Raw genomic sequence first — 286561 nt, forward strand, 5'->3', positions numbered from 1 at the left:
CACATGCCACCACACGAAATCTCGGGATACGTTTCTGTGCAATTGGGATAATAAAATCCACCTAATGAAAGTTCTTAGGTGGGGTAAGTGAGGCAAGGAGACTACGTTTGTAAAGTTCTTATCACGCGGAAAGCTCTCAGTGTTAGGACCATTCGTGATAAGTTTTCGCTTACACCTAACTTCTATCACTTATGGTTGAAATCTAGATGGTAAGTGACACAACTGAGATTCAAAGCCAGGTCTGTCTTGATCAAAACCTAAGCTTCTGGGACCACAGCTCCCTTGAATCTGACCTTGTTTCAGCTCCTGGCTGCTGACCACCCTTGAAACCTCCCTCTCCCCTGCCCGCCCATCATGACATCATAACAGGACCTGCCCTCCTTCCTGGATCCCTCCATCCCCACCTCGCCAGTGTTTTCACCAGCTGGGTCCTCACTCTCTTCCCCACAGACTCTCCTGTGCTATGTGAAATTCTCATTCAGGTGTCACCCATGCCATCTCCTAAACACCAGCAGGCCACCAGGCCACAGAGAGGACACCAGAAGGCCTCTCTCCAATGTGACATCTTAACAGCCCCCTTGTCCTATGACTCTGAACACTCCATGTCCCCTCTTCTGGCTCCTTCACCTTTCCCTGCCCTTAAAGCACATGGATCCCCCCCATTTTGCTTCTTGTTCTCTTCTTCTCTTAATTTATACCCTCTTTTGAAGATTAAGTCCATCTCTATGGGAATACTCATCAATCTAGTTACAGTTTGTATCCTCAGCTTCCAGGCCAAATGTTCAACGATGACAGATGATAGTTGACTATCCAATCTCTATTCCCCTCTGATTCTAGATGCACAGAATTCTCACTGATTTGCAAGAGCAACTTGCACAGCTAGAAATACTCATGTTTCTCCTGCAGCCGACCTGAGTGTTTCCAGTGATGTCCCAGCAGTATTTCTCCAAGGATAGTATTTCTCGTAGGACAGTGTGACTGTCCGGAAGACCTCAACCCAAAGCCTTGAGAGATGGCGGCTGCCTGACAAATGTTTCCTTCCGGGCACTGCCTCGGTTCGTGACTGTCACACACAGCAGGTGACTGGGGTACCAGCAGGTACAGATTTTACCCTCTAGCACTGTTTACTGGTGACGTGCTTGTGCTTTAAACTTCTAATTTCATTTTATTTTTTATTGTCTTAAGGGGAACATCAAGTGGCGTTCAATTTCAAGTTAAACAGTGTATTTTGTTTTGTCTCTCGAAAGGGTATGTGGTGCTTTAGTTTAGCACTAAAGCATCCCATCCATGAAGGAAAATGACGAAGCAGTGATATTTGAGCCCACAGGAAGATGTGAAAGGGGAGCTGACTAACCTCAAGGGAAAAAAGAAAAAAAAAAAAAGAGCTAAAATGATTTCAGAGATGAAGTTCAGTTATAAGGGAACAGAGAGAAAACAGGTACAGATGGCATAGTAAGGACCATAAAAATGAAAATTACTAAAGTGAGCAAAATGAAACAGAAATAAAGAAACAAAGGGTTATAGGGAAACGGTAGATAGAGCCTATAGGTGAAGCAATGCCACATACAGATCACTGGAGCCCCAAATAAGAAATCGAAAATAATGGAAAAGAAAAAAGAATTCAAAACTATGATTAACAATGAAAACTTTTTTAAAAAATAGGGAGGTGTTTTATTATTTCCTTATAATCAGGCAAGCTCCACAAAATAATACGCTAATGAAATTTGCGAAATGCCTTGGTAATAAAATTTCATGAAATTTTAAGACAAGGAAAAGCATTTGTCATGTGAAATCACATCACATTGGACAGGCACTGTGGTTCACATTTTGGGGGCTTGTGATTCCCTCTTCTGCTGATTCTCAAAAGAAGAAATTTAAAAAATACATAGTACGATGCACATATATTCCGCTTTATCTCATAATTTCAGAAAAAAATATGTGCACACAAATGGAAACACTAAAAACAATTAAAAATGAACAATCTCCTCATTATCCTTTCATTAATTAAGAAGAAACAAAAGGGCTTCCCTGGTGGCGCAGTGGTTGAGAGTCCGCCTGCCGATGCAGGGGACACGGGTTCGTGCCCCGGTCCGGGAAGATCCCACATGCCGCGGAGCGACTGGGCCCGTGAGCCATGGCCGCTGAGCCTGCGCGTCCGGAGCCTGTGCTCCGCAACGGGAGAGGCCACAACAGTGAGAGGCCCGCGTACCGCAAAAAAAAAAAAAAAAGAAGAAGAAGAAGAAACAAAAATGGATAGCCATCACAGAGTGATCTTGGGTATCCAGTCAGGGAAAAGTGAGGGAAAGTCAGGAGCAGATGGGATGGCAGTTTTAGGAGAGAAATCTAAGACCAGCAATAGAACTTCTGACATCAATACGTGATCCTACACATTGTGTAAAAGGAAACTGTCCTAGTATAATCAATACCACGATATAGCCTTATAACATTATTATGTTTTAAAGATAAAGAGAATTATTTGACTATTTCAGCAAAAAGGAAAGACGATCAGGCTGGTAACATACTTCCTGGCAGCCCAATTCAATGCCTGAAGATAATGGGGCCATCTTTACAAGATACTGAAAGAATTAAAGAAGTGTGAGCTAAGAAATGTTTATACCCATCTAGGCTATTTCTTCATGAATAAGCTTACAGACAAACCACTTTAAATGTATATGAGCTTAGGAAATATTAGCCAAATGGATCTTTCTTGAGAAAACTACTAGATGAGTCCCAGCCGACCAAGAATGCATGGAGGTTTGGCAAAGGGAAATTAAGGCAGCAGTAAATGTATTTAACTGTACAGCTAGGCAAAAGCAAAGGTACAGATACAAATGACAGAGGAGAATGTCAGTATTCTGCCAAAACAAAAACGGTGCGATAAATGAAAATGGTAGAATGTAAAAGTAGAATATACTTACAGATGCTTCGGCTGTACAAAATAGTATTTGAAGTTGGCAGATCAGATATAAATATGTGAACATATATAATAGTACAAAGGAAGACACTAAAAACGTATGAGTGATATACTACTAACTAAATTGGATGGTAGAAGAGAGAAAGGGGGGAAGAATAAGACATAAACTAGTTTTATTGAGGCAGATCATTGGAACCAACTCTAAGGAAAAGGGAAACAATGTTCATAGCAGCACTATTTACAATAGCCAAGACATGGAAGCAACCTATCCACTGACAGATGAATGGATAAAGATGTGGTATACATACACAATGGAACACTACTCAGCCATAGAAAAGAATGAAATAATGCCATTTGCAGCAATATGAATGGACCTAGAGATAGATTATTATACTAAGTGAAGTAAGTCAGACAAAGACAAATATGATATCCCTTATATGTGGAATCTAAAATATGACACAAATGAACTTATCTACGAAACAGAAATAGACTCACAGATACAGAAAACAAACTTATAGTTACCAAAGGGGAAAGGTGTGGGGGGGAGGGATAAATTAGTAGTTTCAGATTAACATATACACACTACTATATATGAAATAGATAAAAAAACAAGGACCTACTGTATAGCACAGGGAAGTCTACTCAATACCTTGTAATAATGTATAATGGAAAAGAATCGGACAAAAATATATAATGTATTTATATATAATATAAATATATATAACTATTTATATATAAATATATATATATAACTGAATCACTTTCCTGTACACTTGAAACTAACACAATATTGTAAGTTAACTATACTTCAATAAAAAATAGAAAGCTAATAAAATATAGTGAAAGTCATTTAAACGTTTATATATAAATAGAAAATATAATAAGACAGAACTAAGACCAACCATATCTGTCATAGCAATAAATTTAAACGGGTTTCGTGCAGCTGTTTAAAAAACAAAGGATTTTCACACTACCTCAAAAAGCAAAGACCAACTTATGCTGTATATGGGAGATATATCTAGAGCAAAGTGATTCACAAAGGTTACAGCTAAAGGGGAGGAACCATGGTTCATCAGGTTTATTAGGCAAAGATGAAACTATAACAACAACAAAAGGCAATACAGGGGTAAAGATCTTATATTGAACAAAGCAGAATTTAAGGCAAAAGGCATTAAGTGAGATGAGGAGGCCATTTGATAATGCTGAAGGGTTCAGTCCACAGTGGAGATAGATTTATGCTTTTTATTTTCTGTATTTTTGAGGTCTTGCTGACATGGGAGAGATCGCCCTTCTCAGAACTCTGTCATCCTTAGTGATGGCAAGCATGGCTTTCATATGAAAAACAAGCCAATGCAGAGCCCACCCCCCCCAACCCCCTCCTCTGTCAGGCCCTCATGCTCTGGACCCATCACCCAAGGCCAGAGACAGCTCACTGCAGCCCTTCACGCTGGAGCCTGCTGCAATGATTCACAGCAGCCAACCCTAAACCCACCTACCCTGCCTTGCCCACTCCTTCTTGCAGAAACCACAGTAAACCCTATGCCCTTGTGTCCCTCTCACTCCCTCTGCCTTCCGGCCAGAAGGTGCTTCTCTGGGTGGCCCTGTATGCCATGCCTCCCGCCTCTAGGGAACTGGCGGTAAAGCTTTCTTGCTTCATGACAGTCATTTCTGTGTGTGTGTCTTACCAGACCCGGTTAAAACAAATCCCAGGCACATATGAAAACAAGACATAAGAAATATGAATATACGCATATTAAATAAAAAGTAGAAACTTTATAAAGCAGAAATTACCACAAGATGCTAAGATAAACACACTGACATGGACATTCACAGAGGAATACCTGCTATGTATGGCAACAGCCTCCAAACCCTTGAGGCCACCACAACAAAGGTTTGCTTTTTGCTCAGCCCACAACTCTGCTGTAGGTCAGCGCGCTCATGTCACACCTTCTCACTTCAGGATTCAGGCTGACAGAGCAGCTGCTCCTAAAACTGCCCATCAATGCAGCAGAGGCACAGAAAGCCCTGGAGCATCTCCCACTAAGGATCAAACAGTCTGGCTCAGAAGTGACACCTCATTTGTGTTCACAGCCCTGTGGCTGGAACTAGTCAAAGGGCCCATCCAACTGCAAGGGCCAGGACGGGCAATGCACCCATATCCCCAACAGGGGGAGGCAGAGAGCTGGACACAGTCTATGAACTGCATAAATACAACGGATGCAAAATTGACATACAGGAAAAACAGCCTTCATGTATAAACAAAAATAAGTTAGAAGACATAATGGAAGAGAATATTCCATTTAAAATGGCAACTAAAAGAAAAAAGCTTGGTGCTTTGTGACAGCCTGGAGGGGTGGGATAGGGAGGGGGGGAGGGAGGGAGACGCAAGAGGGAAGACATATGGGAACATATGTTTATGTATGACTGATTCACTTTGTTATAAAGCAGAAACTAACACACCATTGTAAAGCAATTATACTCCAATAAAGATGTTAAAAAAAAAAAGACACGTGCACCCCAATGTTCATTGCAGCACTATTTACAATAGCCAGGTCATGAAAGCAACCTAAAAGCCCATTGACAGACGAATGGATAAAGAGGATGTGGTACATATATACAATGGAATATTACTCAGCCACGAAAAGGAACAAAATTGGGTCATTTGTAGAGAGGTGGATGGATCTAGACACTGTCATACAGAGTGAAGTAAGTCAGAAAGAGAAAAACAAATATCATATATTAACGCATATATGTGGAACCTAGAAAAATGGTACAGATGAATCGTTTTGCAGGGCAGAAATTGAGACACAGATGTAGAGAACAAACGTATGGACACCAAGGGGGGAAAGAGGTGGGTGGTGGTGGTGGTGGTGTGATGAATTGGGAGACTGGGATTGACATGCATACACTGATGTGTATAAAATGGATGACTAATAAGAGCCTGCTGTATAAAGAAATAAATTAAATTAAATTAAAAAAAATTTTTAAAAATGACTAACTTCTAACTTGAATGATCACCTATATTCTAGAAATACAATGTGAATGACTCAAATATCTACAAATGGGAAACACAGCTCTGGAGAATTATCTGGCAAGCCCTCCAGTGACTGGGAGCTATTTTTCTACACGAGAGCTGCAGGCTGTGACCAGAGAGGACCAAAATGATACTCTCAGGGGAGTGTAAGGAGTTTTAAAAATGCATAATTTGGGACTTCCCTGGTGGCACAGTGGTTAAGAATCCGCCTGCCAATGCAGGGGACACAGGTTCAATCCCTGGTCCAGGAAGATCCCACATGCTGCGAAGCACCTAAGCCCATGCACCGCAACTATTGAGCCTGTGCTCTAGAGCCCGTGAGCCACAGCTACTGAGTCCGCGCACCACAACTACAGAAGCCTGCGCACCTAGAGCCTGTGCTCCACAACAGGAGAAGCCACCGCAATGAGAAGCCCGCGCACCGCAGCAAAGAGTAGTCCTCACTCGCCACAACTAGAGAAAGCCTGAGCGCAGCAATGGAGACCCAACGCAGCCAAAAGTAAATAAATAAATAAATAAATTTATTAAAAAAAAAAAAAAGTAGAATGGTGGTTACCAGGGGCTGAGGGGGAAAATAGGGAGTTGTTTAATGGGTACAGAGTTTCAATTTGGGAAGATGAAATAGTTCTGGGGATGGATGGTGGTGATGGTTGCACAACAGTGTGAATGTACTAATGCCACTGTACTGTGCACTTAAAAATGGTTAAAATAGTAAATTTTATGTTTATTTTACCATAATTAAAACAAAAGAAACACAGTATAGAATGGTATCCAATCCAGGATCGCCTATTGCATCTGATTATTATGGCCACTGTATCTCTTTTAATCTAGCAAAAGTCATTTTTTAAAAATACAGTGCTTACTTCTTAAGGATACAGGGCCGTTTGTCCCACAGAATTTCCCACTTTCTGATTTAGTGCTATTGCTTGCTTCCTTGCGCTGTCATTTGTCTAGTTCCTCATCCCTATTTCCTGTAAACTGGAAGTAATATCTAGTGGTTGATAGATCCACGCAAAACATTTTTTGTCTAGAATAATAACCATTGATCTTGTGTACTTCAGGTTATGTCACCACTGAAGACACACAATCTTGTTGAAGATTAGTAAACCACTAGCAAAACTCAGATTAATTTCTCAGGATGATGACAGCCTGATACCTCCGTTTTACAGTTAGATGCCCACCCCTGCATCTAGGAAGTAACCATGTAGTGTTGCTTTGACCCTGTGTGACCCTTATCAACTATTAACGCAATGGTTTAACCTCGATGGCTAATCCTCGTTTTTTCGGTTCTTTTTCTTTTCTTATTTTTGGCCATGCCACGTGGCATGCGGGATCTTAGTTCCCCCACCAGGGCTGGAACCTGCAGCGGAAGTGCAGAATCTTAACCACTGGACCACCAGGGAAGTCCCCGGATAACCCTCGTTTATAATGGTTTGCCGATTTATGCTTTTTCTAATCCTACATTTTTTTCCCCCACCCTATAAAGTAGAGCGCTCCCTCATCACCTGGGACTCTGGTTACTGGGAACTACAGTTCCTACTAGAAAAGCAGAATAAATCTTTAATTTTTTTTGTTTTGGTGGGGAAAGGTTTGAAATAATGGTCCCTTCCCACGCAGATGTGCTATCAGACTATGGGATAAATGTCTTCACCTTTTAGTTCTGTGTGTGAGCAAACGCCGTAATTAATTCAATTAATTTCTGAGACTGCTTTAGCTTTTTAATGATCTTCTATTATGTGAACAATGGGGCATGGATTGGTTCAACCACCGTCGTGTCACTGAAAAATGCCAGAAACCTCCAAGTCACGCGGGGGCCGCGGGAGGCCAGCCAGCTCTACAGCTGCGCTTTCGATTCGGATCTTCTGTAGAAGGGGGAGCGCGCTCTGCCAGCGGGGGTCTCGGGGTACACGGGAGGCACCCCAAGCCCACTGCCTTTCCCCCGGCTGGAGTGTGGGGTCGCCGGCATCAGCCTGCTTTACCGCTTGACCTCTAGAGGGCCATTGACACTATTAAACAGAAAGAGTTTTTGTGCACAGAATCAGAAGTGAAACACAGTTTTGAGAATAGTAAAAAACTTTCCCAAAAAATTATGAGAAAAAAATTAAATGCAAAATATGTCTTGGAACAAGTTTAAATAATCTTATTATTTGAAAAGACCTAGAAAAAGGATCATGTTTGACTGCCCAGCTAGCTTAGTCTGTAGAGCATGGGGCTTTTAATCTCAAGGTCCTGGGTTTGAGCCACCATTGGGTGGCAGCTCTTCATATCACCTGTAATAATTAACCTCAATTCAGAGAACCTTAGTTTTCAAGCAATTCAACACATAACTGACTTCAATCTGGAGTTTCGTATTTTCAAACAATTCAACACTTTAAAAACTACTAAGACTGAACAAGTTAAAAAAGGGAACAATAAAACTAGAAAACAATTTCATGTTATAATTACACAGTTAAAGGTTATCTGTGTAGAAAAATATCTGTTACTGAGTGGTCTATTTGAAGGGCAGTGGAATGCCAAAGGTTAGGATATATCAATAGAAGACATGAAAAATTAATGAAATTGTAGGGTTCCTACATATTGCTGAAGTGATCTCTGATAAAATGTTTGAACTGTGTAATTTTAACTTTATGCTCTGCGATACTGAAAATTAGTTTGGAGATCAGCTCTGATTCACACTATACACATTAATTTCATATCCTTGAATTCCTCTAAGTAAATTAATTTACTTTGTGCCTTTGGGAAGGGCTAGTGATTATTACGGGCTGTTTAAACTACTGTAAGATTGTTTTAGTGATTAGCTAATCAGGTAGCTATTGTGAACAGACACAGGGCTTTCTCAATCCTTTTTTTCCTAAGTTAGTGATCCAGATTGAACATATTTCCTGCAGCAATTTTGGAGTCTCAAAACATATCTCATTCAATATCCTGTGATAAACCATAATGGAAAATAATATAAAAAAGAATGTATATATATGTATGTATAACTGAATCACTTTGCTGTACAGCAGAAATTAACACAACATTGTAAATCAACTATACTGCAATAAAAAAAAAAACCATATCTCAAAGCAAGGGATTATCTTTTCCTTCATATGTTTTCCTAAATAAACTCAATTTCTTAGGGCAAAACTTTGCTTTTATGTTCACAGCTGCAAATTCTTTCCTTGTCTTAAATATTTTCCATCATTCCCAGCAATTCTCAAACATTCTCCAAATTACTGTATGTTATTACCATCAGTTCAAGATACAATTTCAGACTTTGGAAGAAACATATGGAAAATTTCGCAATCGAAAATGAAGATTCTCTAAATACTGCTGTTATTACAAAGGAATACCTAATCTCTAGGTGATGGGAGGCGAAGTAGAATTTTTCAAAAGGCAAACTCTGTCAGAGAAAAAGCAAACTGGTAAATTGATGAGAAGTCAATGAAGATACATTTACTTTTAAATATACATCCATTTTAAGTTGAAGATCAGTGTTATGGGTTGAATTTACGACTCCCTGATATTCATATGTTGAAGTCTTAACCCCTAGTAATTCAGAATATGACCTTATTTGGAAGTAGTGTTGTTGCAGATGTAATTAATTAAGATGAGGTCATATCAGAGTAGAATGCACGCTTAATCCAACATGACTGGTGTCTTTATAAAAGAGGGAACTATGGACATAGGCATGCACCCAGAAATGTACATTTAGACACATGGGAGAATGCCATGTGAAACGAAGGCAGACATTGGGCTGATGAGTTTATAAGCCAAGGAGTGCTAAAGATTGCCAGCAAACAACCAAAAGCTAGGGGAAAATCCTAGAACAGATTCTCCCTTAGGGCCCTCAGAAAGAACCAACCCTACAAAAAGCTTGATCTTGGACTTCTACATTTGTTGTTTAAGCCACCCATTTTGTGGTATTTTGTTATGGTAGCCCCAGGAAACTAATGCAATCAGTGTTCTATTGGAGGTGATTTTTTTTTTTTTTTTTTTGTGGTACGCGGGCCTCTCACTGTTGTGGCTTCTCCCGTTGCGGAGCGCAGGCTCCAGACACGCAGCCCCAGCGGCCATGGCTCACAGGCCCAGCCGCTCCGAGGCATGTGGGATCTTCCCGGACCGGGGCACGAACCCGTGTCCCCTGCATCGGCAGGTGGACTCTCAACCACTGCGCCACCAGGGAAGCCCTGGAGGTGATTTTGATTTTAAATTTATTTTAGTATACCTATATTAAGTGTTGTCATCATCTTCCTTTCCTTTCCTACTTATATTAAGTGTTGTCATCATTTTCATTTCCTTTCCTTTCATTTCTGAAGCTGTAGGAAAAGCAATGGTTTGTTTACATGTGGACGTAAATTCAGCTCAAGTGAGGACATTATGATTACAGCTCCTTCAGACGTAACATTTAGAAATTAGCACAATCTCGAACTATATTTTCTTCTTATTGTTGGCTGGTGACTTATTATGTTGGCTACTGACTTATTACTATTTGTACTAAAAGAATATATTCAAAGATATACTAAGTTAAACACATTTTATTCTCCCATGGAACTCATATTTGGAGACTTTATATTCAACTATTCTATTAATAAATCATTTTAAGAAAGTGTGCTAATTCTCAGTGGTCCAGTTTCTTCAACAAGTAAATGGCAATAGAAAGAGAGAGACAGAGTGAACTCAATCAAATGAAATGCATGGACCGTGTTTGGATCCTGATTAGAATCAACCAATCATAAGATTACACTGTGACATAACACAATACAATCATGAGATTATATGAGACAACTCAGGGAATCTGAACACTGACTCAATACTTGAAGATACTACGGAATTATTTATTTTTAAATGTAATAATGGTACAGTGTTTTTAAAATGCCCTTATCTTTCAGAGATATGTACTCACTTGTTTAGAAATGAAATAGACATGATATTTGGAATTTGTGTGTATGTATTTTGGTGGGGGAGGAATAATTGGGTACCAAAGACACAAGACTGCCCATATGTTAGTAACTATGGAGGCTGAGTGTTGAGTACACACCATGATTCACTGTACAATTCACTTTGCTTTTGTATATAGTTTTAAGTTTCCATAAATTTAAATACTGTTTGATTATGCAAAATCCCAAAGTATCTTAACCTCCTTAGCCCAGTGATCAAATTTAGCATCACTAATGAGACAACCAGACATCATGTGCCTCCTGATGTGATGCAGTGAGAAGTGCAGAGCATCACCTATAAAATATTCTTGTCAAAAACATTCAACTTAGATCTAACCAAGTCTTTAGATGTAACTTAAGTTTATAGGAAATATAGGGAAAGAGAAATGAGTTAAGTAATACCACAAGTAAACAATCAGACAAATGCAGAATGTCAAAGATTCAAAAGAATCAGGGTTTTCAAAAAGCAAATGTAGCGAACGAATACTACCACCACTAACAATAAAGGGTATGTGTGTGGGTGGCCTGTTCTGTGCCAAGGGCTCCCCTCCCACTCCTGTGGCAGTCCAGTGAAGCCAATGAACTGTTTTTCCAGAATGTTTTTAAGTGTATAAAATAAAAAACAACAATATAGTATTATAAAGGAAAACAATTATATTGAAATACAGTTATCAAAATACCTTAAAATAGGGCTTCCCTGGTGGCGCAGTGGTTGAGAGTCTGCCTGCTGATGCAGGGGACACGGGTTCGTGCCCCGGTCCGGGAAGATCCCACGTGCCTCGGAGCGGCTGGGCCCGTGAGCCATGGCTGCTGAGCCTGCGCGTCTGGAGCCTGTGCTCCGCAACGGGAGAGGCCACAACAGTGAGAGGCCCGTGTACTGCAAAAAACAAAAACAAAAACAAAAAACTTTCAGATATACTATGGTCATGTACCTGCTTCATTTTTAAAAAAATAAATTTATTTATTTATTTATGGCTGCATTGGGTCTTCATTGCTGCGCGCAGGCTTTCTTTAGTTGTGGCGAGTGGGGGCTACTCTTCGTTGCAGTGCGCGGGCTTCTCATTGCGGTCGCTTCTCTTATTGTGGCGCACAGGCTCTAGGCGTGCAGGCTTCAGTAGTTGTGGCACGTGGGTTCAGTAGTTGTGGCTCACAGGCTCTAGAGCGCAGGCTCAGTAGTTGTGGCGCACAGGCTTAGTTGCTCCGCGGCATGTGGGATCTTCCTGGACCAGGGCCCGAATGTGTGTCCCCTGCATTGGCAGGCAGATTCTTAACCACTGTGCCACCAGGGAAGTCCCCATGCTTCATTTTTAATACATTAAATAAGATCTAGCAACAGGTCTAATAACTACAGTAATTTCAAAGTAATGACTGTAAATAATATCTCTAAGATATATGCAAGAACTAAAGTGATATGAAAACATCTTATTTTTATTGCGACAAAACCACAGGTGCTGCTGATATTTTCAAGGTTTGCTACCTTCATTTATAATGAAAGGAAATGCTAAATTTCACTTTGAATTTGATGAAACTAATGATGTAATTTTTTTTCTCATCCAAGTTCATGGATCCTTTGATTGTATCCATGGACTCCTACCTTAAGAACTGCCTGTCTAGATTTTAAAAGACTTAAGAAATTTAACAACCAAACGCAATACATTGTCATTTAATGGATCCGATTTTGAAAAAACAATCAACAAGCAAACAAACATAAAAATATTTTAGGAACAAGTGAGGAAATGTGAAATGGAAATTATATGATTTTAGGGAATTATTGTTAATTGTGTTGGGTGTGATAATGGTATTGTGGTATGTAGGAGAATGACTTTCTATTTTGGAAGTACATACCGAAGAAATCAGGCATAATAGGTCCTGATGTCTTCACATACACACACACACAATACACACACATATATATGTATTATAAGGCAAATATGGGAAAATATTTACAATTGTTGAATCGAGATGATATGTAATATATTCTTTCTATTTTTCTATGTTTGAAGTTTTCATAAAATGTAAAATAAGGTGATTTTTAAAGATTTTTTTATGGTATAATATAGGTATGGTGAAGTGTATTACTCATAAGTGTACAACTTGATGAATTTTTACATTTGTAAACACCCAGGTAACCACACCAGATTAAGGTTATAGAACATTTCCAGCACCCTGAAGTTCCCTAATGCCCCTTTCCAGCCAATTCCCCCTTCTACCCCAGCAAACCACTATCTTGACTTTTGACACTATCGTTAAAGTATATTGTCTTTGGTGTCTGGCTTCCTTTGCACAACATGACTTCCTCTTATATTAAAACAAGTTTTTAGAGACTGATAATACCATGTTTGGCGTGGATACGGGAAAACAGGGCCTCTCTTTAATTGTTGGTTGAAATCTAAGTTGATGAAGCCTTTAATAAGTTTAAAATGCCCACAGTCTTTGACTCAGTAATTCTACATCTAGGGGCCTAAAAAAATAAAAACAATGGGCACAAAGGTTTAGTTTGAAAGACATACGTTTCTAACAGTATGAAAAACTGAAAGCAACCTAAATGTCCAGCAAGAATCAAGGTTAGGTAAATGTGGTCTATTTATACTGAAGTATGTCACGAACAATTAAAAATGTGAGGGCTTCCGTGGTGGCGCAGTGGTTGGGAGTCCGCCTGCTGATGCGGGGGACGTGGGTTCGTGCCCCGGTCCGGGAAGATTCCACATGCCGCGGAGCGGCTGGGCCCGTGAGCCATGGCCGCTGAGCCTGCGCGTCCGGAGCCTGTGCTCCTAAACGGGAGAGGCCACAACAGTGAGAGGCCCGTATACCGCAAAAAACAAAACAAAAACAAAAACAGAAAAAAAAAAAAAGTGAGATAGACACATAAGTAATTGGAGTGACCTCTAAGCCATATTATGAAGTAAAAAAAGAAGACACAGAACAATATATACAGTCCATTTATAGTAAAAGGAAAAACAATTAGGGAGCATACAAAAATGTCCATGCAAAATGATGGGGAAGTAAATGAGGGAAAACAGAAGGATTCCTCAAGTTTTGCCCTGTATTTTATACCTCTGAATTGTTGCATCATGTACAACTCAAATATTCAGATATTACTTGCATAATTAAAACATAAAGGCAAAAAAATTAACTTTAATATAAATGGAGAAAGAACACAATGAGGGTGCTAGGATAAAGAAACTGCAAGGATACTCAAACAACTTACAATAGTAGTACCTTTGTGGGGGAAGGAGCAGATGAGGGACTGAAGTGGGAAAGGGACTTCTCACTATCTTCACTTTTTTTTGTTGTTGTTGTTAAAGCTTCATGTACACTATCTGATTCTTATCCTCAGAATAAGCCAATGAGGTACATTTTGCAGATAAGGAAAGAGCATAGAGAGATTAGCCAAGCCGTCCAATTTCTTTTGTTTGTTTTTGTTTTCTTTTTTTTTTTTTTCTGCACTGCACAGCATGCAGGATCTCAGTTCCCCCGACCACAGATCCAACTGGAGTCTTAACCACTGGACAGCCAGAGAAGTCTCACTATCTTCAGTTTTATATTAAAATTAATTTGAATTATTGAATTTTGAATTATTTAAAAATATTCTGTATTCAAAACGTTAAAAGAAGTATACTTCAGAGTTTTGGTGTGGTGATGGGGTCACAAAGAGGCCCTTGCCCCTTTCTTTGATATTCTAAGGAGTGGAACAGACCAGATGCTGTGCAGACAAATGGAGTGAGGGTTCTTTGTGGGTTTCTGTGGTCAAAGAAGGGCTTGTGTTCAGGCAAGACTGAAGGAGAAACTGGAGTCAGATAAATGGAGAGGGGTCTGGAATTCATGGGGTGCATAGCATGCTCAGGGGAGGGTTTAGAAAAGGCATGGAGACAAGCACAAAGCCTGGAGGACGGTGGGGGACTGTTTGTGGAAGGACTTCAAATGCCAAGCTAAGGACCTTGGGATTGATCATCCTTAACGTTTGCTGAGCGTCGATTCACTGTTCAGCGCTGCACTGAGCCTTTCCATGCAAGTCTCACAGTACACCGATGGAAAGGTGGTCTTATTCTCCCCATTTTGCAGGTGAGCAAACTACAGACTTTTTGAACAGGGGAACGACACGAGGAAATTCGTTTAAACTGTGTGTGTACTCAGTAACAGTTCAAAGACATCAGGTGACCAAAAAGTGCACACATAGGACAGGTGCAGAACCCCAGCGTGGGTATTACTTGGTATTATTCACGGTAGCCTCTTTGGGCGGCGGGCATAAGCACATCACCCCAAAAAGCCAGAGCTCGCCCCCACAGCCTGCCTAGTGTCTCCCTCTCCGTCCTCATTTCCGCAGGACCCAGGCTGGAGAAGGGGAGGTGCAGGACCCGACAGATGGCCGTCAGTCCCACCAAATAAACTGTCAGTGAGCTTGCTAAACAACGAAACTTCTAGACGCGGACTCCACTGCCTACCCCCCTTCTGGCCAGATTGCTGGCCGTGAAACTTTTCTAGGCGGAAACTACTCGAGATGCTACTGAAAGTAGGCTTCAGGAAGCAGCCTTTTCTCTCAGGCCATTTCAAAGCCCACATCATTGTGGCCCTGTACTGCCCGTGGGCCTCCGCAACTGGGCCTCTCCCATTCTTAAAGTGAGGCACTGCCTTCCCTTGCCCTCGCTCCAACAAACAAGCAAAATCAAATCCCGACTTTAAAAACCCCAGGCGGTCCTGGGGTAGGGGGTGGGAAGAGGCCGCCACCCCTCCCCCACACCGCGGTGCCTCAAGCGCCCGGGAACTACCAATCCCGGCGTGCCCCGGGGCGGCGCGGGCGCAGGGGCGCGTGCGCGGAGGGCAGCCGTTGGCTGGAGCGGCAGCTGCGCGGGTCGCGATGCTGTGAGGTCTGCGGCCGCTGGCAAATCGGGCCCAGGATGTAGAGTTGGCGGTGGCTGACGGCGCGTCTGACGCGCAGTTGGGTGGGGTAGAGAGTAGGGGGCGGTAGTCGGGGGTGGTGGGAGAAGGAGGAGGCGGCGGCGGCGGCGAATCACTTATAAATGGCGCCGAAGCAGGACCCGAAGCCTAAATTCCAGGAGGGTGAGTCTAAGCTCCTGGGGAAAAGGCATCTATCGGCGCAGGAGAGGGAGGCGGGCTCGGGGTGGTTGAGGTTTGGGGGCCGGGGGTGGCAAGGGCTGCGCCCAGAGGAGGCGGCGGACAGGGCTTTGTGCGGGGAAAGCGCATTGCGGCGGGTTATTTCGGTGCGTCATGAGGAGAAAATCCCTTGTGAAGCGAAAGCGTTAGGCAGGCGTTAGAGTGGCAGAGGGAGCCATTGCCGCGTGGCAAAGCCTTAGTGCAGTGTTTGTTCTGAGGAAGAGGGCGCGGAGAAAGTAGCCTATTGTAGGGAGGCGACTGGAGCGCTATGGCGGCCGTCAGGGGAAGTGATGTGGCGTGGGGGAGGGGAGTCAGCGGCGGCGGTTTCGGGCGCCGGCGCGGAGCACCCCGGCCGCGTGGGCGGCCAACGCCTGTCGCTCTCGGGGGGCCTCGAGCCCGGAGGTGGTCGCGCTCGGTGGAGCCGCCGGGCTGCGGCTGGGGGGGTGGGCTTCGCGTCTCGGGGCGGGAGAACTGCGTTGTAAAATGGCTGCTGCAAGATGGCCGCGCCATCATGGCCGCCGGCGCCTGGGTCCCCTGCTCTCGGCCGCCGACGCCGCTTTAGGGCAGATACAGCGCCCCCTTCTTCGCCCGCTCCCGCGCGGGAACCGGTTCCCCGATGCTTACCCCAGGGAGGTGGGTGGGAACTGGAGAGAAAAAGCGCGAGCGTCTGGGTCGGCTTTGTGTTGCCGGCAGGCGTCTCTGCTTACCGAAAAGCCGAGTGCCAAGATCCTATGGGGATGTGACTGCGCTCTTGCTGTGCGGTTGCTTGTAAAGCAATAAATAAAAGCTACCTGAACGCGGTATTATGTTTCCACCTAGAAGTCCCATTGCCTTGCTGTTATCTTTTAAGTACAGCAGTTGTTTGACCAATTGCAGCAATACTTGGTTAACTGATTTGAAAGTTGAGTTTTTATTGTCTTTGATCGACATGTCTCGGCCGACGGTAGAATCTGATTTCAACCGTCGAAGAAGACAGCTCTTTAATTTCCACAATTAACGTATCCAATCATTTATATTAAAGTGGAGGTTTAGGAGTAAACTAAAATGGAAGTAAAATTCTGTGAGGCAAGCAAGAACACTTTAAAATTCCCTTTCATTATTATGGATGTGTTAGTTACCGTAGATGTCGAGACGTCTGCAAAAAATTGTTGTAGCGATTTTCAAACTTTAATGTGCATTAGTCGTTTACACAAAACCCAAGTATATTGTAACTCTGTGGAATATTTAAGATGTTTCTAAGCGTGTGTCTGCTGTGACTGACTCTTAATACCTGCTTTCTCTCACGCTGAGAAGCTGTGTGACTACTTTCTATGGATTGCCTTTTTTTTTTTTTAACCAGATATTTTGGAGCAGGGATTCTTAATCTAGGGTCAGTGTTTATAATTCAGAAGATCCGTGAACTTGAACGGGAAAAAGTGTTGGTTTCTATTGTCTAACTAAAATTTAGTATTTTTCAGTTGTGAATGTTAGAACCCCTCCCCCACAAAACAAGCAAAGCAAACAAAGAAACAAAAAACCGCAGTAGTATTAACTGGATGTTTTCATGTCCCAGCATTACAGTGGTGGGAGATACATTGAGACGAAATGTATGCTCGTCATTATTTCAGAGTTGTGGTAGTAATTGGATCAGTGGCTAAATGCTTATATCCATTAAGAAGCTCATATAAAACCATAGAACGTGATATTTTAAATGTTTTGGTAACTATTTCAATACAGTTGGTTTCTTTTGTAATACTCTTTTACGTGTTTGTAGAAAACTTCTGGGAATAGGCCCAAAGGCTTAACCAGACTGTGAAGGATCCATGGCACAAAAAATTAATCCCCACTGTAGGATATGAAAGGAAGGTCACCCAGGTGTGCGACAGTTAAGGTTGGCTTACTGGAGGAAGTGCTTTAGTTCTAAACTAGAGGGATGGTAAGAGTGATAACAGCGAAGGAGAATCCATGTGCTGCTATAGTGGTGAATTAGAGAAGAGTATGAACTAGTGTATCTGTAAGGTTTTGAAAGCTACCCGAGTCTCTGCACTTACCATTACCACCACTTTCCAGACATGTTTTCTACTCTTGTGTCAAAGTTGTAACCATCTTTAAGAAATTATAATTATTTATAAGACATTTTCAGAGAATATCTTGTAAGGAAAAACGAATATTCTGTTGGAACTCACAGAATTATAACACTGCAGAAGAATTGAGCTTCTGTAATGGTGGAAATACGAATGATCAGAAACAGTTTTTTTTCTAAATGGTTCTTTTAAACTTGGAAGTTTTTATTTAATAATGGTGCAACATGTTATAAGCAGTTTTTAAGCACAGTGACTGTTTTGCACTCGACTTGGTCTTCCACTTGAAATGTTAAAGCATAAAGTAAAGAAAGCTATTGGGCAACTAGCCCCTTGTCTGGGGGAGGACTTTTAGCTTGTTAGGAGACTGACTGATGCTGGAATTTGAGTAATGTTCCCAGTAAGCAAACGAGTGGGAGGATGGGGAATTGGAATCGCGTCACCCTTGGAATTTTAGAGCATTGGGCAAAATTACCTTTGTAGTTTGATATTAGAAAGGATTAAGAGTGAAGAAAGATTTAAAGAAAATACCTGAGACTGTGGTTTGCTCCTTACCCAATTAACAGTCCCCAGTTAACACTTCCATGAAAAAAATAGGCATTTGTTATCCTGGGTCATGCTCTTCAACTTACTGTATATTTTTTCAACAGGATATTAGGGCCAGGTAGCTAGAATGGAGGTCAAAGGGTCTTAGCCTCAGTGCAATTGTCTTTGGAGGCAGCCACCAAAAGGAGGGAGAGGGGAGTGAGGCCATTTTCAGGGTGCCTTTAGAGAGTACCTGGAGTGTTAAATTTGGGTACACAGGTCTGATCTTTGGCGCTGCTCTTTAGGCCCTATACCTTATCTATATCCCCATGGTCTCATTCTTATCCACCGTATTCAGCAGTGGCTCCAGCCTAGCTTTCTCTTGCCCTCCAGACACATGTACTCAACTGCTTAGCAGATGGCTCCAGTTTGGATGTCCTGTAGGCACTGTAACTTACTCCAAAATTGATCAGAAACCTCTTCCCCCATTTCCTTTTCTCATTAATGCTCCCACCATGCTGGAAGTCAGTTTAAAGTGTTTCTACTTTGGCTTAGCTGTCCTCCTCACTGCTTTTGATTCATACCTATTTTCTGTTCTTATCCCTGACAGTTGGGAGAAGTCTTTGGTCTCCTTGTTTCTAGTCTCCACTTTTTCTGCATAGGCCTAGTAGCCTCAGGCAGTGGTTCCTCAGAGTGGACCACTGCACAAGAATTTGTCATGTTTCTTCTATGCTTTGGTACCAGTTGCTTTCCTCAGCATGGGCCCTTCCCTGTGACCTACCCAAGTAGCTCATCAGTCACTCTTCTTACTGCTTATGAAGATAGTTAAAATAGGAAATCCAGTAAATTGTGCAAAACTGTTTGGTTACATGTCAGTGTCACCTATACTGCCCTGTAGTCTTTTCAGAAACGAGCTAGTAGGCTATTTTAATTTAATTTTAGAGCTGAAAGAGCTGACTCTGTTGGCATTTTTGTTACCTCTGGGCCTGTTGAAATCAAGTGGACCGAAAATAATGTGAGAAGTCTATTTCTTCTACAATCAAATGATATTTTAAGGTACTGCCAGGAATTGCCTGCCTGATTTGTCTGATGAGCAGGGGTGTCTTCCAGATCTTATTCCAGTCCCTAACATTTTATTTAGTCTTGCAAGTCTTAATGGTAGATGCAACACAGAGTGTAAGTTCCAAAGGTTAGAATTGTCTGGGTTTTTTTCTTTTTTTTTTTTTTTTTTTTTTTTTTTTTACTTTTTCCCATTGAAGCAGCCCAACACCCAGAACATCATTGAACACACTGAAGGCATGAACATAGTGGGACCTGTTTTTTTAAAAAAACAGCTGTATCTGATGCACATAGAAATTTTTATGCACAGATTGTTTTTCTTAGTTTAATCAGTTTAAGACGGTTGGAAGCAGAGAAGGAATAGGTAGAGCATAAGGTCCTAAACTTAAGATGTCTTTAAATACCACATGTATCAGTACATTGAAAAGTAAACCAATTCTGCCAGTAGATAGCTACAGTAGATTTAATTTGTTTAGCAGGTGATAGATGATTTGATGATTTAATAGATTGATATCCTGATTACTTTTTGTTGTTTACATCAGTTGCTAAGGTGTTTTTGTTGTATTGAAGTTTGATCTGAAGCGTTGATGGATGCATTGCCTTACCCACTTGCCTACTCTTTTGAGGAGTACCATGGTACAGGTGTGACGGCTCTCCATCACAACCAGATGTGCATATTCTTACATATGAAGATAAATCACAACTAACCCAGTACTTTTTTTTTTGTCTTTTTTACTTTTACAGGTGAGAGAGTGCTGTGCTTCCATGGGCCTCTTCTTTATGAAGCAAAGGTATTAAACTTGTTTTCTCTTGAAAAGTTGGCTGAAATTACTGGTTGGATAATATCAGTTTTCAGTGGTTGGTAGCTTTAGTGAGAGCTACCTTTTTCATAGATTTTCATAGATTCATAGTTCCTCATCTTCTCCTTATGGATGTCTTACTGTTTTCTTAGTGGGTCTTATAAAGCATTGCTGTCTTGCCATTCATCTTACTGAGCTGCTAAAGGTCCAGTAGTTGGAAAGAGCATTTGAGGGGAAAGATAGAATATTGACTATTTATGGGAGCAAAATAGCATTTTGTAGTTAATGACTTGTGAGAAAATACTGCCAAAGTTAACTTTATTTGCAAATATAATGTGCTGAGTAAGCACTGAGTAGTTACATTAAAGGTAAAAACTAACATTTAAGATGAGTACATTTAACTTACTTGTTGGATTGTTTGGCAAAGTCTGAATTGTGGAGGGGTTCTGGGGGGGTTCCCTTTCCCTTTTCTCTGTATCAGTGTTGTGCTCAGGTAATAAAAACTGATTTTCCATTTAGCCAAAGGTAAGTGGGATGATGCATTACGAAGTCAAAGGTGTTCTTAGTATTTTGTTTCTGGTAACTTTTTTAGCACAAATATTTAAGGTGTGTCAACTTCTTTTACAGTGGTAGTTTTTAAAAAATGAACAGTATGCTGAACAGTATAATATTTAAAGGCAATTTCAATGTATGTTCTAGGTGAATATGTCTCAGAAAATAAGACTAAAGTGTCAGTGTGACTAACCATTTTCACTACTTTTTACTTATTTTGAATACATAGTGGATGTACGTTTTTAAAGTTCTTAAATGGCTGAAACTGGATTCATGGAGATGGTCAAGAACTTTTTGTGTTAGCACGTATATCTTAATGGTATAATACCGCTGCAGCTTATAATATATTCTGAGTCCAAGTTTTTCTTGTTGTATCAACTTCTGACAAACTACTGGACTGGCAGATTTTTCTGCTCTGGCAGCAGAAACACTCCAGTGAACAATTTTAAATGGTGATTGAAATAGCTTAAACTATTGTGGTTCTCTTGATTTGCATCTGATAAAAACTTAAATCCAGACAGCCCTCACTTTTTCATAGTTAATGACTTCTAATGATTGGATCCAATTTGTTTGGCTGCTTTTAAGAAGAACACAAGATGTTTTTCATCTGTCACTTTGCTAGTTGCTGATAATCTGCAGCAGAACAGCTATTGCCTTGTGTAAACTAATGAAATTTTTTAATGATTCAAATTATTCAAAATTATTTTTAATTCTTTAAAAGAATTTAATAATTCTTCAGCTGAATTTGTTTTTGAAATAAATGTAGCTTTTGGCTAGTTGGACTTTGAGAAAGCACAAATACTGTTTTCATTAGCTGTTCTTGGATAGCTTATCTAGCCCAGTGATTTAAGGTTTTAGGGGGACCTTTTGTGCTTATGGTTCTTCAGATTTGTTGGACTGACTCCAACAAATTTTAAGACTGTTCGGCAGTTTTATAACTCTGAATACCTAAGTAGTCTGAAAGTTTAAATAATGTTCTTTTAAAGAGTTGCATCTTATTATGTTCATTTTGGCCACCAGAGAGTTTAAGTGTAGAGTTTGTCTTTGAAAGATTGGTTACTTGAAAATTATCCAGGTAGTCTTTTTTATTTCCTTCAGTATTTCTAAGTGAACTTTTTCTTTTTTATTTCAGTGTGTAAAGGTTGCCATAAAGGATAAACAAGTGAAATACTTTATACATTACAGTGGTTGGAATAAAAAGTGAGTATTAGATCTTTAAAAGCAATGTTTTATTTATAATTAACAAGGTAGCTTTGTGTCGTAGACTGATAACAAGCACATGCTTCTTAATTTTTGCAGTTTTAATGTAAATACATGTTGAGGCAAAGGTGAACCATTTGTAGTGTGATGAAAATAGAATAGAAATTAGGGTATACAGCCTTTTTTTTTTTTTTTTTTTTTTTTTTGCTGCACTGCGCAGCATGTGGGATCTTAGCTTAGTTCCCTGACCAGGGATCAAACCCACGCCGCCTGCACTGGAAGCTTGGAGTCTTAACTACTGGACCGCCAGGGAAGTCCCCTACAGCCATTTTATTTTACATTCTTGGAGTATTTCTTGTGTTCCGGTATAATGTCTAATAATAATTAGCCCAACTATTTTCTGGTTTTGGTACATTTTAAGACAGCTTGAGTTTTTTGCCTTAACACAAACTTAGTGATTACATATGGTATTTCAAGCAGTTATACTCAAAGCTAGTTGGCTTTTTCTACCTAGAAGCGGGGGGAGGAGGAAAAAGATTGCCTGATTTGGAAGTATTAACCAGCTCATGTTTTGAACTTTAGAAGCATAACTAAATGCTAACAAAGTGAATTTGTGTGGTTCACTTTTTGGCATATGACCTAACAGAGGTACAGAAATTTAGTTACAGAACCTAATTTTGCACCCCAAAGAGTTAAAGCTTTTTTTTCTTTTTTAGAAGTGATACTGATGTTGCTGGGAGTGGACAGTGGTTATAGATTGAACACATTCTAGAATGTTTAGCCATTGGAGCTCTTTGTTAGTGATGGGTCCTTCTTCTTGGGGCCCATAAATATCACATTTGATAATTTAATTCATTTTTGGTGCTTGTAATTGAGTAGCGTATAATTTTTACTATGAGAGGATTTTAATTTTACTAATGGTGTTTTGTGCTTCAAAAATAGTACTGCCAGAAAGTGTAGTGCTTGAGGAGTTGTTTTCTAGCAGATTTTAAAGCTTTGTGTCACCTTAGCCATACTCTGGTAGCCATACTCTGGTAGCTCTCCAAGTGAGCACTGCCATCTGATTTGATGAATACTCTTGCTTTGGAAGGAGCTTTTCTCCTTGACATTTACTGACTCTGTGACTTTGGTCGTCTTTCATACAGTCCCATAGCCAGGTGACCAACCCAGTTAGTTTTATTTATTAGTTAGAAAATTTTATCACAAAATGGTTTTAGCTAAGAAGAAATACCAGACCCTTACATTTTCTTCCATTAGTATAATTGTAGAAAGGTAGAGATGTAAAAGGTGTAAAAGTGCATTCAACAAATGATTTTTTCCAGTTAATGATAATTAAAATATTTATAATAATAATATGTTGGTAATACAGTAACTCAGAGTGACCCTGTGGGCTTTTAATCCTTTGGTCTTTTTCTTTTTTTTTTTTAATTTATTTTATTTATTTATCTTTGGCTGTGCTGGGTCTTCGTTGCTGTGCACGGGCCTTCCCTAGTTGTGGTGAGCGGGGGCCACTCTTCATTGTGGTGCACGGGCCTCCCACTGCAGTGGCCCCTCCTGCCGCAGAGCACGCGCTCCAGGCGTGCAGGCTTCAGTAGTTGCGGCGCACGGATCCAATTGCTCAGCGGCATTCGGGACCTTCCCGGACCAGGGCTCGAACCCGTGTTCCCTGCATTGGCAGGCGGATTGTTAACCACTGCGCCACCAGGGAAGTCCCTCCTTTGGTCTTAATAGAAGTAAATGTCTATGATTTTAAATGGGATTTCAGGATTAATGCTAAATTGAGGGTAATATCCAGGAAAGTTTATCTTCTGGATCCCAGTGTAGTTTATGGCTTTTTCTTCCCTGTTAAAAAAATGAAGTGTTTAAAACTGTATTGCAGTCTTTTACTAGACTTAATATGTTATATGTCAATATTCTGTTAACGTCAGGTAAAGTTGAGAGTATATCAAGATATAAAGAGAATCTCAGTTCTCTATAGGAAATAGAATATCTTATTTATGCATATCATGTATGGGAAGTCTATCCAGGAAATTAAAGAAAAGCAAATAGCAAATTCATGGAATAGATCTGACCCCATCCCCGTGTACACTGTAACTGTTTTAGGATTTCATCTTAATAGAGTGAAGACAGCTTTTGTGCTTAATTCTTTCATGTATAATATTTTCTATAAAATTACATGTAGGTATGTACAGTGTGAAGACTGGGTTTTAAGTGGCATTTGTAGCTTATAAGAAATTGTGGAAATACATAAAATGCTTGCATTTTCTGATAGTGTTGCTTGAAAATAAACCTTTGTTTCCTTTGTTACGTTATCTAGTAACAAATAAATGATAGGGTACACAGTTTTTTTGGTTTTTTGTTTGTCTCATTTTATATATTACTCCTTGTAAAAAGAATTAAGGAAAAAATAGCACTAAATATTGGAGATCTTTATATCTTTGTAGACATTGAGGAATATTAACAAGGATGTGTTTTTTGTAGTTGTTTTGGTGTATAGATGAATATAAGGAATTTTGAAATTTTTGATCTTTAATAAGTATTTAGAGAAGCCTTTAAATCCATACAGAAAGGAGGAGGAGTTGCTCAGATACCCAGCAAGTATGTTATGTTTTTATTTAGTGCTGTGTAAGTAGTGCCATGGATCATTGTAACTTTGGGAATTAATGACAAGCTACCTTTAGAAAATTCTGAGATTCTTTTATGCTTGAGCTATGTGTAAAAATTTCTGGATATTTGGCCTTCAGTTACTACCCTAGTAGTGGTGTTCTTCAGAGCAAAAGATGTTGTCATTTCATTTTCATGTGGTTCAGCAAGGGTTTTCAGCTCCTGACATGTGAAGGAAACTCAAGAATTGGCTTTTAGATCAAGGTCCTTATTTAGATGCATTTTATATTGGGGGAAGGAATTTGCAAGGTTCTAAAATAGAACTTTGTGGTAAATAAAAATTTGCTAGCTCCCTTTAATTTAGAGAGAATTGCAACAGGTATAAGAATCAGATCCTCATTTTGAGTACAGTTCATAGGATACTGTACTTTCAGAAAAGCATACCACAAAAGCTCAATCTCCAAACTGGAATTTTCTTAAACTTCAGTAAATGTATACTTTTCAAAAGCACAATAGATAGTAAGATATTTCTAAATTCTCAAAAACCTTATTGGAATTTGTTGACACAGACATTTAAGTATTATATTTGTAAATAAATCTTAAAGCTTAAGCTAAATTCTACACCTAGTTACTGAGATTACTTTGTACTATGCTGTCTGTATCAGAAGTGCTGTGAGGCCCAGGCGCTCTGAAAAAACTTTGAAGACACGTGAGGATATTGTAGCACTTTTTCCTGTTCCTGAAGGAGCTCCCTCAGTACACCACCCCCTCCTGACCTCTAGGTAAATGCATGTTTTAAAGTTTTCTCTAGGAGATCATGTTGAGGATTGCTTTTTATTTTTTATTCTTCTTTTGGCTGTCTTACATAAGAGGTCAAAGGTGGGAAATTATTAAATAAAAGACTTTGAGGATACATCTTTTTGTGTCACTAAAGGAGCTCCATCAGCAGGAGGAAAAAATTTGCACAAAAAGTTCAGCATTCCCTAAGAAATACCTTATCTTTGTTTTCCCCTTTGGAAAAAAAGCCACATCAGAAATCCTGTTCTGAACAACAAGGTCCTACTATGGCACAGGGAACTATATTCAGTGTCCTCTGATAAACTATAATGGAAAAGAATAAGAAAGGAATGTAAATATACGTATTACTGGATCACTTTGCTGTATAGTAGAAGTGAACACAACATTGTAAATCAACTATACATCAATAAAATAAAATTTAAAAAAAAGATCTTGTTTTGAAGGAGCTTTTCTAAGTGCCAGAAGGCCTTAGCAACTAGATATTTTAAGAGAGTGGTTGGTTCTATCTTTTGATGTTTAGAACACCAAGAATGGTTTTGCCTCGCAAGTTGGTGTATTCGTTTGTGAGTGAGTGATAACCATTGTAACACTTCAATTTACAGTCTTAGCTGAGCTGATCTAGATGGTATTCCGTATTGTAGACCTCCTAATATGTTTCTGACAGACCTTGAGTGTTTATTTTTTATGTCAAACTCTCAAGTGTTTTATATGTATTATTTAATTCTCATAACAATCCTACGAGATAGGTACTATTATCCTCATTTTACGGGTGAAACTAAGGCACAGAGAGTTCTGTAGTTCTGTATCCCAGGCAACCAGCCAGTTAGTTTTAGTTCTTTAAGAAGTCAGCTTATTATGGATTCCTGTGCCTCATGGTTTTTTTGGAATTAAAGTTCTTTTAGGTACCTTTATTCTGTAAGGATAGTTGCTTAGGGGCTCTTATGTTAAATGCCATGCTTTTATGCCATTTAAAAAAACAATTTGAATAATCTCTTTTTGGACTCGCAGTTTAGATTTGGAATGTTACTTCTGAGAATATGTTTATTGCCTTTAAAAAACTTTTATTTATTTATTCTTTGGCTGCACTGGATCTTAGTTGTGGCACATGGGATCTTTCATTGTGGCATGCGGGCTTCTCTAGTTGTGGTGCGTGGGCTCTGTAGTTGCAGCATGCGGGCTCTCTAGTTGTGGCGCACGTCTCAGTGGTTCTGGTGTGCAGACTTAGTTGCTGCGTGGCATGTGGGATCTTAGTTCCCTGACCAGGGATAGAACCTGCATCCCCTCCATTGGAAGGTGGTTTCTTAACTACTGGACCACGAGGGAAGTCCCTTTACTGCCTTTTTACAGAACAGATTTTCACTTTAGTTGAGAATGAACTTGTAATGCCAGTTCGTCAAATTAGTTCAGAGAAGTCTAAAGTCTTGCCTCTTGTATTTCTAAAAAAACATAGTGGGAGGACAGTCTGAGTAATAATGAAATAGTTTTGAATGATATTTTAACTTTTCTCTTTTTCAGTTGGGATGAATGGGTTCCAGAAAGCAGAGTACTCAAATACGTGGACACCAATTTGCAGAAACAACGAGAACTTCAAAAAGCCAATCAGTAAGTTTGTTTTGCAACATGAATATGAGGAGAAATGCCTGTAAGTTAATTTTTGGAAATGAAATCCACAATGGAAGTCATGTTGGCTGCCTGCCTTTAAAATGATCCTTGGGACCTGTCAGCTGCTGTGTTATGACTTTGACTTCAAGTGATCAGAAAAGCTTCTCCTGGGGAAAGGAAGTAGCATACATATCATTTCTGGAGTCTGTCCTTAGAGGTAGGTAGAAAATAGAGCAGGATGTTGTTGGAAATTTCTGAAGTTGCATACTCATTGTTACGGTCTTATCTCCTGGGCTGTTTGGAAGGTACACTTGGTGGGGGAGGAATAAGAAAGGAAGTGGGGGTTCCCCATTGTTATTCACCTCTGAAAGCACATTGAGAAAAGGAACCCTGAAAGACTGTGCGGTCTATAGAGTAATTGTTTTAATTTCAAAACTGAAATATTAAGAAAATGGAAATGATAAAATGGGATCAGATTAAAAAAAACATTGGGATTGGTGAATTTTAAAACAAATGGAATTTTCAGTTATATGAGAATCTATTGTCACTTTTTACATTTATTTTAATTTTCGTAAGTATAGAAGAGCCGAATCTTAGGCCTTTTTACTGTTCTTCCTTTCTTGAATTGATTTTTGTAAATACATTATTTCTCTGTTGAACTCGTTAAATAAAAACTTTGTACCACAATATGTATAGGCTCGGGACTTCAATTTGAATATAAATTTCAGAATGGAATCAGGTGATCAATTTATTTTTCCACATAAATATTCATTTTAAGATGATTTTATTGAAATTATTTTTGAAGGGAGCAGTATGCAGAGGGGAAGATGAGAGGGGCTGCCCCTGGAAAGAAGACTTCTGGTCTGCAACAGAAAAATGTTGAAGTGTAAGAAGCTCTATCTTTGTTTTAATTTTACATACTGTTTGTGAAACTCAAACTTGACACACATTGTCTTCTGTTAGGATTTATTGAAAATGAAAACTGGAACATTGTTGTGATTGGAAAAATGCCAATGAGAACCCCCTTGGTGTTGGGTTGCTGAAAATACCTGTTAATTACATACTGATTCCTTAATTACATACTGAATCCTTAGCAGTTTTTCTCCCCCCACCTTTCCTTTATTTAGTAAAGGAATATTTCCTTTATGTAGTAAAATGTACATAACGTGAAAATTTACCACTTAACTCTTTTAAGTGTACAATTGGGTGGCATTAAGTACATTCACAACCCTCCTTCTTTTAAAATTTATTTATTTATTTAGTTACTTACGTATTTACTTACTGCATGTAGGATCTTAGTACCCTAACCAGGGATGAAACCCGCGCCCCCTGCAGTGGAAGTGTGAAGTTTTAACAGCTGGACCACCAGGGAAGTCCCTTACAATGCTTCTTTTAAGTTATATTAAATATGTATATATATAATGTGTTTTCTTTTACAAGTATAGTGTTGAATTATCAGGACACAAATTTTGAGATTGGAGGATAGATTGGCTTTTTCAGTAGTGCTAAATATGTGTATTAGTTTTAATTCCCCTTTTGAAACCCATGGTAACTGTGTGAGATGCTAAGGTTTCAAATCATCCCCCCTCCTCTCAACCCCCAAGAAAAAGAAAACCATTCCTTGTTAACGCTTAAGATTTAGAACATCTTGGTAATAAGCCTATGTGTGCAAGTCATATGCATACACACATTGGTGTGATAAGTTTATGTACCTGAAAGCCAGTGTGGGAATGGCAGCTTAATAAAAGAAAATAAAGAATCATAACTTTTATTAAAAGATCATTTTTTCTTGCCACTTGAATATTTTAAGAACAGATAGGTTTAATGAGTGGTCCGTCATGTGCTTCTTTTCAAAGGATCAAAAGTAACGTGCTCTAAAATATGATTTAAGAGAAGTATGTTTTCCTTGAGATTATATTCTGTTGCTTTTAGACCTAACTAGTCTGACTTTACTACCTAAAAATTAGGTGATAGTAATGAAGGTAATGATGCATTTTGAAATATTTGGGGTTTTAACCTTTTTGGGTGGGTCTTTTTCTCAAGGAGTCTTCCTTTTAATGGGAACGTTGACACTTTGATAAGATTGTAATCTGAGTACTTAGGAAGGCATCATGTAATTTTAAGTATTGTTTTGCCCTGGTAGAATAGAAGATCTATTTTAAAATAAAAATACTGAGTAATTAAACCTGGAGATTTATTTTTTTTTAATTCTTTCATTTTGATTTGAGATTTTGATACAATTTTTAATATTTAATGTTTAGTTTTATACCTTACACCATCTTTAGTGTTTGGTAATTGTTCTGTAGCTTTCTCTGAATATACATAAACATGTATGCATCTGGTTGGAAAATACGAGAACCAGATTTACCTTTATTTTGTTGACATCTAGGTCCTTAAGGTTGGGCGCTTATTCTTTATAAACTAATAGTGAATATACGTGAATTTTGTTAGTGCTTTGGCTTCCAAGCATACTTTGGTTGTTCATTATTTAGTGGAATGACTTTTCTCAAGAATGACTTTGGGCTTGTTATTCTTTCAGGTACATTGAGTCTAACAGTTCATAATTTGATTATAACATTTAGCCCTGAGGCTTAGAAATAGGAAGTCAGACAACACCAGCAGTTTATTTATTGTATGAAATCCGTTGGCGTACTTTGAGAAAGTAGCTTGCATGTTTAATTAATACAAGCAAGAAGGTTGAAGCAAGAGTTTTTACACCACTGGTATTCATTGAAGTATAGTTTATAGATCTTTAGAGTTGAGCTCAGTTGTCAGTATTTTTTCTTTAATTCTTTGGTATAGACTGGGTAAGAAAGGAGTGTAAGGGCTCTTGGCTTCTCTTGGTCCGCACATGTTCTTGACATGTAAAAGTTCATGGTTTAATCTGACTCAGAAATACTGTCCAACAAATATTAGTGTTACAGAAGTTAACCTTAGAGAAGGAGGGAAAAACCTGTAATATCAGATGGCCAGATTTTTGTGTTTATAACCAAGATAAGTTAATTTTGAGTCATCAAATGAACCCCAAGCTCTAAATTAAATAACATTAATTAACATTCGTAAGTATTAAAGCTGTAGGTCGTTAACATTCGTAAGTATTAAAGCTGTAGAAAAGTAAAAATATTCAGGTGTTCTTTTATGGTCCCTCCAGGCAGAATCTATAATCGTGGGTTTGTAAACTGTTTTCCTTGTATTACAGAAATAATTATGTATAAAATCAAAGTTAGTAATTTACTCTTTGTTAGTGTGTATATAAATAAACATGAGTTAAGTTGCTGTTAGAGATGATAACCAAGACATTAGCTTTTTTCTACGAATGGGAGAACAGAGTGTTTGGTGTGGTAGTGGAAGGAATATAGTTGAGACGAAATAAAGTGAAAGAATTTGGACCAGTGAGAGTGGAGTAATGGATTGGTCTGAAACATACAAATCTAAAATCAAATTATGCTGTACTAAAGTAATTGGGAGAAAATATTTTAACCTTTGGAGCTTTTTTTTGTTTGTGGAACTAATAATATTATCACGAAGTATATTTTTATCACTTAACATGCTATAAACTTACAAACGAATAACATAACCCTGGAAGGAAGTTTCCTGATGGGGTTTTGGTTTGGTTTTCTAGTATGTGGAGGGAGATATAGATTTAGCCAACTATCAGTAAAAGTCGTTGTGTCTGAGTAGTGAATGAGAATATGCAGGAAATAAGATCGCTGCCTGATCTTAGCAAACAAGGCAGTAGTATTTCTCTATGAACTTAACCTGGTAAAAGGAATTTAAACAGAGGCAATTTTACTAGCAATAATTATTTATCTTTCCTCTTTTTCTTCCCTCCTTTCAGGAAAACAAAAAAGAACAAACAGAAAAGTAAGAATATTAACTTTGTTTAAATTATTTTGCCTTTTATAACATTTGCATTTTGAATTCACTGTTAAATTTTTAAAGTTATGAAGTTTTAGAGTAAGCTTATGTTGATGGTCTCAAATATGAGTCACAGCAATGTTACAGAGTTAGGTACATAGTAGTAGAGAACTCATACTCTTTCTACCATGGAGAAGCCTGTAAGCGTTTATTATTTTCATGTTACTTAATGACTGATCCTGAGACAATAACATTTTAAAAATAAATGTAAGATGGTAATATTATTAAATGTCGCTTTGTACTAGATGTTTGGTAGAGCTGTTTATAAAAGTTACATTTTTGGTAGGAATATGATTCTTTAATGTAGATTTAAGTAAAATCAATGTAATGGAAAAGTCAAAAGAGGGTATGTCATGAAACTAGTTTCCTTAACAGAGTTTCTCATTTATTAAGCTAAAAATACCCCTTCCTGACCCCCAAATTTTTATAGCACCTGGAAATGGAGATGGTGGCAGTACCAGTGAGACACCTCAGCCTCCTCGCAAGAAAAGGGCCCGCGTAGATCCTACTGTTGAAAATGTGAGTTTTTCCTTAAGTTTATGAATATATAGCATGTTAGAATTTTTAATCTTGTCATTTTACAACACAGTAAAAGTCATAGAACTTTGAGTGTCTCAAAAGCATTGCTAACATGGTTAACTACTGAAGTGAAAATACTTCCCTTTTTTGGATGAAGGATATATTTGTATACATCTTTATTTCACTTGTAGCACTAGATATGTTCCTGCTAGATTTTACCCCCAATTCATCATCAGGTGTTCATTGTGAAGCTCTGTGGTCACGTACACCACTAAATATTTCTTTGGTATTAGACTGAATAGACTTAGCTAGGTCACATTAAATGGTTTAGTGTGTCCCAAGATGATTTAGTAAAGCCACAAAAAGTGCCAGGAAAGCCTGTCAGTTCTGCATGTGTGTGTGGGTACAATAGTGTAGGATTCTTACATAAGTGAATACAGTGTCTCGTTTCTAATTTAGTATGTTTATAATTTCCAAAGTTATGATTTTGAAAATAGGGGTTTTAAAACTTTAACCAATGTCGTTTACATTTCTGAAGCTGAGGTTAAAACAGTGGTATGTTCTAAAAATTAGGTATTTTTAGAAAGTTATTGAAGACAGATTAGAAGATAGTACATTTAATATTCTGTATTAAAGATGTAACTTTAAGATAGTCATGTTTGGGCTAGTCTTTGGAGGTATGACTATTCAAAATCAGTACATTTGAAAATACTAAGTTAAAATGCATCAAGTTGGAGTGGTCATTTATAGAGGAAAAGGAAATTTGCTAAAGAATATTTGTTTTCACATGAAAAGACATTGAATGGACTATCAAGATAAGATTCTTTCCTCCCAGGAGTTAGCTATATGATCTTTCCACTTACCAGTTTTGAAATGACAATTCCAGCAGTCCATTTGAGTAAATGATTATACCCAGAGGCTCTAAAGGTTCAGAAAAGCCTTTAGAAAACACTTGGAGCTGTTACGCAGCAAGAAAGGACAGATGTTTAATACTCTTCCTTTTTTTCTGTTTAGGAGGAAACATTCATGAACAGAGTTGAAGTTAAAGTAAAGATTCCTGAAGAACTAAAACCATGGCTTGTTGATGACTGGGACTTAATTACCCGGCAAAAACAGGTAACTTGAAAGCTACACAGATTGTAATCTATGTGATATGTTCTTGCTAGTGTAAAAAATTTTTTTCTAAAGGAAAAGCTTATAGACTTGAATATTGAAAGTATGATGAGTATTTTTTAATTCAGGGACAGAATAATTTGATCATCAGAAAGGATTTGGGATTAAAACGAAGTACATATATCAAAGTCCATGAGTTTATAATGATTTTTTTTTTAAAGGTCAAGATAACTCATTGTTGGCAGTTGCTAGGGCAGGAACACATTATTTTGAAAATCCATAAAAGCAAGCATGTTGTTTCCTGTCTTAACTATCATTGAAAATGGGATATTGTCTCATATGTTGCTGCTAATGGAATGTAATAGGAAGCACACAATACTGGCTGCATGGTATTTGTGACCTCTAAAAAGAACCTGAATCTGACAAGATCCTAGGTCTAATTACTTGTGTACAGGAGATAGGGACATTATGAGGTATGTATGTAACATCACAAGGGTAGTCATCAAAGTCCAGAATGAGGCACTCTACAGGACAAAAGAACCAATTTCTAAAATAGCACAAGCAGGGGTAGGGGAGAAGTAGGGACTGTGTGAGGATTACGAAACTTCATAGACATCAGTCATATACTGTACAGTAATGTGGACTTCGTTTGATTCTTGATTTGCCTCTGGAGCTAAACTGCTAAGTTTAGCTGAGTTTTACCACTTACTGAGTTGGGGCAAGTTACCCGGCCTTTTTGTGTTTTAGTGTTTACATTTAGTGGAATAATGGGTCCCAACCTCATAGTATTGATGTGAGGATGAAGAGAATATTCAGGTAAGTGCTTCAGACAGGATCTGGCACATAATACTATATAATACATGATGACTTGATAATATCACAGAGGTAAATTTATGTGCAAGTGTATTCCATATATAGTAATAGTGTAATGTGTCCAACAGATTGAGTCTTCAGAGCTGTGCTGTCCAGTATGGGAACCACTAGCCACTTTTGGCTATTGAAATTAAATAAAACTAAATTTTTAGTTAATCATATTAGCCATGCTTTAAGTGCTGAACAGTGCCCTTTTCTATTTTGTAATACTATTAGGTCATCTCTTATTGCGTTAAAGCTTTTCCAGTATACTTTTCCTTTGAAAAAGAAGATATTAGTATTCAAGTGTATTTTTGTTTTCATAGCTCTTTTATCTTCCTGCCAAGAAGAATGTGGATTCCATTCTAGAGGATTATGCAAATTACAAGAAATCTCGAGGAAACACAGATAATAAGTAAGAATATACATATCTTTGAAGTATACCCAAAGACATTTCAAACATTATTTCTAAATAAACTATCTGAAACGTGTACTTTAAAACAATACCATCAGGGGCTTCCCTGGTGGCGCAGTGGTTAAGAATACGCCTGCCAATGCAGGGGACACGGGTTTGATCCCTGGTCTGCGAAGATCCCACGTGCCACGGAGCAACTAGGCCCGTGCACCACAACTACTGAAGCCTGCGTGCCTAGAGCCCTGTGCTCCGCAACGAGAAGCCACAGCAATGAGAAGCCCGCGCACCACAACGGAGGGTAGGCCTCGCTCGCCTCAACTAGAGAAAGCCCGCGCGCAGCAACGAAGACACGACGCAGCCAAGAATAAAAAATAGAATAAATAAATTAAAAAAAAAAACATCAGAAACTAGTAAAATAGAATTTCATTGCTTTAGGGAGTTTGGCTGGCAGATGTTTTCTTTTTTTGTTTTCTTTTTTTGAATCTTATTTTTTATACAGCAGGTTCTTATTAGTTATCTATTTTATACATAGTGGTGTATATATGTCAGTTCCAATCTCCCAATTCATCCCACCCCAGCCACTTCCCCCGCCTTGGTATCTGTAGGTTTGTTCTCTACATCTGTGTCTCTGTTTCTGCCCTGCAAACCGGTTCATCTGTACCATTTTTCTACGTTCCACATATATGTGTTAATATATTTGTATTTGACTTAACTTCACTCTGTATGACAGTCTCTAGATCCATCCACGTCTCTACAAGTGACCCAATTTCGTTCCTTTTTATGGCCGAGTAATATTCCATTGTATATATGTACCACGTCCTCTTTATCCATTCGTCTGTTGATGGGCATTTAGGTTGCTTCCATGACTTGACTATTGTAAATAGTGCTGCAATGAACATTAGGGTGCATGTGTCTTTTTGAATTATGGTTTTCTCTGGGTATATGCCCAGTAGTGGGATTGCTGGATCATATGGTAGTTCTATTTTTAGTTTTTTAAGGAACCTCCATGCTGTTCTCCATAGTGGCTCTATCAATTTACATTCCCACCAATAGTGAAGAGGGTTCCCTTTTCTCCACACCCTCCCCAGCATTTGTTGTTTGTAGGTTTTCTGATGATGCCCATTCTAACTGGTGTGAGGTGATAACCTTACTGTAGTTCGGTAAATGTTTTCTTAAAGGGCCAGATAAGTAAATGTTGCAGGTAAAATCGAAGCTATATCTAAGTACCTATATAACCATTTAAAATACAACTATTTGAAGATGTGAAAACCATCCCTAGCCTGAGGGCTATAGTTTGCTCACCACTGGTCTATTTTTGGAATTGATTTCTTGCCTTCTTACTAAATCTCTGTTTTAAAAATCTGTTCAGTAGAGGCTCAGGGTCATTAGTTTAACCTTTTAATTCGTTACCCTTAAGTTGGTTGACTTAATCTTCATCTCTCAATTCCTTTCAGTGACCTGCTTTGAAGGTAAATATTTTTATTCATTTATCAGGGAGTATGCTGTTAATGAAGTTGTGGCAGGGATCAAGGAATACTTCAATGTAATGTTGGGCACTCAGCTGCTCTACAAATTTGAGAGACCACAGTATGCTGAGATCCTCGCAGATCACCCTGATGCGCCCATGTCCCAGGTGTATGGAGCGCCACATCTACTGAGATTATTTGGTAATACTGCCATTTAGAAAACAATTTTACTTTTTTTCCTTTGAGCCTTTAATATTTTTGTCTTTCCTAATTTATATCAAGTGGTAACATAAAATAACATTTCAAAAATAATGATGTAATTCCAATTTGAACTTTTATGTAATACAGTAAAATCCAAAGTCGGTTTCTAAAATCATACTTTAAAGGAATCAGTGATTGTTGCGTTTGCTCATGTAATTAAAATACATGCTTATAGTGCTACCTTGGATATAACTTTGACTAAATTCTTTTGTTTAAATAGTACGTATTGGAGCAATGTTGGCCTATACACCTCTGGATGAGAAGAGCCTTGCTTTATTACTGAATTATCTTCATGATTTTCTAAAGTAAGTCTAAAAATCAATGCTTGAAATAAAAACGTGGATTAGTCTACTGTACTGAAAATTACTCTGTGATAGATTGACATTATATAGATACTATTATAAAACTAAACAACAATGTGGTATTGGTACAAGAGTAGATACATTGTTAATGGAACAATGTAAGTGCAAATGTAAGCTCTTAAAGATGAAGGGAATGTATGTTACACATACATGTTAAAGGGCTGGTATCTTTAACACAAAGAAGAGTTCTTAATATGAAAAAGATGACCAAACCAGTGAAAAATAGACATTGGAAATTCACAGAAGTCTCAGTAAAAAGGCCATTAAAATGTGTTTAACATAATTAAAATATCTCTTGTCGATTGGCTTATAATTTTGGAGAAATGGAGGAAAGGGCAATCCTGCTTTTTACAGCTTTTTGGAGGGCATTTTGGCAATGCATATAAAAATTTCAAATGTGCTTTTTACCCTTTGACCAGACAGTTAGGGTTCTGGGAACTTATCCTGTAGAAATACTTGAATGCACAAAGATTTCCAAGCATGTTTATTGCATTTGAAAAAGAAAATGGTGAAGAATTTTAAACCGTTATTAATAGATGAGGTAGGTCTAAATATATGAATCAAGAAAGATGTCCATGTTGTGTCAGTTTAAAAAAAATAAATTGCAGTAGAGTATGGTATGATTCCTCTGATTTGTAGAGAAACACTTTCAATCTTTGGAATAGATTTGGAAAAATAAGGATCATACTTAACAGTGAGTTGTTTCTTGGGCATAGTTTTGGGCGAGAAGGAGTTTTCCATTGCTACTTTATATAGTTCTGTGTTTGAATTTTCTTAAAATGGCACCGTGTATTTTATAATAATTTTAAAACCAACGTGAACCTGGGAATCTAAACAGCTTTATAGTCTTTGCTTTACCAATGATGAATTAATATCCTTTCTCTACCCCCACTTCTTTATGAAATGAAAGTGCTCTACTACTGGACATTTCAGGTCCCTTTGATTTTTATGGTGTTAATTCCAAGTTTAAACTTGAGAAATACTGGTCAATTTCTGAATTTATATTTAATATGATTTCAGAGAGCTAAAGAAAACACCTAGATGTTATTCTTTTAGACTAACGACACCTGTTTCTTAAAGGTAGTCCAGGTGCTCAGGTTGGTATTCTGGTGACTCCTGTTCTTTGCTTATTTGAAATAAGGGGAGTAACTCTGGACTTCCATCCTTATTTGTGTTGTTGTCTGGTATATAACCCTATTTACCTGAGTTATAATTACATAGTTTTACTGTGAGGTTGTGATTATTTTAGTATATTTTAAAGTGCTTTGTGTGGCTTCTGTATATAATTAAGAAGAGATTAGTATCAAAATATGATTCTTTTTCATGCTTGTAATGAATATTTCATTTTTAGATACCTGGCAAAGAACTCTGCAACTTTGTTTAGTGCCAGCGATTATGAAGTGGCTCCTCCTGAGTACCATCGGAAAGCTGTGTGAGGCGCTTATACTCACTCTTGTTTGGATCTCTGTAAACACATTTTTGTTTCTTAGTCCTTCTCTTGTACAAATGATGTACTTTGGAAATGTTAGTGTATAACAGAAGTGATGTTTGTTTTCTGTTTGATTTTAAACAGAAAATAAAAGGGGTTACAGCTCCTTTTTTCTTTTCTTTTTTTTTTTTTTTCATTTCATAGTTGCTACCAGTGTATTCAATGATGGACAACAGAGAGACGTACTGTAGAGTGTTTTATTGCTTAGTTGACAAAGCTGCTTTTGAATGCTGGTGGTTCTATTCCTTTGACACTACGCACTTTTATAATATGTGTTAATGCTATATGACAAAATGCTCTGATTCCTAGTGCCAAAGGTTCAATTCAGTGTGTATAACTGAACACACTCATCCATTTGTGCTCCCCCCTTTTTTTTATGGTGCTTACAGTAAAGAGCCCATCCTTTGCAAGTCATCCATGTTGTTCCTTAGGCATTTTATCTTTGCTCAGATTGTCAAAGAATGGTGGCTTGTTTCATGGTTTTTGTATTTGTGTCTAATGCACGTTTTAACATGATAGACGCAATGCATTGTGTAGCTACAGTTTTCTGGAAAAGTCAATCTTTTAGAAATTGTTTTTCAGATCTTCAATAAATTTTTTCTTTAAATTTCAAGGAGCAGTGTGCTTGTGTGGATGCATCACAAAACATTTGTATGTTGTGTATTCCTTCTTGTATTTAGACAGTGATTTTTCAGGTGAGTGATTTTCTTGTTTGGCCTTTTATGGAATGAGAAGCTTGGCTTCATTATCTACCTTTAATCCACAGCAGCTTTGGTAGTTTGCCCTCTTGAGTTCTGGCTAAAAAGTTAGAGGTTCACGTGACTATTTCTCTGCTTTTCATAGACTATTATTATTAATTTTGAGCATTGAGGGAGTTTTTTACCTGTGTGACAGCTAGCTTTCTGCTAATTGTTTACTTTGAGGTGTTTACCAACATTATTCACAATGCCTATAATTTGAGCTCCTTCCCCCAGTTTAAATGTAGGCCTCCTTGAGAGGTTTTGACCTGTGTTATCCCTCACCTTTGTACTGTGGAAGTTCTTGAAGTTAAAAGGCATCTCATCTCTGCTTCTAGGAGTACCCTCTGTGATTTCTTCTTTGTTCTCCCATACAGTCCATATATTCTTGTGAATGGTTATAAACATGAAATCGACTGGCCCAAAGCTGGGCTCAGATTTGGCTCTGTCCTCCCCTGGCCGTGACTGTCACTTCACTGTCTGAGCCTCGGTCTCTTCATCTGAGATAGGAAGGTTTGGTGATAGGTTGACACAACGTCTCAGACAATTGTTATGTGCTTTTTTTTACAGATGAGCTGACATTGTGATCAGACAGAATAGCTCTCTGTTTACACTAGTTGTCGAGAGGAGAGACAGAAATCAGTCAGCTCTGGAATCTTCTTTCCTCCCCTTTTGTGGTTTGGCAAGAAGCTGGCTCAGCAGGTGTGACTTAGCTCAAAGAAAGAATAGGCTGAGACCAGAGGTTGAATTCCAGAGGTTCCCCCACTTGCTAACAAGGCCACCTTGTTGACCTGGAAGCACTGCTGTCACACAGATGCCTCGAGGTTCCTAGCCCCACCCCAAATACGTAGAGCATTATGGGGGCAGGTCCTGTGTCTGGCCCCGATGTGGCCACCCTCAGTGCCATTCCTGGTGGGTCAGGACAGCTTACAGGGTTGGCACCTCTGCTAGTTCTAGGTTTTCTCCCAGTAACTCGAGTGGGTTAGTGATGTGTGTGGGAGTCCAGAACCCATCTGTATGATGTGAGCTTTCTAACTGTTGCTTGCTCTCTAACCTCATATTTTCTTTTAGCCATTTGAGACTGCATTGTCCAGGGCAATGGTGAGATTCTCGGCCCTGCCCCCCAGAGATGTGGGTCAGCAGGCTCAACATGGGGTTCATAACTGCCGATTTTATTTATTTTAAAATTTTCTCAACTTTTTATTTCAAATTCAATCCCACAGAAAAGTTGCAAGAATAGTAGGATGAATACTTAGTTGTATACTCTTCACCTATAAGATTTACCTTTTGGGGCTTCTCTGGTGGTGCAGTGGTTGAGAGTCCGCCTGCTGATGCAGGGGACATGGGTTCATGCCCTGGTCCGGGAGGATCCCACATGCCACGGAGCGGCTGGGCCCGTGAGCCATGGCCACTGGGCCTGCGCGTCCGGAGCCTGTGCTCCGCAACGGGAGAGGCCACAACAGTGAGAGGCCTGCGTACCGCAAAAAAAAAAAAAAGATTTACCTTTTGTTAATATTTTTGCTATATTTGTGTACACATGTTCTCTCTCTCTCCACACACTTTCATTTCTCTGAATCATTTGAAAGTAAGAATGTAATTGCATTTTTAACAATCTCAGTGCAAGATCCTATTTGAGAAAAACTAGACTAGAGATTCACTGTATAGTAATTTATTGGGGGCAGGGGAAGAGAAGGAGAGGGGTTAACAGTATTTTCTGTCTGGAAATTAGGGCACTGTCACCTTTGAGAAAGATAAACCAGGTCAGGATCAAACTGATTTAGGAGCCAAATATTAAGCTAACTGATTGAACTCAAGAAAGGGTTTTCAATGGCTTGTTTGCAGTTAAGAATATTGAGAGCTTCCCTCCCTCCCTTATTCCTCTGTGGCTAACCCTAAGAATAAGTGAGGGGACAGATATATACACAGATAATTGTGTAAATTTCTTAAACAGAGCTTTAAAAAAAAAAACAAAACTCCTTGAATATGACTTTAAGGAGAAGCTTCCTTCTCCGGTTTGCTGTCTTTATCCATAGGATAGTAATAGGTGTTGCCAACTGGTTGACCCTCTTAAGGAGTTTGGGGAAGGAAAGTTGTTCCTCCCTCACCCCTCACTCACTTCCACATGACACAAGGTAGCTTCTTTCACATTTGTCTTGATTTGCTTAAAATGGCAAGAAGGTCGTTATTCCAGCTGGCTTTGGCCCTCTCTCAGACCCACCTGTAGAGTTCAGGTGGGTCTGAAGTTCACCATGTTCCCTGCTCCTGACCCCTGCTCCTCTGCATTTGTAGTGCAGGCTGGAATGTCCAGACTAGGGGTGCGGTGGGGCAGGCCAGTGGAGGTGGGGTGGCAAGAAGCGCCCTCCCTTGGCTGTGAGATCCAGCAATAAAGCAGAGGAATGTGATTAACAGCCCCAGATTAACAGCCCCAGAACTCTCATTACAAAAGATGTATGTGCTTTGTTGAAAGAAAGTCAAATAACCCAGAAGGCTGTTGGTGGTTCTTCCTCACATACATTCCAAGTTAAGTACTGTTAGCCTTGTGGTGCAGGTCCTTCCACACCTTTCCCTATGGACAGATGGACACGTCTGAGTTCCACTGGGGCCAGGACAGAGGAAACAGAAACTCAGCCCCGTGGGGACCCAGAGGAAGGAGGACAGCACCTTCAACCGTCCTGCTGTCTTGATAAGCCAGTTGTCAGATTGCCGTGCAGTGGGGTAGCCAGGCTGGGCTGGTCCCAGCAGCCTTTGGGGAGAATCAGATTGGGGAAAGCTGCAAAAACGAAACCGAAGTAAAATAGTCTCTATAAGTATTGCTTCTTTATATTGTAACATTTAGATACTGAGAATAATTAGAAAAGCAGGAATTGAAAATGAGGAAGAAATGAGAGATGAAGTGGGTGGTTTCAGAAGAACAGATGGATGTGTTTTGTGATGCAGCCTTGGGAGAGACTGGAGGGCAGCTGAACCTGCGAGGATGTCTCCTGCCCTTGGGAGGGACTGGGGGATGGGATTCATGGGTGTTGTGCCTGGGAGTGATCAAGGTTAGACAGACCTCTTGAGGGTTTGGTGCTCCTTTATCTGATGTTCTCTGGCATGAAGTTATCCATGGGCAGAGCTGTGGCTCTGATCTGAGTTCATCATCCTGTGAGTCTAGCAGTGGTACCAGCATTGACGCTCTTACCCCACCCTACCCGCCTTGGTGAGCATGCACAGGAAAGACAACATACTCTCCACGATGTTCATGGCATAGGTGATAGCTCTGTGTTTTTATTCAAGGATGACATCATCCTACCTTTCCTGGTCCCAGAGCTGGAGACACAAAGATGCCCCCATGGGCGGGTTGGTCTGGGACCCAGGAGGTTCCTGGTATGACCTGTGTCACCAACTTGGGGCACACTCCTTCACTTTACTTTTCCAGGTGATGCTCAAAGCTTTATGTCCATAAGCAACAATTCTTATACCTCCCTCTAGATCACCCTTCCCCTGGATGTCAAAGAAATCCAGGGGTCAGTCCTTCCCAAGCTGGACTGGGACACCAGAAAATTAGATGTGCACACTAATTGACCGTGGTGACCACAGGTGTCGCTGGTGGAAGTGAAGGTTTCCTCATGGTCCATGGGCCTGCCCACTCTCTGGGGACACATGCACAGGGTTGTGAGAGCCCACTCTGGTGCCCTAGAACAACTTCTCTTGGCTGTCACATGTTCAGCCTTCCTTCCTCAGAGCAGGACATCTGCCAGGGTCCCTAAGTCCTCAGTGGCTTCCCTCAGCTGTTGCATGAACCTGTTGATTCTGAATTTGGGTCAGCCTCCAGGGCATCTGCCCTTCTCCAGGGGGAGTCACCTTAAGGGCCTTTCCTGCCAGGTGCCTGCTTCAGGGCCACCCCAGACTACCCCGATGGCTGCCCCAACTTCATCCTCTGGGTTCCTGTGCAAACGTCCGCCCTGAACTGTGGAATCCAGGGAGAGGCAATCTGCTGAACCACACACAGCAAACCAGGCGGCTTGTTTATGTTTATCATCTTTCCCCAGAACAACTTGCTGCTTCTAGATTCACATAACCATGGAAGCCTAGTCAAAGGATTTTTCCCATAATAAACATCCATTCTCTGTTTCTAGCTTAAGACTCAAATTCTCTATCACTCTGCATTAGAATACTTAGTTTAAAATATTTAAAAATATATATACCAAGAACTATAAAAAGTAAGTAAATATTACCCTTCAGATACCCCCTTGTATCAGCCAGGGTGCAAGAGAAAGGACACCTCAGTGGGGTAGTTTGAGGAGAGTTTAAGAAAGGGCTTATCTGCCAAGGAGGAGGGAAACCCCAGGCAGACATGGATAGTGCCCAGCTACCACCCATGGGCCCGCAGGGGCAAGGCCAGGTCTCCTAAGCGCATATTCAAATTACTTTCAAAGGTTTTAAGAATCCCAAGGATTCTAAATCCTCTTTGAAGAGGCGGCAGAGTGGAGGGGCTGAGAGCACAGACTTGCGTGCGAATGCTGACCTGGCCACTTACTGATTTTGTGATGTGCGGCACGTTGCTTAACCCGTCTTGTGCCTCAGTGTCCTCACCTGCATGTGGGGGTTATAGTAGTGTCTACTTCATAGGGGTGCTGTGAGGAGTGAATGCTGTACATGACCCAGGTGCATTGCCTGGCAAATGGAGCTTGTGAAATAAAACCAATAAAAAAATGTCACTGTATATGCAACAAGCTGATGTAACGTGCTGACTCCCAAGACGGGTGGGCCTTTTACCTTGCTCTTTGTTGCAGGCAGCAGACCAGTATTGTCCTTGGACTCTCAAGCCCCACAGGACTGTAGGGAAAGAATTCCTTTCTTACCACCTCTGCTCCCTTGGTGCCAGGCGCAGGTGCCTTGGACTTGGCAGGCCGGGGCGCCCTTGCTGGGCATCCCCTTAGGGGACTTGGCCTGCAGCCCTGACTCATTGGTAACGAGCCAGCAGAATCCCTCCCTCTCTGCCCTCCAGGGTGGCTGTTTCCTAGTCAGTCCCTGCAGACACAGCCTTCAGCTAAACTCATGTGCTTACTTGTTCTGTTGCCAGTTCATTTGCCTTTCTGAATGCTGTTTGAATGCTAAAAACAATTATTAAAAGTTTAAACTTCATTCTGAGTCAGAAAACTTCACTGAAGTAACTGCTGGTGGGAATCAGGTACACTTTCCATTCTGCTTAATTTTTAATACCAGCTTGGCATTTTTTTTTAATTTTTAGATTAAAAAATTAATTGAAGTATAGTTGATTTACAACATTTTGTTAGTTTCAGGTGTATAGCAAAGTGATTTGGCTATGCATATATATATATACATACATGTCTTTATTCTTTTTTTCTGATTCTTTTCCATTATAGTTTATTACAAGCTATTGAATATAGTTCCCTGTGCTGTCTTCAGAGAAGGCATAAAGAAAACTCAGTTGGAAGCCTGTGAGTTTGTGAATGCAGCTCCTAGACCTGACTTGCCCCCCTGCCATGTGCCTTCCCTGCCTCCTGGGGCAGGACGGGGCAGATGTTGGGGGCTTTTTTTTTTTTTTTAAGGCGTGCTGAGCAGCATGCGGGAACTTCCCTGATCAGGGATCAAACCCGTGCCACCTGCATTGGGAGTGCGTAGTCTTAACCACTGGACCGCCGGGGAAGTCCCACATGTTGTGGGCTTAATACACAATTGGTTCTGGACAAATGAGTAGAAGATAACCCTCTTTTCCTGAGCACTTTAAAGGCCAGATGTGGCACTGGCTCATACAAATGCCATGTAAGTTATGTCACTGTCACGAGCAGGCACGTTCTTGGAAGGAGATGCCTAGTTCACCTACAGTAATATTGATGGTGGCAAGGATAGGCCCTGATCTTCCACAATTAATGTGCCTTGATATTTTTAGGTCTTGAGTACAGACTTGTTTGTCTAAACATAGCCTACTGCATTCATCAGGATTGTTTTAGTTGCAACTCAAACTGGCTCAAATTAAAAAGGGAATTCATTGGCTCATGTAACTAAAAACTTTGTGGAAAAGCTTCAGGCATTAAGGTGCTTTGTGGTGCTTCAAAGCTTTAGGCATTGGTCCAGATGCTCAAGCAGTGTTCTCTGGAATAGCTCATCTCTTGACCCTACTTTCCTCCATTTTAGCTTCATTTCATTTTTGGCATTTCCACATTTCAGCAGAGTGGCCAAACAGAAGGCTACTGGTTATGTCTTACTAACTTAGCCACCCAGGGAAAGAGAGTCCCTTTTTTTTTTCTTTTCTCTTTTTTTTTTAGCTTAAAACACCATACATTTATTACTGACAGTTTTGGAGGTCAGAAGTCACTCTCACTGAAACTATTGATAAAATCACTTGTCAGCAGGCTGCATTCATTCTGGAGCCCCAGGGGAGAATCTGTGTCCACACCCTTTTTTAAAAAAATTGAAGTATAATTGACCTATGTTCTAACACCATGTTCCCAGTGTACAACATATTGATTCGATATTTCTATACATTACAAAATGATCACCAGAAGAGTCTTTTGATGCTTTCCACAAAATCCCTTGTTCATTGCCTCTGAGTGGCCCATCTTGAGCTATGTGCTGTTCCCTGGACCAATCACTGTGGCTGGGAGGATGAGGTGGTGTCACTGACAAGGCCTAGGTCACATGGTCCTGGGGGTGGGGGTGAGGGTATAGAGTCCCTCTAGTAAAACCTTAGGGATTAACGGGGGCAAGGTATGGCTTCCCAAAGAAAAACCCAATGCTTTACCCAAATAAAACATGATGGAGAGTTAGAGCTTACTAAACTGAAATTTTCTCTTTGGAATTTCTACAAATGTCTCTGTTTGATTTAAGCAAAACACACAGGAGCCTGTCACTCTCTGGGTTTCCCAGACTCACTGATGTGGCATTTGCCTTCTCTTACCTCCCAGCCCCAACTTCCTGTCATACAGAGGCCCCTATACAGAGCTGTCCTGCAGTGCTCTTTGCCATTCCTGAGCTTTTGAACATGCTTTTGCCCTACGTGGATTGCCTTCCTTGTTCCTCATTAAGCCCATTCATCCCGTGAAACTTGGCTCAAAAGTCTCATCTGTGAAGCCCCTGGTTTCCTGGGGGCAGAGCCAGTGCCTAACTGTATGGGTAGCATCCCATACCAATCCCTCACAACACACACACCTAGACTTTTAAAAAGGATATAATTTACATACCATAAAACTTACCCTTTAAAAGTATACAACTGAATGAATTTCAGTATATTCACCAGGTTGTGCAAATATCACCACAATCTAATTCCAGAACATTTTTAAGACCCCCCAAAAGAAAGCCGAGACCCATAAGCAGTCACTCTCCATCCTCCCCTTCCTCAGCCAGTGGCAGTCACCAATCTACCTTCTGTTTCTGTTGATTTACCAGTTTGGGACATTTTGTGTAGATGGAATTACACAATACGTGATCTTTCATGTCCAGCTTCTTTCACTTGCACAATGTAATAGTGTTTCTGAAGTTTATACAGGTCGTATCTCACCTTTTTATTGATATGTCTGAACAATATTCCACTGTATGAGTATACCACATTATCTTTTTGTCAGATGATGAACATGTGGTTATTTCCACACTTGGGTAATTATGCATAATGCTGCTATAAACATTAATGTACACGTTTCTGTGTGGACATATATTTTCAATTCTCTTGGGAGTGGAATTGCTGGGACATGATGGTAATACTGTTTTTAACTTTTGAGGAACCGCCAAACTATTCCAAAGTGACTGCAACATTTTACATTCTTGTCACTAGTGTATGAGGGCTCCAGTTTCTCCACATCCTCCAACACTTAATATTGTCCATCTCTTTGATTATAGCCATCCTAGTGGCTGTGAAGTGGTATCTCAGTGTGGTTTTGATTTGCATTTCCCTATTGAGTAATGACGTTGAATGTCTTTTCATGTACTTACTGGTGATTTGTACATCTTCTTTGGAGAAATGTCTATTCAAATCTTTTAACCATTTTAAAAATGGGTTATTTGTGTTCTTATTGTTGAGACGTAGTTTTTTAGTCTTAATACTCAATCCCTACCAGATACTTGATTTGCAAGTATTCTCTCCTATTCTGTGGGCTGTCTTTTCATTTTCTTCATGGTGTCCTTTGAAGCACAAAAGTCTTTAATAAAGTCCAGTTTATCTGTTTTTCCTTCTGTTGCCTGTGCTTTTAGTATCATATTTAAGAAACCATTGCCAAATCCAAGATCATGGAGATTTGCCCCTTGTAAGAGTTTTATAGTTTAGCTCCTACATTTAGGTCTATGAACCATTTTCAGTTCATTTTTGTATGTGGTGTTAGGTAAGGGTCCAGCTTCATTCTTTTGCCTGAGGATATCCAGTTGTCCCCGCACCATTTGTTAAAAAGATTATTTTTTTCCCATTGAACTGTCTTGGCACCCTTGTTGAAAACTAACCACAAATGTATAGGTCTCTTTCTGGACTCTCAATTCTGTCCCATTGATCTGTGCCTATCCTTATGTCAGTACGACAATGTCTTTATTTTATTGTAGCTTTGTAGTAAGTTTCAAAATTGGGATAAGTGAGACCTCCAAATTTGCTTCTCCTTTTTGAGATTGTTTTGGCTATTCTGGGTCTCTGGCATTTCCATGGGAATTTTAGCTTGTCAATTTCTGCAAAGAAGCCAGGTGGGATTTTAATAGGGATTGTGTTGAATCTGTAGGTCAGTTTTGGGAGTATTGCCATCTGAACAATATTAAGTCTTTAAATCCACGAACATAGGATGTTTTTCAATTTATTTAGATCATTTTTGATTTCTTTCAATAATGTTTTATAGTTTTCATTGTACAAGTCTTACACATCTTTTGTTAAATCCTTTCCTAAGTTTTTTATTCTTGTTGATTCTGTTGTAAATTGGATTGTTCATTGCTAGTGTATAGAAATGCAGTTGGCTTTGTGTGTTCATCTTATATCCTTCAACATTGCTGAAGTTGTTTATTAACTTCAGTAGTTTCTGTGTTGTGTATGTGAATTCCATAGGATTTTTTTTTCTTCTTTTTTTAAACAACATAATTTCTCAAAATAATTGATTTAAGCATATGCAGTGGTGAGTTCAACCCTTGACTCCTGGCTCAGTACTGGTGAAAGTAATCAGCTTAACCATCTCAGAAGGACTGTGCCAAGTCAGTGAGCTGCTTGTGGATCCTCATCTGAAAACAGTCTCATATCTTAGAAACTTCACCACAAGGAGTTTTTCTTGTAGTGATGCTTAGAGTCTTGGTAGGCATCTGAACTGGTCCTTTCACTTTGAGATTCTTTGCCTTTGCACCACTGATGAAGACAGCACACACCTTCTCCAAAGATTTTACACTGTGGCTGGCCAGGGTAATGCTAATTCGGTGAATTGCCACCTCTGGTTCCGTGGGTGTCTTTCCAGTATCTTTAAAAGCCGTGGCTGCGTCACGGCTTCCTGAAAGACTGTTCCTCAGGGAGATGGAACAGCACAGCTGTGAATCAGGAGCAGAAGTGGGCAGTCCAGGGCTCCACTGGGGCTGCGGCTGTGTCTGCATCTTCCTCCAAGAGCAGGATTTTCTAGATACAAGATCATGTCATCTGCAAACAGAGATGATTTTACTTCTTCCTTTCCATTCTGGATGCTTTGATTTCTTTTTTTGCCTAAATGCCCCAGGTAGGACTCCTGATACAACCGTGCATAGGAGTGATGCTGTGGGTTTTTCATAGCTGCCCTTTATCAGGTTGAAGTTGTTCCCTTCTATTCCTAGTTTGTTGACTGTTTTGTCATGAAGGGGTAGTGGTGTTTCTTTTTCCAAATGCTTTTTCTGTGTCTGTTGAGATACAGTTTTTGTTCTTTATTAATATACCATATTCTATTAATATGGTATATTACATTGATTTTCTTATGTGGAACCAAATTTTTATTCCTGGGATAAACCCACGGTGTGTAGTCTTCGTTATATGTTGCTGGATTTGGTTTGCCTGCAGCATTGTATTGAGGATTTCTGCATCTATATTGATAAGGAACATTGATCTGTGGTTTTCCTGTGATACATTTCTTTTTCATCTTTGGACCTTATATTTTGTTGTTGTTGTTTTATTTTTTACTTTGTTGTTTTTTCCCCCAGCATGGGAGCTCCTTAGGGCCAAAGATGAGTACCGTAAACCTCAGATCTCTAGACCTCAGCACAGGGCCTATGTGGAGGGGTCAAGAGATGGTGACTGAGACAAATGAGGCAGCTTCTGCCCTGTACCAGACTGTCTTCTGGATCCTTGGAGTTCAAGTGCATTTGGAATGTTTTCATCCCAGTTGGATAGAACCTTGCCTGGATAGAACCTTAAATCCAAACAGCACCAAGGCATGGGTCATTTTTCCTGTTTCACAACAGTCATGCCCACGGGGATGCCAGGAGCATCTTTGTATTCTCCCAGGAGCCTGGTGTAAGAGGGGAGTTGCAAACAGCTGACACTCAGTAGTTGTTTGGTAACTGAAGGAGAGGGTGGGAATTGGCCTTTGCAAGCCCCCTTTGTAGGAGATCCATGATCACCTTGTGGGTTTGAGGGCTGCAGACATCCTGGGAGCTTGTGGAGAGAAAGCCTGCATCCAGGTCCAAGCCCATAATCTGTAATGAGCTAGGAAACCCCCCAGATGAGGTTAATTTTGAAAATGGTAATTTGAATTTCTCTGAAACCTCATCCAGAATCTTTCTCTAAAATGAATGACTTAATAAAAATACGATTATTAATAACACGGTTATATTGGTTCATTAATTTCAACAAATATTACGTACTATTGCAAGATAGTAATAATAGAGAAAACTGGGTGTGGGATATATGGAAACTCTTCGTATTATCTTCACAATAATTCTGTAAATCTAAAACTTAAAAAATTTTTAAACTTTACTTAAATGATATAATGCTGAGTGAAGATTCAGGTTAAGCTGTTTTTCCAAATACTGTCCAATTTCCTAGCTCCTTTTATTGAATAGTAGAAATTGATTTGTGTCTGCTACTTATGTATAGAATTCTCATAATCTGGGTGTTAGTCTACTCTTAACTGATACACTCTTTTAAGTGTTGACATTTCATACATTTTGATATGTGAACAAATCCATTTTCATTACTCAGTTATAAAATCCATCTTGGGCTTTTTCTCCCCCAGGTAAATAGAAAGGATCAAAAAATTATATTGGGATTTTAGATGGAAATGTACCAAACCTGTATTTTTATTTTGGGCTAGAATCAATTTATTTATGTTAATCGTTCAAATTCAAGAATATGGTATGCTTCTCAATTTATTCAAGTCTTCCTTTACAGCTTTTAGTAATTTAATCATTTTATTCATGTAGGACGTGTGTGTGTGTGTGTGTGTGTGTGTGTGTGTGGTTATTCCTGGCTACTAGTTTTGTTGCTACAGTGTAAAATACTTTTCTTCTGAGTTTTGTTGAAGGATTTTGATTGTTTTGTGTCTGGTAAGCAGCCACTCTCTGAACTCTTTTCATTAGTTCTGAGGTTTGACGTATATCCTCTTGAATGTTTTCAGCCACATTAGTATACCGTCCGCACATATTAATGTGGTTTATTCCTCACCACAGCAGCCAGACCTTCCAGATTAATGTTAAGCAACTGTACTGATCTTGGGCCTATTTGTTCCCTGTCTGCCTTTAATGGAACTCCTTTTATACCACTGCCCCCGGGTTTGGGGATCTTTATTGTATTAAGGAATTATGCTTTTATTTCATTTAGTGTTTTTTAAAAATCTAGAGTAGATTAACTAGAATAAAATAGATTGAATTTCATCTGATTACTGTTTATTAAGGTGATTGGCTTTTGTCTTGACTTACTGTTGTGGTGTCTTATGTTACTAGACTTTTGTAACAGATTAAACCACACTTGCATTGTCTAAATAGGGCTTGTCATGAAAATAACAAGTCTCAAGCTGTTAGCTCTCCAGGAGGCCCAAATGACATGAAAGATTTTCTTATTAGGTACATCTGTGAACTGTAGGACCAACAGCACCAACTCGTGCCACAGACCCTACTCCCTGGAGCCCAGAGGCATCGGGAAGCAGCAGAGACTCCACGGCCACCCTCTGGATGGAGACCCCATTTTCTCAAGAGAAGGAATGGTGGAGGTGGCGGGAGCATCAGGGGAGGAAGAGATGGGGGCAGTCCCGGGCGGAGGGGCAGGGCAGTAGGAGCAGGAAGCTGGGACGGGGGAGGCCCCATGGAGAAGTACAGGCTTCCTGGCTGGTGTCATGGGTTTGAATCCTGGCTCTGCCAGGGCCTGGCACACTAGCTCCTCTTTCCCCATGTGGGGACGAAGAGTCAAGATCTCAAATGAAACCTGTTCTTCCTCCCGGGTCCCGCCTCTGGGAGACAGTGGCACCAGCACCCACGCCGTCCTCCCAGCCAGAGAGCCGGCCACCCCTTGGTGCCTCCCTCTTAGGAGGCCAGGGCCCGGAGGCAGGCCCAGGCCCCAGCACACAGCCTGACTCGGGGAGGTGCTCACTGAAGGTTTATTCAATAAAGACCACAGAAAAGACTGTCAGTGGAGCTTCCTCCAAATGGGAAAAGCAGCCCTTCTGGGAAGAAAACATTCTTGGTCCATGTGGCGCTGAGTCAGTTAAAAATCATGCTTAAGGCACATGGCTGGTGGTGACCTCTGTGTCAGAAGACGTGCGTGGGCTTGTTGCTCCATGGAATTCTTCCTCGTCGTTTTCTTTGGGTTTCCAGGCTCAGGGCCCTGGTGGGGGGTCTCCCACCGTTCACTTCCTCCAGGGCAGGGTTTTAGGCCCCAGGCTGCCCGGTCCTCCCTCCATCCACCAACCAGTCGCTGCTGCTGCTGCAGCCCCGGCTCACACCAGGGGGATGGGGTAGGAGGCGCAGGCTGCCAGGCCGCACATGTTCTTCCCGCGCTCCAAGAGGAAGTACCTGCACAGAGGGAGGGGCTGAGGCGTGGCTGGCGGCTTCCTCTCCACAGGCCCTTCTGGAACCAAGGTCTGACTCCAGGGATTAGGCCCTCTGAACTTGCTCACAAAAGAGCAGTACTGGGTTTATCTGACCACCAGGAAATCTCTGACCTGTGAGTAACTTCTCCTTCCCTCCACCTGGCTGCCCCCTGAACTCTCTTCCTTATTCTGTCCATATCTAACTTGTCCCAGAGTTTGCTGAGGGCCCCGTTCTTAGCTCTGCCTAGGCCCTCATGTAGTTATTTAATCACCACTGGGACCCCTCGGGTAACAGATGAAAACCCCCTTTTCAGGTGAGGACACGGAGTCTTAGAGAAGAGACAGGGACAAAGTCCCATCAAGGTATGTACCCAGGCCACCTGATTCCAGCCCCATTCTAGAAGGAGGGGCTGTCAGCCATCAGGTAAACTTGGTGCTTGGATTTCTCACCCACAGGCCCTCCCAGGTGCTGGCTTAGTCCCAGCAGCGTCCTGTGTTGTGAACTGTTTCCTAGTGGTGGTCACAGAACCTCCTGAGCCAAATGGACTCCTGTTCCGGACACAGAGTCATCAAAGTCTGGGGTCCAGGATGGGAGAGGGGCTGCTGGAGGCTTCTTGGGGGTGTGAGGGTTACATCCTCACGCTCCCCTCTTCCTGGCCTGGACTAAAGGCTCTGTTTAGCAGCCCCTTCTTGGAAGCCACATTTGAGGTGGAGGAGACCCCCTGCACACTCCGAGGGCCCCCAGACCCGAGCAGTCACGCCCCGTCCCAGCACACGGGACCTGGAAGCTGCTTACCCCTTCATTCCCCACTGGGGACCCCAAGAGTTCTTCACGATCCAATAGGGTATCCCATTTTCTTCTCCATACCCAACAGCCAGGACTGCGTGGTTTACTTTATCTGGAGTTTTATGACAGGAAGTACTGGAAAGTGAAAATGAAAGAGGCTTGAAATATGGAAAATATGTGGGACTTCTGTGGCGGTCCAGGGGTTAGGACTCTGCTTCCACTGCAGGGGACGTGGGTTGGATCCCTGGTAGGGGAACTAAGATCCGGCCTGCCGTGCAGCACAGCCAAAGGAAAAAAAAAAAAAAGGTGAGTCGATCACATCCAAGAAGTGAATTAGAGCAAGGTTTCCCAAAGCGGGGACTGGGAGGCAGTTAAGGTGGTGAATTAACTCTCGTTTAGTCACAGGGAAAGAGAAGTATTCTCTTCAGCCCCTTGGGTTCTTCTCACCCAAAGGAGCGAGATTTAGCGTGGTGCTGGCCCAGCTCTGACACCTGACGCTTTCCGATGCCTCTTTCATAACAAGGAGGGAGCAGCCCTCCTGTTGCACCTTCTGAGGGCAACAGTGTCCGGCTGGAGTTTCACATGGCATTGCTTTGTTGCCACTGTATGTAATTTTAAGATTACCTTGTATTTGGGACAATTACACAGGTTTCTCATTTTAGCTAGTGAACTGGTTCTCATGAGGAAATTCTGAAAATTTCAAGAGGACAAACTGCAGTGGTCGTGTGATCACTGAGCCGACGTGTAACTGAGTTGTTGGTACGTGCCAGGCCCAGGGACGAGGTGCGAGACACCAGCAGCGTGCAAAACTCTGCTCCTGGATTTAGGACGCCTCCTTCGACAGGGAGGATGGCAGAGAGGCTACTTCCATACAGTGGACCGAGGGCTGTGACGGCTGGGGGGCTGACGGGAGCCCGAGGAAGGGGATCCAACCAGGTGGGAACGGGGTGGGGCAGGGGCAAGGCTTCCCTGGGGAGGCAGGGGACTCGCATAAAACTATGAGCTCTTCAGTGGGGCAGGGGCACGGGGTGGAACAGGGAGGACGCGGGTGGCTTTGACGGGAGATGAGCTTGGAGAAAGAAGGACCAGATCACGAGGGTTTCCCTGGCCGAGCTAAGACACGAGATGGGGAGATGCTGGAGGATGGAGAAGTTGGAGTGGTGAGAAGGGTGTTCCCGAAGGCTGACTCTGGCTCCGAGTGGAGGACGGACCAGCGGTGAGGGCACAAGGACAGAGCAGGAAGGAGGCAACGGTGGGCACAGACACGGGGAGGGAGCGGAGGGCACGCTTCTGAGCAGTGTTAATGGGGCAGCGTCTGGTGAGGGACGGAAACACGCAGGATCTCAGGTTTCCACGGGCCATCCAGCTTGATGCTGCGGCGAGGCCCTTAGATCTGTGGGTCTAACACCCGGCAGAGACCAGGCTGGCGGATGGAGACTTGGAATTTCTCAGCAAACAGCTGGCCGTGGAGTTCAAGGAGTGTGTGAGAAGAGGGCAGAGCGCTGAGGAGAAAGCCCTGGAGGACACCTGCACTTCGGAATGGCCAGATGACAAGGGGCCATGAAGGAGATGCTACCGGAAGTGGCCGAACTCATATTGCAAAACAGGCAAGAGGCCTGGGTGAGACGACACCAGTGTTAGAGAACTCGGGCTTCCTCAAAAACCCTGCGGTGGAGGCTTCAGCACGGGATTCTGGTGTCTGAGAGCAGCCATTTCCTATTTCACATCTTCAAATTTCTGAACACAGGTTTTCATCACGAGAGGCAGCTCTTCTGCTGAGGAAGGGTGAGCTCTGGGCTCAGATGAGGGCCAGGACCCCAGCCCTGACCAGCCATGTGACCGCCTCTCCTCCTCCCACTTGGGGACCGTGGATCCTGACCTTCAGGGCTGCAGGCTGATGCACTGGCGGAAGGTGCGAAATGCCCACCCAGCCCCTCCCCGGCTCACCTGGAGTAGACACCCTTTTTGTACATCAGAAAGTCATCAATCACCTCGAAGGCAAAGCTCACAGGGTTGTACAGGGCCACCGCCTCCACCATCGCCTCCTCGTCGTTCTGTGGACAGAGGGGCCGACAGGTGGACACACGTGGCCTCTGCCACCTCCCCACCCCACTTGTGAAATATGGCCCTTTGCCCCAAAGTAGGGGACAGAGGCTCAAAGCGATGATTCTGAGGAGGGAAGAGAAGTCTGTTTTAGGCCAAAAAGCTGCCGCCAAGGGGGAGCTGCCCTTCCTTACAGCAGAGCCAAGCCCTGGGTATTGGGGGCTGGTATGGGGGCCCCTGCCCTCTTGCGCCTGAATGGCCGGGATCCTTGGGGTTTTTTATTTGGCTTGTGGGCCCCTCCTCCCAAATCCTGGCTCCCCTGTGACCTCCCTCGGCTTTGCTGGGCTGGACCGTGCGCTCCTCTCTCTCCCCCTCCCTGCTCTGCTCTGAGGGAATCCTGCACCCTTCCGGGTCAGGCCCAGGGTACAGCGTGGACTCATTCACTCGCTCACTCACAGCCACATGCCAAGGCCCTCCCATGGACCAGGGGGTGCAGAGATGGGTGTGACTCCCCCACTCCCACCCGCAGGAACCCCTGCACCCACAACGCCAGTCTAAGGAGCTTTTTTTGGTAGAACTCAGGGGTTAGAAGTCCATGAGCAGATAAGGCCCAGACGGTGGTAGAAATGTGTGTGTGCGCCCGAGGAGGATGCATCCCCATCCAGTGGGGAAGGTGGCATGAGGAAGTCAGAGGCTTCCTGGAGGCTGCGGCTTTGGAACAGAGCTGCAGAGACTGGGCGAGAGCAGCAGTTGCAATCACCGGGGGAGCTTTACAAAATCCCAGTGCCCAGGCTGCGCCCCAGACGATTACATCAGCATCTCCAGGGTGGGTCCCATGCAGCAGGATTTCTTAAAGCATCCCTGCTGGGACCCACTGGGTTAGCGTGAGCTGAGGCCATTCCCCTGGCTGGAGACTTAGGGAGTTGAAATGAGGGTGAGCTGAGGCCAGGGCTCTGCTGAGGGAGGGTCAGGCTGGAGGGGCTGGGGCACCAGCCCTTCCTCCGTCCTGCCTCCCTGGAGGGGCAGGCAGTGACACGGCTGCAAAGAGCAAACGGCTGCCTGATAAGCAAGCCGCTCCCTTCCCTGTGCTCAGAAAAGGCCTCGTGAGCACAGACAGGTCAGGGCAGATGAGACCAGGAAGGCACGGAGGCCTGCTCGCCTAGAGGGGGAGCATGTCGTGGAGTTGCCGTTCCTGTGGCCATCCCTCGGCCCTGCCAAGGAGGGCCAGACGCCAGTGCTGGCCTGCTCTTAGGGCCCTGCAGGTGCCATGGGCAAGGCTCTCCTGGGCACCAGGCAAAAGGGATACCTTTGAGCTCCCGGTTCACTGCCTAATGGGATACGAATGGGCCAGAGTCGGTCAGCCCTTGGTGAGTGTATCTAAGAGAAACTGGCTCTTGTTTTTTTTTTTTTGGCGGTACGCGCCCTCTCACTGTTGTGGCCTCTCCCGTTGCGGAGCACAGGCTCCGGACGCGCAGGCTCAGTGGCCATGGCTCACGGGCCCAGCCGCTCCACGGCATGTGGGATCTTCCCGGACCGGTGCACGAACTCGCGTCCCCTGCATCGGCAGGCGGACTCTCAACCACTGCGCCACCAGGGAAGCCCACTGGCTCTTGTTTGAAGATAAATCTACCATAGTCAGAAATATCCCAAATACAGGGTGTAGATTTTGGAATGACATGGTTTCCGTTCAAATCCAGCTTCCACTTCTAGCTTTGTGGCCTTGGGCATGTTACTTAACCACTCTGAACCTTTCTTCACCTATAAAATGAAGGTGATAATGACATTTATCTCCTAGGGCTGTCTTGGTAATACATGCTAAGTGGTTGGTATAGCTCCTGTCAGCACTCCATAAATTTCATTACTGTTGCTGACTGCATGGCGCCTGCTTTAATTAAATGGTAGCTACTGTCATTACACAGTCATCATGTTTGTGATTTACGCACACATTTGTGGGCACACACCCTCAGCCTACTGCTCTCATCAGCACACGTCACACCTACACACACCCGTGGAAATATTCTTTCACTCTTTATGCATGTTCGCCCGTGCTTGCAAACATGCAAACAGTGGAGTCATGAGGGCTGTTCACACTTATTCCAGCTCCCTCTCGGACAGAGTACGGTTTGTACTGTACTGAAGTTATGGACTTCCCCGTCTACTTGAGGTTAGGTGTGGCTGTGTAACTTGTTTTGGCTTTAAGAGCCAATGCATAATTTACCACTCTTTCCGTCTGCCTGGGTCCTGGAGTGAAGCCAATGACACAGAGAACAGCCCTGCTTAAACCAAGGGACACGCCACACGAATGAGACATAAAATCTGATTGTTTTAAGCCATCCAGAGTCTGGAGCTGTTCCTGCAGCATAACCTGGTTTATCCTGACTGACACACATTCATACTCCGTGCATTCACATTCCATCTCTCACACACATACCCGACATCACACACATCCTCACATCCTCTTTGGTAGGATGGGGATTAAGTTTTGCACTTTACAGACAAGAAAACTGAAACACAAGATGGAAGAGTTGTACAGACCCAGGTCAGAACCAGAGCACCCGAATGCTAGTCTCTTGCTCTTTCCCTCCTGTCTTCCATCCTGCCCCCGTCATGGTGATTGAGATTCAAGGATAATCAAAACTCTTGAATCAAAGTGATGTGCTGCTCAGAAAGGCTGCCCTGCAGTGCCCATTGGCCATCTGACGGCAGTGGAGACTGGCCTCCTGATCAGAACACATTCCCTATCCGAGAGAAGGATCAGTACTCACCATTGTGATGTTGGCCACATCCTTGACAAAAGCAATGGCCTTACTGGGCTGGAACTTGCACTCACCATCCTGTTCAGGGTGGCAAAGGTCATGGGACACAGGTTAGGGATGCTCGGCCCCGGGCTGAGACTTCAGGCCTCCCCTATGCAATTTGATAACATTTATAAAGCGAAAGCTACAGGTCCCAGGGCCTGGGTGATGAGGTCACTTGTGAGGGAACTAGAGGCCTCCTTGCCCTCAAGGACCTCACAGTCTAGTGGGAGGAAAGGGTCCTGTGCTGGCTTTGGCAGAGGTGGGCTCGCATGGCACCTGCTGGGAGCACAAGGAAGGGGCCAGTCTCAGCCCAAGGAACTTCACCTGCAAGAGGCAGGCGCAGAGGACACACGGAGGGAAGATCAAACCCTTCTGAGGCGGGAGAGACGGTCAGGATGACAAGAAGGCAGGACCTGACGTTTAGGAACCAGCAAGTTGGGGGTGGGTGGGAGCATAAGGCTTGTGAAGGGGAGAGTGAAGTAAAAGCCAAGACTGGGAAGACAGATCTGTGCGACGTGGGGGGAAGGCAGGCCTCGAAAGGCAGGCCGAAGAGTCTGGAGTTTCTCTTGCAGGCCCTGAGGAGCCTTTGAAGAGTTCTGAACAAGGCAGGGTGTGGTCAGAGCTGAGTCTCAGAGGCCACTCTGGCGGCCCCTGGGTGGGTGGGTGGGGGGCCAAGGAGAGGGCACCCACAGTGATCTAGGGTGAAGGGAAGCCAAGGTCCGAGTGCAGGCAGGGACACAGAATGGACCAAAGGAGCAGATGCGAGAAGGGCTAAGATGGTCAGAAGGCTGACTGAGGTGAGGTCTGGGTCAGGGAGCCGCCCCAAGAATGGACCACTGGCCGCCAAGACATTTTAGGGAAGGGTGGTCCTCCCATCGCCGAGAGGGGAGATACAGGAGGAATCCCGGGTTTGTGGGACAGTCGAGGTGCCCAGCCGTGCAAAGGCGGGGTTGAGGTGATGGCAGGGGAGGCCCTGGACAAAGTGGGTGTGGGCCCAGGAGTGCTGTCCGCACGAATGGGGAGGGAAGAAGCCAACAGACGGCGTCCCGGTGCACTCACGGCAGGGCGGGGCAGCCTGACGGTGCTGCCACACACAGGGCGGTAAGAGGCCCCCCCGGCTGGCTGACAGCTGGGGCTTGGGCAAGTAGAGGAGGGGAAAAAGTGAGCTGCAAGAGACAATTCTGAGAATCCGGGTGGAAGTGGGGAGTCCTCCAGGGGGGTGCAGGGGAAGAGATGTGTTCTGAGGCTGGGACAAGAACGGAGATGGGGAGCATTGCAGATCAAGAAGACGGAGCCCAGGCTGCCCAGAGTTACCTGGCCCTTGTAGGGGTAGGTGTCTTCACCCATGATGCCCTTGTTGTACCGGATGTACTCGAAGGCCTGGCTGGGGAGACCCCTGCAAGAAGCATACACAGCTGTGCCTACCTGAGACTGGCCCCGATGGAGGCGGGGCCTGCAGGGGCTGGAGCTTGGAGACGTTTGCCCTGGCAGGGCTGGGAGGCCGTGGTTGGGGCATGTCCCAGGGGCAGAGAAGTCTCCGAGGGGCTAGCAATGCCACCGTGTTTGCCCGGCCTCAGGATACAGCTCAACAGACTCAGAAGAGGCTATCAAGGAGGGTCCAAGGTCCAGCCACACGTGCTTCCGTGGGACAGAGACCTCTGGAAGCCAGGCCCCTCGCTCTGTCAGGAAAAGGACCCGACAGGATCTGCCCAGCTGACTGTCGTTGCCACCACCGTGCCCACTGGGCCCCGCCTGGGCAGGTGCTCTGCAAACGTGACTTTCCAACCCCTCAGAACCCCGGGAGGTAGCTGCTGTTACTTCTTGAAGCTCAGACAGGCTGAACAACTTGCCCAGGGCCCCAGAGCTACAGCCAGGATCTGCTTCCAAAGGTGGATCTTCCACCTCGTGTTGCCTCCTGGAGTAAAGAAGACTCAACAGCTATCCAGCCACGACTCCCCATCAATCGCCTGTCCCTTCTGGGTTTTGTCCAGAGCATCTGTCACCACCCCACCTGCGGCACAGCTAGAACATCAGCTGCTGTATCCCTCGTGCCTACATACAGGGCAGGTGCTGTCGTACTTGCTGAATGAACGAAAAAATGAAGTAAACCAAAGCAAACATCCCTCGGAAAAATGGTGGGGCCCCAGGATGCCCTTTCAGACCTGTGACGGGTGGTGTTTATAAGTTGCAAAGAGGAAAGAGACCAAAAAGCCATGAGGCTAACCATGATATGATGGTGGACCAGCAACTAGGCCGTGGCTTCACCCCCGACTCCCAGACGCAGCCCGAGCGTGGAGGCCCTCGTGCTGGCTCTGTCAGAGCAGGTGGAGCACCGGGCCTTCCCAGGACTCGCCCGAGAGAGGGATGGGCCGCAGGTAGGCGAGCGGAGGCGAGGCTGGGAGCGTGCCCTAGGGGAGCACGAGGGCCTGGCTTTACACACATATGTTCTGGGAAAGCCGCTCATCCCGAGGAAAGGTCTCAGAGCACGTGAGGAGGAGATGAGGGCTGGAGACACAGAGAAACGTGGGTAAATCCCTAAGAACCCGTGGGTCGGGGGAATTCCCTGGCGGTCCAGTGGTTAAGACTCAGTGCTTTCACTGGACTTGGGTTTGATCCCTGGTCGGGGCACTAAGATCCTGCAAGCCATGTGGTATGGCCAAAAAAATAAATAATAATAAAAAAAGGGCCAGGAAAGCAGGCCCAGCAGAGACGCAGCCTTTATGCCTGAACCCTGCACCACATCTACAGGAAAGCTCCTCGACGCGGCCTGCCAAGCTGGGGTGGCTAGAGCTTTAGAGAACCTGTGGAAAGGCCAACCAGACACCTGTGTGTGGATCTTGGTTTTGGAGGATGATGTGCTTCTCATTCTATTAATTCTTTCGGCCACTCGCCAGAGGCCTTGGTGGCCAGCGAGGCCAAGTGTGCTATGGGGTGAAATCCGGGTGACACCAGGGAACGAGGGTGGATCTTGGAACCAGCCAGGCCTGGGCTTGCATTACAGCTCTGCCCGTTCCAGCTGAGGGACCTTGGGCGTGTTAGGTGACCTTCCCCCTCCACAAGCGGGGCCGATTTTGCTCCCACCGAGGGCAGAGGCTGTGGCAGTGCCCGGCCCGTATGAGGCCCGACAGAAGTGACCCCGGGAAATGAGCAGGGGCTTTGCCCCCCCCACCCCCCCCCAACCCCCCCCACCCCGGTCAGGGCCGTACCCTTGGCAGCCGTGATTGTTGAAGTTCTGGGCGCAGTCCACCAGCTGCTGCTCGGCCTGGAGGGAGGAACGCACGCCCGGTGAGCTGGGCGCCTCCAGCGCCCTGCCTCCCGAGTGGACCCACGCCTGCGGCCCCGCCTGCCCGGGGCCCAAGGGCACCAGATGCTAAGCTCCCGGAGAGCAAGGGCTGTCTCCCCAGCAGCCGGCCCCTGTCGGGGAGAAGCTCAGCGACGGCCTGGCAGCCAAGTGGGCAGGTGAGAGGACACGGGGGGCCCTGGAGGTGTGCACGTACGTGTGGCTCCTGGGGTCCTGTGGTGGCAGATGGGAGGGGGAGGGGACAGGCCTTCCCTCAAGCCGGTTCCTGGCGGCCCTCACCAGCCTTGCCGGCCCCTCTTCCCCACACAGGAGGCAGCGGCTGGGCAGTCACCCCTCACTCCAGGGGCTCAGGGGTCCCTGCTCGCTCTTCCCTGCCTGAAGGTGACCAGCTTGAGAGGGGCCACAGCTCCTACAGGGCTGCCTCCCAGGCAGGCTCTGCTCTCGGAAGGCCCCAGGTGGCCACACCGAGGAACACCCCGACCCACCCAGGGATGAGCCCTTGGGCCATCTCCTCAACAAGCCTCATTCCTTCTGAAGTGTCAGCTGAGGTCTGCACGCTGCATGTCCGTGAGGCTGGGACACCTGAAGTCCAACTGAAATGGCACTGTCAGCAAAAGCCACAAAGAAGCCTGACGGCCCAGGTCTGGTCCTCCGAATCAGGCCTTGGAGCGAAGCTGTGACCCCTCTCCCGCATCCCTCCCCCGGCACCATGGCTGATTGCTCACCAAAGAGGGCAGCCTCCCAGTTGCTATGGCGACAGCAGACTCCAGGGCCCCGGTGGTGGAGAAGGTCCAGCAACTGCCACAGCTGCCCTAGAGGCCAAGGGGAGGGGGAGGGAGGTCAGGGGCCAGGACCCCGCGGGCTCCCGTGACTTCAGCTGACAAAGCCCTGGCCCACACTGTCCACGCTGACCCTCACGAGGCCCGCGAGGCCGGCATCCTTCTCCCCGTGTTGCAGACGAGGAGGCCGAGGCTCGCACAGGGGAAGCAGCAGCCGCCACCGCTGATGAGTGCCCGTGCACTCCCAGTCCTGGCCCCCCGCTACCAACCCCCACCGGCCTACACGCCAGAGCCCTCCCTCCCGACCCCACTCTGTGCTCTTCTGTTCCTCGGAATCTTTTTTTGGCATGCGGGATCTTAGTTCCTCGACCAGGGATGGAACCCACGCCCCGGCAGTGGAAGCGCAGGGTCTTAACCACTCGACCGCCAGGGAAGTCCCTCTACTTCTGAATCTTATGCTGATTCCTCTTCTTCCCACTGTCTTCCAACAGAAGGCCTCGCCAGAGTCCTGTTTCTAGAAGCTTCTCTATCACCTTTCCACCTCCAATCTCACCCACAGTCCCAACTGTTAAACTGACAACTCCCCAAACGCTCAGCCCTCACCTCCACCCAGGCCCAGACACCCTGTCTCCCAGATGATCCCACCCGTATACGCCCCAAACCCCTCAGACTCTGCGTGTCCTGACCCACCCGTCCATCTCCCCGTCCTCTGCCACGGTCACTGCCGCTGCCCAGCCACCTTCCTCCCGGCGCCTCCCGAGGGCTCAGAGTCGGGCGCTGGAACCTGCCTGCCTGGTTCAAATCATAGCTCTGCCCCACACCCACCGTGCGACCTGGGCGAGCTGCTGCCCACTCTGACCCTCGGTCTCATCATTTGTAACACGGGAACAGCCGTGCTTCCCTCACAGGGCTGTTTGTCAGAGGGGTAGATGAGATCCTGCCCGTCGTGCAGTTACCCCACAGGCTCCGTAATATTAGCTGTTGTTTGTGTTTTTCTCTCAGCCGCATCTTGGTCTCTGTTCTGCCCCTTGCTGGTTCAGTCTTCCATATTTTACTTCTGAAATTTCTCCTAAGATTCCCGTCCTCGCTGTCATTGTTGAGTCCTCACTGCTGTCTCCCTGGAAAGAGCCTTCACCCTACCCCGGGCTCCAGTTCTTCCTCTCAAAGCCTTCCCTCGGCAGGGAGGGAGGGCCTGGTCAGAGCGTCTCTGGCTGGTCAGAGGCTGGGCTTGGCCGCCACTGCAGGAGGCAGGGCAGGGCCGAGTGGCCAGCACTGGCCTTGAGCAGAGACCTGGATGAAAGGGCCCTCTGTCATCTGCTTGCCTTGTACCTTCAGCGCTTCCTCCTCTGTAAAGTGAGAAACCCTCAAGGCTGCTGAGCTAATGTCAGATCCGGTCGCCGTATCTGTAACCGCATGGTGTCTACAGTGAGAGACCACACACACCCATGAGGGTAATCGCCTTGTTCTGGCCCCTCCACCCCGGGGCTCCGTCCTGCCCGAGGGTCAGTTAACACAAGGACCCGGAACGTTCTTGGCAGACTTCCCCTTCTCACCTGCCCACAGGGTGAGCAGGTTTCGGGCTTCCACATTTAACGCTTGTTGCTTTGAACGGTCCTGGAATTCTCAGATGGTCTAAAAGCTGCCTTTGGGGCTTGGAGCAGAGGGCTGACTTCATTCTACCCCTCCGACTGCTGGGAGGGGAGACTTGTCTCGGCTTCCGGATGCTGGTTTAAACGTCTAGATCACTAGGCAGGTTCTGGGAACCCAGTGAGCCTGGGAGGATTTGGAGCTATGCCATGTGGCTTTAAGGAAAGGGAGAAAATGTTTCTCATGGAGAGTTTCAGTGGAAAGCAAAGTGCTTCCAGGAGGGAAACCTTCACCTGTATTTCCTGGGATCGAGAGGTCGGCATCTTCCTGAAGAAGGCCACTGCACTGTTACTTCCAGGGGACAGCAAGGGGTGGGTCCAGACTCTCCAGGACAGAGCAATGTGCTGGGACCCTCCAGCCAGCGGCCGGGTTCTCACCTCTGTAAGTGCAGGGAAGACGCCGCCACTCCCCTTGCCAGGCATGCTGTGCCCTGCGGGGCTGCTCCTGAGAACAGGTCTGAAACGCTGGGATCCATTCTGTTCACTAACCACCTGCAGCTCCCTTGTGGGAAAGCAGCCAGCCAGGGAGGGGCTGGGCCCTGGTGCCTCGTGCAGCGTATGGAGGACGGGGAAGAAAAGATGTGTGGGCAGTAGGAACGGGGTCCCGGTGTGCAGTTACTAAAGGGCACAGAGAACGTGATGTTTTGGGTGACTGTAGAAGAGACCTAGGGCCAACGGGGAACTTTACACAGTGGGGTGGAACAAGGGGGATGGGTAAACTTCAGCCCAGTGAAGAAATACACTTTTATCCCCCAGAGCCAGCCATAAAAACAATGACCTCCCAGCCTTTCAGAGGAAGGCAGCTAGAGAGATGATGAGAAAAAAAATAGAGTTGGGGATATACTCTCTGTGTTTTGGGATTCTTCTGAGTTTTTCTTCCTGGCATACTGCCTGAGAATGTGGCCATTTGGCGTGTGTGGGGGGAAAGGTGGGATTGTCATGCATACCTGATTTTTCACTGGTGAGACAAAATTTCCTTTTTTCCGCCAGTCCATGGAGGGTGGGTAGGGACCAGTACCCCGAAGGTAGTTACCTTTGGTGGCTGAGCAATTCTGAAACAACGAATTACATTTTTTTCAGGGGGAAGAAGAGAAACCGTTTTGATGGAAAAGTATGTAATTAAAGTGGAATCACCAAGAGAGAATAAGAAAGACTGTAGCTGTCAGAACCATCCCACCTCCACCCATTGGTTCCAAACGCTAAATGACAGGTCCTTCTGGGAGCCCAGATTGGGGGTAGTTAGGACAGGGTAGGCGGATTTAGCAAATAAAAATACAGTTCACTCAGTTAAACTTGAATTTCAGGTAAATGACGAATAAGTCTGTAGTGTCTGTCCTGTGCAATGTTTAGGGTATACTTATGCTAAAATATTATTTGTTGTTTATCCGAAATTCAGTTTTAAGGGGCAACTATATTTTCTCCAGCAACTCTAAGTTTGGGGTCTGCATGAGGCCATGAGCATGGACTGACGAACTGCTGGGAGCTGACACGTCTGGATCCCCCAAGAACCTGGGGGCCCCCCAGCTGCAGCTGGGGAGGGGCCGAACCGCTCTGGAAGCAGAGCGGGCTATGAGCTGATTCCAAAGGTTTGAGCGAAAAGACTCAGACTTGGTCACAATGAATAACACCCACCTGAGGTTCTGACCAAAGATACTTGCGTTTTAATTCAGCAAAGCTCATGTCTGAAAACTGGTTCAGTCCCACTGAAAAAGAGAAGGAAAAACCATAAACGAACAAAAAAACACAACAAAAAAGAGGAGCTCAGTAAGTCACTAATAAAGAGAAAAAATAATGAAACCCCACATTCACATGTGTCCGATTTAGAGCCCCCTGCAACTTGGCTCCTTTAAATTTTTAAATGTCATGTACAGTTGACCCTTTCAAAAAAAATTTTTTTTTAATTTATTTTTTAGTGAAGTATAGTTGATTTTACAGTTGACCCTTGAACCGCATGGTTTGAACTGGGCAGATGCACTTACACACAGATTTTTTTCAGTAGTAAATACTGCAGTGCAACATGATCCCAGGTTGGTTGGATCCTTGGATGCAGAACCGTGGAGACAGAGGAACTGGGTATACAGAGAAACCGTGTATATGGAGGGCAGACTGTAAATTATACTCAGATTCTCAGCGGTGCAGAGGGTCAGTGCCTCTAACCCCGCATTGTTCAACTGTAATTCAATATATCAAGGTCAACTTCACTTGCTTCAGAATTCCCTGGGGAGCTTGCCTTCTCTTTCTTTTTCTTTCCTTTTTTTTTGTAATATTTGTTTATTTATTTTGGCTGCGCCAGGTTTTAGCTGTGGCATACGGGATCATTGCTGCGGCATGTGGGATCTTTTAGTTGCAGCATGAGGGCTCTTAGCTGTGGCATGCATGCGGGATCTAGTTCCCTGACTAGGGATTGAACCCGGGTCCCCTGCATTGGGAGCGCAGAGTCTTACCCACTGGACCACCAGGGAAGTCCCATGGGGGAGTTTTTCCACAGTACAAATGTCTGGGCTGCACCCTGGAGATGCAGACGTAATGGGTCTGGGGTGGGGCCTGGGCACCCATATTTTTAGATACCCCATCAGTGAGTCTGGTGAACGGCAGGGTACAGAACCAGCACACCTGCGCCAACTGCCTGCCCACCTGCCACCTCCTTCAGTCTTCCTAACCCGCGAGGGGAGCGTTATCCTCTCTACTTTACAGTCAAGTAAAACTTCAGAGCGGGGTCACACGTCAATACTAGGCAGAAGTGAGATTCAAGCTCTGGTTTCCTTCCACCTCATGCTTTTGCCCACAACACCAACGTGGCTGACACTGCCGTCATTTCTGAGCCCTCAGTATACACGCAGTGTGTGTGTGTTTCTAGTGAAACTAACCCGGAGGGAAGGCAGATGTCCTAAGAGGCTGCTCGAGTCCAGGGCACATCTCTAAAGAGGCTGCCCCGACAGCAATCCAGGGGCTTAGCATCTGGGCTGGACCCACAGATGGCAGGAACAGGGCAGGGCTTCTGTACACCTCCCGTAAACTTCACAACCATCCAGGGGTACCAGCATCTTCCTAAAGCTACAACCCCTTGAATCTCAGAAAATAATGGCGGAGCCAGAATCTGAGGTCAGCCAAGCCCAGCTTCAGAGCCTGGCTTGCTGCTCCGTCCACCCCAAGCCCCTAGTGCGCCCTTTAATCAGTGGCGCCGCTCATTGATTTCCTCCCCCGTCTGAGATGCTCCCTCCTGCCATGGGCGAGAAGCCCGCAGGAAAGGTGCCCCACGGTACTTTTGAATGTGTGGTTCCCAGCGTTGTGGGCATTGATCTTCCTCCAGTTGCTGACAAACGCCTGCAGCCTGTGGTGGTACTCCTCCGAGCTGTATTTCTTTTGGTGCTGAAACAAAACACACGAGCAATAAGTCACAGAAACAGGATGCAGCTCACCAGAGGGAGACAGTTTTGTTTTCTAAAAGGAGGATTGCAGGTTTTCTTTCTGCCACGATTCTCAGGCCAAATCTGTATCACAGGCAGGACACTGCCCTGGGTCTCTGTGGTGAAAGTCAGGAAGTTACAAAGCAACCCCCCCCCCAACCCCGCCCGCCCCGCTGCCTCTGGGGACCTGTGGCCAGAATGAAGCCCATGCAGCTGCCAGAGAGTCAGCCAAGAGACCAAGAGGCCCTGGTGAAGGACCTGCCAAGTGCAGGTCACCTCTGGACGCCGCAACTGGTACTAGGTCAAGTTAATGGCAGACATCACCATGTTTCAAAAATACGCACACTAGCGTTTTCCAACTGATTTTGCAGCAAACACACAATGTGACGTGAATACAAAATACAGAAATGAATCTCAAGGCTTGAAAGGCTGCTAGCCAACTTCATCACTGGGGACCACTGTTTGGAAGGAATTCACTTAACTGAATCGTTCCCAGCGTTTGACCGATTCCCAGTTGGGAAAGACCCAGGGAGATGGGGTTGGAAAATCCCTCTTCATTATCTCAAATCAAGCACAGTTTCGTTTGATAACAGGAAACTTAGTGAAGTGAAGAGCTTCAGAAAGAAGTTGGACACTGACCTGCAACATCCATGACTTAAAGTGAAACTTCTCTGCAAAAAGAAAAAAGAAAAAAAAAATTAGGCCTGGGTGTCTCGCAGTAACGTCTATAGCCAAGTAGGGCACATCAGAACTGATTTGCATTTTAGGGAACTGGGCTAAATTTAAGCAGCCAAAATGGTGTTATCTAATGCTGAACGTGAAGAGGAACTCAAACTCTTACCGCTTTTGTACTCCAAATTAATTTTGAAAAACTACATGCCATTAACCTATGGTATTAAAAGTCAGGATAAGTGGTGGTCCTTAGTGGGGGTACAGAGGGGGCTTCTGGGGTGCTGGTGATGTTCTATGTCTTCATCTGGGTGCTGGTTTCACGAGTATGTTTAGATTATGGAAATTCATTAAAATGCATATTTAATGATTTGTGCCTTTTTCTGCACTATACTTCAGGAAGAAGTTAATTTCAAAACCTATATATCCCAAGTGTGGGCAAAATTTTGTTAAAGGGACAGATGGTAAATATGTTAGACTTCACTGTCTCTACAGTCTGTTACAACTACTCAACTCTGCCCTTGTGTGTGAAAACGAAGGGGTGTGACTGTTTCAATAAAATTTTATTTACAAAAAACGGGCTGGCCAGTCATTTGTAGACCCCTGCTATATCCACCCTTGTACATTTTTAAGCTATCTAAAAACTGCACTTCAAATGTTCATAGCTGCAAAGGATGTATTCCAGCTTATTGTAAAGAATGACATATAAAAATAAGACTGTTACATCATTCTTTTAAAGCTGGCCAAAAAGATCCATGATACCATCATGATTTGATATCCACCATCAGTAACATGAACAAGCCCTGCTATAAGAGCTGGATATTTCAGATAGTTTCTTTTTCTCCTTGAACTCCCATCTCCACCCACATCTCACAGAATTTTGCCCTAAGGGAGTATCTGTTTATACTTGGTCGCTCTAGCATCCTTTTATGCAACACCAAGAACAGAAAGTATAAATTTAAATTACTGTTACTCCCTGTGACCCATGTGCCTCTGACTATTATAAAAATTTATTCTGGATTAAGTCATCATCATCACCATCATTATTAACACTGATTAAAACATGTCAAATATACCTTATGAAAAGTATTTCTTAAACGTAAAAAGTAAACTTGTATCGGAAAGGCATCTCTTAATGAGGTAAATTAAAGTTTACTAACAACGCCCCTCCCCATGGATTTATATATTCATGGGTGAATATTACCGAGTTTCTTGAATGGGTTAGCATTAATTCTGGTCTTTGCCTCAGCCCTTTAAAAGGCTTGAGAAATTCTGCTCAAATAAACAGGATTGTTCATTGCTTATTGCTTCTGGGAACAGAAGGCAATTTTTAGAGCAACGTCACTCAATTCCTTGCACTCCTTCCTACGCCCCAAATCACATGGTGCTCTATTACGCAACATTATTTCTAGGACCCCAGCAGCTGATACTTTGGTGAGGTCCTCTCTTCTCTTGGAAGTAAAGGGTTTGGAAGTAGATTCCCTGTCTGTGCCGGTATCACTTGGAACTTTTTTGTGTTTCCCCACTGATCCACACCCCACAGTCTGAAGATCACTGTTGTATGGAATTTAGGATCTCCCCTTGTGGGTCCCAGATCTGTTCCGGAAAGCAAGTGATAGCCATTTTCCCTGGGGAAGAAATGCACATTTCCCCAATATATGCCCTGCGTGGGGTTTCAGAGGATTGCAAATCCTAGTTAAGGCCCTGCTACAGCGGATGGCTTCAGAGTAAGACAGATTTAAGGCAGATGGAGTTTGGGACAACTGACCAGTGTTTGCCTCCAGAGGTTTCAAAAGCAACAAGCAGCTGTGAAAACCCAGTATTAGTTCTCATTCGCTGGAGGTCAGCAGAAGAAAAAGCCAGAGATGATCTTGGGCGAGAAAGATCTCTGGTGACCCTTCACCCCAACCTCAGATAGATCCATTTCAATCCATTGTGACTTTTGGAAGAAAGCACACATCCTTTATGTACCGCCCTGTCTCGGGGACCACGTGGGAGTGTCTAGAACAGGGATTAGCCTGTTTTTGTATGGCCCACGAGCTAAAAGTGTTCACACTTTTGAATGGTTTTTAAAAAATGACATTTTGTAGCACCTTAAAATCATTTGAATTCAAATTTCAGTGTCCATAAGTAAAAGTTTCCGGGAATGCAACCCGCTTATTCATTTGCACACTGCCTAGGGCTGCTTTCAACACAGGTAGCTGCTACAGAGCCTGTGTGGTTCACAAAGCCTGAAATATTTACTGTCTGGCCCTTTACCTAAGGAAAAGTTTGCCAAGCCCTGCTTTGGTGTTAAGACGGCTTCCAGCACCAGCCCTCCTCCTCCACGCAGGACACAGCCAGGGTAAAGCAAAGCCCTGGCTTGAGGGCAGCTGGGTTTTCCTTAGGTTGGGACTGAGCTGGAGCTGGGCGTCCTCCCAGGTCTGCAAGACTGGGGGACTTCCTTGGACAAATGGGTCGGGAGGAATAAGGCAAGATTCTGGTCGAAAAGATTCAGCCCCAGTGATCTCTGTCCCATCCCCAGGCTGCTCTTTGGCTACAATTCTTTGTCCTCAGGGTGAGGGGCTGGTGGTCTGCTGAGGTCAGAGCCTGTGGGCAGTGGGCAGAGGCTGAGGGTGGGGAGTGGCAGGGCAGGAGGGAGGCTGCAGGGGCGAGCCTTCAGCCGGGGGAGGTGGCTGGACCCCCAGCAATAGAAGGGGTGTAAGAGCAGCATGAAGCTGGGCCACTCACAGCCCACCTGGCCATAAAGGGGAGCCCTGGGGCTGGACCTTACCACTCTGAGCCCTTGGAACAAACACCCTCAGTCTTCAGGGGCTAAAACTGCTATTGCTCTAAGTGCAAGTCACTCCTCCAAACAGCCCGTCCAGCCCATTGTACAGACAGGCTCTCAAGGCACCTCTGGGGATCCCCTATGTGCAAGTCCCTGGAAGCTACTAGGAAAGGCTGGAAAGTCCCTGCTTGCCTCCGGCACGGGCAGATCAACGTCCTCTAAGTCTCCAGATGGCGGGTGGAGGGCAGAAGGGGCCGCAGACTGCCGTGGCGTACTAGTCTCTGCAGCGCCCCGAGCAAGGGGGACCCTGGGCACCTAGCCACCCGCTCCTCTGCTCACGCGAGACGCCCGCCCTCCAAACCTCCCCCTCCTCCCCCCCCCCTCCCCCCTCCCCGTCACACAGGTCACCCTGGCTGGATCCCCTGTTACCGACCCGCAGAGCTCTTGAGCCTCGGGCCTGGGAAATGCGCTGCCCGGCTGCTCCCGAGCCCAGAGTCACCACCCGTCCAAGGTCCCCAGAGTCTCCGACCTGCCGGGCCCCTTTCCGGGGGCGCTCGTCCCCGTACCTAGGGAGCTCACTGCCAGGTCGGCGGCGCCGCAGGAGGTGGGGCCCAGGAGCCAGGCTCCGGCGCAGAGCAGCGGCAGGATGGCCCACATCGTGGCGGTGGCTGCGACTCGGCCGGCGCACTGGCTCCGGAGGCCGCGGGGCAGGCAGCCAAAAGCCGCCTCGGGGGGGCGGGAGGGCGCGAGGGGCGGGGCCGGGCGGGAGTGGGGGGGCGGGGGGAGGAGGCGGGAGGCGGGGGGAGGAGGCGGGAGGCGGGGGGAGGAGGCGGGAGGCGGCGGGACCCTGCAGGACTGCCCGGAGCGCCAGGCTCGTGGGAGTGGAGCACCTTCGACCTCCCGTCCTGGCCACATCACTCCCCTTTCTCCTTCTCTGCAAGGAAGGGCAGAGGAGAGTTGGACCGCTCCGTGCGGCGGGGTCCTAGATCTGCCGGTCTGTCAGGACTGGCAGGCACTATGGGCGAGGGCGGTGCCTGTCCCCACCCCAGAGCCCCCATCTCCCATCCTCATTAATCACATTCCCCTGGTTGTCCCTTGAGCCTTGGGATGAACTTAAACTAGAGGAAGTAGATAGCAGTTTTTATGAGCTTGTTCCACCCCTAGCCCCGCCCGTCCCCCAAGAAAGTCTAAAGTCTTTCTGCTGAGAAAGTCCTATTAGTAGCTGTAGAGCCATTTTTTCTTTTTTGCAAATCTGAAAAAGGAAGAATATGATTTATAAGAGTCTGGGTGTGAGATAAATAAAACAATGAACATCTCCAATGAAGGAAACATGCACAGGGGTTGCTTCAAGGGAGAGGAGAGGATGATCAGACCTGCCTGCAGCACCCAGTGGGACCAGGTTCTTCACTTAGGTCATCACCCTGCCAAGTGGCAGGTTGTGGACCTGCCATTTTACAAATGGGGAAACTGAGGCTCCGAGAGTTGATGGTAACGTTCCCAGTAAGCGTGCAGAGGGAGTCTGAACCCAGGTTTGACCTACTGCACTTGCTCACCCTGCTCCTTTGCAGCCCGAGGCATTTCGGTGTGGTCAGAGCCTGTTAGGGCTGGCCTGTCAGATCTGAGCTGTCTTATGTCTCCCTCCCTCAGACAGGAGGAAACCTAGTTCTCACCCAGACTCTGCCTGTGAGGCTCCTGGGGAAGCAGATTCCTGGAGTTCTGTCTTGGGATTTGACTAGCAGGTCTGGGTATGGCTCTGGAATCTGCACTTACAGGGCTTCAGGGTGACCGCTCAGGGTGGGCCCTGAATCTGCATGAAGGTTAGCAGTGCCAGCAGACACTGTCTTTTCAGATAAAGCAGATCTTTGTCAGTTTATAAATCAGCCCCTGTCTGGATGCCCCTTGGGTGTGCTTTGAGGCAAATGTCTGAGAAAAGACCCTGCATGGTTGCTATTTGGAAAGTTAAGTCCCTGGCTTTGGGATAAAGGTGTCCAGCCTCTGTGATGGCCTATCCTTCAGGTGTGCAGGAACCACCTCATCTTTCTGCCCATCTGAGCCACCTGGAGAGTGGCAGGACCGAAGGCCCTAGTATTAGACCTCAGACCCCAAACTCATTCCCTGTGCTGGGTCTCCAGTGACCCTCCTTTGTGGTTCATTCCAAAAGGCCTGAGATATGAAAGGCACTGGCCTGGTCAGTTATAGACTAATGTTTGGTTCTAGTCCTACTACAGATTCACCATGTGACCTAAGCCAGTGGTTCGCCCCCACAGGACCTCAGTTTCCTCATCTGTAGAATGGGAGTAGGTGCCCTGCCTCCCAGAGTGGTTAAACATAGTTTTACAGTTTAGTTATAGGTAAAACACTGGACCCAAGCACGGCACCGTAATAGTGACTCACCCCAAATACGGGCTCAGTCTTGGGCTCTCTCTCCATCGTTTGCTCCCTGCAACCACTTTCTTGGTGAGTTCATCTACTCCTATGGCTCCAGCCGGGCGTCACCTCTGTGAGGGTTTCTTTGCGGTCTTGGTCCTCTGTATTCCCACAGAGGGGAGGTTGAGGACTGGTGCTGGACACAGAGTGCCGAGCCAGGAATGGTGGGCAGAATTCTAGTTTCCATCGCTCAGTTATTTGATCGAACACAATCTACAGGCTGCTGGGCAGGGACTTTGCAGGTGGAATTAGGCTTCAAATCAGCTGATTTGGGGGGATTATCCTGTATTAGCTGAGAGGTCCTGATGTAATCACAGTGGCCATTCAGAGCAGAAGAGGAAAGCGGGAGGCTCAGAGAGATGAGGCAGAGGGAGGTCAGAGCTCTTTGAACCACGAGAAGGACTCTACCCACCATGGCTGGCTTTGACGGGGACCCTGAGCCCCGTCAGGGACTGTGAGTGGCCTCTGGAAGCTGAGAATGACCCCAGCCCACGGCCAGTAAGGAAACGGAGACCTCAACCCCACAACCACATGGAGCTGAATTCCGCCAACGACCTCAATCAGCTTGGAAGCAGATTCGTCCTGCGGCATCCGCCGGAAAGGAAGGCAGCCTTGCTGACCCCTTGCTTTCAGCTGTGTGAGACCTGGAGCAGAGGAACCAGCCAAATCCACGTGGACTTTTTTTTTTTTTCGGGCACACCACGTGGCAAACAGGATATTAGCTCCCCGAGCAGGGGACGAACCTGTGCCCCCTGCAGTGGAAGCATGGGGGTCTTAACAGCTGGACTGCCGGGCAAGTCCCTCCACGTGGACTTCCGACCTCTCTACCTGTGAGGTAATAGATTTGCATTGTTTTAAGCCTCTTAAGTTTGTAGTAATCTGGTCGGCAGCAATAGCAAACCAGTACATCAGGTGAGATGCTCGAGCTGACTGGTGTCTCTGGTGATAGAGGGCCGGGCCTGGTCTCGGGCTCCTGTGCCCCATTTTTGCACTTCTGGAGTCTGGGGAGGGCAAGAGGGGAGAGCAGGTCTTATCCTCCACACCCAGGAGTCATTATCTCCTCTAGGGATGTGTTAGACTCAGTGCCGAGCGCTTTCCATGAATGAACTTTCTTAATTCTATTGATGTTTTCCCCCGTGACATAGATGAGGTAACTGAGACACTTAAGTAACTCATCTGTGTTCCCACAACTAATCAGTAAGAGAGCTGGGGTTTGAACCCCTGGCTAACTGAGTCCAGAGTTCTCCACAGGAGTGGGCAGCTGCTCCACGGAAGCAGGTGAATGAAGCTGAGCCTGGAGGCCTGCCTGCCTTCCTGATTGTCCAGGCCTAGAGTTCCCTGACACATCAGCAGAACTCAGGCATCCAACCAACCCCAACCGCAGCTCCTGGAATCCTCAGTCAGCGCCTCCTTCTTACTGTTCTAGGAATTATTGCCCACCCCACCTCCACTGATCCTTTTTCTTTAGGCCAAATCTGCTGGTCATTCCCCTCTTCCCCTCAGAACGTTATCCCCTCCCCAGCTATTACCTACGGCTTTAACTGGTTTCCCAGATCACTTGTCAGAGTCAGCATCCCGGCAGGAAAACTGGGCCCCTCACCAGACTTATTTTATTTCTGCCCTCTACCTCTAGCATCTTGTAATAATAATAATAATTGCCGTAATAATGTAAAATTTACAATAACTACCATTTACAGGGATTTCGTTCTTTAATGCTCATAACAGCCCTGTGAAGGTTCTTTGAGAATGCACACAGCCACGTTCTTGATAAAGAAATTAGATTTGGAGAAGTTAAGTAGGTCTGCTGGTAGGTGATGGAGCTCTTTTCACACCCACATGCTGATTTTACATAGTAGGTAAGCAGAGGTCTGGTTAAGTGGTTTGGGTGGATGACGGTCTGTAAGGATGCAGAAGTGGATGAATGGATGGAAGTAGGGATGGATGGATATACGGGAAAATGGCTTTATGGTTGAAAGACTAAATGGATGCTTGGTTGGAAAGAAGGAAGGATGGATGGATGGATGGATGAATGGGATGGGTGGGTGGGGGCTTCCCTGGTGGCGCAGTGGTTGAGTCCACCTGCCAATGCAGGGGACACGGGTTCGCGCCCCGGTCCGGGAGGATCCCACGTGCCGCGGAGCGGCTGGGCCCGTGAGCCGTGGCTGCTGAGCCTGCGCGTCCAGAGCCTGTGCTCCGCAACGGGAGAGGCCACAACAGTGAGAGGCCAGCGTACCGCAAAAAAATAATAATAATCATAATCATAATAATTAAAAAAAAATAAATGGAGGCAGGGTCAGAAGAAGCCTCACTGACGGATGGATGGATGGATTGGATGGATAGATGGGGATGGGTGGAAGGATGAATCAGTGGATATAGAGATGAGTGACCAGAGAGTTTGTAGAGTGGGAAAGGTAACGAATGCATGAGGTGTATGAGTCTGCATCAAAGAGCAACTTCGGTTGGATCGTAATATGAAGCTGGACCTCTTGCTAGCTCCATTGCTGATGAGGAGACATCCTGTTTAGCTATCTTGATTATTTCCCTTGCCCTGAGTCAGAGAAGTCAGCCTGACAATGTCCTCCAACTGCATGAGAAGGCGTTGTTTGTCCCCTAAGAAGTCAGGGAACATGGGAACCACCACTGGTTTTGTTTTAAGCCCTGAAGATGCTGTATTCACATCCAAGAAAGTGTGAAGGCTTGCAGAAAAGTCCAGAAGCTGTGTTTCATTATGGCCAGGATTGGGGTGAAGCCAGTAAGGTTATGTTGAGCAAGTATAGGGTTTTATCCTGTCATTGTTTTGTTTCTTCATGTGTGATATTTTGTTCATCATAGGGTTTTGCATTAATTTTTGTTATTTTAAAATACTGCATTAAAATATTATGCAATAAAAATATCATGACTGAGTTTTTTGGCCCTCCCTTAAATGTTGCACCTGAGAGGGTATGTCTCATTTCTTTCACCCTCGTCCTGGCCCTATGACGGAGCACCAGTTTCTGGACTTTTCTGTAAGCCCCTGTACTCCTGTGCAGGGGAAACTTATCCCTGTTCGGTTTGCTTCACTCTTGCATCTGCGGGAGGCAGGAACTCAGGGGCTGGAGCCCAGAGCGTGTCTGCCTCCAGGGCCTCCTTCAGTCACTTGTTGTTCACACATTCTCCCCGTCTACACTCCTTTGTTTTCACTTAAGACCTTCTATGATATATCCCTACTCTGTTTGCAGCGTCCACTGCCACTGCACTCCTCACCAGTCCACAGGTGAGCTCCCTGTTCTGGGCACAGCCCTACCTCCACCCCCCTCCTCCTGCCTTGTCCTCTTGCCTCCACAGAAACCTCCTCTTCCTGATCTCCTGAATTAATCATCTGCATCACACACTGTTATGCTTCATCCTCTACTATTTTGGAGAGTGTTCTGCAGAGCTCGTTGATTTTCAGCAAGTTTGCACCCTTTTGGCCATTAGTCTGAGTGGTCAGTACTCATGCCATACTGGTGGTTAAATATTTTGAAAATCAGGTTTCCTGTATCTTGCCCTCCTCTGTGAAATGGAGGTAAAAATACCCAGGAGCTCGAGCTCAGACACAGAGCCTGACACGCTGCAAGTTGGACAGAAACGGTAGCAGTAGCAGTCGCTGTTGTTATTTATTGAGTCAGACGATAAAACGCTGGTGGCTTTAAAGGTGATATGTGAGGGGCTTTGGATCCTGGCTGAGAGAGGTTTGCAGGTGCTGTACTCCCCTCCTGATGAGGTTTCCGGGTGCCGTGAGAGGGCTGGAGAGAAGCAAGAATGGGTGTACGGGTTTGTGGGTGGACACGAGGCTTGGCGGGAACCAAAGAGAAAGCACAGCAGTTGGGGCCGTGGGGAGGCTCCAGAGCTGGAAGGCGAGCAGCCGGTTTGCCAGGACCCTGTCCTGTGTGAGCAGGACATACCTGACTTCCCTTGCCGGCAATAAGAAATGGGCCTGGACTGTCTCTGGGCCACGAGTCACTTGATCTGAGTGTGGGTAGTAATTGCACACTGAACATACATTATGGCGTATGCTGTGATCAGTGCCGATAAGGGGCTGTCTGAATGAAAATAGAGTCAGGTTGGGCCAGAGGGAGTCTGTCTGATTTCACCATCAAGCCCTGCTGTGGTACCTCTGGTGACTCCCCGGCCAGCCACTCAGGGACCCCGGCAGGCCCCTCCCACCTGCCACCTGCCTGGTCCCCTCTCTCCCTGGACGCCTCACCAGACTTGCTCAGCCATCGCTCGGACTGTCCCTCATCTGAGACACCCAGGCCCCCCACTCTTTGCTCAGCTAGAAACCTTGGGTTTCTAGCCCTTCAAGACCCAGTTTGGGACAGTGCCTCTAAGAAGCTCTCTCTGAACAACCCCCTGCCCCCCTTTCTTTTTTTACTGTTTTTTTTTTTTTTTATTTCAAATGAAGTGAAATCAATATAGTATACAACTAACCATTTTAAAACATATAATTCAGAGTTATCCCGTTAACTGATATAATTTCTGATCATATCTGGAGCACTTTTTAATGAGCAGACAGTTACATTCAGTTCTTTCTGTCTTTTTTTTTTCTTTTGAGGTGAAATTCACATAACATGAATTAACTATTTTATTTATTTTTATTTTTTAATTTTTGGCCACACCACGTGGAATGCAGGATCTTAGTTCCCCAACCAGGGATGGAACCCGTGGCCCCTGCGGTGGAAGCGTGGAGTCTTAACCACTGGACCACCAGGGAAGTCCCATGAATTAACCATTGTAAAGTGTAGAATTCAGAGACATTTAATACCTACACAACACTGTGCAACATTGTGCAGTACCTCTCTCTAGTTTCAAAACTTTTTTTTTTTTTTGCGGTACGCGGGCCTCTCACCGTTGTGGCCTCTCCCGTTGCAGAGCACAGGCTCCGGACGCGCAGGCTCAGCGGCCATGGCTCAAGGACTCAGTCGCTCCGTGGCATGTGGGATCTTCCCGGACCAGGGCACAAACCTGTGTCCCCTGCATCGGCAGGCGGACTCTCAACCACTGCGCCACCAGGGAAGCCCCACGCCAGATCTTTAGTTGCTGGTACGTGGGATCTTTTAGTTGTGGCATGTGGGATCTAGTTCCCTGACCAGGGATAGAACCCGGGCCCCCTGCATTGGGAGCACAGAGTCTTAACCACCAGGGAAGTCCCAAGGCAGGGACCTTGACTGCATTGTTCATGGCTAAGTCCACAGTGCCTAAGATGACCTGAAACAGTCAGGGCTCTACAGATAGCTCATGGTTAGCAAGTGCTTGTCCCGTGCTCATCACCTCAGGGTAGCAGCTTGTAGCAGCACACTGAATCCTCCCAGCAACCTTAACTGCTTTTCTGTGTCTGAAGAAAACAAGCAGTCATGGAGCCTGTTGGCTGCAGCTCCCAGGGAAAAGGGTCTTGCCTCCCAGCGGGCCTCATGCCCGTCACTGAGGGTCGTGTTCTGGGCCCACCCTTCATGGGTGGTTGTGAGGAGGGGTCTGGGGAGGACCAGGGTGCCTTCCGTGGGGCCACGCCTATACTAGCTCTTCCCCAAACAAGTGTATTCTTTCATGCTTCTGGGATTTCGCTGGTCTCCCTGCCCGGCATGTCCTCCCCGCCACCTTCTTCTGGAAAATCATCCCTACTTATCCCACACAATCTTTACACCTCTGTAGAGCTTTTTCCAACCCCCCCCACCACTGTCCTTTCCTCCGTGGTGTCCCCAAGGCACTTCCTGCACCATCCCGTGACAGCGTGGCTCAAACGGTCTCTCTAGTAGCTTAAAGGTGGCTGCACATTCTTTGTGGCTCTTCCCATCAAGAGGAGGTGCTTGATTCTCTTCCCCTTGTGACCAGGCTGGCCTTGGTGACGTGCTTGACCAATAGAACACTGTGGGTGTGGTGTTCTGGGAATTCTGAGCCTAGGTCAGAAGAAGCCTTGCAGCTTCTGCCTGAGTCTCTAGGAAGGCTGCTCTTCAGACCCAGCTGCCATACTGTGAGAAGCCCAAGCCACGTGGAGAGGACGCTCCGGTTGACAGCCCCAGCTCAGCCCCCAGCTAAGGGAGAGCACCATCTTGGACACCCCGTCCAGTCGAGCCTTCAGATGACTCCAGCCTCACCTGCTCTGTGACCGGCACCTCACAAGGGACTCCAAGCAAGAACCACCAGCTGGGCCCAGTCAACTCACAGAACTGTGAAAGATTGTTTTCAGCCATCACATTAAGTTTTGGAGGTATTTGTTCCTGCTGCAATAGAGAACATCAACAGTCTCCCTCATCAGATTCTGAGTACCCCCCAAAAGCAGGGATTCTGCCAGTATCGCTCCAGATCTCTGGTCTGAGCCCAGGGCCTGATAAGGACCAAGTGCTCAGCAAATATCCCTTGCGTGAATCAATGAAACCCGTCAAAATTCCGCCGTTCACCCTGAGATAGAATAGATTTATTAGCAAGAGGTAATCAGGAAACATATATGTTTACAAAAATGGAAATTTCTTTTTTTTTCCAAACAAGCTGTAAGTTGAAATATTGTAGGACTTGAAATAGAATTCTCATACCACTAGGTATTGCTTACAGCAAAAGTTGTCTGTTTGTCAGAGTGGAGCATGCCTGCCACTTCAGAGTTAACCTGTATTTTCTATACTGTACAATGTAAAAAATAGATGGTAATATTCACAGAATAAGCACTACGGTACTATATTCCTGCTAGAAGGCATTTAGACAGGACTACAGTATATGCAATAAAAACACTTGGTTATTGATTTCCTAATTCTACAGTGTGGTACTATTTTTTTCACAAGGCATACAGACTTGGAGCAACTCAACGTAAGCTTGTAGTGACCGTTAGGCAGCTCATAGAGGAAAAGTGACATTTTTGTGTGTTCCCGACTCGCAGTGAATGCTGGGCAGCCGTCGGCAAAAGTCGACATGACTTTGTGTCGTGATTCTGTTTTCCTCAGGAAGTTCCAGGGCCTTGTCCAGGGTTATCGAGACTGCTAGTCACGCTACCTGGTTTTATTCTCAGAGCCAGGAGCGACGTAGTGCCTGAACGAGGTGGTGGCCTCAGTGTCGCAGGGCGTGGTTCTCAGCGGACAGGACTCCTTTCCCTCCAGGTCACTGAGAGACACGGAGTTTTGAGACCTGCGATTTTGGCTGAAAAAGCTGCTTTGGAAATTGGCATCACCGTCAGCGGGAAGATTTGTCGATGACTGGACTTCAGGGTACGGTTCCCCCTCCCGCCTCCCCCCTACCCCCCACCCTGTTATAACAGCTACATGGAACATGCCAGAGGATGCTGTGTGGCCAGCTCAACCCAGGGGCCTCGGCTGGGGACGGACAGAAGCAGGACTGGTGCCAAAGATTCGTGTATGCACGGATTCTGTTTTCCCTTTGGGGGAAAGTGAGGGGCTGGGAAGAACAGACTAAGAGTACAGTTGTTTCAAAGAAACAGGCACTGCAGGAAACGAGGGATGGGGTGCGTGGACCAAGTCCTAACCGGTGCAGAGATTCATATTTTGGTTCTACAGGAATCTAAGAACAAGAACGGATTTGTATTCTTGGAGAAGCACATACTAAAGAAGAAAACCCAGAGAAACCAAACGACTATGTACAGTATCATATAGCATGTGTCCATGGCGGTGGGCTGGGTACAGCTTCAAGTGGGGAGTTTTGGTTCTATTCGGAGAGAACACTTGTAGAGACTTTCTTCGTCCATTACAAAAGATTGGTCCAGTAAATATTGGGTTACCTGAGAAAAGGAAAAGAGAAAAAGGAATGGCAGGGCGATGGGACCTCCATAATACTACGTGGACGTCGGGTGTCTCCCGGGAATCAGGCACTAGGGTGGAGGCGGGGAGGGGTGTCAGGCTTGCACATGAGGCAAAGATGCATTAAGCAGTGTTGTTTCTTAGTATTATTTTTTGCCTTTTTTGTCTTCACAGTAATATAAAATCACATATAGTCAAAATTACTCTTGACCACCGTTTCTTTGGTTGAACATTAGGTGAAATATTTGGGGCTCATATTAAAAAAACATCTCTATCTACATATCTAAAACGTTAATTGTAGCATCTAGGTAGTGGATGTACGGGTGTTCACAATTCTTTCAATGTTTCTGTATGTTGGAAAAACGTAGTTAAACACCAGGTTTTGTAATACCGAGAGAGATTCACCCGAGAGAAGACAGTGGAAACTGAGGCCGTCTAAGGAGGCTTTCGTCTCATGAGGCTCACTCCAGGGCAAAATCTCAGAGTGGAAAATCAGGAACAGTCACCTCGTGGACTCAATCACTCTCCTTCCTCCTCCCTCCCCACCTCACACTGCTCTCAAGTGTTTTGCTGGATTCCTGTGTGTTCAGTGTACGATGAGAGATCAGAGCCCAGATCTCATAGGCAAACCCCACCCGCCCTTCGAAAAGCATCTTCCCAGGCTCATTGACTTGTCAGTTGTTTGGAGCCGGAGGTTCATGTTTTTCCACAGAAACTCAGAGCAGAAAGAAGAAAACACATTATATTTCTTAGCACGTAATTGGGAATCATCTGAGCTGCTTGAGAAAAATCAAGTCTTTGTTGCGAGCGTCTTTGCTAATGGACCCTCTGCTACTGTGAGGGACGGAACCGGCTTCCTGCGACGCTGATCACCAGTCACAGATGAAATGATTATTGTGTCTGATGAGTGGCTCTCGCCCAGCACCTCTAGGAAGACAATCTCAGCTACCACGGTCTAGATTAACTCATAGCCACTGATAAAGATGTGGCGATTTTGTAGCCATGTGAAATAGACCAGACTTTTATAAATAGCTAGCAGCTTCCTGTGAACAGCCCTTTCTAGAGCACAAAATCTCAACCCTCCCAAACACTCTGGGAATCAGCAGACTGGTTAGTTAGTTTCCTCCGTCATGAGCATCTGTTTCCCTAAAAATTTTGCTTTAGCGGGAGACTGGCAGCAAATCCCACCACTGCAAAGCTGTTAAGGAAAAGAGTCTGAAGGGCAGTAACATGTATTTGTATTGCATATGCAGCTCGAGGGCTAGTTTAAGAAGGGGCCAAGGCCTAATACAGTGCCTGGCACACAGTACATGCTCAGTAAATACTTGAGCGAATGAGCGAACAAGGAAAAAGTGGCACAATTGGTTCACCCACTGATTTTTCTTCTCTTTGTGGCTGTCAGCTATAAGACAGATAGTGAGTTCTCGGAACATGGCAGGAAACAGGGCAAGTCTATCACAAAGGAAAGTAGAAGGGAAAAATACTAAGAGCTTGATTTTCTGGTATGTTCAGGAGTGTGTCTGGAGCTGGATATCTTTTGTGAACTTCAAACTAGGAGGTTAAGAAGCTGGATGGAAAGTAAGTACATCTCTGGGCAGCGTAAAAAAGTCATAGGATTCGGAGCCAGAGTCTGGATTAGCAAGTCCCAGTTATTTTAACTGTAAAATGGGGCTAACGGCACAGGGTTTGAGTAGTGAAATGAGACTAACATGCCAACCTCTCTCCATACAGCCCCACCACCTTTTAAAAAATGCGTATTAATCCAGTCCTGTAAGCTCCTTTCAGGGCTTCCCACTCTCCTTAGGACACGGCTCCAGATCCTTCTAGAAGCCCACAGTCTCACCTGGTTCAGGCTTGTCTGAGGCTACTCATAGCTGCCGTCTGCGGTCTCTGTGCTTCTCAGATGGGCCCTGTCCCCCAACCCCAGTACAGGCCCCTGGATTCACACTCTCACAGCACCCTCTGATTCCCGAATGTGCAAGGTGTTTTCTCCCCCACCTTGCCTATAGCAACAAAAGACTGAAACAACCTAAATGTCCATCAGTATAGAGGATCGAATAAATACCTGAATTTCTCTGCAGCCGTAAGGAAGAAGGAGAATGCCTCTGCCTCAACAGGAAATATCTCCAAGATATGTTATTAAGGGAAAAAAGAATGATGCTGGAGCAATGTATAGTATGCTACAGTATACATTATAGTAAAAAAAAAGTTGGAGTGTGTTTGCATACACACACAAAAAATGGATGATACGGTTGGCTTTGGGAGGGGAACTTGGAGGCTGGGGGACTTTTTGCTGTGTGCCCTTTCTAGCTGTGAATTTTGAAACTGGTGAGCAGTTCGAAAAGATGTGATAAACACTGCCTCTCCTGCCTCAGGGGAGGTCAGACATGATTATAAACCATCCCATGGCAGGTAAAAATCAGACAGGAGCTGAAAGATTAGCACAAGCGCAGTCCAAAGGAGGGGGAACTCGGGGCGGGTCAGGGGACAGGGGACAAGAAGGGTTTCCTAAAAGAGAGGGCCCAGGGAACTCCGGGGCAGAAAGTGGTTGGGTGTGGAGCGGAAAAGGCAGGGAGGAAGGCAGTGCAGCCAGAGCCCTTGTGAAAAAGCGGAAGTGACCGAAAAAGCTGCCGGCTTACCTTTGCCTGGTGCTCTATCTTGTACGCAGTTTGTTGAAACTGGCGAATCTCTCGGATGATATGGGATATCTGCGGGAAGGAAGGAGGGGTTTGGAAGACAGTTTTCTCTTAGTACCCCCTCCCCCAACCCCCCCTCCCCCCAACCCATGCCACACAACAGAAGGGACATCCACAGACATGTCTGCAGTCAGTCTCTTAATTCACCTCCTGGGAGACCCCACTGAGGCAGCGAGAGTTTCTTTAAACCAGTCACCTGCCTCAAAGGCTGACACTTGGTAAGAATCTATACATCTACAGGTTACAAGTTATGATATAGAGTATTTGTCCTTCTCTGACTTATTTCACTAAGTATAATACCCTCTAGGTCCATCCACGTTGTTGCAAATGGCAGAATTTCATGCAATTGATTTATTTATTGAACTATAGTTGATGTACAATATTATATGTTACCAGGTGCACAATATAGTGATTCACAATTTTTGAAGGTTATACTCCACTTATAGCTGTTATAAAATATTGGCTATATTCCCCGTGTTGTACAACATAACCTTGTAGCTTATTTTATACATAATATTGGGTTGGCGAAAAAGTTCGTTAGGTTTCAAGTAAAGACACATTTTTCATTTTTACCAAGAACTTTACTGAACAACGTATTCAGTAACCGAACGAACTTTTTGGCCAAAGCAATAGTTTGTACCTCTTAGAATTTCCTTCTTTTTTATGGCTGAATAACATTCCTCTTTCTCCATGTGTGTGTGTGTGTGTGTGTGTGTGTGTGTATACACCACATCTTCTTTATCCAGTCACATAATCTATAAAAATACTGCATTACTATGTCATATACCTGAAACTATCACAATATTGTAAAGGAACTATACTTCAATAAAAAAGATGCATATTCTGAAAGGTAAAAAGTGTATTTAGTAGGGTCACATGATAGATGATGAAGAAAGAATTGTTTTAAAGACTCAGAGATAATACAGTAAAAGAAAATTACCCATCATTTTCTCTGAGTAATGAAAATAAATGAGTGATTTTTGTTGCTAAAAAAAAAAAAAGAATCTATAGGCTAATTATACTATGTGATTAAGAGAAAAACATATCATTTGATCAGTGGTGCTGGCTTATCCAACATCTTAAAACAGCCCCCCTCAATTCCAGCAACAGCTAAAGGCCTCTGCCACTTTCTACGTGCCCACCACGTGCAAGACCACACCAAGGAGCTCCCCCATCCTGTTCCCAGGTCAGTGCTGCCAACTTGCCTTTGACAGAGAAACCTTACCTATTGAACAAAATCTCAGGAGGAACCCCATGACACAGAACCGATACAAATAGAGGCTCTCTAGTTGGAGTGAGAAGACGAGAAGGTTGGCTGGAAAGCAGGCTCCCTGCTGGAAGGATCCTCATCTCCCCTCTCAGGGTCTAGACTCCTCTGGGGAAACTGGAAACCTACTTGCTTAGGAGGTGCTGCAGAAATGACTTTGCTGCGGCCACATAACGCAAGTGCTTATCTGAACAGTAATGGATGGGGTGCGAATAAAGGGGCAGGCTTTGGAGTCTGACAGACTTGGGCCCCAGACCCGGCTCTGCCTTTTCCTTAGGGGTGACCTTGGGCTGGTCATTGATGACTCCAAGCCTCAGCCTGCTCACCTGTAAGGTGGAGAATAATAAGAGCACCCACCCCTCAGACTGTGGGCGTTAAAGGAGGAGATGCAGGTAGAGCTGGCTCTGGGCCTGCCAGATGCTAGCTGCTCGTTTGAGGAAGTGACTGTTCTTACTGGAGAAGCTGGGTTCAGGCTCCCCAGTGCGTGTGCCGTGTCCAGTCGGCCAGGACTGCCGGGCACAGCTCGGGTGAGCCCGGGGCTTGGGTCTGGGTTTTGATGTTCCCCCCACCCCTGCCCCGCTCTGCTGTGGGGAACGCACCATTCTCATCTTGGAGAAGTTGACCAGGCCGTCCTCCGTGTAGTTGGGCGTCCCCTCTTCGATGAAGGCCAGGTCAGTGAGGTACATCCCCAGGTAAGGGACACAGGGTGGGTCACAACTTTGAAGCAAATGGCGTTAACAGAAGTTTTTCACTTAAAAGCTCGAGCCTCTACCAAGAACAGAACACCCCGCATGCATCTCTCGCTTTGCTGGAGGGAAAGGGATTTCTATTCGCCGAGAGTCATAGCAGCTCTTGGGGCTCGGACTGCCAGCTGGGTGTGAGGGTCAGTCCTCCGGGGTGGTGGGGGTGACATGGTGCCTGCTGGGGCCTGGGGCGTCTCAATCAATCACCCCTCCCACCCCAAGCCAGAAGGCCCTCCTCTACCTCTCCGCTCTCCCTCCCAGATGGAGCCCTGGGGCTTGGCCGCCAGCCCCCTCCCAGCTCGCCTTTCCTTTCTGTCTCTCCCCTGAAACTCTCCATCCCCATCCCGCCCTAGAATCACATCCTGGGGGGCTTCACAGCACCGTGCCCTTTCCTGCCAGTCACCACCAGCCACCCCACCGAGCCCCTTGTCTCTTTCTTTCCCCAAGACTTCTCTCCCTTTACTTCTTCCCCACTGGGATCTCTGCCCACCCAAGCACTGGGCTGCCAGCTCAGGGAACCCTTGCCCTCTGAGATCACCATCCTGGATTCGGCTTCTGGGCGGGGGCGCTGGGTGAGACGGCTCCCAGGACCGGTGGCTCCTGGGGGATGGCTTTCGTGGGGATGGTACTCAGCAGTATGGGCCGGACCTCTCTGATCTGTGGCTCTGAAGCAGGGGCTTCTGTTACTGTTCCTGCACAACTTGTTCTGGTGCCTCTGGGTGGGGTGCTAGGTTAAGGGGGTGACTCTGTGATGGGTCCAGTGGTCACTCTCCTCTGGCAGAGCTCCAGATAGTTCACCCAGGGGACTCCTCAAACAGTGTTCCGGAGCCTTCTCTCAGCTCAGCACACAGGTACAGGGACCCGCCTTTCTAGCCCATCTCACCTTTGTCTCCTTGTGACAGTCCTGCCACTCCAGAGGAAGGGGAGGCAGGGAGGATGGTAGAGCAAGAACAGAAACCTGGCCTCTGTCCCTTGCCTGCTTGCTGTGTGACCCTAGGCCAGTTCTTTCCCTCTCTGGTCCTCAGGTTCCCCTCGTACCAGAGAACTGATGTTAGCTAAGACAAGTTTAAGTGATTTGAGAGTTGATTTTAGGTGATGCCCAGACACTGTTTAAATAAATTGATTCATATGATAAGAAACATTAGATTTTCACTCCCCCCCCCCCCCAACTGCTCAAGGAGAGAGCTCATTTGGTGACAGCATAGCTTTGACACTTTCTAACACGTGCCGTTTTCCTCTTTTTTTCTTTTTGAACAAATAGTAACAGGTCTCACTCAGGAAACACCAGGATCTGGCCAGAATTTAATAATATTATTTTGATTTCACTGTATTTATTTTTTATGGTAACCTGTGTATTTATGGCAAATATGCTGGTTTCCCATATAGAGTTTTCCTTCTTATTTAAATGTATTTCTGGGAAATAGTGAGTTAATTTAAAGGAGACCATTAAGTAAATGCAAATATAGCTGACACATGGATACGGCAAAGTCTTGAAGGAGGTGGATGCTTGGAGTTTGGGAAACAGTGAGCAGGAGAAATGTTTTTTGAACTGTCGGTCTTCACCCTTTCATGGGTGTTAAAACCAATTTGGTGAGTGTTGACCAGATTTTTTTTAAATTAAAAAAAAGAGAGAATAGATGATATCTGGGTTCATTTCATGGACTAAAATTGCTTTGTGAAATTTTTGTTGCTGTTATGCATATATGCATTTGTATATAGGGTCACACTGTCAAATGCAATTTTTTTTTTTTTTTTTTTACTGTGAGTTGTGAAAAAGAAAAAAAAGCAAGAATCATACTGGTCACTGGCAGACCTCTCTGGGTCCTTCTGGCCATTATAGTCCATGACTTCTACATGCCTGGCTTTTCACTTCCTTTCCGTCAAACTCCAAGTCTGGAGCACAGGCTGGTGGATCTGATGGAGAAAGAGTTCAAAGGTCTGAGCAGCCGCTCCGGAGCTGGACGGCTGAGCCATTGTGCTGACCGGCAGGTTCTGGGGGGCGCCGCGCTCCCCCTGCCCTTAATGGGAACCAGGTAGCCCGCAGAGCTCAAAGGACCTCTTATCTCAGATAGAGGCAGAAGGGGAGACTGGGTGCTGCTCGCTGCCTGTGAATGACTGAAGGACGCAGGGTGTTTCCGGATGCCTCACAGGGGCTCTGACCACCCAGACCAGTGAAAAAAGTCTGGGAGTCCTTTGGTCTCCCAGGGAGGTGGATCTCCCTGAGGTGTTTACTGGGGTTTCTGATCCAGTTGTGGAAAGGTGATGGACGGGCAATTTAGTCACGGCAAGTGGCACTGCCAGCCCCAGCACCAAACTCTGTTCCTGTTTCCTACCTTCACGGTGAGGGGTCCAGGGAACACCACTCTTAATTCAACCATGTACACACACACATGCACACACACGCACACCCAACCAACCCAAATCCAGAGCCACGTAGGTAAATATATGGGGCTGTCGGAGTGGCCAGTGTACGGGGCGGTGGGGACAGGTGTGGGGCACACGGGGCTGGTGGAGGGCCCCCAAAGGGCCCCACTGCATGGAGACAGACCGTGCTGAGCATCTGAGCGAGCAGGGGAGCACGGTAGGGGCTTCGTGTAGACAAAACACCCAACCTATGGCTAGCTCTGAACTTCCCGTGTGGGCATCTGGCCCCTGTCAGGAGGGATCCAGCCTTGCCCTGGATCAGGGCGGGGCCAACAAGGCTGAAACTGTGTGTGGGGGAGCGCTTCCTCTTTCGGCAGAGCCCCGCCATGCCTGTGTCTGACGTTTCAGGGAGAGAAAGAAAAGTGCCCTGTCCCCCATCCTAAAAGCTGCTCCTGGTGTTCCGGGCAGGCCTAGACGGGGTGACACCTGACAGCTGGATCTTGTCTGTGGTTGTTTGGGGCCCCCGCACTTGATGTTTCTACCAAGAAATTCCTGCTGATGTCAAGGGGGATGAAAGAAATTAACTGGTACTGGCGACAAAGCGAGATGCAGCTGCCCGAGGGGCGCTCCACCTGACCCCAGGAAACGGGCGGTGACGGCACGGGTCAGCCCTCTCCTTCAGCCCGTCGCAGCCGTGGGACGGGCTGCGCTCCCTTACAGGTCTCAGTCTGGCATGGGGTGCAGGGAAATCAGGTACTCAGGTTATGGAAAAAAAAAATTTTTTTTTCTTTTTTTTTTTTGGCAATGTGTGGGCAGTGTGGGTGGGACTCGGGGTCCAGTCTTGCTTTCTGCCTCCTGGATACTCCCTGCTCTGTTGTCTCATTAGCAAGAGACTGGGCTTTGCTCTGGGGCCACAGACAGAAAATAAAGATGGAGCCCCTGAGACTCTGGAACTCCAGGACTCTGGATCCATCATATCCACGTAGATAGACGGATGTTCCCCCCGTTTGGAGGTGGCTGCGTGGTGACCTGCTGGTCCGCTGGCAGACTCGCCCCTCCAGAGCTGTTCCCATCCTCCACTGACGGGAATAGACGGGAAGGGCTTTCATGGCAGCAGCTAGCAGTGAGAGCCCGGCCCCTGCGTTCCTTCCGTGGGCATCCTATTCAAGCTAAAGACAAAGGTGCAGATGAGCCCGTCAGAGACGGACGGGCAAAACTGGAACTGGCCCCCAAAGAGCTGGTGACCGCATTTTACTGCCGAACGTAGTTAGCCCTCAGCCACATGTTGTTGGCTGGAGCTGTGGGAAGGTTCTGGTCCCTGGGTGGCTGAGAGGAGGGGACAGTCTCATGGGTTGGACCAGGGTGTGGTTTGGGGGATGAGAAGGGTAGATAACGTTCATCTGGGGGCGCCCGGGCAGGGGACGGAAGCACTGTAGGTGGGCCAGGGGATATTTAAGAGAGTGGCTGGGGACGGGAGGCAGGATTTGGCGGTAAAGGGAAAAGGTCACGTGCTAGCCCGGCTGCTGGCACAGGCTGAATGATATAATGACAGGCGAAAAAGGATGCCCAAGACCTCATAATGGGTCTGAGGACTTACGCGGTGGGGTCCGTCACGGGCTCCTTGTCTGGGGGGGTCACCAGCTGTGCCCACCACCTCACTGCACTCCCTCCGGCCTGTCCCCTGCCTGGTGAGACGACCCCCAAACCCTGACACAACACCGCTCTAAGTATAAACCTTAGTGCCTCCGAAGAAAGAGTGCAGACTCGTTTGCCCCAATCTGTCCTTCCCCTGCCTGGCTTGGCCTATATCTCCATAAGGCAGGAACCCGGTTTGCATAAAGGTCTTAGCGCCCAGATGCCCAAAGGCCACCTCCGCCCCGTGTGGCAGGGAGCAGAGGCGTCTGGGAGAGGCACTTACATAGGCCCACGGGTAACCTGAAAGAGGGAAGACAGTCAGCATGGGGACTCGGACAGAATGGGGGACCACGGACGCAGTGGAGGCAGCGGCGGCGGTGGACGAGGAAGCCATGTGAAGGAGGCTGATGGAGCAGAGCACCCTGCGGGCGGACGGACAGGTTGGTGAATGCACGGGGGGGGCAGCTCCCCGCAAGCACAGTCCACGGGGGCTCCACAGAGCCCAGGCGGAGGAGAGACGGCCGGACAGCACAGATGGGTGGAACATCTGTCTGAGGACACAAATAAAGTGGAGATGGTCAAGGCAATGGCACACGGAGCCGGCACAAGGGACAGACCAGGTACGGCAGGAAGAAAACGAGAAAGGCAGACGGGGGCTGGCAGGGCAGGTGTGTGGTGTGTCAGAGCCACCGGTGAGGCTGGACGTGCTGGGTGGTCGCGGACTTCAGTGGCCTTGTACTGGCAGTGAGCACGTGATCCCTCGCGGAAGGGAGGAAAGGCATTCCCGGGCTCTATAAGGAGCCGGGACCCTAGGGGTCTCCCAGGGTCTCTCCAAAGTCCAGCAAGGAGCCAGCCAGGCAGGGAGAGAGAGGGTGAGGGCCAGCCCAACAGGGCACACGTTCAAGTGCCCGAGGGGAACACAGTGGCAGAGACTAGTGGAGAAACCCCAAGTGCGCGTCTAACCAGAGTGAGCAAACCCACATTTCACGTGCGTACGTGGCCACAGCATGTACCAACGGGCCGAGTCACCGCTGCCCTGGGAGAGCTGGCCTGGACCCTCATGGGTGGTAACCTCGGGCAAACCGTGGAGCACTGGCCTGGGAGGCCAGCCTGGGCCGAGGCCCGGCTCTGTCACCATGGCCCCAAATCCTTGGGCCAGCCACTAGTTCCTGTGTCCTTGTCTGGAGAAACATCATGGGAGAATCTGTCTCACAACAGTGGTTCTCAACGGGGGCGATTTTGCCTCCCTGAGGATAGCTGACCATGTCTGGAGACCTTCTCAGTTGTCATAACGGGGGGGGGGGGGGGGGGCGGGGCGGACACTGGCATTTCATGGGTAGAGGCCAGGGATGCTGCGAAACACCCTTCTATGCACAGGATAGTCCCCACGACAAAAACTGTCCTGGTCTAGGGACCTCCCTGGTGGTCCAGTGGTTAAGACTCTGCACTTTCACTGCAGCGGGCGCAGGCTTGAACCCTAGCTGGGGAACTAAGATCCCACATTCCGCGTGGTGTGGCAAAAAAACCCCCCACAAAATCCTGGTCTAAAGGACAAGAAGGCCGAGGTTGAGAAGGCCCACCTCCCAGGCAGCGTTAATGGGGCTGCACACACCATGGCCAGGCAGGGCACAAACTCTGCAAACTGTAAGGTGTGAATTACTGGTAAAACCGTATTTCTTCGATTCCAAGATGCCATTGTGTGTAAAATGCACTCTTGTCTTGATGACTAATTATCCAGTACAAAAAGGAAACACAATCATACGAAATAAATACACTGACTGTGAGATGTATCCTGATGTCAGAAATGGTAAAATGTAAAAGAAAACGTGCATTTTGGAATCAAGGAATCCGGCGCCGCTATTATCATCATCACAGCTACTGCGTCTCAAGACTGTTCCTGTGCCTCTCCTGGGAAATGCCCTGACACCTTGGAATTTCTCTGGTAGAAGATGGAGGACAAAGCCACCCTGCCCTGGGGGTCTGGGATGTGTAGGGGTCAGTCTTGTGGGTAGACAGATGGACAGACAGACAGACCTCCTGCTCCAGCCAGGGGTGGCACGTGAATGCCTCTGCAGTGTGGTTCTCCAATTTAAAAAATAACGGTGACAAAATGACACACACTTACTTTTTCAGAGCTTCTCTCAGATTCTTAAATCTGCCCTCTGACGACACAAGCTTTTGGAGCTTATCAATCAAAGTTTTTGTCTAGAAGGAATTAGAAGTATTTACTAGCACATAGCACACATCAAGGCCCGCGACTCTGGCCCACACTCCGGGGCTTCGCTTTGCCTCCTCGAGATAGGGCACGGGGATCTGGGGACTTCCTGGGTCTGGGGACTTGACCCTGGACTCCTGAGGAGGCAGACACGGATTTTTGTTTTGCTTGCCCGTGTTCATGCATCTTTCAGAAACATGGGAGTAGGGTCAGGAGGGTCCCAGTGTCAGGGTCCTGAGAGCTGGGTGGTTGGGAAGGACTTGGCGGGGGTAACTCCAGGGACCTGGACCCGATACAGGGCATGGCCGATGCGTCATCATCACGATCTTTCTAATGACTGTCCCCAAAAGATGTGACCATCTTCTCATACCTTCACTTTGCTATATCAGGAGCACCACCCAGATTTAAGAATCAAGAAAAAAAGATGGCAGGTGAACTGATCATCAAAGGAGAAAAGACTTTGATGGAGAAGAGGAAACCCTGCAGCAAAGGGTCCCATCCGCCAAATGACCAGGCCAGGCCCTGCCGACGTGTCAGGCCGGAGCAACTTGGGTGGCTGGAGTTTGTCTTAAGGGACCAGCTGTGTGCCACAGAGCATGTCCTGGGTGGAGCCTGGCTCTGTGCTTCTCCTGCATGACCTGGGGAAACCCCTTCACCTCTAGGTCCTCAGCGCCCTCATTCATAAAACGGGGAGATGACTAGTGACCACCTTTCCAGCTCTAATCCTCAGAATCCAGAATGTGGTTGAGAAACCGGGCCGGAGACCAGCTGTGCATCTTATTACCAGAGGGGCTAGTCAGCCTGGAGGGGACGCTGGCCACAGAGGCCAAGTACACCCCTGATCGTCGGGTCTAATTTTTATCTGAGAAACCTGCCTGCGGAAGACGACAAGCTAAATCTTCCTTCTGATGGAAGAAGAGGTTGGTGTGCACTCTTCAAGGAGAAAGGATGGCGGAGCACACCCATCTGCTCGGTCCCTCCTATCAATCCGAAGTCTTGCCGCCTGGTTTGGACTGACCCCGCTCAAAGCAAACATTTATTCTGGATCTGGTGAAAGAGCCGCAGGCCAGGATGGAACGAGCCCCACCAAGCCAAGGGCAGGTGATTCTGCTTTCACCTGCGATGACCCTTCTCAGACGCCCAGGCCAACCTCCACCCCAGGCTCTCAACGGCCCTCCTGCACTTCATCTCTTTCCAGAGCTGTGCTCTTGCCTCCTCTTCTTTCCCCTCCACCTGCAGAGACATGAGATGCTGCAGCTTGAGGCCAGATGTGGGGTCTGAGTGACCAGAGCCCTCAGTGGACTCTGTCGCCCACCCTCAGCACGCCCGTGGGCAAGGTAGCGCTCCACTCACTTTGCTAGGTTTTGACCTTCGTATCTGGAAAACGGGAGGGTAGGTCCAGGTGTTCCTTAAGGGCAATACTTGTTCAGACAGTCCAGAATTGTGGGTGACATAAAAGCTACACAGCCACGTAGCATCACCACGCTTAGAGACCATGAAAAGGTACAAAGGATATTCTGGTGGGTGGGGTTTTTGCATACACTTGGGGCCAATTCGTGGCTCTGAGGTGGGCACACTTTGATTTCTTCCGCACCTGCATGCTTACTTGAGGTGTGTGTCTGCTCCTCTTCCGGTTATTGCTCTCTGTCCAGGAAGGAGATGTGTATCCTGGGAGGCCACTGGATTTTCCCACCTGCTGCTTAGAAAGTGTGTTCTGACTTGAAGCAGCTCAAGCACCTTCTGGCCATGCCAGGAGCTTCCATCCTTTGAGGCTCACTGGGCTAGCAGGCCCCCTGGGGCCTTGGGCATCTCTGCTGGAGTATGGACACCAGGGAGCCGAAATATGGGAGCACTTGGAACACGTCTCTGAAACCAGAGACCAAGCAAGGAGCCTGCCTTGGAAATAGTGTCAGGACGAAAGATGATTATATATGGCCTCGTAAATACCATCCTTTCCTGTTCACCAAACAAGACTTCTGGATGGCCAAGGCTGCTCCTTCCAAAGAAGCCAAAAAGTATAGTTAGTCAAAGAGAGGCTTATGTCTCTACTGAAATCCAACCATTCCAGGGAGAGGAAGCACATATAACTGCATTAGTCATCTGCATCATCCTATAGAGATGCATCATCTGATCCTTTCCCGAGGGAAAGTTTTTATTTTCAAAGAGGATGGGAAGAGAGGTTGGAAGAAGAAAGGGGAGGCACCGGACATCCCAAACTAATTCTGACTCTTGCCGAGGCTAGACTGGACTTGGACACAGGCTTTTCTGCTTTGGGCTGGCACATGGAAGGGAATGATAAAAAAAAAAACTAGCTGCAGAAATGTGGCCATCTTGGCCTATGGGATACCTGCAGAGGGACAGTGAACTGTTCCTGGTTGGTGTTGACCAGGCCACGGCCATGGCTACCCAGAAGCTCTTGGAGCCGGGCACTATGCACACGGACAACTATAGCGCAAACTGAAGGGCTGGGGGAAGCCAGTGTGGTCCAGTCTGCCATAGAGGGTGCAGGCCTAGATGTGTTTTCAGAGGCATCTTTGATTTTTGGACCAGGCTGGCTGGCCCTAGGTCTTGAATGACATCCCGGAAGGCAGGACAGATCACACACCTTGACCTCTAACTGCTCTCCATTTGCACTCTCCTCAGAGAATGGAAGACTTCAGGATGGTCAAGGCAGTTCCCTGCCAACTCTATGACAAGGGTGACGCTGGGGAATGAAGCCAAGAAATTCCCACACCCCCAGAAATGGGGTAGGAAAATGGAGCCTGGTCTGTGGGCTTCTAGAAAAGATGACATCATTCTGATGGAATAGGGCAGGAGAAGAAAGACGCTGACCTGAAATGGGTCCCTCAGACTCTGCCCATAGCCACGTCTGAACCTCGACAGGCCGACCAGCCTAGATGACTTAGAGGTTCTGTGGCAGCCTTGCTCAACCCGACTTCAGGAGTTTATGACACTGTGTGCCACGTGTGGCCAGATGTGCCTGCTCACCTGAGCTCCCGCACTTCCAGCCTCTGTTCTTTCTAGAAGCCCGCTCACAAGAGAGACATCTTCTGGTTTTCGTCCTGACCCTGGCATCTCTGTGTGCCAAGCAAGAGGCCCAGCCTCATTGGATGGAAGGGGTACTTTGCAGTCCTGCTGGAATCTGGAGCTGCAGTGATTGGCTGGCAGAGGAAGGGCAGCAGAGATGTCCCAGGGCTGTCCTGAGATTGGCTGCTTATCTAAGTAGGAGGGACTTATGGACCTGCTGCCTGCCTGGGGAGTAGAATCATGCCCTGCCATTGGTACGAGGAGAGTAGTGAGGGGCAGGGGAGAAACAGAACTATGAGGGGGGTAAGTCCAGAACGGTCCAGATGGGACAGGCCCCTTGGAGACCCTGGGCCCCACACAGCCCACCTGGCTGTAGGACCAGAGACACTATAACCAAGTTACTGGTGCCTTTGGAGGTTTACCCTGTCCCTTGGTGGTCACTGTCCAGCTTTCTGCCAACATGCAGGCTGGGGCAGGGACATCCAGTGTACCCAGAAAGGAGGTGGCCTAAGTGTCCCATTGTGCTCTCCTTTCAGGAGATCTGCCTCCTCGTGACCCCAGGGCAAGGAGCTTTATTCCTGAGGAAGATTCCACCTTATGGTTTTTCAGAATCAGGTTCTGAGTGAATAAAGATCAAGCCCATATTTAAGATCACACACTATCTAATGGGTAACAGGGACAAGTTAACCCTCTGGGGGCCAGAAGGGCTGGTGAAATCAACATCCGAGGAAAGGACTTGCAGGATCATCTGGCCACCATCTCGGTAACCTGCAGATCTGGACTGAGATCCCCAAGAAGTCACCACTCTTTTGTCCCAACTCAAGGAAAAGAGTGTTGGGACCAATAATCATTGTCCTATATCCCACTTTGGCATACTGATTATTCAAGTGGGAATTAAAGTCCCACAGGGTCCTAGTGCCACATCCGTTGGCCTGACATCTGGTCCCAGGTGAAATAGGAGGAGAGGTTCTCTGTTTTACCTGGGAGTACTGGCCCTCACCCTGTCCTTCATCCACCTATGGATGGTGGCCCTCTGGTCTCTCCGCCCCAGCCCCAGCCCAGACCATCAGGCCAAGCTGGCTTCCTGCCCGCACCTGCTTAGAGACTTTGAGCCATGTCTTTTTCAGCCGGAAGATTGCGCTCCGGTTCATGGATGAGGTGATCTCCAGAACAGCATTGTAGTTGTGTAAGCATCGGCATATGTCAGCCACGGCCACCCACTTCTCAATGGCGCTCACCCTCGCATTGATGTCCTCATTGCGGATGATTTCTGAAGCAATCAAGTTACTGATCTTTAAGCCCATGCAATAAGATAAGAAAAAAGTAAAAGGAGTAAGTATTGTAAAGATGATAAATGACCATTATTTGCAGATTAAATGATTGTCTGTTTGAAAATTCCTGGAAGAATGAATTGGAAAACTGCCAGAACAACCAACGGAGCTCATTAGGGTAGCTGGTTAAAGACTCAATACACAAAAATAATTTTTTTTATATATATTAGCAATACCAATTAGAAAATACAATGAAAAAAGATACCATCTTCAAAATACCAGTGGGAATCTGTAAATTACCTGGGACCTGTAATGAGAACTATGTAGGATGCTACATGAAAAATAAATAAAAATACCTTTTATTACCAAAGGTAATAAAAGAATTGATTAATGAAGGAAAAGATTAGATTCCGAAATGGAAAGGTAAATATGTCTTTTTTCAAAACTAATGTACAAGTTTAATGCAATCCAATAAAACACGCAATGGGAGTTATCTTGAAAACTTGACAAGGTAATTCTGAAGTTTATCCAGAAGAACAGAGAGTTAAGAAGAGCCAAGCTCTGAGGGAAACTCCCACCATACAACTAAAGCTTGGACAGGACACACACTTTGGGGCATCCCTGGTCTCACATATCCAAGGACTACTCTACCCCTGCACAGCAAACAATCACATACACACAAACAAACTAAATGTGGACTGGACCTGGAGCAGCCAGGGGGTAGGAAGCTGGGGCCAAAACATCAGGGAGCTACAACCACAAGGAACTGGGGCAGCAGGAAATACTGGACCTCCCTGTACATTTCTTTGCAATTTCCTATGAATCAATAATTATTTAAAAATAAAAAGTACAAAAAACACGACTTGTTATTAAAAAAAATAAAGGTGATTAAAGGACAGTTACCAATGAATATAAATTGTAGGGCTTTACCACCCAGAAATATTCTTCTTTAGAAAAATTTCTAAGGGATGCATATAAAGAAGAATGAATTATAAAACTATTTAAGAAGGGAAAACTACTGAAGAGAATTCGGGAGGAATGGTAGTACAAATTAGCACACATATTATAAACCTTAATTAAATTGAAGTAGTATTTTTTTTCCATAAAGAAAACACTGAATTCAAAACAGTTTTACATATGTTATATAACTTTTTTAAAGGAATAGAGTAGTCAAATCTTCCAGAGAAGAGAGAAAAAAGGAATACCTGTCAACTTATTCTATGAAGCCAGTACAATCTTGATACCAAATCCAGATACAGAAAATACAAGAAGGAAAAATTACACATCCATTTGTTTAATATAACATGAATATTTTAGATTTGTCCATGGAACACAAGGATGGTTGAATATTAGAGAAAACTCTGTAACTGTCATTCATCACATCAACAGATTTAAAGGAGAAAAATCATACGACCATCTCAATAGATGCAGAAAAATTTTTGATAAAATGCAGTATTCATTTATAGTAAAAACCACTATGAGCAAACAAGGAATAAGAAAAAGAATTTCTTTAACTTGATAAAGAAACAAACATTATCCTAAGCAGGGAAATATTAGAAGCATTCTCTTTAAAACCAAGAACAAGATTCACTATCACCATTTCTGTTGAACACTGTCATAAAGGGCCAGGTCTGGAGGCACCCAGGATGCAAGCGCATGCACTCAAGGGTGAACAGTCCCTTAAATTTTGCCCCCTGAGCACCTCATTCAACTTACCCTAGTTCTAGCACTGATACTGGAGATCCTAGCCGGTACCAATCAATAAGATAAAGAATTAAAGACAACAGGACTGGGAAACAGCAAAAACAAAAGCAAACCAAACCCTGTGTCAGGGAGAGATTGAGAAACAGAGTTTCAGGCCGTGAATATCACCTTCAAAGAGGTACACATGCTGTGTACCTGAAAACAAAGGAAGGTGGATTTTAACAGAGATGGCCAAATACCAGGTAGCGATGAGGGTAGCCCTCTGGAGGTGGGTTGTGGGGGTTCAAAGCAGGCTCTCCTGCTGATGACTGGGGGTGAACTTTAACTTCCTTGAGCCTCGGTTTCTTCATCCATAACAGAGAATTAAACAAAAATGAGAATAACAGGATTAAATGAGATGATGCTTACGAAACCCTTGGCGTAGTGCTTGGCACATGGTCAACATTCAATAAAATGCTCACTTCATATTCTCACCTTTTACTTACGTGATTCCTGGGCACACACTGGGGGAGGGGGTGCGGGGGGAGAGGGAGGGACTTTTTATTTTTGGCCGCGCGGTGCAGCATGTGGGATCTTAGCTCCCCGACCGGGGATGGAACCCACGTCCCCTGCATTGGAAGTGTGGAGTCCTAACCACTGGACCACCAGGGAAGTCCCCGGAGAGGGACTGTTTTTGCTGCCTGGTGCTGTGGTTGGACTTTTGGGTCAGGCGTCGTCCGACTCAGGCCTTGTGTATGTTTCCTGGGGCCTCGCCCACATCCATCGCTTCCTCTCTCCTGCTATACATCCTGCTCTCCATTCTACGGCTGTGTTCCCTGTCGGGCTCCTCCCCTGAGCTGCAATACCTGGGTCCTCCTTGTTTCCTCCAGGCTGCCGAGGACCTTCCCAGGATGAAGGTCCACCCCCGGCTGTGCGTGACATGATGCGGCCTTGACCAGGCGGTCAGGACAAGTGGACTCATATGCCTCCACTTCCGGCCGTCAAAAGCTTTTGTGTTGATGGTTAAATTCATCAACAGAGGAATGAAGATGCTGAGTGCAAATGCCCTCAAGGCTGTCACAAGGCTGGGGGTAGACGGGTCCCTGCGGCTGCAGGGGTTGGAGCTTGGGCAAATGCGGGGAAGTTGCCGGGAGAGATTTCTTCCTTCTGGCTGGGGCTGTAGAGCAGAGGAAGGCCACGAGCTACCAGACACTGGTCAGGAGACCTCAGGTGTCTGCCCTGCAGAGGCTCGGTTTCTTTGTATCTAAAGTGTGATAACAGCCCCCATCTTTTAGGATGGGCGTGAGCTTTAAATGAAATTATCATGCCCATGAATCACAGAGCTGGAGAGGACCCAGGTGGTCTGGTTCTAGCCAGGTGTACAGCCCGTTCAGAGGGTCTCACCGAAGAGAAACCTGCAGAGAAAGGCACTGCACCCGCTCCCCTACCCCCATACTCACATCATTGAAATGCTTAGTGGTTTTCATGATATAAGGGGTCCTTTCATTCTTTTCCAGTTTCATCCATCCTTGTCCGAAGAACTCCCTGTAGGAAGAAAGGGAGAAACCCAGGGTGGATGAGGTTAGGTTTGCCTTGCTGATTTCTTTGCTTTGAGTTCTCTGCTTTTTGAAGTTGTCATTTCTGGGGAGTAACTTTCTGCAGAGCCCTCGAGCGGAAGGGACCCTGGGGTCAGGTCTAGCTCTGCCTCGTACCAGCTGTGTGGCTTTGGGTAAGCCCTTGATATCTCAGGGCCTCAGTGTCCTCATCTGTGAAACGGGAATAGTGACAATACTTTTCTTACAGGGTTATTGTGAGGCTGAAATGAGATATGGTGCGATGGGCACATCAGATCTTGTTTTGGATCTTGTTTCTGAATGGGAGAGCTCCCGTTTTAAAGTCACCTTGCAGAAGCTGGTCTGTAGAACAGGGAGGACAGAAGCCCACAAAAAAGGGCCAGATGGAAGTACAAAGGAGCTTGCAAGCCAAGCCAGCAGCGTGCTCTGGTAATGGTGACCTCATGGGACCATAGACCATCCAGGCCTCCAGGAGAAGCTCCTTATTTGATAGTGACTGTGAGAGTGACCTGGACAGTTCCATGGGCAGGAGGGAGCAATAACTACTGTCAGAAATAACTGCTGTCTCTACATGCAGGAGATGCGGCAGGTTTCTAAACTGTCGACACTCTCTGTCTAGGTGAGGTAGTGCCCCAGTCAGTGGGGGCCTCTGTGTGTGCCAGGTGGGGCTACCTTTCTGGAAAGCAGAGATCAAAAGTCCTACAATGATTCATAACCTCAGAAGCGGTGATTCCAATTTCAGGAAACTATTCTAGGACAATTGTCAGAAATTCAGAGACATATTTAGTTACAGGGAGCTTTACCCCAGCTTTAAATATAAAAGTGAAAACTGGGAACAAGCCCATGGCTTAGTGCACTGCTGGAGAATACTGTGCACTTATTAAAAACGGTGTCTTTACAGATACCATTTTGGTGTACCGTTAGGCGAATAAAGGGTGGTACAAAATTATGTAGGTGGTATAGTTACAATGAACAGCTGGGGGTGATTGACTACAGGCCAGAGCAGGTAACAACCAGGCCTTGGGGCTGCTTCAAAGTCCAGAGAGTCCCCCCAGAGTCTGCTCCTGCACATGCATACACACCGACACACACTCATGCGTGTGTGCACATTTGCTCACATGTACATGTGTGCACATACGTGAACACATACTCCTTTTCTAGACCTCCAGGAAAGGAGCACCGAATTAGAGACGCTTCTGGAAAAGTGTGTGTGTGTGTGCGCGTGCGCGCGGGCACGCGCGTGTAGCTGGTAGGTAAGGACGGAACTTGGGGACAGGAAAGGGGATGGGATCCTCTCTCATCCCTGCCGGCACATGCATTTTTGTTGCAAGCTGTGGAGGATCGATCCATGCAGCTCTGGAAATCTACTGCGCATGCTTCAGGGATGGGAATTCAGCCAAAGACGGTGCCCGAGGAGGAAGGGTGGGGTGTCTGAACCTGCACCCACTCACTCATAAGGGATCTTCTTGAAGACCAGGTGGTCCAACAGGGTCAGCTGCTCCGCGATCTCCAGGGCTGAGTGGTTTTCAAAGGGCTCGGCCTTCACGCCTTCAGCCTGAGAGGAGCAAGGTCCCAGTTAGGCCCATGAGGGACACCTTCTGGCTTTTTGGCCACTTCTTGGAGGGCATCTCCACCTCGATTCTGGTGAGTGGGTGGGTGGGGCGTGACTGGGGAGGCCCCCCGCCGGCAGACCTGCCGAGGGGAGATGAGGACGGGATGGAGGGGACTGGGAGTCACTGTCTGTGGTGCCCCGTGTGTGTGTGTGTATACGTGCACGTGCAGGCCTGTGCTGTGCTTCAGGGTCACTCGTTTGGTCATCACTTGCCCCCAGAGCATGGACGAGACAACAGAGGCACCCAGAGACTAATAACTAGCCCACGGCAATCAGCCAGAAACAGGCCGACTGAGACCCGAACCCAGGCCGTCCGACTCCAGGCTGTGATCCGTCTCTCCCTTCAGGTCCTGTCTGGGTCCACAACTGGCTCCGTAAAATTTCTTTTCTTTTTTTTTTTTTTTTTGGCTATGCTGCATGGTGTGAAGCTTGTAGGATTTGTGGGATCTTAGTTCCCCAAGTGGGATTGAACCTGGGCCCTCGGCAGTGAGAGCGTGTAGCCCTAACCACTGGACCGCCAGGGAATTCCCCATAAAATTTCCTTTTAACCTTCATTAGCAGAGAAGAACTCACCGGTGTGAGTGCCTCCTGGGACAGTGCCCCCGTCCTGCGCCCAGAAGACAACTGTCTGCCTTAGCCCTGGGTACCATGCCGCCGCCCCCAGGGCCACCATGGACACCACCTTTAAAGGTGACCACTACCTGAGCCCCCCAATCAGGGGAAATCCTCAGCAAGCACTGGCGAGGGGGCCGGTGTCCCCACGGCAGGGATTAGACAAGAGGAGGCCCAGGGCACAAAGACCTCTGGAAAGTCTGCTGGATCTGGGAGAGGCTGGAGGGAGCTAGAGAAAATAGGGGGAGGGGACAACTGTGCAGTCTTGGGAAGAGAGTCAGGACCAAGGACGCCCCTGTTCTCCCCCTTGGGGCCAACAGGGCTGCGAGGGAGGAGAGGGGCCAGCTACCCTGCCCAGAGCGCCCGGCCAGCCGGCGGAGCCCCTGGAAGCTGCACTGATCACAAGGAAAGTGGGGTGACCCCGAATCAAGGGAACAAGCCCCCCGCTCCTGGACGGAGTCTCTCCCTCCCACTTCTCGGCAAACAGTCATCCAGAACTGCCCTGCCAGGTCCCCGCGAGACACCAGAGACAGAAAGACCAGAAAACACGTCCCTGGCTTCAGGAGCTCCAGTCACAGGACCAGAGCAGGGACAGAGTGTGGGAAAGCCGAGGAAAGGGCTCCTACTCCAGCCTCTGCGTGGTATGTGTGTGTGTGTGTGTGTGTGGTGTGTGTGTGTGTGTGGTGTGTGTATGTATGTGTGTGTGGTGTGTGTGTGTGTGTGTGTGGTGTGTGTGGTGTGTGTGTGTGGTATGTGTGTGTGGTGTGTGTTTGTGTGGTGTGTGTGTGTGGTGTGTGTGTGTGTAGTATGTGTGGTGTGTCTGGTGTGTGTGGTGTGTGTGTGCGTGCGTGTAGTGTGTGTGTGTGGTGTGTGTGTGTGGTGTGTGTGTGTGGTATGTGTGTGTGGTGTGTGTGTGGTGGTGTGTGGTGTGTGTGGTGTGTGTGTGTGTGGTGGTGTGTGGTGTGTGTGGTATGTGTGTGTGGTGTGTATGCATGTGTGGTGTGTGTGTGTGCGTGTGTAGTGTGTGTAGTGTGTGTGGTGTGTGTGTGTGGTGTGTGTGTGGTGTGTGTGGTGTGTGTGTGGTGTGTGTGTGGTGTGTGTGGTGTGTGTGTGGTGTGTGTGTGTGTGGTGTGTGTGTGTGGTGGTGTGTGGTGGTGTGTGGTGTGTGTGTGGTGGTGTGTGGTGGTGTGTGGTGTGTGTGGTGTGTGTGTGTGGTGTGTGTGCATGTGTGTGTGTGTGGTGAGGGTCCATGCATCCCCCGACACAGTCACCCTGGGCCAGGAATGCTCTGTGCAGAAGCCCAGATGCAGGAGCCCGGGTGTGAGGGACACGATGCCAACAGGGGAGGACAAGTTCTCAGGAAGGCAGCGGGGACGTGGGGACGAGAGCAGCAGGTGCCTCCTGGGACACCGTGTTGGGGGTCAGGAGGCTCATGGGGAGGAGCCCCCAGCCTCTGAAGCAGGGGCGGCAGGTGGGGAGCTCAGCCCGCTCCTGAAGGCCCAGGATGGCTGAACTGTCAGGACCAAGGGCCAGGCTGGGCCTGGGGAGTGGCCTGCAAGCCAGGGTGGGGTGGCCCAGTGGCCGGGGGCACTGAGCGCTGTGGAGAGGCACAGAGGAGGAGCGCTGGGCAAGGAGGAGGGGCGGCTCCCCCTGCTTCCTCCTGGCGTGGCCAGGTGAGGGCTGAGCCTGGCAGCAGAGGCTTGGAAAGCCGTCACAGCAGGAAGCCTTCTGCTCTCTGGTGAGGCCGTGGGGCCTCCTCCACACTGGACGTGCCCCTTGCAGGCCCTCTGGCCTCTGCGAACCAGGTCAGGGCCGGGGGCTGTTCGGCGGGCAGTGCTTTGTTCTGGAAGAGCCTCAGCTCTTCATGAAGGAACAAGAGGCCCTCAGGCTCTTGAGGGGCAAACATTCCAGTCGGGCCCCTACTGGGAAACAAGAGCAGAGTGTAGCTGCTCCCCTGAGCTTCCCTGCGGGGGGCACATGTGGTTTCCTGGGGTGCCAGTCCTGCAGTGCTGCTCTCAGGGGCCAGGGGCAGGCAGGGTGCCAGTGTTCCATGGATGGCCTCACCCGACCCCGAGCAGGGAGAACGAGCTCCAGGAGTCAGGAGAGGGGACAAGAGGGGAGCAGCGGGCTCAGAACCCAGAGGCCCAAGTCCTCACGCTGGCTACTTGGGACAGAATGGACGTCACTCGTCCAGCTTGAGAAGCAAGCCAGCGGGGGCCGAGGGGCCCGCACGGGCTCCACCTCCGGGGAGGTCGGAGTTGGCTTTGAGCTTCGTTGGCTGCAGTGGTGGATGGCAGGGGCCTGGGGCTCTGGGGCGGCTCGTGGTGGCACGTCATCAACCTGGAAATAAAAGTGGGCCCAGCCAGGCCCTGGAAGCCCACAGACCATCGTCCCCTTCCACCGCATGGAACGCTACTGTGAGCTCTGCCCAGGGTCATTTCTAGGCAGGTGGCCAACTGCATCCTGTCCCCTCCAGGTGAGGCAGTGTGGCGTGTGCAGTGAGTTCTGAGTGAGAACACCAGCTCCGTCACTTAGCATAACCTGGGCTGGGTCGCTCCCCCTACCCCTGCCTCAGCTGCCTCCTCCGGAAGGTGGGGATAATGATATAAACTTGCAGCACTATTGATAAGCGTGTTTAAGGCACTAGCACAGCTCCAGCGCAGAGGGGCAGCTCATACACTGAAGGCTTGACTTCCTACCCTCCTCCTTCCAGGGACAATGCGACCAGAGAGAGTTGAGGGGTCAGGGGAGGGATGGGAGACAGAGGATGAAGAAAATGGAGGTGGTGGTGTTATGGGTTGAATTCCCCACCACCCAAAAAAAGATATGCTGAAGTCCTAAACCCTGGTACCTGTGACTGTGACCTTATTGGGAAATAAGGTCTTTATAGATGTGCTCAGGTAAGATGAGGTCATTAAGAGTGGGCCTAATCCAGTATGACTGGTGTCTTTATAAGACGGGGAAGTTTGGACACAGGGACAGACATACACGGAGGGAAGAGGATGCAGGGACACCCAGGGAGAAGATGGTCATGTGATTATGGAGACAGAGATGGGAGATTCACTGCCACAAGCCAAGCAATGACCAGGGCTACCAGACGCCGGAAGAGGCCCAGAAGGGTCCTTCCCTAGAACCTTTGGATGGAGCACGGCCCCAGCGACACCTTAATTTCAGACTTCGGGCCTCCAGCACTATGAGAGAATAAAATTCTGTTATTTTAAGTCACCAGTCTGGGGTATTTGTTAGGGCAGCTCTAGGAAACCAATACAGGGGGTGACTGAACTCCATCAAGGGGTCGTTGGGTGGGGATCCCGGGAGCCGGAAGGCCAGGGAAGGACAGACTTGGCCAGCGAGCAAGGGGGCAGGCCTGGCTCACCGTCTGTGTGAGCTCCTCCAGCGTGATCTGGCTGTCCCCCGGGTCATCCTGGGTCAGAGTCCTATGGGACGAGAAAGCACAATGAGCCCCATGTGCTCAGTCCCCCCAGCCTTTGGGGCAGCACCACCCCCACCCTATCGTGCAAGGCCCCACGGTCTCGGCGCCCCCCATCTCTCTGTCTGTGCTCTGCCATTTCGTGCGCCAGGAGCCCCCTTTCCCCTTTCCCCTTTCTTGTCACTGACTTCTTCTTTTTTTTTTTTTTGCAGTACGCGGGCCTCTCACTGTTGTGGCCTCTCCCGTCGTGGAGCACAGGCTCCGGACGCGCAGGCTCAGCGGCCATGGCTCACGGGCCCAGCCGCTCCGCGGCATGCAGGATCCTCCCGGACGGGGGCACAAACCCACATCCCCCGCATCGGCAGGCGGACCCCCAACCACTGCGCCACCAGGGAAGCCCGTCACTGACTTCCTGATGGGCTGTCTTCAGGATTCAGCTCCCTGGCTGGGCAAGGTCCCCACCTAGGGCTCCCTCAGCCCCAGGACTTCCTGTGGTCTCAGCCTCAGGCTCCCCATGTTGAAACGGCTGTGTATGTGCCTGTCCCCCCCCCCCCCGCCACCTCTAGACCCGCCAGGAGCCCCTGAGGGCAGAGTGATGTCTGATTTGTCCCTGTAGCTCTGGTACCCGGCACGGGGCTGGGCATGTGGTCCGTGCTCCTGCGTGCCTGTGGGATGATGGGGGGAAGGAGGGGAAGGAGCTTCAGGACTGGAGGATCAGAGAGGCCAGGAGGGGCTGGGAAGCCGCCCAAACGGGAGAGACGGAGGATGGTGGGAGACAGCAGTGTGGGGGCCAAAGGCCCGGAGGTGGGACGCCGCTGATGGGCTGCTGAGTACAGTCGAGTGGGTCCCAAGCAGTGGTGGGGAATGAGGGTGGACCCTCGGAGTCAGGTCAAAGTGCTGCGCCCTCGTTCCGACAGCAATCGTGAATCCCAGGGATGGGCCTGAGAGCCAAGCTGGGGCTGGGGGGACGCTCAGGAGGCTGCGGGGCCTGGTTGGGTCACTGGCGCTCTCCCTCCGAGGAAGCAGTGGCTCAGAGGAATCTCACCTGCAGACCTACAGCTGGGGCTCGGTGGGTCCACCGTCCACACCAGGGCTGCCCAACAGCACAGCCGGCTCGTTCCCCTGCACCCCGGCAGCATCCCACACAAGCTCCCTGACCGAGGGGGACTTTGGCCGATAGGCTCAGGGTCCTGGCACAGCCCTGCAAGCCTCCCGGGAACCAGGAAGAGGTGCCTGGGGGACCTGGTGGCTGACTCTGTGCATGTGTGTGTGCGCGTATGCATACGTGTGTGTGCGTGTGTGTCTAGGGGGCAGGTACTGAAGGCAGGGAGGTGTGGAAGAGATTCTAGGACGCTGAGCCTGCAGGAACGACGGGGCCTGCAGCACGGGCCTTGGGAAAGCAAAGCGGATGGTCTGGCTGGAGGAAGACTGCAGACTGGGTTGTCGGCAGGAAAGTGGCTGCAAGTCTGGGTCAGAGACCGTGACGGCAGGACAGAGAGGGGCAGCCGGAGCCAGGCAAGAGGTGGGGAGGTGAGGCCTGACCGCGAGCCCATGCACCTGGGCAGGGCCGGAGGGCAGCCTGAGTCAGCAGGATGGGAGCGGAGGGTAGACTGGGGCCTGCGCCCGACACCCCTGAAAGACCTGCAGAGGCATCAGCATGACCTCACCACAGCCTCACCACAGCCCTGGAAGTGGGTGTTGTTCGTCCATTTTATTTTTTTTTTCTGCGGTACGCGGGCCTCTCATTGCTGTGGCCTCTCCCGTTGCGGAGCAACAGGCTCCGGACGCGCAGGCTCAGCGGCCATGGCTCACGGGCCCAGCTGCTCCCCGGCATGTGGGATCTTCCCGGACCGGGGCACGAACCCGTGTCCCCTGCATTGGCAGGTGGACTCTCAACTACTGTGCCACCAGGGAAGCCCTGTTTGCCCATTTTACAGAGGAGAAAAACGAGGTTCAGAGAAGGGGCTTGCCCAAGGTCACACAGCGAGTCACTGTCTGAGCCAGCAGGGCTTGGATGTGGGGCCACCTGACCCCTGACCTCCATCAGGAGAGGCAGTCTGGGACAGGAGGAAAAAGGACAGGTTTGGTGACAATTTAACTCAATTCAACAGACATTCCCTGAGCACCTAGAAACAGGGGCTTGCCGGTGCTGTTCAACAGAACCCTCCTCAACGATGGGAATGTTCTTTATGCTGCCCAGTACGGAGGTACCAGCCACCTGTGGCTCGTGTGACCAAGGAGCTGAATTTTATTAATTTATTTTTTTTTAATGATATTCTTTTTTTTTTTTTTTTTTTTGGTCTGGGTAGCATGTGGGATCTTCCCTGACAAGGGTTGGAACCCAAGTCCCCTGCAGTGAAAGTTTGGAGTCCTAACCACTGGACCGCCAGAAAGTCCCAGAACTGAATGTTAAATTTTATTTAATTTTAATTAATTGAGATTTCACACCTATATGTCGCTAGTGGCTACCACGCAGGACGGCAATGGGCTAGACAGGTGTTCGCAGTGGGTGTGGATGGAGAAGCAGACACCCTTCTTGCCTCAAGGGGCTCAAGGCCTGACGGGGGCAGGCAGAGGGGAGAACTGCACATGGATAGCCCACTCGAGAGCCTGGCTGCCCCGAGATCCTCCCAGCACACCTGCCTGAGGCAGTCCTTCGGCCTGGGACTGTCCCTCCTCGCCTCCCTGCCTCTGGCCAGCCGTCCGGAGGCCGAGCGCAGGGCCGCATCCCAGCAGGCCGACCTCAGCCCTTACCTGATGATGTTGGCTGCAGCCTTCCGCTCCTGGGTCAGGAGCTCCGGGTCGTGCATGACCTCCTCCAGGAAGCTGATCACCTTGCATTTGAGCTCGTCGTTGGTCTCAAAGTCCTGGGGGGAAGAAGGGAGGGCGGCTGTGGCTACTGTTCCCGCTGCCCTGGGGTGGTCCCAGCCCGGCCACAGGAGGAGACTGAGGATTCGGCTCCTGCCCACGGCAGGCTGCCCGCCTCACTCCCCTCTTCCCTAGCTGCCTGGCCGGGCGTCAGTGGAACCTCCAGACCCAGAGGTAGAAGGCACTGGGCAAGATCAAGGACCATCCCTTGATCTTGACCGCTACACCCCTGGGCCAGGCTCTGGGAGGTATCCCTGCTGTAGACAGAGGTGGAGAGCAGAGGCCCCTCGTCCCCTGGAATGTCCTAGGTCCCCCTGTAGGGGATCTGAGCAGGCCCTCCCGAGAACATCAGGGTGGCTGGCTCCTGGGGTCAGTGGCCTCCGGTTCCCAGCAGCCCGCCCCGGGGTTAGTCCCACCCACCTGAGAGTGCTTGGAGACCCAGTGGCGGAGCACATTCAGGACGCGATTGGTGGCCGCTCTGCGGATCACAAACTCCTTGTCTCCGTTCCTCTGGTCGGGGGGAAAGCCTGGCGGCACATGTGGCAGAGGCAAGAGTGGGGACGCGAGGATAAGAAACAGCACTGGCCTCTAGTCCAGACTCAGACCCCAGATCTGGGGAAGTCGGGCTGCCCCGCATGGCTGCTGGCGGGTGGGCTATGGGCAGGGGATGAGAAAATATGCGACAACCATCCCAGGTTCTGACCGGTGAGACTGGATGTCACGACTTCTCTGTGGACGCAGTCCATACACACCCGCCCCTCCCGGACCTTGGCACCTTTCAGGGGCTGCTGGAGGCGTCTGGCAGCCTCTCCAGACAGGGCCACACTGGATCAGAGCCCTCCGGGACCCCTTCTCTGCAGGACCAATGTCGTGGCAGTGGGAGGCGGTGGGGATGGCCGAGCTTCCCGTGGGCAGTGGGCTTGACTCCGAGCAGAGGTTTGGAGTAGCAGAGGGGGTGGGTGGGGAGGAAGGGGCCTCCAGACAGGAGGCTCGGCACACAACAAGCCTGGGGCAGCAGTCGCTCCACATTCGAAGGCGGACAAGCCCCTGGGGCCACGCTGTTGTCACCAGCCGTGAGCGATCCCCGTACCTGCGCTAGCCAGGGACATCCTCCGGTACTTCTCCTTGTTTGGGGCGCCCTCATTGGCGCCTGCAGTTGCTATAGCAAAGGCGGAGGCTGCTGACAGGGCGCTGCGGTTACTGTCCAGCTCGCGACAGGAGGTCATGACAACTCCATTGTTATAAGAGAAGAGTGGGAACTCTGTGGAGAGCACGGAACCACTCGTCAGTTCTTCCTGGTCCAGCCCTCGGCTCAGGAAACCAGGGGTCCTGAGGCTAGAAGGGGCCCAAGACGGGCTGGCTGTGCTCACTGCACCCACGGCTTGTCAGGCGGTGGCAGCGGGGTCTGTTCCCCTGCTGGGGTCCCCGGGAAGGGACACGCTCATGCCATGCCATGTCACCCCAGGGCTGCCTCAGAGTAGGGAAAGCCCCTGCCCCCCTCTGTTTCTCCTGCTGAGTTGAGAAGGTCCCACCAACCGTCCACCCCTTCCATCCCTCTGCAGCTCCAAACCCTTTACTTCTTAGGCCCAGCTGGGCACAGCCCTGCTTGAGGACAGCATTGTGAGTTTTCTTCCCTTTCAGTCTATTTGGAATGAACACATAACCTGTCCAGTGTCTGACATGGATAACTCATACTGACGGTCTCCCTGGCACGGTGGGGTGGAAAGAGCACCGCACTCTGAGTCTTCGCCCCCTGTACTAGCTGTGTGGCCTTGGGTAAATTACCTAACCTCTCTGAGTCAAAATAATCTCTGGATAATAGGGATATTAACACCTGCTTCAAAAGATGGATGTAAAGATGAAAGGAGTTAACACAGATGAAAGTACTTAGTATTGTGTGAAAAGCTGTATCTTATGGAAAAACCCAAATGAATTTTTTGGCCGACCCAATATATATGCCATGGAATATCAATGCAATTAATAATAATCATTATTTTTTTAGCAGTAATAGTAGCAGAATCTCACTCCAGAAACCTTAAGCTTCAGCTTGTAAGTCTCTGGAGAGCAATCCATCCTTAGGAGAAAGTAACAGCACTTATGCAGTGAGGCGCAAATGACTGACTTTAAAACTCAAAGCTGATTTCTGGAATCTGGCTGTCTGTGAGATCTGCTTCCGTGTACCTGAGGGGCTGTGGTAGGCCTGCAGTGTGTCTGGGCAGTTTCTCTCTGCAGGTGGGTGACCCTGTGACTTACTGGGTCTCCTCAGAGGGCCTGGGGGGTTGGGGGAGTTCGGGGTTCAGGCTGCACCTTGTATGTGGGACCAGGGGCTTCCATAAGCTTATGCCTCACCTTTGGGTACCTCAGAGCCCCCCTGTATGTGGGGAAGTGCTTAACGGGAACCAGAGACCCAGCGGCTCCCCGAGAACCCTCCAGGGTCATGAGTCTGAGACTTGGGTGGGCATCACCACAACCTCTCGGAGACTTTCCCCTTAGATGAAAAAACAGGAATGTCCCGGCCCCGCTGCAAGGTGTCGGATGTTATTAAAGAGTCTGGCCCAGAGCCTGACATGTAGCAGCAGCTCAGGAAACACCTTCTGAACCTGGATCTTTCCATGAATGAGGCCAAATGCTGGGCCTTCCTGCCCATCTGCGTTGGGTGGGTTAGGTGGTCTTGTCTGAGGTCAGGGCAGTGATTCTGCTGAGTTGAAAAGCAGGATTTACCAGCCAGTGTTGCAGCCCCCCGGGGTCGTGAAGTGCAGCTGGGTTCCTGCACTTAGGAGTCACTCATAAAACAGCAGGCGTGACCCCCACTGGCCTTTCCTCAGCCTGACCCGCCACCTTCTCCCCACCTGGATGGTACATGTCCTCTGGAATTGACCTGTGGTTTCGGGTCGGTGGATTGTACCTGAGGAATTTTTGCTTTTGACCGATTTTGGTGTTGTTGGCGATTTGGTTGGTGATGTCTCAGTGTCACCTTCGTCACTCTGGTTTTGATCGTTATCTGACTCTTCCCTCATGGAGACTTCTGAGCCTGGGAGAAAAGAAGGAAACAATTTGATGTTTCTCAAATCGTCCATGACTTTTACATGCCGGTCTAGAATCTAATGAGGCAAACGGAGTAGGTTTGGCATATACCTGTTGAGGACAGTTTAACATCTTCATTTGCCACGGGGCCCCATCAGACCTTTTACTTGCTGATGGACCTGTCAATCTCCAAGGTGGCTTTTGCTCTGCCAGGGCTCCTCAAACCTTAATGGGCACACCTGGGGATCTTGTTAGAAGACAGATTCTGGTTCAGAGGTCTGGGGTGGGGCCCGGGAGGGGTGATGCCCGCGAGGCCGGTCCACGGACCACACTTTGGGTAGCAAGGTACTACCCCACTCCCCGCTTTTTTGGTGTGCGTGTGAAGCATCTTAGTTAGGGTGACCGTCCAGGATATAAAATCCTGCTTTATACCTCTTGTCCCACGCACCCGGTCACTATCAAAAGTGTCCTGGCTTGGACAGTCCCCCTGAATCTTCGGAGACTCATGGTTTTCACACTTCGGGGAAAGCAGATGAATTATATCAAAAGTCCAGCTCTGGTGTGGTGAGATCTTGGTCGAAAACTCTTCACCTCTCTGGTCCTCAGTTTCCCCAACTAGAAAGTAAGTGGAGTTACACCTGACCTTTGTGAGAAGCCAAAGAAAGCTATAGGTCTCCTCTTTAGAAAAGAATGTCCATATGTGTGCATGCACACACACACACACACACACACACACACACACACACACACACACACAAACTCTGGTGCACAGTTAGACAGGTTCAGGGTCACCTGGATCACTGGTCAAGAAGCCCGGTACGAGGGGCTTCCCTGGTGGCACAGTGGTTAAAAATCCACCTGCCAATGCAAGGGACACGGGTTCGATCCCTGGTCCGGGAAGATCCTACATGCCGCGGAGCAACTAAGCCTGTGCACCACAACTACTGAGTCTGCGCTCTAGAGCCCGCAAGCCACAACTACTGAGCCTGTGCCCTAGAGCCCACGAGCCACAACTACTGAGCCCGTGTGCCACAACTACTGAAGCCCGCACGCCTAGAGCCTGTGCTCCGCAGCAAGAGAAGCCATGACAATGAGAAGCCCGTGCACCGCAACGAAGAGTAGCCCCTGCTCGCCGCAACTGGAGAAAGCCCAAGTGCAGCAACGAAGACTCAGTGCAGCCAAAAAATCAATAAATAAGATAAATAAATTTTTTTTAAAAAAAGAAAAAAGTGTGAGATGAGATGAGATGACTTCTCAGGACCGTCTCGCATCACATCTTGTCACGCATCAGGCCTGGACTCACTGCAGGCTGTGGCAGATGGAGTTCTGGCCCCTTGACATTGCCCTGCCAGGGGCTCCGTCCTCCGCTCCTGCGGGACGGCATCTGGGGCTCTCTGGTCGGCTGTTACAGTGGTTACTGACTTTCGGCTGCGCCTGTCCCCTATTTACTGTATGCGCCACAGTAAATGTCACTTGGTACCGGAAGCTCCTGGGGGCTTGACCCCTCCCCGGCTTTGCCGTCTGCTGGTCGTCCTTCTCAACTCAGAGGACAGAACTTCCGACCATCTTAAAATGTTTTTCAAAGGCCTCCTCCTCGAAGGCTGGGGCTTCCATCCAGCCCAGGGTTGTGTGTTCGTGTGTGTACACGCCTGTGTGTATGTATGCACATGTGTGCTAACCAAGACAAGGCTGGCGTCACCCAGGATGTGGGCTGACCCAGCCTAAGACACAGTCAGACAAGCCTCCCAGCAAATGCCATTCTAGAATGGGTGGGCTTCTGAGAGCAGGGAGGGCCGAGCCTGCCCGGCACCACCTCCGGCCACTGCCCCACACCCGGTGTTCCAGGTGTGCTGAGTTTCCCGGTGTTGCCTGAACACACAACATTTTTCCTTGCTTCTCAGTCTTGCCCACTCCATTCCCTTTGTCTAGAATGTCCTCCCTTCCTCCTGGTGACAAATCTAGATCTAACAGGTCCTCCAGGAAGCCTTCTCAGGCTCTCCCGACGGCATCCCCACTCCGTGCTCGGGGTCCCTCAAGCGCCCCTCTAACACCACATGCGTCAGGCGCCCCTGTTTCCGTGTCTGGTCCTGTTCCTCAGCCACACCGTGAACCCCGGCCTGCAGGAGCCCCATCTGATGCCCTCTTCTCTCCTAGGCCCTCACTGGGGCCTGGCCCAGGACACGTCCACTGCAGAGACGGACAGATACAAGGATGCAAGAGGAAGCTGTCATCAGGGCAGCGGGAGGGACACTCATCCCACTTCCTGGGCATCTCTGCCTGCCCCTCCCCGACCCAGGCTCTGCACTGCCACCACCATCTGGCCAGGACCCCCCAGCCTCCCGGTGGGGCTGGGCCGGCTCAGTGGGCCCGTGAGCAAGGGGCGGCTTGGCCCTCACATCCACTCACTCTGTTTGCTGGGAGCGGAGGATTCTTCAGGCTTCTCAGTGCTCATATCGCCCTCATCTGGAATCTTGCTGGCGAAGCTGCTGGACACGTACAGCTTGCTGGTGTCCAGCGTGGCCTTGCTGAAGGGCGACATGGCCGAGTACATGCTGGTGTAGCCGTTGGAGTTGCAGCTGAGGGCGGCCAGGTCCAGGGCCTTGCCGCCCGTGATGATGGGGATGTTTAGGGAGAGCTTCCGCCGGCGGCTCGGGGATGATGTCTTGGTGATGGACAGGGGTGGGGGTGAGGAGAACTTGCGGGTGGCGCGTGGCGACTTGGGGGGGTCGCCGTACAGGAGCTTGTTGTTCTGGCCACTGGCGAACAAGAGCTCCAATGACCTGGGGGGAGGGCCAGGGAGGGGATGAAAACAAACGGTCAGTGTAGGCCTGGCTGCTGGTCCAGGCCTGGGGGTCCCCCGTCTCCTGGGGGGTCAGTGGGGCAGCAACGGCTCCCTCATCCTCATGCTCCCTGACCGCCGGGCTGGTCCTCTGAGTGGGCAGGTTTGAGAGGAGGCCACGCCAAAGGGGCCGGGTAGTTCAATGGGCTGTGGCCAGGTGTCTATAGGCCCAAGTGTCCTGTTCCGGGAGGGGGGCAGGGACTGTGGTGGCGCGGTAGGCCTGCCTGATGCTCCCTCTTTGTATCCCTCTGGCCAGCAGCAGCAGCTGACCCGTGACGCTGCGGGTCTTCCTGACCTGCAGGCTTCTGAGAAACCTCTCTCTGTCCCCCGCACGGGCTCGGTGTCACCAGCACCTCTGACGTCCTCCTCACCCAGGTCCAGAGAGTTTATGGATGAAGCTGAGACTCAGAGATGGGAAATGACTCACTTGATGCCTCCTGACGCTAAACCCAGTGTCCTTTCCACCCCACCTGGGCGCTTGGTCAGCCTCAGGTGTAAACTTGGGGGGCGGGAGGCTCCCAGCAGCCCTGATCACGCTCCTACCGCCTGCAGGCAGGGCCCACAGCTCAGGGCCGGGTTGGGAACAGGTGATATATACATGATAACACAAACAGCAGCTCGTGTGCATGGAATGCATTCAGCATGGGACAGACCTCATCTCTTAATCCTCACGGTTGCCCCAGGGGGAAGGTGCTGGTGTTCCCATTTCACAGACAGGAAACAGGCTCAGAGAGGTGAAGGGGTTTGGTCAAGGCGGTACGGCTGAACCTGCCTCTTCCCACTACAGGCTCTGCCTGCTGGGTGGAATCCCAGGGGGTTCCCAGGTTCCGGCGGGGGGGGGGGCGGGGCGGGTGACCTGCTGGATCCCTCAGGAATGACCTCGATTGCTTTTCAGGCGTGACTCCATCCCAGATGGGGCAGTTCTTCCTGCTCTCTCAGAGCCCTGGGAAGACGGCTGCTGAGGTTTAGCAGGTGAACTGCAGCACTGGGGGGGAGGGGGACACGGAGGGGCTGGGGGAGGGGACGGAGGTGTACTCTGGGCAGCTGGCCTGCGCGGGCAGCAGAAGCGTGGGGCAGGGCGGGGCGGGGGGATGGTTGCCCGGCCCCCAGGCGGCCCTGGGAGTTGGTGTTGTAGAGACGAGGACCCAGCCCCAGTCTCACCCGCGGGGGTGGGTGGGTGGGGGGTGGGGGAGGACTTAGCGGCATCCAGGCAGAAAAGGAAAGCACCAGTTGGCCTTCCTCCTTTCCTGGCAGGCCCCTCCTGGAGCGGTGAGGTTGATCAGGGTCCCTGAACTTGACCAACTGCTGGGTAGCCTCAGACAGGTCCTTCATTCCTCTGTGCCTCACTTTCCCCTCTGCTGGGTGAGAATTGAAAGCTACCTTCCTCACCCATCTCAAACTGGGCTGCGGGTAGGGTCTTGCTGGGTTTGACCTGCCCCCGTGGTGCCTCGCTGGTACTACCCTTGGCTGGGTAATCATCTGGCGAGATGGGGGTAAAGGTCTTTGTTCACTAAGCTGGGTCCCCAGCAGCTGGACTGGTAAATGTTAAAGTTCTGAGGCTGGCTCTTTGGGCTGGCCCCAGGTCTCGGCCAGTCTAGCGCCTGACCCTGCCGTGGGGGATGTGCCTGCCCTTAGAATTCTAACCTGGCAGGGACCCTGGGTTCACAGTGACCCCACCTGGCCCCTCAAAGCTTGGCCGGGCTGGGGGTGGGCAGCTGAAGGCTGGTTAAAGCTGGGATGTGAGGAGGACAGGTGGGAAAGGAATGCAAGGGGGGCACCTCCGCCCTGCCTGTCACCCAGACTCAGACAGGGGTGGCCGTGTGGGCTCAACGAGACCAGGGCCCTGGGTTCAAGTCCCCACTTTGCCACAGACTTCCAGGAGCCCTGGGGCAAGCCTCTTGACCTTTCTGGTCCCAGTTGGCCCCCCATAGGGCTGAGCTGTGACAACACAGATGGAAAAGATGGCCTTGAAGCCAAGGCTCAGGTGGCCAGCCCTCCACAGGTGGAAAACCACCCCAAGTGTGCAAAAAGTGACTCTCTTCTTCAGAGCAGGACGTGGTCGCAGCAGAGAGGGGATAAGATTCTCTGTCTCTTTCTCTCCCTCCCTTCTTCCCTTGACTCCGCCCCTCCTCTTTTTTTCCTTTCTTAAATGGGGAAGGTGGGGAAACCCTGTCCTGTGGAGGAGACGACCCCCCCCCAAACTCTACCCCACCCCAGGAGCCCGGGGTGGGAGATGGAGAAAGCTGGGTTCGAGAAGCAGCGTCAGGCAGGTCAGCCCTCCCCGACCTCTTTGCAAAGGGCGGTCTTGGTTCCCAGGGCGTGGGGGGCCTCATCCCCCCAGCTCAGGTTCCAGCCCGCTGCCGAGCTTGGTCTCCCTCCTGGGCCCAGAAGCTGTGTGGGTCGGCCCGGGAGGAGGAGGCCTGCCCACCTGGCGGGGATGGCACTGATGGGTTTCCTGTAGATGGTGATGAGCTTGTCCAGGACCACGACGGCGGTGGTGAAGACGCGATAGGAGTGCAGGAAGGTGTTGAGGAAGTCGATGCTCAGGAAGCGCAGGTCCGTCAGCCTCTCCAACAGCCGCTCCACGCTGGCATACCGGATCTGCAGCACTTTGCAGGAGTTCATGGTTTTGCTGAAGCGAATGTCCACGTCATCACAATATAAGGAGGCGTCGGACCTGAGGAGGGAGGAGGGACCGAGAAGGCACTTGGGTCTGAAGGTGTCTGAGTCCGTGGCTGTCTCCCCGACCGGGCTGCGAGCTCCCCGAGGGCTGGACCACGGCACACCCATCACTGTCTCCCCAGCGCACCAACAGCCAAGGATGGAGGGACGGATGAAGGACGGGGTGGCTTGTGACGGGAACAAGGAAAGCTCTGGAAGACTGACGTTGAGGAAAAATGGGCTGCAACTTCTTTTTCCCAGTAATACCTGAAGACCTGACATTATAAAACTCTTAGAAATGCTGGATGAAATATAACAAACTTAAAAATAATGTGCTGCCACGTTCACAAGCTATGAAGAAAGTCCGTTCACACAAAAGCATGGACACACATATTCAGAGCAGCATTATTCATAATTGCCCCAAAGTGGAAACAACCCAAATGTCTATGAACGGATGAAAGGATAAACAGAATGTGATCTACCCATACAATGGAATACTATTCAGCCATAAAAAGGGATGGAATACTGATATATGCTACAACATGGATGACTCCTGAGAACATGCTAGGTGAAAGAACCTAGTCACAAAGGTCCACACATTGTAGGATTTCATTTATATGAAATATCCGGAAGAGCCAAATCTATAGACACAGAAAGTAGAGTGGTGGGTGCCAGGGGGTAGAAATAGGGGGGAACTGGAAGTGGCTGCTAATACGCATGGGTTTCTTTTTGGGGTGATGGAAATATTCTGGAATTAGACAGTGGTGATGGTTGCACAACACAGTGAATATAGTAAAATCCACTGAATGGTACACTTTCAAATTGGTGAGTTTTATGTTATATGAATTATATCTCAATTAAAAAAAACAACAATTAGGGGCAAAAAATATACGGGAAATTTCCAGGGGCCAAAAATGAAGAGAAATTTGGAAACCAGTTGATGCTTTAGCTGCCTCTAGGGCATCTGTTGCTCTTGGAAACCAAGCGCCTTGGTTTCAACAGAGTAGACCAGGCCTGGGCCTGCGGGTGGAGGGAGTTGGAGTGAGACCCCCATGGAAAGCTGGGACCCTTGAAGGGTTATAGGCTCAGTGAAAGGGGGCCTAGAAAAATCTACCCACCAGGAAAGGAAGATTGCAAGTTTTCTGTTTTAGCCCAGGCTGTGAGGGGGGGAAGCATGGGGAGAGTGTCAAGCTCCCTTGAGAGTGTATTATTTGCCCTTCCAGTGGTTTTGGAAGACAAATACCTACTATCTTTGTGGTCTGGGAAGCCCAAAGAGTATTAGTGTAGTCACAGGATGTAATGCTCCTGGGGCAACTGGTGGAAAAAATGCAAGACCTTTCAGGAAGAGCATCTGTCAACCAGGCTCTACAAGACATTCAAAGATAAACCCCCCACTGAAAATGAGCTCACAATCCAAAATTAAAAACTACATGAGCAAGTGTCAGCAGATATGATGAATAGCTTAATTCAATCCCCAAAGGTCTAATTTTTTTTCTAAGTCTAAAAGTCTTACACATTTTTGTTACTAGTGGCTCCTGCTGCCAGCAATCTGCTGACATCTCTCCTCCCTTAGTTATGAAGAGCTACACCTCCGGCCCCTGTGCCAAGGCAGGGCAGAATCCTTAGCAGTTTATTCAACCTTCTCAGTCTTTGTAGAGGGAGGTCATCTCCTCCTTGACCTCACCTCGGCTGCTTCTTAAAGTATTAGGTCAATTAACATAGCCTGTGTCACATCAGCTGGACTAAAAGGGAAACCCTCAGGGCTGAGCAGTCATCCTGGATTAGATCTATCAAAGTCCTTCATCTCTGGCCAAAGTGATTTTTGCATCGGGTGAGGGTATAACCCAAGCCAGAGCAATCCAAGTCCTTTTCTGGGACCTTCTAAATTGGATCTGGTGGCAGCAAGTCCCATTCCTCTCAGGCTGCCAACACGTGAGGACAGGTGTCTGGTGGTCAACCAGACCATAGTGGGCTGAGGACCTGAGGGCTGAGCTGGATCTAAACATCCACAGGTCTCTCTTCTTTCAGTTTGAAAAGAGACAATCCTGAAGAAACAGGAATGATTCCTTCTAAGGTAGCTTTGCTGCAAGACACAGAACATTTTAGAAAACACCTGTTTTATTTTTCACCAAGATTCAGGAGAATATATATTGCATTGACCGAACCACAAGAAGCAACCAGGAAGAGGAAATCATCTGAGACCGGAAAGATTTCTTGGAAACGAAAGACAAGAGTGTTGAATCAGAGGACATGAATGCAAGTAACAGCAGATGAGAGACTCAGAAAATCAAATGAGTGACACAAGAAGCCAACTTGAGAAATTTTCCCAGAATGCAGAGAAGGTGGAGAGGTTCAAGTGAGGAGAGAGAATGTAAGCGGCATGGAATAGACAGACAGGGATCCAGCCAGTTGACTACAAACCTCTAAAGGAAGAAGAAAAGTTGCAGAGAAGCAAAACTGAAAGACAGTGGGCAGGAGAAAGTACTTGCAGATGGGAAGGACGCAGTGGCATCATCCCTGGAGAGCTGCCCTCGGCCCTTGGGTGAAAGGACTCCCTTAACTCAAGCCAGGTCCCCACCATGGGACTGCACCTTCTAGAAGGACAGTGCAACTCCTCACACACCATGGATCCCGAAGCGTCCAGCCTAGACCTGACATCCTCAGTGGTGATTATTGGACCCCTCTGGCAAGGGTTTGCTTTTGCACCTTCTTTTTGGGCTCCTTCTGCCGCTGGAGTGGGGTAGAGAAAGTGAGAAAAGCCCTCCCTTTCCTTTTTTTTCCAAGGGTTAATGGAATTTTTAAAAAAGATTTATTTTTATTTTATTTATTTATTTATTGTTTTTGTTTTTTTGTTGTTTTTTTCAGTACCATGTAGCATGCGGGATCTTAGTTTTCCGACCGGGGATTGAACCCGAGCCCCCTTGCATTGGGAGTGGGGAGTCTTAACCACTGGACCACCAGGGAAGTCCCAAGCCCTCCTTTTTCTATCAACCTCCCTTGCCCCCTTCTTCTCTGTCGCAAGCCTCACAATCATTGTTGGTGATGGTGCCTCTGGCAACTCCAATGTTACGTAAACCTATTCTGGACTTTAGTTGCCCTATCTGTAAAATGGGACGGCACAATAAAGCAGTGATAAAAACAGCTTTCATCCTGGATACCAGTTCTGCCAGACTGGGAGTAACTGCCTGGGGCTGTGTTGACCATTACAGGCTCAGCCTTAAAGACTGCCGTGACCCATTAGTAATGTCTGCCACGGATTCCGGATTCTGATCCAAATGGCTGGCTCGTGTGTTAGATATTTACCAGCCCTGCTAGAAGGAGTTTTCGGTCCCTCACAACACAAGCATCTCTTGACTGTAAATTCAGGCCTGCCTCTCTCTTTGCTCTCCCAATACTTTTTTTTTTTTTGAGATTTTTTTTTTTGACGTGGACCATTTTTAAAGTCTTTATTAAAATTTGTTACAATATTGCTTCTGTTTTACGTTTTGGTTTTTTGGCTGCGAGGCATGTGGGATCTTAGCTCCCTGACCAGGGATCGAACCCATATCCGCTGCACTGGAAGGCGAAGTCTTAACCACTGGACCTCCAGGGAAGCCCCCCAATACTTCTTGATGAAACTCCAAGCGGCATTCCTGTCTCCCAGGCATCGAGAGGCCTGGGCTTGATTGGAAAGGGCTTCCCTCTTCTTCCTTCTGCAGGGGGAGTGCCCCGCCTTCAGTCTACCTGTCCTTGAGGTCACATGTTGGGGCAGAGCCTCAGGACCCACGGCAGATGGAATGAGACTTCTTGGATCTTTGGGCTGCTGGTGGTTGATGACCTTCATTCTCTGGGACCTTCCTCTCAAACGCTGCCACTAGCATCTACCCACCAGAGGGCCAGGATGCAGTGTGTCGGGAGGGTAGCAGGAATACTCAGGGTGCATGGGACTAAATGTTTCTTTGTATTGCAAACCAAAAATCAGGACGCTCTTAATTCAGTCTGACAACAGGGTGGGGTATCTGAAATGGGAACCATGCCAGAAACTCAGAGGCTTACGGGGAACACATCTAGGGAATGTCCCCCCAGCCACGGACCCTCCAGCTAGACCACTGATGCCTTTTTCCAGGCAGGCTCTCTGTTGCCACTCTATCCCTGGCCACCAGGGGGCGCCCGTCACCGCCTTGGGTGCAACGCTAACACCTACAGAAGAAAACCCAACTCCTCACCTGTCACGTTACTATGATCTGACTCCTGCCCACCTCTTCAGCCCGCTGTATTGTTTAAGAAAATACAGTTGTGCTATAAAAAATAAGAGAAACAAAAAAGGAGGACAGACGAAGGAGCAAACAGCTTGTGAGCCATGGCAGGCATATATATACACTAAGTAAAGCATTCATGTGCCAAATGTAAACAGGAGGGGTGGAAGGACCAAGCGTGCACTAAATATTCAAGCTACACTTAATATGCATGAGGCATAGCGTACACTCAATATTCATGTCTTAAGTCAGCCACCCACTGGCGACATCCATTCTGACCCTCTACCCTCTGTCCCAGAACTATAGATAAACCTGTAGCTCTTCTTCAGTCTAACTGGTGAGCTGCCACTGTGGCCAGACATACTTGCCCCGACTTCTCAGACAGAGCAAACGTGTGCCCTTGGATCCACTGATCAAGCTTCAACTCTGGTCCTTGTAGCTGCTCCACCAGCAAGGAAGGGAGATGGGGCAGGGAGAGAGGCTGAACAATGGCCACGGTGTAACTAGCTCATGCAACTACGTGTAACAGGCACTAACCTACTATCCCTTCTCTTCCCCCTGGTTTCTCACTAAGTGTTTAAAATTGATTCACTAGACTGTGTGGTTAAGCATCTTAATTGGGTCTGCGAGTCTTTCTGTTCCAAGACCTCTGGGAGGGTTTATCTGGTAGTGAACTTGGAGGCCACAATTGCATTAAGGTTATTTCCCACAGGACATACCACTCTCCCAGCCCTGCAGCCCCATGGAACGTTTTATCATTCCCCAAACACACCATGTACTTCGCTGCCTCTGCGTCTTTGCACATGCTGTTCCCTCTTCCCAGGATGCCCTTCCAGCTCCTCCATTTAGCAAACCCTAACTTATCCTTTGAGGTCAGTTCTGATATCCTCTTCTTGGGAAAGTCTTCCCCAGTTGTGCCAGGTGAACGAGTCACTCATTCTCTGAACCCTCGTTCGTAGCATCATACAAATTCTATTCTGTAGCACCCGCTAGCGTTTTACGAGTTCTATGTGTCTCTTTCTCTCACTAAATGGAGAACTCCCTGAGGACGGAGGCCACGTCTGCTCATCTCTGCTCCCTGGCGCCCTCGCAGTGGGACGCTGCCCACGGGCTACTCCTGCCAAGGAGGCCACACTTAAGTCTGGGAGCCGACAGGTCCTTGGAGTTGTCACTTTGACCTGGATATTCCATTCCCTTTATCACCATCATAGTTTAAAATGCTGTTATTTTTTCTTTCACGGGTGAGTTTATTTTGGTTTCATCTGCTCACTTTTACTGCCTCAATACGCACTCTTTGCAGAAGATAAGTAGGTACCCACTATACATTTAACCATCATTCTACATGTGGTTTTTAAAATTCATCGTTGAAACAAATCCAGGAGGTAGGCTGGTGGGTGTTATCATCTCCCACTAACAGGTGAGAGACCCGAGCTCAGACATGTTAAGTGACTTGTCCATAGTCATACACAGAGCAGAAGCTGTGGGCCAGGGCTCGTGCCTTCAAGTCCAGACCTTCCTTCTGGGTTCCAGCACCTTTGGCTGTTAAACAATGTAGCCATGGGGTGGGGTGGGGCTACTCCTCATAAACTCAGCCGGATGCTGTAAAGCTCTGGCGTACACGACCCTGCCTGGGCTAGCTCCTAGCTGCTGGCGTGCTCGCTTCATCAGGCCTGCTGTCGAAACGGGGTGGGTGGGACCTTTCACACCCTCACTACATAACGGCCTGCAGTTCCCCCGAGTGTGCACTTCAAGTAGCAAAGAGGCAGTGGGTCCCCAAGGTTTGCTTTGGGCAGGACAACACGCCTGGGGTCGGTTAGCTGGGTCCTGGCGTATGCCAGGTGGGCAGAGCAGCTGGGAATTCAGCGGTTCACATGGAGGCCAGGGAACCAGAGGGCCACCTTGGGGGCACCGTGAGGGGGTCAGGCGAGCAGATGCTGGAGGAGAAGCAGGGCTGGTGCAGGCCAGGAGGCTGCTCTGCCCGGCGGGGCTCAGAGAGCTGAGCTCAGCAGGATGGCAGCCCCCTCGCCCTTCCTCCCTGGCATTGCCCAAACAAAAGAAAAATGGTTATTTAAAAAAACAGAGTGCATGAAATGTCATTCCTGATGTTCTACTTTAAACAGCCTAATACGAAAATCCACATTTTCAAGACAAACAACTACAAAAGCTAAACCAAAGCCATCAACCAAATAGAAGTTAACTGAACTCAAACACCTAACGCACCCCAGAGATGAACCCCGGCATCTTCCGAGCCCCTTGTGGTCACTGTGTGGCCCTCGGTCTCTGGAGCTCAGCCCGGACAAGAGGGGGCTCAGGGCACTTACTTGATCATCTGCGGCACAGTGACCTTGGAATTTTCCTCAAATGCGTTCATCATGAGGCCATTGCACCGGATGTTATCCACGCACTGGAATCAGAGAGAAGACCCCCGGGTCAGAGCCTCCGTCTCCGTTCCGAGACCCAGGCCCAGCGGAGGTTCTGCTGAGCGAGGCTTCGCAGGCCCCGGCCTGACGCAGGGTCAAAGGGCGTTGTCCAGGCAAGGGCAGGGTCAACGCACAGCATCCCTCGGGTTCTGATGCGAAGTCAAGTCCCCAGCTCGGTGACCTTTTGGGGATGTACTCGACTTCCCTGGGCCTTAGTTTCCCTACCTGCGAAATGGGGATAATCATTCCTACCTCCTCGGGGTGTTTGCAAAAATGGAAGTGTCCGACCCTGGCCACTCTGTGGCTGACCTCTGAGGTCCAGCACGGAGGACAAGATCAGATCCACAGTGACCTGGGGCCTCTGTCCTGGGAGGCCGGCTCAGCGGGTGCCGTCCTGCCCACCCCCGTCCTCTGCTCACCACAGTGCCCACATCCTGAAGCCACAGACGGTTTTCCATAGTAAAAATCCTGCCTGGGGGTGGCAAAGCTGCCAGCACTAAGGGAGGAGATTGTACATTTTACTCAGCCTCTGAAAAAAATTCAAAATCCAAATCTTTCTTTGAATAAACAGTATACACCCAAACAAAAAGAAAAGACTCAGAGATACATCACTTTTTCCTTCTCATTGCCCCCTGCTCCAAGCTCTCACATTTCTGCCAAGTGAGGGTCTCTCCTTGGCCCGGGCTACGGGGTCACATCACAGTATCTTCTGGTTTTGAGGATATGTACGTGCGGGTAGGGGCCAAGGTCACCGGGAAGTGAGAGCAGAGAGGCGGGCACAGTGGGTCAGGGCCAGGACCCCTAGTTTTTCGCAGGCCCCAGAGGAAGGCTTGTGTCAGTGGCCCTTCCCAGCCCACTTTCTCCAGCTGCACACTCTGAGACTCTCTTTAGCTCTGGTTCCATTGGCAACCCTGCAACGCAGGGTGCCTGGCCACCGATCAGAGCTGCCTGGAGGCATCAGTGGGCCTGGGGGGCCCTGACGCCTGGTGGTATCAGCAATGCAGCCCTCAAGAGGACACAGGCCCGGGGGGTACCCTCCAGGCGAGCAGCCCTGAGCCTTTGATGGCTCCCTGAGGACTAGAAAAGGCCATGCTCGAGGCTTCCAGTTTTTCGGTTTTCTCCGGGGCACGCTGGTTGTTTGTTTTTATTTTGTTTTTTGTTTTTTTTTTGTGGTACGCGGGCCTCTCACTGTTGTGGCCTCTCCCGTTGCGGAGCACAGGCTTCGGACGTGCAGGCTCAGCGGCCATGGCTCACGGGCCCAGCTGCTCCGCGGCATGTGGGATCCCCCAGGAACCGGGGCACGAACCCGCGTCCCCTGCATCGGCAGGCAGACCCTCAACCACTGCGCCACCAGGGAAGCCCTCAGGCTGGTTGTTTGAAGCTGGGAGGGCAAGACTGAGAAAGAGCAGACGTCTGCTACTAGTTGTCCTCACCCTGCCACACTGCGGGGCGGCGCGCTGGGCAGGCAGGGCAGCCCAGGTGTGAGGCCTAAAAATGAGGGGCAGGGAGTGAGTGGGGGGACTGCCCTGAAATACAGTAAAGGCTCTGCCCCCCAGTTCTCCATAAACACAGCTCCCAGGCCCCCTCCTCCGATAGGGGGACATCTCCAGCCTCGCTGCCCCCTTCCTCCCGCCATCAGCTGCTCTCCTAATACTCTCCTCCACTGTGCAGAGAGCAGGCGGTCCGGAGAGGTTCCTGTGCTCCTGGGACGGGGCTGGGCTGACCCATTGCAGGCCCTGGCTGGGCCCAAGGAGAGGCCTGTCCTGGGCCAGCAGCCCGGTGCTGCCGACAGCCTCTTTCCAGACTCAGACCTCTGCCCTGGTCCTGCAAGTGACCGCAGCCCTCTGGGTCTGCTCTCTGGTCCCTGGGAGGTCTGTGCTTCCTGTGACTCTCCCAGTGGGGCCCTAACGCTGGTGCAGGCAAACCTTCCCTCCTGCAGAGCGGACTCCGGGCTTTGCGGGCCCTTTGCTTTCTCTCCTGGCTCTGCTACATCCAGCACCCTTGGGTCACGGTGCTCAGACTTTTCTGTGGTACCAATGGCCTGGGGCGTGTGCCGAAACGTAGGTTCCCAGGCCTCGTGCCAGAGACTTGGATGTAGTAAATCTGCAGGGGACCAGAGGGGAGCCCAGGAATCTGGAGTTTTAAAAACTGCCCTAGGGATGATCCAGATGCAAGGGGCTCCCAGACCACACTCTACGGGGGGCCCAGGGGACTCTGCGAGCTGGACAGCTAGCTGGGCTCAGCCTTGGTTGGCAGAGATACTCACGTCTTTTCCATTAGAACCCTGTAGCTGCCTCCCGCCCCCCACCAGCTTCGGCATGAAGGGACCACCTGCTTTCAAGGACAAGTGATGCCGCTCACCTGGCTGATGTCACTGGTCCACGCCGCCTTCTCCTGTCTGGATGAGGCCACGAGGATGACTGTGAAGGGCGGGGAATCCTTTGGTTCCACCCCGATCTTAAAATCCAAGTGGTCTATGTCTTGGCCGGATCCTTTGGCTTCCAGGTGCAAAACACGGAGTTAGTCGAATGAGTGTGGGCCTTTCTGAGTTGGAAAATGACTGCACGATACCTGCCTCGCCCCACTGGTGACAGCAGCAGTAGGGCACCAGGCCACTTGCTAGTTTCAGAACATCTTTTTTTTTTCTTAAGGTGAGGAATCCCCACTTCAAAGACGGAGAAACTAAGACCTAGAGCGCAGAGTAGCTTACAACCACACAGGGACAGCTCCGATGCCGCGTTGGAAGAGCCTTTCGGAATCACCAGTCGGCTCTACCCTCATTAGGCCAACGGGGAGCTGAGGTCTCCGGGGAGGACTTTATAAGACCCCCAGCCGGGCAGCGGCTAAGCAAGGTCTAGAACTGGCCTCACAGCTGGGCCCTCCAGCTACGCCAAGGTGATACAGGGGCCAGGAGGAGAACTTTAGATCCTAAGCTTTTATGGACCCAGCTGGACATTTAGCTCAGTTGAGAGCTCCCCAAAGCCAAAGTAAATTCTAGGTATTTTTATTACTGCTCTTAACCCGAAGGATTCCTTGAACTCTTTATTTGGAAAGACTAAGATCACAGTTCAGAGATTCCTTGCAACATGGCCACATTCATCAGGGGTCCCCTGAATAGGGTGGAATGTTGTGGAAGGCCTGCTACAGCTCTGGTCTCTGCTTGCTGGCTGTGTGACCTTGGGGTGATACCCTTCCCGCTCTGGGCTTCAGACGTCCTCCTGTACAAGCAGAGTGGGGCGTGACGGCTCTGAGGTCCCCGACCCTTCCAGTGCTGACACTCGAGAATGTGAGGGCACTGGAGAGCCCGCTCCGTGTGGTGACTCGAGGATGGGATGACGCTGGCTCCTCGTAAGTGGGGTGTCTGTGTGTTGAGTGGGGGATGCATGGGGCCACGCCTCTCTCCCTTTCCTGGCCCTGGAGGGAAAAGGGCTTTGGGGATTGACAGTTCCACTTGAATCGGGACCAGCTGTGGCCAAGACTGAAGATCATGCTGGTAAGAGCTCCAGGTAAATTGCTGCACATGTATTTTTGCCTTGGTGGGGGAGGTGGGGGGGCGCTTGGCTCCGTCCCCAGTGGAGGGTCACGAAGGGTGCAGAGCCCAGCTCCCGCTGCGGCTGACCAGGGCATGCGCGCGCGCACGTGTGTGTGTGTGTGTGTGTGTGTGTGTGTGTACTACGCTCCCAGCCCCCAGCAAACCCTGAGCCCGAGCCCAAGCCATGCCGGGACTGGGATCTGGGGTCCTTCAGACACAGCCCTGCTTCGAGGAGCCCCACCTTGGGGAAAGGCAAGGACGGACAGTCCAGCTGGTGCACCCCCAGGGGAGGGCCTCCAGAGCCTTGCTGGGGGGCCAGTGAAGGAGGGAGACGAGGGCCAACTTTGGTCCAATCAAGAGACAGTAGTGACCCTACCCCTTAACCTAAAATAATAAGCCCATCCCCCAATTCTGATTCCCCGGGGAGAGAGATCCCATGGACACCCCTACACGGCGGCTTTCCGAGCACCTGGGCACCACCTTCCCCCAGCTCCCCGCCCAGCCCCTTCTGGTTTGCTGGGGCCCCACTCACATGCTCCCTTCTCCCCAAGTCTTGCCTCCGGTCCTGGTCACTCCAACACCACTGCGGGGGACCGTTCCCCTGCACTCCCTCTGGTGGTGGCACGTGTGTCCCTGCACACCCTACCCGTTTCCACTGGAGGACAGAGACAGGCCCGGTGCCTCCCCGGCCTCTTCCTCGTGGCCCAGTGAGCCACTGTGCATGTAGCAAATTGATGCGTGAAGGAGGGGTGCTCACTGAGAAGTGTGACCCCCAAACCCAACGGCACCGAGTCCAGGGACCCAAGGAGCTTGGAAGGAACCAGGAAGGGGGAGGAGGCTGTCACCTGCAGGGCCAGAGAGCTCCTTCTCTAAAGACCCAGGACCAGCCTCTCCGGGTCCAGCATCCTCCCTCTCTCCCAAGAAAAAAAACCAATGCCCGGGTCCAACCTTTCAGGGGGAGTGTGTGTGCGTCTGTGTGAGCACACGCAGGCTTGCACGTGACTTGCACACTTACCTTCTTCCTCCGTGCTTTCTGGCTCCTCCAATAAAGTGCAGTCAATGAGGGATATGACTCCATTCTGAAAAAGAGCAGGGGCCACCTTGAATCAAAGCGAGAGATGTGCTAGTTTCGGAGTTCCAGAATATCGGGGTGAGGAGTGAGCACCCACATAGGCGCACATATGTGTGTGGACATTACATGCCAAGTGGGTATTTTGGTTTTCAAGTTGAAGAACTTTATCTCCATATAGGAAGCCCAGTGAAGTGGCTCAAATGGGATTGCTCAGAGACGCCTTCCCCAAAGGAGGGCCAAGGTCGGGCTGGGGGTGGAGGGGCTAGAACCTGGCTTGCACGGCCTTTTCTTGCCCTACAGCGGCTCTGAGGCATCACCTGGTAGCCCTAAGTCTGAAGTTTGAACTCCCTCATTCTAGGCTAAACCCTGCATGTTACCAATAGGGAAACAGGACCAATTCACAGACCTGTCTCAGGTATTATTCCGATTTTACAGATGAAGAAATGAAATCAGGGAGTTAAGCGTCTTGCCCAAGGTCACCTGGTAGGTAAGTGGCAGAGTCTGGAAAGAGCCTCATGGGCCTGTTCCCAGCTCAAGGTCAGTGGCTGGCTTTTAATTATTAGGAATGTCTGGAAAAACGCCTCTTAGCCTTGAGTGTCTGAGCATCTTTTAGGTGTGAGATCCCTTGGTCCTGTAGTGAGAAATGAAAGTTACCACCACTGTGCTGGTTGCAAAGCATGTCCACGAATTCTCTGATACCCCATCCTTCAAAAGGTGAAGGCTACTTCCCTTCCTCTTGCGTGTTAACTGGACTTAGTGACTTGCTTCTCATTAAGAGAATAAAGCAGGAGTGATGGTGTTCAGCTTTGGGGTCTGCAGCCTCCTGCTTGCTCTCTTGTTGTTTCTTGGACCACTTGTTCTGGGGGAAGCCAGCTGCCGTGTCATGAGGAGAGGGCTACAGATGAGGGACGAGGCCTCCTGCCAACAGCCATGTGTGGGAGCCATGCTGGAAAAGGATCCCGGCCCCAGTCGAGCCTCAGATGACTGCAGCCCCAGCTGCCACCTTGACTGCAACCTCATAAGAAACCCTGGGCCACATATGTCCACCCAGCTAAGTTGTCCTGACTTCCTAACGTGCAGAAACTGTTTGAGACAACAAATGTTTGTTTTAAGCCACTCCAGGGGACTTCCCTGGTGGTCCAGTGGTTAAGACTCCACACTTCCACTGCAGGGGGCGTGGGTTCAATCCCTGGTCCGGGAACTAAGATCCCACATGCTGTATGTGGTGCGGCCAAAAAAAAAAAAAAGGCACTCCATCTGGGGGACAGCAACAGATAAATAACATAATAACTGACAATAACAGAAACCTGCCCAGGTGGCTAATCTATACATGAAAATGTCTGCAGGGCAGGCTGCCACCTGGAAGGCAGAGGGGGACCTGGAGAAAGTATCAAGAGTGGGCCCCCGAATCCTGCATTCTGCTTCTTGTTTGGTTCTTTGGTGGCCCTGGGGGAGCCCCCCAGGCCTTGTTGGGCCTTAACCTGACCACTGATGTCACTGGGCTGGGTAATCTCCAAAGCCCATCTAGCTCTAACCTTCTCTTACTTTAAGTCCCAAAAAATTCTTACGGTAGTTTTAGATCTTGGGGAGTTGTAGCAGGTCCCTTTTAGGAGGACTGAAGGCATTCGATTTCCAACGGCAGTAGTTAACAAGAAGTGGTTTGAATTTTAGCTTTGGTTTCAGAACACAGACTCTGGAGCCAGACTGCCTGGGTTCAAATCCCTGCTCTGCCACTTGTTGGCTGTTTCTAGAAGCCTCAGTTCCCTTATTTATACAATAGGGAAAGTAACAGTTATCTGCCTCCATGGGTTGTTCTGTGAATTAAATATACATGATGTATTTGGGCTAGTGCCTGGCTCATAGTAACCATCATGCAAAGGCTTGCTATTATTATTATTAGTACAAGTTCATACTATATAATTAAGAGTGACAACGACTATTACCTGTTGAGCACTTACTATGTACCAGGCATGGGGCCATGTGTTTTGCATCCAATTCCTCACTTAAGTCTCATAGCACTCCCATGAAGTAGGTATTTTCACTCCCATTTAAAAAAAAATAAATTTATTTATTTATTTTATTTTTGGCTATGTTGGGTCTTCGTTGCTGCATGCGGGCTTTCTCTAGTTGCGGCGAGCGGGGGCTACTCTTCGTTGTGGTGTGCAGGCTTCTCATTGCGGTGGCTTCTCGTGTTGTGGAGCACGGGCTCTAGACACGTGGGCTTCAGTAGTTGTGGCATGCAGGCTCAGGACTTGTGGCTCGCGGGCTCTAGAGTGCAGGCTCAGCTGTTGCGGTGCACGGGCTTAGTTGCTCCGTGGCACGTGGGATCTTCCCGGACCAGGGCTCGAACCCGTGTCCCCTGCATTGGCAGGCAGATTCTTAAGCACTGTGCCACCAGGGAAGCCGTTCACTCCCATTTTGCAGGTAAGTAAACTGAGGCTTGGTGAGGTCACCCACTGGTAAGTGGCAGGGCTAGAATTTGAGTAGCTCTCAGATTCCATGCTCTTTACAAATATGCTAAGAGACTTTGAAAACTCCAACAAACAAATAAACAACCTCCCAAACCAAAAGAAGATAAAACTAACAAACATAAAAGCACGTGCTTTCAGACTAAAAAGCCGTCTTGAAGTCTCCAGTTCAACCTGCCCCTACTGACCCCCACCTGCCGGGGGAACTGTCCCCCCAGCCTGGACAGAGATCTTCCCAGGAGAAACTCCAGAGCTAGTAAATAATGAAGGCTTTCCTTGATACATAATTTGGTTGAAACTGGAGTCTTCAGTGTTTGTAAATTAATTGCCCCTTGTGCAGCCGACCAACTAATGCGTTGACATGTTAACATAAGCAGTATATTCCCTGAAGCCACTGCCTGATCAATTAGCTCTGCAGGAGGTTACGGGCCAGGCATCCAGGGTCTGGAAGAATGGTTTCCCTGATGCTCTGGCTTAATTAAGGGCACCTTCTGGCCCTTTCCAGGCCACAGCGCGTTCAGATTTAAAATCTTCAGCAGCGATCTTCCACGGGATGGACGCAGTGCCGGGGAGACTGTCGCTTACAGAGGCAAGGGCTTCATACTTCCCAGAGCAGATTTACCGGCACCTGCCTGCATCTGTGCACGCCTCTGCTGAGGACAGTCATCCCTGTTTTGCAGATGAGGAAGTGAGGTGTGAACAGGCGAGGGATGTTTCCAGGGTCACACATATGTAGCAGACAGAGGTGGGACCGGATCGTGAGCTCACAGCAGCGGGATAAGCCGTGTGCTGTGCCGGGGAGCAGGAGATTCTGCCGGGGGTGCAGAGTCTTGTGCTGGCAGAGTGAGTGCCCAAAGGCGTCAAGAGGGGGCGCTGTCTGAGCTCTGTTTTTTTTTTGTTTTGTTTTGTTTTTTGTGGTACGCGGGCCTCTCCCGTTGCGGAGCACAGGCTCCGGACGCACAGGCTCAGCGGCCATGGCTCACGGGCCCAGCCGCTCTGCGGCATGTGGGATCTTCCCGGACCGGGGCACAAACCCGTGTCCCCTGCATCGGCAGGCGGACTCCCAACACTGCGCCACCAGGGAAGCCCTCTGAGCTCTTTTTGGTTGGAAATAAGACAAAGGCTCTGGCTGCTGCTCTGCCTTCAGCCAGGTGCCACCATCCTCCCCGGCCCCTTAGATACACGTACACGGGCCTTTGAAGGTCTTGTCTGGACCCCCTGGCTCCTCTGCCCCAGCCCCCAACTCTGGGGGCTCCTTGAGGGGTCTTCGTGCTCGCTTTCCCATTTCCCACGATTTCTCCAGTAGAAAATCCATCAGTGGCCTTCTCATGCCGAGCCGCCAGTCAGACCGGGGCGCGTGCGTGCACACTCACGCATCTCTGACACCCTGGTCCACCCTGGGCCCCGCGGTCAGGGTCAGTCGGGACCCCTAGGGTAAAGGCGGTGTCTGACCTCCAGCCCCAGCAGCTTCGCTCCCGCCGCCCCTACCTTGGTCAGGTGAAGCTTCCCACCAGAGCCTCTGGTACAGATGATCAGATGCTTAGAAAACAGGAAGCACTGTCGCTCACCCTCTTTCTTTAGGGACAGAGACCCCAGGCGCCCCCTGGTGATCTTGCCCTTTTCAGACATGGGCACCTGGATGAGGGAGCCTGCAGATGGAAGAGAGAGAGCCTGAGTGCATCCACCTGAATGACCCTCCGCCTCTGACCTGGCTTTGAGGCTGCAGGTGGGGTTGCGATGCCAGCAGCCAGGGCAGTGGGACAAGGCAATCCTAGTTCTTGGTAGCAAACACGCACCTTGGACCCTCCCTCCAGCCCCTCCTCAGGGCCGGGTGGTGGGGTTTGGGGGGTGGAGAATGACGAGAGAAGCTCCATGCAGGACCTTTGACCTCCCAGCCAGGGCCAGTGTCTTGGAAAGCAAAGGAACCCCAAAGGACATGGCCCATGAGGTGAGAATGCAGGGCTGGGCTGAGGTCTGGGGGTGGCAGGAGGTTGAACAAGCGGGGAGCTGGCTCTGGCCCAGAGGGATGAACAAGATCCACTGGGCACCTGCTGTCACATGCAGCCACCGCAGACGTGACCGACTGGTCACAGCACGCTCTGCTGCAGAGCCCAGTGCCGCCTCTTCGGGAAGCCCTCCCTGACTCTCCCCAGCCCTGCTCTGGGCCGCCATCTGCCTCCTGCCCACGTTCACCACTGCACAGAACCCTTTCCTGTATCCTGACTCCCTCTCCCCTGCACAGTCAGTTCTGGAGGGCGGGGCAGAGTCTATTCTCTGGGCGTCCCTGGAGACCTGAATTGGCCTGGCATGAATAGGGCAGGTGTCCTTGGTGGTGGCAGCACGACTGAATAAATGAGAAAGGGCTCGCTGGGTTCCCCTGTCTGATCTTCCCCACCCTCAGGAGGGGAAGAACTGCTTTGGCTCAGGGTGGTGGAGCAGATTCCTGGTCTCTGGGGACACTGCTGACCCCAAGATAGGTCATTCTTCCGGCCACCTCCAGCTTGGGCACAGCACAGCTCAGGGGGGCTGGGAGTCAGGCTAGTCTGGCTCTGGGCTCAGCAGGTCCCAGGGTGGGCCTGTGGGAAGGACACAGGGGCTCAGAACAACCTCCACATTGAGGATACCCAGGCCAAGGGCAGCGGGGGCCAGAGGCAGCTGCACAGGCCAGCAGGAGGTGCTGGGAAGCTCTTCATCTAGTCAGAGAACCCCAACTCGACGGAAGGAAGGCGGGAGGTCCATCCCGAGGTGGAGTCACCTCTAGGGCACGCGAGCACAAGCTGAGTTTCCCATAGGACATGGAATCTGAACCTTCAAGGCATCGCAGCTCTGACATCCCTGAGGTGGAAGTCAGTCCCCTGGGCCACAGAGAGCCTCTCCTGCCCCTCTCAATAGGGCTGTGACCCTCAAAACTGTCCCCAAGGTCAGCTGAGGCCCAAGGGTGAAGGGAACCCTACCCAGGACCACTGGGACCACGGCCTCCCCCAAGAGGCGCAGGATGCCGAGCAAAGGACAGAGGGACTGACCCACGCCAGCTCCATCTCGGACCCTGGAAATGCTTGTGATTCATGGGGCCAATTGGAATCTGTCCTCATCCTCCGCCCCCTACTCCCTCCCCAAAAGGACATGTCAATGTTTTACTATGATGTACAATAGACAAACCAAGACCATCTGGGAAGAATTATGTTTACATCTGGAGAGAAGGAAACTGTGAAAACCAATAATACCAGCATCGATATCTATAGATACCGACATGCACATGTAGCTGTCGCATTCCCCCCGCAGGCCCGGAATACTCTGCAATCACGCTTGCAGGTTTTGGCACGCAGCAGCCCAACCCACTGGTGGCGTCCTGAGTGCCGCGTGCCTCTCGCTGCTGGGGCCAGCCCGGTGGTGGGTGGGAGAGGCGGGGAGCACGGGCCATACCTTGTCTCACAAAGGTCTGGCTGGTGTCCAGGAGGATTTCACAGCCTTCAATGATCATGCGCTCGATGGCCAGGTTTTTCCGGATGTTCTCTGTCTCACTCACTTCGTCGTGCATTATCCTGTGGGGACAGGAAACGACAATCAGAGACAGGCTACCCTCACCTCCCAGGGTGGAGGGAATGCTGGGTCTCTGGCTAGACCTCGGAAGAAAGCCTGGATTCTCAGGTGGAACCTGTTGTCATGAAAGGGGAGAGAGCGCGCATCTCTTGAGTGCCCGCTGTGTGTGTGCACTTTACAGGCGTGATCTCATTTTATCCTCCGACAGCCCAAGGAGGCTGAGAAGCAGGTCTGTCTGATTTTAAAAAGACTGAACCGGGGACTTCCCTGGTGGCGCAGTGGTTAAGGCTCCACGCTCCCAAGGCAGAGGGTCCCGGGTTCGATCCCTAGTTGGGAAACTAGATCCCACATGCGTGCTGCAGCTAAGACCCAACCAAATAAATAAATAAATAAAATAAAAACTTTAAAAAAATTGGTACGTGATTACCAATAATGATTGTGAAGCTGAAATAAACTTAAAAAAAAAGTCTGGGGCTTCCCTGGTGGCGCAGTGGTTGAGGGTCCGCCTGCCAATGCAGGGGGACACGGGTTCGTGCCCCGGTCCGGGAAGATCCCACACGCCGTGGAGCGGCTGGGCCCGTGAGCCATGGCCGTTGAGCCTGTGCGTCCGGAGCCTGTGCTCCACAACGGGAGCGGCCACAACAGTGAGAGGCCTGCGTACCGCAAAAAAAAAAAAAAAAGTCTGAACCACATGGAAGAGAAACAGCAGAACTGGAGGAAGATGGGAGTAGAGGGGACAACCTTTGTTCATTACCCTGCCCCTCATCCCACTATTGGCCTTATTTCCATCCAAAGTACAAACCAAGCTCATTCCTGCCTCGGGGCAATAAGTACTTGCTGTTTCTTCCGCCTACACACTCTTTAAAGGGTTGTTTCCTTAATGTTTGGGTTCTGGAATGGCTTATTTTCGGAGCACCTGGCAATCCAGCTGGCTCAGGGGAAGACTGACTTCAGTTTACTTCTATAGGCTCTGGCACGACCGGGAAGTAAGCAGGACACAGCTCGCCCCTTCATCTGAGAATACAGACAACTTTTTGTCCTTGTTCTGACTGCTGCAACACCTCTCCTCTCCAGGAGGTGGCACTGTTTAACTGTTTTTGTTTTTGTTTTTGTTTTAAAGAGCGTTGGTGGGAAAAGGTAGGTGTGAACTGCCAACTTTGCTAAGACCCTGGATGGGTCTCCAGGAGTCTTAGGAAAGTAGTGAATCTTTTTTTTTTTTTTTTTGGAGAGGGTCTGGAAAAAGTACCCCAGCTACTCTAAGGAAAGCACAAAGCCTCCTATTTGTCTGCTGATGCATGAAATTCCACAATTAAGACCACTAAGAGAGCTGATTAATGTGTGTGTGGCTTACAGAGTTCTCTCACAGTCATTATCCAGTTTAAACCCTCCAACAATGAGAGATGACACTGGTGGAGCTGGAGCTGTGATTACTGGAATCAACACGATGCTGAACAAATTACTCAACCCTTCTAATCCTTACTTTCCCCATCTGTAGACTGTTGGGGTGAGGATGGAAAATAATGCATTTCATGGGCTGACCTCATGCCTGGCACATGACAGGGGCTGGAATAAAGGGTGGTGATCATTGCCATTATCAGGGCTGCAAAAATGGTATTGTTAAAAAAACATAGGTGGTATTCTGTAACTCGTTATTTCTTCTGGGTACCAGACTGGGGCATCGAGATGCGGTCTCTGCTTAGGAGCCACGGCTCTCCACCCACATGCCCCTCCTCCCACCCAGGCCCCAGCGATGCTCTTCTCAGAAGCCCAGGCCTTAGCCTTCTTCTGGAAGAGACATGGGACAGGGAGGCACCTTTCAGGGCATCTGCAGTTCCACGGATAGGGATTCATTTTTGGAAGTAGTCCAAGGCAATCAGGACCCTCTCTCTTGATGAGGGTGGGGACTTTGCTGAGGCTAGATTTGCTAAAATAGAAGGGGGTGATTCCAAAGTAGCAAAACTAGTTTTGCCGTTAGACATGGATAAACTTCAGCTGCTCAGGGTCAGTGGCCCCAGGCTGGGATTTGTGCTGGAGGGGCCGCCACTGCACACGCGGCCGGGGGTGCTGGGCGGGGCTCCAGGAAGGCAGCCCGGGGTTCCGGGGCCTGAGGCTCCTGGGGGAACCGGAAGTGAGGACCTGGGTTATCAGTGAGCCCAGGAGTTAGGGGCTCCGGAGACAAAGTGGGACAAAGGCCAGTCCCGAGGGGAGAGGGGTGCAGGGTTCTGAGCACTGCCAGGGAGGGCTTGGTTGCTGGCTTCCTGTCAGGGCTGGAGTTTTCCTCAGGGCCCAGGGGAGGGCGCCAGGAGGAAGAAAGGGCCCTTGTCACGTGATGGGAAAACCCTTTTCTGTGCCGCTCGGGCTGGGTTCAGGGCCAGGTGCAGGTGATCAGGGGGACAAAAGAAAAGCAGGCTGTACACCCAGGACCCGGGGTGGGGAAAGGGAGGGGATTGGGGTGCTGCCTGCACACCTGCCTGCACTGGGACAGGGCATCCCGCGGTGTCGAGGAACTCACAGCCTCATGGGGGTCCCAAGTCTTCTGCTTGGGGAAGAGTAAGCAGGATCTGGCTCCCTGGGGCATGAGAGAACTGGGGTCTACGCCCTGTGATGGTTTTGTTTGTCTGCAGTCACGCCCTGATTACATCTCCTCCCTAATCCTGCGCTCTGGGGCCTGTGCCCTGCCCTGGTCCTCCCTCTGTCCAGCCGGGAGCCATGGCCTCACCGGCTGCCACTCGTTGGACCTGGGCAGCCTTTTAGGGCTCTGAATGGCCGGCAGGGCCCCGGGCAGGGCTGAGGGCTGAACCCCACACCCTGCAGACCCATCCTCCTTTGCAGCTCCTGGCCTCCTCTCTCTGACCACAAGGCCCCTCCTTACCTCTTGGCCTGCACCGGTGGAGGCCCCAGGCTCAGCCCTTGGTTCATACATCATTCCCACCTAAACTCACTCCCTTGGTGATCTCACCAGCCTTGTGACTCTAAATACCATCTCCAAGCTGATGATCTGGTATATCTTGGCTCCCTGAACTCCAGACTCAAACACCGACTCCCTTTTTGTCATTTCCACCGCTGTTGGCCATCTCAGGTCCAACACACTCCCAAGTAAAACTCCAACGCGGCGAGGAAGACGCCCGCCTCCAAACCTGCCCCTCTGGCGCCTTCTCCATCTTGCACAATGGCAATGCATCCTTCTGGCTGCTCGGCAGAAAACTCTGGAATCACCCTCGACTCTCATTTTCTCTCTCTCTCCTCACCTCTCATCCATCAGAAACTCTTGGAGGTTCCACCTTCAGAAAACTCCAGAGTCCTCACCTCCACGGCCACCCCCTGGTGTGGCCGTGTCCCCTGTTGCCTGGACTGTGGCAGTGCCTCCCTCCAGTCCTTTAGCTCCTGCCCGTGCAGCGAGGAATTCCTTGGGCTTCGGGGAGTGAGGGAGGACAGGGGAGGGCCTTGACTAGGGGGGGCTGCGGCCTCTGACGGTGGCCCAACCATGGCCTGTCCCCCGACGGACACTGCCTGCTGCTGAACGGAGCCTGGGGCACATGAAAGCTCGACACCCAGGACCCCTGGGGCTCCTAAAGCCACCGGTTTTGACACATGGACACTGGAGAACCGAGGAAATGGGCAGAGAGTGCCTGCGAGTCCTGGGCAGATCCCTGACCTGGGAGATGGGCCCACTAAGTGCCCAGGGCCCTTCCTCGGACCCCATCTGTACGAGGGACAGCGTACATCGCATCCTGTCTCACTGGGTGCCCACCTGGGCTGGAGCTGTAAACCCCTCAGACTGCTCCTGGGGACCCGGCTTCCAGGTGGGACAAGCTGTGGGTGCCCCCACCTCGGAATCCTAACCGGAGCACGAGCTTTTCCCATCTGGGGCTCGGCAAACCCCGGGTGGGGGCACCCTCAGCCTGGGCCTGCCCACCGGCTGGGACCCCCACGGGGCTCACCTGGACAGCTCCTCCAGTTTGGACTTGGCGTAGTCCAGGCTGTTGTGCTCCACGTGCTCGTGAGGGGTGTGGGCCAGGAGCTCGTGCAGCGTCAGGATGTACCTGGGGATCTGCAGTGGGGAGAGGCGGGGACAGGGCCAGAGGGCCAGAGAGACAACGGCAGGGAGAGAGAGACAGCGATGAAGCAAGAGAGGCGGAGAGACAGAGCAGGGTAGACAGATGGGGGGGTGGGGGGGCAGAGAAGGGGGCTCTCAGCTCCGAGGACCCCCATGAGCGGGGCTGAGGAAGGACACCCACTGCACTTCTGATCCCAGACTCTCTCAACTTGGAGGCTCTTCCAGGGTCTTGTCTGGGACGAGAGCCCAGAGCTTGAGGTTCTGCCCCGCAGAAGGCAGGACCTGGAGATGGACTCAGGACCAGGAGCTGCCCCTCACTTCCTGCACAGCCTCCCCCAGCCAGGGTCGGCGGAGGGTCCTAACCCCGTTCGTTCTCCAGGCCACCGGAGGTTTGCACGGCCGTGGCCCTCGGCACTCCGCGCCCCGGCCCCCAGTCGGCCGCAGCCCTCCCGCGCATGCGCCCTGGCAGGCGGGGCGGGCACACCTGGAACATGGGGTAGGTGAGGAAGGTCTCCAGCGTCCTCTCCTCGCAGTCGGGCTTGGCCTCGTAGTGCTTCAGCAGCTTGTCGAAGTCGCGGTTCTGCTTGCAGTGCGCCAGGATCTGCAGGCTGTACTGGTGGTTGCGGACGAACTCCTGGTAGATGTTGAGCATGGGCAGCAGGATGTCGAACAGGTCGGCTGGAAGGAGGCGGGACTCAGCGGGCAGCGGGGGCGCCCTCGGCTCCCCCAGCCCCACCCGGGGAGGTCGGAGCGCGGCTCAAAGCCCCACCGGAGTCGTCGGAGATGACTCTGGCACCACTGCCCTCTCCTAGGCCAGACAGGGTGGCCCCAGGCATTGAGACCACAGCAGATTCACAGGTTTTTGAGGTTTTTCTGTCTAGTCTGACACCTGTGTACCGGAGGTCAGAGAAAGGAGGTATAGAGGGTGCTGCGGTGTGTCCCCCGGAACCCCTGGTGGACCCAGGCACTTGCTCCCCAGCTGCCACCAGTGCGGGTGGCTCTCAGCTGGGTTCGCCCTTGCTGGGAACTGCTCTCAGCTGAAGGAAGCTGCCTTGCACAAGCTGGAGCCCAATGACAGGTCCAGGTCGGGGGGTGAAGGCCGGCCCCTGCCTCGATGGGGGACGTCCCTGAAGGGCCACCTCAGTTCCCGAGCTTCCCTGGGGCTGGCTGAGACCCCTGTTGCAAATGCTTTGTAGTCCGCTCCCCCCAGTGCCCTGGCTCTGCCAGGCTGTTATGCTGAGGGGTCCCCAGGGGCCCCCCTCCCAGAGTGTCCCACCTGTGACTGTGACCTGTCAGAGTCAGGAGCTGGCCTGGAACCAGGCTTTCCAACTCCCCCATTCCAGTGCTTTCCACCCCATGATATGCTTTCCTGAGTCTCTGTCCCTTCACCTGTTGTCCCCTTTGTCCCTCTGTCCCTGTCTTTCCAGACCTCCCCAGCTCTGCAGCCCCTGGCTCAGTGAGGTGGACCCCCTGCTCAACCCTCCGTCTGTCTCAACCTCCTGGGTATCTAACATCCTGTCCTTCTAGCTCCCCAAAGCCCAAACCTGCCTTTCAACACTTGATGGGATGGGATGGACCCTCTAAAACCTCTGCTTAGTAACCCCATTAAAAAGAAAGACAATGCAACTAGAAATGATCATACAAAGTGAAGGAAGTCAGAAAGAGGAGACAAATACCATATGATATCACTTATATGTGGAATCTAAAACACGACACAAAGGAACTTATCTACGAAACAGAAACAGACTCACAGACATAGAGAACAGAATTCTGGTTGCCAAGGGGGAGGGGAGGTGGGGGAGGGATGAAGGGGAGGTTGGGGTCAGCAGATGTAAGCTTTTGTATATAGAACGGATAAACAACAAGGTCCTACTGTATAGCACAGAGAACTATATTCAGTATCCTATGATAAACCGTAATGGAAAAGAATATTAAAAAAAAGAATGTATATGTATGTATAACTGAATCACTTTGCTATACAGCAGAAATTAACACAACATTGTAAATCAACCATACTTCAATAAAATTAAATTAAAAAAAAAGAAAGACAAGCTTTCCTTGGAACAAACTCTAAGTGGGAGCTCTTATGTAGGGCATCCAACTACCCAGTGGACAACCTCTTTAGCTGTATGACTACAGAAAGTGCAGCCTGTGTCTTTCTAGGGCTGCTTCTTATTTTGACCTTGGAGAAAAACAAAATGGTGCCACTGCCCCTGGAAGTCTCCTGGCCCGTGGGCAGAGGAGCCTTTTCAGCCTCAGCTGTCCTTTCACCTCCCTGAGCCTGTTCTCTCGACCCCAGAGTGGAAGTGACACCAACACTCACCTTTTCCCATTGAATTAAGTGAAAGGAAGATGGTACCCAGTGTGGGAGGGGTGGGATGTGGGACGCACTCCTGTACATCGCTCCCAGGAGTGAGGGCTTGGAGAGCAAGGTGACGACGTGTACACGGCGGGGAGTCCATCCCCATTGTTTCAGTAATTCTACTTCTGGGCACCTGTCTCAGGGGAATGCTCTCTAACATGGAGACAACTTCACACTCAGGGATGATTATTTTTAGTAGCAAAAAGGTAGAACAACTTTAAGAGTCGACGAAGGGAGATGGCTACACAGATGGTGGCAGACTCACGGGGCACTGGAACATTATACAGCCATCAAAAAGCATACTTTCAGCTTGAGAAAACACTTATGCAATTATGTTAAGTAAAAAAAAAAGAAAAACCCACAGCAAGATTCAAATTCTATATTCAGTATGTTTGCAATTATGTAAAATGGAAAAAAAAAAAAAAACCCCAAGATCTATGCATAGGAAAAAAAATTGGAAGGAAACACACCGGAGTGTTTACAGTAGTTATCTTTGGGAAGCAGAAACGTTGATATTTTTAAATGTTTCCTACTTTTCTGGATTCTCAGATTTTCTCAGATGGGTACCTATAAATTATTTTTAAAAGGGAAAAGCAGATAAGAAACTAAAAATATATCACTTCCTCCTAGAAATGTAGCTTTTGTCAACTTCTCTTTCCTCTTCTGCTCCCTCGGAGGGATTCTGTGAGTTTTTAAGGGGCCGCTCTGTTACATTCGGGAAGGACAAAAGTACCACCAGCCAGGAGGTGTGGCCCCTGCACAGGGACTTCTCAGGTGGGGATGGGGGCGGAGGGGCAGGAGACCTCTGCCAGGGCTGCTACTCACCGAGGACCAGAGTGGGCCAGCTGGAGATGCGGGCCTTCAGGCCTTGGTAAAAGATCTGGTGCAAAAACATGATGGTCTCGCTGGAAGAGAAAGCACAGGGTAAGCTCCGGCCAGGAGTTCCTCTCCTTCCAGGTGTCCCCTCCCCCAAAGTTCAGTAGAGCTGAGGGGCACCAGGGGAGAGGGCAGGGGCTGTCACTGCCTGTGGGACTATAGCAGCAAACCTTCTCAGGTGAGACCCCACGAGAAACCTCATCAGTGGGATGGACCCTACAGTCTACAGGGCCTAACGCAAAACAAACACGCCGGCCCCTGGTTAACCAATGATTAGGAATTTCAGGATGGTGACAGCAGAGCCTCAAATTAAGCACGGTTTTTCTAAGCATGCAGTCAAATGCCCGTGAAGCTGGCCGAGGAGGGGGCACTCCGGCTGCTGGTTTCCCTGGCCCCCTCAAGTCCCCACTGGCTCTGTCATTGGGTGCTGTCCCCTCTCCCAGGAGTTCGTGTCCTGAAGGCAAACCCCCATCCTGGGGTCTCACACTCTCAGGACAAGGGCAGGGAGTGGAAGGCGCTGGGTGGGCGCAGAGACGCCCCTGAGCTGTGAGACACAGGAAGCCAATGGGGGCCTGGGACCTCATGTTCACGGTGGGCCTGGGAGGCACGGGGCTCCCTGACCCCAGAGGAGTTTGAAACGCCCTGAGCACCCCACTCTGCAGAGAAAACAGGGTGGGTGGGGAGAAAAAGGGTGTGAAAAAGAAAAGAAGGGAGGGCTGCAAGAGAGAAAGGGGTGAGGGAGGTGAGAGGTGGTGGTGCGGAGAGAGAACAGAACACAGCACCTACGGCTGAAGAGCAGAGCCTATAACCCCATCACACCCGCAGGATGTGCAGAAGGGCTGGAACCGGTAGGGCCTTTAACAAGTATCTAAGTAGCAGAAACACTCCCGAGTTCTCATTCCTGAGAGTGGCTCCTCTCATTACCGTGAATTAACTGTCATCTCCCTAAAGTCCCAAAAGAACAGGCCCCCCCAGGTGTGGTGACACCGTGATTTCTGGACTAGGGGCCCCGCCTGATGGCCGAAGTCATTTGCAGTTTTCAGGTAACAAGTCTGTGACAGATTCACCCTTGACGGGGCTGGTTTCTTCCTGTCTGTGGCCCCTGAACTAGTTACTGAATAGATAAACAGGTACTGTACCAATGTGAAGAACTTTAGTCGTCCACATGGGAAGACCCTTAGAAAACTTCAAAAGAGACCCGTCCAGGGGTGCGTGAAAGTGCACAGAAAGGAAAACGTGGGCCCTGATGCGGGGCAGGGTGGAGGTAGGAGGACTTTCAGGGGTTCCTGGGGAGCTGAGAGGCTCTGGATGCCCCCGAGCACCGGCCACAGCAAGACTCAGGGCCCCGTTCCCGGGCAGCTCCCACAGACGGCTGCAGGATGCGCTGTGCGGGATTCACGGCATGGACTTGTAGGGTAGCACGTTAGGAACATCATAAGCTGGGACTATAAAAATATAATAGATGAAACCTCCGTTTTTTTTTTTTTTTTTTTTTTTTTTTGTGGTACGCGGGCCTCTCACTGTTGTGGCCTCTCCAGTTGTGGAGCACAGGCTCTGGACGTGCAGGCCCAGCGGCCATGGCTCACGGGCCCAGCCGCTCCGCAGCATATGGGATCTTCCCGGACCGGGGCACGAACCCATGTCCCCTGCATCAGCAGGCGGACTCTCAACCACTACACCACCAGGGAAGCCCGAAGCCTCCGTTTTTAAAGTACTATAAACTGTGAGGATTTCACTTGTCATCCTACTACGCAGAAACGACCACTGTTACCTATCTGATAAGAAAAAAATAATCTCATTTTGATTCGATTTGCTTTACAAAATCATTGTGAGTGGGTTGGTTGAACATTTCTCCTTTGTACTGGCCATTTGAATTGCTTCTTTGGGGAACTGCCAAGTCATGTCCATTTACTAGTTTCACTTTTATTAGTTTAAAATAACTCCATATTAAGCGTATAATCTTAACACATACATTGCAGATATTTTTTTGCTCAGCTATTTGCCCAACGATTTGTGTTTGGTGTTTTTGGAAGGTTTTCCATTTTGCAAACCTGTGAGATTTTCTTTCTGTGTTTTTGCTTCAGGCATCATGTCTTTTCCCACTCTTAGACTGCATGCACACTCACCTATATTTTATTTTACTCTTTCATTTTTCCACATAAATACTTACCTAGAGTTTACTTTGGTGTAGGATGTGAGTCAGGGATATAAACGTTAATCTTTCTTTCAGTTTGTAGCCAATTGCCCCATTTTATTTATCAGATACTGCAGCTGCTTCCACTGCTTTGCTAAGCTGCCTTTTTTGTTACTGAATTCTCATACATGCGTAAGTCTGTTTCTGGACTCTGTATTTTATTTTGATGGACTACTGGCCTGTTCTGGCAATAGTCTCACGCTGTTTTCATTACTTTTAATATATTTATGGGCCTATAATACATTTTAATTAATGTAGGAAATGTTTCTTTCATTGTTTTTTTCAGAACATTATTATCTATTTACATGCATTTTACTCCTTCAGTTGAACATTAAAATCACTCTGCTAGGCTGCACTTCGATTGGAATTATATTGAGTGTATAGCATGATTTGGCTGAAATGACGTCTTTACGACATGGAATCTTGCCATATAGAATACTGGCCCACTTTCTGTTTCTGTACAGCCTGTAAGCTTAGAAGGACTTTTTATAATTTTAAACAGTTGAAAAAAAATCCAAAGAATATTTTACGATAAGTAAAAATTAGATGAAATTCACACTTTAGTGTCCATAAGTCAAGGTTTATTGGAACACAGCAACACCCATTCATTTAGGATTGCCTAAGACCACCTAGTTTTGACAGAGACCCTCTGGCCCACAAGGCCTAAAATATTTACTATCTGACCCTTGACAGAAGAAGTTTGCTGATCCCTAGTCTATGTGAATGTTGTCCCTGAGTTGTGCAGTGCACAGCCGGGGCAACTATATTCTATGGCCCCGCACACTTATAGTCCAGCAGGGAATCTATGCACAGAAGAAATCATTATTTAAATGCAATGAATGCTACAAAAGGGGCAGCACGGGGGCCCTGGAAGCACACAACAAGGGAACATAAGCCAGCGGTGACAAGGGGCACGGGGGTGGTCAGGGACATCCAAGGAAAGACATGAAAAAAAGAGTAGGAGACAGCTGTCATAAGGAAAATAGGAACGACAGTAGGGTGGGAAGAATTCTAGGGAGAGGAAGTGACTTGTCTGCTTTGGGAAGTGCTCATTTTGCCTGGTTCCCTTCTTGAGCCCAGAAAGGAGTGTGACTTGCCCAAGGCTGGTCCTAGGTACACAGGGCTTGGCCCGTGGAGGGCAGAACCAGGCCTCTTTACTCCAGCCTCACCCTGTGCCTGTCCCTCCTCACTCCCCGGGCCATGCAGACAAGACGAATCGATGGCAGCACACGCCCCCACTGAGCCTCATCATTCTTCTCCACCCAGGACTCCAGGCAACCTCTGCCAATCAGTCAGAGCGGGCATCAAGATAGGAACCATCTGTCCCCCAGGCGGGATGCCGCTCATCACGGGGCAGTGCCTGTGGTTCCCAGCACACGTTGCTGGCTGGGCATGGTTTTTATTAAAGGGAAATAGCCCAAGAGTATATGCTCATTGTTTCAGTTAAACATAACCTGGTGCACACGTTTCCTTCAAAGATTCCCCCCGCAGCATTCAGGAAGCACACAATTAACCCCCTCCCCAGCTCTGCAGCGTCCTCCGTGAATCTGCCAACCTGGAGAGAGGCCTCTCTCTTCTCAAGGACTTCTTTTAAAGAACGCCAGCAAATGAAATCACCAAATTGGCATCAGGTGTCTAATGTGACTGTACGTTTCAGCCTAAATGCAAATCCAAGGGAAAGCTATATGCAGAAATGCCTTCTAGTGAGTGGGCTGGCAGCCTCCGCCCTTGACCTGTGACACATACAGACTCTGTGCTGTGGTCCGAGGCAGGGAGACCTGGACGGTTCATGTCCCGGATCCGGCCTCCACAGCACCTACACGGTAAGAGGGAAGGCTGGGCTCACGTACAATCGAAAGTTCTCGACAGTGCAGGCGTGGGCAGGAGTACGTGCTGAGACCTGGGCTGTGATGAGCAGGCATGGGGGTAAGGAGGATGGGGGTCGGTGAAGATTCCAGCCCATTATTTAACAGGGCAGCAGGGGGGAAGCACAGGCCTTCACATAAAACAGAACTGGGTTAAAATCACAGCCCACCCGAACCCTGAGCACACCCCGTCACCTCTCTGATCTCTGGTACCAGCCTCATGGGGCGTCTCTGAGGATTGGAAATTACGTAGGCCAAGTGCTTACAGAGAGCCTGGCACCAAGCAGGGCCCACAAAACACCATCTTAACGTGGTGAGTGTAGTCCGAAACATTCAGTCACGCAAAGTGCTGTGCAGGGTTGCTATACAGTTAATGAAAAAAAAATTTCAGCCGTTCTTTGTGCTCACAAAAAGCACAGAGGTTAAGACAGTGAAGCTTATGCTCTTATGTACCCAGTGGATCATATAGTGAGGGGTGAATGATTAGAAGGCAGTAATTTTCTAGCTCTTCCTGCCCCACCCTGGGCCCCGGGGGAAGGAAAGAATTCTGACCTGCTCCCGATTGAGAACAGGGGCCAGGGGGTGGAGAGAAGCCAGTCACCTCAGATTGGCATCCATTGGTAGGATCATTGGTTCTTCTTACTTAATATTGTAAGAAAATACGGTAAAACATATTTGATTAATTTTCAATGTTGAACCAACCTTGCATTCCTGGGATAAATTCCACTTGGTCATGATGTATTATCCTTTTCATATATTTCTGGATTCGATTTTATAATATTTTGCATCTATGATCACGAGCAATAGGGGTCTGTAGTGTTCTTTCCCCATAATGTCTTTTTCTGATTTCGGTATTAGAGTCATGCTGGCCTCACAGAATGAGTTGAGAAGTGCTCCCTCCACATTAGATTTGAATTCAGTTTCTCACAGGGTGCATCATAGTGAAGCTTTCTTGTTGTAATAATGTCTAGCTCTTATGAGCACTTGGGCTATGCTGGGCTCTGTACTAGATGCTTTACGTGAGCTCTCATCTGATTCTCCAACACCTACAAGAGGCAGGTCCCATTCCCTGGTCAGTGTTTCCGAGGACCGCTAGAGTCCATATTCTGGAGGCCTTAAAGATTGATCAGGCTGGGGCTATTTTGACCAGGATCAATGAGACTGCTAAGATGGGAAACAGTCAACCTTGGGCACATTGTGGAAAAGGAGAAACAGGGCTTGCAGGGGCTTAGAAGGACACCAGCAAAAGAGGGGACTTTCTTCCCTCCTGTTTATTCTGTTAAAGGCATCTGATCTGATCCATGCAGTGACTAACAGACAAAAATATAAAACCACGTTGTGATTTTCTTCAAACAACTTTTGAACACATTCTGTGAGTTGGTCTGAATACTCTTAACCAAAGATTACAGGCGAAAAGAATTCCATTGAATGCAGTGTAACACAATGATGCAAAGATTAAATAAATACAAAAGGGCACCTTTATCTCTTAGTGGTTATGATACACGGTCACCAAAAGTTTGCAACTGTGGCCTAAAATGCAAGGAAAGCACAAACAACCTAGAACTATTACAATGCTTGCTGAAGTATTTCTCAGGCAGGTCCGTGGCCGAGCCTCCAATACAGGCAGTCCCCTGCGGTTACCTCAAGCCTCTCATTTCCGTGTGCTCTGGGACCTGCAGCAGCAGCTGCCCCTACAGACTTGCTGGAAATGCAATCCCTATGCTCTACTCCAGACCTACAGACTGAGAAGCTCGGGGTGAGGCCCAGCGTTCACGCTCGAGAAGCTGTGACTCCAGCTGAGCTGTCTGGAGTTTATTCAGGAAGAAACAGCCAAATTCCAGGTCATTGAGTTTAAAAGACCCAACTGTAGTTTCTGGAGAAAATCTTACCTGACTTCACAAAACAATAATACCTATTTTCTTTGTTTTAATAAAGAAATCAAAGCATTTATTTACTCTCTAAAAACTGTGTTTGAAATGTATATTAAAAAGCAACCTTGGGCTTCCCTGCTGGCGCAGTGGTTGAGAGTCCGCCTGCCGATGCAGGGGACACGGGTTCGTGCCCTGGTCCGGGAAGATCCCACATGCCGCGGAGCGGCTGGGCCCGTGGGCCATGGCCGCTGAGCCTGCGCGTCTGGAGCCTGTGCTCCGCAACGGGAGAGGCCACAACAGTGAGAGGCCCGCGTACCGCAAAAAAAAAAAAAAAAAAAAGCAACCTTGTAAGGCCCAGTGATTCAGTTTCTAGAAGGTCTAATGAGGCTGAAAGCCACTCCCCTCCCCCTGCTCCTCACCTCCACCATGTCCCCATACTCCGACACCTCATCCACATCCATGGTGTCAGCATCCCAATGTCCCTGTCCTTGTCCTTCTCCCAGTGACTTTCAGCATCTCCGGCTCAACCTCTCAGAATCAGACCCACGTCCACTGCCTCTACCCCATCTCCTTCCGGGTGTCCCACAGGTCCCTAAACCCGTCACAGCACACTGGCAGGTAAAGGGGAAGAGCAGGGCACAGGGGAGGTGACCCTGGGTCCCAAACACCTCTGCAGAGGGCGTGGATGAGGGCCAGCTGCAATTAGTGAAATGACTGGAATGATGGATACTTTAAAAGAAATGCAGCTGAATGAACAACCTGGAGCACACAGTGATTTACTTTAATTCCTGATCGAGAATCATTTGTAACTAGCACTCTGTTGATAGGTTTTCATATTTGTTGCTTTTACCTAGTTTACCCAATTTTCATGCCTACCAAAAAGCTCATTTAAACCATTTCCTAAGACTTTTAAAAAGAGGTTGACAGCAGAAGGGCAGCCATCAGCTCAGCCTTGCTTTCGTAAGATATGTGGGTAGTGTGATACACAGCCCCACGCTAAGGGGACTCAGGATTCTAAAAATTTAGCCCTGGCTTCTAGATCGTTACGACGGTGATATGAAGGTAGAAGAATGGAACCCATGTGGTTTTCTGTAGCTTGATTTATAACTTGTAAACATTTAAATCAGGGTTTCTCAACCTTGGCACGATTATTTTTGGTGGAAGAATTCTCTGCTGTGGGAGACTGCTCTGCGCACGGTAGGATGTTCAGCAGCTTCCCTGACTTCTACCCACCAGATGCCAGTTGCAAACCCTCCCCTGCAGCCCCGCCAAGTTTCGACAATCAAAAATGTCTCCCGTATATACACTAATATGTATACAATGGATAACTCATAAAAACCTGCTGTATAAAAAAGTAAATAAAATAAAATTCAAAAAAAAATTTGCCTCCCAGGGATTGATCCTTCTGAAGCAAAAAATAAATTAAAAAAAAAAACATGTCTCCCAGCATTGCCCCAGTTGAACCGCTGGTTTAGACATACACTACGTGGGCCTCTGTCTGTATTCCCGCCTGCAGTAGCTGGGGCACTGGCTTCTCGTCATGGGACCTCGGGCAGCTTCCTTCCTCTCTGGGTCTCAGTTTCCTCCTCTGCATTTGGCGGGGACTAGTCAAGGGCTCGTGTCCAAGTTCAGCGCCGGCTAGGCTCCCTCTTCCCGCCCCAGCCAAGGGCTCCGGGAGGGGGCGCTGAGCTTCAGGGTGCTCACCTGTTCAGGAAGATGCTGCTGACGTCGTCGTGCGTGATGGGAGGCTTCTTGGAGCTGGCGGCCATCCGCAGGGGGCGCAGGAAGTTGTTGACAAGGATGTGCAGCTGCTGCACGTACTCGGCCTCGGCCTCCAGCATGCTGAACACTACCTGGTTCCTCTTCCGCATGCTGTCGGCGTGCGGCGACCGGATGTAGTCCTGGATGATGGTCTTCCACTTGCGCCGGCACAGCCAGCCCCGCAGGAAGCTCTGCACCTGGGCGCCGAGACCAGCGGGAGGGTCTCCCGTTAGCCTCAGCTGCTCTGGTCCTTCCAGGCTGTGAGCGCCCCAAGGGCAGGGGCCAAGGCCCTGCTGTCCCCCACGCCGGGCACGTAGGGAAAAGAGCTGAGGCAAAAGATCAGGCCTGGTGCTTCTGCCTGCGTGGTGCTGGGCAAGCCCTCTGGTTCCTCTAAGCCCGTTTCCCATCTGTGCCACGGGGCTAATGAGATGACGGCTGGACTCAAAGTGAGGTCCCTGCACGGGAGCATCAGCATCTCCCCAGAACTTGTTCGAAATGCAAACCCCCAGGCCCTGCCCCGGCCCTCTGCATTTAAACCACATCCCCCAGGTTGCTTTGGCAACATCCTCCGAAGGAGGAAAAGTGTGGCCCTGAGTCCCCATCACGGGAGGGGGCTTGAGCACAGAGGGTTGCCAGGCTGTGCTGGGCATGGCTCACACCTCTTCTTGCCTAATGACTGGCCTGAAAGCCCAGAAGTTTCAATGAAAGCTCGTCTGGATAGAGGGCGATTATCAAATTCAGTGCGGCAAATTAGTTAATCTCATGCTTGGGCCTCATCGGCGCCCGCCTGGAGCCTCTCCTCTACCTCCGCGGGGAAATGAACACAGACACTTGACTTGCCCAACTTGGAGTCGGGCTGCTTGGCCTGGCCTCGTTCTGGCAAGAACTTGGGAAGGGCCTCAATTCACAGACACAGAGAACTGTTTTAAGATATGCACGCTTCCCACCAAGGCACCATGCAGCTCCCCACCATCCCTGCTGCTGAGCTGTGTGCAAGCTCAGGGGCTGCACAGGGAGGGCCCCAGGGCCCCAGGAGCAAGGGTGCTGGGCGGTGCTGGGGTGGGGGCACCTGGAGATCCAGGGGCCACCTGCCAAGGCACTCATCAAAATATTATCGGCTGCAAAGGGCACTGGCCATGCACAGCAGATGCAACCATCCGGGTGCAGACCTTTGGCCAGGGACGTCTGCCCTGGGGAGGAGAGGCCTGGCCTCAGCACGACAGATCTCCTTGAAGAGAGAAAGCTTTTCCGGATAGAGGAGGGCCTTGCTCTGAGGCCCCAGGAGGGTGAAAACAAAAGGAGGGAGGTGCATTTCAAGTGGTACTTAAAAAAATGTTCCAACCAGAATGGCTTTGCAAAACGGGCCGGGAAGCCCAGTGGGGCCATGGCAGAGAAGGCAGGCCAGTGCATCCCTGCCTGGGCAGGACTTGGCTCAGACCCCAGGTGACACTGGTGGCAAATCCCAGTGTCCATGGGGGCCCGGCAGGTCCTATAGATCCTGAAGCTGGCTGGGTGGGCACTAATGGGAGAGCACCTGGCCTAGGGCCAGCAGTCACCATGTGCGGGAGGTGGGCCCGGGCTGTGAGACCTTCTGCTTTTCCAAGAGATCGTGTGTCCCAGTGACCAAGGATGTGGGCTCTGGAGCTTGGTGGCCAAGGTTTAAATGTCACTCTGCAAATACTTAGCTGTGTGACCTGGGGAAGTCACTTTGCCTTTCTGTGCCTCAGCAACCCCACATGTGAAACGCAGATAATAATAAAACCTCAGAGGGCTTTTAGTTAGGAACAGATTAATCTGCATAAATCTCCTAGAATAGTGTCTGGCACATGGAAAGTGCGTAATGAATGTTAGCTCTTCCTATTTTTGAGAAACCAGAAATACATATTTTTATGTGAAATGTTTAGCTTTTAAAGCACTGGCAACAAATTAAAAAGGGAAAAAAGAAACACCGTGTGGGCTAAGAACCCCAAACATGCTGGTAGGCTGAACTTGGCCTGTGGGATGCCAGTTTGCAGTTTTCTGGTCTGGATGGCGCTGGTGTCCTTTTACGCTCTCAACAAGGAGGATTTTCTGGTTTCGTGTGTTTTTCTTACGGTGAGTCAGGCTCCCCTGCTTCAAGTCTGGCAAGCTGCACACACAGACCATACTCTTCCTCTCCACATGCCCCTCCATGGGGTGGCCTATGGTGCTGGTCATTCTCTCTGCCACCGGGCAGCTTTCTCACACCTTCTGAGATGTTCCTCCTAGCCTCTAATAGTGTAAAACCAGTGGGGCCAGCTAAGGGGTGTCACAGAGGCCGGCTCCCATGCTGACGTCTGCCGGGGATGAAAGGAGGAGGTGTTTGCAGGACAGTAGCTGGGGGGAGGGCGGGCATGCAGGGCTGTGACAGTGGACGTGTGGCCTGGGGTCTCATTGAGGCTGCCCAGGGTTGTGAGGAAAGCTCTCGGCTGTGAGTCTCACAGCCTGGGTTCCTGCCCTGGCTCTATCTACTCTTTCATCTCTTGAGCCTTAGTTCTCCTATCTGTCAAATGGGCTGAACCACCCTACCTCACAGAGACAACCAGAAAACATGGCTCGACGAGGTGCTGGCCTGGGGCGAGGGGCTGTTGATTCTGCCTTTGGAGCGGAGGTGGGAGTGGCACGCCCGGGAGCAGTGGGACAGTAGGTGGACACTGCAGACCCTGGGCTGTGCCAGGGGGCTCTCTAAAAGAGGACCAGGGCAGATTTGCCAGCCCCGAGAGATGGTACAGACCTTCTTGATTTTCTTGATGTCACTGTCTTCGTCGTTGGGTGTGACAGTCTGGGTGGACTGGATGCGCTCATTGTCCTTGAGCAGGGATGCGATCTGCAATGGAAACACAGGTCAGCTGCAGGGGCCGAGCGGCACCAGCTGGTGGAAGCCCCACCCCTCCGGCTGCCACCAGGCGTGGTGTGGTGAGTGAGCGCCCTGCCACGTGCTCCCCAAGGACCAGTGGTACTGCAGCTCATGTCCTTTGCTCTGTGGGAGGTTTCGAGCCAGAAGTCGGTGAGTGAGCACCGGACTGGGACCCTGTCCACCCGGGTCCAGGGCAGCTGGGCTCTGACTCCGAGTGACCCTGGGCGAGGCACTCTCTGGGCTGCAGGCAACCCATCTGTAATCTGGGAGCTTTGGTCCAAATCTGTGATTCTCTTCCTTATTCCCTAAACCATCAGTCCCTTTACTTTCGAATTTTTACTGTGGTAAAATATATATAACATAAAATTTACCATTTTAACCAATTTTAAGTGCATAGTTCAGTGGCGTCAAGTACATTCACATTGTTGTGCAACCGTCACCACCATCCGTCTCCAGAACTTTCTCAACTCCCCGAGCTCTGTACTCATTAAACAATAATGAGTTTAATGAGTTTAATAATGAGTTTAATGACTTCTCTGGCGGTCCGTTGGTGAAGGCTCTGCGCTTCCACTGCAGGGGGTGTGGGTCTGATCCCTGGTCAGGGAACTAAGATCCCGCATGCCACACAGTGCAGCCTAAACAAAACAAAACACACTGACTCCCCATCCCTCCTCCCTCAGCCCCTGGCACCCGCCCTTCTACTTTCTGTCTCTATGAATTTGACTCCTCTAGGGACCTCGCCTAAGTGGAATCAGACAGTATTTGTCTTTCTGTGGCTGGCTTATTTCACCAGCATAACATCCTCAAGGTTCACCCATGTCACAGCATGTGTCAGACTTTCCTTCTTTTTTAAGGCTGAGTAACATCCATTGTATGTACAGACCCCATGTTGCCGTCCATTCATCCATCAGTGGGCACTTGGGTAGTCCCATTATTTTTTTCAAACAAAACCGTCCTGGAGCCCCAGCAGGACTTCAGATGAAAGCACTGCTGGCTTGCTTGGCTGTCCCATCCTGGGACAACCCGGAAGCACTTCTCTGACTTGGAGCCCTCTTTGGAGCACAACCTGGAAACTGCTGGCCTAGAAAAACGGAAGAGCCCTGGAAACGAACATTGGAGCTGATCTAAGAATCTCCATTTGCCAGATCTCGGGATCAGAGAGGTCGGCCCAGCTGCAAGAATAAGACCAACGGGGTGGTGACCGGGAGAAGGGGTGCCTTTAGCCATACTGTGGCTGGAGCCTCTGGCACTGCTCAGGTGGACGGGCCTGCGGTGTAGCCCCTGAGTGGGTTCCTTCCTGCCACCCCCGAGTCCGCAAGTCTCTGCTGGGGGTCCTCCACAAGGCTCCCACGGCCTGCGGACTTTCCCGGGAAAATGCAGGCAATGCCTATGTATTCCATCGCGGCTGTGAGCTCTGTGGGCGAAGGACCACCCCGTTTCATTCATTCCTGGGATCCCGGTCCTTAGCATTCGGCTGGCACTCAACGTATATTTGTTGGCTACGTAAGTAAGTAAGTTAAAGAAGGATCAGAGCAGGGACCCCCCTGGCTGGGAGTCCAGTGGTTGGGACTCCACGCTTCCATTTCAGGGGGCACGAGTTCCCTCCCTGGTCAGGGAACTAAGATCCCACGTGCCGCATAGCTCGGCAAAAAAATAAATAAATAAAAAATAATAAAAGAGGTTTCATTAAAAAAATTTTTTCCCAAAAGGATCAGAAAAGCAGCAGCAACAAAAACCTCAACCACAGGAAAACACTGCAGTCATCAAGCCCCACACGTCTAAAGATAGCAGCTCAGGGGAATCCACAAACACTGCCACAAAGCCAGAGCCCCTCGATCCTCTTCAGAGCACGTGGCTTTGTCCCCTCAAGGCCACTTGCTGAAGTGCAGAATGAATGGGCTCTCACAATTGAGCGAATTGAGCACTTTGAAAGCAAGATGGAAGAGTTACCCACTCTCCACTTGCGGGTTGCTAAAATTACCCTGGCCTGTGCTTGGAGAGCGGCTGAAAATATCTGAGAAATATTCAGCACCGACATGGGCTTTTCTTTTTTCTCTCCCCCCCACCTTTTCTCTCCATTCTCTGGGAACATCTGCACATTAAAATAAAGGCTGATTCTTTGATCTGTATTCTAAAGGCCTAAGGAACGTGCGCGCGCGCACACACACACACACACACACAGAGGCAGGCTACTGGAGAGCTCAGAGATGCAAGGATGCCCAGTCAATGCCCACCTTTGGTCTGATGTTGTCACCTCCTTGCCAGTCTGCTTTCTTTGCCAGTTTTGAGATTTGCACACGGAAACCTTTTTTTTCTTTTGGATGGCAGTGTGTGTGTGTGTGTGTGTGTGTGTGTGTGTGTGGTCTGTATTTAAAACTGGCGCTTGTCTCAGAGAGAGGCATTCCAGGACATCTACTCAGCAGGGACCAGGGCAAAAAATAGATGCAATTAGGTCAGGTACTATGCTACGTGCACAGGCAGTGCCAGCAGCCTTGGAGTCTTTGTTTAAGGATCAGGCTTGGTGGGCAAAGCTCTAGAGGGTTGTGAGCCTGGGGACCCTGCAGAAGTCTTGGGCTACAGCCCATCCCTGCCAGGAGCCAGTGTCAGGTGAGCTCACGGAGGCAGCCTTTCTCTTACCCTGGCAGGTCTCTTCTGGAGATGGATTTGACTTGGACCCTGGTTTGCTTGCTGGATGTTCAGGGTCTGCTCAGCTGACCCCTGTCAATGAAGGCCATACAGGGTGGGGACTTTGGCTCACACCGAACTTGCCAGCTAGAGTCCAGCTCCAGCTGTCTGACCTGGCTCAAAGCCTGGTGTCTCCGCTGGCCCCCGCCCACTGGCCACCCATGGTCTGGCCCCCTTGACCCATCAGAGGAAAACCCTGCTTGCCACACCCCTTTGAGGCATAGCGCATGGGCTTCTGCCCCATCCTACTCCCCGCTCTGGAGACAGTGTCTTTCATCCAGAATGCATTTCGTCAGTGCAGTCATTGATAGTGGAATTAATCCAGGTTCTTTCCTTTTTGTTAGCCTCCAAGGTTTTACTAACGATCTCCGTAGCTCTTGCTTTTCCTGCAGGTCTCTGTAGCTCTTGCCATGCAGCTCAGTTCTTTCTCCCTCCTTCTTGATCTCTTCTGGTCTCCTCCAAGCCCAGTGGGTGCCCATCTCTGTCTGCCTTTGTGCCAACACCGCCACCAGATCCTGATGCAGTCTTTGGGTTGGGTACTGGTGAGACACTGTCTACCTTTGTGCCAACACCGCCAGCGGGTCCTGATGCAGTCTTTGGGTTGGGTATTGGTGAGACACTGTCTACCTTTGTGCCAACACCGCCAGCGGATCCTGATGCAGGCTTTGGGTTGGGTACTGGTGAGACACAGCTCGCCACTGGGTAAGGTGGATGAGTCAGATCCCTTCCCGGGAGGACCTTCCAGCCTGAGAAGGGGGTCAGAACCCCAGAGAGGCAATTTATAATCGGACAAGGAGAGGCCAGAAGCGAGGTATGTACCTACCGCCATGGGAAGGTCTCACCATGAAAGCGGCAAGGGCTACCTGGAAGGAGTTTTGAAGGACAAAGAGCCCAACAGGTGGGCTACAGGATGGAGGGAATTTGAGAGGGGGTGTGTGAACAAAGGCACAGGTATGACAGGCTGTTGTGTGCCAGGGCGGCGGGGGTGAGGATGGCAAGGGGGAGATGGGAAGCGGGACTCAAGGCATGCAGGGTGGGCCCTGGAGAGGGGGCCTGGGGAGGGGCTGCATGGGAGGGGTCACGGCCGTCCTTTCTTACTTCTCCCAGAGTAGTCCCCTCACTGACCTAGTTTATGAAGTGGGGTACCATGTTGAAGTTTGTTTGCAAAACCAATCCCATGGCTAAATTTTTTTTTCAATGTTTTTAGTTCTTTTATTTATTTATTTATTTAATTAATTTCTTTTTGGCTGTGTTGGGTCTTTGCTGTTGCATGTGGGCTTTCTCTAATTGTGGCTAGCGGGGGCTACTCTTTTTTGCAGTGCGTGGGCTTCTCATCGCGGTGGCTTCTCTCGTTGCGGAGCACAGGCTCTAGAGCGCAGGTTCAGTAGTTGTGGCACACAGACTTAGCTGCTCCACGACATGTGGGATCTTCCCAGACCAGGGCTCGAACCCGTGCCCCCTGCATCAGCAGGCGGATTCTTAACCCCTGCGCCACCAGGGAAGCCCTAAATTTTTATTTAAACCCTGAACTAAAGATCTTTTCCATTTCTTCCAGTGTCAGCCGCCCAGGATCCTGAGTGCTTCCAAGCCAATAAAATATTACGACTACCTCTAAACTCCTGTTTTGCCCTTTAGGGCCTGTCTTCACTCTCCAAATTTACTTCCCATCATAAATGGGAGGAAAACAGCTATTAAAACAATGAAATGGGGGCATTCCCTGGCGGTCCAGTGGTTAGGACTCCGCGTTTCCACTTGCAAAATTCTTGAAAACGTAACAATTGGTTCTTGCAAAGGTGATAGACAGCAGTTGCTGTCTTGAAATTCTTAAGAATCTTCTCTTTGAATTTGCGTTTTGTGAGTGAGTCTGATGGGACCATGGGGCACACCCCAGGGGCTTGGAGCCTCAGCTCATGCGTGTTCCTGTCTCCCTGCCTATTCCTTATACCCCGGCATCCTGGGACCCAGGCCTCTGCAACCCTCTGTCTGGGTGACAACGGGTCAAGTCAGCCCAGACACATCTCACTGTCCGCCTCCACCCTCTGCAGGGCCTGGTGTAGGTACAGAGAAGGTGGGTCCTGTGCATACCTGTGGTGTCACAGGGCAGGGCGAGGAGACAACTGTGCTGCCCGGGCTGATACTGCCTGGGGCATTAAGTGGGTCACTTGCCCACCTGAATCTAGGTACTGAGTGTATCATGGCACAGAGGTTAGGGGGGTTGGCGGTTGAAGTCGTGGGTGGCCTGCCCACGATGGGTGGAGGCCGTGGCGAGTGGGAAGGGGAGACTGACTTCCCCCACCCTGGCCGGGGCCTTGCATTTTCACCTTGCATCGGGCCCTGCAAAGTATGCAGCTAACTCCGATCGCAGGGATCTGTGTTTTCATATGCCCCTCCTCGGCTCAGAGTCGCAGACCTTGTGTGAGGGAGCCAGATGGTTCTGAGCGCGCTGGTGAAGTGAGGGGGTGAGAGGCGATCAGATCACTGCGTGGCGGCGTGCACAGCTGGGAAGGCGTGTCTAAGGGCTGAAAGCCAGCGCTTCCCAAGCTTTAATGTATTGGGTTGGCCGAAGAGTTTGTTCGGGATTTTCCGCCGATGTTACGGAAAAACCTGAACGAACTCTTTGGCCAACCCACAAATGAGACTCTCCCGGGATGTGGTTAAAGTGCAGGTTCTGATTTGGGAGAGCTGGGTGGGGCCCTAGGTTCTGCATTTCTAATGGGCTGCTGTTTCATGGACCACACGTTGAGTGGTGAAGTTCTAGAAGGCTTAACCTAGCAACGGCTCAGCCTCCGGACAGTTGTGCCAGGCAGAGGGAAGGGACCGCCTTGGAGCTGAGCCCGAGCCACAGTCTAAGGACCTACCAGCCACCCTCTGGCCCTGCCCTCACCCCCTCCGCCCATGTGGCTGTCAGCAGAGTAACCAGGAACTCGCCCACAAATGATCTCACTTGATCCTCACAACCTTGTCAGCTAGGGAGAAACAGCCTGTTTTAAGGATGGAGGTGCAGAGAGGCTGGAGGACTTGCTCCAGGTTGCAGTTGGTAAGTGGCAGAGGTGGGCTTTGACCCCAGATCTGACCCCAGGACCTTCCCACTCTGCCAGCATCACTGACTTTAAGTTTGGAAGCTGGCACAGCCGTGGCTGGAGCGGGTCCCTCTTGCCCATCACGTGCCTCCCTGACCCTGCGGGAGCCCGGGTTTGAGGTCTGAGGCCCGGGCCCTCCGCCAGCCTCCTCCGCTCCCCAGGTGGTCGGTCACCTCTGCCTTCAGCCGTTCAATCTCAATCTCCCCATCCTCGATCTGCTGCCGCAGCTGCTTGGCCACCGTCTTCTCGGTCTCCACGATCTGCAGCAGGTGCAAGTACTTCTGCATCAATGCCTCGTGCTCCGTGGCCAGGGTCCGGTAGCTGTGGACAGAGGAACACGGCAGGTAAGCCACGGCCTCCTGGCCCCCTGGAGATCCAACCAGAAGTGGGGCTCCCCACAGACTGCACTTAGGAGAAGGTCCTGACTGCCAGACACAGTGCCCGAGGCCTTAGCCTGGCTGCTGTGCTGCTACCGATGGCTCTGGCCCCTTCCCCAGCTCCCGGCTCACACTCTGACGTCTGGTTCCTCCACCTGGTCTTGTTCTCACCTTGCCCGACTGCCCTCACCCTCTGGGCCTTTGCGCAGACAGATCTTCTGTCTGAAACATGCCTCCTCCCTCCTCTCCCTGGGCTAGCTCCATCCTCTTTCCCAGAGTAGGTCCTAGTTGAAATGTCATTTCCCAGAAGTCTTCCCTCCCCACTCCCGCCATAATGTGCAGGGTGTTCCTGCAGTACTCCCGGGGTGCTATTACCATAGCGCTGGCCAGAATGATTGGGGGTGTCCGGTTACTTTTGTTTCCTCAGGAGACCCTGCCTTCTCTGATGGCAGGGACTATGCCTGTGCTGCTTACTCCTGTCTGCCCAGGGCCTAGCCCAGTGAACATTTATTGCATGGATGCAACTGAGTGAATGGACGACACACAGAGGCGAGTCAGGCACAGACATTGCACTGGCTGGGAGACATCTGAAGAACCTGTGCAGTATACCTGGGTGCCAACTCATGCACCAAAGGCTGTTAGTGCTGTAGGAATCAGAAGAGGGGCCAGGCCAGCAACAAGGACCTGTAATCAGGGAAGACTTCCTGGAGGCGGAGCTCTCTCTCCCACCAGAATCGGAATCTAGGTCTTTGGATTCCAAACCCAGTGCTCTGGGCACATGCCCATCCAAGGGCAGCCTCAGGTGGAAGGCCTGTGCTGGGGGTAATTAGCAATGGGGCTCGGTGTTTAGGTGGGGCCAGATCAGAGAGTACCCCAAAGGATCAGAGGGTAGAAGACGTGGTCCCAGTCTTTGTGTAAATGAACATGTCTCAGATTTGCAGAGCATCACGATGAGGGGGAGGGCAGGCAGGTGGGACTTGGAAGATGAGCTGGGCCGGGGGCTGCCCAAGGTCACAGGCCTGGCTTCTCCCTGATACCCACAACACCTGCATTTGAAGGTGTCAGAGCTAGGGAGAAACCCGATTCTATAAATGGGGTCCAGTCTCAGAGGGCAGAGAGGCTGTGGAAGGGAATCTCACCATTGCAGGGAGGGGTGCCCACTGGGGCAGGGGCAGGAGACTTGCAAGGCACAGATTCGGAGGGCAGGGTTATTGGTCTCTGGGAGTGTCTGCAACGAAGTCTGGGGACCGAGGTCTCCAGTCCCCCCTCTCCCTGGCCCCCATCTTTCCTCTCCCTTTTTGCTTCAGCCCAGGACCACCAGATAGGATCTCATAAGATTCCCCTCTGCCCACATCCTGGGCTCCTCCTCGCGCTCACCCTCGTCTTCCTTCCTGTGTCCCCCTCTCGGCAGTGGGCAGCCCCCCGTTTCCCACCTTCCAACCTCAGCGGGGCCTTGAAACATTTCTGGTGTCCCTGCCAGCTCCCCACCCACCCCAGAGCTTCAGCCCCCTTCAACCTCATTCCTCACCACCCCCCACCCCCACCCCCAGTCCTCTGCAGGCGGTCCTGCTCTGACATCACAGCCTGCATGATGTGCAGTGCTGTTCCGTCACTTCCCGCCAGCCCCACGGCACGCCCACCCCCATTCTGTCTCAAGGGCAGCATCCCTGCTCGGACCTAATCTGCCTGGCTCAGCCCCAGCTCCCACACCCACTAGCTGAGGGACCTCGGAGAGGTCACGCAGCCTCTCTGTGCCTCAGTTTGCTCATCCATACAATGGGGATGATGACAGTCCACACCCTGCAGAGTTGCCGTGAGGATGAAATCTGTGGACACACACGAAGCTCTGTGCGGTGTGCCAGTGCTGTGGTAACTACCATCTCCCTCCCCTCCACATCCCTAGCCCCTGACCCCTCCTCAGGATTTCTGTGCATCAGATTCTGCCTAACAGCTCCACTGGCTTTTTCTCCTCAGCATATGCGAAGCCTCAAGTCACTCCCCACTTAGGATGAGGATGTGCCCTCGCCCTCCTCCACCCTCCCCTGAACTCCTGCCCCTCTTTTCCACCTTCAAGGTGAGGCTTGTTGGAAGAGCAACCGCACCCATCATCCCCATGTTCCCTCTTCCCCATTCACCCCTCAGCCCTCTGCGGGCTGGCGTTTGGCCCCAGCACCCACAGGAACTGGGTCCCTCTCTGGGGTCACCAACCATCTCCCACTTAAATGGAGGGGACACTTTTCAGTCTGGAATCTACTGACATGACCTTCCAGGTACCCTGGATGTGGCTAGTCAGGGGGGTGCCAGTTTAGGGACACTGGCTCTCGTCACAGACTCAGAAGCTGTGTTACACAAGTTCTTTAAGTCCCTGTGACCCTCATGGCAAAATGGGACAAGGATAGCTTCCCTACAAACCCCCAGGTTTGAGGTGAAGAGGTCAGGAGGCAGAGGGTGGGAAACAGCTTTGCTCTATGAAACGGGCTGTGTAGCAAAGTGGTAGGCAGTGGTCCCCTGATGGTGTCAGAGAAGGAGGCTGCCCAGCTGTGCCCCGAAGGTGGGAGGGTGCGGCAGGGCAGGGAGAGAATTCTTCGGTCTGCAGTACTACTTGGTTAAAATGAGGATTTTTGTGCATCTCTTATTATAATGAATTTAAACCAGAATGATCAGGTTTTAATGTTTTCCCAACTTCCCAAGAGGCTTAATTGTCTTTACTTGCAAAGGAACTTCAACCGAGAGCATGAAGGAATCCATTTTCACACCACCTCATCTCTCCTCGCTCCAGGGGGTATGAAAATGCAGAGTCTTCAGTAGCTTGTTTTTAGCGATGGCACTCGCCCTGGTGCTTCAAAATGGGGAGCCAGAGTCTCATCTGCAGGACAATTTGGTCTGTTTGCACCTCCCTTTCTTCCCTTCACCGGCCCTCTCTGCCTGCCTCCCTCCCTCCCCACTCCGGCTCCCCCTGTTCTTCCTTCTTCTCCTTCCCCTCCCCCCTCTCATCAATACACCTCTTTGTGCAGCACTGTCTCTTTTTTAAATTTTTATTGAGTACAGTTGCTTTACAATGTTGTGTTAGTTTCTTGCTAAACAGCAAAGTGAATCAGCTATACGTATACATAGATCCCCACTTTTTTAGAGTTCCTTCCCATGTAGGTCGCCACAGAGAATTGAGTAGAGTTCCCTGTGCTCTACAGCAGGTCCTCATTAGTTATCTATTTTATACGTAGTATCAATAGTGTATATGTGTCAATCCCAATCTCCCGGTTCTTCCTACCCCCCTTCTCCCCTTGGTATCCATACATTCGTTCTCTACGTCTGTGTCTATTCCTGCCTTGCAAAGAGGTTCATCTGTACCATTTTTCTAGATTCCACATATATGCGTTCATATACGATATTTGTTTTTCTCTGTCTGACTTACTTCACTCTGTATGACAGTCTCTAGGTCCATCCACATCTCTGTGCAATACTGTCTTTATAGATGCACAGATTCGCAGGGCTGGAAGGGTACTCGGGAATCACGAAAGGCCAACCGCCTCATTTTATAAATAAAGAAACTGAGGCCCAGAGAGGGGAAGTGAGTTGCCCCCAAATAACAGTCAAGGAGCGTCAAAGGTGGAGTCGGAATCGGGCTCCAGTCCCTGAAGAGGACTCCCACGTGGCTGTCTGGTTTGCATCTAGTTCTCCTCGCTGAGATGCAGGCCACAAGCCACACTCGGTGTTACATTTTATACATTGCTGTACATACGCATACCACAGGGGCATCCCAGAATACTAGACTATTATGCATATGGTGGGAGAGTACATTGTGTCTCTATACCTATTCATACGCTACAGTGCTTATTTTTGTATATACCATGTATCTACTATGTATATGGAAATAAAAACTAAATTAGGTACATGCAAGCATACCTACTACTCAACATTGCTGTGGAAGAGAGCCGGTCTCTCCCTTGACACACACACGTGCACACACTCTCATGGTGCACACGATCTGAGGTTAAATAACGCTCAGAGCCTATCGTCTGTCCTTTGGTCACACAGCCGGCTGCCTAGGGAAGGGCCTGTGGCTTCTGTTGGCCCAGGAGGTGCCTGACAAGCTGCACCTGAGCCAGACTGGCTGATGACAACTATTCTAGGGAAGGGGACTCTGTTTCCCTTATTGGTGACCATCACTGTGACCCCCGTCTCAGCCCTATAGGCCCAAAGGAGGACGTTCCTCTGAGGCCAGTGGGTTGACTCAGACCCCTGGGCTTGACCAGGGAAGACAAACCATGTCCAACTGGCACGTCCCCCTGGCTTCCTAAAGGATGGTGAGTTCCGAGAGGTTTTTGTTCAAAGGTAGGTGGTGTCGGGCTTCCCTGGTGGCGCAGTGGTTGGGAGTCCGCCTGCCGATGCCGGGGACGCGGGTTCGTGCCCCGGTCCGGGAAGATCCCACATGCCGCGGAGCTGCTGGGCCCGTGAGCCACGGCCGCTGAGCCTGCACGTCCGGAGCCTGTGCTCCACAGCGGGAGAGGCCGCAACAGTGAGAGGCCTGCGTACCGCAAAAAAAAAAAAAAAAACCCAAAAAACCCCCATGTGATTAGGATTTTATGGGCTACTTGGAACCAATTTCCAGTTCAGTGAGTTGCTTAAAGAATCATTGTCCCCTCTCTGTGGCAGACAGAATTCTAAGGTAGCCCCAAGTTTCCTGCCCTGGTTTCGAAGCCCTGCATAATCTCTGGGATGATGACTACGATGCGTTTTATTCCTCTTACTGGGCTATACTATACGGCATAGCTGACCTTAACACAGGGAGATTCTCTAGGTGGGCCTGACCCAATCACACGAGCCTTTGAAAATGGAGAGTTTTCTCTGGCTGGTTACAGAAGGGGAGGTCAGAGATTTGGGGCTGGAGAAGGGTTTGGTGAGCCGTTGTTGGCTTAAGGATGGCGGGGACCACAGGGCAAGGAAGGCAGGACCTCGTGGAGCTGAGAGCCATCCCTAGCTGACGGCTAGCAGGGAAACAGGGACACCAGTCCTACAAGGAACTGACTTTTGCCAACGACAGGAGTGAGCTTGGAAGCAGAGATTTCTCCAGAACCTCGAGGTAAGAGCCCCGCTTGACTGACTCCTTGATTTCAGCCCATGGGCCTCTGTGCAGAGACCACAGCTGAGCCCAGACTTCCAACCTACAAAACTGAGCAATGGGTGTGGTTTTAAGCTGCTAAGTTTGTGGGGGTTTTTTTTCGGCCGCACCACAATGGCATGTGGGATTTTAGTTCCCTGACCAGGGACTGAACCCACGCCCCCTGCAGTGGGAGCATGGAGTCTTAACCCCTGGACCTCCAGGGAAGTCCCTTAAGCTGCTAAGTTTGTCATCATTTGTTCTGTAGCAGCAGAGAACTAAAACACTCTAATAGATAGAATCTATTTTAAAAATTTGAGGATTAATGCCCATATAATGGAAAGCACAGACCTTAAATAAACAGTTTGATCCGTGTAGATAAATGCATACACCCTAATCCAGATAAAGGAAATTCCCATCACCCCAGGGAGTTCCCTCGTGCCCCTTCCCTGTCAACCCCCATCCCACAAGCAACTACTGTTTTGATTTCTATCACCACAGTTGAGTTCTGCCTGTTTTAGACTTTCATATAACAGGAATCAGGCAGCATGTGCTACTTTGTGTCTGGCTCTTTTTACGCAGCCTATCGACTTTGAAATTCATCTGTTTGGTTACATTATTTATGTATATATATATATATATAATATATATTTTAATAGATCTTTATTGGAGTATAATTGCTTCACAATACTGTGTTAGTTTCTGTTGTACAGCAAAGTGAACCAGCCATATGCATACATATGTCCCCATATCCCCACCCTCTTGAGCCTCCCTCCCATTGGGTTCCTTTTTATTACTGAGCGGCATTCCATCGCATGGATGTATTAAGATTCCTTTCTACATCTGTCTGTTGATAGACACCTTGGTTATTTCTAGTTTTGGGACTATTGTGCAAAAAGCTGCTAAGGACATTTGCATACACGATTTTTTGTAGATGTTTTTCGTTTCTCTTAGATGAATACTAAGAAGTGTAACTGCTGGGTCACAGAGTAGGTGTATGTTTCACTTTTAAAGGAAATGCCTAACAATTTTTCAAAGTGGTTGAACCACTTTATGCTCCCACTAGCATCATGTGATTTATGGTTACTCCACCCCCTCTCCAATTTTGCTACTGTCATTTTTTTTCAATTCAGACCTTGTAGATTCTACAGGTAGTGGTATCTCATTGTCTCTAGAAAATTTTGGTGTGAATTGATTTTCGAAGTCAAGGTAGTCCTGGTTATCCAGAATATACACCAAAGTAGAATTCTATAATACCTCAACACTTACAAAGCCCCGCCACATAAATCATTTCATTTGCTTCTCAAAACAGCCCTGCTATTGGTTCTAGTTTAGTGCTGGGAGCCTGAGGTCCAGCTGCTTTCCCTGAATCTGGGTTCTTCCTGCTTGATTCCATTCTCCACAATGCCAGCAATTTCCACTCCAAATCACAGCTCTGATCATCCTGGTGTAAAACCTTTGATGGCCTCCCATGGTTCACAGAGGAGAGCTCAAACATCTCAGCTGGGTATTCAAGATAGTTCTGATCTGGTTCCAGTCCAATGTCCAACCTCACCAACCTTCTGACACCCGAACTTTGTCTCTTCATTTTTCTTGGAATTGTCTTTCCTAGATCACTGCCTTTATTTAAGGCTTTTTGGGGGCTGGTGGAGGGGCTGACGTGCCCATAGCATGACATGCCCTATTTCCAGATCCCCCAGATTCCCCCATTTCCCTGAAGATGTCTCCTGTGGTGCCTTGTACTTAACACGGCCTTCATGCACCGGAGCTGTTTGTACATCTGTCTAGTGTCTTCCTGACTAGGCTGGGGTAGCCCTGGGGGAATACCTGTGTTGCATCCATCCCTGTCTGCCCAGTACCACACTCAGAGCCTGACTCTGTTGATTCATAGGTGAGAACCTAGTCTCCATTAGCTAGACTGGACACTCCTTGAGGATAGGGATGGAGGTGGCTTGACCTCAGGGTCAAGGTCAGTGCTATAGCCATAATAAATGGTTTCTGGTCAGCTGGCTTGATCCAAGGCTCAAGGAAGGGCTCTGGTATCCATCTATCTATATCCATCTTCACCTGATGGATCCATCATCTACCCATCATTGATTTATCATCCATCCATCCATCCGCCCTTCACATATACTTTCAACACTCATCCATTTATCATTCATTTACCCTCTATTGATCCATCATTCACCTTCCACATATAAACTCAACATCCAACCTCTATCCATTCATTCATCTTTGCATTCTTCCCATCTACACTGCTGAGAACTTGTCTATACCTTTATAAGGCCCTGGGGATGCAAAGAATCCTACTTAGTCCCTGCCCCGAGGAGCTTACACTTTACTGGAGAGTAGACACAGGAACACACCATTATCCACTCAGCCAGAAAGATCTACTGCTCAAAGGGGTGAGTCTGGGTGTCCATCCCACCTGACAGTACTTAGCTTTGCCAGGGGATTGTTAGCTTGGGGGCCACACCCTAGCCCACAAGCCCATCATTTCCCCAAGACCCAGGAAGACTCAATGCAGCTTGGAGCCCCCATTTCCTCTGCAGCATACACTCTCCTTTTGCTTTTCTCCCCACCTGGCCCAGTGAATCCCTCCAGAGAGGGGTACACATCGTTGGGAATGAAGGGACGAGCAGGTCTAGAATCCCTGAACATCCGAGCTCAGAGAGGTTTACACAATTTCAGTTTACAGATGAGAAAACCAAGCCCCAGAGAAAAGACAGGACTAGTCCATTCCTGCAGCATCCGGGCTAGAACCCTGGTGGTCTTAGCCTTTGGTGGCTATAAAGTCCTGTAATCCCACCAAATTGTACTCAGTTCTCCTAGTATGAAAAAAAGGAGCTCATCTGGTTGAAGGGGGCAGGAGGCTATAACGCTGCACCTCAGGGCCCTTGGTTCCCTGTGCACCCCAGGGAGGCACGTCCCAGAGCTCCGGGGCTCTAAGGGCGGGCCTGTCAAGATGCCCTTCTTACAGCTTCCATCCTCCCCCCATCTCCTCCTCCTCCATGCCTTCCCCTCCTGGGGTTTGAGTCTGCTCAGGACGGGGCCTTTGGGTGGGCGAGACATACCTGGCGTGAGCGATGGCTGCCACCCACTCGTCACAATCCCTGGCGTCCTCTGTCCTCAGCTCCAAGGCTTTCTGGTTCTCGTGGCTGAAGTTAACCGTGAAATAGTGCTGCACCAAGAAGAAGACAGCTCTGATTACCAGGGCGATCGGCACGGAACCGGCAGCGTCTCCCGTTAACGCTCTGGCTGTTCTGCAAAGTGCTCATTGCCACATCTGCTAGGCAAGGATTCATTATTCGTGATCATCGGAACGCCATTCTGTTTAGCGGTTTCAAACTCTCTATTAAGGCAGGCTTTGTACCATGTAACAGAACCTACGCTTAGGCTATTGTAAGAAGGAAGCAAACCCCACAAAGTCCTATTTACCAACAAACTGCAAAAAAGCCACTTTTAAACCATCAGGTATGCCGGGAGAAAGGCAGAGAAAACACACCAAGAGAACATCCCCTTTCGGGACCTGGTATCAATTCAGGGCAGCATGCATTTAATTCACTCCACACAAATGTTTCAACACACTCTTCTAGGTCCTGGAGTTAGAGCAATGAACAGATAGACCCGAGCAGAGCCCACTGGAAGCCAGCTCGTGTTGGGTGCAGTGACCGACTTAGAGCTGCTCAAACGTGGGGTCTGCTGCCCGAGCTCCCAGGGAAGCAGAGGAGCCAACGAGAGACACACATCTGTAATATCGTTCTATGAATGAATACGTGTAAAGCTCTTAGAACAATGCCCGAAATCTAGTAAGTACAAGTGTTTGCTATAATGAACACAGTGCAACGATCATTACTGTCATGGAGGTAAGAAAAAAGGGCCCAGAGAAAGCCAGCCACTGATTCAGCCCAGGGAAAGCAGAAGGCCTTCCCAGAGGATGAGGCGTTGGTTGGTCCAGGTTTTATTTCAGTTGATGGAATCGAGAGCGCACGGCGTGCTTGTGGGTAGGAGGGGCCGTGCGGTGGGGTTAAGGATGCCAGGGAGGAGGCTGGGCAGGGGGCGGGGCCTGGGTGGTGGAGCTGAGTGGCGGGATGGGGTGGAGGAGAGTAGAAAGCCCAGGTTTCCGGCTGGAGCAACTAGGTGGGTGGGGATGCCATAGACTGGGGGAGGCATGGGCAGGATAAAGGGCAGGTGTCGGGGGTCAGGGGTGGGGGGTGGACATGCAGACCCTGTGTGCCTGTAGGCCACGTCTCTGCGGGCTGCAGACAGGGGTCGGGGGTGTCAGCCTCGGGGCGGAGAGGAAAGCTGGCTCAGCCAGAGAGAAGGGTGCACAGGCAAAGTGCTGGGGGCCCCACCTGCGGAGGCCTCCTGGGTCTGGTCCTGGTGAAACTAGGAGGAGAGAGGCAGGCAGTGAGGTGCAGAGAGGGCCCCCGAGGCCTGCCCATTCAGAAGATGCACCGCAGGCCGCGGTGCGGTCTTGTGTCAGTGGGCGCTGTCCCTTGTCCCTCCGTCCCTCGGGGCCCAGGCAGCAGGGAACAGCAGGATGGAGCACGTAAACTTGTTTTTAGCTTCCGCTGACATGACTGTCTTTCTGTTAATTGTCGTTCTTGGTGGCAGCCAGAAGTGTGTGTGTGTGTGTGTGTGTGTGTTTTGCAGAGTCAATGTCTCTCACTTCTTTCCTAGGAAGCAGGTAACTGGCTGTCCGCCCCCTGCGAGGGAGCAGGTGAAAGCCCGGGCTGCCGTGGTCACCTATGCACTTTCCCCATCTCTCGAGAGGTGGTGACACGCAGATGCTTGTTTCCCATGATCTCATTTATTCCCATATTCACCAGGTGGAACAGGTCTTATTACCTGTTTACTGCAGAGAAACCTGAGGTGCGGAAAAGTGAAGCCGCTTGCCTGAGCCCACATGGCTGGAAAGAAGAGAAGCCGGAATAACACACCTTCCCTGGGTACCTACTGTCCACTCAGATCTTGGAGCTCCACTGCCAGCAACTGCCTGAGGATCTCACAAGGCTGGTGGTCTAGCAGGTGAATGGGGTGTTTCTGGGGGTTCTGGGGAAATGCTATCAATAGCCATCATTTCTAGGGATGAACAGTGACCCTGGGTACCATCAGAGCTCTTGAGACAGCCCCATCACCTCAGCTGGTGTTGGATCAGAGCTCTGACAGACCCCAGGTCACCCTTGAAAGCTGAACCACCCCTGGGCTTTCCCAGAGTTACAAGGATGTGCCGAGGCCAGAGGTGAACCACTGCAGAGCGGCAGAGTGGACACCGGGCTCAAACTGGGGCCACTAGAGCGGCTGTGATGAGACCAGGACCACACCTTGGGCATTCTGCCCCAACCAGAACCCCCTCAAAGCTTCTCGGAGTCTGGCGGACTCACTGACAACAATACGTGGGCCTCAGCATGACCATGGGACAAGAGCTTAGCCATGTTTGCCAAAACGATGTGACCATATGGGTTCATGTGGGTGCTGGCTGGACCTCTCTGCAGAACAGAAGCACTGTTCTGGAGTCAGCCCTGGGGCACTCTAGAACTCTCCAGTCAAGACAGAGCCACATCTGAGGCCTCCCTGGGACATTGATCAGGACTCACACACTATATGTGATCAAGGATGTGGGATAAATTCAGAAATAAACCCAGGGGCCTCCTCCAGGAACCCACATTTCAAATGTGGAATCCTGACAGGCCCAACTAGAGTTGTTGGAACATATCTGGAAATCCAACAGAAGCAGAAACCACCAATGGACCATCCCTGGCTTCATTAAAGAAGAAGCAAGACTTGGTGAAATTACTCCTGGAGCCTCACCAGGGCTGCAGGGATGGGCCCAGAGCTCCACCTGGGGCCTCCACAGAGCTTCCCTGGACCTGAAGTGAGAGATGGATACCTTGACTTGGGGCTCCACCAGGAGTCCCAAGATGGACCCCGAAACCCTCTAAGCATCAAAATCAGACCCCTAGAACGATCCCAAACGACTCCAGGAGCCGTACCAGGTTCAGGGCAGAGCCTGGGGCTTCACCTGGGCTGCTAAGTATCTCCGCCAGCGGGTCTCAACCCTGACTATACATTGGGCTCTGCTGTCACTAGTCTGGGTGTGGCCTGTGCGCCCCTTGGTGATCCTAATGTGTGGTCAAGGTGGAGAGCCACTCGCTGGTCTAGACCTTCACCTGAGGCCTCAGCAGGTTAAGAGGGATTGATCCAGAAACTACACCTGGGACTACCAAACTCCTAGGAAGGGACTCAGACATCACACCTGGGGTTGTGCCGAGACCAGAGTCATGTTCAGGTCCTTATCTTGGCTGGAGGAAACGTTCTAGAAGCATACCTGTGGCCTCATCTGGGTTCGAGGTACTAGACTTAGAACTGGGGCCTCACCAGGCTGCGATCCTGGGCTTCAGCTCACGCCTGGTCCCCAGGATGCCCTCTTTCTGCCCTGTATCACCTGACCACTAACTGAATGCTGCTGCCCCATGCCTGCGTGGGCTGGATCTATGCCCCCTCCTGCCTCAGGATGGGCCTTTGTTTCCAAAGTCCCAAGTGCCTGTATGGTAATAAACTTCTATCTAGCACAGCTAAAGCAGACCTGAGCCTCTGCGGGCTGGGGAGGTAGGCTTGGAACCCTGCCTGCTTGGCCTTCCCCTTGCCTCCTGCCTGTCCCAGTCGGCTGGCCGGGCTGCGGCACCTCCACAGGACAGAGAACATTGGGAAACCACTGACAGGTACGGTGACCAACCATCCCAGTTTGCCTGGGACCGAGGTGTTTCCGCGGGTACAGGACTTTCAGCGCTAAGACCAAGGCAGTTCCGAGCAAACCGGGGTGCTTGGTCACCCTACAAAAGGTGGAGGAGGTGGAAGTCCCAGCAGCCGGGTCTGGGTCTGGCTCTGTTGCTCAGAGCCAGGGATTCTGGGCAACCTCTGCATCTCCCTCTGGCCAATGGGCATGACACTAACTCTCGCCTTGGTCAGCTACACACAATTGGCCTCAATCATGAAAAATCAAGTTCTCTCCACCTTTAACTCTCTACCTGAATGATATCTCATTCGTGAATTCAACCCATATTTTTCAGTCCCCACTGTAACCCAGACACTGTCCACCTCATGGTAATCAATGACACACACGAAAGCCCACGATGCTGAATGCTTTCTGCAAGGCACGGGCACTCCACACCATCGGGTCTTAGTGTATCTCTTTCCTGCTCCTTCTAGACTGTCAAATGTGCTGCCCCCGTCCTTCCCCATCAAAGCCATTATCAGCTTGTAGTGATTTTTTTTTCCCGCTTTTGGGACGTCATGTGGCATGCGGGATCTTCATGCCCTGACCAGGGATGGAACCTGCGCCCCCTGCAATGGAAGCTCAGAGTCTTAACCACTGGACCGTCAAGGAAGTCCTGTAATGCCTTTCTACTGTCTTTCCTACCACAGCAGAGAGTCTCAATCTGGGGTGCACATTAGGGATACCTGGGAATCTAAGAAAACACGGATGCTTGAGCCCCCTTCTCAGGCACATTAAAGCAGATCGTGGGAGAAGGGGAACAGGGAGAGGACACGGTTCAGGCACTGGTATTTTTCAAAGCCCCCCAGTTGGTTGCAATGTTCACCCAGTGCTGGGAACCCCTAAGAGGGAGCAATGTCTGCAGCAGAAGCACCTCTTCCCCTCCCCCCATCCCCCCATGTTCTCCTAGAGATGCAGGGTCCTGGAGCCGACACCTGGCGCAGCCATAGACACTATGCAGCCAGGAGTTCCCAGTTATTTGGAAGTGACGCAGACAGACCAAATGAATGAGCTGTGTGTGCTGAACTCTAAGTACAAATGACAAAGAAGGCAGTGGAAGTGTCTCAGAGAAAAGCGGAGATGGGAGACCTGGTAACTAGAGTGGGAGTTGGGGAAGGTGGGGCGGAGAGACATGGTTCCTGGTCCAGGCCTTGGAGACCCAGACACATGGTTTCTCCTTGGGTTCCATTAATTATCACTGTAACTATTCCAAGAGTCCTCCTTAAGCAAAAACCTTAAGCTGCTTTGAATAGGCTCCTGTTCCTTTCAAATAAATGATTCCTGACCAGGAATATCCCCAGAGCCTGGCACTGTTCCTCGGCCTGGGCATGGAATAGCCTTCATTCCTTGAATGGGTGACTGAATGCATTTTTCAGCATGGCATGGGAGCCCGGCTTATTCATTAATTGATTAACAGCAAAAGCCGTAAAGCAGGTGGCATTGAATCTGCTTCTCAGGCCTGGGCAGTGAGCTGGCTGGAAGGGTGTGGGCACTGGCTTTTCATGAACGAGGCTTATATCTCTTCAGGGAGAGGAGGCCCACTCACCTCATAAAGGCACTGAACAGTCCTGCAATGTAGGACCTTCTTCCAGAACTTATCCCACCACGGAACCCTTTTGTTTTCATTTTTGGGAAGATCTACCAACATTCCAGAAAACCAGTGTTCCGGGGACTTTGGGACCCTGGAGTTGTGGCACATACCAGGCTTTGGAGTCGCCTGGGTTTAAATTTATTATTTAGCTTCGGTGTCTCCAGCGTGTCTCTTCACTTCTGTGGACTTGTTTTCTCTTTCACAAAAAGGGGAGGCTCTTACCCATCTCACAGGGTTCTGTAAACAGATGATGTTGTCAAAGCTCCTGGTTCATAAAAGGGCTCATGATGGTTTTTAAAGTAACTGAATCATTTGCAAAGTCCAAGAGATGGGTCTAATCAACCTATCAGTGGACAATTACTAGGAAAACCACATACATGTGCATTCACATGCCCGTGTACAAACAGCGTTCCCCCTAACATTCATGTTCGTCGGAATCTGTCAAGAAGACCTTAGGTGAAAATACGTGGAATCTAAAAAAAATGGTATAAATGAACCTATTTACAAAACAGAAACAGAGTCACAGATGTAGGAAACAAACTTACGGTTACAAGGGGGGACAGGTTGCGGGGGGGATAAATTGGGAGACTGGGATTGACATATACACATTACTATGTATAAAACAGATAACCAACAAGGACCTACTGTATAGCACAGGGAACTCTACCCAATACTCTGTAATGACCTATAAGGAAAAAGAATCTAAAAAAGAGTGGATATATGTATATGTGTAACTGACTCACTTTGCTGTACACCTGAAACTAACACAACATTGTAAATGAATTCTACTCGAACACAAATTTAAGAAAAAGACCTTCTTTGAAAATAGGGTCTTTACAGATGTAATCCAGGTAAGATGAAGTCATACCAGATTCATAAGAAGAGGCCTTAATATATAAAAAGAGGGAAATGTGGACACAGGCACACAGGGGAGAAAGCCATGTGAAGAGGGAGGCAGAGACTGGAGAGATGCGTCTACAAGGCGAGGAACACCGAGGACTGCTGGAAGCCATCAGGAGCTACAAGAGGCAAGGAAAGATTCTTCCCTCCAGACTTCAGAGGGACCAGGGCCCTGCAGGCATCTTGGTTTCAGACTTCTAGCCTCTGGAGCTGTGACAGAATAAATTCCTGTTGTTTTAAACTAACCCCCCTCAAAAAAACAAAACCAAACCAATCCATATGCACGTGCACACACCCAGGAGGCATGGGAGAGGCTTAGGAACTGGAGTCATAGCTGTGCCAAGATCAAAGGATGACGGCGAATCAGCAATTCGGGGCATTCCTTCCATCACCTTCGGCTCCCATTTCTTTCTCATTTCTGGTATTCAGTTGGTCACCAGGGTCTCTGCTCTGGATATCTCTGGAACTCTGCCTTCTGCCAAACTCACTGCTTGCTTCCAGGCTCCCTCATCTCCCACCCGGGCCATTGTCCCCTGTGGTCTCCCTGCCCCCGGTCTTGCCCCCTTCTGATTCATCCTGTTTGACCAGAATCCAGACCCACTGTCCTGTCTGGCCCCCTGCTTGCTGTCTCCTCCAAGAGGGAGGTGGGCTGGGGTCAGCTGCAGGATGGATGCCATCACTCTCAGTCAACCCCACCCCTTCCACTTAGTAGGTCCACTCTGGTGGCCTGGTCAGGCAGGGTCAGCTTCTCCCCCACTGGGTCCTGGCTCCTTCCTCCTGGTCCATCTTTGGGACCACAGTCCCAGCTGGTCCTGGCCTGGCAGTCCTCTCTGCCCGACGCTCCCGAAGTCCCAGTGCAGAGGGGACGGTGCCAGAGGGAACCTGAAGGGGCCTCAGCGGGTGTGTGTGTGTGTGTGTGTGTGTGCGCGCGCGCGCTCTGGCTGGAGTCCATCTCTCCCACTATAAGGGGCTATCCATCCAGGCTCCCCGTCACCTGAGGTCCCTGTCCACCTCCCACCGCTGAGATCCCAGGGGAAGCCTGTCTGCTCTCTGGCTCTCGCAGGAGAGATCCCGCTCTTACCTGGGCCAGGCCACCCTGGGAGTGTGTTCTGCCCTCTCTCAGGGCTTCTGCAGCACCGTGCACAGTTCTCAGCGTTGCTCCCTCCCCGCTCTGGCTGCACCAGCCTCATGCTGGCCACACAGCGGGGCTTCACTGGGCACAGTATGTCCCAAATGGCCCTGCTCAACAGAAGTGTTGGCTTCGAGCAGCCCCACTGGTGCTCCCACACCAATCCAGAAAAGACCCACCTATCCTGCCCTATGGCTGTGGCCCCACCTATCCTGCCCTATGGCTGTGGCCCCACCTATCCTGCCCTATGGCTGTGGCTCAGCTGGTATGGCTCCGCACAGGGTCTGGACACCCCACTTCATGACATTCTTGCCCCCTGCTCTGAGTGGCCTCGCTTCACCGACCTCTGCCTCTGGGTTCTCAAGTCTTGGCCTTCCCAGGGCCTGGTTACTGCACCGTGACCTCTGCTCTGACCCGGGGATGAGCGCCTGTCTCAGACCCCCATCTCCTATGGGCTCCTGAGAGTCCCAGGGCTGAGAGCTGCTGCCGGGGACCGACCTCCTAGACACCTTATCACTCGCTTGCTTCTACTCCCTGCCTGCCCCCTGGGGACAGGAACAGAGGTGGGAGGAGAGACAGGAATGTCAGAGCTGAAGAGCCCAGTGAAAGTCCCTCCCTCCCAGAGTCAGCCTTGAACTAGGCAGTGCTTGACCGGTGGCCTGGGGGACTGTGTCATCCTCCAAGCTTCTGCGGCTGAATGGTCTGTGTTTCCATGTACATTACTCCAGACCCCATGAGCCACAGCCACAGATGTCATGCTTGGCTGGTCCTGCACGAACACCTTTCAATCTGTCATCACAAGTCAACAAGCCTGCCCTTCCCCCTCCCACCAACAGCCTCTCTAGACGTTTGCTGAAAGAAGGAATGAATTCCAGTCTGGACATGTCTGCCTTTCACCTTCTGTTAGAAATGACCTATGCACAAAGGTGTTTATTAATTGCAGCTCTGTTTGTAATTAAAAAAAGACTATAAATTACCCAAATGTCCCTCGAGAGATTAGCTAAATAAACTACAGCACATCCACACAGTGGAATACTATGCAGCTGTAAAAAAGATGAGGACGATCCATATACTTATAGAGAACGATCTCCACAACATAGTGAGAAAAACAGGTGTAGAATAGTGTTTGTAGTATGCTACCACTTGTACAATTATACAGATGTGCATATATATGGCCATAGAGCTATACATCTTTGCATATATTTGCATATATAGTGCATACATTTGCATATATAATGTCTCTGGAAGAATGCATAAGCAACTGGTAACATCAAAATCCTTTGGAGAGGAGAACTGGATTGCCGGGGTCAGCAGCAGAAACGAGCATTGTCAACGTACACTTCTTTGTAACTTCTGAATGTCGAACCATGGTAATATATTACCAATTCTAAAATTTTATCTACCTACTTATTTATTTTTGGCCATGCCACGTGGCATGTGGGGATCTTAGTTCCCTGACCAGGGATCAAACCTGTGCCCCTGGCATTGACAGCATGGAGTTTTAAACACTGGATCTCCAAGGAAGTCCCAATTCTAAAATTTTAAAATAAAAGGCAGTGGCTGTTTGAGAGGCCCAGCCGGCCATCCACTCCCCAGGTTCTCCAACCTGCACCCTGCACTCCTGGTCACCAGGACACTCCTCTTTCGGACCCCAGCGGTCCAGCGTACTGGAGAGTGATCACCAAACATGCTTAGCCTGCCCTGAGAGCCCACGGGAGCCACTGATGGGGTGGGCCCCTGTTCTTGCAGTGATTCTGCCCTGGAGATCGTCATCACTTCCCCACTGGTCCCCCTTATGAAAGCCCCTGGATATACAAGTGCTCATGCTTGAGGAACTGCACCATGTCTTTGCAGGAGGCAATGGGTGCCCCATAACCAGCTTGTTTCCCTTTTCTGTCCAGGCTACCAGGAAGTTCTCAGATGTAATTACTTACTTGCCTCTCCTCACCTGTGCCCACACCGTACGGGCTCTCCTTTTGGAACACCAGCCCTTCCCCCAGGTCCCCAAAGCCTGTGGATCTGACCAGAGGTGAGGGGAGCCCAGGTGACAACCAGTGTGGCCGGAGGGCAGGTAAGGCCCCTTGCGGGAGAAAGAGGATAGAAGGGCAGCGGCAGGCTCGAGGCAAGGTGAGTGGGCATGCAGAGAATGCTGCATGATTGCCTAGGTGCTTCCAAACTATTTCACTCATTTCTTGAGTGTGGCTAAGAGTCTAAGAGAATTAAATAAAGTTGGTTATATTTTATTCATATAGTCTGACAGAGGAAAAGTCAATCTAGATCAAGCTTGTCTGAATTTCTAGATGGGTTTCTGGAATACTGGCTAAGCTTGCTAAAAATTCATTCATTCACTCTTCTAAAATGAATTTTATTTTAAGGTCTGAGTTAGATTTTCCAAGTTGAAAAAAAAATCAAAATTCAACTAGGAAGTATCTTCTTGAAAATAATTCTCTCTTTTTTTCAGGGCAAAGAAGTTGCATTAGCCTTGCTGGATTAGTAAGATCTGGTCTTTAAGTATAAATTGCTGAATTTAACAGTCGGCCTGGATGTCCACTGACCTGAACAATCTAGAACAAGGAGGACTGACATTTATTAGCAGTGACAGCTCGGGGTCTGGCACAACAGACACTCAGGTATCTGTTGGGAGATAAGCTCCCTCTATCTGAGCTTCATCTGCCAAAGGGGGATTCTCTCTCCCCTGTGTAGAACTGCAGTAACAGCAGCGTTACTTTGGTGGTTACCGGAAATGCTAAGCCTGAAAAGGACTTTGTAAGCTGCAAAGGTGCTCTATCTGAGCGGTGGCTGGAGGAGAAGGTATGGTAGGACAGCACCTGGTGCTTTCACAGGATGAGAACTTGACACTCCCTGCCGTTGCCCACCGAGCCCGGGAGGTGGGAAGCCCCAGAGGCTGTGGGGTGCATCCTGGGATGGTTTTTGTAGCACAGCGCAAGCCCAGGTTTCAGTGACATGGTGACGCAGTGACCGGCTGGGATGGGAGTGGAGGGGGGACCTTCAGTGCTCGGCACTCCCCAGATTCAGGCCTCTTTTACTGCTCAGTTCCACAGCCTCCTCTGACCTGACCTCCTGCCTCCAGATGGGTCGTCCTTCTGTCTCTTCTCACCCTGCCGTGATCTCTCCAGCACAGAGATCACAGCAGTTCGTCTCTAGCGGAGAGACCTGTGCTGGCTCCCCACTGCGCTCTGTAGCCTGCACACAGGCTTTAGGGGCCAGCTCTGCCTACCCTGCAACCTACATTTCCTGTCCTACTTGTCCCTTTCTTGGCGGAGTCTCCCTGATGCCCCAGGCGGGAAGGAGATGCCCCTGTAAGCGTGAGCACAGATTCTGCTTTCTGTCATTAAACCCATCAAGACGGCGCCTTTGCCTTTCTCCTCAGTTACTCGAGTGTGTGTGTGTGTGTGTGAGTGATCAGATCTGCATTTTGGAAAGTGGTCTGGCTGCGGAGAGGCACGGGGATGGCGGGACGCAGCGGATGTAGGGAGACGGTTCTCCCAGCATCTCTAGAGCCCTGCTTTCAGGCACGTGGTGGGTCTGCACGTCCCCACCACCGCTGAACTGAAGCCACATGACCTGCCTTGTGGTCACGTGGTCAGCATGGGTCACTTCCGGGGGGCGCTTTAAGAGCCAGGGAGAGATCTGCCGCATTCTCTGCCCTTGGCTGTGGTGACTGTGGAGGCAAGTGTCAGGATGAATCTCCATCAGGCTGGGTCCCTGAGTGATCACAATGAGCAGTGCCCTCCTGCCAACCGCATGGGACCTAAAGCATGAGCAAGAAATAAGCCTCTGTCATGTTCATGGAGATCTGGGGCTTGGTTGTTACTGCAGCATGACGCCACTCATGCTGACCAGTACACCTGTTAGGAGGCCCCCACCTAAGTCCAGACAAGAGATGATGGCTGTCTGGACTAGAGCCTTGGAGGAAGAGAGGGACAAGAGTGGATGGTCTGAGAGAGATTTAGGAGGTGAAATCCATGGGGCTGGGTGAAGGTGTGGCTGCCAGGGTTGAAGGAAACTCCTGCAGCCATTTTTTCTCTTTCAGGGGCATGCTTGCTCAGACATTCTCAGAAACCCATAGGCTATTTGAGATAAGATTTACCATCCTACTTTTATATCCAGGGTCAGGGCTCCGTGTTGACTCACTTCAAACCTGCCAGAGACCCAGGTGATCTGGGTCATTGCTTCATGCAGAAGGAACCTTGTCCTAAAGGTGAAAGCTGAAGCCACAACAGCTACCATGAATTGATCGGACCTACGGCGCTACGCTAGGGCTTTCCAAATAGCATCAAGTACCACACTCAGAACAGGGCTGCCGGGTAGGCTGTGTTACGGTTTCCACCTCACAGATGGGGAAACTGACGCTCAGAGAGCAATAAGACCTTCCCTAGGTAGGAGGTGACAGAGCCAGGATCCAAAGCCAGTCTGTGTGGCTCGAAACCCACAACTTTCACCTAAGGCTGCGTCATTGCCAGAGACAGAGAAACCCCTCAGTGAATGAGCTGGGAGTCGAGGCTGCGCCCTCCTCTCCGAGCAGCGGATGATGGGCAGTGGGGGAGTCCGAGGCTCCCAGCTGCTCCCTGCACGACAGCCGCCTTTACGGAGGTGTTTGGGCGTTGGCAGTGTTCTGGGCCCCCCTCAAGTGCACGCGTCACCAACTCTCCTGCATAAACATCGGGGGCTGAGTCCTGTTCTTGGCTCTGTACACATGGGCGCCGGCTCCAGGCTCCCACGGATTCCAGGGAAACGGGACTGCAGGGTGTGGATGCCTGCCTTGGGGTGTTTATCCTTGACTCCTGGGATTCGAGGTGCAAGGTTCCAACCCAAGCAGAAACAAAAGCTGCTTCACAGATGTCACCAGAGAGGCAGTGGCATCATTTCGCTTGCTGCTAATTCTCTCTCTCCCTCATTTGTCATTTATCTCGGCAGAGGATGGTAAACTCACACAGTCCCTCAGCCCAAGTCTTTATGCTGTGCTTGTGCCTGGAAAGCTCAGGTTTTAGAGTCAGGTAGACCTGGGTTCACGTGCCAGCTTTGCCACGTATGCTCTCCGTAACCTTGAACAAGTTGCTTGCCATCTCTGAGCCTCAGTTTGGTCATCTCAAAAATGGGTTACCAGGTATAACCTCACAGGGCTGTTGGGACGATGAGGGGAGGTATTGTACGTAAAACATGCACTCTGACTCTTACTTCTAAGGGGAAGGAAGACCCTTCACAAACCACCAGCCAAATACATCAATTAATCCCGACCTGATGAGCGATGTGGATGAAGGAGAGAGGGTTGTCCCTGCCTGTGATGGGGGACCTGGGGCTCCTCTAGCTCCTGCGGTGAGGGGAGGCCCTCAGGAGGTGACTTTTAGGCTAAGACCTAAAGGGAGGTCTTAGGAGGAGGAGAAGTTGGTCACTAAAGGCTGGGGGGAGTCGGGGATCATTCCAGGCACAGGGAGCAGCTGCTGCAGAAGCCTTGAGGTGGGAAAGAGGAGGCAGGTGTAGGGTGAGGAAGGAGGGGGATGGGAGGATGGGGCAGAGTTAGCAAGGCAGGCAGAGGCCGGAGCCCGCTGGCTCCTCCAGGTCATGTTGGAGAATCTGCATTTTTTCCTAAAGGCAGTGAGAGCCAGTGACACTTTCAGTGGCTTAGCACATGGTCAGGTGTGCCCTTTAGAAGCTCACTCTGGTGGCTTGCTGTGTGGCAGGGGACTGGCATGGGGCGAGATGGGACCATGTGAGCGAGTTCAGCACATCAACCCTGACGCTGTGAGCTCCTGAACCAAGGCAGGGGCAGGGAGAGAGTCCGGACTCCTTAGGATGGAGAATTCCTCGCACTTGGTGTTTACTGCGGGAGTGAGTCTAGGGAGAGTGCCCTACTCCACCGTGAGCCCTTTGAAGACAAGGATTAAGTTTGATTTTTCTCTGTATCCACAAGACCCAGCATGGGCTTCACACCGAGAGCCAAAATGTTTACGGCACGCACAAATGGCAGTGAGATTTTAGGGTAGGCTTGTGTGTGTACCGTCTGCTTCTGACCTTCATCCCACTGTCGCCAAGCAGAGGGGCAGGGACCTGGTACTTCCTTGTCCCAATTAAGGTGTCCTTACTGAGCTGCTTCAACCTCATTTCAGTGCTAGAAATATCTGGGGGCTGGGGTGGGGAGATGGGCACCCCACACACTTACCCCTGGGGTCCCACACCTGCCGGGCTGGGCCTGGTCTGGAACCGTGGGGCAGCCCTGCTGGCCCTTCCATAGGTGCAAGGATCGTGGGCTGAGTTGCTGGTACCACGTGTGTGCATGACGTCCCTGTGTCCCTGTGTCTGGGGCGGGGGTTGCTTTTCGAGTACACTTACTCCCCTACATTCACGTTTGTGTTTTTCTGATTGGCCCAGAGGGCTGAACGTGCTCCAGCAACAGGCAGGCAGGCTTTGTGGTGAAGACGGCGCAGCTGCACAGAAAGCCAGAGAGCCTTTCAGTGGCTGCCTTGCTGGGTGGCGCTGGTGAGATTGTTTCCTCATCTGTAAACCGGGCACACTCATGGCTTTAGGGCTGTTGTGAACAGGTATCCACCAGGCCAACCAGAAATGTGTCCTGTGAATGAGGACCAGGAGAGGGACTTCCTCTTGTCTCCAGGGAAAGCCACCCACTGGGTGGATAACAGGTGCTAATGGGCACCGTCAGCTTCCGGAACCTCTGCCCACATCAGTGCTGAGGTTCCGGCTGAAGGGATCTGTGTCCCTTCTGTTTTACAGGAATCAGGAAGAGTCTGGGCGGGGTGGGGGGGGCGGTAAGGGGAGTGCTGGGGTTGGTTTGGTCAAGTCCACCACTGAGAAGCTGGGTCTGGAAGCTCTGTTTCGGGGGGCTGGGAGTGAGGGTGGGAAAAGCCAGTGTGGGGTGACTCCATGCCTGAGCAGGGCAAGAACCCCAAGGGTCAATCTCTGAACCCAAATTCGAAGTCCAGGGCCTCTGGGCCTTCAGTGTGTGGGCTGTAGGGTCAGAGGTGAGGAGGTCAGGGCTGAGCAAGCAGGGCTCAGGCCAGCGTGTAGAGGGGTGCTTCCAACTGTCAGTCAGCACAGGAGCGCGGCTGTGCCCCTCCGATCTCAGGAGGCCTCGGGATTCCAGGCCAGAGCTACCACAGACGCCGTCAGAGCAGTGTAGAAGCAGCCAGAGGATAGCACATCACGTTAGGATGGGCCTGGGCTCCCAGAGCACCCTGAGAGCCCTTCCTATTACAGCATCTTCACAGTGTAAGGTGACCATCCTATCCTACTAGAGCCTCTTCACGGTGTAAGGTACCATCTTTATCTGTGTTCATCTTCCCTGGGGGCCGGGGACTGTGACATCCAGCTTCCTGGGCCTATGACCCCACGCTGGGCCTGGACTGGTACACAGTCAGTCCTCAGGACATGAAATGTGGAATTGACAAGCGACACCAGTAAGTTCAGCTCAATTAGTCTCCTGAGCACATACTGTGTGCTTTGTCCCTGACTCATCCCTGTCATTCGGGTGGTTCCCAGCCAAAACCTGGTTTCTATTTCTTGAGAAACCATCTCTGGCCCCTCCAGATGGAAGCTGCCTGCTCAGGCCTGGATAAAAATGACATCCTGCTAAAACCAAGTCTTCACTAGATGTTGGCCAGTCCAAACTGATAGCCTCTTTGAGGCCTCCTAACATGGGTTCTCTGCCACATGCCCAGCAGGTTTTGAATCAAGGTTTCCTGTGGTTTACAAGGCAAACCCAGTCACAGAATGGCTTGGAGCTGGGCCTCTCATGAGGGTGCTCTGTGGGTGCTACGGGGGCTCCCCCTCAAGGAGAAACATGGAGCAGCTGCAGAGGCCGTCAATTTTACTCAAAGGTTTAGAAAAGAAAAAGATAGAAGTTTTTATAGACACGTGCAGACCAAAGGAACGGGATCTACTTTTCCATACGAGCCAAACTCTCGGTCTGGAGTCAAATGGAACATCTCTATAAGTGTACGGAACAAAGCACACATCTTTAACAGAAATTTGCACCTGAGCTGGGCAGCACCAGACCATCCCCTATTATTCCCAAACCTCTGCTGTTCTCTTGTGCCAGGAGGGCTACTCTTGTGACCACATTTGAGGATCTCTGACTGTTGGTGTTCTGGGGAAACGGCTCAGACCACACGTGCACATGGTCAAGTGGTTTTGCACTCCTGTCCCTCCCATAATCCACTGCTAGCAAGATTCAACACCCAAGCCAAGAGGTGAATGATCTGGAATCAACGCTAAGATCTCATTTTCAGGAATTCTTAGACATTGGGTGAATTCTAGGTCTGACTCTGCCACTGAATCAGAAACAGGTAGGTAGTTTCTTCCCAACCTGCTCTTCAGTTTCCCTATCTGTCAAATGGGAGTGGGCTGTACAATCTCTCTGAGGTTCCTTTCAGCTTCAACATTTTATGTCAGACCTCTATTCCTTGTCCAGGTGGGTATAATTCAGATTCAATTAACACTTATCATGTCAAACTAAAATGGACTGTGAGCACACTTCCATACATATTATTTGTGTTCTCAAAACCCCAGAAATATAGGTGTTATTACCTCCATTTCGCTTACAAAACAGCGGCTCAGAGAAGTTTAGTGTGTTAACTGAGGTCACACAGACAGGAAGTTGCAGAGCTGTGATTCAGTCTCAGGCCTGTTTCTGGCTTTGCATCCAAGGGGCTGAGAGCACACACTGTGTGCCCAACAACTCAGCTTCCTTCAGCCCTCTCTCCCCGCCTGCCCGGGAGCTCAGCTCTGTGCTCTGGGGTAGGGGGCCGAGGATGGGCGCCAGTTGGGGCTATAGGCCACTGGTAGTACAGGTGGACTTTGGCCAACAGGTGTTGATAATGTTCTGGAAGGCTGGCAAAGGGCAGGTTATCAAGGGCTGAGAGGGCATCTCTGGCCTAGCCTGGGTCTGGGTCTCCCAGGTGTCTTCCAGGCCCCATTTGTGCCTTTAACTTAAGAAGCTGCCTACTCTTTGCTTTGCTTTTCCATCTGGGAGCTCCTACCTGCCACATGGCTTGCCATCCCCAGAGACCCACCCTCACATATTCCTGTCCACCTTTCTCAGCCTTCGAAATCATCTCACAGTACCTCTGGGCTGAGGGCAGGGAAGGAAGAGATGTGCTGCGGGGATTGAGCTCAGATCTGTCTCGACCATTAGGAGGGCGACTTCAAGGATGCTTTTATTTCAGCCAATTCAATCACCACCAGTCTGCCTGCAGTAATGGCTTTTGAGCCCCCGGTTATCTTCTCAGAACCTTAAGGTGGCCTCAACTCCTGGCATGACACTGGGCAAGTAAATTTCTCTCTTTTGGCCTCAGTGACCTCATGTAGGCAATAACCAGCTGGTTGGGTCCCCATGGATCGCAGGTCCTCCCAGCGGTGACATGTTAGCATCCACTATCTCTGACTTTACCTTCCCAGAGGAGGGGGACAGACTAGATGCCTTTGGAGAGCGCATCAAGCTTAAAAATTGCACTCCCGCTGTCTGGTGCTCTCGCTCGGCACCCGCAGGTGCTAATCCATCCCTCCACACCAAAGGCACACCCGCGCCCCGCCCAGGCCCCCCGGTAGATCCGAGCCTGGCCTTTTAGCCTCGCAACTCCGGAAACGCTAGAGCAGCGCTAGAGCCGCGACTGCGGCGGTGGCGGAGGCGCAGGGGGCGGAGGAGGAGAGATGCGCCCACTTGTCCCGCGGCCTCCGCAGCGGCCCTGGCGCCAGCCCCGGCGCATCAGAAAGGTCCCTGGAACCCTTCGGTTTGTTGCTTGCGCCCGGGGCCGGCTGGGAGTGCGCCACCGGTCGATGGCACCTCACCGACCCCTGCGGCCTCGCAGCCTCCCAACTTGGCAGAGAGAGCGCAGGCTCTTCTTCGCTCCCAGCCGCGGTGAGGTAGGGGCCGCGGCGCTCGCACGCCTCCGTCTCGCCCTTCCCGTGCCTAAGCGCGGGGAATTACACCTCCCCGGTCCGGGGCTCTCCCGGGTGGGAGTGGAGGTGGGAGCACCATTTCTGGCTGGATGTGGGTCTACATTCATTGCTTACGTCTCCCGCGGGAGCCCATCTCTCTCCGCGCCTCATCCCCTTCCGCGTCTCCGCGTCTTGCCCGCTCTGCGCCCGCCTCCCACCGAGCTCGCCGGGTGAAGGGCAGCCGCAGCCCACACCCGCTCCCTGTCCGCAGTCCCTGCCCCCTCTGGCCACCGCGGGGTCACCGCCCGCTTAGGCCAACCCTCCCTTCTCGCCGAGGGCGCCGAGTAGAGGGACTAAAGTTCGGGCGCCTTCGGCCGGCGTAAGGGCCTGCGCCCCGAGGGCCGCGGCCCGGGCGCTGGGAGGTTAGACGCGGCGCTGGCCTCACCTGTTTCTCCAGAGGCTCCTTGGCCGAGAGCGTAGGCTTGGGGGAGGGCGCGCGGTCGCAGACGCAGCCCTCCAGCAGGTAGAGCCCCGAGGGCCGCGAGCTCGAGTCGCTCTCGAAGTAGAAGAGCAGGTTCTGCAGCAGCGCGAACCACTTGGTTTGCCATTTTGTGTTGTCCGAACTCCGCTTGCTCAGGTAGCCCTTGCGCGTGCCGTCCTTGCGCGCCAGCAGTCCCAGGGACGCGACGTGGCCATCGTTCAGCCGGATCCCCTTCTGCATGGTGCTCGGAGGCCAGCTAGACTCCACGCGCTTACATTTTCTCCGCGCGGCACCCGGCAGCCCCTGTCCGTGCGGCGCGCTGCCTCTCTCAGGCGCTCGCTCGCTCCTTCTCGCTCTCCCCTCCCCCCAAATTTCTACAGTCCGGGATCTGGCGCCGAGCCGCGGCTGCTGGAATCCAGATGTACCATTCCCCTCCAGAACCTCTTCCCCGTTTCGCAGAGCCCCCGGGCCCTGGAGATGCTTCCCGACCCTCCCCTGGCGCCGGGCAAACTGAGGGACTGGCGAGCTGCGCGCTGGCGAGGGGCAGGCGGAGTCATGTGACGCCGATCCCTCGAAGAGCCCGCTTTAGCAGCGCGGACAGGGACACACGCACGCAGCCCGCCGAGGCGCAGAGCCGCGCGCAGGCTGCACCTTGGCGCCTCCTCCCCCTCCCCGGACACACAGACGCACACGCATAAACAAATCCTGTCCTCCCTCCCCTGATATCCTCTTCTCCCCTTCGGGTGTTAAAAAGCAAATCGGATCAATTTTCGTTTAACCCAGTGGAACACCAGAGGCTCGCCATCCCGGGAGTTTGCGTCTTTGCGCCCCGCCGCGGCGCACTGTAGACCTTGGGTTAAGTCCCATTTGTCATTTTCTCCTCCAAAGGCTTCCTCCTGGTACTTTATTTTTCTAATCCGTGGTGGATGGAGGAAGGTGGATGGCGAAACAGAGCTGAAAGAGCTTTCAGTTCTAATATTTGCGTAATCGGCCAGGTCACATTCATTTCAGCATCCAGCCCCACTTCTGGTGGCTTCCCCAGCGACCTAAGGACAATACAGACGGAGATGTGGAGGGGGAGGTGAGCGTTTATTTTATTTTATTTTGAATGTTGCCATAATTACGGGCGCCACCCCCTGCGCCCTGAGGTCTGGCCGGCGAGCCGCTGCTGGGAGTTTTCTGCAAATACCCTCCAAAGCCTGAAGGCGGGCTTCAAACGCAGGCGCCAGGGACCATGGGAGCCTTCAAATAGCTGCGCTGGCGCAATGATACCTTAATGATAGATTTTCCATTCTTATTTTTAGCTCCCATTCGCCTACACAGTTACACGGCATTTATCCGAGAACGTCACAGCGCCCGCCTGCTGCACCGGGAGGGCGCGCGGGCCGCCGAGCAGCCGGGGCGCTGGAGCGGGGAGCGCGCACCGCCGTCTGCCGCAGAGGGCAGCGGCCTCGCTCGGGCCGGGAGCGGCGCCCAGCCCGGCCTGGCCTGTTTGCAGCGAGGATAGGCGGCCGCGTAGCCCTCAAGAGGAAGGAAGAAAGGACACCATTTTTCAGAACCTGCGGGGCCCCCTCCTCCCCCACGGGCAACATGCACACACCCTGGTCTGGAGCGAGGGAAGGGCCTGGGAATCAGGTAGCCCTGGGAAGGCCCAGGGAAGTCCACGGAGAGACACCCGGCGGTGGCTGAACTGGACCTGCCCCGGTCCTGGGCACGATGGTGCAAGCCTGCCTTTTTTAGGTGGGGACAGTTCCGAGGGAGAGATTGACAGTGTTACCTTACTCTTCCCTCTCGGTTCCCACGCTCTGGGCTTGGGAACTGTCTAAGGACGCGGTGAGGCTGATTTTTCTTCGCGAATAATGAAAGCAAAGAAGGGAGATGGCTAAGCTTCTTTATTTAGTCTCGATTTTCCCAAGGAGGTCCCTATACCGTGACCACCTTTACTTCTCTTTTGCCCTCTTTATGGAAGCAGAGTTTCCAGAAGTGAGGTTCCTAATCCAGGCTCTCTTCGTGTAAACTTTTCTATTAGGAAGCCTGATACAGAGGCCAAGGAAGCGTCAGGGAAGGGACACTGTTCTGAGTGCTTCAGATCCGCTAAGTTGTTTAATCCTCACACAATTCTATGGAGTAGTGTCCACCCCTCCCCCCCGACGCCTCATCAGCTCCATTGTACAGAAACGGGAAACGGAGGTGTGGAGGGGTTGAGTGACTTGTGCAGAGTCACTCAGCTGGAAAGTGGCAGGGGCGGGATTTGAACTTGGTAGCCTGTCCCCACTGGAATTCCTTCATTACTTCACTCATTCACTCATTCAGTTAGATACACCTCATCCCACCAGTGTTCACTGAGCCCCTAGTCTGTGCCAGGGCTTAGGCTGGGCCACTGGGGACATGGTGATAAACAAAACACAGTTCCTGCTTTCTGGAGCTTAGACCAGCCCAAGGGTTCCTTCTGTATAGGGCCCTTGGCAGGAGGGAAACCATTTTCCCCTGGGTTTGGGGAAGAGGTGTAAATCAGGAAAAGAACTGAATCCACTTCCGTGGACCTCAACCTTGGTGCACTTAGAGTCCCTGGAAAGATTCGTTAAATATCTTTGTTCAGGCTGCACCCCAGATGGGTAAGTCAGAACCTCTGAGAGTGGGACATGGGCATCAGTACTTAGAAGGCTCCCCAGGTGATTTGAACACACAGCCAAGGCTGAGAACCACGGATCTGAAGCTTGGATGAAGAAAATCCCCTCTCAACCTCCTCCCTCCCCACGGCTGGCACTGAGTCGGCCAAACGGCCCCCTCTTGCTGGTTTTGGAGTTCCTGGTGGGAACTCCAGGAATTCCTGGTGGGTCGGGCCACGCTGGGTGGTTGGGCTTGGCTCAAAGTATCCAGGTCAGAGAGAGGAGGGGACAGCAGCCCTGGCACTTTGATTATGTCCATCTGAGCTCCATTCATATTGCTTTCTCTCCAATCTCTGTCAGCAGAAGCCTGAGCAGAGCCTGTGAATGGGCCCTCAGGTCATTCCCCTGGTCTCCAGCCAGAGGGCCCTTGGAAGGCCCTCAGGGGAGTTGGTTAAGGAGACATCGTTTACCAGGCTGGCTCCAGCTTGTGTTGGGGTGGGGGTGCCAGGAAGCAGGTAGGCATGTCTTGCCATAGCGGGCAGAGGTGGGCACGTCTAGCTATCATGTGTGTTGTCTACCAGGCCAGAGACCAGCTCTTCCCTGAAGGTGGAGAAGAGGTCCATGTGAGCATCACAAAGTGCATCCGGGCTTTGCCTTGTTTCACTGCATCCTCCCAATAAGGCTTTTGGACAAGGGTTAATAACCCCATTTCACAGATGGAGAAACTGAGGCTGGAGAGTGGAAGCCATCTGGTCCTGGACAACACATGAAAAGGTGCTTAACATCACTAATCATTAAAGAAATGCAAATCAAAACTACAATGAGGTATCACCTCATACCGGTCAGAATGGCCATCATCAAAAAAATCTACAAACAATAAATGCTAGAGAGGGTGTGGAGAAAAGGGAACCCTCCTGCACTGTTGGTGGGAACGTAAATTGATACAGCCACTATGGAGAACAGTATGGAGGTTCCTTAGAAAACTAAAAATAGAACTACCATATGACCCAGCAATCCCACTGCTGGGCATATACCCAGAGAAAACCATAATTCAAAAAGACACATGTGGGGCTTCCCTGGTGGCGCAGTGGTTAAGAATCCGCCTGCCAATGCAGGGGACACGGATTCAAGCTCTGATCCGGGAAGATCCCACATGCTGCGGAGCAACTAAGCCCATGTGCCACAGATACTGAGCCCGTGAGCCACAACTACTGAAGCCCGTGTGCCTAGAGCCTGTGCTCCGCAACAAGAGAAGCCACCACAATGAGAAGCCCGTGCACAGCAATGAAGAGTAGCCCCCACTCGCTGCAACCAGAAAAAAGCCCGCACGCAGCAATGAAGACCCAATGCAGCCAAAAATAAAAATAAAATAAAATAAAATAAAAATTTTAAAAAAGACACATGCACCCCAATGTTTATCGCAGCACTATTTACAATAGCCAGGACATGGAAGCAACCTAAATGTCCATCAACAGAGGAATGGATAAAGATGTGGTACCTGTATACAATGGAATATTACTCAGCCGTAGAAAGGAACGAAATTGGGTCATTTGTAGAGACGTGGACGGACCTAGAGTCTGTCATACAGAGTGAAGTAAGTCAGAAAGGGAAAAACAAATACCGTACATTAACGTATGTATGTGGAATCTAGAAAAATGGTACAGATGAACCTATTTGCAAAACAGATGTAGAGACACAGACGTAGAGAACAAACCTATGGTTACCAAGGGGGGAGGGGGGAGTGGGAGGAACTGAGAGATTGGGATTGACATATATACACTATTGATACTATGTGTAAAATAGATAACTAATGAGAACCTACTGTATAGTACAGCGAACTCTACTCAGTGCTCTGTGGTGACCTAAATGGGAAGGAAATCTAAAAAAGAGGGGATATATGTACATGTATAGCTGATTCACTTTGCTGTACAGCAGAAACTAACACAACATTGTAAAGAAACTATACTCCAATAAAAATTAATTTAAAAATGAAAAAAACTGATCATCATAAGACCAAGTGCTACCTGTTACTGATAGGGTTAGCTTGTTTTTCCCCTGAATCATAGCTTTGTACAAATCCATAAATGTGGATGTAATATCATTTCCTGGATATTTCTCGAGACTTGTCTTACGGCCCAGTATGTAGTAAATATTTGTAAATGCTTAAAAAAAAAAGAGTGGAAGCAACGTTCGCAGAGTCTTACAGGGAGGAGCTGTGATGGGGTGTCCTGACTGCTCGACCAGAGGACTTTCCTCTCTGGGTCTCCCAACTTCCAGCTCTCTGGGCTGAGGTCTCTGCAGATAAGGAAACAAGAAGGAGGATTAAGGAGTATTTTGGTGGGTTTGATATCTGCATTTAGAAATGGCCAGCTAATGACAAGGACATCACTTAGTCCAAATTCCTATTAAGTCTTTTTTTAACTTTTATTGGAGTATAGTTGCTTTACAGTGTTGTGTTAGTTTCTGCCGCACTGCAAATTGAATCAGCTATGGATGAATTGGGAGATTGGGATCGACATATATACACTACTATGTATAAAATAGATAACTAATGAGAACCTACTGTATAACCCAGGGAACTCTACTCAGTGCTCTGTGGTGACTTAAATGGTTAGGAAATCCTAAGAAGTCTTCATGGGGGGATTTCCGCCAGCCTTCAGACTAGAGGTCAGCTTGGGCATTTGTTGACATGGGTGTTGTGTGGGTCTGACCTGCCTTTAGGCCCTGGGAAGCGAGGATCTCCGGGCGGTGCGTGCATGTGTGTCTGTTGTGTGTGTGGAAATATCTGAGTGGTGTGATGTGCACGTGAGAGGTGTATGTAAGGTGTGTGTGTAACATTTAGAGGACCTTTGGTTTTTTGACAACATACTCTGAAAGAAAAATGTAGCTTTCACATCACTTAAAACAATGAAGCGTTAAGTTTGTGGAGTCAGAGGACTTTTGGAAATGGAAGCTTTGTGGGTAGGGGCTCGCTACTCCAACTTTGGGCTTAATTGGTTAGCTTTGCCCCAGGATCCACATGCAGATGTCAGGGGTTTATACCTTTACTTTCTGGCCAGTGAAAATAGCCATATTATACCATCGGATTATAAGTGTAATGCAGGCTTTTTGTAAAGTATTAAGGCATTATAGAAAATAAAGAGAGAACTCCTCCATTGATTTTTTTTTTTTTTTTTTGCTATTTAACGTCCTTGACTTTTCTCTTTGCTAATATATTTACCACAATAGGCTTCTATAACACACACTATTTTATAATCTCAATCTCTCTCTTACTCTCTATTTACTTAACAGTATGTGAGGACATCTTCTCATATTACTACAAATTGTAATCAACAGAGTCTTTATGATTGGGCATTTAGGTTGTTTTCAAGTCATAGTTTTTGGAATAATGCTGCAATTAATATCTTTGTATATACATTTCCCTCCCTTAGGCTAAATTCCTGAAAGTGACATTTCTAGGTTAAAAGAACATATGTTTGAAACATTAGTACCTATTAGTAGATTTCCAAAGAGAGCTTTTATTCTTTACATGGCTGTCCCTAGGGATGAGACTGTCCATTTCTCCATTTCTTTGTCAATCTTGGATATTGATATTATCCATCTCCTAAATATTTGCCTGTTTTGAAAGAACAGAAATGATATTCCTTTCTTGTATTGATTTTCATTTTTTAAATTGCTGTGAGGTTAGACTTTTTTAATGTTTATAATTATTTACATTCCTTTTGGGAATTTCTTGTTAATATATATTTTTTTCAGTTGCGTTTATATTTTTCACGTACATTTATCACAGTGCTTTATGTATGAGGGATATTAACCAGCAGTTTTTATGTGTTGCAAATAATTTTCACAGTCTGTTGCTTGTCTTTAATGCTCTATATCTATATCTATATATTGTATATGTCTTTATTTGGATTGTAAGAAATTTTAAAACTTGGGTGTAAACACCTTTTTCTTTATGGTTTCTGATTTTAGATTCCCTACCCTCTTGTGCCAGTTCCTTCAAGATTGAAACATATTTGCCCATATTTTCTTCTTCAATTTTATAATTTTATTTTTTACCATTTATACTTTGAACTCATTTGGTGTTTGAGTGAGGTTGGGATCGGCTTATTATTAATTTTTCCCAAATATCTGGCAAGTTGATCTAATACCCTTGATTGGATAATCCAAACTCTACCACTGATAGGAAGTAGCATCTTTATCATATACCAAATTCTTGTCAATACTTGGGACTATTTCAAGATGCTGCTTTTTGTCCCATTGTTCTGTCTGTCCTTAATACCAGTGATTTTTGTTTGTTACTGCTTTACCAACCATTTTGAAATCTGGCCATAGAGAAACACCCTCCTCATGTTTCTTTTTTACAGTGCTCCTAAATATTCTTTTGTATTTATTCTTCAAGATTAATTTACTACTCATTTTGTCAAGTTCCAGAAAAGTCTCAGAGATTTTGACTGGAATGACATTGAAAACATCTATTCATTTAGGAAGAATAAATACTTTTACAATGTTTTGTCTTCTTATTCAAGAAAAAAGTACATCACTCCAATTTTTTGTCCTTCAAAATCTTCGGATAGAATTTTATGTGTTTCTTTTTTATGTATATATCTTGCACATTTCTTGTTTAATTTATTTGTGGGTATTTTATATTTTTTGGTTGCTAATGAAAATATGAACTTTTTTCCTATTTTTAAAAAAGACATTGTTGGTATATAAGAAAGCTATTTCTATTTATTTATTTTGTAGGCTGCTGTCCTGAATTCTTCTAGTTTTCAAAAATCTAATTTTTAAACTAGAAGACAATTGGAATAGATTTCCCAATATTTAGGCATTCTTGTATTTCTTAGATAAAACCCACTTGGCCATGGTGGATTTTTACATTATCACTGGTTTACTTGGCTTGTTTATCTCTCCTGAGTTAATCTTGGTAATTTAAGCTTCCAAGACCATTTATTTATATTTTCCAATTTATTACATAGATCTGAACCAAACATTTGCTTACAAGTTTGCTAATTTTCTCCATCTATGTTACTTCTCTATTATAGGTGCTGATTTTGTGTTTGTATGTTATCTGATTTTTCTTGCAAATGTTTTAACTATATTATTATTAAGACTTTAAATTTATTTGTTAATTCTATCCTTTTCTGGCTCATTAATATACACTTATATCTTTATTAAATTTATCCTCCCACTTTCTTTAGATTTGTTGTTTTCTCCTAACTTCTTGAATGCTTAATTTATTTATCTGAATGCTTAATTTATTTATTTTTATTATTTCTTGCTTAGTAGCTATTTAAGATTATGCCTTTTCTTTATATATATATATATATTTAAATTTATTTTATTTTATTTTATTTATTTTTGGCTGCGTCGGGTCTCCGTTGCTGTGTGCGGGCTTTTCTCTAGTTGCGGCGAGCAGGAGCTACTCTTTGTTGTGGTGCGCGGGCTTCTCATTGTGGTGGCTTCTCTTGTTGTGGAGCACAGGCTTTAGGCACGTGGGCTTCAGTAGTTGCAGCACGTGAGCTCAATAGTTGTGGCTCACGGGCTCTAGAGCACAGGCTCGGTAGTTGTGGCGCACGGGCTTTGTTGCTCCGCGGCATGTGGGATCTTCCTGGACCAGGGCTTGAACCTGTGTCCCCTGCATTGGCAGGCGGATTCTTAACTACTGCACCACCAGGGAAGCCCACACCTTTTCTTTCAAGTGCAGACTTTTTCTGGATCCACTAGGATTGCTATATAAATTCCTGATTATCACTCCATTAAAATATTCTGAAGTTAGTTTATTTTTTAGGCAGATACTTTTCAAAGTTTAATTGAAGACTCTCTGAACTTCCAAGTAGATGTTTTGCTTGCTTTGGCATATTTCTGGTTCTATTATATCGTACTTAGAGAACGTGGTCAGTATTATTTCTACATTCTGAAGTTTCTCACTGTTTTTATTGTGCCCTGTATATGGTCAATTTAGTGATTGTTCTATGGCCCCTGGGAAAGAAGATACATATTCTGTTCACAGAGTATGGAGTTTGACAGATATCTAGCAGCTTAATTTAATAAGTTATATTTCAGGACAAATCTCTAATTCTGGTCTCTGTTCAGGGCAGCTGGCAGCTGTGCACAGAAGTTACAGCTGTTGGCACGGTTGTGAGCACCAGGGCTGAAAAAGCCAATATTCCTTTCTAACTCAGTCCAGTGTCCCTGTGGCTCAGGGACTTGCTAACATCCAGAGCTCAGTAGCAGACCAGGAAGCAAACATAAAGGGCCTCTGAGTAGCCAAAGGGAAAACCAGAGCTCCAAGACTCTGATTTAACCAGAGACAAGCCCCCTGGGCCATCGTCCATCACCTCTGCATATACGCTGTATACTGCCTTCTGGTGAACTTGGCTGTTAGGCTTCTTAGCCCGTCGAGAATCAGGAGCAAAAATTTGGCCTGTGTGTGAGCTGAGCATATGGTTGTCCATCCATTAAGTAAAGCAGATCTCAGCCCTCCACGAGCACAGAGTACAGTGCGGCAGTCTGACCACCAGTGTAAGAAGCTCGTGCCCGGGCATCTCCCATTTGCCACTTCACACCTGCTCTCCACTCTTCCTCGGCCTGCTCTGTGCCCCGGGAGGCTGGCATCAGTCTTTGGTCTCAATCCCGTCAAGGGCTTCTGGTTTGGTTGCAGTGGGGAGTGAGGTTGGTGTAGCAGCCCTGCTGTCGGTGGTGCTCTCCACTCAGCCCTGCCTCTGGGTTCCAGTGACAGCTCCCTCCCCTCCCAGCTGCTCAGACCTGGGGTGGTACTTACTCCAGGGTGGAGCTTTCTCTCTGGTTTCCCTCCTCCCAGCCCAAACCTTTGGACAGAGTCCCTTTTATATAAAAGAGTCCCTTTTATATCCTCTCTCAAATTACCCAGTTTGAATGTTCTCTCTGTTTCCTGCTGGACCCTAACTGATTCAGAGCTGATAGGAAACCTAAGAAGAATTCAATCCAACCTCCTCATCTTTTTTTTTTTTTTTTTTTGCGGTACGCGGGCCTCTCACCGTTGTGGCCTCTCCCGTTGCGGAGCACAGGCTCCGGATGCGCAGGCTCAGCGGCCATGGCCTATGGGCCCAGCCGCTCCACGGCATGTGGGATCTTCCTGGACCGGGGCACGAACCCACGTCCCATGCATCGGCAGGTGGACTCTCAACCACCGCACCACCAGGGAAGCCCTGCCTCATCTTTTGATTGGGAGAGTGACATGCTCAAGATCACACAGATAGTCCATGGCTGGCTAGAACCAGAATCCAGGTCTCTGGGATCTTAGTTTACCATTCTCGCCTCTCCAGTATTCTTTCTTTGGATCAAATTTTGTGACATACAGAGGGCTAGGGCTGACTTATAACCATGGAGGAGTATGAACAATAAGTCAAGGATTTACCACCCCCTGCACTGGAATCAGGCCCAGCTAATCTGATCTTTTGATTGAATCATTTTGGAGGAGTGGGAGGGGAGGAGGCATATGTGCTCTGCTTCTCATTTTGATCCAATTTTCTTTCAATAGTCTTTTTTAAAAAATCTTAATTTTCTACTTTTTGTAATAAAAAGGTTTCTATAGTAAAGAAATAAGAAAGGGACAGGAAAAGAGGTTTGAGAAATGCCTTCGGTTAAAAACTGGTGCTTAAAAGAGTAGGCACATCTTCTGCTATTTAGAGAGTGTATCTTTCCATGTGCTACAGTTCTAGAATGTTCTAGATTGTTCTGGAAGAGAGATTTTACTGAGTTATTAGATGAGAAATTGTTCCAAGCTTCCATTATTGATTCTTTGGGGTAGCTTTGTGCAGAGTCCAAAGTAGGAAAGGATTTTAAGAAATGGAATTCAGAGTGGTTTAAAAATCAATCCAGTGTCATTAGGCTCTTTTCGTATTTTAATTAAAGAAAGAAAAACGAAGAAGGGAATTCCTTGTTATAACTGAGGCAACCAAATTGGATAATCATTTGATAACTTTTCAGGATGTCCCCACCCTTTCGAATAGGTTGGCAAGTGAAAAAGGCAAATATACATTCAAATAAGTGCTTTTTTGCTATCAGTTGATATTAAAATGGGATTTTTCTCCTTAGCATGTTAATATGATAGATTATTGATAGGCTAGATTATTAATATGGTTGGTTGACTTTCAAGTGTTGAACCTACCTTGCGTCATTGGAAGAAACCCTTTTTAGTCCTGGCATGTAATTATTGTTATATACTGCTGAATTTTCGTTGTTAATATTTTAAGAATTTTTGTATCTCTATTCATGAAGGAGATCTGTAGTTTTCATTCTCTGAATTGTATTTGTCTGACTTTGGTATAAGGGTAATTTTGGTCTTAGAAAATGAATTGGGAAGTGTTCTGTTTTTTAGGAGAGATTGTATAGAACTGGTGTTAATTCTTATTTGAACAATTCAACATAGTACTGGAAGTCCTAGATCGCCCAAAGGCAAGAAAAGGAAATAACAGGCATACAGACCAGAAAGGAAAAACTAAAACTATACCTATTTGCAGATGACATGATGGTCTACATGGACTGTCCCAAGGAATCTACAAAGAAAAAAAATCTCAGAACTAATAAGTGAGGACATCAAGGTCACAGGATACAAGAGCAACTTAAAAAAATCAACTGTATTTCTGTAAAATAGCAATAAATGCATGAAAAACAAAATTAAAAATACAGTGTCATTTACAATTGCTCCAAAAAAGAGAGATGCTTAGTGTATTAGTCTGGAGAACCAGGAAAGCTGGTGGTATAATTCAGTCCGAATTCAAAGGCCTGAGAACCAGGGGAGCCAATGTCCAAGGGCAGGAGAAGACGGATGTCCAAGCTCAGGCAGAGATCAAATTTGCCTTTCCTCTACCTTTTTGTTCTATTCAGGCCCTCAACAGATTGGATGACACCCGCCAGCACTGGTGAGGGCAGTCTATCTTCTTCACTCAGTCTACTGGTTCAAAATGCTAAGCTCTTCCAGAAACGCTCTCACAGACACAGCCAGAAACAATGTTTCCCCGGCTATCTGGGCATCCCTTAGCCCAGTCAAGTTGACACATCACACTTAGGTATAAGTCTAACAAAATATGTACAGGACTTGTATACTTAAAACAGCAGAAGCTGATGAAAGAAATCAAAGAATATCTAAATATCAATAAATGAAGACATGCTATATTCCTGGGTTGGAAGTTTTAGCATTATTAAGCTGTCACTTCTCCCCAGATTGATATACAGGTTTAACACAATTCCTATCAAAGCTCCAGCAAGACTTTTTGTAGTAGAGACAAGATCATTCTAAAATTTATACAGAAAGACAAAGGATCTAGAATAGCTAAAACAATTCAAAAGAAGAAGGAGGGGGAGGGGGAGGGGGAGAAGAGGAGGATGAAGGGGAAGAGAGTGAGAGGAATCAGTCCACCCAACTTCAAGACATTATATAACTGAGTGATATTGGTGCTGAGATAGTCACATAGACTAGTGGAACAGAAGAATCCAGAAACAGACCCAAACAAGTACAATCAACTGATTTTTGAGAAAGATGTCAAAGCAATTCAATGGACGAAGAATCGTCTTTTCAACAAAGGTGCTGGGGCAATTGTATATCCATAGGCAAAAATATACACCTCAATTGAAACCTCACACTGTGTACAAAAGTTTAACTCAAAATGGATCATAGATAATTGTAAAATATAAACCTATGAAACTTTTAAAAGAAAACATAGGATAAAATAAGGTATAGGGCTTGGTAGAGAGTTCTTACCTATGACAAGAAAAGAATGATCTATTAAAGAAAAAAAAGTCAATAAATTGGACTGCATCAAAATTGAAAATGGCTCTGTCAAGAAAATAAAAGATAAATGCCAGACGGGGAGAAAATATTTGCAAACTACATATCTGACAGATGATTCATATCTAGAATATGTATTTCAAAAAACCTCTCAAAACTCAGTAGTAAAACAACAAACAATACAATTAGAAAATAGACAAAAACCATGAAAAGATAGTTCACTGAAGACGGAGGAGGGCATACGGATGACAAATAAGCACATGAAAAGATGTTTAAAGTCACTAGCCATTAGGGAAATGCAAATTAAAACCTTGATGAGCTATCACAACACATCCATTAGAAGAGGTAAAAGAAAAAAGAGGAACGATACCAAATGCCCGCAAGGATGTGGAGAAACTGGATCTTTCATACATTGCTGGTGGGAACGCACAATGTTACAGCTACTCCGGAAAAGAATTTGCCGGTTTCTCACAAAACTATACATGTGCTCACCCGACAACCCAGAAACCACACTCCTGGACACTTAACCCCAGAAATGAAAACGTATGTCCACATAAACTGTACAGAGATGCTTATGGTAGCTTTATTGCAATAGCCAAAAACAGGAAACACGTGGAACGTTCTTCAATAGGTGAATAACTAGCTGTGATAAATTCGTACCATGGAGTACTACTCAGAAAGAAAAGCAATAAACTATGGATGTAGCCAACAACCCAAATGAACTTCAAGGACACTATGCTGAATGGAAAAAGCCAATCTCAAAAGTCGCATGCTATATGATTTCATTATATAATGCTCTCAAAGTAACAAAACTATAGAGATAGGAATCAGATTAGTGTTTGCCTTGTTTTATGAATAAGAGGTAGCAGGAGAGAAGTCTTTGTGGTGGTGAAATAGTTCTATGTCTTGATTATAGTGGTGGTGACACAAATCTACATGTGCTAAAATGGCACAGAACTATACACACACTATACCAATGTCAATTTCCTGGTTTTGATATCGTAAGATAGTTATGCAAGATATAACCATTGGGGGAAACTGGGTGAAGGCTATACCAACCTCTTCATACTATTAATATTTTTCAACTTCCTGTGAGTCTATAATTATTTTGAAATAAAAAATGTAAAATATTTACGTACAAGAGAAAAACAGTCTCTGACCCACCATAAATGTTTCTAAGTCTGTTGTTTATGCCTTCAGGGCCTTGGCTTTAAAAAATTGATTCAAATTTTATTTTATAAATTCAAATTTATAACATTTTCTTATTACGGATTACAGATACAGAGGTTACATTGCTTCTCTCTAGTGTGTTAAAATTTGTTGTGTAACATATTACAAGTTGCATGATACTTTTTTACTATAGGTTTTTCAAAGCTGTTATTTCTGTTTAATGATATAATGAATGTACACAGTTTAAAAAGTTAGTAGTATCCCACCTCTCTCCATGTCCTTAGTTCCATTCCCCCGAGGCAACTACCCTCAAATCCTCTGACTTCTTTCCCCTACATTTACCATGTCTCTAAATAATACGTTTACATGGATATTATCTCATTTATCAGTTATAGACATTGGTTCATGTTTTGTTGTGGTAGATGTGTACTGAGCTCTCCTACAACCCTCCCATTGTTTGTCCTGGAGTTAACAATTGCCTTGTTTTTCATTTGCCTGCTTTTCTCCCTACCAATGTCTACAGGTTTCTCATACGCTCTCTCTCCTGGTTGCTCTTTAGGACAACTGGATACAGTTTCCTGGGACTTCTCCTTATTGCTCTTCTGGATTGAATCCCTTGCTTTCTGGATCCTGTGTGTTCCTCTTTCTTGTTTTACATTTGCTACCTAAACAAAAGGTGTGTGGGAGGTATAACATGTGAGGTATTGGGTGTCTCAAAGTGTCTTTAATCTGCTATCCCTCGACTGATCGTTTGGCTGGGAATAGACTTTTAGATTGAAAATGATTTTCTTGCAAAATCTTGAAGGTCCTGAGAGGGATGAAAGGAGATCTTGTGTGTAAAGCTCTTTGCCAATGCAGTCATATAGAAATGTGTGACAGTCTTCTTTACTATATTGGTATCCTTCCTGTGGTCCACACCACATTCTACTGGGCGTATTTGAATACTTGTTTCATTTTCTCTCGTAAGCTGAAAAACGTGAAGGTATAAGCCCTTGAGAGTCAGAAGGACTCAGCCATCTCTTTGTTGCTGTATGAATTTGTATCCCCACGGTCATATGCAAGAACCATCCCGCTATTTTACTTTTGTAAATCAAATTAAATATGGCTGTGAGCTCCCAGTCACCATGGTTGAGTCATTGCCTGGAGCACCCCCTCCTTAGGGTGAGCAAGGACGGTTTACACAAACCAGAAACTTCAGCAAAGCTTGTGTTCTTCAGTCCCATATGGTCACTGTTGGAGTCTCAAGTTCAAGTCCAAATGTTTCATTCCAAGGAAGGGTGGCTCCTCTTCCTTCAGGCCGAGCCAGGCTCTGAGATCTTTTGCAATAGTTCACGAGGTCTTCAGAGCTTGGGTTTCAGTCCCTGGCACGCATGGGCCACCCTGTAAAGGGTCTCGCCCCCTCCTGGGGATCTGCGTGGAGGTGGGCGCATGTTGCCATGTCATTGGTGTGCTGTGGAAGGCTTGTACTGGCTTGTGAGAGCCGACTGTTTGCTCCCCTCTTCCCAGCTTCCTATGCAGTGACATGAAGCTGGTGGCCTGACGTCAGTCATGGTGGAAATATTTACACCACAGAAATCGGTCAACAGTGCAAATCAAGACCCATCCCCACTGCCCTAAGGCCGGTCGTTAGCTTCACCAGCATAGCACTACCCCTCCCAACACCACTTGGCTCCCTATCTCAGGGAGACCTGGGTCTCTCAGAGGGTTGAGCCTCTTCCTGTCCATCCCAGACCCCCTGCCCATGCCAGACAAGCCAGCTCTTTGTGCCCAGAGCCTAGTCTTGACAAATTAAAAGCCTCTCTTCGTTCCCCTGGGGCAGACCTCATGGAGAGCTCTGCGGGCTCTCTTGAGAGAAGAAAGGGGAGATTCCTCTCATTTTGTTTTCTGCAGCTTCCTCTTTCAGATGAGTCTGCAATCTCATAAAACACCACCAATTTGCTCATTTTAAAAATCCTGCCACATTCGAAGTCCTCCCCACAGTGCCTGGCACTGTGCTCTGATCCGAGCAGAGTGAATGGATAGTGGATGGAGGGAAGCTCAACCTTCATCGCTCATGGTCAGCTGGGCAATGCTCTTGACACCTCCCCACCCCCGCAGTGCACACTCCCCCTGGGTCCTAGGCACCCCCCTTGCTGCAGCTCTGCCCTGACCTCTTGGCTTCTGTAGCTCTTTATGTAAGCAAGTACTAAATGTTCCATCTGGGAGGCTGGCTCCAAGGAATTTCTCATTTTCAGATATTTATGCTTTAAACCGAAGACCAAATATTGCTGGTTCCTGTCTCCTGTCTCTTCACGGCATCATTAGTAGTTTTCAAGAGCTGCATTCTGTAAGTGAATCTGCCAGCTTGTCACTGGTGAGTTCTAAGTTACCAGTGACACTTGAAGCAATGCCCAGAATAACTTCAGCCAGCCAGCAATGCATAACCAGGGAGACAGAAGCTCAGACACATGAATTTATGGAGAACAGTGGGGATCTCATCTATAAAACCCCAGTAATAGCTGGTATCCTTCTCCAAGGAGATAAGAAAACTATTGTTGCTTCCAACTACCTTCTCAGCACTCCTGTGATGGAGGAGTGCTTTCATGTTGCATGGGTACCCTGAGATGGAGGACATTATTAAAACTTAAAGAAAATTAAGTAATATATAAATGAGAGTCGCTTAAGTGAATATTTACAAAGGGAAGTAGTGAATCATTTATTCATCCGTTCATTTATTCAGCAGGCTTCCATGAGCACCTATGTGCCAGGCTTTTTACCAAGATGGAGACTGATACAACAGTTAATGAAACAGGACTCCACTATCAAAGAGCCCTTATTCTGGTAGAAGAAGCAGTTAAGCAAATTATTTCAGTGTTATATGTGCAAGGCCGCCATGTACGGTTGTTCAGGTGCTTCACTGCACAAACGTGCTCAGCTGAAGGGGCAAGTAGGACCTGAAATCTAGTCCTCGGTCTGCTTGCTGGGCCTTTGTCCTCGTGAGGAGCTGGGTCTGACTGAAGAAGGGGTACATTTTTCTAGTGGTGAAAAACATATATAGGTAAGCCCTGGTCTGGCCACAGGACCCTAGCCCCACATTTTTATAGCATTATCTTCTGTAAACCATTCCAGATGCTAATCGTAACTAGATGTCCTGATAATCAACAGCAACCACCTGATCTGGGTTCTAGATTTTACTCTGTCTATATTTCACCCTGTCCCTGTGCTTCTTCCCCTCCCTGGACCTCAGTCTCCTCTCTGCAGTGTAGGGGTGGACAGGATGGGTGTAAAGACCCTTCTTGCATCAGCAGTCTAGTTGAGTACCGTTCCTTGCAGAGCACCTGCCAGGCGATGGTTCCTGCCTTTACACCTGGGGGCTGGATATAGGCAGAGAGAAATGTCAGTAAAGGCAGGGTATTCTAAAGGGGGACCTCTGCTAACACGAGTCTGGGACTTGAAACAAGACAGAAGGGCTGCCTGAGCTCCAGGGTCCAAAGGGTGGACTAGCTCATGCCCCGATGCTGGAGGCCATCCTGGTGGCAGGGCGACTGGAAGTGTAGGCCAGTTAGAGGGCTTGAGGGGTGGTGACTGGCAGAAGGAGATCAGCAGGTGGTCTGGGGCAGACTCCAGCTTGGGGGTTCCAGAGGCTTCCTGATTTTTTCAGCAGGGCAAAGGTCAGACTAAGAAGTCGGCATCAAAGCAGGGACTGGGTCAGCACGGACACAGGGGCCCTGGGGACATTCAGCCCAGCGTTCCCTGAGTCTGTCTAACAACGATGCGTCTCACAGCGGTCGGGTACCAGCTGCGCCTGCCAGGACCCAAAGAGGCCAAGGACAGAAGGGAGGGATGGGAAATGCCCATGACTGAGGCAGAGAGAGAGTGGTGTTGCGAGCAGAACTTGGGGCAGGGACAGCCAGACACCTGAGCTCAAACCCCAGCCCTAGCACTCTGCAGTTGGGTGACTTTTTGGACAAATTAGTATTTTTAAAAAATATTTATTTATTTTGGCTGCGCTGGGTCTTAGTTGTGGCACGCAGGATCTTTAGTTGCAGCATGTGGGGGTCTAGTTCCCTGACCGGGGGTCAAATCTGGGCCCCCTGTGTTGGGAGCGCAGAGTCTTACCCACTGGACCACCAGAGAAGTCCCTGGACAAATTATTAACCCTCTCTGAAGCTTCGGTTTCCTCATCCATAGAATGAACACGACAGTCTTGGCTTTGCAGGGTGGCTGTGAACACGAGCGGTGTTGGACACGGAGACCTAGCACAGGGCCTGGCTCGGAGTAGATTTGTCTTAAATGACGGCTTCTATTCATCTGAGCAAAATTATGCCGGAGCGCAGTACAGGCATGACTAGCAAACAGCTTTCTGCCCGGCAAAAGGGAACATTCCACCTGTCCCCCAGTCTATTAACACGCCTCCCTCTGCCGCACACCTGGATGAAGGGACACAACGTCTAGCTTCTGTGACTCCTTCCTTTACTAGAAAGAATTCTAAGCGAGCCCATCACCAAGTTTGTCTTCTAAAGACTGTGACGAGCTGTATCCAGGGTAGCTGGAGATGGGATTTCTATTTTGGTTGTCAACAGTATCAAATAGATACTTGGAGCAGGCTGTCAAATCAGAATTGGACAGAGAGGACAGGAGATTCGTACAGAGGCAGGGATCTCGTAGCTTTGTGGGGGCACATTCAGAACACCGCTGTGCACCAGCACGTCCGGGGGTCGACAAAACCGACACTCTGGGACTTTCCGAAAGAGAGTGCCTTTAATGACAAGAGAGAACACGTGGCTGTCACAGTGATCAGAACCTTGGGAGGAGTGAAGCCCAGTCCCGCACCCTGTACCATGTAGAAAGCCTCTCTCATTTGATTCTCCTGCCAACCCCGTGGGGGAGATGTTGCCCCCATTCTGTAGACGGAGAAACTGAGGCTCAGAGAGGATGATAACAGACAAGTCAGGGCAGTACAGTGAGGAAGGGGATGACACCAGGACCCGAACCCAGGAACCTGCTGCTAATGGTGGGATCGTTTCTACAGAGGCACATTGTGAAGCCCTGGGGTCTGCGTCTTGCAAAGTTTCAGCTGTGGGGGAACAAAGCTAACGAGGCAGGTCTGGGTTTGTCCCCTCTGTTTTTGTTTCTATTTGTTATATTTTCTATTTTTTGACCCAGTATGGGAACATTAAACCCCCATGTGCTGGTACCTACTGAAGACTCTGCACAGCCTTCCCTGCACCCCCCAGAGGGGCTGAGACACCTCACTATACTCTCAGAGGCCCCTGTGGTGTCCTTGCGCAGCCCGCACCACGGGTGGAGTGACTTCACGCTTTGTGGAGTGATGAGTGTAACGCCTTCCTCACTGGACTTTAAGCTCCCTGAAGGCAATCCATGTCTCTCTGATTTACCCCAGTGCTTAGAGTGATGGCTGGCACATAGAGGTCGCTGAGCCAAAGACGACAGCTTCCATTTGGAAGAGGAATGGAATTTGGTCCAGAGGAGATGGGTGGCAGCCACTCCAGATGGAGAGGCGAGCCTGGGTGGGAGAAAGGTCCGGGCTGAGTGTTCACCCTATCCACACCCTCTCAGTATGGAAAGCACAGGACCTTACACAGAGTAGGTAGCATATAATGATTGATGGAAGGAAGGAGGGAAGAAAGGAAGGAAGGAAAGTCACAGCAAACTCTGTTCAGGGTTCTCTGTTCCAATTAGCTTCTTTGCATGGCTGGTGTGGGTGTTATCGGCTCAAGCATACATGGTTTGAGGGGCAAGAATGCAGAGAACGTACAAGGGGCCCCCAGGCATTATGTATTATTTATTTATTTTTAACTCATTTATTTATTTTTGGCCGCGTTGTGTCTTGGTTGCTGTGTGTGGGCTTTCTCTAGTTGCAGGGAGTGGAGGCTACTCTTTGTTGTGGTGTGCGGGCTTCTCATTGCAGTGGCTTCTCTTGTTGTGGAGCACGGGCTCTAGGTGCGCGGGCTTCAGTAGTTATGGCACGTGCGCTCAGTAGTTGTGGCTCGCAGGCTCTAGAGCGCAGGGTCCGTAGTTGTGGCTCACAGGCTTAGTTGCTCTGCGGCATGTGGGATCTTCCCAGACCAGGGCTCGAATCTGTGTCCCCTGCATTGTCAGGCAGATTCTTAACCACTGCGCCACCAGGGAAACCCCCATGTATTATTTATAAATATTCCGTTATCCTAATTAGGAGAACTCCTGGGCTCGGGGCCTGGGTCACTTGGGATCCCAGGGGTCAAAGATTGGACGCTGGCTTAGGGGTGGGGTGGGAGGAACTGGGAGACTGGGATTGACATATACATGATTGATACTATATAGAATAGACAACTGATGGGAACATACTGTATCACACAGGGAACTCTACCTAATGCACTGTGGTGACCTAAAAGTGAGGGAAGTCCAAAAGGGAGGGGATATCTGTACCTGTACGGCTGATTCATTTTGTTGTGCAGTGGAGGCTAACACGACATTGTAAAGCAACCATACTCCAATAAAAAATAATTTAGAAAAAAGATTGGACACTGGCTTAGACTGACGGGAATGGTGATTGCATATCTAAGCTCACCCCGTGGGGATCCGAGCTATTTGAGACTCCCTTGCCTCCAATCTGAACTGGGCCAGTGCCTGGGGCATGGCTTGGCTGAATCTGCAGAAGGGGATATGGAGTGATTACACTGACATGAGGCTTCTTGAATATACCCTGTTAGGGCAGGATGCCTTAAAGTGTGAGCAGCCAGGGAATCAGACTCTTACTGATGGTAAGGAGAATGATGAAGTGGATCAGTGCTATCAAATGTGTGACCTAGAGTAAATGGTAGGTTTTTCTCCAATTCCTTTCCTGTCACAGGACCTTTGCACATGCTCTTCCCATCTCTGCCCCCCCCCTTTCCTTTTTTCTGATGATTGGCTCCTTTTTTGTCCAACTGGCCTCAGCTTATTTGTCTTTCCTTAGAGGGGCTTTCTGTGACCACTCTATTATAAACAGAAGTCCCCATTTCCCTTATTCTCTTTCTCAGACCCTTATTTGTTGCTTTCATTATATGTATTAGAATTTGTAATCATTTTACTTATTTGTCTGTTTACTTGTATTTTCAAAAATTTATTTTCCCCAGTAGATTGTAAGCTTCATGAGGACAAGACTCATGCTTGTCTTGTCACCATTGCCTTTCCTCCTCCACCCACCCCAGTGCCTGGCAAAAAGTAGATAGCCATCAGTATTGGTACGATGTTTGGTTGATTGAATGAAAGATTATGTAACTGATCAAGATTGCCCTTGAACTTTGGCTTCCAGGAAATTCAGAGCTAAATTTGTAATGCAGCTTTAGTAAATGTCTGGGTCCTTAAGATGAGCATTTCTGTGTGCTTAATTTTGTATCTGACTTCACCTCCCTCAGTGGATCTTTTTTGTATTGACCCATGTAACTGATGCTTATCATTTATGGTAAGAATCACACTTTCCCTCATGATTGAAAGCAAACACGATGTACATTGCAGGCTAGGCAACATTATCTTTGTATAATTTCCAGAAAACAGAACAGTATAAACAAGAGCAATAGCGCTATGGCAAATGGTGTTTTCTCTTCATCGGAACTGTCCTTCAGCAAGAACTCTCAGGTTAGGCCCTGATACCCTAGAGGCTCGGGGCTGGCAGGGGAGCCCTGTGACAAGTGAGGGTTCTGCCACGAGCGGACAAGGGCTATGGCTATTCTGCATAGGACTTTTGTGGATATTAAGAAAAGGTGCCCTTGTGGGTGGATGCAACACTGTGCAAAGGCAAAAAGGTTGGCAAATGGAGAGTTGGCTGTATTTCAATCCCCCACCCCCACCTCAACCCCTTGGTTCAATGTCTTTGTGCAGTAAACAACCTGAACCACTGTACATGGTGGCCCTGAATGGAAAGGTCTTGAAGGCTGTTCCTCTTGCCTTGGTAGTTGGACTGCTTCCTTTAGGGCCTGCCCAGCAGACAGGACTTCCTATAGTCTGTCATTGCTTCTCTCAATCATATTAGAGCCTGCTCAGCCCTTTGGAAAACATGGCTGGGAGGGGACAAAGGGCATAGGCAGAAAGCAACTGTTTTTCAGATGTCTAGTATGCGCCAGCCACTGGGCCAGGTGCTGGGTATATAAAGGTGAGTACAAACTGGTTCCTTCCTCACAGTCTGATGAAAGGAACAGACAAGCAAATAAAACAGGAACAAATTCTCACAATGAAATGAGTGCAAAGATGTGGGAGCAGAGGGGAGCACATGACACTCCCACAGGAGTCATGAACAGCTTCTCACAGAACATACTCTATGACTTGGGCCTTGGAGGGGTTTCCAGGCCAGCGAAGCAAGGGAGAGGCATTCCAGGTAGGGGAAGAGCCAGTGCAAAGGCACAGTGCCCTGAGTCTGCATGACGGGGCTGAGGAACAGAGGCTGCTAAGGATGCAGTAAATGTCCTTCTCCCACCCACCCAACTCACCCATCTCAATGTCACCTTTTCTTTGATACCTTCCTTTGCTTCCCTGAGACTCTTCCCTTACGTTTCTGACGTGCACACGCTCGTGTCTTGTAGCACCTGGCATCTCGTACTGCAGTCATGTACACCCCTGCTCTCTCACTAGAGCCTGAGCTCCCTGGGCGCTGGGGCAACTCCTGCTTATCCTATGTGTCCTCTCTTCTCACACAATGCCAGGCACAGGTCAAGGGTTGGAGAAAGGTTTTGTTAAGTGAATGAATGAACCGTGTGCCTGAAGCAGAGACAGTGTGGTGAAGCGGGTTTGAAAATAAGGCTAAAGAGAAATGCCAGGGCTTGTAGTGCCACGCAAGAGGGTCTGGAAGACAGGCATCAGCAGCCCTCACCCATTTTGGCTGGAGGACGACCTCAGGGTCAGAGTCACACCTGTTCTGCAGTGGGTATTCAATCTGGCAGGCAGATTTTGGCAGCAGGACACACAGGGGGCCTCTGACCCTCTGGATCTACATAGGTGCCTGAGTGCACAGGGGAGGGTCCCAGGGAAGCGCCCCCTGGAGGTGGGAGAAGCCCAGGGCTGCCTCACTAGGGTGTCTTTGAGTCTAGATAACAAACAAACAATACTGCCTTGTATTATCTCGGTTGATAAAACGTCCATAAGTAAGAGAGCTTTCAGGTTAATACGACTCAAAAATATAATCATATTATTGAGGTTCCTCCCATCTCTCTGCCTCAGCCTCCTCCAATCATTGTTGACCCTTATGATTCCAAGACGGCGGCAGCAGCTCCAGGAATCACCCGGGCCCATCAGTGCTCATTGGTAGAGAAGAGCCACGCCTTCTGGGAGTCTCCTTCCCAGGAGCAAAGACTCCTTTCCCAGAACTCCCTGAGCAGACCTCCCCTCACATCTCATTGGCCAGAATTGGCTCACATGCTCACTCCTACACCAATCACTAGCAAGAGACTGGGAGCTCTGTGATTGGCTTAGACTCACCACTCCAGTTTACCGGCCCTGCAGCGGGTGGTGCGGTGGAGCCGTGGATACCCAGTCACAGAGGACAGGGACCCAACTTCCAGACCTTAAGGTGGGGTGTGTGTGTGTGTGTGTGCAAGGTTAAGCAGCGACCCCTCCAGGGGGTTCAGGGAAGGGCATCTTCCAGGAGAACCTTAACTGCATTAGAGGAGCGGGTAGCATCCTAGGATGGTTCCAGAGGGAAGAAAGGCTTCCCCTGCTGGGCTCGAGTGCTACATTAGCCGCTGGCACAGTGAGGTCCTGGCCGTGCTGGAGGCTTGATGACTTAGCAGTCTGGTCATCGAGGGGGCAGGTGTGGCTGAGGCCTGGTCTGTAGGAGGGAGGCTGTGAGGGCGCGGGAAACTGCACGGCCTGTTTCACTCAGCCCACATACCACACACGCGCAAACCCATACACGCACACGGCCTTGCCGTTTACAATCGTAAACTCCTCCTCTTTGCCCGAGCAACGAAGGAAAGGCCTGGTTCTTATTCAGAGAAATACAGAGGAGTTAACTGTATCTTACTACCCTTTTTACATCTTCAACTGGACATCTCAAAATCCCCCAGTGCCCAGCCGCTGGAATAGCTGGGGACTGACTGGGCCCCTGTTTCTCCATGCTGGTCTTTCCAGCAGGGTGGCAGGGCTTTTTACATGACGGCTAGCTTCCAAGAGGACAAAAGAGTAGAAGGTACAAGCTTTTTAAAGTCTGGGTGCAGAAGTTCTGGAGTATCCCTCCCCCGCCCCGCTCCCGGTCAAAGCAAGGCATAAGGCCAGCCCAGAATCAAAGGAGAGGAGAAGTAGACTTCATCTCTTGATGGGAGGAATGGCGCGTGCACACAAGGATGAGATAGATTATTGGTGACCGTCTTGGAAAACAAAAGCTCTTTATACAGAATTGGTGAGCCGGAGAGCAGGGGCTCAAGCCTATGCCTGTATAATGCCAGGTCCACCTCTCCACATCCCTGATCAGATCATGGACTTTTCCAGCTGGGAATGACTCTTGAGATCATGCAGTGGCCCACAGCCCTCAATGTCTTAACCTGGGGTTCCTCAGAAGCACACCCTGAGGCCCAATTTGAGTATCAGTGGCTTATTTGGGAAGAAGCCCTGATAGGTAAGTGGAGGAGTAAGACGGGGAAAGGATGGGAACCATTAAATAAACAGATGACATTGTGGCATCTAGAGCTCAATCTTCCCGGGGGACTTCTGGGAGGTGGTGTGGAGTGCCCTTAAGGGGCAGGAAGCTGGGGTATTCATCCTCCCATTGCCTACTCTGGTGCCTAGATCTCATCCCAGACTCATGGAACTGGTGCTTTGGGGCTGGTTCAGGACACCTTCATTCACTCCCAGTTCTAGAGGCTTCTTATTGGCTAGAGAGGCCATACTGGTGCTTACCCTGGAGCCACATGCCACAAGCTGGCTGAGCTCTTTAGCAGATGATAAAACTCCAGACTTTTCCGGGATAACAAGTAGTTCCTTCTGCTTGTATCCCTGGGCTGTCCTTGCCTGGCTGTAAGATCTATAATTAGAACTTGTGGTAGACTGGTACTTTGGTGGCTGCCAAAGAACTATGCCTCCCAGTACAGAAAGTCCCCTACATACGAATGAGTTCCATTCCGAAAGCACATTTGTAAGTCCAATTTGTTTGTAAGTCCGACAAAGTTAGCCTAGGTCCCCAACTAACACAATCGGCTCTATAGTACCGTACCGTAATAGGTTTAAAATATTTTTCACACAAATACTACATAAAACACAAAGAAACACACACAAAAAATAAACAATTTGACTCTTACAGTGCAGTACCTTGAAAAGTACGGTAGTAGAGTACAACAGCTGGCATCCAGGGGCTGGCATGGAGTGAACAGGCAAGAAGAGTTACTGACTGGAGGAGGGAGAGGAGGTGGGAGATGGTAGAGCTGAAGGATCGTCAGCAACAGGAGACGGAGGGCGAGCTGCGACGTCACTCACGCCTGACGTGGATGGCACAGGTTCTGGTTCCTCACTGGATTCAGTTCTATCTACCCTCTTGAAAACAAACGGTCCAGTGATGTCTGGATAGCAGCTCTTTTTTTCTCATCATGGATGACGCGGTAGCACTGGATTGCATTCTGAATGGCTGCTGCAACCTTTGTATACCATTCTGCGTTCAGGTCCTGTGCCTCAAAAATTAATGGTGCCTCCTCAAATACAGAAAATCCCCTTGCCATTTCCCGTGTCATGAATCTCTTCGGTTCTTCAGTTACTTCTTCCTCTTGTCTCTCTTTGGCCTTTCTCTGGGCACATTCGCATCTTTGAAAGTTTGCAACTTGAAGGTTCATACGTAGGAGACTTACTGTACTCATATCCTGGTGTGGTCCCTTCCCACATCGATTCTGAGCTTGGTTGTGTCACTTGCTTTAGCCAGTGGGACATCAGCAGCCGTGGTGCACACAGAGGCTTGATAAGTAAATGCTTTTCTTCTTGCAGCCCAGCTGCAATGCTGTAAGGGAGTCCAAGCCATCCTGCTGGAGGGAGAGATCATATGAAGAAACCAGCACATGGAGAGAGAAAAAAGCCACCCGGAGTAGCACCGGGCCATTGGACAGGTGAGTGAGGCCTTTTTGTACTTTCCTAGTCAGCCCAGTCACCAATGCAAGGATAGTACATGAGCAGAAGAACCACCCGTCTATGCTGTATCTGAATCCCTGACCCTCAGAATCTCAAGCAAACAAGGATGTTTTTGTTTTACGCCACCAAGTTTTGTCATAAAACTTAGTGGCGTACCGTACCGCATACCATAAGCATCTTTATGGCTTCTGAAATTTACTGACTCTGTCCCCTCTTCCTCTGTAAGTCGAGGGGATACTTACCCAAAGACACTCAACACTCAGCTCGAGGAATTGGGGAATGAGGGCAACCAACACCGCCTGTTTCGGGGCTTGGTAGGGGTGGCAGAGAGGTAAGTGCCTCTCCCCTGGGAGGGCATTCCCCTGCTGAAAAGCCCCGGCAAGCCTTGTAGCAGCATGTCTGATGGTGCTGCCCTGCAGTGCCGCCCACAAATGCCACCGAGTGTCTCAGCAAGCAGTGAGGTGAGTTCCCTGCCTCGCTCTGGAGTGCTGACTTCTCACCCAAGAACGAGAATGGGATGCCCAACTCTGTGAGCCTGGCCCAGGCCAGGGCACAGGGAGCCCTGAGTCATAGGCCAGCTCAAGATCCCTCCCCCAACCTGTCTGAGCTGGAAACCCCACCTCTTCAGGAGGCTCGGCTGGACCCAGGTGCTGCTAACAATCTTGTCTCAGAGCCAGCTCAGAAAAGACACAGACGCCGCTGAAATCCCACGGCTGCATCACAACAGAAGCAGAATGCAGTATTAGAGACTAATCATCCTGTGGGATTTCTCAGTGAGTTCCTTTGTTATTGGTGTGCAAAAGTCATCACCAAATGGAAATGTCATGTCTGAGTGACGGGTTTTGCATCCAGTGGTGAAGGCATACCCAAAGTACAAGGGAAAAAAACTTAATTCCCATAAAAACGAGCAAAGTCACTAATGAAAATCTCTCCCTATCCAAATTAAAATCATCAACGAAATAAATCCCCCCAACTGATGAATGTACCCAGTTCAAATTTTATTAATAAAACCTAATTTGTTTTCCCAATTTTATGGATTAAATTCCCCAGTTATGTTATTTATTCCCACCACCTTTTCTTCTTGAATCACAAAATAAATGTCAATTTCAAAAGTTAGATGGTGAATATTCATCTCTCTGCCTAGAATCTTGTGGGTGGGAAGCTTTCTTCCTGATTTAGAAGGGGAAAAAAAAACACAATTTAAATATGAAGTATACATAAAGGAAAAAGAAATGGGAAAATTATTATAAAATAGTCTTTTTTTTCTTTTATTCCCTTTTTATCCCCATTCCCCACTCTCATTACCTTCTTCCCCACAGGAGACCATTCTAGTATATTTAATGTGCATTGCTTTTTATGTATGTATCTTGTAAGTGTGCACTGTCGTTGGGTACATATGTTTTTTTTGTTTTTTGTTGTTTGTTTTTTGCGGTACGCGGGCCTCTCACTGTTGTGGCCTCTCCCGCCGCGGAGCACAGGCTCCGGACGCGCAGGCCCAGCGGCCATGGCTCACGGGCCCAGCCGCTCCGCGGCATGTGGGATCTTTCCGGACCGGGGCACGAACCCGCGTCCCCTGCATCGGCAGGCGGACTCCCAACCACTGCGCCACCAGGGAAGCCCTACATGTGTATTTTTAATTGTTGTTACTGGTGTTTGTTTCTTTCTTATTTTCATTCGCTCTGTGTTTCTAAGATCTATCTATGTAGTTATATGAACAACTGACCTTTCGATTTTAACTGCTGTAGAACATTCCATGATGTGCATCCGCCACATTCCACCTTTTCATTCTGCCAGGGATGGACACCTTGTTGACCTCCAACCCCTGGCCACTTTAAACAACACTATACTAAGCATCCTTGTTCATGTCCCTTTACAGACTTTATAAAACAAATGTTCACGCATCTTATTCACAAATCACCGTGTGTGTCCACATGCCTTTAAATGAGGTGCAAAAAGAATCCAGTAAACATCCAGATTTATAAAGCTGAATTTAGATTTCCTCAATTCTTTCTTTATTTTCATAATGAAAATGTTCAAAAAGCTGTTAACATTATGACTTTGAAAACATAAAGAATCACTTGTTCTTAAATTTATTTTTTATTTTTTTGGCCACATCGACGGCTTACAGTTCCCCGACCAGGGACTGAACCCAGGCCTCCTGCAGTGGAAGCGTGGAGTCCTAACCATTGGACCGCCTGGGAAGTCCCACAAAGAATCTCTTTAGAAACAAATTATTTCCTAATCAGTAATAGCCTGTGAAGAAAAACAAAGCACGTTAAAAAAATCAGATCTGTTGTATTCATTTAAAGCAAACACACGCTCACAGTAAAATCTCCCAAGATTTGTACAGTGAGTCCACTTTTTTCCAGTTGAGCCGTATTACAGTTTTTCGGAAGTGCTGCTAAATCACAAGCAAATGGATGAGACAGGTGCATGTGGTCTCTGTTTCCACACAGCCTGCTTCTGTGACAACAGCATCCTTGTCCTCTTTTCAATTTTAACTCCTACTTGAAAGGGAAAAAGTCAGACACATCTCTAGATGCAGCAGGGGTCTCAACCTGCCCTCTGTCCCTCTGCGAAGTTACAACTCTTACACTGTGAATATCTCTTACATGTCAAAATGTCCAACCGATTCAAAAGATGGATTTTTCAACATACTCTTCCATCTTGTCCAGGCCTGACATTTTTGGTCCATATTCCCCTTCGGATCTTGTAGCTCCCTACTTAGTGGCAGTTCGCAGCCCAAGCTGGAGACCTGCCTGCTTGTGAGTTGGTGGCCATTTCCTGGTCATCTCCATGGGTGGACAGTTTTTTCCCTCAAGTTTAGCAGGTCTCTGTTTGTTCTGGGACCCAGCTCCAGCTCTCTTAAAGGAGTCCAGTGGGGCAAGGGACTTGCATATCTTGAATCCTTCTCTGTGAATGAATCCTTCTCCAGCTCCCCTTTGGACATGGAGCCTTTGTGACTCCCGCAGTTACAGACTTCGGCAAAAATAGCTTTTCGGAGGTTCCTGAGCCCTCCATAACTGCTGGGAGAGTGAATAATCTAAGCTGTGGTTTGGTCACCCGTCTTGCCTCTCAGTGCACGTGAAGACCCTCGAATCCTCTTTTAAACAGATGTGCAAGGATAGTCAGGAAACTTTAGGGATGGTTAATAAAGAAGGAAGCTTTCCCACCCAGATACTAAAGTGCATCAAGTTGTGACAGCTGAAACAGTTTAGACCTGGCACACAGAATGGTACATGAGTAGAATGGAAGAGAAAGTCTCGACATAGAGCAAGAACCTGGAGGAACTTAGCATATGAAGATGACAGCATCTCAGACCAGTGATGAAAGATTGGGTGATCCAAGACACAGTGTTAGGAGTCCTGGTTAATCATTTTTTGGGGGAAAAAAGTTAGATCCCTACCTCACACCAGAAGATGAAACATCTAAATGTTAAAAAAATAGAAAGGGGGGCTTCCCTGATGGCGTAGGGGATAAGAATCCACCTGCCAACACAGGGGACACGGGTTTGAGCCCTGGTCCGGGAAGATCCCACATGCCACAGAGCAGCAAATCCCGTGCGCCACAACTACTGAAGCCCGCGTGCCTAGAGCCCATGCTCTGCAACAAGAGAAGCCACTGCAATGAGAAGCCCGTGCACCGCAACAAAGAGTAGCCCCCGCTCACCACAACTAGAGAAAGCCCGCGCGCAGCAACGAAGACCCAATGCGGCCAAAAGTAAATAATAAAATAAAATAAATAAATTTATTTTTTTTTAAAAAAGAAAGAGGGTAGGAGAAAGAAGTCATCAGTAGATTAGAGAATACTGGCGACTATTTATACAACCCCAGAATAAGGAAAGTTCTATAAGCACAGCAACAAAGGCAAACACCGTACAGGAAATATTGATAGATTTCACCAAAAACAAAAAGGAGACACTTTTCTGTCTATAAACCCATCAAAAACAAAACTTAAAGGCAGGGGCTTCCCTGGCGGCACAGTGGTTGAGAGTCCGCCTGCCGATGCAGGGGACACGGGTTCGTGCCCCGGTCCAGGAAGATCCTACATGCCGCGCAGCGGCTGGGCCCGTGAACCATGGCCGCTGAGCCTGTGCGTCCGGAGCCTGTGCTCCGCAACGGGAGAGGCCACAACAGTGAGAGGCCCGCGTACCGGAAAAAAAAAAAAAAAAAAAGAAAAGAAAACTTAAAGGCAAAATAGAACTGGGGGAAATATTTATAGCATATACGCCAAGTTGTTAATATCAGTAGAGTAAGAATTGTCACAGACCAATAGGAATAAAGATGAGACGGATGATGAGCCCCAGAGAAGACACCATTGCTTGAGGAAAGTTGCCAGCGGCCTGGTAATATGTTGATCACATCAGACCCCTTCTTCGCCTAAAGGGACAGCAATTTGTGCTTTTTAGATTTTTACCTACGGCGGATAAGGGTTTGCCTGCCCTGTCTACAGTATGTCTGCCAGCACTCCCGTCTGTGGACTGGCAGAACTGGCATGATATTCTGAATGACATGGGCTCAGCGTGAGTGACTCATTTTTCGGAAGAAAGGAGGGCTGACAGTGGCACACACAATGGGTTCCACTGGTCTTCCTCCACACCCCATCAGCTGGAAGGAGCCAGCCTAATGTAACAGTGGAGCGCTCTGTCCAAGTCTTAGCCGAAGTGCTGGCTCTGGGACAACACCCTGCAGTGCTGGCAGGACGAGCTCCAGGATGCAACATGAACTGATGAGCTGTTTGCAGAGCTGTGTCGCCAGTAGCTAGAATACACAGATCTGGCAGGAAAGGAGAGGCTGCTGTTTTCTTTCTTTGTGGCTTCCATGGCTGTGGACACTGTCATTGCCATTATCTTTATAAGGACTGTCATTCCTTGTTTTCACAAGTGCCAGAGCCAGCACTGCAGCCTGTGCGTCCCCTTCCTCCTATGTAGCGCTGGGATGCTGCAGCTCGCCAGGGCGTCTCACCACCACACTTAGCACCAGAATTCAGACCCTTGTTGCCCCCCGCCCAGTGAGAGATCCAACTCCAGGATCCCAGCCCGAGGGTCTGCTTCCTAGGGCTACTCCTGGTGCCGAACATCCTAGTTTGGGTTCCCCACCAAGAAGACTCTTGAGACTAGACTGTGAGAGTGAGAAGTGAATCTGGGAGTGATTCCAGGAAACACCAGCAGGGGAGCGAGAAGGTAAGACAGGGAAGGGAAGGGAGTCCATACGATGTGTGTTAATGACCACAGGTCACCACTGCGGGCAGTGGGAGATGATGTGGAACAGGCCTCAGAATTGTTCCAGTCTCACTGGAGGGGGCCTCATGGCTGGGGTAGTTATCTACCCGCTCCTATTCATCGCTAGTCAAGACTGTCCCTGAGGTGCCCACTCCTCAGCGCCTCCGACCTTCTTGGAGAGTGAGCTGAACGTGTTTCCCCAGCCTTTGGGCGGGGAGTCTCTGGGGCTGGAGGTTAGAAGCCGCCCAAGTACACGGGACAGTGATTGTTAAGGTGATATGACATGTCTGACTTGGGGCGTGTGTAATTGACCCTAATGACCACGAGGTACTGGGGCTGCTGCTCTACTGTGGGGACAGTGGGGAGCAGGTCTGGAGCCCAGAGAATTCACTGGAGTTTCATAGTGTTTCCAAGCCTGGTGATAACGGTGAGTGGGGAGTTTCAGCGACCAGCATCCCACCAGGGCAAGGCAGTTAAGGGCTCAGACCCTTCAGTGAAGAGCTGGGTCTCCCCAACAGGTAGGCAGCATAGACCAGCATGCTGGCTGAGGGCGAGGGAAATCTAGATTGACCGGTAGAGGAGGAAGATTACGGCTTCAGGACCAGCTGCATTTTGTCTCGGGAGAGACCATGGTTGGCCACCACGTTGAAGGGGTCTCTGTGAGGAAGTGACCTTGCGGGAGGATTTGCGTGGATCTGAGTAGTACGGGGGCAGCCTGGATGCTATGCCGGTCGTGTATCACTTCAGATCTTCTCAGCCCCAGCCTCGTCTCCTACTCCGTCCCCGCTGTGGCAGGCAGTTCCACACTGGCTTGACCAGTTTCATGAAGGTATTCTTGCTTCTTGCTTCCTGCCTCAGGCCCAGGAAACCCAAGGATCCTGCTCAGGACTCATACGTGTGTAACCTGGGTGATCAAGGCAAGTTGTCTCTCACGATCAGTGGGGGACAGAGCCAATGGCTACAGGCTTCTCTGATCTCCGAGGAAGATCGTTCTGGATGCATTTCATCGGCTCCTCAGAAGGCCCCATGGGACTGAGCGCTGTTGCCCACATAGGTGGCCAGCTTGATAATACATCCTTGGATCAGCTCTCCCCTCTCCCCCATTTTACTTCCACCGTCCTTCACTTCTGTTTCTTGGGATTAATTCCCAAATAGACTATCTTCATGGAAGCTTTGGGGGGAATCCAGGCTAAGATACTTAAGGCCCCGTGCACTTATGGAATTAAGCTTCCATTACAAGTCATTTCTGTGTTCCTTCCTTTTATCCATATGAATCTGATTGATGAATGGTTACAACATCAAAACTCAATATCTTCCCAAACTCCTCCCCAGACCTCAGGCAAGCTGTCCACTTTGCGGCTCCATCATTGTTTACCCTGACATTCCTCTGCACATGGGTGTTCTCAATATCATTACGTAGAGTGGTGATCCTCCAGCGAGGGAAAATAGTGCTAGTTTATTGTTCACAGTTAATTCTCTGTGGGACTTTGACATTTCTGCCTGTCTTACAAGCTGAGGCTTCTCTGTTTGCTCCAGGCTGTTGTTTTTCAATGATATCTACACAGTGAATGGCCTTGGAAGAGAAAGACTGTGTTTGCCTCTGGAGCAAAGGGCAGGCATATTTACTGCCAATTAAAAAAGATTCGGGTTCCCTAAGTTCAGGGTTCCTGTCCTCAAATGCAGGTGTTACGTGGCATTCTTTCTGTCACCTAGACCTCTTTATGTCATCCTGTGGAAGCAAAAAATCCAACCAAGCAAAAACCCCCACTGTCTCTCTGGCTGTTGCTATTACTATGAGTCCCAAAGTCCTTTGCTCTGACCCAGGAGACCTGTGTCTTGTGCCAGCATCCACAGAACCGTGACAGGCTAACTTGGTAGATTGCAAGTAGGATCAAATCTTAGACAGTTCTTCACGGCTCTTGATGTGTGCTGTTTTAGTCTTTACCGAGACCCTAAATCCACCTAGTTAAACTCCCACTGTGTTCTTCCCTCAGCCTTCTGTTGCTGCAAGAATTCCTGTAGCGGTCACTCAGCCACTGTTTACTGAGGCCCTTCCGTGCGCCCGGCGCTCTTCTAAGGTCAGGACTAACTGAAACAGACAAAATCCTCACCCCCCTTGTGACTTACATTCTAGTGAAGCCCTCATCTGTGCTATTGGCTTTCTCTCTTTGTTTTGTCCGTCTCTCTCTAGATAACGTGAACCTAAATTCACCAACGACACTCCAGTGAAACGGGTTTCTTCTCCGAATTTACTCTCACATCAGTATGCCAGCTCCTCCCATTCTGAGAGCGAGATCCTAGATTCTGTTCCTTACTCAGCCACCAGCTCTGTGACCTCGGACGTGTCCCTTTCGCTTTCACAAGTCCTCAGGTCCTAATGGGTGCAATGAGGTGTATCCTGCTGAGCGGCTGGAGGGGCTGGAGGAGGCCCTGTGTGTATAATCACCACATTTCTGTGCAACACACGGGGACCCTTCAGTCGTTCTCCCCATCCCAACCCTAGTCCAGTCCTCAGTAAGGACTGGTTAGAGAGACGGAACCCAAGCGCTTCTAATTTTCAGGGTTTCTCTCATTTCTGACTCATGGTTGCTCAGACCTCACGTTGTGTCTGCCCTCCTTTTCCACCCTGATTGCCACAGTCTCCTCAGCTTATTCCTCCCATAATATGGTGCAAAAACGAACAACTCCACACACAGAACATGGCTTCCCGCACTGAGCAGCAGCTCCAGACACTTCATCACCAAGTAGATTAGAATAACACTAACTTTTGCTACCATAGCAACTGCTGTTGGTTGCGCAATAGCCGACTTTTCAAAGCTACTTAAAAATGCTCAAACTGTTTTGCATAAAGTGGATTTACATCACCAAGAGTAGTGGCTTTCCTTTCCCCTTGAGAGTCTTCTTTAAGAAATTGAAAATTTTCCCCCTCAGAAGAATTTCATAATTTAGTTTTAAAAGAACCATTTTAAAACAAAGTTTTGCCAATAGTTTCTTCATGCCCTTGTAAAGACAAATACAAATTAAAAATAAGAGGCTTACGCCTCCCTGTTGAAGCAAGAGGAGACTTCTCCCCTTCCCTTTTCTTAGAGCATTTACTTTGGAAACTTGTAATTGTTCCTCTGTCTCTTTGAAATGTATGCAAATCTTTTTAAAAAGCTAAATAAGCCTCTTGCCAGGTTTATGAGCAGGAATGTCTTTCTCAGGGACCTGGGAACCATCTCTTTGAAACGCCAGGCTTGAGGAAGATGGTGCCCTTATCTCCCTGTTTCTCTGGGAGGACAGACGCCTCCAAGCTGCAAAACTACCTCCTGTCATAAAGGTAGGAGAAGTTAATTTTTCCTTTGGATAAATCCGGTTAACACAGGGGGTTACCCCAACTACCAAGTGAATTCATCTTAAGTTAAGATGAATTACGTGTGACCAATGATGCTGTCAAGTCTTTTTTACTTGAGGGCTAGTTATTGTTTATCTTTAGACCATGTATGTAATTGGTTGTATCTGCTCGGCCGTATAAAAGGACGAGATTCCTTTCTGTCTTTGCTATCTCCTAGCGGATTGCCTGAGAGGCGCATCGCATTCTGGTTTAATGCTTATTCAATAATAAAATTGTTTTCTTTCTTTTCTACCTCGATGGAGAGGTTTCCTGGGTTGGGAGGAGAATTTGTTTTTAATTCTATTTCCCCAACGCCCACCAGAACCAAACATTTAAAACAGCACTCATGGAGTATATCATTATGAGGTTTTGTTAAAAGCTCTGGAGGAAGTTGCCAGGGAATTATAGGAGGAGAAGGAAACTGTATCCAGCTTTCCCTTCATTTACTCTGCCCCAAGGAAGGTGAGGCTTCCGTTCAGAATCAGCCCTGGAAGTGGTCCTCCGATAACAGCCTTGGGAGATTCTGGAGTTCCGGACCAGATAATAGTGGAGGGTCTTTTCCTTTGCTTTTTTAGGAAAACAAAGAATCAACACCTAGACCTGAGATGCTAAGTCTGCAACCCATCTCACAAGTTAGGGAACACCTAGGTACCAGTCACAACTCCAGGGGGCGCCATTCCCACTGTCGCCTGTGTGGATGACACCCCTGGGGTCTTGCGGTGCCAGCCTGCACCTCTCTATATTGTGGCCGTGTCCCTTAAAGAGTTTATTTCAGAAACCCTGGGTTCAGTTCATCTATAACCGCCTACTGCCACTGCCTGAGAAGGATCCAGGGAGAAGTCCAGACAGAAAACTCCAACATCCCAAGAATTGATTCTGCTTCTTTTGTCTCCAGCTGACATTTTTCTTCTCTTCTTTCCTTCCTTTCTTTTCCTAACCTCTCTCTGGTAGAATACAAGATCTTAAAGAGCAGCAGCTTCCTCTTCCTGTTTACTCCTGAGCCCCCAGCATGCAGCAGTGCTTGGCATGCAATAGACCCTCAACAGGCGAGACCAGCACGCTTGTTTTCTTGTTTCCTTCATTGCCATTTAGCACTATCTTCTCCAAGTTTTGAAAGAGACTTTTGTATTTCTGAGCTCACCTTCCTGCCTGGCCTCCAAGCCCCTCAGATATTTCAGGTGGAGTCTTTTCACATTGAGCTGTTGGTCCATTCTGACTTTTATAAACACTGAATAGAATTACATTAAATCTTTGAAAAAAAAATCTAATCTAAGGTAATCTCATGTTTCAGATTTCCCACGTTTCCCACTTTTCAGATGTCTCCTGGTGGAAGCATCTTTTCTCAAGCTTTGGGAAACTTGAGGACCTGTGACATTATGGAACCAGGAACTTAAGCCAGTGAGGCTTTTCCCAAGGGACGTATTGAGAACTGAGCTGCCCTGAGCTGTTGACATTTAGACAAAAAGCAGAGAAGGGGCGGCAAGGAGAGTCCAGAAGCAGGGATATGCACCTGGGCTGATGTCAGAGCCTGGTCCAGACCCCAAGTTACAGGCCTGCCGAAAGACTGGAGAGAGCGGGGTTGAGAGGTTTTGAACATACAGGATTGCCTTCCAAATACATCCTCAGGCAAGAGAAGTAAGATGCCAGAAACTCATATTAGGAAGCAAAAGAACTTCGAAAAGCTATAACGCTGTGGGGGAATTTTAAACATTCACATTTCCTAAACTAGTCTTTCTTCTGAGAAATGACTTGTCTTTCAAAACCATATGGCAGGAGCACACTCAACGTATAATAAAATCCTTGGTTTTGGTAATTATGATGAAGCTGTCGCAGTGTTAAATGATGCCACCTGATGGATTGTGAACACGCAAGTGCCACCATCAGCAATAGCTGGGAGTTTATTATTTTTAACAATCTCTGAAGGCCTGAGAAGGAATGAAGCAAGTGCCAACGGTTGCTCTTGGCCAGCTTACGGCTCAGAGAAGAAAGAGGGAATGAGGAGGAGGGCGAGGAGGAGGAGAAACAGGATAAAGAGAAGAAAATAATATGGAGAGGGGGCAGAAGAGAATCTATTTTTTTCTTTTGATAAAAGTCATTATACTGTCAACAGAAGGTACTTTAAGTAGAGACTTGATTTTTCATGGAGCAGACACAGTTTGCGTGAAGAGACGGTCATCTGTTGAGTGCCACCTCCTGGTACAATCCCCTTTTGGAGCTAAGGGGTCAACACCAAGCTCATGGGGGGGGGCAGAAGAGTGGCAGGGGCAGGGAGGGCCATGACAGAGGGGGGTAAGCTTCAGTGGGTGAACATATTTATTTATAAGAAGTGATCCCCCTTTTCCTATCACCCCAGACTGTATGCACACATTCAGGAGTCTGTCCTTCAGGGGAAAAAGAAATACAGTGGAGGGGCAGACCCCCTCTTGGTCTCACTTGCTGCTCCCTTGCAGTGGACTCAATAACCCTCGCTTTCTACCCTCACTTCTGGCTTGGTAAATTCTTTTACCACACGCGTTGCTGGCGCCATTGCCGAACTCTGTGGCATTTTGGTGGTCCATACGGGGAGGCCTCTCTCTCCTCTCTCTGCCCTTTCCGATCCGTCTTCCAACACGTAGCGATCGGCCTGCTGACTCAGGGCAATTGAAGGTCCCCGAGTCAATTGAAGGTACTCCTTGGTGGGACCCAAAGGCCTCCGGGATAGGACTCCGACTCCCTAAGGGGTACATTCTGGAAATGGTCTTTTCTCCTCTCCAACACTGCCCACGGCCTGAGGTCCCTGGAGACTAGGGATTGTGCGTCCTGGACTAGGCGACTCTTTGGCAGACCGGAAACCTGGTCCCGTACCGACCAACCGTCCCTGCCTAATGGGGTGGCAGTGTCCTTTGGCCCTGGCCTTGGGACTCCTAACTTCCACACCTGGCGCAGTAGGCAGCGACAGCTTGTCCAGGGCGAATCCAGTCACACTGTGAGATCCCCTTTCTCTTTCCACCCTCCCTTGAGGACCATCCATCCTGATCCGCCAACATCTCCAGATATTAATACTTCAAATGAGTTGCCACAAAACTGACTTCATTCCATCAAGCTACAAATGGTGACAAGATAAGGATTCCAACCCCTAGCATCAACACAACTGGCTACTCTTGAACAGTGCTCCCAAAATTTCTATTCACACACACTCACATAGCCCCACGGCTAATCAGCAAAGCTAACCGGGACCCCATGTCGCTGCTTCTCAGCAGGAAGTAGCCCAAGATGATGTCATCACCTAGATGTCAATGATTTGACTTTGCTGATCTGTCAGGGGAGAAATGTGGAGCTTAACAATAGAACAGCCATCTTAGGCTGGGGAGGTCCTTTCGAGATAAGACAATCCCACCCTCCCCTAATGGAAAATTACCAGCAGTTACAAACAGTCAGCATGCCAGGAAGATTGAGCAACGACACACCCAGACCTAACTACCGTATGGGTGGAACATTAACCCAAGGGTGACCAGAAGGGACCATAAAAGAAGCCCAGTGTCTCTCCCCCAGGCACAAACCCTCTTTTGATCTCGCCTGCTGCTCCCTTGCGGTGTACTCAATAAATCTCACTTTCTACCATCAAAAAAAAAAAAAAAGAAAGAAAAAAGAAAAATACACTGGAGGGCTCTCTCTAAAGAAATTGAGTGGCTCTGAGCCAAGAACATCCCATCTGGTGTGTGTAGGAGTCACCCTTGTAGATCACCAACTGGTTTCCTGCTTGTTACCCTAAGCTAACAAGGCCACCGGAATGCATAGAACTCTCTCTCAGCTTTCTTATTGTTTCATCTTTGCATATGAAAAATAAGGACCATCATGCATTTGAAGAAATCCGCCAGAATGAAAGAGAGAGACCAAAGAAACAGAAAAAAATGACCCTAGAAAAAAATAGATTAATTTGGGGGAACAAAAGGGAACTTAAAAAAAAACAACACACACCTTGAATTAGAATCCATAGAGACTCTAGAAGATATATTCATTAACCAAGAACAGAATCCCATGAAAAAGTAATGGTTAGGGAAAAAGAAAGCACTTAGAAATTAAGAATGATATCACTAAAAGAAAGTTCAAAAGAAGAGATGGAAGATAAACATGAAGAAATACTTTAGGAGGTTGAATAAAAAGACAAATAGAAGGAAAAGATGAGGGAATCAATTGAGGAGGGTCAATATCTGAATAATTGGAATTCCAGAAACCTAGAACAGAGAAAACAGAGAGACAGAAATAATAAAAAATAATGCAAGATTATTTCCCTGAGCTGAGGGCACACCAAGTGACAAGAACAAGGAAAGAAGACCACTACCTAGCCATACTGTTGTGACATGTCAGGCCACTAAGAAGAGCTTAAAAAACTCCAGAAATAATGCATGTTATCTCAAGAAGAACAAGAGTTAGATTAGCAGTGGCTTTCTCATCTACAGCACTGGATTCTGGACAAATAGAACAATGCCTTCCAAGTTTTGAGGGAAAATTACTATTATTAAACATTTTAAAATGTATTAATCCATTTAAAAATAATAAACCCATTATATGTTAACATAAATGACATTTTAATTAAAAATAACATTTTTGAAATCTTTTTAATGTCTGGTTTAGTAGAAGACAGCTGGAGTCTCATATCTGCTTCTGCCGTCAGTCTGTGTGATTTCTTGTTTTGGTTGAGGGAAACGATTTTAACCTAGAGTTCTATACCCAGCCAAACTGAAATTAGAAGGTAATATTAAGATATTTTCAGACAATCAGGGACCCTGAAATGTTACTTCCTATATCCATTTTTTTGGGGGGAAGCTATTTGAGAATGTGCTTCAGCAAAGCCAAAGAGTAAACCACAGAATCCAAAGACCTGGGGTTCAGGAAACTTAGGAAATCAACCCAGAAAAGCAGTGAAGAGAAAGTCAGAGGGAGGTTGCGCAGACTGCTCTGTGAGACAGATCCTTGGGGAAAAGGGTGACTTGATAGGATAGGTGATATTATGGAGCATGTGGAAAAAAATGGAAATATTGATAATAGAAAATGGAGAATAATATAAACTGATAAACTTCAGGAGAAACAAATAGGTGTGAAAGAGCAGTAATCCTCACTCAGCAGTGAATGATTGTCCTAGAACCACAAGAATGCAAACACTGCTTTTTTTTTTTTACCTCTTTATTGGAGTATAATTGCTTTACAATGGTGTGTTAGTTTCTGCTGTATAACAAAGTGAATCAGCTATACGTATACGTATATCCCCATATCTTCTCCCTCTTGCGTCTCCCTCCCACCGTCCCTATCCCACCCCTCTAGGTGGTCACAAAGCACCGAGCTGATCTCCCTGTGCTACGCAGCTGCTTCCCACTAGCTATTTTAATTTGGTAGGCAAACACTGCCTATTGAGTTTCAGCACTTAGTTACATCCTGTAGACAAAGTAAAGACGACTTAATTTTTGTTTCAGAACAGGATGCTCCTGCTACTGGTGTTAAAACGCAAAGGTAAAAGTACAACTGGCAAAAATAGAAACACAGAAGGAGGGGAAAATATCGGTAGCTGAAGGGAAGCAAGGGTTACTGAGCTTCTCATCTTAGAAAGGGGAAGGAACTGATGGAAAAGGAAATACAGCATCCTTTTGTCGCTCACATTTACAAAAGTAACCAAAAGAGGATCCCTAACTAGTGCTGTGGCTATCGAGACGTTGGGGAAGGGTGAAGGGAAGGGAGAGGTTTTAGACAGCCACATCCTCATCTGATATAGCAAAAACTCAACCATGCAATCCATTGATAAATCAAGAAATAGTGGTGGAAACCGATTATATCGCGAAATGGAGTTAAATGCCAGATCAGCTAAAAATATAGAGATGGGAAGAGGAAAGGCAGGAGATCGCTGCCTCTATTAACTGTGTTTTAAAATCAATTGAAGGACAAAAGAAAAAGAAAGAAATAGGTTTGTGTGGTCCAGGCCACCAATATACATGATCAAATCGACCTCATTCATTCTTGTCTTGTGTTTGTGATATTGAAGTAGGGGAGGTAGAAATTAGAATCTGGTCTGGTCTCTTTCAACCTACATATCGAATTTGGACCACAATGCGCCAGAAGAGCCTTCACTGATCATGGTATGCAAATGAAGACCCATCCTTTTCCACATAACATTGTTCTTCCATATTGAATCCTATCTCCGTAGGAGGACTGACAAATCTTCTCTATTATCAACCATAACTTAATCTGCTTTCAGTGGAGGGCTGTGGAGGTCCCAGTAGTCAGAGGTGAAATGGAGTAGAAGACAGCGTTCCCTCTTACAGTGGCTTCCGTGGTGACCATGACTCCCAAGGAGAGACTCTGAGAAAAGTCTTGATCTGTCACCTGCCACCATCTTGGTGAATGCATTGGAAGATCGATCCAGATGCTAAAGAAAAGCCAGTGCATCAGATCGAGCACTGGAATCAAAACTGAGATTTAGCTGCAGCTTCTGATATTCAGAAGGGGGAAGAAAGGCACCAAGGAAGCAGGCTTTAAGGGACCCCTTCTAACCAAAAGAGGGCGATTCTAAGTCAGGTGACCGACCACATTAAGAATAACCAACCTGGTGTACCAGATGTAAATGGAGGCCTGAATGCCAAAAAAGTCTCAAATTCTCTGACTGGAAGAAATGTCCCGTTATCATTTTGTAAAGAGCAGGGACTCTCTAAACCAAACGTGTTCATCATGGAGTTCATTCAATAGTGGTTTATTTAGAGCCAACTTAAGATTTGGGGGAAGGGGCTTCCCTGGTGGCGCAGTGGTTGAGAGTCCGCCTGCCGATGCAGGGGACACGGGTTCGTGCCCCGGTCCGGGAAGATCCCACATGCCGCGGAGCGGCTGGGCCCGTGAGCCATGGCCGCTGAGCCTGCGCATCCGGAGCCTGTGCTCCGCAATGGGAGAGGCCACAATAGTGAGAGGCCTGCGTACCACGAAAAAAAATAAAAAAGAGAGAGATTTGGGGAAGAAGGAAGAGAGATATCTTGGTCTCGATTGCATTTATCCATGAAATAGTCTGTAGACTTCCGGGAGTTGATCTCTATAACTCCTAAAGATATAGGATTTTGGCAGTTGTCCGATTAAATTTCCAGATGTGGATTTCTTGGCTAAAAATGCAGTTTGATGATGGTAGTGGGCATTGACCACATTTTATGGATTCTTGTAACCTTTTGAGCCACGTTGCTACATTCAGAGAATTTCCAGCCTTACAAGTCCCATCTTCTTCCCTAAATGAGAACCTTGAAAACTTATTTCCCCGGCTTGCTTGGTGTCTGACACACACACACATGACCTCATATATATTAATCAGACTCGTCTACTTGAGGCTCTATTTGGAAAGAGAGGAAGGTGAGGAAGAGGCTCTGGGTATCCATTTTGCCGACGCAGGTGCTGGCGAGACACCTGACTTTCGGAGGTGGGGTGACTGCAGGGTGGAGTGTCCACAGTGGGACAGTGGAGGTGGCAGCAGTGAGGGAGGCTTCATCCACAAGACAGCTTTGTGGTGTGGTTTTGTTCATTGATCTGGAAATCTTAGGCTCCAGGCTCAGCTTTCCCAACAGGTCAGAGAGCAATGCACCATCCTTTGATGAACTCCTTTGCTCTTCAATCAGCTACACACAGTCTCTGTTGCTTGCAGCCAGGAACCCTGATCACTACGGTTGTCTGTGCTGATCAAAAGAACCAGGTAACTGCCAGACTGCTCTGTCAAATGAGAGCATATCCATCCAACAGAAGTATGGTTAGTTTATGTACTTACGAACATATTTGTTTTGTACAGACACCCATGTATGATTAAGGGTGGGTGGGGAAATTGGTCTCTTACGGACATGAATGAAGTTTGAACTCCAGTTTTAGAGACAGTGCCCCAAAGTTTAATACGCTGACATTTTATTTAGTTTTCAAACAGAGTGCTAACTAACTTTGACTCTGACTTATTATGGCAGGAATGGCTGACAATATAATTATTGATTGTGCCTCTCAGTCATCTTATATTGTACAAAAAGTAGATCTTTATTCCTCATTGAACTTCTGGAGTGTGGGTGGGTTTTCCATGTGATTATGAAGGAACTGAGGTTTGGATATCTTAGAAAATGTTTTCATTGTATTATTTTCAAGTGCACTTAAATCAAGTTGTTCTTTAAAAATTTCAGAAGAAATTCAGCTTCAACATGAGAATGCACCAGAAGTCTATTTACTAAAGGTCAGTTCAGTCCAAGTTTTCTGGAAGGATTATTTTTAAGTGACAGAAATGACAAGAGAGGGCTTCAGATTCAAAGACCATAACTTGGCAGGATTTCTATTGTGGGAATGCCAGCTCAAAGGAGACACTAGAAAACAATTTTTCTGGCAGAAGATCAGAATTTTAAACGAGTTTGTGTGATTTAATACCCACAAACTGGCAAAGTGGGTCTGTGATGGCTTAAACCCAAAGGAAACTCCCAGGACCCCTTAGTCATCCAACAGGAAATAGGCTTCTAGGGCAGTATATTCTTCAGAAGGGAAATATCTCCCCGATCTCTGATGTCATGGAGAATAATGGACAAGAGATTTTCTCAGTGTGCAAAATTGGGGGCACCCATAGTGATAGAGCAAGAAATTCACCCCATGGCTAGACATTGGAGCCCTTGTAACCCTTGTGTAGAGGATGTGGCCTACACTCTTGTTTGGGGACTGTGCTTCCTGGTTTCCCCTTTTTCCTTTTCTCAACAGGTGTATGTGTGTGTGTGTGTGTGTGTGTACCACTATTTCTCCACCATTGTATACTGTGTTTAGGGATGGTTAAATGTGTCATTTAATCATAGGTTGTGTGACCATTAGGAGCCACATCCAGATCTGACTGCGGGAAATGCACAAGCGTTGATATATATTTGATGTATGTAGGATAGTTGCCTTGTGTTAGGTGGGCATTTAAAGACAATATGCAGAGGAAGAAATGAAATGTGTGTATATGTGCACGTATGTGTGTGTTCACCTGTTGGGCGTTCAACGGGTGTAGGTAGGAGACTGCTTGAGTTTCTGACTACTCAGCACAATTTTCCACATCCTTTCTCTGATAAAAGTAGTTCACTTTTTCTTTGGAAAACTCTCTCTACCTCAAACTCTGTTGTTTTTATGGGATTGTTTTTTTGGCTGTGCCACACGGCTTGCGGGATGTTAGTTCCCCGACCAGGGATTGAACCCAGGCCATGGCAGTGAAAGCATGGGGTCCTAACCACTGAACCGCCAGGGAAATCCCTGATGGGATTGTTAATCATGGTGACTAATATTATTTTGGCTGCAGAGTTGGGGCACATGACCCAGGCCTCTACCATGAAGAGTAACCATGCTCTGGACCACGGTGACTGTTTTAAAGATGAGCATTTGCCCCAAATTGGGCTACCAGAGCCCCAGCTGAGATTTTTCAGCTGATGGAGAAGACTGTCTCTTTTCTACGAGGCTTGGATGATGTGAGCCTGCAGATGCCAGTGGCCAAACAGCCTGCCACATGCAGAGAACATGACTCACTCTTACAACAGCTAGTATTCGGTGAGTACTTACTATGTACCAGGTGCTGCTCAAAGTGCTGGATATACTTTCTCTCATTTAATCTATGCGACAACTCTATGAAATAGGTTTCATTATGTCCTCATTTTGAGAACGTTGAGACAAAGAGGGGTTAAGTAACGTATCACTTACATTCATGGTGGAACAAGGGTTCGTATTCAGAAAGTCTGACTTTGTAGCTTGTACGCTACATTGTTATGCTGTACTGCATGGCTAAGATAAGCAGAGAAAAGCCAAGCAGAGAGAAAGAACGGGGAGAGGGAGAGGGCAAAAGAACCCTGATGATACGATTTGAGGAAGCCAGGACAGAGAGCCAGCAGATGGAGAGAAATGAAGCAGTAAATCCAGCTGTGTTGAAGCCAGCTGTACTTCAGGGCTTCACAGGTACTGAGCTCATGTTTCTCGTTAGGGCTTTCAGTGAGTTTGAATTGGGTTTATGTCACTTGTAACTGGAGGCGTTTGAACCTGTACAACTATATGTTATATTCTGTAGCCTTGGTGTCCCATAGAAGGAACCGTTCTGCATCTGGGATGTCTGATACAGGAGCCGCTAGCCACGTGAGGCTATTGAATCATTAAAATGTGCCTAATGCCCTGGGGAACTGAAGTTTTCGTTTTATTTCAGTTTAATAAATTAAAAGTTAAATAGCTAGTAGGTACTGTATTGGACAGCATAGATCTTGAGGACACAGCTAAAGCTCTTCTCGGAGTCCTACATTCCTAAACATGAAGGGGTGAGAATTGGTTATGACAACCCAAGAAGTTGGGAAAATAATGAAAAAACAAATGTAAGGAAAAGAAATGAAAGATTTATAAAAATGAAAACCAATTACTGGCTCAGAAAATAGGACACCAGAACATAAATACAAGAGCTAGATAAATTGAAATAAAAATATACACATAATGAAATTGGTAAATCACTAGCTAACCTACACAAGACAAGAAGGAAGGGAAAGCACAAATATATAAATTTGGAAATAAGAATGGAAAAATAATCATAGATACGGAGGAAATTAAATAAGTTTTAAGAAAATGCTTTACTTATCTTTATGTAAACAAATATGAAAAAACTGGATTATTCTCTTGGACAGGGTAAATTTCCAAAATTGGTTGTATTATAGATAGAACTGAAGCCAACCAATGGATTGTCAAGGAATGAAGTGAGAAATTTGCCAAAGAGCTGCCCCCTCCCCGGTCTGCCCAGCTGAGACAGTTAAACAGCCTCATAGCATTCTAGTCAAAGAAATTTAATCACCCCCCATTGCTGGGCATTTATGACTTTGCAAGTGTTTTTCATACAAAGTTTGAGGACTTCAAAAGAAGCGTTACAGCTTTTGCTTTAAGCCAGCATGATATGGATTTCAAATCCAAAGAAGCATAAAAAAGAACAATAGAGATGAACTTCACATATGAAGAGCAATACAAAATCCTAATCAAATAATAGCAAATGGAAACAATTTAAAGAAAGGGGACTTCCCTGGCGGTCCAATGGTTAAGACTTCGCTTTCCAATGCAGGGGGTGTGGGTTCGATCCCCGGTCGGGGAGTTAAGATCCCTCATGCCTGGCAGTCAAAAAACCAAAACATAAAACAGAAGCAGTATTGTAACAAATTCAATAAAGACTTTAAAAGAAAAAAGGTCCACATCAAAAAAATCTTTAAAAAAAGAAAAAGAACCATAACCAAGAGGGGCTCACTCCAGAAGTTAAAGATAATTCAATAGTAGGCAGTGTTTTCTTGTACTTCATTTATTATCATTTTTGATTTTTAAAACAGATTTATGAAATGGGAACTGGGAAAACTCTTAACAATACAGGTATTTCCTCAATAAAACAAATATATATCTCACGCCAAAGTCAGTATTATTCTTAATGAAGGAAACCCATTTTTTTTGTTGTTTTGTTTTATTAATTTGGCCACACTGAACAGCATGCGGGATCTTAGTTCCCCAAGCAGGGATCGAACCCAGGTCCTGGCAGTGAGAGTACCGAATCCTAACCACTGGACCACCAGGGAAGTCCCTGATGGAAACCCATTAACATGATTAAAGTCAGGAACAAGATAAGGATGTCCACGGTCACCAATGTTATCTGATAGTTTTTCCAGAGTATGAACCATTAAGAAAAGAAATGAGTATAAAAATTGTAGGGGAGGGGGAAGGATAAACTGGGACGAAGTGAGAGAGTGGCATGGACTTATATACACTACCAAATGTAAAATAGATAGCTAGTGGGAAGCAGCTGCATGGCACAGGGAGATCAGCTTGGTGCTTTGTGTCCACCTAGAGGGGTGGGCTAGGGAGGGTGGGAGGGAGACGTAAGAGGGAGGAGATATGGGGATATATGTATACGTATAACTGATTCACTTTGTTATACAGCAGAAGCTAACACACCATTGTAAAACAATTATACTCTAATAAAGATGATTTTAAAAATTGTAAAGGAAGAGACAACATTGATATTATTTCCAAATGCTATGGTTATGTAACTGGAAAACCCAAGGAATCAACTGAAAAAAACTACTAGAAACAGTATGAGAATTCAGTAAGGCTGCTGGTTCCCAACTCAATATACAAAAATTGGTAACTTTCTTAAATAAAATAACACTTTACTAGTTAATATAATGGCATAGAAACATGAATATATGCACAATCACATTCATATTTAATGAAATCGAATGAAAACAAGGACTTTTTTCATTTATCAGGTTGATAAGGTTAAAACATGGATCGTATTTAAAAGTGCAGGGAATTAGACATTCTAATACAATATTGGTGACAGTGTAAAATTGGTGCAACTTTTTTGTAGGCAATTAAACCTTATCTAGCATCATAAAAATATACACACCCTTTGACCCAACTATTCCACATCTAGGAATTTATCCAACATATAACTTTCATATACACATATGCACAAATGCATATATACAAGGGTGTTTATTTTAGCATGGTGTGAGATGCCAAAAGATTTGTAAGGTCAGGAGTTTCCAGCAAAGGGGCAGTGATGAAATATATTTGGAATAGAATACTATATGGCTGTTGAAAAGAATAAAGTAGACCTGTGGGTACAGATCTTGAACAATCTCCAATATATATTTTAAGAGAAAAAACCCATGAGAGATTGAGCAACGCCCGTAGTGTGCTCCCATTTGTGCCAAGAAAAGAAACGATATATTAACAGTAACTTCTGGAAGGATAAAATAAAATAAGTAAAACCCTATTAACAGGTGACCAGAAGCTCCGCCATGGAGGAAGATTTGCTCTTTCATAACGTTTGATGTTTTGCCATGGGTATGTGTTAACTTTTCAATTAAGATGGCCAGTATCAACCTGTGAATGAATCCAATATTCATCTATTCATCCACCTGTCCATTCATATAGCATGTATTGAGCTTCTGATCCTTCTCCTCCATGCTTCTGTACCAGGTACCATGCTAGACCCGGAGGTAATAAGACATGCATGTTCTGGTTTCTTCCTTTATAAAGATTTAACCCTCTCAACTAGGGTTTTGCCACTCAAAGTGTGGGCCGTGGACCAAAAGCATTAGCATCATCTGGGAGCCTGTTAGAAATGCAGCATCTTGGACCTCATCCCAGACCTGCCTTTGTGTCAGACTCGGCATTTTAACAAAGTCCCCAGGGCATTCTTAGTATGGTTTGAAAGCGCTGTTCTAGGGATCATCCCCAAATACTGCATTGTCGCTCGTACAGATATGGTTTCTGGACTAGAAGAGAGAGGGCGTAGCTACAGCTGCTGGGGACATGCTGACTGTACTCACAGGAGTAGGGGGAAAGAGGTTAAATGCCCACAGTCCAAATTGTACTATAACTTCACATTAATTTTTGCCCTGCCTTTTCTCTCAGGAGTTAACAACAAAATAGCTTTGCTGTGCTGTCGCTATGGCAACAGGGTCTAATAGCGCGTTTACTCTTTTCCCATTGCAGTAGCCTCCGGACTGGTCTCTGTGCCTCCAGCCAAGCCTGTTTTCTGTTAATCAAAGTTGAAATCAAACACGTGGCAACAGGGGCAATCACAGTCCCTGTGTGACACAGCAGGTGCAGTAACTGCCTAACTTTGCATTAATTTAGGGTTCTTCATTTTATGCTCGGTTGAGCCCTGAATTCAGAGCATAGTCGCCCCTTCCCACCGAGAGAAATCTAGCTTCCTTGACAATCATGTATTTTCCACTTTTAAGTTTCTATAGTACTTTTTTGCTGTATATCGTAAAAAATTAGAAAATGCAAATCAGTAAAGAAATACACAATCTCTCCAAGTGCACACATGTGTCTCATTTTTAGTGACTGTGCATTATTCCATTATTGGGTAAAATGACACGGTGCATGTGAAGCCCTTGGTGCTCGGCCCAGCACACGGGGAGGCTACGAATCATGGGCATTTTCATCCTTTCTTCTCCCAGGTGACGAGGCAGGTCCTGGGCACACGCCTTCCCTTGCAGTTCTAATGGCTTCTATTCATCTCTAGCATTGCAGCCTTCCGAAGGGCTTTCCTAGGTATTTCTGGTGTAGGCACAAACTCACAACTGACCTCGTCCAAAGGACAGTGCCTGGAAAGGCAAGCGCCAGGCACCCCATAAAGGGAGCACCGACCCTGTAGACTGGATCATACCTCAATTCTTAAAAGGCCTTCTCTGTAGCTGCCTCTTCTTTGCTTGTTTGTTTTGAAACAAAGATCTAGAGGATTAGGGGACAAGGATGCCACGTAGACCAGTTCCTTGACCTCTAGCAAGACTAACCCATTTCACGGATGTGGTAACTGTGGTCCATGCCCAGGCTCGCATGGCCAGCAAGGGTCACTGTGACATCGTGGCTGTTGAGCCTCATCCTAACCCAGGCTCTAGCTTGCAGGCTGTGGGGAGTCAGCGGTAGAAACAGCTGGGCAGAGTTCCAGCTCCAGCTCCAGCACCTGGGGTTCAGGGGAAGTCCCTGTGCACAGATATACGTGGTGTGGAGTGCGGCCCTTCAGAGCGGGGTTCTGGTATTGTGCTGACCCACCTGTATAATGTCGGGCAAGTTAATTAACCTCTGCAGTCTGCAAAATGGGTTCAACATAGTACCTACCTCACAGGGTTTTTGTGAGGATGAAGGGAGATGATCAAGGACTCGGGGAGGCTGTTTACAGTCTGCTAGTCGAGAGCTGTGCACACCTGCAGCACTCACCCTTGGAGGAGAAGCTTTTGGGCTGGATGGTGGGGAAGGAGTCAACCTTGCCCAGCCTCTGGACCTCCCCGCAGCCGGAGCATTGAGATGGAACAGGGTGGAGGCCCCACCCTACATAGGGCTCAGCTCAGGCCCTGGGTTGGGGGCGTTAAGGGGACTGCAGGGTCAGGGCAGTGATGGGGCTATGGGGGCGGGGAGTGGCACCTGGCAGGCCTTGGAAACTGAGCTCCGTGAAGGATTTTATCCCCCCGCCCCATATCCCTGCCCCAAAAGAACAGCAGCCTTTCAGAGGAGGGTCTTTAAGGCACTGTTCTGCCCACCTGGCAGCCCTGGGCGAGTCAGCAGTGGAGTCCTGGGCATCCGGACAGTCCAGGCCGAGGGAGGGGGAGAAATGGAGTAGCACCCTCACAGCCCACTGTACCACGGGCAGTGGGGGCAACTCACTTTTTACTATAAACTCTTTTAAAAAGTCTTCTCTTGCTTCCCTGTTCCCAATCACTCTGTTTCCTTCCCCAGGGACAACCTGTGTTACCAGTTTCTTGTTTATCCTTCAAGGGAAGTTGTACATATCTATGTGCAAATCCACTACATATGTCTTCTTATTCTGCATGGCTGGATTCTACCGTATATACTGTTTTGCACCTTGTTCTTCAGTTAGTGTGTCCGGGAGATTATTCTGTATCAGCACAGTCAAAGCTCTTTCTTTTTTAGATGGATGTATCATCATTTAATAACGTCTTTACAAAACAGAAATAGAGTCACAGATGTAGAAAACAAACTTATGGTTACTGGGGGGGAAGGAGGGGGAGGGATAAATTGGGAGATTGGGATTGACATATACACACTACTATATATAAAATACATAAGTAATCAGGATCTACTGTATAGCACAGGAAAGTCTACTCAATACCCTGTAACGGCCTGTTTGGGAAAAGAATCTTAAAAAGAGTATATATATGTATATGTATAACTGATTCACTTTGCTGTACACCTGAAACTAACACAACATTGTAAATCAACTCTACTCCAATTAAGAAAAAAGAAAAAAAGAAAAAACTGTCTCCAATTGATGGACTTCTAGGAAGTGTTCCATCTTTTGTTCTTACAAACAACAACATGACTTTGTACTTTTGTAATTTGGCACGTGTGTAAGTATTTCTGAGGGAGAACGTCCTAGAAGTGGAATTTTAGGCTGAAAGGGTGTATATCTTTATACTAGTGATGGATATCGCCTCTCTTCCAGAATTCATTACGATTCATTCTTCTGTCAACAATTTAGGAGAACTCCTGTTTCTCTTACCCTCACCAAGACAGTATCAATCATTTTGCTTCTTGGCAAAAAAATGGTTTATCATGTGCATTTAATTTGAGGTTAAGTATATTTTCATAGGTTCAAGAAACATTTGTGTTTTCTGAAATCTGTTTATATCCTTTGCCCACTTTCTTATTTGTTTGCTGGTCTTTTTTATCCCAGACTGATTTGTAGAGCTCTTTATCCATTGGGATAATTAGCCCTTTGTCTGTAATACGTGTTGCAAATACTGTATTTTTCCTAGATTGCATTTTGATTTTGTTTATGGTAGTGTTTGCAATGTTACTTTTACTACCAAGTTATTAGACTTTCCCTCCCTTGCTTTCCCCTTTCTCCCTCCCCGCCCCCTTCCCAGCTTCTGAGTTTGTTATACTTAGAAAGTCCTTTCCCATTCTGAGATAATAACAAAAATTCCCCATTACTATGCTTCAGAAATGTCAGGTTAATATGGCACAAGGAAGTCAGTTTCTTTGAAATTGACCAACAAAAGGACCTCTGGTATGAATGACAGAGAAAAGAGAAATTTCAACTTTTAAAGCCAGAACATGGAGGCGGGTGCAGTCTGGGCAAAGACGGTACGCAGCAATCCAGAGATCCCAGCCAAGATTAGCCTGACTCCCCCGTACAGGTGCCCAGATTTTGCCCCAGTTCCAGGCTCCCTCACACTGAGGACCTGAGGCCCATGTTGCCAACAAGTGTCAGCATCTTTACCTGTAAAATGGGAACGTCATTACCTGTCCCACCTTGCCTGCCTTGCTGGGTGGCTGTGCAGAGCAAGTGAGATGGATGAGCATGAAAAGGCCCTCAAAGCTGTCAAGTCCGTTATACAGGCACATCGCCCTCCTTAGTTATCCAGGAAAAATATGTCCAGCCGGATCAACACCAACGGCTCCACCATCCTCAAAAGTATCCTGGCTGGAAAACTCCAAGTCATCTTTCACTCCCTTTTCCCCACCTCGTCGACATCCAAGGAGTTGCCAAGACTCTTTGATTCTAATTTCTAAAATTTCTAAATTCTAAATTCTAAAATTTCTAAAATTTCTCTTGCATGTGTCTTCTCTTTTCTACTTTAACCATCACTGCCATCGTTCTGCATTCATCATTTCTTGGCTCAAAATGGTTGTTCTCAGTGTCTGCTTGTCACTGGTCCTTTTCTTCCCCCAGATAGATGGGAAGAACCTGGGCCCTGGCTTGTCTGTGGAAGGGCACTGGCCACACCTGCTTGGAACCAGTTCAATATGAATATGGAGGGAGACCATGCGATTGCATTCCCAGCAGCCGCCCCCTTTTCCCCTGCTTACAGACCTCAGTTTAGTGCAGTAGCAGGTGGACAGGGCCAGGTTATACCCCAGGGGCGTGACTCTTTACTATTTTAAGCCAATCGTGGTGATGGTAATTCCATACCCCTTGTCATCGGTGATTGGCTTAGGAATGGGCCTGGGACACAATTCTGGCTAATGAGATGTGACAAGAAGACTACCAGGGGAATTCTGGGAAAGATTTTCTTGCTCTGAAAGGTGAGCGATAAGAAGTGCTGTTCTGCTGCTGGTCTGCATGTGATGCCTGGAGCTGTGACAGACATTTTGAGACCAGGAAGGGAGAGAGAAAAGCCACCTCAAGCTGTTGATGGCAGAAAAGAAAAAGGGAAAGAATCTGGGTGCATGATAATGTTGAACTGCTGAACGAATCAAGTTCAATTTCCCTGCCTCTGGGCTTCTTCCATGAGAGAGTAAACGTGTGGAATGTTCTGTATTGGATTTCTGTGACTTGTAGCCATAAGTGGTCTCACTGCTAAAAAAAATACCACGATGACATCTATTGATATAACAGGTGGCCTGGCTGGGGCAGAGCTGCCACGTGGCTACCCCTGGCACTGGGGACACCTTGTTCTCCAAAGATCTGTTTGCTGGGGGCCTTGCTGGAGAGAGTGTGGGACCAGGAGCTGGAAGTCATGTTCATGAAGGATGTTGGGAAACCCTGAGGGCAAGCTGCTTCAGGGCCCAGCAGGCAGGGAAAAGTGATAGCAGGGGGGATGGGTTAGGAGTCTCTGCAGGAGTCCAGGTGGGGAGCAGAAAGAGGCCTGGCCCAGGACAGTGGCTGGGGGGCAAGGAGGGGGCTGGCTGGCTCTTCCTGTGGGAAGGGAGGAGGAGAGAAGAGCTCACCAAGGGCCTCAGCGGTGAGTGACCACAGAGCCTGGATCCCGCACTCGGCAAGCTGGGAGTGACACATCCCAACATGCCCTTTGGCTCCTTGGCGACGTCAGGTTGCTGGGGCCAGAGTGGGTCGTGGGAGGTGTCACATGGGCCAGCAGACCCGGGAGCAGGACAGAGCCCTGACTCCCGCCCTTGGTTTGGAGGTGGACGTGGGAACAAGTAACAGATCCGGGAGATGGGCCTTGGGTCTGCGGCAAGTGGTGAGTTTCTGCTGGAAGCAGGGGTGGTGGTGGCAGTGGTGGGCGGGGTCTGCAGGAAGTGTCTCGCCTGCATTTTGCACCCACCAGTGCTTGCCAGTAGGGGAGTCATGGTACCTCTAGCGTGCACAGCAGTGCCTGCCTCCAGAAGAGGGCAGCATTGCTGTTTTGTGCACACACCCAGGGATCTGGGCATCCAGCAGGGAAAGTCCACAGATCTGCAGCCTGGACTTGCTTCCTAACCGCCACCTGGAATTTCCTGAGACCACACAAAGCCTTTCCATGTTTGTTTCCGCCTTGCCCACTCTGACAGGCGTGTTCAGATGCAGTGGAAATCTAGCCCTAGTGTTGGTGACGGGGGGCACCTGTAGCTGGATTCTGTTGCCGTAGCAACTAAGTAGGGAAAACTGCCCCAGAGCTCAGGGGCTGATTAGACCACAGAGCCAGCCTACTTCCCTCTATCCTCATGTCTTCCGGGGCACTGTCGTGTGAAAGTGTCCAGGATGACCCAGGAATTTTCTGAGAGGAAAGTTACGTGGATGGGATATTTGACCAAAAAATATTTTCGCCATTCCCTTCCTCATATATACCTGCCACGACCAGCCACAAATGCAGTTTCGCGTCTCCTCGTCAACTCGCAGCAGCCACCAGAAAGGCAACCCCACTTCCTGTTGACACACAGAGTTATGGAGAATAAAGTATGTTTGTTTCAGAACATTATTCAGAGCGGTCTGAAAAATTTACCGCGGCTCCACCCTGTGACCTAACATTGGACTTGGGAATGGCTTAGTCATCTCAGGCTGCCGTAACAAAATACCACAGACTGGGTGGCTTTAAAATAAAAAAAAAATAAACATTTATTTCTCTGGAGACGGGGAAGTCCAAGATCAAGGTGCTGGCTGATTCAGTTTCTCGTGAGGACTCTTATTTCTGGTTTGCAGATGACCACCTCCTCGCAGTGTGCACACACGGCCGTTCCTCGGTGTGTGTGAAGAGAGAAGGAGCGAGCTCTCTGGTGTATTTCCTTCTTAGGACACTAGTCCCACCACGAGGGTTCTACCCTCATGACCTCATCTAACCCTGCGACCACAGCTCCAAATACTATTACATTTGGCTTTAGAGCTACCACAGGTGAATTTTGGGAAGATACAAACATTCAGTCTGTAATGTGGGGTTACACAAATTGAAAGTGACCCTTCAATACCTAAAAGGAAACATTTATTTTTTTTCATTCATTCATTCAATAATTTTTTTTGAGTGCCGGACACTATTCAATGTCCTAGGGATAGAGTAGTGCAAAAAACAGACAAAAATTCCCGTGCCATAAAGCTTACCTTATTAGTGGCAAGAGATGGGAAAGTTAATAAGTAAGCAAGTAATTATGTTATGGGCGGGTGGGTGACAAGTGCAATCAGAAAAGCATAAGGTGGGGGAGAAGGACAGGGATGGTAGAGGGAGATTTGCTCTTTTTATGGAATGATCAAGGAAGGCCTGTTGGAAAGGGGCATTGGAACAGGTTTAACGGCTATAGAATGACTCTTGCAGGCTTTCTACTACAGAGAGCATCCCTGACTGAGGGCCACAGTTAACTAAGCTTTGAAATCCGCTGCTGCATTGGTGTGAAGGTTACATCTCCCACAGCTGCTTCCTGCCAATGACTGCCCTCTCCTGGGAGACAGGGACCCACTGTCAGCAAACCTTGGCTCGGGGATTTTGCTGAAACTTCCTGAGACTATGCCAAATTCTAGGACCCTTCCATTCTGCCTTCTTTCTTCTCTCCTGTCCTTCCCTTGGGGTCAGACTTGTGTCACCATCAGGCCACAACCCCAGTCTTTCCCTGCTCCATCCTTATTTCCCATCATAAAGGCATTTCCCTCAATAAAAACCTCGCATGATTCCATCTCAGCATTTGCTTCTTAGAAGACCAGGAGTCACACAGGTTTGGAGGAAGTTAGAGCGTAAAAGCCAAGTGACGGCTGAGGGAAAAGTGTTCCAGCCTGAAGGAATGGAGGCTGTCAGTGGCCCTGAGGCAGGATTTGATTTGACCCTATGCACATGCTAATAAGTTAACCTGTTATCATTTCAGGGAATGCCTGCAGAAGACACGAGACTCCTGGGTCAGAGACAAAGGACTTTAGTACTCACGAACCAGCAACACATTCCATTGGTCAAAACCAGTCAATAGGACAGTCCAGATTCAAGGGGAGGGAAGAGGGACTCCTCCTCCTAGTGGGAGGAGCTGCAAAATCAGTTGCAAAGAGGCCTGGGTAGCAGGAGGGGAATCACTGCAGCTGGTTTTCCAGACAACTGCCACAATAATGACAGGAAGCAGGTGATTCAGGACCTTGAGGACACAGAGAAAATTCCCCCAGTGATCAACCCAGGCCTCCTGGGAGGCTTAAGTCTTTAACCTTTCCTACCTCTTCCTCAGACCTGACCACCCACCCTGCCAAGGGCCAGCTGCTGCCACCCTGTGGGTCCTGGAGAGAACACAGCCACCACCTTTCCGGCTGGCCTGGGAAGCAGGGCTGAAAGAGATCATGTGAGCCTTCCGGTTTTTCACATGCTGTTTGGGTGATGCAGGGAGCTGGGAGGGGTGGGGACAGCGGGGAATAACTCGCTAGGCCTGCTCTCACCCCCACCATAATTACTCTCCCGCTCACTCCCAACACTTGCCCTGCCACCGGGGTCCGGCTCGCCACCGAAATAGGAAAGCAATCTGCAGAATGTGCCACTGTTGGAAGTTTCTCTCTCATCATTAACTAATTTGCTGTGCTTTGCCTTGGCCCTTGTTATCTATAACCATGGTAACAACTCAAAGAGCTGTACACACATTTATTCTGGACTGTTGAAGCCCAAGCAGAGTCTATTTCTGGCTCTTGGCTTCGGAGAGGCTGGGTGGGTCTGGAGGCCTGGGGTTGGGGGTCCCACCCTCGGTCCTGTGCCTGTCCTTGTGTGACCTCTAGATGGAACTCCTCCTCTGGGGCCTCAGTTTCGTGGTCAGCGGTCTCTGCGTGTCCTGTGTGTACTTAGGATCTAGAGGGAGAGTTGCCTGGCCCAGCCGGGAGCTGGCTACGAATGTGGGGACGTAGGCAGTGGTGCGTGGTTGCCGCAGCTGGTGGTCCCCTGTCTCTGCTAATTTGGTGTCCTCACTATATAATTATCCTGTGAGATTCCCTGACTGAAGACAACTTTTTAAAATATCCTTCCCAGCTCCCACCACTAATTGCCCAGATTCGTGAATGGGGAAAGTGGGTGTTTGTAGCTTTTGGCGGAGAACGAGGGATGTTATGCAACCTGCCCGTCTCTGAACTTCCCCGGCACCATCCCCACTCTGGGGTTCAGGAAGGAGGAATAGGGCTTTTCGGGATGGGAGGGTGTGGGTTTTGACCTCTCTCGGCCTCAGTTTTCTCATCTGTCAAGTGGGGGAGAAAAGTATCTTCCTTATGGGGTGATGTGAAAAGACAGCACGCTGTGCCTTCCGACCACAGAGTGTGATGGGAATGTGGGCTCTCTCCCTATTCATGTGACCTTAGGCTGGTGCCTTCACTCCTCTGAGCCTCAATTTTCCTAGCTGTAAATGGGCTCAATCATAGGTGTCTAACAGGGAGCTTGTGGGGTTAAAAGAAATCCTGCCCCAAAATGCCTGGCCTGGTGTCAGTCCTCAGCGATTGGTATTTATCGTGATCGTCAGCATAGGTACAGTATCCTGTTTCACCCCGCAGGATCCTTGCAGATCTGGGTGTGTCTTCCTGCTGGCTGTGGGCTGGGTTGCCAGCCCCATAAGATGCGGCCAGAGCTGGTAACTAATGGACCTGTCAGCTCAGTTCAGAGCACTTCTTGGAGCTCCCCAGAGGCAGGTGCGGATGCCACATAGATGAGCCACGTTCCCCTGATGCACTCCTGACATTTCCGGAGAGCCTTCCCCCGCCCACCTGGGTCAGTGGTCAGACTGAGTCACAGCCCCTCCCGGCAGGTCCCGGCTGCCCACTGCCCCGGGGCGCAGAGGAGGAGGAAGCTGGACAGAGTCAACCCACTGATAGGCAACTCTTTCTCTACATTTATATTCTAAAACTTTAGACGTTTTTTAAAAAATTATTTACTTATTTAGGCTTCGTTGCTGTGCGCAGGCTTTCTTTGGTTGCAGAGAGCGGGGGCTACTCTTGGCTGCGGTGCGCAGGCTTCTCATTGCAGTGGCTTCTCTTGTTGCGGAGCACGGGCTCTAGGTGCGCGGGCTTAGTAGTCGCGGCTCGCGGGCTCAGTAGTTGTGGCTCGTGGGCTCTAGAGCGCAGGCTCAGTAGTTGTGGAGCATGGGCTTAGTTGCTCCGCGGCACTTGGGATCTTCCCGGACCAGGGCTCGAACCCGTGTCCCCTGCATTGGCAGGCAGATTCTTAACCACTGCACCACCAAGGAATCCCTAGAATTTGTTTTTTATTTAGCATGCGTATTGGTTGTTATTCTAAGAGACAGCAGGTACTTAGAATGCTCTGACCATCACTGATCTACTGCACATGTCAACACATGTTGATTTAAACACAGAAGAAGGTCTGGAAAGAACCCCCAGAGTGTAAGAGTTGTTACCTCTGGGGCAGCGAGTGGGGGTGGACGGAGCACCTCCTGCTTCATAGACAGAAGGAAGGGGTGGGGTTAGCAACGATGTTTACTAACGTCGTTTGAGTGAGCGTTCTTCTGTATGTTTTACGTTTAAAAATTAAAAGAAAAAAAAAAGGGGCTTCCCTCGTGGCGCAGTGGTTGAGAGTCCGCCTGCCGATGCAGGGGACACGGGTTCGTGCCCCGGTCTGGGAGGATCCCACATGCCGCGGAGCGGCTGGGCCCGTGAGCCATGGCCACTGAGCCTGCGCGTCCGGAGCCTGTGCTCCGCAGCGGGAGGGGGCACGGCAGTGAGAGACCCGCGTACCGCAAAAAAAAAAAAAAAAAAAAAGGATGGGTTGTTTTGGAATTGGAAATAAATTTTCAAAATTTAGGAAGAGATATTGAAAACCCTTTTCAGGAGGAGGCACACCTCTATTATCTTTGACGGTTTCGACTGGGCTCATCTTCAACCTCGCCCTGAGGCCGTTTCCCATGCCTCTTCTCATTTCACACATGAGACCGTGCAGCCTCTGTCCCGGGGCCTTTGCGTGCAGCATCTGACTCACACCTGTTTCAGTTCTCTGGGGCAGCTCTTTCTCTTGCCCTCGGACATGCAAGCAAGGCAGGTTCAGAGCGTGACTCTCGGCCACCCTGCCTCCTCACGAAGGCCAGACTGAACGCAGGCTTCCTGAAGCCTTACGTGCCTGCCATACACGCAGCCTTTCTGAGGAAAGACCCTCTGCTGTGCAGACCCCTGGGCTGGCCACCCCTGTCCCCACTCCAGAGAAAATTTGAGGAGTCGACTGGTGGGAGGTGACGCTTCCTGTTTCGGGGGATTATCTCCCCTTGGACCTGAGGGAGGTCTAGCCAGTGTTCTGTTTTGGGGGGACCTCCAGAGCAGAGGGGCCACGCCTGTCCCCGATCCCCAGGATTTTCAGCATTCACGCAGGTCGGCGTCAGAGTGTTTGCCTTTTCACACCGAGGTTAGCAATTTTTAAAAGCAGAGACTGAAAGTCTGCGTTCTGGTTGTGTGCACTGCCAGGACGGGACCAGAGCAGGGCAGTCACAGGTCTCTCCTCGGTGGCAGAAGGTATGTAGATATGCTGACTTGCTTTGGCGGAGTCTCAGCGGAGGGTTTGAAGCTTGCCTCTGCTACTTGTTGGCTTTGGGACCTTGAGTAAGTTACTGTAATTATCTGAGCCTCAGTTTCCATATCTACCAAAGAGGGATACAAAATACCTCACAGAATTGAGAGAGGCCTCCATTACCTGAGATCGAGGCTAGAGGCTGCTCCAGGTAATGAATATTGATAATAAAGGTCAGGAGACAGATCACGAGCAGTAGGATAGGGAAATGTTCTGTGCAAGGCAGTGAGGCTAAAACGTAAGCGTTTATCAGCGCTGCTGCCTGTGTGTGAGAGAAAGCGCAGCCCTCCCCACCCCAGATTATTACGGGGAAGGGGGCCAAGTGTTGTGGGATCTGACTCTAACTCTGCCACTTACCTGCTGGGTGACCTTGGGTGGGTTCCTTGCCCTCTCTGGGCCCCAGAGCCGAGCCTCTCCATGGAAGGTGCCCACGTCCACTGTGTTCCGAGGTGTTTCTTTCCAGGCCATCGCTACTGACCCTTCTCTCCTTGTGTAGGAGGGCTATTGTGTCTGGGGGGAAGGAGGGGGCAGCCCACCCTTCTCTCTCCCCAGCTCCTCTTCACTCCGACCTGCTGCATTTCTGAGCCAACCCAGCACCAGACACCCCTTAGCCCACCGCCCTGGCTGTGGGTGCCCCAGACTTGAGTCGTTCCTGGGATCACACTGACCTCAGAGCCCGGGACCCCACGTGGACCAGCTCACAGGCCTGAGGTTCAACTTTTGGATCCCCCGTTTCAGTTTGGGTCCCTCACTCTGCCTCTGGGATCCTCTGGGATTACACCCTGCTCTGGACCCCTAGCGCCGCACCCTCTTCTGCCAGCCGGCTGCCCCGTGGGCTCCTGAGGACAGGAACCACCTCTTCTGGAATTAGGCAGACGTGGTTTTGCTTCCCCTGGCACCGTGCTGGGCTGGCAGGTGACCCCTCTCTCCTGGGACCACCTTGGAGGGGTTCACTGCTCCCTTGCCAAAGGTCGATCTCCACTGCCCCCCATTTTCCCTCTTTGGTCTCCGGCTGTGGGCTGCCATGGGCCTGGCATGCCTTTCCCCCGAGCCCCTCCCCGGCCCTGAGCCCACAGGGCTCCACAGGGCGGACTTGGGGACAGGGGAGGCCGCCAGCCCGTGTCCCAGCGGCTGGCTTTGGCTTTCGGTTTTCCCTTCACTCCAGGCAGCCTCTGCTCCTTCACGCTCCTCCCTTTAGCTGTTCAGGATTGGGTGCCACCAGCCAGGCCCAGCTCTGGTCCCAGGAATGCACTTCCACCAGCACCTGTGGTACCAGCTCATCCCGCCACACCAGGGCGTTGGCAGGAAGGTGGGGGTGACATGGAGGCCACACGTCCTCCCGGGTTCTGCAGCGCCGAGTGAAGCCGCTGAGCCCAGACGGCAACTCCCAGCCCAGAGGCCGTGCAAGGCTGGGGTCAAGGTGAGCCTCACTGCCCACTCCTTCCCCCAAAGTTGTGTGTAAGCAGATGTCAGATCCCCAGGCCGGGCAGCAGAGGGTGGGGGCAGAAGCTGACATGGCAGGGAGTTTGCGCTGAGAACACAATCTCAGCTCATCAGCAGTGGAGACGCCCAAGGTCTTCTGACTCCCTGCCCAGGGCTCTCCCACACTGCACCACAAGCACTGTTTGGAAGTGACCGATAGCTGGCTGTATCCGGCAAATCTTCATCAAGTCCACCCCAGGCGTGGCTACTGGGAGATTTCAATTCTCTGAGCTGTCCTAGTGCCCGGCCTTGGGCTGTTTCCTCTGGCACTGTGTGGGGCAGGCAGGTGACTGTGCTGGGACTCACCTCTGCAACGGGTCAGCTGCCCTTTCTCTAAACTATAGCCCGGCCACAGAGCCAGCAACAGACATAAAAGAAGAAATCCAATAAGCCGGGTAATGGTGGAAATTAATAGTGGTAATTAATTGCTAAGAGCACGCAGAGACCATGGCAACCACGGTTGGATGACAAAGGCACAAACCTTATTTCCTTTTGTGGGCTGCGCTCCAAAAGGCTCCATTTCTTTGTAAACAACCTACACTAGCTTTGTGAAGATGCAAAGCGCCCTGGGTCTGAGGCCCCACCTTGAGTAGAAAAACACTGACTTTGGAGTCAGCCTTGATTCTGAGCCCCATCTCCCTTGCTCTCCCTTGCTGTGCCATCTTGGGGAATTCGCTGTACTTCTCTGAGCCTGTTTCTCCACCTATAAAATGGGGAGAACAAATCCCAGTTGACAGAGCTTCTGAAGAGTCAACAGGTGATAAGTGTGAGAGAGGGATGGGCTTGGGGGCCAGCCTGCCTGAGTTCAGTTCTGGTACCATCATCTACTAGCTGTGTGACCTTGGGGCAAGTCATCAACCACTCTGAGCCTCAGTGGTCTCATTTGTAAAATGGGGATAATAATAACAGTACCCATATCAAAGGGGAGAGGGATACAGGAGTGCAATGAACCTTGGGGTCCAAAACAGCTTCCTGGAGCTGGAGAACAGTTTTATGGCAGATTGAATTTTAGTATAGCTTCTGATTCTAATACTAAATTATAATACTATTTATGATAACTAACATTTGTTGGGTACTTGTTATTCACTGCAGCTTTATACATATCTCATTCACTCTTTACTACAACTCTGTGATTACCCCCATTTTGTAATGTTATTTATCTATTTGTTTGTTTATTTATGTATTGCTGCGTTGGGTCTTCGTTTCTGAAATCTGAAGGAGGGCTAAGGGTGATACCAAGGCTCGAGATCCAGGGTGTGTTCTTTGGACCAGAACAGTGTCAGCATCACCTGTTAGATGATGCTGTTAAGGGCTGGAGAGAAATGCAGAATCTCAGGCTGCCCCAGACCTACCGAATCGGAATCTGCTTCACAAAATTCCAAGGGATGTGTGTGCACGTTACCATCTGAGAAGCCTCAACCTGGGGTGAATTCCACATTCTCTTGCTTCAGATGGGTTAAAAATCATGGCAACTGGAACTTCACACAGGGCCCCTGATCACACGGGCTCCTTCAAGGCCATCATGGACTCTACCTGTCCTGTGATCTGACCCAATCAATTCCCCACCCCAGACCCCCAACCTGGAGACACCCCTCCTGACTGACCACCACATGGTGACTCCCCCTCCCACCCCCACCCAGGGAAATTAAGCGTCAATTATCAGGAAATTAGTTGTCAGTAATGCTCTTCCTATACTTTCTCATGGGGCGGGGATAGAAGCTTCTGGGATGAGGTCCCCAGAGAGCTGAGCACGTCTGATTTCATGACTCACAAAGCTGAAGATGCGTGCTTCCCAAAGGACACACTAGCCCTCTCCCCTTCCCCTACGCAGCCCAGCACCTGGAAAGGGGTGTCTCTTGAGCTGGGAGATGTCAAAGGGGACCCCGCTAGAGATGAATTATGCTGCTGTGCCCCTGAGCCTCAGATAATTTTGAATACATGGGACGAATGGTCTCAAGGTATACATGATTGAAGTCTTTTTCACCATCCATTTTCTTTTCTTTCTTTTTTTTTTTTTGCGATACGCGGGCCTCTCACTGTTGTGGCCTCTCCCGTTGCGGAGCACAGGCTCTGGACGCGCAGGCTCAGCGGCCATGGCTCACGGGCCCAGCCGCTCCGCGGCATGTGGGATCTTCCCGGACCGGGGCACGAACCCGTGTCCCCTGCATCGGCAGGCGGACTCTCAACCACTGCGCCACCAGGGAAGCCCTCACCATCCATTTTCTTTAATGCTGATAACTTACTCATTGTGTGACCCCAGTGGTTTCTAGTAGGTGACGTCCTCTTGGGTTTAGCAGAGAACCAGAAGTCAAGATATTTTTGTCGACTGAGATTGCACAATGTTCTGAAAGGGCCCTGTGGCCTGAAGGTGGAGAGCACTGGGGGGGTTGGGGGGGGGAAGGACAGCGGCCCCACAGTTGAGGGGGGCCCCCCGAGGGTGGGTGGTACCGATCCTCTGAAACTGTCTCAACGCAGGGGTCCCATGACAACTGATAGGATCGTCTAGACGGCACTGGGCCCAGCTCTTATGGCCCTGGAGGGTGACTCGTGGCATCTGGGCCTTGTTAACCAGTTTACATGAGTCATCTGACTGCCTCCCAGGGATGTGAGGGCTGAATCCAAGAGCCAAAGGTGGCGAAGGGTCTGCTGGACCATAAAGCACCCTCCCCACATAACATGGTGTCGCTTCGTGCCGCCAGCAGGTTCTCTGCCTCCTGTTGGCTGAGCCATTGCCCGTGAGAGCAGCGCTGCCCAAGTGGGGGTCGCTTCCCATGCCTGAAGAGGGGGAGAGCAGAAATAACTCGAGATGGTGTTGGATTCAGAACACTTCTCAAATTCTGCTGTCAAAGAGCGGTTATTTTCCAGTCCTCATGGCATCGGAGGAGCCACCTGACACATTCCCATTGTGATGCATCCCCTGGCCCTGTACTCTGGGGTCAGGAAACCGAGAGCGCTGGCACGACTGCCAGGGGGATGTTCCTGGAAGGCCCCCGACACGGAGGCAGCTTGCAGTGACTTAATTCTACGTCAGATTGATAGTGAGCCTTACTAGCACAAACTAAATGTACCCCCAACTCAAGTTCTCCTTGGTTTGAACCCCCAAATGTACGCTTCAGTCCTTGCAAGGTGGGCTCGGGATGTTTTGAGGAATCTAAACATATTTTTTAAGATTTGGAAGAGGAACTCAAACACGGATACAAGATACAAAAGTTTTATTTAACAATTTAATAAAACTCAAATCCACCATTTTAACTGTAGTTGGAAAAGACATTTTGGAATGTTTCCATAAAACAACCGAGAAATCACAGACTCCTGATTTGTACATATAGGAAGGTATCCTTCTTTTGACATCATTCAATTAGTTAATTAAAGAACGGAGAGAATATTCAAATAAAAATAAATGGAATATGGAACAAAACCTTTAAAGATGAACAACAAAATGAACAGAAATCATTCTGGCATTGGGGAGTGAATTAAAGCATATAATTCATTAAGATGAAGAGATGAATTTTCAGGCCATGAATTAGTTCTTGGACGTTTTGATCATCCAATTAATGAAGAGGAGCAATCATATGAAAATATTTGGGGAAGATTTAAATTTCTTTCTGATTTGGAATAAATAGTGACATTGACAAAGATAATGTGAACCTTACAATAAGTGTTACCAAAATCTATCGGTAACAAAGTTGTTAATGGGAGCCATCAATTTAAAGAGAATTTAAGGCCCATACATATGCTGTTTATAAGAGACCCACTTCAGACCTAGGGACACATACAGACTGAAAGTGAGGGGATGGAAAAAGATATTCCATGCAAATGGACATCAAAAGAAAGCTGGAGTAGCAATTCTCATATCAAACAAAATAGTCTTTAAAGACTATTGGGCTTCCCTGGTGGCGCAGTGGTTAAGAATCCACCGGCCAATGCAGGGGACAAGGGTTCGGGCCCTGGTCCGGGAAGATCCCACATGCCGTGGAACAACTAGGCCCGTGAGCCACAAGTACTGAGCCTGTGCTCTAGAGCCCGCAAGCCACAACTACTGAAGCCCACGTGCCTAGAGCCCGTGCTCTGCAACAAGAGAAGCCACTGCAATGAGAAGCCCGTGCTCTGCAATGAAAGAGTGGCCCCCACTCGCCACAACTAGAGAAAGCCCACACACAGCAACGAAGACCCAACACAGCCATAAATAAATAAATAAATAAGTAAATAAATTAAAAAAACAAAAAAACCCCTGAAACCATATCCTCTAAGATCAGGAACAAGACAAGGTTGCCCACTCTCACCACTATTATTCAACATAGTTTTGGAAGTTTTAGCCACAGCAATCAGAGAAGAAAAAGAAATAAAAGGAATCTAAATCAGAAAAGAAGAAGTAAAACTGTCACTGTTTGCAGATGACATGATACTATACATAGAGAATCCTAAAGATGCTACCAGAAAATTACTAGAGCTAATCAATGAATTTGGTAGAGTAGCAGGATACAAAATTAGTGCACAGAAATCTCTTGCATTCCTATACACTAATGATGAAAAATGTGAAAGAGAAATTAAGGCAACACTCCCATTTATCATTGCAACAAAAAGAATAAAGTACCTAGGAATAAACCTACCTAAGGAGACAAAAGACCTGTGGAAAACTCTAAGACACTGATGAAAGAAATTATAGATGATATAAACAGATGGAGAGATATACCATGTTCTTGGTTTGGAAGAATCAACATTGTGAAAATGACTATACTACCCAATACAATCTACAGATTCAATGCAATCCCTATCAAACTACCACTGGCATTTTCCACAGAACTAGAACAAAAAATTTCACAATTTGTATGGAAACACAAAAGACCCCGAATAGCCAAAGCAATCTTGAGAACGAAAAACGGAACTGGAGGAATCAGGCTCCCAGAGTGCAGACTATACTACAGTACTGTACTGGCACGAAAACAGAAATATAGATCAATGGAACAGGATAGAAAGCCCAGAGATAAACCCACACACATATGGTCACCTCATATTTGATAAAGGAGGCAAGAGTATAGAATGGAGAAAAGACAACCTCTTCAATAAGTGGTGCTGGGAAAACTGGACAGCTACATGCAAAAGAATGAAATTAGGACACTTCCTAACACCATATACAAAAATAAGCTCAAAATGGATTAAAGATCTAAATGTAAGGCCAGACACTATCAAACTCTCAGAGGAAAACATAGGCAGAACACTCTATGACATAAATCACAGCAAGATCCTTTTTGACCCACCTCCTAGAGAAACGGAAATAAAAACAAAAATAAACAAATGGGACCTAATGAAACTGAAAAGCTTTTGCACAGCAAAGGAAACCATGAAAGAGACAAAAAGACAACCCTCAGAATCGGAGAAAATATTTGCAAACAAAGTAACTGACAAAGGATTAATCTCCAAAATATACAAGCAGCTCATGCAGCTCAGTATCAAAAAAACAAACAACCCAATCCCAAAATGGGCAGAAGACCTAAATAGATATTTCTCCAAAGAAGATATACAGATTGCCAACAAACACATGAAAAGGTGCTCAACATCACTAATCATTAGAGAAATGCAAATCAAAACTACAATGAGATATCACCTCACACTGGTCAGAATGGCCATCATCAAAAAAATCTACAAACAATAAATGCTGGAGAGGACGTGAAGAAAAGGGAACCCTCTTGCACTGTTGGTGGGAATGTAAATTGATACAGCCACTATGGAGAACAGTATGGAGGTTCCTTAAAAAACTACAAATAGAACTACCATATGACCCAGCAATCCCACTACTGGGCATATACACTGAGAAAACCATAATTCAAAAAGAGACATGTACCACAATGTTCATTGCAGCTCTATTTACAATAGCCAGGACACAGATTTGTCGCCAGATGAATGGATAAAGATTATGTGGCACATACATACAATGGAATATTACTCAGCCATACAAAGAAATGAAACTGAATTATTTGTAATGAGGTGGATGGACCTAGAATCTGTCATACAGAGTGAAGTAAGTCAGAAGAGAAAAACAAATACCAAATGCTAACACATATATATGGAATCTAAAAAGAAAAAAGGTTCTGATGAACCTAGGAGCAGGACAAGGAATAAAGATGCAGACGTAGAGAATGGACTTGAGGCCACGGGGAGGGGGAAGGGTAAGCTGGGACGAAGTGAGAGAGTGGCATGGACATATATACACTACCAAATGTAAAATAGATAGCTACTGGGAAGCAGCCGCATAGCACAGGGAGATCAGCTCGGTGCTTTGTGACCACCTAGAGGGGTGGGAGACACAAGAGGGAGGGGATATGGGGATATATGTATGCATATAGCTGATTCACTTTGTTATACAGCAGAAACTAACACAACACTGTAAAGCAATTATACTCCAATAAAGATGTTAAAAAAAATAAAATAAAATAATAAAGAGAATTTAAGGGACTTCCCTGCTATCCTTGATAGTTTTCCCAAATAGGTAACAATCCTAAAATTTTATTTGACTTTGCAAATAATAAGTTGTGACATTATCAAACGACAAAAAACTTTTTTTCTTATCCACCATGCTGGAGGAAAGACTGATTTATCTCTATATTCTCCCTACCAAAAAAATTGATCTCATCAACTTATTGTCCTATGCAGAGGCTGTCAAAGATTATGCAGGCAGAAGTATTTTAAAGATGTCAGACATTCTGTTAATAAAAATACTGTGTTCTGATTTTTGTGACGTTGGTAGTATTTTCCAGCTTCAAAAAATCACAATTTGTTGTGATTACTTTTCTCGTTCTAAATCAATGTTAGATTTTTTACTCAAATTTGGTTTTGTATTCTTCTACTTAAGAGGCTTCCCACTTCCCCCTGCCAGAAACACACACACACACACACACCTGTATGATCTTCAGGTCCCATAAAAACTGGAAGTGCCTAAACTTATCCTTCCTGATTCCACGCCAGTCTCTAGGCCTTCCCTGAGTCCCCAGGAGAGGAAATGCCCTCTGCTCTGGGTTTCCACAGGACCACGGAGGACCCTCTATTATTGTCCCTCACCTAGTTTAGTATTTATGTGCTTCTCCTTTCCCCAAGAGCAAGAGCTGCATCTTATAGGTGTTTCTAGCTGCACCCAGCACAGGCCTGGCCCTGAACAGACACTTAAAAATGTGAGCGTTGGGGGGTGAGGGCGCCCCTCTGAGTCAATGGGGATAGTTCTTGGTGCTCAGAGCATCTGCACCCTGCACACTTCCTCCTTCAGGAGGCCCCCCTCTGGTTTTCCAGGAACTTTCATATAGTTTTTCTCTTCTCTCCTTGCTCTCTGGAAAAGATTGGATACTCGTTCACTCTGGGATTCAAATATCTGACTGATGTCTGACTTTAGATTAAAACGTGTGCCTTTCCAGAGACTTTAGCCCCAAGTACTGACACTCTTAGTGGTGGACTTGCAGGCATGGTGAGTTGGGGAGGCGTGTGGGGCTTGGGTAGCTTTCTGCCCGATTCAGGCCTCAAGCTTCCGGGAATCCATGTCTGTTAGTGGTTGACTGATGTCAAGAAGAGCACGGCTGGGATTTCCCTGGCGGTCCAGTGGTTAGGACTTTGTGCTTCCATTGCAGGGGACACGGGTTCAATCCCTGGTCCGGGAACTAAAATCCTGCATGCTGTGCAGCACGGCCCAAAAACCAAACAAACAAAAAACAAACAAACAAACAAAAGAGTATGGCTGGGGATGGCCAGGTGGGAGGGAGGGAAGGAAGAACTGAGCACGTGCGGAGGGGTGGGGAGACATCCTCACGGGGCAGGGCAGTTACTGGACCACAGGTATAAGCCTTCCATTTCTCGAGTTCCTCTGGAGAAACTGGGAGTCCAAAACAATTCCATCCCTGAGTATATGTGCCTTATTTTTCTCTCTTAAACAGATCATTTGAGCCTCAGTTTCCTCATCTGTAACACGGGGAGGTAATTCTTACAGTGCTGGACCTTGGGAGAAGCGGATTAAAGAACAGACATGATGTCGCTGAGCAAGCACAGTGACAAACCATGGGGCGTAGCAGGTGCTCATGTAACCTGCATTGCGGATGCTGTTGACCCAGCACTGGCCTCAGGTCAGGACACCTGCCTGCTCTGAGTCCCAGCTCTGCCCCGGCTGGCTGGGTGCCTCCCCAGAATTTTTCCAGATTATCAGAGGGCCGCATGCCTTTGCCAGTTTGGAAACTATTAAAGGTCTGAAGCCACATAGATTCTTGGAGTGAAGTTGTGGAATTCCTGGGCCGTAGCCATCCTCAGCGTCCACCGAAACCAGGGCTTTGCAAACTGTTTTAGCCACAGAACCCTTTGTTCACATGAAATTTTATGTAGTAGCCCAGTACAATGGGGCTGGTCTGGTGGCAGCACAAGGCGAGGGGCTCAGAGGCCTGTGCCCTGCTCGCTTAGTCTGGAGGTCTGGGGACAGCCTTGTTCCCCCAATCCTGTTCCGCATGAAACCCAAGGTTCCATCGTGGAAACTGATTCTAGTCGAAATGCCTTTTGGGACTGGAAGGGGAAGACTGTATATCATAAAGGAGGAAGATAATGTCTCAGAATAACTCGAGGAGTCCTTTGCTTTCTCTTGGCCTCAGTTTACCCATCTGTAATCAGGAGGGGTAGGTAGGTGGAGCACCTCTGATTTTCCAGGGTGTTTGTCTGTAACTCCAGTCTAACACATGGCACAGGCGCCACCTAGTGGTGAGGAAGGGCTCTGGCAGCTGGCGAGATGCCCAGCTATTTCCCCAGGTGTAGGAGGCATAGGTGAGGTTGTATGCAGATGACCCCACCTTTTGGCCAGGATGGCACCTCTCTGGATACAGGTATTAAGAGGCACGGCGAGAAATCTGCTCCCTGGTTCTGCCACTATAGCCTGTGTGACCTTGGCTGCCCAATCTACAAGCCGAAGGGCTCGAATCAAGTTCTTAATGTGGGATCTATGGATCTGTGGTGCGGGATTTTGTGAAATGTAAAGAAAATTTTGTACGAATAGGCAGTTATGTGTGAGTGAGGGTCTAGTTCTTTAACTGCTTTCTGAAGGAGTCTCTTAGGTCTAGATGAACTCCAAGGGCACCCAGGGTTCAGGAATTCCGGGATCTCCCCCTTTGGAAGGTACACACGTTCCAACAACTTAGATGGCTGACATTCGGCAGACGCATCCCGTTTACCAGTTTATGTGGAGAAATACTAAGGAAGCCAAAGATAAATGGAAAGCAAAAGCCCCCTAGGTAAGTCCCAGCAACCAAGGATAGGCAGCTCTGGCCCCAGTGGCCTGAGGTTGGGAGCTGAGCTTTGGAGCTCTGCAAACCTCTGCTAGCTAGGGGCACTGTCTGGGCTTTCCCACCCCTGATGGGACCTCCGTGGTCCCTGGGCAACTTCAAAGGTAGGGATTGACAACTGGTACAACTGGAGGACTGTAGTCCTAACGGTCCAGCTCTTTCTAGGCCATGGTGATGGGCTTCTTGTCTCAGGTTTCACTCAACTCCCTTCACCCCCAAAGCCCCCTTTTATGACTGGGCAAAGAACTTTATTCACCATTGTTTCAAACTTTATTCCCAGGCTTCTTCAGCTTAATTAGCTGTGAAGAATGAATTGTGTACAAGCAATAACTCTCTGCTACGTGTCCCACTCTGGCTCCTTCTGCAAAATATGAAGCAGAAGGTGGAAGGCATTTGCTGTTGAGTGTGCTCTGTGGCCGGCACTGTGCTAAGTATTTTACTATAATGAGTTCATCTGATCCTCACAGTGGCCCTGGGAAGTAGGATATTCCCGTTACACAGTCGCACACTTTGAGCTTGGCCAAAAAGATCGTTCAGGTTTTTCCGTAAGATGTTCCGTAAGATGTGACTTGTCCCAAATCATACAACTAGTAGATGGGCTGGGGTCTTAATCACGTCTTGTGGTCGGCACACGCTGGGCTTTTAGGACTGAAGGGGAGTGGCATTCCCGAAGGTGACTCATGCCTCACTTAGAGCTAGGGTGCTGGTGGGGCTGCCCGGCAGTGAGATTAAGCACTGGCCCAGCTCCCAGGACCAACTGCCAACCCGTCAGCCTAGAATTGCCCACTGACTCTGCTGGGATGTCTCATTTCCTGGGATTGTGATGGTGACGGAGGATCTGACCCAGACATTCCCCAGACCACACCCTGCTCTGCTCCACTGCTGGGTTTGGGAGTCCACCCATGCAGAAGCCCACACCTCCTCTTCGCTCCCTCTGGGGCTTTCAGACTGCCCCTCCCTGCAACAGGCCACACCTGCCTGACGCCGGCTCTCTCTGTGCTCCCAGCCCCACGAGCGGTGACAGCTGCCACCCCTCACCTGGCTCACTCCCCAAGCCAGGCTTCTGCACCTGGGGGCTTCCTGGCCAACATGGAAAACCATCAGACTTTCAGACGTCACGCTTCTCTTTATAGACAAAGCCTGAGGGACTCAGAGTCACGTGGGTGCCTTGCTTTCCTGTCTAGAACAGGGCCTCCGTGTCGGCTTTCCACCACTTCAACAGAGACTACCCGTCCCTGCGCCCCCCACTTCCCCTCCCACCCATTGATTTAATGAGGGAGATACTCACTTAGTGATGGTTGGAGCCCAAGCGATTTGCCAAAGATAGCTAGCTGGTAAGTGACGGAGCTGGGATTTGAGCCCAGGGAGACTCAGTTCGGGGAATCTGTGCTCCATCACGAGGCTGTGCTGTTGTCCAGGTCAGAGGCTCATGGATCCCGACTTCGTCGTCCAGCTTGTTGAGTTCTGTACTCAACTTCATGGCGTTTGCAAATTAGGTCAGCTTACCTTCCACCCCTTCCCCCAAGTCGCGGCTGAAGTCTGGTGAGTGGCTCTGACCGCCTTCCAGGTGACAACTGCCTGTCACCAATAGTCTTTGGGTATTAGAGTGTCAGTTGGTTTCCAGACCACCTGGAAGGATATACATCACCCCAACGTCTTCATAAGTTTGTCACATTATGTGCCTCCCTGAAATCTGGATGAAAAGCATCTCCAGCCAATTCCCAACTAATCTATTAAATCAAGGGAAGGAATTGAGTCTGTGATCATCTCTTTTCAGTAAGATCCTTTTCTTTCTTGGAATTTTCTCCCGACTTCCAATTCACTTCCTCCACTCCTGTCCCTCTGTTAATGACCCCTTGGCTGTCACAGGTTGAGAATCTTGGTCTGCACTTGCTCAAACCATGTGAATTTGGGTGGGGTATGGTGAGGCCTGATGCAGAGCAAAAGAAACCAGAAAGGGGTGTACAGTTTTATAATTTTATACCCAGTTCCCTGAGGAGAACACTGCATGCCACATAGGGCCGCCCAAAGGAAGCACGGGGCTGGTTATGAGGCAGAGGGAGAGACCGGAGCTGTGGGCAAGTACCTTTATGGTGGTTTCCTTGGGAAGGAGTGAGAGGCCAGGCAGGGTGAGCAAGCTTGCGATTGGCTCTGTTTGAAAGTGGCGACCCCGTGAAGTTCACGTTCGCTGTGACTATCAGAGCACGGGGTGTGGGACTATCTAAAGTCTGCAGGTGTTTTGGGGTGAGCCAGGATTTACTTGGGGACAGCTCGTGGCCATTTTGCGGATGTTAAAGATCAATTTGCAGAAACGAAGAGTCTGCAACACCCCTCCAGCCCAGGACCCTGCCGAGACACAGCCCAAATCTGCCGGTCTTGCTTTCGAGTCGTCTGGGGTCTGACCCCACGTGGCGATCAGGGGAAGGAATGGTCATCAATTGGGTTGAGGAACTCAAATCTGTTCAGGTTCTCCAGGCTCGCCAGCCATGGGGCTGGGGGTGGAGGCCTCTTCCTTCAAGGTGGGACCTCCCCTTCCCACGGCGAGGCTTTGAGCTACTTGTCTGTTAAGAAGAGGACCAGCCTTGGTCTCCTAACAGTTCTTGCAACTTGTTTGTGAAGCGGACGGGGTTCCTGATTCCTAACCCAGTCTCCTGATCACACAGGTGAGGGCTAATAGTTACCAGCTGCATCAGAGTTCCCCCTTGCAGGCAGTGAGAGGGGGTGCCTGTGTGGGTGACAGACAAGGCAGGCGATCTGCATTGCAGATCACTGTTGAAAAACACGGGGAGGGTGTAGCTTCATGTGAGTAATGTGTTCTGAAGGGTGAGGCAGCTTTGAAGCTGCTGCTGGGGACGGGCAGTGATTATGAAAAGCAGCGGTGGGCTGAGCCAATGCTTTTGATGTTACTTAGCTCTTCATTCGGACAGGGGCCCGAACTAGAGGGGCTGGGAGCTGAGAGGACTGAGCGTCCCTGGTAACCACATCCTAACGGGAAGGTGGGAGTCAGGGGGCGGATGGAGAAGGCAAAGCTGCCGGATCTTTCTCCATCTTTCCCACCCTGAGCCCAGGGAGGGAAAGGTGAGGTGTGATGTCACAGCGCCCATCTGGAAGGGGTCTTAGCAACCCCCTGTGCTGGCATCCTTGGGCGGAGGGCTAGCGTCCCCAGCACGGACTCCCTATAGCCTTGAAGACCGGACACCAGAGAAACACAGCCCAAGGAGGCTCTAGGAAGAGAGTTAAAGTAAGTTTTCCAACCAAGGTTGGGTTAACTAGGTATAGGAACCCTTGAGTTTAGTCCTGTTTGACTCTCACAATCACTAGATATCTCTAGTCCCTTATTTTTAAATTTCAGATGACTCTATTTACACTTCTTTTTTGTGAATAGAAACATATACTCTATAAGTTTATTGACAACTTTATTATTCTGGGAGAAAAAAATTTGAACATGCCTTGCCTCTACCTACTCGGGGTCGCCATACTTTTTCTGCAAAGAGCTGGATGGTAGCTATCTTAGGCTTTGTGGGCCATAGAATCTCCACTGCAACTGTGAACTCTGCCTTTGCCACATGAAAGCGGCCCTAGACGATGTTTACACAGGTGAGCCTGCTGCGTCTAGCTGGCATCACCACGTTCCTGAAATCGAAGCACGTGTCGGGTGGCCGTTCCCAACAGTGACCAGCAGGCGGATGCTGCCTGGGTTCCTGTGATCAGAAGGTCAAGGCCTCGGGCAGGCTTGGTTGCAAAGGATGCTGGGATTGTGTCGTGGTATCTGCCGCTGGTCCAGGAAGGGAGGGTAGCAGGTGCAGGCTAGGTATTTGCAGATCTGCGGGGCAGCTCCATGTTGGGGAGAGTGAGGGGGATTACGAAGAACACAGGCTTCGAGGCTGTGGAATGTGGGGAACAGGAGAGGAGACATGTTTATTAGGACCAGGACCCCTAATTTCCCAAGTGGTGCAGAAACCAGTCTGTGCCTCTGATGAGACTTTACTAAACATTTGGGAGGGTCGTGATTTGATAGAACAGTCTCCCTGCCCATCTCTCAGCCTGCCTCATGCAGTGGGGCCCACTTACACCTCTCTGAGAGGGTTGTGAGCCTGCCTGCGCTACCAGAAACCTGGTCCCAGGCTGATGACAGCAGAAATGTTCACTCCCTGCATCAGAAACCCCACCCAGTCTCAGCTTCCCTCATGACCCCAACAGGCAGATGACATCAGAACACAGCAGTGCAGGATCTGCACGCTTCCAAATGCCGTGAGGGTCTTAGTTCTGAATAGCTTTCTGTGCAGAACACGTGACTGGACACTCCAGGTTGAATTTTCCCATATCAGGCCCTACTTTCCTATTTATAGAGGTGCCTCTAACATGGGGCAAAGGTGGTGTTTTCCCCCTGGATCTCAGCCTCAGAATGCCTGATACCAAATCTTCACAGAAGCACACATGCGCTTCTCAAGAATCAGTAATGGGGGACTTCCCTGGTGGCTCAGTGGTTAGGAATCCGCCTGCCAATGCAGGGGACATGGGTTCGAGCCCTGGTCTGGGAAGATCCCACATGCTGCGGAACAACTAGGACGATGTGCCACAACTACCGAGCCCTGCACACCACAGCTACTGAAGCCTGCGCGCCTAGAGCCCGTGCTCTGCAACAAGAGAAGCCACCGCAATGAGAAGCCCGCGCACCACAACGAAGAGTAGCCCCTGCTCGCCGCAACTAGAGAAAGGCCGCACGCAGCAACGAAGACCCAACGCAGCCAAAAATAAATTAAAAAAAAAAAAAAGTCAGCAACGGTATGCAAGCTCAGGGCGGCAGAAATCCATAGTGAAAAACAGGCTCGTGGGAAGAACCAAGTCTGTAGAGCAGATGCTGACCTGACCGTGAACTACATGTGATCTTATCTTACAGAATTCTTAGCATCTTAACTGAAAGCAGTGGTTTTTCACTGGAGCTGCACAGTACACTTGTCTGGGAAACTCTGAAAACTACTGCTGCCTGAGCCACGCTCTGGAGCGATAAAGTCAGAAGCTCTCAGAGGGGTCTGGGAGCTGGCATTGTCCCCAGAGTTCCCAGATGATTCTAATGTGTAGCCTGAGTTAAGAACCACTGCTTTGAAATGCTGACGTGGAGGTGACTGGTCTTATTCGTCAGGAGAGGCTGGGGTATCCCACAGTAACTAATGAATCCCAGTATTTTAGTGGCTTCTCATGACAAAGTTTGGTTTTTCAATCACACTGCATGTCCAGTAAGGGTTAGTGGGAGACTCTGCTCCCTGCAAGCAGCGTTCTGACGGAGGCATCCTTATTTGTGAGGACACCATCTTAAACAGTTGGTTTCCTTGGTTGCTATGGCAGGAGAAGACAGCTGGAAGGTCAGGCCAGCCTCTTCTCTGTCTGGGGCTGGAAATAGCACATGTCGTTTTCTCTAGAAGCCCATTGGCCAGAGCTGGTCACATGATCCCACCCAGCAGCGAGCAACTTGGGGGAGGGGCCACAGGGCTGGGGGGTATTCGATGAGGAGTTTGTTGGTGTTTTTTTCTCACAGTCAATCTCCCAACACTGACTTGGTTCTTGCTTTACTGAAGGATCATTCAGGAAGTTTTACCAGAAGGAAACAAACAGGCAGCCCTAAAATAGTGGTCAGGTTCAAGTCTCCATCCTTTGGAGGCAGAGAGCTGCATGCCATTTGAGGAATTTTCTAGCTTTCACAAGTCCCACCAAAGTTGAACAGAAAATCCTATTTTCACCCTGGTCACTTAATGTACAGTCAGCCCTTTCAGGACTTTCCATGGATTTGTCGTTTCTTGCAGGTGTAGTACACTGTATTAAGTATTGTAGCTTTGCAGGGGATATTGACATTTGGTAGGACCAATTCCCTCTCCCTGCTTTTCTTTTTCAGAGTTATCTCATTTTTTTCCCCATGCATTTATTGTTTCAGAAAATTTTTAAATAAAAAACTTATAAATTTGGTTATAATTTTTGGGGGACTGGATGTCTTTATACTGTTATCTCTGTCTCAGGAAAATGCTCTATCGTTAGTCTTCTAAATGTTTCCCAATGAATGTTAGCATTTTTTCTCCTACATCTTAACGTATTCCTTGTTAAGTTTATTTTCATGTACATGCATATATGTGTGCATGTTACGTATTTATATTGAAAGTGTGTAGAGGATACTTTTCCCATCATATTTTCTAACTGCAGTATTTCTCTGATAAGGTTAATATCGATTGGTATTTGGGGATAGATATTTTATTATATGAAAGTATTCTAATCTCAGTTCACAGAGTATTTTTTTTTGTTAGTAGTAGATAGTGGACTTTATAAAATACCTTTTTTTAACCATCTATTAATATGATTATATGCTTTTTTATCTCTTTGTGTGTCCTGTTGATGTGATAATAATAATATTTTTCGAGCATTATACTTAATCCCTGAGGAGTAACAGCAGAACTCCTTGACTTTGCATCTGCGACCTTTCAAAGACTGACTCTCAATGGACTTTTCCGGTCTTATCAGTACATTCCATCATCACTCCCACCTCACTTCAGGTCACCTGATGATGAGCATTTCCCCAATCCCACACACTTTTTGTAACCCTCATGTCGTTCACTTTGTCTGTTGCACAGTACCCTTATCTTCCAAATGGTGACACCCCCAAACGATCTTCAGAGCTAAGGTGAGCAGGGGTCCCAGTTGGCCTGGGACAGTTCTGGTTGGACACATGTCCAAATGTGTCTTGGGTTGGACAGTGAATTCTACGGTCACCTTCTCCTTCGATAAATTGTCCCTGATCCCACCCCCCTCCCCCCAAAGACTTGAATTTCTCCCTTCTGCGCTCCCATACTTCCTGTGCAGAGTTTCACTATGGTATTTATTACACTGTATGCTCCCCCAGCAGCTCTGGGCGGGCACGCCTAGGTGCTCGATACATTAGCCACGTTGGCTGAATGAATGAATGAGTGAATGTCATGACCTCATTTTTTTTTTTTTAAATAAGAGGAGGTATTTTTCAAGAGCATCTCCCTTCTCAGAGCGTATGCCCTCTGAGGCTTCTCTGATGGGCACTGGCCATGCTGCTTGGTCACCAGTAGCCACATGCCCTCAGAGGGGTGGGGACCGGACCCTGGCAGGGACGTCTGCAGACAGCCGGCTGCCTTAGGGTCACTGGTAAATGCAAACCGTGGGCTTGGTTCCTGCCAAAGGGGAGATGGAGGGTGTGGAAGGCAGGCGGAAGGGACGGAGGAGAACAGAAAGGGCGAAAGGGAGGAATGGAGGAAGGAGAGAAAAGGAGGAAGGTGGCAGAGTGGGGAGGAAGGGAGGGATGGAGAGAGGAGTAGAGGGGGAGGTAAAGCAGCAGTGGCCGGCCCAGGACAAGGCTGCGCCCTCTCGCTCTCACACAGCTATGTCGGGGGTGCTAATTTCTTGGCTTTTTGGGGAAACTTTGCAGGCATATTCACCTGTCTCGAATGTCTCGGGCCTCACCAACCTGTGACTGCAGAGCAAGGTCACGTGTCTCTTAACGACTCAAATTAAAATAGGATAAAGACCCACTGCCTTTGGTGTTAGGACAAAAACCCCTGAAGGAGTCCCCGGGCTCTGTTTCTGAGGGTTCTCAGGGCGCGGTCTCCTGGTTGTGCAGAGGGTGGTATTGGTCAAGGCCTGGCACGCTGGTCTCCTCTTTCCTCTGCCCTTTGCTGCCTCTGATGCCCAAGACCGTGATGGGCTCCATCTTTCAGGGCTCAGCCATTCCAGTGATTCTCCTGCTCCCATCACCCTGCTCTCAGGGGAGAGGGACTCTGTTTCCCCTTTACTCCTCAAGTCCTTCCCTCAATTTTCTACTACCCAGCGGACCTTGAGCTCTAATCTTTAATGAAGGTTTATTGAGAGTCGAGAGAGAGTGAATGAGAAGCCCGGACAGGTGGGAGCTTGCAAAGATGCCTCTCTTTAGGATCCCCCCTTTTTGAGGGACCTCGCAGCCTGGCTCCGACCCTGCAGGCTTTCTGCGGGGTCCCATCACCACCCTACCCCATTCCCCATGGCCATGTGGCCCCTGAGATGAGGCAATTGTACCTCCTCCCTCACCTGCCTTTGGAGTCTGTATCAGTCTCCTGTGGCTGCTGTAACAAAGGACCACAAACTGGGTGGCAGGAAACATAGTCATTTATTCTCTCACGGGTCTGGGGTTCAACTTCAAGGGGTCAGCAGGGTTAGTTCCTTCTGCAGGCTCTGAGAGAAAATCTGTCCCTTGCTTCTCTCTTAGCTTCTGGTGGCTGCTGGAAATCCTTGACATTCCTCAGGTTTGCAGATGCATCGCTCTAAGCTCTGCCTCTGTCTTCATGTAGGCTCCCCTGCCACCCCACCCCGTGCATCTCTGCATCTCAAATCTCCCTCTCCTTCCTCTCATTCCTCCATTCCTTGGACTTAGGGCCCCCTTCCCTTAACCTAGAATGATCTCATCTCAAGATCCTTAACTTAATCACATCTGCGGGGCATCCCTGGTGGCGCAGCGGTTAAGAATCTGCCTGCCAACGTAGGGGACACGGGTTTGAGCCCTGGTCTGGGAAGATCCCACATGCCGCGGAGCCACGGAGCCCGTGCACCACAACTACTGAGCCTGCACTCTAGAGCCCACAAGCCACAACTACTGAAGTCCATGCGCCTAGAGCCCGTGCTCCGCAACAAGAGAAGCCACCGCAATGAGAAACCCGTGCCCCGCAATGAAGAGTAGCCCCCACTCGCCGCAACTAGAGAAAGCCCGTGCACAGCAACGAAGACCCAATGCAGCCAAAAATAAATAAATTAATTAATTTTTAAAAATTCACATCTGCAAAGACCTTGTTTCCAAATAAGGTCGCACTCACAGGTACCAAGAGTGAGGAGTTAAATAGATCTTTCTTTAAGGCCACAGTTCCTAACCCACTATGGAGTCTTTACTTCCCATTTCAGGATGGGCACTTTCCAGGATGAAAGGCCATTAATTCTAGACCTTCTGCAAGTGTGGTCTTGCTCTTCGATCCCCACAGATAGACCACATGGAGCACACAAGTCGAATATCCATCCTTGTCGTATAGTTACTTTCAAAGGGCAACTTGTTGGGATTGCCCTATACACACTACTATGTATAAAATAGATAACCAACAAGGACCTACTGTGCGGCACAGGGAACTCTACTCAGAATTCTGTAATAACCTATATGGGAAAAGAAACCAAAAAAGAATGGATATACATACATGTATAACTGAGTCTCTTTGCTGTACACCTGAAACTAACACAACATTGTAAATCAACTCTACTCTAATAGGAAATAAAGAATTAAATTTAAAAAATAAAGTTAAAAAAAGGGCAACTCAGAGCTACTTGTAGAATGAACTGAGTGGAGAGTGGTACTCTGACTGTTAGGAAGGTAGCACAGGTCGTAAACTGAAGCTCATGGAAGAGACGCAGAGGCCCTGACAGAGGTTGTTCATCTCAACGTTGTAAACGCAGCTGGTGGACCTGGAGGAGAAAGGCCAGATGGTCTGTAAATGTCTTGAGGCATCTACAGAAGGAAGGAAGCTCACCAAGGCTGGAGTCTGTTAATAACCGGGTGCAGATAAGTAGAATTAGAAGACCTTACTCGCAAAGCAGAAATAGAGACACAGACGTAGAGAACAAACTTATGGATATCAAGGGGGAAGGGGGGGGATGAACTGGGAGATTGGGACTGACATACGTACACTACTATGTATAAATAGATAACTAATGAGAACCTGCTGTAGAGCACAGGGAACTCTACTCAGTGCTCTGTGGTGACCTAAATGGGGAAGAAATCCAAAAAAGAGCAGATATATGTATACATAGAGCTGATTCACTTTGCTGTACAGCAGAAACTAACACAGCATTGTAAAGCAACTACATTCCAATAAAAATTAATAATAATAATAAAAAAGAAGACCCTGCAGCTTTTCCTGTTTTGTGCCTCCTTAGGAACACTGCAGTCGGCAGTACGTAGGAGGTGGGTTGAGAGTTAGTTCTGTGGTTGAACCAGTAGAGGATGCCCTGGGTTAGGTAGAGACAGACACGTCTCCATACTGAAGAACATCTTGGCTCTTAAGTCAAGGGTTGCCAACTCAAACGTCTGCACGGCCAGGCAGGTAAGGGAAAGGAGTGTCTTGGACCAGGCGGGGGACTGCCGGACTCCGGGAAATGTAAGCTCTGTCTATAGAGCTTAGACTGGCTTATAGAGCCAGTTGTGGGAGAGCGGGCATTTCTGACCTAATGTACGGAGGGGTAGAGGCTTCTGAGGTCAGGAGACAAGAGCAAAATCCACAGATACCAGGGAGACCTGGGCAGGAAACATCGCCCAAGGAACCCACGTGGTGGACTGAGCCCCGAGGCAAAGAGAGGCACGAGGGGCATCCCATCCCAGCACTGTTTTCCTGGCAGCCTGCAACCTTCAGCGGTGCTCCTGTACTTTGCATAATTGCTGGCCCTAAATACTGATACACCGGGAAAAGTCACGTAGGAACCAAGGAGGGTTCTGTCATAGATCGACATCTTCCTTCTGTTTACCAAGCAACATGAACTCTTTCGTGCTGTAGCAGAAAAGACTGTAGGCTTGTCAATGTCCCCACACTGAAGACCCAGGGTTCAGATTCCAGCTCTGGCTTCCCTCCTTATTAGTTATGTGATGACCTTGCGTAAGATCCAACACTTCTTGGAACCTCTGTTTCCGTTATTCATTGTGATGTAACAACCCATCCCCCAAACAGTGTCTTCAACCAATAACAATGTTGATTTTTCTCAGCCGGTCTTCCCATGTGCGGTCAATCAGGCAGTTGCGGGGAGGGTTCCCTTGAACGAGATCTTTTTGCTCTCACATCTGGCGCCTGGGCTGGGAAGACTCACACAGCTGGGTTTCTGGGGCATCCTGTTCTCCCCACGGCCGCCTCAGGGCAGCTGACTCCGTCCATAGTGGTTCAAGGGTCCTAGAGCAAGTGTCCCAAGTGAGACAGGCAGAAGCTGTGTGGCCTTTTCTTTTTCTTTTTTTTTAATAAGACTTTAATTAATTTATTTATTTTGTTTTTGTTTTTTGGGGGTTTTTGCCCACGCTGTGCCACATGCAAGATCTTAGTTCCCTGACCAGGGATTGAACGCACGCCCCCTGCAGTGGAAGCGTGGAATCTTAACCACTGGACCGCCAGGGAAGTCCCTGTGTGGCCTTTGCTAACCCAGCCCGGGAGCCACACAGCACCCCTTCCTCCTCATGTTCCTCCTCGAGGCAGCCATGATCACCAATCCCCGACTGGAGGGGCAGGCTGTGGACCCCACCTCTTGACTGAGTGCGTGTCAAAGAATTTGAGGACATGTTTTAGAACCATGACACTATCCGTACCACTTCACATAGAATGGACGTACCTCAGTTTCTTTCACTGAACTTTTCCTAGTGGCCACTTGGGTTATTCCGGGGTTTTTTTGGGCTGTGATCTGCAACGCCGAATAAAGCATCTCTGGGCGTAGAGTCCTCTATTTTCTGTTGCTTGCCTGGGAGGGGGGTGCCCAGAAGGGATCTTGAAGGATCGAAGAGTAGGGACATTTTAATCCACTTTTCAGTTTTCACTTTAAAATGTCTTGTTTGTAGAAATAATGTAATAAAAATGACAATAGATTGTCTTCAATGTATTTGGAGACATCCTGAGAAGCCAGGAAAACCAAAGTATATTGTTTTTAATAGAATATGTTGTTTTTAAAGCTATTTGAAGACGTGAGAAGATTGCCACTTTCCACACCTGGGTTGTTGTGTACGTGGGCCAGGGGGTATTTTGGGCCCACTTACACTCCACCTTCATGATAACATAATCAAGATACTTTTGCTGAGATGCAGATAGGTTCACAGCTCTAAAAGCAGCTCTCAGGCGCTGCAGGAGAAAGCTGCCCCTTTGTGAAAGTCTGATGTGTCCTCACCAGTGGGGCCAGGACAAAGCAGACAGGACACGAGGCGACCCAGCTGAGCAGAGGATTGCCGGAATTACAGACCCACACTCAATCTAAGTAGCATTTCGCTGCCTTTTAGAAACATAAGCCCATGTCCCCATGCCAGTCTTTCTTATGCGATCTCTGGCTCTGCTGTCCCAGCAGCTGCCCTATTTTGTGCTATGTATTATGGAAAATATGTAAGCATTTGAATACAATTTTTTTTGAGCTCCATCTTTCCCTTCTTATGGATTGGACCGTTCAACTAGAAAGTGAGAAGCTCTGTTCTCTGCTAGTAAGCCCTGGGTCTCCTTGAACAAGACCAAGAAGAGTATGGAGACGTGGCTATTACTTGAATGACTGCCATTACAGCAAACCCTCCCTGGGCCTAAACTGTGTAGATCATTGCCCCTAGAATTGACTTCTCTTTGCCATCTAGACACATGGGCTTGGTAAGGGCTAGGTTCGTTCTCTTTTAAGTGTTTGCAAGGTTCATAGGGGAGAGTTGGAATGTTAGAGCTTGTTTTTCTTTGGCTGTGAACTTAACCAGTGACCTTGGGAGGGACTTGCCACTTGGTTAAACCCTTTCACAGCAACATGGCATAGAGGATCCAGCCCTGAAGTTGAGAGTGGAGAGACTCAAGTCTTAGTTCCAGCTCTGTCATTAACCTGGTGGGTGACTTTGGGCAATTTGCTTCTCCATGGATGTCTTCAGATGCCCCACTTGAGAAGTACAGAGCTGAACTTGGCCAGTCCCTGTAGACATCATAGTTCTAAAATTTGATGATGTGTGACTGCTACCCCTGAGGGTCTTACTTTGTTTTAGAATTTCTTCCATCTTTCTCCTCCTGCTTCCAGATAGAAATGAGGGCTTGGGCATGGAGGAGAAGCACATATTATATTCTTGGCAAAAGGGGTTTAAAACGGCAGGGAGATTGTCTTAGGCTGGAATCTTCCAAAGCACACTCTTAGACAAAGACTTGAGTATAATTGGTTTAGTTAGGAGGCTGACTGGGGAAGTGAGACAGGGAAGAGAAGGAGACCAATACAGAGGGTATGAGCAAGTTACTACCATGGGCAACTGGGGCTCAGTCTTGCTGGAGACCTCTGGGAGAACGTATCTCAGAGTTGCCCACCAGAGGGTGAGGTCTCTGGGGTACTTTCCCCCCAGAGGTGTTAATTCCCCAGCGTGTCCAGCTGGTCCCTGGCGCAAGCCAAGAAAAATCCCTCGGATAGAGCATTGCAGATGTTTGCAGCCCATAAATTCCAAGCCAGGGGGCATGTACAGGAATGGTGACGCCAAGAGGATATGGGTGGGGCGTTGACAACATCTGCTCTTACGGAGGCGGCATGGAATTTTTTCTGATCTACTTGGCCGCTCGTTGTATTCGAGTGCATAAGAAATATATCTTGAGAGAGATTCCACATGTACTTACGCAAGTTTGGGAGTCTTTTGATGTTCCACCGTGTTTGGTAGACAGAGATTGTATTGAATCAGGAGATGTCTCTTTCGGCAAGAGGCTGGAGACCTGGGCTTGACACATGCGGGTATGACTATGTTGAGATCACATGATGTTGGAGGAACTTATGGAATGTAGGAGGAGTTTGTGGACAGAACAATAACTGAGACCCCATGAGGGAGAAGTTCAAGGGTGGAAATAAGGACACGTGTGGAACTTAGATGCCCAAGAGTATCGTGTAAATGAGGACGGCCTGATGGTTTTCTCATGGACATGCTCCCAGCCAATGCCAATTAGCTGAAGGTTCATAAATTCACCTTTTCTCCCTCATTCTGTCTGTACCATCACTGTAGGGAAGGAAATCTTAGAAGGTGCAACACCACCCACTTTGATAAGTTTTTGCAAGCATCCACCATGGCAGACAGAACACTCGACATTCAGGGCAACTCAAGAGAAGATGTAGTGAACAATAACTCCACGGGGAGTGAGACACAGGGAAATAAGGACCAGAAGAGAGAAGGAGTGAATGCAGGGCTGGGCCAGAACAGAGCAGAGGGCTTTCCTTCCGACCGTCAGGATCACGCAGGCATCTCAGAGGCATCTGAGCTCGGCTTTGAATTTGGATAGAACAGGCAATGCGCATGAAGAAAACCATGCTGGACAGAGGTATGGAAAAGGGCACGTTGAGAACATGTTTGTGTTTCACTGGCTGTTCTGATGTGGCTGAGACGTAGGCTTTATGCAAGAACATCTTGGACAAATATCAGGGTGGGGACCCATGTGTGCAGAGCTCTGAACGCGGGCAGAGGAGGCAGGAGTGGGTTGTGAGGGCAATGGCAGCCCTGAGGCTCCCAGAACAAGGTGGGGTGTGTCTGTGAGGTCTTTATAGAACACGTTTATGAGTGTTCCCCATGACTCAGAAGCAACCCGTTGAGAAAGAAGTGTGCAGAAGCTTGCCGAAGGGTGGCTGGTAGGCTGGCAGTGACATGGCGTCTTGAGCATGGAGGTTTCTGAAAAGCAGCTTGTACATCTGGCTTTCTTTCTTTCTCCTGGAGAGCAAGGGACAGATCTGGGACTTGAACCCTGGTCTTCTAACCCCCCAGCAATTGCCTCCCTCCAACACATCTGAGTCTTTTTTTTTTTAGAAGGGTGTTGGCACCAGAACCAGTATTAACAAAAGCTTAAATTCCTCAATAGCCCCTCTCTCAAGAAATCCTTTCCCTGCTCATTCATTCATTCACCCAATATTTATTGAGTATCTACTATCTGCCAGTCTCTGTTCTAGGCACGTTGGAAGCAGCAAAGGAACAAAACAGAAAACGTTCCTGTCTTCCCGGTGTTTACGTTCAAGTGGGGGAGACAGAGACTAAGCAAAGGACAAACAGGTGTGTGAGATGCTATTTCACATCCTTTCACAGCTCCTCACACCTTCCAGGACAGAGGCCACTCTCCTCTGCTTGGCCTTCTAGACACTTCCCGGTCTGTGCCGGGCCACTTCTCCAGCCACTTCCGCCCACCCTCCCTCTGAGATCCAGCTCAAAGTCTCCGTCCAGTTGCCTGCGCTTGGACAGTTTCCTTGTCTGGCTCTGAGTTTTGTTCCCCCCTTTCAAGCTGACGACCCAGGTTTTCTGGAACCATTCCAAAATCAATTTTTTTCTTGTCTTTTCTTATATACTGAGGCCCCGAGTTAGGATGCAATTGTAACCAGATCCCAAGTTTGATGTGGGAATTTGGCCCGCTTTCCACACCCCTATTTCTCTCTTCTATCACATCGAGTGTGCTGCTTTGCCTGCCCACATTCCCTGCTCCCCAGCCCAGGAGCTCTGGGCTGCCTCCCAGGACCCCAGCTCAGAGCCAGCACACAGCGCTTCCTAGACCAGCGTTCAGATGGCCACGTGGGCTTCAGAGGGAGCAGATGCTGCCCGTGTCCCTCAGAACCGAGCAGTATTCAGGGAAGGAAGTAGCTGGTTCTTGACCTGCCACCTCCAGCTCTGAGGCAGGAGGAACCGAGCTGGAACCAACTTCAAAGCCATGTGGCTTCCTTGGCTCCCAGGACGGGGTCCGTGCCATCTCTGCAGGCCAGGCCTGGTAGATGTTTATCATGCTTCACAATATATTAAATGCAGGCGCTGAGCCCTGTTCTGGGCGTAGGTCACCTGTTGCCCCTGGATGTTCTCTGAGGACTGAATCGAGCAAGCCTGCAGGTGGATGAGCAGAGCCCGGGGCACGTTTCAGCTCAAAGGGGCCAAAGCAAACACTGGGTGTCTCAACAGAGCACATTCCTGAGCGCATTAAACTGGGTGAAGTGAGCACAACCGGATGGAGACCGGGGAGGAGACAGGTCGTGGCCCCTGAATGCAGCCGGGCAGGGCAGCCTGCTCTGGAAGGGGCCCAGCACTCAGCATTCTCCTTCCCTCCACCTGTCCTGATGCTGCCCGCTCCTTCCACGGCCTGTTATACCCCCAACCGTGGGGCAAGTACATCCCTCCAGCTTTGGGGGGAAGGAGTTGGCCGGTTGCAGGTCGCCATCAGCACCACCCATAAGGAACTTACTAACCCTGGCGGGCAGACAGGCTGTGGTGGAGCCAGTCAGACGGCAGGAAAGGATTATGTGAGATGCAAAGTGACTGTGACAGACCGCCCAGCCGGAGACCTGGGAGGTGGGGATTTCATAACCCACGAGAGTCAACCAAGGCCAAAGGAGCTACAGAAAGCACCAGGTGGGATCCGCAGGGGAACTTCTTGGACGGGGTGCCCATGAAAGACGAGCACGGTGTGGTTCAGCAGCTCAGCAATTATTTCGCTTCATCCTCAAGCCTGCCTCCTTGACCATGACCGTCCTTTGGTTTCTGGGCTAATGAACAGTAAACTGTTTTAAAAGGCATGTGTCAAGGGGCGAAAGTGGTGGTGGTGGTAGTGGGGGGGGGTGATGGTGGTGGGATGAACTGGGAGATTGGGATTGACATAGACACACTAATATGTATAAAATGGATAACTAATAAGAACCTGCTGTATAAAAAATAAATAAAATTCTAAAATTCAAAAAAAAAAAGGCATGCGTGACTTGGAATGTTTGTGAGAAGTGTTGAAGGTGATGTCTATTCACTTGTTTGTGCACTTAGAAAGGGAGGGTGATGTGGGAGAAACCTCTGGAGACAGAAATACCTTGGCTTCAATTCTGACAAGCTGTGAAGCCTTAGGCAAGTCGCTTAAACTCTCTGAAGCTGTTTTTTATTCTATAAAAAGAAAATGGTGATGCTTGGAGTAGAACTAGTCCCTAAGAAAATTTATTGTATTGGAAGTGGGAAAACTCAGGTCAAATACGTCCATAAAAGTATACTTTAGAGGGTATATATTTAGAGCGCCCATGATATGTCCATAAGTGGTTTTAGAATGTCTTTTGGTAAAAAGTCACAAAAACACAACAAAAGGAGGAGAGGGAGGCTGGAGAGTGTTTCAGTTCTGGGGTCACAGAGTGAGTGAGCCCGGGGGCAACCTGTGTTGTACAGGCACCCCCTCCAGACTCTCTGGCTAGGGGTCCCTTCCTCGTGTTGATGCATTTTAGTAATAAAAACCATGTGCTGATAAAGTCCTAACTGAGACAGGGCAGTACACGGTCTTATGACTTAGCCAGGGAAGATCGACTCGAGTGAGTTGTGGAGCTGAGGGGATAAGATCAATGGAGCAAAGCTTGGGCGGACAATCAAAGGTCTGTCCTGAGCCTGCAGCCCATGGGTGTCCTGTCCTGCACATGGCGTATGCCTGGGGTCTCTCCTTCTGGCATAGCCGTGACCTGTGTAAATAATACAAGGGTTGCCCTGTGACTGTCACCCCTTTTCCACTTGGTGGCTCTGCCATCTGGAAGGGACCTTGGAATGGAGTTCGTTCTCCTGGGAGAGTTTTCTGAGTTTGACATTCTGTTGCCTTGATAGCTTCCCATGACCCTTGCTGCCCCCAGGAAGGGCGGAGCCCACCCCAGATACACACTGCTCAGGGTTGTTGAGAGGATGAAATGAAATACTATATGAAGATGAGCTGAGTCCAGCAGCACCTACCTACTGTAGGCGTTATCCAAATTTAAGTACCATTATTTTCACGATATAGTTATTTAAAGAACGTGCTAAGTTTAAAATTAAAGGACACCATTGCGACTGCCACTGTGTTAATTCCAACTCTTCCCACCCTCTGCAGCCCTTCTCTTTCCAAACCTTTGGCCCTTATTTCCTTGAATCAGATGTGACTTTCCTCAGAACTCCAGAGCTTCCTGTTGCCTGCCAGGTAGGACTCAAACTAATTAACCGGATGTTCAAGGTGTTGTGATTGACCCCAATCTTATACCTCCAGCCTCATTTTACACCATCACCTCACAGTGGGCTTTTTGCTGGTCCCCAACCAAGTCCTTGCTTCACACCTTCCTACCTTCACAAGCTGCTCCCTTCACCTTTCAATCCATTCCCGCTTCTCTGCTCCTAGGCAGAGGTCAAAAGTCACTTTTCTCAGTCTCCCCCAGACAGAGCGAATGGCCCTCTTCAGCATGTGGGTCAGTATCAGCCCTGGGTTCTCATTTCCTTGAGCTCAGAGACTGAATCTCCTCCTCCATCCAATGGCTCGAGCCATCCCTGGCAATAAAGGGTCTCATCAATGCCTGTGGGATGAATCGAATGATAATGAAAAAGCCCCATGCAAGTGAATCCCATGGAAAGGTATAGCTGCCGCCTGGTGGGCATCTCCTGCGTCAAGGTCACTGTCGGTGATTGTGTTATCTCGTGAATGATATCAGCTGCACTTCTGTTGAATTCTCCGTGCTTAGGGGTTTTTTTAACCTTTACTACAGCCCTGAGGTAGGACTGTCAGGAGAGTCACAGCCATTCTGCAGATGTGGAAAGTGAGGCTCTGAGAGGCTGGGTGACTTACACAGAGCCAGTAACTGACAAAGTCAGGATTGAAATCCAGGCCAATGAGCTACAAGGGCCATGCTCTTACCCTTGTACCATATATCTATTTTAATCCTCAGAACAACCCTTTGAGGTAGCTATTAGAATCCCCACTTTGCAAAAGAAGAAGCTAAAATTTAGAGAGTTTAAGAGACCTGCTGAAGGCTCTGTCACCAGGAAGCACCTGACATGGGATTTGAACCTAAATTTAAGCATACACACTTTCCATCCCTCTTCTCATTGAACTCTCACAGCAATCCTGGGAGTTAGGTGGTACTAGCTGTTTCAGAGATCAGGTACCAAGGCTCAGAGATTCAGTCATTTGCTGAAGGTCACACAACCAGGAAGTGGGTGGCAGGCAGTTGGGATCCAAGTTGACGATCTTTATACAATGCAATACTTCCCACAATGCACTGCTCTGTAGAAACCCATTCCTGAAAGCTGGCTCTTATTCTTGGTTTCATCCTGACATAGAGAAACATGTTAACCTCTCCACAATCGAAGCCACGTCAGTAGTGTTTGGTTTCCAAAGAGTCTGTGTACGGATCAGTGGGGATGGTCAACCGTCAAGAGGGAAGAATCTGACACGATGGGCCAGTGAGCGTGGGTGCAGCAGAGCTCACCGTTAGACCCGAACCCCACCCTAGCCTCATCCCATCAAGGCCACACAGCACACTGGACACATCCAGCTCGAGCAGATTTGCAGCTGATGGGTCCTGGCCTGGAGCCAGCACCTCTGGAGGACCAATCCTGGCAGGAGGAGGAGACTCAGAGTAGGGACTTTATGAATGGCATGTGGGTGTGAGCTTAGACCCAGAGACCAGGAGGAGGAGAACATGCCGGGTGCCCTGCCTCAGACCTGCAAGAGCTATTGGGTAAAGACTTTGCTAACTTTGGTTTATTTATTCATTTTAAAATTTAACTTTTAAACATTTAATTTTTTTTTTGAAAAATGCAAAGAATCCATGACTTTCTATAGCGATCCAGGGCTGCATGTCTCCATTTGAGTGTGCAGAAACAGAAAAGCCTTGCCAAATGTCAAAAGGAGAGACCTGGGGAGAGGCCGGAGCCAAGCAGCAGGGCACGGAGATCAAGTCAGTTTTCTTCCCGTCCCTCAAAACTTCATCAGAATGTCGTTGCCAGCCAGTCACATCCCCTTATCACTTTTCCAGCCAGCTTTGTAACTCTAAATGTTGGACGGAGAACTGATAAGAGTAGGTGATTGACACTCACAGCTTCCAGAAGCCCCGAGGGTCACCTGCGTGTTGGGGAAACCTGCTGCTCCTGCTTGGATGCCCAAGGGCAGCAGGGGATCCTAGGAGGAGGAAGGAGGACCATGCGGCATCGGGGGCCCTGGGCTGTGCTCCCTGCCGGAGGATGCTGGAGCAGCCTTGGGGTTTTGTTCTCGGGGAGGTCTTCACTTGCCTTATTCAAAACGTGCTCTCTGTGACTGCATTTAGGGTCTCCCCCGTGAGAAGAGTGGTGGAGTGTTTGGGGTGCTTACTCCTGAGGCTTCCTCATCATAGTTGGGAGGTAATAAAGAGGCTAAAAGGCTTTGGAATTTTAGGCAATCTTACTTTAGAAAAAAAAAAAAAAAGAGCAGGAATTTCCATCTGATTCGTGAGAAAGTCCCATCCCAGACATTTTCCTCAACAAATGACAAACACTCACTAAACTCAACTTATAAGGACCATATGTTAACACAGGACATTTCATGGTACTAACTAAATTTATCTTCTTTCTGTTATATTAAAGATGGTTATTTATTATGTTGTTGATTCAGAATTATCCTTTAAACTTTGCTTATACTAAAACAAACAATAAATCTCTGTTGAATTGGCGAATGATTTAATCGAGTGACACGCAAGCGAGTCTAACTGCACCTACTTGGAAAGACAAAATCGGGGATTAATATTCCCTTAACTACAAATGCTTCTATTTCCTGGGAGGTGAATACAGATTAACAGGCAGTGGATTGCATCTCGACTGAACAGGTACGGTTTTTTGTTTGCTTGTTTGTTTGTTTTTTTGGCTACAATGAAGTATTATGATCTTCCTTAAAGAGTAAAGTAGAGTCTTAAAGTTACATTAAGATGCTACATTAAAACAGTGGTTCTCAAATGTAGCTGCACGTTGGGATCATCTGGGAGTCTTTAATGATCCTGATGCGTTGTCAATTACATCAGAATCTCCGCATATGGTTTGGGCGTGAGTAGAATGTGAACCAAGGCCTTTACTGTTCACATGGGGGTCTCTTTGCTCTAACGCAGTGCTGTACAGCCTTGGGTGCTAGACATCGATGCCTGGGTCCCACTTGCAGAGATTCTGATTTAACCAGTCCAGGCACGGCACTGTAGCTGTGCCCAGGTGACCCAATCTATAGCTATAATCTGGTCGTCCGATGGCCCGTCTTCTAGCCCTGGCTGAGACCTTGACTCCTGTTATGACTCGAGAGAAATCTTTAACCTTTATCATGTCTCAGTTCCCTTTTAAGCTCAGTAGAAACTGGGGGCCAATGTCGGAGTGAATGTCCCCTCCAGGCCCTTCCTGCTCTAAGGGGTGGCTGAGTCCCCCTCTTCTTTTACCAGAGGGGACTCAGCACCTGGAGGTCTCCACTCTGGGTCCAGGAGTATGGAGAACGGCTCCAGAGGCCGTGGGGTGGACGGGCAGAGGCTGCTGGAAGGAGCAGACAGCACAGCCCAGAGACTCAGTACCTCATTTGGACAGAAAGAGGCCAGCTAGGGGATGGCCAGACAGTGAAGGGGCTGTGTAGAAAGGGGGCTGAGAACTTCCCATCCTCCTGCATGGCATGGGATGCTGGAAGCACCTCGTGGGCACCTGGCAAGACACTGTTGAGCGCAGAACAATACAAACAGAGCATCTAGCTTTGCAGTCAATTCTCCAAAGGTGTTGGGTTGTTTCCACAGTTCCTCATAACTCTGTGCAGCGTGTTTCCAATTTTTTTTTTTTTTTTTTTTTGCACCGGTCCAAAGACATACATGTGGCAACACAGAAAAATACCTTGCACTAGACTTTGGATTATAAGAATATTAATGATGAAAAGTATAGCTCACGTTTCTTTAGGGCTGATGGGGTACATCTCTGTGCAAAGCCCCTTACTTTTAAATTTTAATAATTTTTAAATTTACTTTTGAATTACGTCCTTTAATTATCATACCCACAGTCTGAGCTAGGTACTACTGTTATTATCTCCAGTTTACAGTTGGGAATACAAGGGTCCGAAGAGGCTAAGTACCATGGAGCAGGTCACACAGTACGTGGCAGAGTCAGAATGTGAACCCAGGACTGTCAGATCGTGAGGGCAGGGTGTGTAACCACTGCACGTACTACCCGGAGTGACCCTGGACGTACGGCAGAAGTCAGACCTCAGTTCACAGATGCGGCGACAGGCGAGAGAGCGGATGGACATTTTCACTTACAGAACGTCAGCTGATCCCTCTAGAGAGTCCTGAGAGGCAGGTTTCAGGGTCACACACATTTTGCAGATGAGGACACTGCCATCCAAATAGATCACCTGCCTGAGGACACAGTGCCAGTAAGCGGAAGGGTGGGGACCGAGTTCACCTCTTCCAGATCCGCGGCTCATGCTCCTTCCACCCCTCGTGCTACAGAGATTGGAGGGCTTTGTCGACCCTATTCCCCCCTGAATCCCGGCATCTGGCATGCATGATCTGCGGCACACGGTGGGCTCACAATAAAGATTTGCTGACGAAAAGCCTCCCAGACCTGCTGGGCACAGAGGCAACGTGAATCCCCGCACCCCCGCCCCCGTCCTCCACCAAACGCAACCTTTAGAGATTCAAGCGTGGGTGTCACCTCCCCAAGAAGAGGAACAGAGGGCCTTTGGTGGATGTGTCCCACCTTTGGACCCACTCTTCTGAGTGTATTCACCTCCTGCACCCAGATACTGAGTCAGGGACAGCACGATACACAGCTCCCGGCAAGTACCGAAGGCGACCTCAGCCATAAGAGAGTGGGGACTCTAGGTGGTGATTCAGGAAATCTGTCTGGTTTAAACCCAGGTATTGACCCAAGCATATCCGGGGTCACGTCCAGCCTCAGCTTCCCCTTTGCAGATGTAGATAACTTTTCTGTCACTGCACATCTTCTCCCCAGGCTTGGGATGAGCCCCAGGGCTCATCGCCTGGGGTCAGGGAGAGGGGAGGGCCCCGTGCCCAGCACTGTCTACAGAGACCCAACGGGGCATGCAGGCCCCCCTCCCCCTCTCTGCTCCAGGCTGCTGCCTGATTGCCCATGAAAAGGAGGCTTATTTCTGGCTGGAAAAAGCCCTGAGGCAGCGGATTTCGGTGTGAGTAAGCGATTCCAGGAGCATTAAGGGGAATGTGGTCTTGTCTGGAGCGCACAAAGCTGCCCGGGTTAGATTTAAAAGGAGGAGGAAGCCTGGGCTTTCTCAGGGGCCAGGCATGCAGTCCCGAAATTAAATCCCTGCAAAAGAATGTCCTCATCTTTATGGATGCAGGAAGAGGCCAGTGTTTCATAAAAGGAACGAGGGACAGCAAAGCCAGCTTCAGGAAATTCCCTTCATCCCGGTTGGAGATCTAAACAGCTCGGATCCCAGGCCCCTCCGGCCTCCAGCCCTCACCCCATGGCAACCTCTAGGTGAACTTGCTCGGTCTGAATCTGGGGGAAGGAGCCCCTCCCGTTTCTGTCTTCACTGATATTCATGGCTGGGAGAGCAGAGAGCAGGAAGCAACATCTATTACTTACCACTCATGCATTGCGTGCACAGTATCTTGCTTAATTCACTCTTTACCTCCTTTACAGATGACGAAACTAAAGCTCACAGAGGTCTCTGTCCCTGGCTCAGATCACACAGCTAGTGAGAGGCACAGCCAGGCCTCCAGTTAAATATGCCCCTGCTAGGAAGCCTTTCCTGCCCCCGGGCCCATGCCCACCCCCCAGCCCACTATATCTCCTGCAACACTCCCCTCCGTCCAGTATAAGTCCGGTGTTTGTCTGCCATAAAAAGGAGAAAGTGAGCTTCTGGAGGGCAGGGCCTCCAACCCACCTCCATATATTTAGCTTTTAGCACAATGCCAGCCACAGGGCAGGCTAACAGTTCGTGTTACTGAATGGATCCTGTGCCCCTTATGTGGCCTCCCGAGGTCAGGGATTCTGACAACCAGAAATAGAATCGCCATGACAGCAGCCAACATTTGCATTTTGCTTATCAGCATTTTGGTGCCAGAGGCAAGTCTGATTCTTGCAACAGCCCAAAGGCCCCAATCATTAGGTCCATTAAGGCCTTCCCTGGTGGCGCAGTGGTTGAGAGTCCACCTGCCGATGCAACGGACGCGGGTTCGCGCCCAGGTATGGGAGATCCCACATGCCGCGGAGCGGCTGGGCCCGTGAGCCATGGCCTCTGAGCCTGCGCGTTCGGAGCCTGTGCTCCGCAACGGGAGAGGCCACAGCAGTAAGAGGCCCGCGTACCGCAAATAAATAAATAAATAAATTATGTCCATTAAGTGGCCAGAAGACCCAAGCACAGGATCAGGGAACCCACAGGGCCCGCTTAGGCTCCTCGGTGAAAAAGCTGGAGCAGACCTGCCCCTCAACTCTGCCAATTCCAAACCCTACATGACCGCAGACAATTCTTTATTTTATCTCATCAATAAATACTAAATACTAATAAATACAAATACTCATATACCTCTTGCTATGTGCCAGGCAGTGTTCTAGCCTGAGTGGCAAACATTAACCTATTTATTTATATAATTTAAAAAATGATTTATTTTTATTAATTTTTATTGGAGTATAGTTGCTTTACAATGTTGTGTTAGTTTCTGTTGTACAGTAAAGTGAATCAGTAATATATATATATATATATATATATATATATATATATATATATCCCCTCTTTTTTAGAGTTCCTTCCCATTTAGGTCACCACAGAGCACTGAGTAGAATTCCATGTGCCACACAGCGGGTCCTCATTAGTTGTCTATTTTATATATAGTATCAATAGTGTATATGTGTCAGTCCCAATCTCCCAATTCGTCCCACCCCCGCTTCCTCCTTGGTGTCCATACATTTGTTCTCTACGTCTAAAATTACCTTGTTTAATCCTTAAAAATAACACAAAGAGGAATGTACTATTAAAATCATCTCCATTTTACTTCTGAGGAAACTGAGGCAGAGAGATGTTTAGGAATGTGACTTAATGCCATACAGCTGGTAAGGGGCCGAGTTCTCACCACTTGGCTACATGGCCTCTCCTTCAAAGTGACTCTTCATAAGCCTCTGCTCTGTGCCAGGCACTGGGTCTCACGTCATTTAATCTTTGTGGCAGCTCCTGGAGCAGATCTAGGCATCCCTAGCAGAGTCTCAGAGTTACGTAGATGATAAGTGATACAGATGCATTTGGACCGGGTCTACCTGATTCCAGAGCCTGGAGTCTGTGCTTCCTGTGGGCTGGAGCTGGCTTCTCAATCATTTTGCTGTGGTCCACGGGGCTGTGTCCACAACCACAGGTCACACCCTTGGCTTTGACTCGGATGTGCTGTCGTGAAGATGGGGTCGGGGACTGGGGTTCACTGTGAGGCCGAAGTTTCTAAATTAGTAGGATTAAAGCAGAGCCCCTAATTGGGGGGTACAGTCTGGGGCTTTGGGAGTGGCTGGAGTGGGGCGCCACCAACCTCTGCAGTCAGGGCTCTGGTGCCAGGCGGATGAGAGCGCCTCATTTGAGTGGGGAGGGAGCTTAGGTGGGGGGCCCAGTTCCCTGGGCCTGTAAGCCCTAGGAGCAGGGCTGGCTCCACAGCGCCAAGCTGAAAAAGGCCTCAGGCTTGGTTAGACCCTCCGCTGTCACCAACTTGAAATTCTTAATTTTTTTTTTTTTTTTTTTTTGCGGTACGCGGGCCTCTCACTGTTGTGGCCTCTCCCGTTGCGGAGCACAGGCTCCGGACGCGCAGGCCCAGTGGCCATGGCTCACGGGCCCAGCCTCTCCGCGGAATGTGGGATCTTCCCGGACCGGGGCACGAACCCGTGTCCCCTGCATCGGCAGACAGACTCTCAACCACTGCGCCACCAGGGAAGCCCGAAATTCTTAATTTTTAACAAGGAACACTGCACTTTCATTTTCCACTGGGCCCTGCAAATTACATAGCCAGTTCTTCCTCCGAGGGGAGCCTCCTACTGGCGCTTTTATTTGAATCTGATGCACGGTTTCCTGGTACCAAGCATGTTTTTGCAGCCAGGCACCCAGAGGGTGGTCGCTGAGAGTGCCCTGTGTATCAGCCGGGGAGGAGGTCTCGGAGCCTGTGAGACTGAAACGTGGTGAGGGAACTGGGGCTTCAGGTCTAAGTCATCTCTGTCTCCCTGCAGCCGAGCCTGGGAACCGGTGGTGGAAGAGCCACGTGGCGGATGTGCAGGAAATGGAGATGGAACGGTGACATCCTCCAGCCTGCAAGACGGCTGCACTCAAAATGCATCTCACCGCCACATCCTTGTCCCTTTATCTTTCCTCTTGTCACCTGAAGCTGCTTACTTGCCATTCCTAGGACTCAGTTTCCCCATCTTTAATTGGCCATATAGACCTAGATGAAAAGGCAGCTGGGTGTTCACTATCCAACAGTGGGACAGAGCTGTCTAGGGACGAGAGCAAAGCCCAATTCATAAACAAAAACGAGGGACTTCTCTGGTGGTCCAGTGGTCAAGACTCCTTGTTTACAATGCAGGGGGCACAGGTTCGATTCCTGGTCGGGGAGCTAAGATCCCACGTGCTGCGCACTGGGGCCATAAATAAATAAAAACAATCACAGTCTGATGACACAGACATTCTACAACTGAGCATTAAAAACAAACTCTTGCATTGATACTTACTTCACAAATCATACTGCTACATATCTGGAAGAAAATAAAGCCAGACGTACAACCTCACCCTATGTGAAAATAAATTCTTTGTGTGTTAAAGATCTAAATGAGAAAAAGTATAAAAATATGAGAAGTAAAAAATGGAAATTAAAAAAAAATAACCTTGGGAAAGGGTTGGTTCTCATAAGCAAGAAATATATACCTAATAGCCATGAAGAAAACGTTGTCAGATTTAACTCTATAAATATTTCAAATTAGGGATGGCCAAGACAAAGACACCTAGAAAAGATGAAAGAGAAATGGCAGTCCGAGCCACCGCTGTCTGGTCGAATGTTCTCTGGTGGCGGAAGTGTTCTATCCTGCCCTGTCCAATACCGTACTCACTAGCCATACACAGCAAGCGGGCCCTTGCGATGAAGCTAGTGTGACTCAGGAAATGAATTTTAAATGAAATTAAATTTAAATTGGTTTAAGGGACTTCCCTGACGGTCCAGTGGTTGAGACTCCATGCTTCCACTGCAGGGGATGCAGGAACTGAGATCCGACATGCCGTGTGCAGCGGCCAAAGGAAAAAAAAAAAAAAAAGGTTTAAATATATATAGCCACAGGTGGTTGGTGACTGCCATGATGACCAGTGAAGGCCTGAGAAAAAAATGCCTAAAACTTTTTATGACAGACAACCCCCTAAAAAACAAACTCCTATCAAATAATAAGAAAAAGATAAATAATTCAGAAGGGGAAAAAATTAAGGACATAGAGAAGACATTCCTAAAAGAGGAAATGTAAACGGAACATAGGCGTTTGCTCAAGTTCGCTAATCATCAGAGAAATGTAAATTGAAATACAATGAGGTATCAGTGTTTGCACATCACATTGACAAAGCTTAAGAAATTAGTAACACCCAGGGCTGCCAAGGGTGTGGAGAAATGGGAAGTCATACATTACTGGTGTGTGTAAATTGCTACAAGTTTTGTGGAAAATTATCCACAATGATTATTCAATTATTGCAGTTGAAACTGTGCATACCTTTGATATGGACAACCTACTTCTAGGAATGATCTTATGAGATCAAAAGCAATAATACCTAAGAATTGATGACTAAAGAAATATATTACATCACTCTTTGTATAGCCCTAAACTGGAAACAATCTTAGTATTCACCAACAAGGGAACTGGGGGGAGGGACTACTCATTTTTTTTTTTTCTTTAAAATCTCCAGGTGATTCTGACTGATCAGGTTTGGACCAACAGAATTACATGTACCATAACTGAGGTACCCAATTCTCTAAGGAACATTTAGGTTGTTTCCAGCTTTTCACTGTTTTTTTTTTTTTTTAATAAACTTTTAATTTTAGAACAGTTTTAGACTAACAGAAAAATTTCAAGGATTTTACAGAGTTCCCATACCCCCCAAACAAAATTTCTCCTATTATTAATGTCTTACATTATACGACACATTGTTATAAGTAATGAACCAATATCAATATATTACCTTTAACTGAAGTCCATTGTTATTGAGGTTTTCTTAGATTTTATCTATGTCCTTTTACTGTTTTAGGATTCTATTCAGGAAGAATATTTTTAGAGCTAAATCTTAGAACACATTTTAAATTTGTTCCTTCGGATGAAATTCCCTAAATTGGAATGGTTGGATTTAAGGGTACATGTATTTTTGAAAGCTTTTTATAAGTATTGCTAATTTATCCTCTTCTGACCTATTTTAGCTGATTATTTTGTTTCTCCATTGTGCCAGCTATCTATTTCTGTATAACTGATTGTAAAATTTGGTGGCTTAAATGACAGCAATCATTTATTTTGTGCACAGCTGCCATTGAGGCAGGGCTGGGTGGATATAACTTATCTCTACTCCATGCAGTGTCAGCTGGGGTGACTCCACCCGGGACCAAGGGATCCCCTTTCAAGATGTCTCACTCACGTGGTTGGCAAGTTGGTGCTGGTGATCAGCTGTGAACTGACCTGGAACACTTACACGTGACCTCCTCATGGGGGCTGCTTAGGCTTCTTCACAGCATGGTGGCTGAGTTCCAAGAACCAATGTATTGAAATTGCCAGGAAGAATGTGTATCACTTTCTATAACTAGCTTTGGAAGTCATACAACATGGCTTCTACTGTAGTCACAAATCCAGATTTAAGAGGAGGAAACACAGACCCCATTTCATTATAGGAGGAACGTCAAAGTCATAGAGTAAGATCACGTGGGAGGGAAGATATTGTTGCAGTCATCCTTGGAAAATATAATCTGCCACATGTTAATCCTGGCAGCCAAGTTTTACAACTTTTCTAGAGCCTGACCTCTGATACGAATTTTCCAGTGAAAAGAGCTTTGAGTTGTTAAAACCCAAGCCTATGCCAGAATTTCATACTTTTAACAGGGATTTGAAGAATGTTAGCACTTTGAGGTGGAACAGGCAGCTGACCTCTGATATGATTTTTCCAGTGAAAAGAGCTTTGAGTTGTTAAAACCCAAGCCTATGCCAGAATTTCATAATTTTAACAGGGATTTGAAGAATGTTAGTACTTCTGAGGTGGAATAGGCAGCCTTTTATCCCAGTGGTTTCCAACATTCTTTCATGGCATGGCACACGTAGTAACATTTGCCTCGCACATGGGGGTTAACTGAGGGGATTTGAGGACATCTGCAGGGCTATGTGAAAAAGCGTTGTATTTTCCTTAGAGTACATAGTTAAGATAAAATATTAGAGAAAATACTAAATATTGGATTTGTATAAATAAAATATTTTCAAGTTTCTTTATTTTCCTTTCTTCTTTTTCTTTTTTGCCCACATCGCGTGGCATGTGGGATCTTAATTCCCCAACCAGGGATAGAACCCGTGCTCCCCGCAGTGGAAGGGCAGAGTCCTAACCACTGGACCACCAGGGAATTCCCTCAAGTTTCTTAATGAGAAACTTGCGCTTGCAACTCTTTTTTAATATTCAGGTTCTGAAACGGCAATATGAAACTTCTGATCAAGATGTTTAAACTCAAAACACTGATTAGCAATTTTCCCACCCAGGTAAATAATAAACAATTAAGAACAACAACAACAACGACGAAATTAAGAGCGATTGTCACAATTTGAAATTATGTTTAAATAACCTAACAGTCCTTTCTTTTATTTCTTTGACACCTGTGCTGCTGAAATTTTGGGGGGGTTAACATGAAGGGATTTTGAGTCAAACTTTTCTATATCAAATTTTTGAAAAATCAATGAAGCTCTATTTTGCAAAAGTGTACACATAGAGCCGTCACCTACAAATACCGGAGATGTCACAGATGAGCAGAGACTCAGGATGGTTGCCTTGAGCTTCCTGCTCCCCGCTCCCACCATACAGCTACCATACCAGGTCTGTGAAAGGCAGGCCAGGCTCAGCACCACAGTAGATGCCCAGGTAGGAGGGCACCTGTCCGCAGTACTCAGGGCTTGCAGCCTGGGGAGACTGCTCTGGGACTCCAGCCCCCGAGCCCTGCCTTTCCAATATATTTCAGGCCGCAAAGGCCCCACCCAATGCATAAATTATACCCCCAGCAGCTACTCAATACACACTTGCTGGAAGTGAATTTGAGTTCTGGCAAGAAGCTCCCTGATGGGGACATAGGATGCGCAAAGTCCAGGTCTTTCCCTCCAGGAGCAAAAACGTGGAATGCCTCCAAATGGATCCCCTCATGTCCCTAATTGACAAAGCCCTCCCCAATCTGTTCTTGAACACAGTAAAAGAAACTAAGCAGCAGAGCAGTCTAGCAATCGGCCACTAGAGGGTGAACACTTGAAGCTCTTTTTGTGATGATTGTAGAGGGCACAGTTTGCTTTAGTCAGCCCTGTTATTAGGTTTGTCATACTGAAGGTCACAGACATTTCATAACAGAGACATCTCCTGTTATCTGAGGCCTCAGTCTGGGGCCTGGGTGCCCCAGATAGGGGAAAACAATGGGTTTTCCAATAGTGGGAACATGATAGGGGAAAACATTGGGTTTTCCAATGGGTTCATTCATGCATTCATCTGTCCATCCATCCATCCATCCTTCTGTCCGTCCATCCATCCATCCATCCATCCATCCAGTCAGTCATTCTATTACTCATCCAGCCATTCACTCAAGAAGCACTGACTGAGTTCCTACTATGGGCTGGGTCTTCACTGGGTGCTGGGGAGAGAGAAATGAATCAGAGCCCTGCCTGCCCAAGACTTTCTCAGTCCGGGGAGACAGAGAGTGTCACAAGCAGCCAATGACCCTACAGCCTTGGGACTGTGTGACCTCAGAGGAGGGCACAGGCCATGACTGTGGTTGGACCAAAGGCACCATGATGTGTGATGTCCCCCTACTTCCAGGCCTTTCCCCATGGCTTCTACACAGCGAGGACCGGTCACCGGGGCGCATAAGAGTGGTCAATAGCCTTCCTGGAATATGACTTCCACCAGGAGAACGTCACGCCAATCTGTGCGCACTGGCCCCTATGCCTCCCTCCTCAGTGGGAACCGACTCCAATCCAGCCCCAGCCTGGCGTTCCTGTCCCTTGTCAGTGTGACTCCAGCTGGCCTTGGTAGCAAGACCTCTCCTGGCTTGGCTGCCCGGTCACATCTGTGGTCCCTGGTGCCTCACTCTCCCGCCTCCAGGTGTTAGAGAGCTTCTGAGCCAACCGGTTTGTATTAGCATAACTGGTTTATTGAGCAGTTGCGACTCCTCAGGGTATGAACGTGACATGCATTGCTCTTTTTTTTTCTGGGAGCTGCCCTGGCTATGTCATGGTGAAGGTCTTTCCCTCTGGGTAGCGGCTCCACCAGGGAAGGCTCAGCCTTCTTCCAGAAAGTTCAGTCACTTGCAATTAGGAAGAACTCAGCTCTGTTCCCTTGAAAATGTGGATCTCACATCTATTTAAAGCTCTTTCTCTTTTCCCCCAGAGCTGGTGAGACTGAGAGCGCTAAGGGTTTAGGATCAGGGCTGGAGGCTGGCTTGGGGGAGGGGCGGGCTGAGATCTGCTCCCTCGGGCCCCTGCCCCCACCATCCTGGCACATCCCCTCAGACTGGATGGGGAAGGACAGAGGTTTGCTTCACATACCCACAGCAGCTGTCCCTTTGCCTGGCTAGCATCGCCAGGCCACCAGCAACAACTAGGCAGGATCCATTCTCCATCCTCTTGGCGGTCAGAAGGGATGACCCTGGCCTGTCTTCCTGCCTGTGGCCCCGTTACACCCTGTCCCTCCGGAGAGTCCCTCCCGGCCCTGGTCACACGGGGAGGAGGAAGTCTGGGGACCAAGCAGGTATCTAACCAGGGACCCAAATCTAGTCTTTTCACTCTGAAAACAGCTCCCCAATTTACATGTTTTCTTGGGACTGCCCTCCTTTTCCTTGGGGAGGAAACACACCCCGTTTCCCACTCTCACAGGAAAGAGGGAGACAGAATGCTTTCTCCTCACAAATGCAGCATGTCCTCAACAGCTGCTTTCCTTGTTTCCTGTCCTCCCGTCTGTCCCAGGGGCTGGGGGTGGTAATAGTCTGGGTCGCCAAACTGGTACCTCCAAGTTGGCTCTGCCGCCAGGTGACCGACCCAGCGCTGAGAGTTCCTGGACTTCACATGTGCGGTAGTTGCCACCTCTTGTTCTCGGCTGTGGGCTTTAGTGGTCCTTTCAGAGCAATAAGAAAATCCTGGTTAGGCACTGTATACCATTGGGACACTGGCCTGGGTCCTCAGGGGCCATTTATAAAGGAGTGGGGAAGCCATCCCGGCCTTCTGAGTCCAGACGTGCTGCTGTGTCTCCACCCCCCCATCTCTCTGGGCCTCAGCTCCGCAGCTCACCCACCGCAGTGGCGCAAGGGCAGCTGGAACAGGGTGGGTGAACAGGGTGGACTGTGCATGCGGGTGTCACCGCATGCTAGTAATTTGGCCCCTTTAAAACACGGGTCTCGGGCTTCCCTGGTGGCACAGTGGTTGGGAGTCCGTCTGCCGATGCAGGGCACACGGGTTCGTGCCCCGGTCCGGGAAAATCCCACATTCCGCGGAGCGGCTGGGCCCGTGAGCCATGGCCGCTGAGCCTGCGCGTCCGGAGCCTGTGCTCCGTGACGGGAGAGGCCACAACAGTGAGAGGCCCGCGTACCACAAAAAAACCCCAAAAAACAAAAACAAAACACGGGTCTTAAGACAACTGGTTCAAAAGTAATTTGGGGAGAGGCTGCGTTCAAATGGGGGAGGGGCAGAGAAGGAGGATGGGCAGGGGGTGCAGCCTCATCTCTCTTTTTTCCCCTGGCTTCAAACCTGTATATGCCCCACGAGCAAAATGCAGCCTTGCAGCTAAGGACCCCTGTCCTCGGAGCAAGCCATCTATTGCTACAGGACACTACCAGGGCTTTGAAGGGGCTGGGGTACAATTCTACTGCTCCCTACAAGATGGCAAGGTACCCCATCCCAACCAGCACAAGGACTGCATGTACCTTCTGAAGCCTCCTGTCCATCTGAAATCTTGGCCTTTTAAGCTGTTTGAGTGCTGGGAGGGGATCTCAGTGTGGGCTCAGGGCCCCTTTCCCATCTAGAGAGCACTTTGTGGAGGTGGGGGATTCCTAAACACTTGCAGTGAAGCTCCCAAGCCCTGGCCTTCTGTCTTGGTCTGTTGGCTGGGCCACGGACCCTGCCTCAGACCTTGGTGCCCTCCCCGGGAGCCCTCCCCTGGGGTCTGCTCACGCTTGCCATTCACTTACAGAACCAGCTGTGTCTGTGGCCAGGCTTCCCTCGTGCCTATACCCTAGTATACCTTAGCCCCGCTAGGGCTGCTCCCTCTTTTCCTCAGGGCTGCTCCTCTGGGACCAAGCTTACAGGACCCATCCCTTCATCTCTCCATATGCTCTGTGTCCAAGCCTGACTCATTGTGACAGCAAGAGCTGGTGTCCTCTGGAGAATCCTGTCCTTCCAACCTCCAGGCCACCATCCACGGTCCCAGCCTCCAGCCCTGTAGCAGGTCTATGTTGCTTCAGAAGCTCGTCCTAGGGGCAGGGGCGTGCACAGAGTTGGACTGAGCTCTCTTGGGTTTTCCACTCAACGCTATTTGGAACCTGTCTACCAGCTCGGCCTGTATCCCTCTGCCCTTCTATGTCACGGGTATGTACTCTCACCATTCTGTCTGAGCTCACATTCTCCATGACCTCCTGTGCAGCACCCCTTATCACAGAATGTTCTGTAGACCCTTTTCAGGATTAGCCACAGTTACACTTGGAATTCTGCAGCCTATGCATTTGGTGCTATGTAGGGGAGACAGAATGTTGGGGTTCACCTTACCTATTGGTATGTCTGCTGGATGAGCATCTATACCCTAGCAGAGGCCCTTGTGTCAAGTTCAGGAGCTGTTAGTTCTGATTACCCAGGACTAGGAGTCTCAGCAACTCTCCTGATCATCTAGGAGATCCCAGAAGACAAAGATTTCTGAACTGGGGCAGATCACTTTGCTTATCCTTCTCGATCAGGTGTTCCACTGATTATTATGGGATGTGAGCTGTTATGGTGATGGGAAAGGCCCTCAGTTGGGAAGGGGTGGTGAGTGAGGCTGAAAGAAAGACCTCGGCAAAGCTCCGCCTCTGAGCTAAGTTCAAAATCTCACTCTGTCTCTACTCATGTTGCTGGGGACTATTGGAGGTAGAGAAGGTCTTATGGATCTGGGAGTCAGACGGCCTCTGAATTCCCTGCATTTACGTGGCAGAGATGGCTGTCCTCCCTCACCCCTTCCTCGTCTCTATCACTCCTCTTCTCCACACCGCTCCCCAGCCCCCCGCCCTCAGTCCCCTCTGGGATCATACACTTACCCGAGAAGGCGCACCTCCTGGTTTCCCGTTGCCTGTTCTGCGGTTGCAGTTCTAGATGCTCTGCTGTGTCCAGATGTAGGGGTCAGCTACAGGAGCCCTTGAGTCAGCCCCTCATAAGGAGTATTTTCTTGACTCCTGCAACATTCTCGATCCTGGAGAGTTCATTGATTCCAGTGAGTGTCCTGCATGTCAGTCACTTCCAGTCTGTTTCCTGGTAGAAGGACAGGCATTTGGGCGGCCTCTGCCTTTCTGACTGGTCTTCTGTCTGCCCCCCTTTACCATCCTCCATGGCCTGTGGTTCCTGCCAGTCCCAGGACCTGCAGGAGCCCCGCCAGCCCTAAGTGCTTCTCTTTAATGACCCGCAGGATTGCCATGGCAATGAGAGATGATTTTAATCTGTAAAGTGGTGTCTTCGTTAAGCTCCTCTTGGAAACCACTTGAGCTGGAGTCTGCCAGCTGCACCTTCAGGCGAGCCCTATAATATCACAGAGCCTCTCTGGGTGAGATTCCAAATGGAAAAGTATCTTCAGAGCCTCTGAGGATAGCTGTCTAGACAGAGGGCCTGGATTTTTTTCCTTTGAGGGAGGGAAATCTGGAACACTTCAGTTCTCCTAGCAGCTACTCTTGGCTCCATTTCATGACTCTGCATACAGCAGGTGCTCTATTGATGCTGGTTGACTTGAGTGGGCTGGCCTTGAACACCAGATGCTTATCGATCTGAGTCATTGCCCATTTTTTAATTGTGTATTTATTTATTTATTTTGCTGTTGAGTTGTAGGAGTTTCTTACGTTTATGCTTGTACTTTACTGCTGCTTCCCTGAAGCATCCTTTCAGCCTCTGAAGGAAGTGAGAGAAGGAGGTGATGGCTGTGTCACATGACCAGCAGCAAGGGGTGGGGCCCTAGCTCCTTCTTGTCAAAGTCCAGGACAGCGTGAGCAACCCATCTGTGTAGTGGGCAAGCTGAGAAACACAGAGCGTGGTCACAAGGTGAAGCAGGTGGGGTGACGCTGTTCTGGTCCTGGGTTCCCGTTGAAATCGCTGTGCCTGTGCTCAGGCAGTGGGTTTTGTATTTCTAGG

The 286561-nt window shown here is 48.6% G+C and overlaps 3 protein-coding genes and 1 long non-coding RNA gene across 11 annotated transcripts; 2 read left to right on the forward strand and 2 right to left on the reverse strand.

Moving 5' to 3' along the window:
• Window positions 1–15780: 15780 nt before the first annotated feature.
• On the forward strand, window positions 15781–38190 carry MORF4L1 (mortality factor 4 like 1). Of its 2 annotated transcripts, XM_030878437.2 has the most exons (13): window positions 15781–15928; window positions 20371–20417; window positions 22111–22178; window positions 25448–25564; window positions 27096–27182; window positions 27988–28068; window positions 31021–31046; window positions 31531–31619; window positions 32634–32735; window positions 33911–33999; window positions 35494–35666; window positions 35947–36031; window positions 37440–38190. In XM_030878437.2, the coding sequence occupies exons 1-13, from the start codon at window positions 15889–15891 to the stop codon at window positions 37522–37524; spliced, it is 1089 nt and encodes a 362-aa protein (XP_030734297.1). In that variant the 5' UTR covers window positions 15781–15888; the 3' UTR covers window positions 37525–38190. The 2 variants fall into 2 exon arrangements, with proteins under 2 accessions (XP_030734297.1, XP_030734299.1); XM_030878439.3 differs by lacking the exon at window positions 25448–25564 and having other exon boundaries at window positions 15784–15928.
• Window positions 38191–50809: 12619 nt separating this feature from the next.
• On the reverse strand, window positions 50810–70158 carry CTSH (cathepsin H). Of its 3 annotated transcripts, none has more exons than XM_030878440.3 (12): window positions 70022–70158; window positions 66656–66687; window positions 65873–65978; window positions 64242–64312; window positions 63557–63661; window positions 60910–60996; window positions 60090–60145; window positions 58198–58279; window positions 56851–56919; window positions 53990–54096; window positions 52052–52177; window positions 50810–51238 (listed from the first exon to the last, which is right to left on the reverse strand). In XM_030878440.3, exons 1-12 carry the CDS (start codon window positions 70110–70112, stop codon window positions 51163–51165), a joined length of 1008 nt encoding a protein of 335 aa, XP_030734300.1. In that variant the 5' UTR covers window positions 70113–70158; the 3' UTR covers window positions 50810–51162. The 3 variants fall into 3 exon arrangements, with proteins under 3 accessions (XP_030734300.1, XP_069900947.1, XP_060149723.1); XM_070044846.1 differs by having other exon boundaries at window positions 69985–70079; XM_060293740.2 differs by lacking the exon at window positions 70022–70158 and adding an exon at window positions 69889–69985.
• An 8132-nt stretch (window positions 70159–78290) lies between these two features.
• Window positions 78291–183008, reverse strand: RASGRF1 (Ras protein specific guanine nucleotide releasing factor 1). 2 transcript variants are annotated; one of them, XM_030878442.2, is made up of 27 exons: window positions 182281–183005; window positions 164600–164706; window positions 156224–156371; window positions 150163–150255; window positions 147354–147607; window positions 139669–139748; window positions 136966–137159; window positions 136366–136475; window positions 132308–132426; window positions 130373–130533; window positions 126360–126423; window positions 124174–124310; window positions 121714–121796; window positions 114925–115173; window positions 112064–112437; window positions 109539–109664; window positions 107724–107894; window positions 107054–107160; window positions 106520–106632; window positions 103712–103772; window positions 99563–99666; window positions 97998–98082; window positions 94678–94875; window positions 90467–90546; window positions 84199–84316; window positions 82276–82344; window positions 78291–79617 (listed from the first exon to the last, which is right to left on the reverse strand). In XM_030878442.2, exons 1-27 carry the CDS (start codon window positions 182554–182556, stop codon window positions 79525–79527), a joined length of 3774 nt encoding a protein of 1257 aa, XP_030734302.2. In that variant the 5' UTR covers window positions 182557–183005; the 3' UTR covers window positions 78291–79524. The 2 variants fall into 2 exon arrangements, with proteins under 2 accessions (XP_030734302.2, XP_060149724.1); XM_060293741.1 differs by lacking the exon at window positions 84199–84316 and having other exon boundaries at window positions 182281–183008.
• On the forward strand, window positions 181549–218750 carry LOC132596810 (uncharacterized). Of its 4 annotated transcripts, none has more exons than XR_009562823.1 (5): window positions 181549–181820; window positions 207787–207905; window positions 215143–215226; window positions 216352–216467; window positions 217813–218750. It is a non-coding gene; the product is annotated as an uncharacterized lncRNA (long non-coding RNA). The 4 variants fall into 4 exon arrangements; XR_009562824.1 differs by lacking the exons at window positions 181549–181820; window positions 215143–215226 and adding exons at window positions 182929–183397; window positions 196427–196543; XR_009562820.1 differs by lacking the exon at window positions 215143–215226.
• Window positions 218751–286561: the final 67811 nt, after the last annotated feature.

This window comes from Globicephala melas, chromosome 2 (assembly GCF_963455315.2).
Source record: "Globicephala melas chromosome 2, mGloMel1.2, whole genome shotgun sequence".
NCBI lineage: Eukaryota > Metazoa > Chordata > Mammalia > Artiodactyla > Delphinidae > Globicephala > Globicephala melas.

Bases quoted from the DNA above. Each gene is read 5' to 3' on its own strand.
- CTSH (XM_030878440.3), bottom strand. From the start codon at position 70,112: ATGTGGGCCATCCTGCCGCTGCTCTGCGCCGGAGCCTGGCTCCTGGGC. The intron at 63,662-64,241 runs GTGGGTGTTATT...TCGTTGTTTCAG, and splicing joins ATCTTTGGTCAGAACCTCAG to AATTGCTCAGCCACCAAAGG. The intron at 60,997-63,556 runs GTATGCATGACA...CTTGGCCTCTAG, and splicing joins TCTCACCAGTGAAAAATCAG to GGCAGCTGTGGCAGTTGCTG.
- MORF4L1 (XM_030878437.2), top strand. From the start codon at position 15,889: ATGGCGCCGAAGCAGGACCCGAAGCCTAAATTCCAGGAGG. The intron at 15,929-20,370 runs GTGAGTCTAAGC...TTACTTTTACAG, and splicing joins GAAGCCTAAATTCCAGGAGG to GTGAGAGAGTGCTGTGCTTC. The intron at 35,667-35,946 runs GTAATACTGCCA...TTGTTTAAATAG, and splicing joins ACATCTACTGAGATTATTTG to TACGTATTGGAGCAATGTTG.
- RASGRF1 (XM_030878442.2), bottom strand. From the start codon at position 182,556: ATGCAGAAGGGGATCCGGCTGAACGATGGCCACGTCGCGTCCCTGGGA. The intron at 107,895-109,538 runs GTACAATCCACC...TGCTCTCCACAG, and splicing joins CAAAAGCAAAAATTCCTCAG to AGTTCCCACTCTTCTCTTAT. The intron at 79,618-82,275 runs GTAAGCCGGCAG...TCCTTTTCTCAG, and splicing joins AGATAGAGCACCAGGCAAAG to GTAACCCAATATTTACTGGA.